The sequence below is a fragment of the Chelmon rostratus genome, chromosome 4 (genome assembly GCF_017976325.1).
Source record: "Chelmon rostratus isolate fCheRos1 chromosome 4, fCheRos1.pri, whole genome shotgun sequence".
Classification (NCBI taxonomy): domain Eukaryota; kingdom Metazoa; phylum Chordata; class Actinopteri; order Chaetodontiformes; family Chaetodontidae; genus Chelmon; species Chelmon rostratus.
This window is the reverse complement of record NC_055661.1, coordinates 26735317-26960316: the sequence shown is the minus strand read 5'-3', so window position 1 is coordinate 26960316 and position 225000 is coordinate 26735317. Positions and strand designations below refer to the sequence as shown.

The following is a 225000-nucleotide window of genomic DNA, read 5'->3' as shown; positions in this document are numbered from 1 at the left end:
TTTGGTCGTATGTTAAACTAGTCTACACTCGGATTTAAGCCTTTTTCACTTGTGGAAGTCACTGTATCCTCATGGGTCAGTCTGATCCTTCTCTGTTGTCACAGATCATACAGGTATGGACAGTTTCAGCTGTTTTACTCAGCGTGAGCTCATTCATTCCTCTTCATTATCTGCTGTTTACAACATAATTGCCTTAAAGCACAACGCCTTGGCAGTACTTTACCTGTGACAGGAAGAGCAAGTTACTGCCATTAGGTAATCCTTTTTTTCCCTTTTTATTGTGATTTCTGACACCAAAGAATAGTGTTTTTTGTCTGGTGTTGATCGTTATTCAATAATTTGAAGAAGAAAACTGGAAAAGATTTCCTTGTCTCTAATTTTTCAACTATTTCAGGTAGGAAGGACTAGAAAATGAAGTTTACTCAAGATTTTTTTCATAATTTTGTTTGCCATCTATTAAAGGGATGCAATATTTCTGTGTTTATCTAGTTTCCAGTAGATCTCAGTAGTCCTGTAGCCATGTCTCGACGTGTCAACTGCTGTGAAGTCAAGCATGGATTTTCAGTTGGCAAACTTCAGTTAATTTAAAGGGAAGGAACATGTAACATCATCACACTTTTCAATTGATCCATATTTAATTGAGGAAAACCAACAGCATACGTTTAACAGCAAATCACAAATGGCTGCTCTCTGATGACGTTAAGTGTATGCCTCAAGTCTGGTGGTTAGTGACACAGGGTGGCTCTACCTTTGCAGGAGCAAAGTCAAAGGGCCATAAAGGGGGAGGGAAAACTCCCTTCTTCCTGCTTCAGAAACATTGACGAAAAGTTCCCACCGCAGCAGCAGGAGCTTCCACCAAAGAAACAAGTTTTTCTCAGGTAAGACTGGACACCATCCACACACACGACAGTGCCTCCAAATCTGTGATCACACTCAATCTCTTATTGACTAATTTGTGTGTTTTTTCAGTAGGACTTTTCCATTGTGGCCTCATAATGAGATTCCATATGAAATCATGAATAGAAGTGTCTTATTGATGTCATGCTAAGATTAAGAAAAAACAAGTGTGCTTAAAGCACTCAGCCAAAATGAAAAATCATCAACATTCACGTAACAAAAGCTGCCTTCTAATTCTGTTCATTTAAACTGCCTCACAAGCTTGTGTCCATCATGAGACTGCATGAAGGGCTTTTGTTACATTATATATTCTCCTATTAAGATGGCTTTTTACCTTTTCTGCACTACAGTATGTTACTAGAACTGTTAAGTTGGGGCATAGTCCACACTGTTATTGTGTATTGAATAGACCTAACTCACAGTAACAATGGTTTGGCAGCAGATATTTAAGATAAGATAAAAACTTTAATTAATCCGCAGAAATTTGGGTGTTACAAGCAGCAGGCAATAGCAAAAATAGCAACCGAACAGAGAAATACAAAAGCACAAAATAAAAACATACTATATATATGTACATTTTACATTTTATACAAAGGATAAATATATGTTTGTGTGTGTGTGTGTATTGCCACAAAGAACTATAAGAAATATTGCCATAAAAATATACTGCCACAAATTCTATAGAATTCACAGTTTTTGCACAAATTGCACATGTTGGGTACAGATAAAGTCAGTACAGCGTTTACACTATTGCACAGTAGTAAATATATATGTGTCACAGTAGAATACCAGTATGTATGCATAGGTTGGGTACTTAGTAAAAGTGGGGAAAAAGTAGTATTGCACAAGGTAATTCGTGATAAATCACACATCAGTGCTAAAACAGTCTGAATATGGACCCAGTGCTACATCAAGCAGTGCCAGAGTTGAACACTCTGACAGCTGTACGAATGAAGGACCTGTGGTAGTACTCCTTCTTGTAGAGTGGATGCAGCAGTCTGTTGCTGAAGGAGCTGCTGAGGGCCCCCACTGTGTCATTCAAGGGATGGGAGGGGTTGTCCATGATTGATGTCAGCTTGGCTAACATCCTCGTCTCACCTACATCCTCAGTGGTGTCCAGAGGGCAGTCCAGGACAGAACCAGCCCTCCTGATAAGTTTGTTTAGTCTCTTTCTGTCCCTCTCAGAGCTTCCACAGCCCCAGCAGACCACTGCGTAAAAGACTGCAGATGCAACCACAGAGTCATAAAAAGTTCTCAGTAATGTCCTACATCCGCCAATAGATCTTAGTCTTCTCAGCTAACGGAGATGACTTTGGCCCTTCCTGTACAGGGCATCAGTGACCGTGGACCAGTCCAGTTAATTTGTACTCCTCCACGATCTCAATGTCAAATCCCTGGATGCTCATCGGTGTTGTCTGTGGTGCTTTCCTGCAGAAGTCTGTCACCATCTCCTTAGTCTTACTGGCGTTGATGTGCAGGTGGTTTAGTCCACACCAGTCGACAAAGTCAGCGATGACTTCCCTGTATTCCAAATCGTTCCCCTGTGATACACATCCAACGATGGCTGTATCATTGGAGAACTTCTGGAGGTGGCAGCTGGTTGAGTTGTGTCTGAAGTCCGATGTGTAGAGGGCGATGAGGAAAGGAGAGAGCACAGAACCCTGCGGAGTCCCAGTGCTGCAAACCACCACACCCAACACACAGTCGCGAAGCCTCACATACTGCGGTCTGTTGGTGAGGTAGTTGGTGGTCCATGCAGCCAGGTGGCAGTCTACTCCGGCTCCTTCCAGCTTCCCCCTCAGCAGTTTGTTAGTGAGAATTACTGTAACTTAGCTGAATCTGATTTTTTTTTTCCATTTTCTCTACAGACTCAATCCATGTTGCTGCTATGCTGCATTTGAGTAAGGTAAGAACGAGTATCTGTAATACATACACACAGTTCTAAAATTCACGATGTTCAGATAGTCATCTCAAGAACTGTTTGGCTTTTTTGGCATTACATGTTGCCAAATAACAACTTTGGGCTTCCCTGCAAATTAGGGGGATTTTGTGTGGCTGGAGTCCAGTGGAGGAGTGCCGATCGGGGCAGAGGTCAAGGTGACTAGCTCCGGGCAGCTTCAGCTCATCGACGATGAAGGAAAGGTACAAACCTCCACAAGAGTTTGCTTCTAACAGATTGAGGAAAATGAGTGTAAGCCTTCTGTATAATGTTGACCCTTTCATGACGTACATAACAGGAGCACAAGATCAAAAAGAAGATGCAGGCCACCATCCGGCCCATGCACCCCACCTCTGTGAAGGGTGTGGATGACATGATAAGACTGGGAGATCTCAGTGAGGAGGGGCTCCTCAGGAACCTCCTGGTGCGACACAGGGAAGGCATCATCTATGTAGGTTTCTAATCACCGGATTCAATCTGAACCATGACGTTTTATGAGGTTGATAACTTGCTGGTCTGTGTCTTCCCTCTCTGAACAGCTTTCTATCTTAGACTTTGCCCTCTAGTTTATCACAGTGTTGTTTGTCAAATGAGCCTCTGTTGAAAGAGAACATCTCAGTGTTTCTATGTCACTGCATCAAAGCTCAGCAGTGTTTGTTCAATTATGAATCAGGCCATTTTGCTGTATATAAATACCACTGCTAAATGCTGGGAGCAAAATATCCCCTGATCTTTGACATGCTATTAATATTAGAAATCACAGCACTGAACACGGCTTTTCATGATTCCAGTATGAATGTCCCATGAAATTTTTAACAGCAGCGAATCATATTTGGAACACATCTCTCACACATTGCAGCCGTGACTAAAAATGGGGTCATTGGGGTCACTGGCTTGACAATGTGACAATGTACTGACACCATAATAACTTGTTTATGCTTATGTACACACACACACACACACCACACACACACATTCGTCAACGGTGCTACTGTGTGATGGTTATCATCTGTCTCTATCTCCAGACGTACACAGGCTCCATTCTGGTTGCAGTCAACCCTTACCAGCTGCTGCCCCTCTACACCACTGAGCACGTGCAAAAGTACACAGATCGACGACTGGGTGAACTGCCGCCGCACGTCTTTGCCATCGCTGACAACTGCTTCTTCAATATGCGCCGCCACCGAAAGAAGCAATGCTGTGTCATCAGGTCTGCTTTTGTGTCATTAGAGGACCCTCAGGTTGATTGCAGATTGTGATGTAGACTGTCAAATACTTGACTGATTGCTCAGAACCTTTATTTATACAGAGGAAACTCCCTGAGTGTGCTGTGTACAGTAATATACAAGCAGATACTGTGACAAGAAAAAAAAACATAATTATGAAACAATCAGTCAATTGAAGGAAAATGAATCTACTAGAATAACTACAGCTATATTGATACTCATTAATTTGCATGAGTAACTTTTTAAAAGTAAAAATAACACAAATTCTCCGTTTACAGTTTCTCAAATATGTACATGCTGGTTTTAGGATAGGAAACTGAAGTTTTTGAGGACTCTTTGTAAAGACTCAAAACAGTGCTATAGTGTTAATTACATGCTCAATTCTGTCTTGCATATAAAACAGTGTCATCAACAATCAACAATTATTAATGTACAGGCCAATGTTGTTATTATAGACTGTGAAAAGAACAGGACCTAAAATCGATCCTTGTGGAACCCCTTTGTTAATTGTTAATGTTGAGAAGTTAGGTTGCAGGTTGCAGCTACACTGAGATCTCTTATCTATGTAATTTCTGAACTGGCCATGGGTCGTGTTATCAAAACCTGTCAGGCCCTTTGAAAACATATTTTGATCTGACATACCAAAGCCCTAAGACAGATCAATAAAGAATGTCATTCACAGCCAAAAAGACGGCAGAGATGGTATTATGCCCAGGACTGAAACCAGTGTACTAGTGGCTTTGAACCTTTCCAGCACAGGAGCAAATTTAAACTATACAGGAAAATGTATTATTTTATGGCACTGAAAGACATTATTAAATGCGGTTACTCGATACATGCTTATTTCTTTGTTTTCCCCCATCAGTGGAGAGTCAGGAGCAGGGAAGACTGAAAGCACCAAGCTCATGCTGCAGTTCCTGGCTGCAGTGAGCGGCCAGCACTCCTGGATCGAGCAGCAGATTCTTGAAGCGAATCCCATCTTGGAGGGTATGAGCAAATCCTAAAGTTATGAGAATCCACTGAATCCCCCTTTTCACTTGCTGTATTTTAAGAAAATATACCTCTTCTTCTCAGCCTTTGGTAATGCCAAAACAATTCGAAATGATAACTCCAGTCGTTTTGGGAAGTACATTGAAATCAGCTTCACCAAAGGTGGAGCCATTGAATCGGCCCGCATTGAGCAATACCTGCTGGAGAAGTCCCGAGTTTGTCGTCAGGTGGGTGGTTCGCTGAATATTTGTAGTAACATGGTACAAGTCAAATGTTCTTGTGGTGAAGAACATGTGCTTTCATGTGCAGGCGCCTGAGGAAAGGAACTACCACATCTTTTACTACATGCTGATGGGCATGACAGCTGAGCAGAAGAAGATTCTTTCGCTTGGGAACGCCGCTGAGTACCACTATCTGAACATGGTGCTGAAATAATTTGACAAACTATGAAAGTTGAATAACATATTGTCTTTATTGATGGATTCTTAAGATAAATGCTTGGTGTCTGGATTACAGATAACCAGATACAAGTTTGCATTTAGTTTTTACCCATGTGATCATATCACCAGGGTGCAAACAACAAATGTGAAGGACGTGATGATGTTAAGGAATACGCCCACTTCCGTTCAGCTCTGAAGATCCTCATGTTCACAGAGAATGACTCCTGGGAGATCTCCAAACTGCTGGCTGCCATCCTTCACCTGGGCAATGTGAAGTTTGAGAGTAAGATGCATGTACTGTAGATTCTATTCTCAAATGCACAAAATAATTTGCATCATTTGAGCCATTCAACATATTTTTCTTCATAATTTCAGGCACCATAGTAAATAACCTCGAGGCCTGTGACATCATCACATCGTCCCATTTCGACATGGCCAGCCAACTTTTGGATGTATGTGTAGTTTTTGTTTTTTTTTACATATGAAAGGAGCTCAGATGATCTTGTTTGACTGTGTCTGTTGCATCACCTCAGGTGGCTCCCAAAGAGCTGGAGAGGAGTCTGACTCAGCACTGCTTCATGGCTTCCAGAGAGAGCGTGACCAAAGCTCTGACCTCTGCTCAGGCTGTGGACAGCAGGGACGCCTTTGTCAAGGTAGCATCACTCACACTCCATCTGATTCTGCTGACGCGAATGCAGCTCATTTAAGCGAGCCCTGTGAGGATGTAATGCTCAAACGCACAAGAAAACAAAACTGGTGGATGGATTATAATTAGATTATTGTTTGAGGACTTCTCAGACTGAGCTTGTCATCTGATCTACACAAAATATTCATTTATCCTCTTTAAAATTCTTTCAGATAGGAAATACATTTATTTGGTGGAGCTGCTCACATCTCATGTCAACACAAAGGCACCATCAGAGACACTGATTTGTTGTAAGTGGTCATTAAGTAGACCACTAACCGTTCCTTGTCAGACAAATGAAAAGACTGACCTGCTGTTGGCACTAGATCGCTTTAAGATTTACCCTCTGGGCACTATTTTTATATACCCTTTGTTTACCTCAAGGTTGGAAGGGAGACTTGGCTGAGTATGAAATTGCTGATAAAACTGGATAATCAAATCATTACTAAACAGATGGCAAGAATAAAATAAGACTGGAAATATGCCGAGACGGTTAACAATGGAGTCATCATAACTCGGTAGAAATACCTTTAGTGTCTGTGTCTAAAGTTATGACATTTGGATCTTTTATGTTGTTTCGTTCTACTGTGTGTAATTAATGAGCTATTCTCTGTATCATCTCCAGGCCATTTATGGACGGCTCTTCCTTTGGGTTGTGGACAAAATCAACGCTGCCATTTACAAGCAGCCTGAGGATTCTGAGGAGGTCAAACAGTCCATCGGCTTGCTTGACATCTTTGGCTTTGAGAACTTCACCAATAACAGGTTGGGGTTCAGCTCTTGTGACATAAGAGGTTTATTGCTGCTGTTTTTTGACAAAGACCACATTGTTGAGTTGACTGAAATCCATCTTGTCTTTCCTCGTGTGCCGCTGGATTTCGAAACTGTTGCAGCTTTGAGCAGCTGTGCATCAACTTTGCCAATGAACAGTTGCAGCAGTTCTTTGTCAAGCATGTTTTCAAGCTGGAGCAGGAGGAATATGCCCGTGAAAACATTGTTTGGAAGCATGTTGACTACCAAGATAACCAACGCACCCTGGACGTATTGGCCAACAAATCTCTGAACATCCTGTCGCTCATTGATGAGGAGAGCAACTTCCCCAAGGTCTGTGTCCTCCCTGTATCTCATAAAATTCAGTTTTCTCAAAGCAAACTGGGTTTTAACTCTCTTCTTTTGTTCATACTCAGGGCACAGATGGCACCATGCTCCAAAAAATCAATCAGGTCCATGGGAAAAGTGGCATCTACATCCCCCCCAAGAACGACCATGACACACAGTTTGGAATCCAACATTTTGCTGGAGTGGTCCACTATGATTCAAAAGGTACTCAAGCTCTTAAAAGCAACAAACCCAACCCAAACCCAAGTCCTCTGTGATGTTCTTACTGTGTCTGTCTTGTTTTGAGGTTTCCTCGAGAAAAACCGTGACACCCTCAGCTCAGATCTGATTCTGCTGGTGGAGACCTCCACCAATAAACTCCTCAAACAGGCGTTTCAAAAGGAGCTGTCCACCAGTACAGTCAAGAGCGGCACCAACAAAAGGGTGGCCATCACCTCGGCCTCCAACAGCCTCCGGGTCAGCGCAGGCTTTAGCTTCAACATTTGATAGAGCTGAAATCATTTTGATAATAAAAATAGCATTATTCTACATATGTAACTACTCACACTGTGTGACTTTTGATTGTGTCTCACAGCAAATATCTGATGGCAAGAAGCGTGTTCCAACTCTGACCGGCCAGTTCCGTCAGTCTCTGGATTCCCTGATGAAGACACTGACTGTGTGTCAGCCCTATTTCATACGCTGCATTAAACCCAACGACTTCAAGAAGCCCATGGTGAGGGAAGAGGCGGCATTCACTCAACCAAAATGAAACTGTACCGCAAATGAATGAAACAGTGTGGTGTAAGTAAATCTGATTGCATCCCTCTGTGTCTCAGCTGTTTGACAGAGAGCTGTGCATACGTCAGCTCCGTTACTCCGGTATGATGGAGACCATCAGGATCCGGAAAGCTGGATATCCTGTACGCTACACATTCGACGAGTTTCTCGGTCGCTACCGCGTCCTTCTGAAAACTTGCCTCTGTGACCCCAAAAAAGTAAGTTGGAGGTTTCGACATGATCATTCTGATTATGATGTCCTCACACCTTTTCTCATCTTCTCTTGCTGTGTTTGAATGATGGTTCTTTTCTCTAACAGGAAAGTAACGTGAAATGCTGTGAAAGCATCTGTCAAGCTGTGCTCGCTGGAGAGGGAGACTGGAAGATTGGCAAGACAAAGATATTCCTCAAGGTACTGCCTTTCATTTTAATGTACAGTCTGATGTACATCTTAGTGATGGAGCTGTGTGGAAGCGTTAACAATAATAATTAATATAATAATTAACAATAATATAAACAATAATAATTTGTATCTTATGTGCAACTGAATACCAAATGAAATGAAATAATTTATTTTGAAAATCATCGAAATTTGTGTGGTTTCAATTTCAAGGAATCAAATTAAGTCAGAAGATAATTTTTAGGGTTCACAAATTTAAATATCCACTTATACTGTATTCAAGTTGTGTAAATTCACTTAGATTGTGAAAATTCAAGTCAAATTTAACTGAAATTATAGCTTTGCAACATCTCTTCGTTTGGTTAATTGGTCAATTTTCCCAATAAGGTATTTGGTTGTTTATAATATAATTGGATGTGACTATTTCTAAAAAAAAAAAAAAAAAAAAAAAAACCTAAGAAAAAAAACACAACAAAACAAATCTTTTTACTGTTTTCTCTCAGGACTACCATGACACCATGCTTGAGGTAGACCGCATGAAAGAACTAAATGTGAAAGCACTTATAATCCAGAAAGTCCTGAGATGCTACAAGTACAGGTATGGGACAAAAAGCTGTTATTATTATTATTGTAATTATTGTCATTATCATCTTGCGCATGTGACTTCATGTCTGTATGATTCATGTCCTCCAAAGAAAACAGTTCCTGAAGAAAAAGGCAGGCGCTCTTGTTATTCAGAAATACTGGAGAGGACACAAAGGCAGACAGCTGTACAAAGTGGTGAGTCATGGTGTTCATTATTCACGAAAGTGAAAATACAAGCCTCACTTGCAATAAACCCCTTCAATTATGCTGCAATTCTAGGTGCAGCATGGCTTTGCAAGGCTACAGGCCCAGGTTCGTTCTCGCCAACTCCACTTCCAGTACAAGAAGAAACGAGCGGCAGCCATCGTGCTGCAGACCCAAGCCAGAGGATACCTGGCCAGGAAGGAATGGAAGCGCAAGAGGAACGCTGTGATCCTCCTGCAGGCACAGACCAGAGGTTTGCTGGCAAGAGCTGCTCTCAAAAGGAAGAAAAGACATGTAAGTTCAACCTAAATAACTATGAAGAACCCTTTCTGGGTGATGATTGTGAAAGAAGTTTAGATTGCCCGTTGGGTTTATCTGGTACAGCAATGGTTGCCAAGCATTTATTGTCTAACTATCCCCACATCCCCATCAGATGAACTCCAGTAGTAACCCTTACCTGCCTTACCTAGCTAGATAGCTAGCTAGCAACAGCGTACAGGTGACGGTCGGTGTCCTCCAGAGATGGCAAATTTTCTGTTGACGACTTTCACATTCCTTATTACTTTTAGCTAACTATTTAAGCTGGTTATCCGTTCATTTCAAATTATTATTTCAACAGTTTATCTATTAGCTATGCTTAGCAAACTAGTTCACTTGTTTATCTATTCATTTCAACTTATTATGTCAACAGTTTATCTATTAGCTACCTTTAGCTAAGTACTTCACTGTTTTTTCATTAATTTTAGCGTATTATTTCAACTGTTTAACTTTTACTTTTAGCTAAGTATTTCAACCATTTATCAGTTACTCTTAGCTAATTAAATAACCTCTTCACCAATTACTTTTAGTTAACTATTTGAAACATCTGTCATCTTTTAGCTCACTATTTAAACCATTTATACTTTACTTTTAGCGTTTTACTTTAAGCTAACTTTTTTGACACCTCTGCTAGCTTGTTGTCACTGGTGCCTTGCTGGTTATTGTGACACTAAATGTACTAAATTTTAGTTTCACACCAATTTAGAATCATATTTTGATGGTTATTTTCCTCCTAAAGACAAATATGTGTGTACACCGTATCTTCTATTTCACATTATTTGAGCTCCTCAGCAATCTTTCCATGTATCCCCACGGTTAGGAGTCAAATCACTGTGGTCCCCTTCTTTAGTAACGACTGCCAAGATATTTATGAGCAAGGCACTGAATCCCAAACTGCTTTAATGCTAATTGAAATTCATAATTCTGCTGTTTAAGTGTGATTATTTATTTAATCCTTGTTCTCCCAAAGCCACTGCTGTATCATGACAAATTTATACAGTACTAATTTCTTATTTGTGTTGCATACTTCATTAGGTAGTAGAAGATATTTGGTTTAGCTGTGGTTCAGGGTGATAGGGTTTTTTTTCTGATCTTATTTTATGTTGTGTTCTTTCAGATGTACCTTTCAGCTAAAAATAGAGAAGAAGAACGGCTGGCCATTTTGGAAAAACAAAGACTCTTGGATGAAGCGCTGAAGAAAGACACGGACGATTTCATCACAGACCAGGAGATGGTGGACAGGATCTTTGGCTTCCTCCCCATTGCTGTTGCAGGCCAGGAGGTTCGGCAACCAAAAGTTTTGCACATTTTATAATCCTCCTCTCAGAGCCAGCCGCCACATGTCTGTATCTGTTTTCAGAGCTTTGAGGGGAGAAGGATGGCTTTCGAGGAAATAGACATTGATGACCTGCCCATGGAGGAAGATTTTCCCAAAGAAGACTACGATGACCTGGATGAGTACTCCTTCTCCAAATTTGCCTCCATGTACTTCCAGGGGGCAGCCACCCCCACCCACATCCGCCAGAGGCTTCGGCAGCCCCTGCTTTACCATGAAGATGGAGGAGATGTCCTGGTGATTCTCTCAGCCTGCTTTAATTCATCATATCAGTTGTTCCTATATGAGGAATATCTTGGTTTATTTCAGTAATCTACCATTGTTTCTGTCATGTCATCACCAGGCCTCGCTGACAGTGTGGTGGATCATCCTAAGGTTCATGGGAGACCTACCTGAGCCAAAGAAGCAGGTCCAGGTCAGGGGAAACTACATGCAAGGACCCCCTCTGCCACAGGGCCGGGTCTCCAGAGGGTATCAGGTAAATATCCTCACAAAGAAAGGAGTTACTGAATTTTGAAATTTTATATATATATATAAGTAGAATTTCTGTATTAGAGGGTGCAAAGTCATAAAAATGAAAGAAAGCCTTCCACAGCACACGAGGAGCCCACATAAAATAGAAAGAGCTCCATGTTCTGACAAGAAACAAGAAGGCTTTTGCTATTCAGCGGCTCAAAACCTGAAGGTATACACTGCGCCACAAGGGAGGGAATCCACATTTGCCGAACCACTGTCCAGGAACAGAAAAGCATCCGCTGAAAGAAAGTTCTCTCTCATTTTTAAACATTTTTTTTCACCCACCCGGCAGACTATAAATGAGGACAGTGATGGAGAAGGAGCCACCTTGGACCGACCGCTGACGTCTCTCGAAAAACTCCACATCATTGTGGGATATGCCATCGTCAGACCTGATCTCAGGTAACAGATGATTTAAACATCACACACATCTAATTATCTTTTTTTTCTAATCTCTGCTAATCCAATGTTTGACTGTTATCTGTCCAGGGATGAAATTTACTGTCAGATCTGCAAGCAGCTTCAGGAAAACACCAACCGCAACAGCTACTTCCGTGGCTGGATCCTGTTGTCCCTCTGTCTGGGCATTTTTTCTCCGAGTGACATCTTTTTAAAGGTAACTACAACAGGCGTATTGGCTGCTTCCGTCTTATAAACAGTGTGCCGCCTGCTGTGACATTTATTCTCATCTCTTGTCTTGGCAGTACCTGCAGAGTTTCATCCGTTTCGCTCCAGGTGGCTACCCTTACTACTGTGCTGAAAGGCTGCGGCGCACACGAATGAACGGAGTGCGAGGGGAGCCTCCGGCCTGGCTGGAGCTGCAGGTACTGAGACTGACACCAGGTGCCCCTCCAAATATTTGAACTGATAACTGGCTGATTCACGTGCTTTGTCCCTGTGGAAATAAACAGATAATAAAAAAGACTTCACAGTATCTAGTGGTGTCTTTCCACAGTAACAGATAGTTTTGGTTTTGTTTGTCCAGGTTTTAGGATGTCAGTCTCTCAGATTTCAGACAGCAGAGACATCTCTTTCAAATGTCCTTCTCATATCATAATATTTATTTCAGTGAAAGTGGTTCCATTGAAATCTGTTGATGGTGAAATTTTCAGTACAGAGTACACCTGTATGGCTCAGTCTTTTTGTAATTTGAGTGAACACTCGAACACATGAACTCACATGCACAGCAGGTCTCATTACTATTTAATCAACATGGCCTTTTTTTCTGTACTGTAACAGGCAACCAAGACAAAGAAGCCCATAATTGTGTCTGTGACGCTGATGGATGAACGCTCCGTTAACCTGCCTGTTGACTCAGCATCTACCGCCAAAGAGATCTGCCAGCTCCTGTCTAACAAAGTCAAACTCGAAGACACCTTTGGCTTTTCTGTCTACGTCGCCTTGTATGAAAAGGTACGGTACCCCACAAGTGAACATTCTACATGCTGTGAAAATCTATTTTCACATTTTCAAAAGTCTTGAAATGAGGATGTCTTTGATCTCAGATACAACTTTGCAGAATGTTCCCACTCTGCACCTGCAAAGCTCAGAACAGAGCCAAAAAATAAATAATACAAATTTAAAAACTGCATTGCAGAGGTATGTGCTGATTTCTGAGTATATTATTATGTACCACATGACCTCGTCTGTGAGCATTTCTGTCTAAAACACTTTTGATAGATTTTCATTGGCAATGCCGGTTAACAATGAAGACAACAACTCCCATGATCCCATGCGACTTCACAATGTCTTCAGCTACGTCTTTTGTTTTCATTGTTGTGGTTGAGAGACCCCTAGTGGCGGATTTTACACTGTCTTTAAATATACTGATTCTATTTATATTTAGAGTTTGCACAATTTTGTGAGGGCAAAATGTACATTATATAGGCTGTCCATGGTCAGTTGCATTTCTTATGTTGGAAAAACTTCATCACATTACGACTTGCAAATAAGCTTTACAACACAGACTTATAGAAAATAAATTTAGTGCGTAAGTTAAAATGTTGACCTGTCCTGTAGGTGTGGGCTCTGGGCAGCAGCCGGGAGCATGTGATGGATGCCATCTCCCAGTGTGAGCAGGAGGTGAAGAGGAGAGGAGGGCAGGAACAGCACGCTCCATGGCGTCTTTTCTTCCGTAAGGAGATCTTCACCCCCTGGCATGACTGCAAAGAGGACAAGATCAGCACAGACCTCATCTACAAACAGATCATCCACGGCCTGAAGTTTGGAGAGTTCCAGAGTAGAAAGGTGGGCTTATATTCGGATGATTGTCTTAAAGATGCTGCCGTACTCTCATATATATATATATATATATATATATATATATATATATATATATATATATATATTACATCTTTTTTTCCACATTTCACTTTCACAGGAGGATGATATTGTTCAGCTTGCTGCAAAACATTTATACATTCAGCACGGCTCAGACAGCAGCCGTGAACACGTGAAGGACGCTGTTCAGGACTGCATCAGCAGCTCCTTGCTGGAGGCCAAGTCAGAGGCCAAATGGGTGCAAATGGTCAGCACTGCTCACGCTCAGGTCAGTCACAACACACACAAACAGGAGGTGCAGCATGAAGAGAACAGGGCAGAATAAAAGTTCTACAGTGGCCTTGAGTAGATCTAATGTTTCTGTCTATTTTCCTTAAACCACGCCAGGGTCCATACTTGAGTTCAAGGCAAAATGCAGATTCAGTGAAGGCGGAGATAGTCGACTACGCCCGAGAGAAGTGGCCCATGTTCTTCTCCAGGTTCTTTGAAGTTGTCAAGGTGTCAGGTAGGCAAAGAATGTTTCCAGTCTCTCTGTTTTGATGTCTTTAAACCAGTTTAACAAATCATGATAAGTGCATGGATTAAAATACATTCAGCAGCTTTAATTGCATTCTGGAAAAGACCAGAATTAGAAATCTTTTAAGCAAATAACTTGAAAAGATATAATGATTGAAGGCATTATGCACTCCATTATAAATAAACCAGAAGTTTCTTGGTCTAACAGGACTGTTGGACAAACTAAGCATTTGTGCCTCTACAGGAATCGATTCCTTCAGATTGGAAGTGTCTTGCTGAATGAGTTTTGTATATCTTAATTATAAATTCACTCATACATTGTATCTGTAAAAACATACATGCAGTATTAAGAGCTACCAGAAGTACTGTTAAATACTTACACCCAAATCTAGCAATTGTAGTAATTTCTCTTACTCAACTTTTGATTATCAAAGTTTGTAGAAACAGCACAGAATTGTTTCTATTGGTTGAGAAAATGATAAAAACCAATTTAGGATCAGTTAGAAGAAATTCCACATTTTTATTCATTTGTATTTCTGTCTTTTTTTTATTACAGCAGAATATAAAACATGCATAACCCAAAGATTTCTACACTTTCCTCTGAAATATACAGACAAACACTTCTAATGATCAGCAGTGAAACTGTTTTTTAACCAGTCGCCTTTGAGCTATTAGCCGTTGCTGCTTTTTGTATCTATGTCAGACTGAAATATACAAGGCTATTTATAGATATACGACACCACTGGGGTAAAGACAAGGCAGTTGATTAGGAGTGAATAAGTGGGCCAAGAACAACATTATGCAGTAAGGATGAGCTGTGACACAGCAGGTAGTTTCATAAACAGCTCAAATGTGCAGTCAGATTTCTTTAGTTTTTGTGTGGAAATGTATAATCGACAACATGCTGGTAAAAGAAAAGTATTGTTATTTTTGCCTCCCTAGTAATCGTACTGTGGAGGCTTAATAAAACACATCTCATGGAGTTTCCCAGTGGACAGTTTATTGTTCTTTATGCTTCATTTCAATGAAAACAGACAGTATGTCATTATCCCTCGGGTCATGACCGTCACCCTTTGTTTTATATATATAAAAAAAAAAGTCAAACCATCATCCTGTCCAGCTACACCAATGTGAGGATTTTCTACTTTTTGTGTTTGGTATCTTTGCAAGTTGATTAACTGATTGATCTTTGGATCCTTGGTTGGACGAAAGAAGATATTTGAAGACGTCACTTTGGTGAACAAGCTGAATTAAAACAAGCTGAATTAAAGACAGACATTGTCCAGCAAAGGGCTTCACAACACATCAGCATTAATCAAGAATTAAGCACAATGCAAGTGCACACACCTCATATCATCAGCCTTTGCTTAACAGAGCTCTACTAGCGGGTATGAAGGATCTCTGGGTACAGGAAGTCTTCAAAGGCAGCTCCCTGTACCGCCATCCTGATGGTAAAAACCTGAATTCACCATCATCAGGGTCTGATACATCACTGAGGCCCTTTCACCGGCACTCAGGACTCACAAAGTGGCATCATGCTGTGTTGTTGTTGCAATCTTGCCGTATATATTAACAGTCCTACAGAATTTGTTCATCCTTTGGTGGATGAAATGATTCACATGCAAAGTGCAAACAACACCCACCTGCTGGACAGTAATATATCTCATGATTCCCACCTTATCTCCCATTGGGCTTGTTCTTTCCATGTTTTTATTAGGTCCTCCCCTGCCAAAGAGCAAGTTCATTGTGGCCGTAAACTGGACTGGTATCACCTTCCTGGATGAGAGAGAGAAGAGACTGCTGGAGCTCTCCTTCCCTGAGGTCACCGGAGTCAACACCGTCAGGTAGAGACAGAGTCAGAGGAGGAGGAAGGAGGGTAGTGTGCCAGTTTGCAATGAGGAAGAGTCAGCTTTGCTAAGATAACGTGGTGTTGTGTTGTGATTCCCCTTTGATGCACATCCAGGCAGGGTAAAGCGTCTGGCCATGCGGTGACCCTGCTGACACTGAAAGGAGACTTCACTCTGAGTGGGGGCACAGCTGAGGACATGGCAGAGCTGGTTACAATGTTCCTCAGTGGACTCACAGAGAGATCTCAGTATGCTGTGACGCTGAAGGAAGCCGACAGACGAGGTCAGAGGACCAAGTTTTCTTTCTTACATCGTCACAGCTGAACGATCTCGTCGACTCATTTCTGCTAATTGCTAAGTCTCTCGATTGTCTCTCGTTCTCTACAGACGACCCCACATTCCTGAGCTTCAAGAAAGGAGAGCTCATTATCATAATCAACGATGATGAGTTTTCTAAGCAGCGTGGCTGGATAAAGGGCGAAAATGACCGCACAAAACAAACGGGAGCCGTCCCCACCGATGCCATCTTTATCCTGCCAACGCTCAGCAAGCCCACCAGTGAGGTCATGGTACGCAGATGTTAGGGACACATCCTTCTGAGACCAGTTATCATGGCCAGAATGTGTGGAGTATTAAATGTAGTGCATGCTTTCTTCATTTCAGAACCTCCTCAACTTGTCTCCTAACCAAAGGAAGAACTTCATACAGGCAAACGACACAGGAACAATGGAGAGATCAGCTCCTGCCACTCTGAAGGAATTCTCCCTCGAGTACTTCAGGTATTCGGAAACGTCCTTTATCTGATTACATTAGTAGGAAAATGCTCACTGGAGCACTACTAACAATAACTGTTCCTACAGGCAGCCCACTAAAGATGTGAACCGTCAGGTGATTTCCAGGAACGCTGCACCTGAGAGGCTGTGGGCCAACTCCAGAGAACCAATCAGACAGCCCCTCCTCAAGAAACTGGGCAACTCTGATGTCAGCCACAAAGCCTGTTTGGCCTTCACTGATATCCTCCACACACCAGAGTTTTATCAGGAAAGGAGCATTTCTTCATATGTTTTTCACCAGTGTACCTTTTGATACAGGACTTAAACCCATGAATTCACTAGTTATCAATTTCAGTTCAGTTTTGAACTGGCTTTTTTTAACTGTCAATATTCGCTGCAGTGGGAATTGCTGTTGCGTCATGAATCTACTCACGCGTAACACCAGTCTCTGAGCCCGACCTAACATACCTTAGTCCTTGCATCCTATGATGCTGGGTGTAAAGTGTCAGAGAACAGGCATATCTGCAGGGTTGACTGCGTGTTCCAGCGTCCCAGAACAGCCTCCCTCTTTGCCTGACACTCTTAAATTCAACACAGTCCCCCGAAGCAAGCTAGCACTGTTCGGCTAACATCAGTCTTTGAGACACTGTGCTAGCAAAAGGCCTGTCCATAGCCAATATAGCTAACATAAGCAAGCATGTTAGTTAACACATGGCCATGAACATGTCTAAGACATAGCTTTGGCCAAATAAACCAATTAATATAGCCAAGATAACTAGCCTAGCTAAGCTAACTAACATGTTAAGCTAACACATGTGCTAGCATCAGTGGCTCCTCAGCTACATAACCCCAACAAGCAACAGATGAAACAATCCTATCTGTATTATGACCGGCTAACAACATCACTCCAAGGTGTTTTTTCAAAGTTTCTGACACCACAATGGTTATTTCTCCTTGACTGTTGTGTACCCATCCTAAAATATATGGGAGATTACCCCGCCAAGCAGGTACAGAGTCCTCTGGAGCTCACCGACCAGATCTTCGGCCCCGCCACCGAGAATGAGGCTCTCAGGGACGAGATCTATTGCCAAATCATGAAGCAGATGACCAACAATAACAACCGGTACGGAAAGGTTTAGAATGTGTATGATATATGATAGGTGCACATAAAGTTTTCTTTAAATGGGAAACCCAAAAAATCAGTTGGATAGAGCAAGGAGTGTTTGCCAATCATTACTCATGATATAAGTAAGTACAGCTTTTCTCCTATGCTTTGTAATATTTACATTCATAATCTGTTGCTCAATAGACCAATTCTGTTACTGTAGTGACGCGTTGTTTTGTTATCGTAATAATAAAACGCTGCAACAAGAAGTTGATTTACAGAAAGCAATTCTGATCATCAGTTATTGGCATTTTATCTTTAAAAAAAGAGAATTCTTCAGTTCCAGCTTCGCCAAGAAGAAGATTTTCTGCCTTTCTCTTTAAATCATTATAAACTGAATATCTCTTGCTTTTGGACTGTTTGGACTGGGAAACTAGGATTGTTTGTTTGTACTTTATCATATTTTATAGTCAAATGGTTAATTGGTTAAAAGAAAATATCTGATAAATAAATCGATGAGAAAAATAATTCTTAGTTGCAACCTCAGCTAAATCGAAGCCTAACTAACGAATTGAAGTAGCTAGAACTGTAACCCTAACCCTCCGTGTTGCAGTGGACAACAATGGATGTGAATACAAACCAGGACTGCGTTGCATCATATGCTTCCTGGTGTGTTTGTGTGTCGCCCTGTCACCCAGGTTCAGCATGGAGCAGGGCTGGCAGCTGCTGTGGCTCTGCTGTGGCCTGTTTCCTCCCAGCCAGCCTCTTCTGAGACACACTCAGCGATTCCTGGACTCGCGCCGCAGAGAGCCGCTCGCCACCGACTGCCTGCACCGGCTGCAGAGCTCGCTGAGGTTAGCCCAACGTGCTGCTTAACACGTCACTAGCGCACAGCATCGTGTTTCCCCCAGTTTCACAGAAGGGTCTATGAGATGAAGACTGTTTGATGGCAGCTCCTGCTCCTCCCTGATTTCATGATAGCAATTAGAGACAGTGTGCAAACAGTGACATTGATCATTTATAGTGCAGCTGATACGTAAATAAATATAGGCAGCTGAAACACTCCACCTCTGCTTAGCAGCCACAGCGACACAGCAAACTGTGCTGTTTCAGGCAGAACTCGCTTGCAGAAATGCTCACATTGAACCGTGTGTGTTGCATCACTTTCACACTGGCTTGACCGCAGTCTGCATTTGCATGACCTCCTCTATAAATATACCTGATTTCCATTCAGTATAATTAAAACAACGACAACAGGCTCTAAGAGACACAATTTTGATCAGCACGGTTGTTGCATGGTGTTGCATGTTTACCGTTTTAGTGACAGAGTGTCTGCTGTTTTCTTTATCTGCACTGAATCTGCAGCTAAGTGTCAACCCGATAAAGTGTGACTAATGTGACTAAGCCTTTGCGGTCCTTGTGTAGGATGGAGCCCAGGAAGCTTCCACCACACCAGGTTGAGTTAGACGCCATCCAGCTGAACAGCACCCAGATTTTCCACAAAATCTGCTTCCCCAACGACACAGAGGAGGTACGCACACAGACCTCTCGTTTGAAGTGACAGAACAAAGGCAGGTCAAGTGTTCCTACAGTAACACAAGTGATTCCTCTCATCCCTCTTCAGATATTTGAGGTCAAGACAAGCACCAAGATCAGGGATCTCATCCAGAACATTGCCAACAAGCTCCGTCTGGGTTCAGCAGACGGCTTCAGCATTTTTGTCAAAACACATGACAAGGTTTATTTGATGTTTCTCACGCTTGAACATTGTTTTCATCTAGAATTTTACAACGTGTTTTCTTTAATAGATTCTCAACCTTCTTTCATGAACTTAAGCTCCACATGTTATGAAAGAAAGTCTGATTCTTTCAGGTTCTCAGTTTGGATGACACAGACTACTTCTTTGATCATCTGAGACAAATCACTGACTGGTCCAAGAGAGCCAAGAGAATCAAAGAAGGTAAATAACATTTTCTGATTAAAGTGCCAATCAGACTTCTCATGGTTCTTGTATTTATCTATAAAAACCTCTTTGTGTGTGTGTGTGTGTGTGTGTGTGTGTGTGTGTGTGTGTGTGTGTGTGTGTGTTCTGCAGCTGGACCAGTCAACGTACCCTACCTTGTGTTCTTCATGAGGAAGTTGTGGTTCAACGTGATCCCTGGCAGAAACACAGAGGCCGATCTAATCTTCCATTTCCCTCAGGTACATTTGAATGATGCAGCTCAGCCACCATCATATTTTCCAGGCTGATTAGTTTTGCCACATGATATGAAAGCCAAATATTTCCCTTAAATATCCCACCTGACCTAAAGGTGACACAGTGTCTCTCGTTCCAAACTGCTCCCTCTGGTTTCATTATGACCAGAAGGAGAGTTACAGATTAAAACATTGTCTCCTAATCATCAATGTACACGACAGCAACTTGGTTTAAAGGTCAAACTTGAGCCCAAATCTGGTGGGAATTTATTTTCCCACAATAGCAGACTTTATGAAATATTTTTCTATCTTCCAGGAGCTACCAAAGTACCTGAGAGGCTATCATGTTTGCACCAAAGAAGAAATGGTCAGCATGGCGGCTCTGCTCTTCAGGATAAAGGTCAGCAAGGACGTGAGCCAGTTTGTCATGATTCCCAAGATGCTGAAGGAGCTGGTTCCTGCAGACCAGCTGAGGGCCATGTCTGAAAATGACTGGAAGAAGGTATGAGAGGCTTTCTCTTCACTGACTTACACTTTATTCTTGTCAACACATCTCAGAAAAAGACCAAAACCAACAATACTAAATACTTTTCGACTTCCTCATCCTGCCTGTGACACTCGACTCTAACCCCATTCGTTCCTCTAACAGGACTCGAGCGAGGCGAGGCTGTACTTCAGTAGTACATAGTTTAAGTGAAATGCTAACATCAGCATGCTTACGCAATGATGATGTGCACAAGCTGATGTTTCACTGTTAAGTCACCATCTTAGTTTAGCATTTTAGCATGCTAGCATTTGCTAATTAGCACTACAAACTACAAAACACAAAGTACAGCTGAGGCTGATGGGAACATCATTGGTTTCCGTGGTATATAAACCAAAGTACAGGACAAAGTGAAATTTTGATTTAAAGATGGCACTAGTTTAAAAGTCCGGGGTTCACCAAAGTTGTTTTTTTTTTTCCTCTGAACCAGACCGACTGACACACGCAGCTGGCACGGCTGAAAACACCTCTCGAATATATAGTTTAACATTTAGATGAAGTTATGTCATCTCCTTTAACAGCTGGGTACTGTAGTTTTCAGCAAACATAACTGAAACTAGAGCAAAGTGCATTTGTTGGGGACTATATTTAGGTGTGGATTGATACACACTTATTAGCATGTATTTACTGCACCAGGATGGTGTATGTGAGATTGCCTCTACACAAACTACAGGGCACATGCTCATTAAAAGGAAGATTTGTAACTCAGTGCGACAGTGTGACTCATCGGTGTGTGTGAATAGTTTCTGGACAACATCAGAGCTCTTTGGCATAGACGTATAAAATATACACATACATGCACATGTTAGTTGTACCAGTTTATTGTTTCATTTGAGCTTTTCATTGGATTTTTCACATGAAGAAAAACATAGAATAGATCCATCTTTATCCTTTAAATTGCCCATATGAACAATTCCACTATTATGCCATTCTTGTGAGGCTCATCTCAGCTATCTGAATGTTGCCTGAGGGCTGTGGAGCTGCTGGAAAATCATTAACCTCATTAAAAGCAGTGCAGATACTTCTACAAAACAAGAGTGTCGTAACATACTGTGGTATCCATCTTCTTTCAGAGTATTGTGGCCTCTTATAACAAACAAGCTGGCATGAGTGTTGAAGAAGCTAAGGTGACCTTTCTGAAGGTGGCTTACCGCTGGCCGACGTTCGGCTGTGCCTTCTTTGAAGTGAAGGTAAACGCTGCAGTGAATGCAGCACAAATGCTGCTTTATCTTCCTATCTATAGTCCATTTGGTTGAGTGGGTGGCTTGTTTATCTGATGCTCTCGCTCTCTGTCTCAGTCCCTCACCTCCACCATGTTACAATTGCCTTTTTTGCTTTTCAGCAAACGTCAGAACAAAGTTTCCCAGATATTGTACGAATAGCCATCAGCAAGCAAGGCCTCACCATCATCCACCCGAAAACCAAGGTGAAGTAAACAAAAAGTGGCATTAACAGCGCTTCCTTTAACATCCTGCTCCTGTTTTTTTTTACCATCAACAATTCTTTTCTCTTGTAAAGGACGTTTTGGCAAATCACCCCTTCAACCACATCGCCAACTGGTGCAGTGGCAGCACCTTTTTTCACATGACTGTTGGCAACTTAGTGAAGGGGAACAAATTCCTGTGTGAAACTTCCCTGGTAAGATCCACACGTGAGCTTTAAGTGATGAGCTGTTTGTCCTTTTCATTTGCTTTCTTCACCTCCGTGTCTTCTTTTCAAAAGGGGTACAAGATGGACGATCTCATAACGTCCTACGTCAACATGTACCTCAGAGAGAGGAGGGCACAGCGCACCAGGAACCAGCACTTCAACAGCTGAGCCTCCGTAGCACGACTGTGTTGCAACCGTGCCTGTTGCTGCAGATTTAAACCGACACACTCGACATGTAGTTCACACACACACACACAAGATGCAGAGGAGGAACTTTTGTCTGTTTTTGAACGTTTAATCAACTTTATTTGTGCTCTGTGAGAAAATAGTAGATTTCTCACTTTTTATTTAAAGCTGGTGTTTCTTTGACCTGTACACGAGTAACATAATCCTCTGTGAACAACTTGTGTTCTAGATAATACTAGAACTGTACACATGAGCCCTTCATTTATCGAGTGAAAATAGTCTTTTACGTGGTTCAAGATCCACAAATGAAAAAAAAAAAGGAATGTATATGACAATTTGTGAATAAATTATGGCTTCCTTAAATGCTTGTTCCTATCCTTAAATAAAAAAGACATATACACAGGAAGCATAATTGTATTTACTCAAGTTTGGCAGTATTTGTCTGTGTATAGAAAAATGTAGTTGCAAAGACCAAAACTTATTCACAAATCGTCAAACACATTTGTATGGCTTAAAGTTAAAAATCATCCATGTTTGCTAATTCCTAGGCTTTGTTAGCTAAATTTCTGTGCTCATTATTGCTACCAGCTGTTGATGACTGGATTAGCGTGAAGCCAGATGTGAACTGCATCACCAAAATGACAGCGCACGTACAGATGCGTTCTTGTGCCAAAGCTTGATACAAACAAAACAGGGGTCCACTTGTCAAAACTCCTCAGGGTACCTTTAAATAAACCCATCCTCAGCGAATATTTTAAGTGCTCAAAATGATTAAAAACATTAATTGTTGAGAAATATTTTTTGTTCTAAAACTGTCAAATAAACAAATTTCCCAGCAGAAGCCTGTTGGTGGGTGTAACTGTTCAAAATGTTGAGAGAATCCTTCTTTCCATCAAAACCCCTCTGCAGCCGTGAGCTGCTCCTTCACAGCGGTCACGAGAATGATATATTTATGATGGCGAGCACTTACACGAGGCAATGTTTCTGCTTCGGGGTTACGAGACGCACAACAAACAGAGCTGAGAAGCCCAACAAAAGCGGGTCCGTCCCAATTAGCCGTTGGCAGTAGATTAACAGGATAGTGATGAAGCTTCTCTACAGTCCCGCACAGATAGTGGTTTCATTCAAGTCTACAGAATAGCATTTGCATATCGATGAAACAGAGAAGAGAAAGAGGCGAAGTGTGTGACACACAGCTGTGATCTCCTCGTATGAAAGAAATATTATCCCCCTGCAGCCAGTGGGACCTCTCTCCACATCTGTCCGATGGCTATGTGACTGATTATTTTGGGCATTCCAATTCAGGATGCCCCCAGGAGGCGAGACACCAACAAGGGCCTCTGTTTCCTTCAAGCACACCCCCACCCCTCCCTGCCCTTGTTTTTCCACTTGCTCTCCTATAGGGAATGGGGCCCTCTGTAGATCTTAACAGACCATTTACAAAAGATCATCTCACAGACTTAAGTCATAAACTTCTCAATTAACAACACAGTCCATCTTCTATCTATCAGTGGGGGGGTGGGAGTTCATAGCAGAGGCGCTCGGCACACCACTAGGCCCGGTTTCCATGGAGTCATACCCAACGACTCGTTGGGACTGAGGCACGCCATTCTTCTCCCCGCTGCTAAAATGTGCCGCTTATTGTGACTCAGGCTATTGTGGAGCGCACAAGTGGCTCTCTGAGGAGAAGGGGATGGAGAAAGAAAGGGTGGGGTCAAGGTTCAAACGAAAGGCTCCCATTGGGACTCCCTTTCTGTTATCAAATTTGTTGAGACACAAAAAGAGCAACAGTCTCATTCCCAAGGACATCTTGAGGGAGAGAAAGGGGGTTATAGGACAGCATTCTTTGTGTCAGGGCTGCAGTTCTTCCACAGCTCAGCCGCCGAACTCTTCACTCTGCCTGCACTGATTGGACTCTGCTCTGTCAGAGCTGAATTGTTCCTTAAGCAGCTTTTTCTTCAAGACGTGCACTCTCTGAAAGGCTCTAAAGCTCTGGTAAGTCTCTTTATTTTATCTCGATTTTGAGGGAGCAATAGAGACGTATTCAACTGCTGTTAGAAGTTTATTAAAAGTCCACAAGAGGGATTCCTTCTGTTGTTTCCATTGTATTTAAGTGGCATACATAGTTTCAGTAAAGTTCACTGTACACTAGCAGTAAGTATTTATTCTGTAAATATGTCGCTTTTGTCATGCAAATCCTAAAACAGCTCAGCATGATGACAGTCTGTCATCTGCTTTTTAACATTGTCTCTAAATGCACTCGCATTTAATCCAATAACCAAATCTCACACTCACTTTATCCCACGTGGGTTTTACTGTGACGAGTTGTGACAATGGGCGATTGTACATGTTGCAGCTGTCGCAGCTTTGTCACAACAAATTGTCACTGACTAATCTCTGAAGAGGAGCGATGCCAGCGTGGTCCGTCTCCTCTCCGCCAGCACTCGTCACATGTGAACGCCTGCACAGATCTGCTCACCCAGATCATTGTGATGAAGGCATATTTCAGGATTGCCTCTCTTTAGGATTATCCCTCTGGGATCCGTATTTATGGAAGCTTTTCCATTGAGCTTTGCTGCACCCGGTTTGTTATCCCTGCTGGGGCTTCAACCCTTTTCTTTGGGGGACTTGTGCTCCTGAATGCACTGAGTCTGAGCCTTGGCTGAGAAATGCCCTTCGTTGTGGGTCTCACAGCTCCAGTCAGCGCAGGAGCATGACACACAGTGAAAAGAGCCACACTGCTACACCTGGCTGGTTCCTAATGGGCCAAAGGTCTGGACAGAGAGCTGGTGAAACCGAGATTTAGAGACAATCCCGTTCCCCATTTGTTAAGCAGCCCTGCAGCAGTATCTAATCACATTTCACTGTTCCGTGAGCTGTTTACACTGTGTGTTTGGGAACCTGTCTTCAGCTCTGGAAACATCTGTAGGATGACAAGTTCATCCCTGCTACACATGTTATGATGTTGTTCTTGGATGCTCCTAAAATTTCAAAGTGAACGCTGAAGAGGAGCCTTTTCTGGGATTAATTATCGCCGTTCACGCCCGAGTGATGTTTGCGTACATGTTGGGCTGAAGCAGAAAAGGAGGAGATAGACAAACAAAATAGAAGGAGTGGACGGTTGGAGCTTGCCAAAGAGCCGGGAGGGATGGAGGAGTGGGTGGTCATATTGAGGTGTGTCTGAATAGTTCTCTAAAATTGGAAAAAAAACAAATCCTGTGAGGAATGTTGGACATTATGTTGTTCCAGTTAATTCTCATCATTTAAAGTCTAAACTCATTGAGGAGATGAGACTCAAATATACAGCGAGTGGTCTTTTCACACAGGTTTTATGTCTTGAACATGTTGCTGTAATAACATCTTAAATGGTTTGACATTTTGGGAAATACAAAATAATAAACAGGACTCCTGTGTCTGTTCAATATGAAGCTGAAGCCAGCAGCTGCTTAGCTTAGCTTAGCATAAAGACTGGAAACAGGGGGAAACAGCTAGCCTTGCTCCGGCCAAAGGTGATCAAACCCAGCTTCTGGCACATAAAACCACAAATGTTTATTTCTATACTGCAGTTTTTGTAAAGATTGTGTGTTAATTATTAAAATTAGAAATTACACTAAATTGATATTTAGCATGCAAACACGAGAGTAAATCTCATCTAACTGTCTATGTGACATGTATAGCAGCTGACAAATATTCACCTGGCAGCATTATCTTGTCCAGAGATTCCCATGTTTACTTTGGATAGCTGAAGTTTTCTTTCTCTGAGAGTTTGCCATTCAGCCTACATGAAAGAGTTCTCGCTGACCAATCAGACGTCGAGGCCAGAGACACTGTAGACGGAAGAAGTGTAGACTTCCTGAGTGTGTGGAGGAAGTCTCACACTCGTCGTGGTCAGAAGTAATTATCCGCTCTGAGGGCATGTGCACATTAGCCAGGACACTGACGTCTATTGTTACCTTGTGAGACTGGCACTGTGACAAACACTCCCCCTGCCTCTTGTCTCGGTGTGTGTGTGTGTGTGTGTGTGTGTGTGTGTGTGTGGTGTGGCCAGGGGTTGGGCTGGTGTGGTTTCCTGTCACTGGGGTAGTTTGCTGTCTGAATATCAACAATTAATTAATCTAGAAATCAAAAACACTCAGGACTCTGAGATGAGACGAGATGACCTATAACCTACAAACATATGTCATTTTATTAAGACAAAAATTCACAGAAAGAGAAGAAATGTTGCCAAATTATTCCAAAAAATTGCTCTTAGAATAAATGTGTGACAATTTCTTTGTCTTCTTAGCCACCAAAATGGAGTCTGTAACAATGGAGCTGCCCTCGCTGCTATCCAATCATACATCAGAGAGCTGTGCAGCAGTGGACTCGACAGCTGAGAACACGCTGTTCGGATGCTTCTACATCCTGGTTTTCTTTCTCGCGCTGAACGGTAACGGCCTGGCGCTCTGGATCTTCTCTCACCAGCGAGGCTCTTCCTCTCCAGCTAACATCTTCTTGATTCACCTGGCTGTGGCAGACTTATCGTACGTGATCATCCTCCCGCTGAGGGCCACCTACCACCTCACTGGAGGCCACTGGCCTTTTGGCGAGGTGCCCTGCAGAGTGGCGGGCTTTTTGTTTTATGTTAACATGTACGCCAGCCTGTACTTCCTGGCCTGTGTGGCGGGGGATCGCTACCTGGCAGTGGTTCACGCTGTGAGGTCACTGAAGGTCCGTCGTGCTCGCTACGCTCACATCATCAGCTTCTGTCTGTGGGCCCTGGTTACCGTCTCCATGGCGCCACTGCTCGTCACCCACCAGACTGCAGAGGTGGATGGCGTGACAGTGTGCTTGCAGCTGTACAGAGAGAAGGCCTCACGCAAGGCATTGATCTCACTGGCTGTGGCGTTCACCCCACCTTTCCTCGCCACGCTGTCGTGTTACCTGCTCATCATCCACAGCCTGCACCGGGGCTCCAGGTTGGAGCCGGCCCTCAAGCTGAAGGCCCTGCGCACCATCGGCCTGGTCATGCTCATCTATGTAGTCTGTTTCCTGCCGTATCATGTGAGCAGAGCCACCTTCATCCTGAGCTACAGCCATCCTGACGTCTCCTGCCAGACCCGCAGAGGACTCAGCTTGGCAAACCGCCTCACCTCCTCCCTCACCTGCCTGAACGGTGCTTTGGACCCGCTGATCTACCTGTTTGGGGCGGAGAAGTTCCGCGGCACTCTGATGCGATTGTTTTGCAAAGACCAGGCCGGGGTGTCAGGAGCCACCAGCGGAGAGTTGAAGGGGACCCACGAGAGCTCTGTGAGTGCCAAGTCTGAGTTCTGAGGAAGAGAAGTTTGAGCCAGATCTGGACCCATTTCACAACACACACAAAAAAATGGATCTGCCTACCAGTTGACTGCTGCCTTTACCCGACTGAAGAACTGGGCTCATTCTGCAGTGTGGTTCCTGTGCCCCCTTATCCTGAATTTAAGACCCAGTTTCAGAGTCCACCCTCGGCCCCTCTTCACCGAACCCTCACCGACTTTAACTGACCACCTGTGTGAGTCGGGCTAAGGACTCCAAACACCATGTGGGGACTGGGACGTCCCCTCGTTACCTGGTCGGCGGCGTTCTGTGTCCAGAAAAGTGCACGACTCATGATCCAAATGTAATGTAATGAATTGGAACAAATATTGTGCTTTGTTCCCTGTTTGAAAGCAAAACGGTGCTTTTTGATCACGATCACACATCATAAGACAAAGAAGTCGTACCTGGTCGGACTGGGTTTATACTAAAGTTCCTCCCTTCCATGTTTTACTCATGTTTCCTTTTTTATGCTTCCAAAATTGCATTGATTTTGTTTGAATTGTGGGTCACTCCCATGAGCAAAATCTGAGGAGTTGGCAAATTATAGAAAGTTTACATTAAGAACTAAAACGGCTTTGAGTCGTAATGCCATTGGAAATTGGCCTAAATATTTTTTCTACTGCTTCTACTACTGCCATCAACAGCCTTCATCTGAAATGTCCCAGACATGAGGCAGAAAACTGGACAAAGTATGAAATGAATATTATATGTGAGCTGTATTAGCAGCATGTTCCTCCCATCCAGTGCATCATGGGAGCAGCTCCAGCCACCTGACGCCTCGACTCGACTCGAATTAAAGCTGTTGTTTTCACAAGCTTCCTGCTGACGTAGGAAAATGATTTGCGTGTCAAACACCAAATAATCAAATATGTACTGTACATAGTCAGCTTTTTATGTATATTTAGTGTTACTGCTTTGTATTCTATGCCAAATTTGATAAATACTCATGTAAGCTTTTAATGTTTTTTTTTAATCCAAGGTGTTTTCAGCTATGCTAGCAGTGTACGTTGCTCTGAGGATGGCAGTGCTGATCCACCGGTCCACCACTCTGTCCATGAGCTGTTATAACGTTGGTGATCCCAGAGTTTATCTGTAGTGAGTCAGAAAAAGACCACAATTTGTCAAATAGTTTATGACCAAATCCAAAACTTGTGTCTGGTGCTAAATACAAAATGTTTGCATGCTAATGCACTAAAATAAGATGATAGATAAGTGCAGCTGGCTCAGAGGTGTCAACCTATTCTATGACTGCAATGCTACATTATCTTTAGCTACATTAGCAGCAAAGCTCTAAGGATGGTGGTGCTACCGTCTGTCATCGGTCCACCACTTTGGGCTGAAATATCTCCTGGTACCTACATGTCGTTCCCCTCAGAAACCTGCAGAACGAACGACATTCCCATCAGCCTTGGCTGCGCTTTGTTTTTGTGCTAGTTACCTAATATTACCATGCAAACACACCAAGCTAAGATGGTGAACGTGGTAAACTTGCCAGTTAAACATCAGTATGTTAGCATTTTTGTTGCAAGCATGTTAGCATGCTGATGTTAGCATTTAGCTCAAAGCACCATTGTGCCTAAGCACAGCCTCACAGAGCTGCTAGCATGGCTGTACACTCTTGACTTGTTTTTAATGTAGGGTGTAATTTAAAATGCATTTAAAATGTATTTTTCATGACTTTTTTAAATTGCTGGAAGACACCAGCACCGTGTTTACTTTGCTTGTGCTAGACAAATCTTCATTGTGCATATATTCAGCATTATCCAGCCCCATAGCCCCCCTCTGCTATGCATTTATTGTTTTTTATTTCTAGTCCACATTTCTATAATATCGCACTATTGCATGACAAACTATGAATCCTTTTTTACTGCTGGTCTAAACGTCATCTGCAAAAGAAGTGATGTTTGAGACAGAAAGACATGATTCACACAGATTAGTAAGATGCGAGTTATAATGTTCTTTTGAGACTTCAAGTTGTACATAATAAACTTGTAATTGTACAAAGTCAACAGAGGAAATGTTAAGCTTGAAAGAAAATCTGTGTCTGTCTCCAGCAGCTTACTCATATGTTAACAGCTGACTCACATTTCATTCTTCATTTCTTTTTGTGTCAATAACACCTGCTTTTGAAATGCTGTTTACATAAAAAAATGTGTGTCAACTCAACACTTCAACTGTTGTCACTTGAAAGCAAAAGCACAATTTCATGAGCTGATGTGTCTGCACACTGACACTGCATGTCTGAGGCTTTGACATGCTCTCTGTGAAAGTGGGAAACCTATTTCAAGTGCAGGACAGAAACCTCCGAGGCGGCAGTCACTTGTCACTGCGTAGTTCTCTTTTTGCATCATGTGACCCATGTTGTGGTTTGTGAGCAGCTTATTTTCCTCCTCTTATTTCTGCAAGACTTCCTGTCCATCACATGAACATGGCAAGCCATTCTAAACTTGCATTTCCTGAATGTATATATATGTTGCAGAACACCTAGCTCTTCTGATTCGTATTAGACGATTAAACAGTTAGCAGTCAGACTCAAGCGAGGGCTCCTGGCTGAATGTGAGTGCTGGTTTTATTCTAGATCAAAGAACAGACATTATTAAAGCTTTAAAATAAGCATCTGGGAACCAAATTAGGCTTCTCATACTTATTTATCAGTTAATTATTTGACTGTGACAAGTAAAAATCTTCATATTTGCTTTTTTTTTGTTACTTCCCCTTTTCACTTCTTCGGGTTTTTACAAATGGCTTCACTATTTTCCGGTCAATTCCCCCAAAAAGCAGGCGTACAGAATCTTAAGAGGGAATGCCGGTTAATCATTAAAGGAATGTGATAAAGATTTCGACTCAGCAAGTGAAAGTCTGTATTTCCATTTACAGCTCTGGATCTGTCATGTAACAGGCAGAGCGGAGGCAGCAGGGCCCTCCTCTCTTAACTTTTCAAATGAGGAAGTTCAGAGTCGAGGTAGTAGCAGCTTCCTTTTACAGCTTTCGCAGGCAGGGGATGAACAAGTGAAAGAAAGGACCTAAAAGTACGCACCATGAAAAGGTGAAAATAGCCAGAAAGAGAAACTAGTTCGGTCTAGTTTGGTTTGCTGGAATATATTTTGAGAGCAGATGCAAAACTCTTGAGCTCAGACTCTTGGGTGAGAGACAGGATGCCAAGTTATCAACCTTGGTGCCATGGCAATATAACTCGATCCAAAGCTGAGGATCTACTTTCCAAAGCAGCCAGAGATGGAAGCTTCCTTATCCGGGACAGTGAGTCCATACAGGGAGCGTATGCCCTCTGTGTTTTGTAAGTAGACATTACTTGTTTCAAACTATTGCACTGACAGTTTTTTTAGGCACTTTCATTTACTGTACAATGATTCGTGTTCCTTGTTCAAACAACCCTAATAACATGTAATATGAGCTGAGGATATTAGGATGTGCCATGTTTTGGCACTGAGTTTCACCATTTGGGCATATTTGATTTAGCAATTACAAGTTAAAATTTCCCCTGCTGTGTTACAATACATCATATCACATTTTTTGCACATAAGCATTGCAGCGCAAGACTAGTTCCCCTTTATTTGCATACTCTGATGCCACAAAGCAACACTCTTTGCCCTCTGCAACCAATGTCACTTTTCATAGGGGAACCTGCTCTTAAAATGCTGCACAACCTGTTCTGATTGCATGCTCAACACACTGAATCCACCGGCCAGAATGTGTCTTTACCCTCCTTACATGTCATATTCCATTGACATACATTTGCATTTTTTTTTTTATTTTAACCACAGATACCAGAACTGTGTGTACACATACAGAATCCTGCCAAATGAGGATAAGAAGCTGTCTGTCCAGGTGGGTTGACAGTTTGACACAAGCCACCATTATTCTAGTCCAAAGGCAGATGAATTATTATGGTTGTAGAATTGTTAGTGTTAAGTAAATGCATATTTGAAGGTAATATCAAAACATTTACATAAATCCCCAGAATCTCACTGACTGAACTTATGGTTTTTCCATCATTTTCTGCTGTATTTTGTGTTTAGTGCTAATTAGCAAATGTTAGCATGCTGACACTCTAAATTAAAATGGGGAACATTATACCACTGGACCATCAGTATGTTAACATTGTTGCTCTGAGGATGTTAGCCTGCTGACATTAGCGTTTACCTCAAAGCACACACTGTCAGTAGTCCAACCTAACAGAGCCATTAGCACGGCTTTAGCCTCTTAGTGTTGTTCTCGAATCAATCACATCTTCATCAAAACAGAGCTGAGACAAGTGTTAAAACAAATTTTGCATTGAACTCTTGTGTTTGGTCTATTATCTCATTATATGGATGACTACTGAGAAAATGACTGACAAAGCTACTACTGACAGAGGTGCATTTGTAAAACTACCCGCAGTGACTTTATGAGGGTGCAAAAACAATTCTGTCATGCACACATTCAAATGTCACAAATGCCATGAAGTACTGATTCTGTGTGTGTAGGTATAGAGGCCTAACAGATAAACGTTTACTCATGTTTTGCATTCAGTCTAGACAGATGGGCCAGCGAAGCTCTGGCAAAGCGCCATTGTAGCCATGCTTTAAAAGTGATAAGGACATGCTCAATATGTTGTTACCTTATATATAGCTAAGTTGAAAGATAAAGAAAAATAATTACATTCACCTAGAGGAAGTGAAAGTATCTTGCACTTTTATTATAGTTATTGTATGCATAACTCATCAGCATAGAATTAAAGGTTGAGAAGGCGTCATGTGGGAACATATGCATTTTCCACATATAAGGGCCTGTGTTCTTCATGACCACAATTCTGTTAAATGATTTCTGTATTGCAATGTGGAAAAGCATTAAAACATTTTCTATGCAACAACTGCACAAACATGTGGACTACAGTAGCAAATGTCCTTGTGCCTGTGTTTGAAATGAGCTATTAGTCCCTGGTATGGATGACCAGTATGTTAGATGTCTGTCCAACTAGAGTCATAATAAATCACTTTCACTTTCTGACGAATGTAAGTTTTCATGGTGGACTTACTGTAAGTGTCAGGGTAAAACAGGGCTGTTTCCTGCTCAAACAAGCTGCAAGTGTACAGCTGTGTAAGGTGCAGCTGAGTCAGGTGCTGCTGTGTCAGTAGGTACAGCTGTGTTAGGTACAGCTGTGTCAGAAGGTGGAGCTGTGTCAGGTGCAGCTGTGGATATGTGGTCTAGTTTTGTGAGAAAGCTGCAGGCAAAAACAAGGCAAACTAATGTTTTGAAAGCAGATAAAGCAGTGATCACTAAGTTAACAAGAACAAACAAAATAAAGGGACTGCAATGTCAAAAACCACTTAACTCTTTTGTGTAAACACTGTCGACGGAACAAGAGACCGGCAGGTGCACCTGGTGAATTTTCTGGACTGGTATGTAGTGAGATGAGTGGTTTTAAGTTCTCAGGTTTCCTTAAATGTAACCACAAGGAGTCTGAGCAATACTGAGAGCGTTGTCAATGAAAATTCAGGGTAATTTGTGGGGAATAATATATTCTTTTGAATGAAATGCACAAAAGAAACTCTAGTATACTGTATCATCTGCCTAAGGAGCTTAACTGCTGACATTAATGCATCTCTTCTCTGCTGGGAGAAGCCACATATCTGATATTATATGGGAAGTTAAACTTAAAGATTGTGTCACCTGATTTAGTAACAGAAGAAAATCAGAAGTCTTTCAGCACAGTGGCACCACATGACATCTGAGTTCAGCTGAGATCTGAGGAGAATTTCTGGATGTATCTGCTGTGATCTGCTCTTCAGGCGTCAGAGGGAGTTCCCATCCGGTTCTTCTCTATGCTGCCTGAGCTGGTGGAGGCATATTACAGTCCCAACATGGGTCTGGTCACACATCTGCAGTACCCTGTCCAAAGAGAGGAGGAGGTAGACGAGGAGCCAGGTCAAACATCTTCACCTCATCTGAATAATGGCTGTTACGTCAAATGCCTGTCAAAGATTTAAAAGTTCCTAAAAATCCTTCTTTGTCCTGCAGAATCCAATAATCCTCCACCGCAGCTTCCACCCAGGAATTTTGCAGCCAACGATGTGAAAGACAGTGAACCCAAGTCTTTTGAACAGGCCTGCAATTCCTTATCAGACACCTACCTGATGAGGCTGCAGCCTATGGACTTGTCTACGTATGAACACATTTGCAGAATTTGATTTGATGCAGCACAGCGAGTTATAACTAAAAGTCAATGGCGTCAAGAAAGATAAGACATAAAAGAAGATAAAATAATTCAAATAGTTACAATAACATCGTATCAGTTAAGAAAGAAATATAAGATAAAGGTTAAGCCCTATTCACACAGGACCAGTGTCGCCCAGGGACCTCTGTTCTGTTGTAATCTGCTATGTGTGTTCTTGGTAAAGTAAGAATTCCAACACAAATTACCGTCCATCAAATTAGTCCAGCTATACCATACTAGTCCAACAGCATCTTTTTTTTAAAACACCTGTGAGTACGGCCTTCATTTAAAACCAGTGATGGCAGAGAAGGTTATGAGCAGCAAAAGGGTCTCATGTTCAAGCTTCAAGCTTCAGAGCTGCAAATGTGCAAAGTGTATTTATGCTTGTAACACATGTAGGAAGTGGGCACCACTCAACAGCTTGTTATAGTCTGTGATGATGCTTATGCTGAAAACAGACACTCTGCTACTGAAATTATGCTACGCAGAGTCTTGACATTATATCTTTTAATATATATAAATACAGAATTGGAGAGATCCCCTGGTAATCGTCCTGTGCAGATAAGGCTTTAGGAAAACATTTAAAGGACACTGAGGATACCTGTCTTAGTTCCGCAGGTGGCCGGACAAAAGCCCAGTTGAGAATTTTAAACCATCAGCGGTGACCTGATGGAGGGTCTCAAGCAGCGATCAGGCTCAGAGGGAGGCAGCAGATCACAGATGTAGGCAGGCCTCAAAGGGACATACAGTTTGTCCGAGTAGCAATGAAATTAATGATCAATATTGTGTCTCCACATGATCTGGCCACATCATTATGAGCCGTGATTTGACACATTGAGGTACTTGGCTGTAGCTAACTGATGTGTGGACAATGACATGATGAGATGCGATGTTTAAAGTGTTTCAACTGCCCCTATGTTGCATATTTCCAGAATTCCTGAAGAGCATCAAATGGCTATTCAAGAATACTTCAGGACCTCAATCTGCCTGGATGCTGAACAAGTACAGAATGGTTCTCGCACCCTCCCCGGGCTAAAGAAGCTAACAACGGCAATCTGCAAAAATCTTAACAAGTACAGTTACCAGACAACATTATGTGATATATATATATATATATATATACTGCAAAAGAAAGGGCTAATTTAACCATGCCCTGACCTTTATGTTGACACAGTGAAATTTCCCGCATCCTGCCAGCTCTGGAGGTCCTTCACAGAGTGCTGGACCAACAGCTCTCCCCAGGGACCGGACAGTTTCCAAAACCAGTGGGTGACACTCTTGATCCTTTGCAACATTAGTAACTCACGAAATGCAGGTCCTCATCATCATGCATCATCGCCTTCATTTTCAGATGTCTGCCGATTCAGGTCAATCTGTATCCTTTAGGCTGGAGCAGCTGACAAAACTGCTCTACTCAATAGAAGATAAGGTAAAGTACCGGCGCTCATTATACCGACTGACCCTTAATGAGCTTGGTTATTGATGTAGTTACAGATGTTGAGGCACCGCTCTGTTTCTCTCTGCAGGCTAAAAGTTGTATGTTTGAGTGTTCCGGGTATGAAGGCGGCCACAGGGACTCTCTCATACCGCTTGTTACATTTGAGGTATAACAATGCAGGCAAATGAAATGAGATGTAAAACGTCTGGAGGTTTCTGGTTTTTCTGACCAGTTTCCTCTTTCACTCACAGGTCAAGCAAGAATCTCTGGGTATTTCCACCAAGACATTCCTGAAAGTGGATGTCGAAAGTGGGAAGCTCTACTTCAAGAAGTCGAAAGATGGGCCTGAAGACAAATACTTTGTACACAACAAAAGTAAGGCCCCACGTTGCTCTGTACCCTCATTCCTTTGTGTTTTTAGCCAAGCTAGCAATGTGGGTCTTGCCATGGTCAGCCTGTCAGTTGGTCAGACCACCACGATCGAAATATCTCAACAGCTATTGGATGGATTGCCATGAAATTTGATTCATGGTTATCTGTGATCTCAAGAGGATAAGGCACACTGAATTAGTGATCCCCTGACTTTTCCTTGAGCGCACCATGCGGTTGACATTTTTGGGTTTTAATGGAATGTTTTGAGAGCTCTTGGAGGGATTGACATAGAATTTGGCACAGACCTTCATGTCTCCCTCGGGATGAGTTGCAATTACTTTGGTGATGAACTTACTGTGTTTAGTGCTAATCAGCAAAGGCTAGCCTGCTAAACATCTGCATGTTCATTGTCACTGTGCGCATGTTAGCATACTGACGTTAGCATGTAGTTCAAATTACCCCTATGCCTAAGAACACCTTCACAGAGCTGCTAACACACCTGTTGACTCTCTTTAACAAACTGCTGTTTAACGAGGACACTGTGCTTGTTTTCCAGTCCTGCAGTTGGTGAAATCGCAGAAAATGCACGTCAAACTTGTCATCGTGGTGGAGACAGAGAAAGAGAAGATTTTGCGTAAAGAGTTTGTGTTTGATAACACAAAGGTAACAAACATCTGACAACTAGCTTGCTCCTGATTTATCTTAAGAACCCCTGAAAAGTCTGTTACATGAAATATTAATTGATCAGATTTGCAAACTACATGAATAAGTTGAGTCAAACAAACTTTATTTATACAGCCCTACATCACAAATCACAATTTGCCTGAAGGAGCTTTACGATCTGTACAGCAGACCTTCTGTTCTTAGACTCCCCCGAAAAATCCTTGTACCCTTTAAAACAATCATCATAGGTTTCATTAGAATCAAATCCGCACCTGTTGGCACATTTTGATTAAAATGTAATTAATGAGGTACAATGTTTGAATGCATTTGTAATCAGAAGTGTGTTGTCTTATCAGAAAAGGGAGGGGTTTTGCCAACTACTTCAACAGATGAAGAACAAGCACTCTGAAAAGCCTGAGCCGGACATGATCACAGTGTTTCTTGGCACCTGGAACATGGGTAACAATGCTCACATCGTACACGTTTGAATTATTTGAAGTCATGATTGATCATGTGTCATCACTGTAAAATACTTCTCCGCAAACCCACAGGAAACGCCAGTCCTCCCAACAACATGAACTCCTGGTTTCAGTGTAAGGGCCAAGGGAAGACTCGAGACGACACGGCGGATCACATCCCGCATGATTTTTATGTGATCGGGACTCAGGAGGATCCTTTGGGAGAGAGGGAATGGGCAGACACAGTGAAGGAACACCTGAGGAACATCACAAACATCAGCTTCAAACAAGTGAGTGACCGCGACAGAGTGACGAGGTTACAGCTGAATCCAGATGCAGAGCAGAAATGCATCTTTTCATCTTCCAGGTGGCGATCCACACTTTGTGGAACATTCGGATTGTGGTCCTGGTCAAGCCTGAGCACGAAAACAGGATCTCCCACGTTTTTTCAGACAGCGTGAAGACAGGAATCGCCAACACTTTGGGTAAGTGGTTCCGCTTATCCACAAGCCATTTAATGACCTGCCATAAACGCTCCTTCAACAAGTACCTGTCAGCACTCACTAGGTTTGTTTTCGTAGGAAACAAGGGAGCAGTGGGAGTGTCCTTCATGTTCAACGGTACGTCTTTTTGCTTCGTCAACAGTCACCTGACTTCTGGAAGTGAGAAGAGGCTCAGGTGAGCAACGTATTGCACTTTCAGAAAAGCCAAGCCAGGTGCAGTTTTGACTGGTGATTAACTTCTCAATGTCCCGTTTTTTCGTCCCGTCACTTTTACAGTTTCAGTTTGATTTACTGTTTAATTTAATGTTTCTTGTCCCTGATGAAGATGAGAAGACACATAAAGATGAAGAACTTCCAACTAGCGTAAACTAGCTGACTTTGTTAGCATTAGCTGACTTTGTTAGCATTCGCTTGCTGGTTTTAGCTACTGTCACAAGAGTTTATACTATCATGCTACAGCAGTATGCAGTGCAGCATATGAATGACTAACTTACCAGGCGCTGACTGTAGTTTTATGACAAAAGTTAGCATCAGCTAGGTAGCTAGCTGAAAAGTCTGGTGCTCAGAGTGTTTTTTTACGTAAGCCAGCTAGCAGTTAGCTCCAGAGATCTTTAGGACTTTTGCTTCAATTGAAGGTTTGATTGGAGGTTGGTTAGAGGAAAAGTATGAAGCTTTATATTGTTGTTTATTTCTACGCAATAATTTAATTATTTAAGCTACAACATCATTTATTGATGTATTTAGTTACGCTTTTGACTTTTAGTAGAAATGTGAGTTTTAGGCCACCTCCTCTGCATGTTTTGTAGGGAATCGTTTGATCTATATTTCAATTTACAGTTAATCTTCTAAAAAAAGATAAAAATCAGTCAAAGATAACGCAGGATGAGCTCTATATCGTATGCAGTGAAACTAAATGGGATACTGTAAGTGGCGCTAGTCCAGTCATATAATCTACATAGAATTTCATGTTTTTGTTCAACTACTATTGAAGAAAGTGCATCCAGTTTAATCATTATGCATTATTTGCTAGTCTGATATAATGAAGAACCTCTGACTTCATTCACCTCGGTGCTGAGATATAACATATGAGCACTGTAAGTCCTCATATGTTATATGTGTCACAAAACAAGACTAAAAATAATACACAAAAATATGCTACCAAATCCCGAAATCATGTTTTTGGTGCAATAATTTTCCTGTATTTGCAGGCGCAATCAAAACTACACCAACATCCTGCGATTTCTGAACCTCGGAGATAAGAAGCTCAATCCGTTTGACATCACACATCAGTTCACTCACCTCTTCTGGCTCGGTGATTTGAACTACCGGGTTGAATTCCCATCGACAGTAAGTTGTAAAGAACGGAGCTTGCTGCATGGAAATCACACAAAAACAAATATATGATCTCTTTATATACATTTATCTTGTCAGTGCTGCATGCATTGACTGGTGCATGAAAGAGCATGCTGGTTGTCAGGTGTCTGAGCTCTTTGAGGCAGGAAAAGTCACTACTTTGCACTGTTTCCCTTCACAGGAAGCTGAGTACATCGTGACAAAGATCAAACAGCAGCAGTACCAGGAACTCCTCAGTAAAGACCAGCTCAACATGGAGAGGAATGATGGAAAGGTCTTCTTGCATTTCGGTGAGCGATGCGGGATGTAGATCGCTGCAGACACACAGCGGAGTGTGTACCTGAGTGTAGCTTAGCTTCTGCTGTTCTGTTCGTCGTCTGACGCGTTCATTTGTTGTCAGCGATCATCAAAAATGTAAAACGTCTTCTTAATTTTATTTTGATTGTAGATGAGGAGGAAATCACGTTTGCACCCACATATCGGTTTGAAAGAGACACTCGAGAGAAGTATGCCTACACGAAGGCTAAAGCCACTGGGGTAAGCTTACGTTTAGCCACATGTCTTTTCCCTGTTTGGCTCCTGTCAGTCATAAGAATGCAGAAAGCCTTAAAAGCAGCTACAGCATTGGACACAAATCTGAAGTGACACAGAACATGTTTTTTGCTTTAAGGCGTCTAGGTCAAAAAGTCCATGTGTCCATTTGATCGTGCTTCTCCCAGAAATGACGTGACCTCTGATGCACGCTAACCTCACGGCTGCTTTTTAATGCACAAACTGCTGGAAAGCCCTGCCTGTGAAAACTCTTACATTCACTATTCATATACATATGTTGAATTTAACTCTACAGACAAAATATAATTTGCCGTCATGGTGTGATCGTGTCCTGCGGAAGTCATACCCTCTGGTTCATGTTGCCTGCCAAGCATATGGTGAGTAATTCCCCTTGAACATGAAGGGTTCTGATGGAGGGTTCCAGAGAGAACCATGTAATTTGACATGAAGGAAACCTGCTGAACATGCAAAAATAAGAGATAGACTCATTAATCAGCCAGGCCGATATACTAGAAGATGTTAGCTTATTGCAGGTATATTGTGCTTGCAGGTGGTTGTATTTTTCACTGTGCCCAACTCAGTACAGATCTTGGTCCACCATTGGTCAGGCTATCTCAAAAGTGTGAAGAAGGCAAAATACAGTTCTACAAATATGGAAAGTAGATTTTCCAATAATACATTAGTATGAATAGAGCTTTTCTTTCAAGGAAATTCGCATTTTCTCCACAATTTGTCCCAACTACTTTACATATCTTTTTCCAGGAATTAGTAATTCTTGAAAAACATGGACCACATTTATTATGTTTTTAAAGGGGCACACAACTTAACCTGGGAGAACATTTGTATAATGTTCTCTGTTCTAAAGAGAGCTTTCTAAAGCAGAGAGAAAAATAACCCTGAAGATGTCAGTAGGTTATCTGGTTGGACTGGAAACTTTTTGAGTTTGAACGGGCTGAGACTTTACCACAAAAACCAACGTAATGATGTTATGAGACACTCATTGAGCTAAACTTTCCGCCTTGCAGGGTGTACTAATGACATCATGACCAGCGACCACTCACCAGTGTTCGCCTCATTTGAAGTTGGAGTAGCCTCGCAGTTTGTCTCCAAGCAAGGTACGACCACCATCTACGCCTCAGTGCGGGCGCCTTTACGTTATCCTACATTGTCGTCTGACGTGGTGTTTCTTTTCTCAGATCCAAACAGTGCACCTCAAGGCGGGATACAGATCATGAACTGTGTGGCCAACTTGCAGACAAAATCAAAGACCAAGTTCTTCATCGAATACCATTCCAGCTGCTTGGAGAGTATGTTTCTATGTCACATATTGTTCTATTGGAATCAGCTTGAAAACGGGTTGAGTGGTCAAAACAAGTATTTCTCTAAATGTCTGCAGAAACAGTCAAGACTTCAGAGGGTGACAACATGGAGCACTCCGTTGGGTCAATAAAAGTTTGGTTTGGCAACCAAGTTGAGGTAAGTTGAGGACGGAGCTTTCAGTTTGGAAGATGACTTTTGGAAAGCGATCCTCATTTGTGTTCTTTTCTGTCTCTTCCAGCTCACCCCGATCATCTCCGACCCAGAGTACCTCCTGGACCAGCACATCCTCATCTGTGTGAAGTCGACAGACAGCGACGAGTCGTACGGTAACGAGCCCACATGCAGTTTGTCGTGCAGATGCGTTGACCTGAGCGGAACTCACTCAGTTTTCGGGTGTCTTATTCCCACAGGAGAGGGTTGTATTGCGCTGCGAGCCGCCCAGTTCTGCTACACAGAGTTTCAGATCACACTGACTCACCATGGAGAGAAGACGGGCACGCTGACCGGCGGCATCCAGCTACACACCTCTGAGGGCAAACCCACTGAGAAGTTATACGGTGAGTCTGCAAAGCACCTCAGGACCTCCTTACTAAACGCTTCCTGCTCCAGTTCTTGTAGCATCAACTCCTGTTTTAATCCGCTTTCAGATTTCATCAAGGTTGAAAAGGATGACACCGTCACCTCAAAAGGGAAAGGCAGTGATCAAAACAAGTACGATATCTTCTCACCTGTGGGCTCTTCAAAACATCTCAAACGTGGCCTCTGGGTGTGATATTTTCTGTCTTCTGGTTGACAGGTCTTCCGTCTCCCAAACACATGATATTTCTAACCCCAGTTACATGGGAGTGTCCTTCCAAAGGGGCAACGTGATCGATAAAGGTTGGAGCTACAGCATGCCAAAGAAAAACCCTCCAACTGCCGGCCAGGGGGGCAAAGAATCCAAGAAGTGTCCTTATGATGTGGGCACACGCAGTCCCACAGGAAAATCTTTAAATCCTGCGTGAGTGCCTGTTTCCAGTGCAGCATGTTTACCTGACAGTGTTCAATCTCAGAATAAAAACCTCTAAAATAACAGAGCATCAATGATTCAGGAGAAAGCGAAGCAGACACTTTACTGACTGATCTCTTGTTTCCTAGGGGTGAGGGTGAAAAGGTGTCAGAGATGTTTGACAATCCGTTATACGGTTCAATGGGAAAATCACATGGTTGGGCCAAAGACCAAGACCATCAGCAGTGGGAGCACCTCACACCTCCAGATCCCACCTTCACAGCCTCCAAAGCAGCAGACGGAGACCCTGATCGCCCCCCAGTGCCAACCCCACGCAACCGCTCCTTCACCTGCTCCGAGACTAAACCTCAGCCTCCAGCGCCCGTCATCTCGCACGCCTCAATGCTCAAGAAACCAGTGGTGCCCTCGCGCTCCGAAGGCGGGGTGGCGTACAACCGGCCCCCTTTACCTTCCAAGTCCCGGCCGTGCATACCTGAGCCCCAGACCTCAAAACCCAGAGACAACTCCGAACTCCCCATCAAACACAGACTGCCAGCAAGACCTGGTCAGCCACAGCTTCCCAAAGACAGTAAGGACGACCCTCTTTCTCTTATCAGGAGTCATTAGAATGAAATGATGATTAAATATGATGATGCAAACTCTTTGTCTTTCTTTAGTGCATCCTGAAGTTCCCAAGATGGGCCGTTCGGTGAAGTGAGACTAGGCTGGTCAGCCCTGACTGTACAGCTTTCTGCAGCTCTGCATTTTGGAAACATGTAATAGACAGAGAAAAGACTTCAGCCCGTCGCTGCTCGCCACATCTATCACATAAGAGTGACTATTCATTTGTAATGAAGGAATAGTTCTGCATTTTGGGGAATGTGTCTATTCACTTATTTGCTCAGAGTTAGATGAGAAGACCTATAGCACCCTCATGTCTGTCCGCTAAATATGACGCTACAACCAGTTACATTAGCTTAGCATAAAGACTGGAAACAGAGGAAACAGCTCGCCTGGCTCTGTCCAAAGGAAGCAAAAATCCAGCAACCAGCACCTGTAAAGCTCATGACTTATCATATTGAACACCTTTGGACTGAGCCTGGCTAGCTGTTTCTGTTTCCAGTCTTAATGCTAAGCTAAGCTAACTGTTTCTTTGCTGTAGCATTATATTTCATCTAGTTCTCAGCAAGAAAGCAAACAAAAGCATATTTTCCTAAAAAGCCAAAGGTTTCCATTAAAGTGATATAAACAGTAAAGACACATCTTCAGACTTAATTTCCGCTAAGCTCGCATTAAAACGTAGGTTTGGAATTAAACTTTGCTTATCAATAAATCTGTTACATTTCACGTAGAGTTTTACACTATACAGTAGCAAAAAATGTTTACCACACAGTGTTATCTTGCACAGACATTGATGTGTTTGCCTTGAAGATGTACAATAAATGCTCAAATAAATTCAAACTTCAGCTTGATTTGACTTTGTCATTTTAGATTTTACCTCATGTTACAATCATTGCCCGTGAAACTGTAAAAAAAATAAACCTTTAAGTCTGCAGTAGAGACCGAGCTGTTCCTGCAGCACCATTCATCACCATTGATTCATCATTCAACATTTAATCATTTGCTGCCATCTGCTGCTACCTAAAAGAACTGCATGCAGAGTGAGAATCATGTTATTTAAGTCATAGAGGACGCTGGAAAAATACCAACTTCTACATTTTATTTTGTTGGATCAGATGTGGGAAAACCTGAGCGACACTTTACTTTCACAGATTACATCATGGTCACTCATGTGCATCAAGAAGAGCTCTAAAAAAGAAACTTCTTCATAACATTTCTTGAATTTATACATTTTTTCATTTAGATTGAAATTCTTATTATTATTATTATTTAGTCTTCTTCCCCTTATCGTTGGTAGTCCAGTCAGTACAAAGGACAATCCAAGGGACTGGGGAGGTTATGCTTTGTGCATGTTATGCAGTTCTCCTTCCAGAGAGATGTCGTCTACACAGGGTCCCAACATGTGGGTCAAGACGCTGCAAGAGGTCATGAGACGAAACGAGACATTTGCATTTGCTACACAAAATTTTTTACACTTTTTTCAGATGCCCCTCCAAACTCTTAAGGCCAATGAAAATGGCTCAGTTACTTTTTGGTTTGGCATGGTCCTAAACATAAGCATTGAGGATGGGTTGCAAACAAACATTCCCTCATTTTAAGGGGTCAAGACGAAAAGATTGGGAAGCACAATCAGGATCAGGATCAGAATAAATATGTGTGCACGTACAAGGAATTTGACTCTGGTTCAAACATTTCACTCAATGTGCTGTACAAAAAGACACAAAAGACTGAGCAATATGTTAAATGGTTAAAAATATATGAAAATATAATGAAATTGTACATGTTAAAAACTGCATTAATGGAAAATAAATGGCCAGTCAGTGGATGTTTTGGTGTCAGGGTTAGTGACACTGTTAACTGTTCAACCGGGTGACGGCCGGTCACGAGTCTAGTAAATCCTAAAGGGTGCAAAGGACTTTAGTGCCGCTGCAGTTTTTGATCCTGTGCCTTTGGACTGTGCGTTTTTTCAATATTCCAGTCTGCCAATCAAGAAACTTGTTGACCGGTCCAGCAGGTCTGAGACCCCTTTAGAAAAAGGAATTACACAGAACCAACAGATGAACAGCCAGAAAGTCATTCCACAGATTCTATGAGACATTATCACACGTTTTGTCTCACAGTGATGGTATCATGCTTTATGGTCACGCATTTCATTTAACGAGCAATAACAAACCTCTCAGGTCCCGCAGTTCAACGTGTTGTGACGCTCAAAGCACTGAGCGCACATCTGGCTCTCCCATGTGGAACTTTTCTGTAACTACACCCTGGTCCGTCGCAGCAATATCACGCGACTTTTACGTCATCAACACGAGGCGCACTACCACAAGGAAGCGACAGCAATAATGGTAAGAAATCAGTTCGAATGTCTGAATTTATTTCCCAGTTTACATCAAATGTCTCATCTGAAAGCGTTGAAGCACCTCCAGCTCACTGTATCACTTCATCTGGTTTACATTGCAAGCAATCTGCAGCCCGTATCGTGCTCGATATTTAGCATGCTGCTAACGTTAGCATCATGTCGCTCTGTTTTTCAGCTTTTCTACTCGTTTTTCAAGTCGCTGGTGGGGAAGGATGTTGTGGTGGAGCTCAAAAACGACTTGTGGTTAGTTTATTTTCTGACTAAGATTGGTAAATTTCTAATACTGTTCGGTTTAGCTTCCGTTATTTAGTTATGCTAACTATAGAGTTACATGCTGTAATATGAATGATAGAGTAATGATGCACATTATAAGCCTCATTTACGGTAGTGCTGGCGGTGGATTGTAATATAGAGTAAAGTATTCTTGTTGTTTTGTCCACCACCTGTATGTAAGGACCAGTGGTTCAATCACCTCCACTTTGGTCTTATATGTTTTTGGTTTAAGGATTTGTCCACAAATGCCTTTCACAATTTTTCTCCCATCTTTCTTTGCAGCATCTGTGGAACACTTCATTCTGTTGACCAGGTTGGAAATGATTCATTTACCTTATTTTGGAATAAATTGATTCAGCTTTTACATTTTTCTCTCCGACTGCCCAGTTGTGACGTCACATTTCTCTGCTTGTGTGTTTCAGTACCTGAACATTAAGCTCACAGACATCAGCGTCACGGATCCAGAGAAGTATCCACACATGGTAGGTTTAACTGTCCGGCACGTTCTCTTTCAGTTTCAGCATGTGTGACTTGTCTATCTTAACCCTAATGTTCTGCTTGAGACTCCTGGATATCCTGGTCACTCTTTAAAAGCTCACAAAACACCTTGATATCACCTTGATACTTCATGATGTATCCAAGTTTTAGGAAAGGCTTAGAAATGTAGTTTTGAAGTGACAACATTTTCTTAATCTGCTTCAGATTACTTCTGTTTGGGGTCTCAGAGACCCCATCTGTGAAACTCGGTTAAACACAATGGATTTTCTCAAATCCCAAATAAGTCTGTACACACACACATGCACACATATGCATGTGTTGCAAGTTCCCACAGACATGGACGTGAGGATCCATGTGAAATTTACAGTCTCAGATGCCTCCATCCTTTATGTATGGCATATATAATCCATACAAAAGGAATTTTTTACAGTATACAAAGAGGATACATTATGCAAAGCTAATAGGGGAACATACAAAACATTAAATATGATCTTATTTGGTGTTGCCCAAATGCTCTATGGTCATTTCCATATCTTACACCTTCATCAACTGGTCATGCTGAGTTTGTGGCAAAGGAAAGAGTTACGGCTTCAGTACTTTTTATACCTTCTGAGTTTTCATGGGATCAGAAGGTTAAAAAAATATTTATATCATCACACCCCAATCAATGGGAAAGTAAAGCCAATGTCAGCAAAACGCCCATGATTCTTGTATTCACTAATAATTTCAGTTCCACGAAACTGGACACTTTCACAAAAACACCAGTTCGTTTATGAGCTATCTGATGGTGAAGTATTATCGGACTGATTCTGCATCGCTTAAGGCTGATTTACAGCACCCCCAACAATTTAAATGATGATTATCTTCAAACCCCACAATGTCTTGTTTTAATTTGCTCCAGCTGTCTGTGAAAAACTGTTTCATCCGTGGATCTGTGGTCCGGTATGTTCAGCTACCCGCAGATGAAGTGGACACTCAGCTCCTGCAAGACGCTGCACGAAAAGAAGCAATGCAGCAGAAGCAGTGATTGACCTGCAGGATGGGGTTTAGTCTGGGGGGGGGGGGGGGGGGGGGGGGGGGTTTGTGACGGTGAATAGTGAGTTTGAGTTAAGTACATTTAAAGATGATACAGTTTGTGCAGCTCTTGTAATTAAGCAGTGTTTCCTGTACTATCACAGAGAATTTAATTGCATTCCTCACACTGGTGATCAATAATTTGCAAAGCAGTAATTATTGGAAATGGTTTTCACCTCTCAGGCCGTGTAGGAGGCTTCATTTGATACGATCATTTGTTTTGTTTGAAAGTAATAGAACCAAATCCAGTTTTGACCCGGTCGAGGTAAAGACCTCTTGCAGTCTTTCTGTTGTTCATCTTTAAAAATTATGACTTTTGGATTTTTTTTAATGCCACTTCAAAATAAAAAAGGTATTTTGTTTATATTCTGATCATGTTATTGTCATTTATAGGGATCTTTCTGTAGTTTTTCTGTCAAGTGTTGCACCTGTTAAAGATTTTAGTTTTGGCCTTTAAAATTATCGGAAAAACTGAATAAGCTTTGTTGCCTTGAGCTGTGGTCGCGGGAGGAAGATATTTTGTAAATGACTGCATTTATGGGAAATAAAAATGAGAATCCCATGGCCTCATTGTGCTAGTCGTCCAAATCAGAATACTGAGATAACTTGAAATACTGAAGTAATAGTAAAAACACATGAGCGTGCATCGTAAAAACGTGCTGTACACTGTCCTCTGGATGCTCTGTAGGAGTGTGATACATGTGACCAGTAGAACCACTGGTTTATCAATTCAGTCAGTCCAGCATAAACATACTTTTCATACGTTTAATGTCATAATCTGAAACGTTGTGCTTAATCTCAGTTTTCTGCTCTAGCTGCCGTTAACCATTAGCCTTTAATTGCTCCCACCTGAGCCGCGTCCCCAGAGCACTGGCTTTGCTCCTGCCTGCAGCTGCAGGGACGAATAAAGCATTTTGAATTGTCACTCGCTGCCGCAGTGGCTGTAATTCAGACAGAGTTGCAAAGACTTGCGTTAATGCTGATCGTCTGAAGGTGTGGATGGTTTGTTAGCGGGCACTGCAGGAACTTTTTAAAGGCGTTTCGTGGGTTGTTAGTGGAGTTCAACAGAAACTATAAAAAGCCAGATTTTCCCACAGTGTGAACAGACACTGGATAGTTTTTCCTCCTGCTGAAGCATCCACAGCAGAGAGCAAAGAGAGGTGACTGATCGGACTGATCAGTTTTAGTCTCAGCGTCAAGGGAAATCAAGCTATATGTGATTTATTTTACAAAACATCAGCTACTTACAAGCAAAGTACAGTCATCTTTATTTTCTGGATACTTTTAGGTAATTTAAAGGTAAATATTATCCTCCAATCAGTAAAGGCTGAAAATTTCTGATTGTTGTTTCAGTTTAAACACAGTTAATCTGTTGTGCTATATTTGATCCACATGCTACATCGTCTAGTTTTATTGTAGCCATCTCTTTTAACAGTATTTCTGGAAAAATGGTCAAACTGTGTCCGTACATGAGACGTCATTCCTCACTTTAATATGACAAAGTCAATCTGGTGTTAAGACATAGAAATCCAATACGTTTATTTTACATTCATACATCTAAACATTGTACAATAATTTTAATGCAGTTAAAAAAGTCCAATCCAAAACAAGTCCTGAAGATTTACAATGATGAATTTGCATGTTTTAGGGTTGATGACAAGCATTTAAAAATATGTACACACACACACACACACACACACAGGGATCTAGGACAAGTGGCGTCCTTGAGTTGTACCTTAATACAGCCGGGCTGAACGGAGAAGAATTCAGTCACCATAGAGAAAGGCACATCGAATACACAGTGTATGTACAAACAAAAACCTCGACACTTACACAACTTTACTGTAGGATCTAGAACAATGACCGAAACTGTAAACCTTCACTTATGGAAAACAAATTAACAGAAACAAAAAATTCACATCTATACAAATACATTTGAAGCAAAATATTTTCTTGGTCAAAACAAAGCAGTACCTTGAAATGCATTTCAACACTTAGATTGGCTCTGCCCGCAGAGAGCAATCCCACAGATATAATTACACAATATGTCACAATATTTATGCAGTTGCCCACTTCATGTGCGCTGACAACTGGCAACGGTAAGAGTACCTCATGCATATCCTCATCAGACAGCAGCAGTCATCTGATATGTTTTAGACTAAAACCAATTACAATGTCATTTTTTCCCCCCCCTCGTCACATGAATATGGCAACTTGACATGGTGCAACATGTACGTACATCTACATAAAAATGTATAGACAACTCTATACAGCCGCAAATCTCGTTATCTTAAAATATATGTACCACCCGTCAATCAAAATTTTTAATACTTTCAGAAAAGTAAGTTCTCTGATATAAAATACTGTATTTTCAAAAAACAGATTGTTTACATTCCATCCTTCTCAACAAAATAAAGCTTTATATACGTACCTTCAAAGCTTAGAAACACTTCCAACATACATATGTATATATATATATTTATATCTATATAGAAACAATAAAGTGACTAAGATGCCATATGTGGCTCTACGTTCACATGTAGTGGAAACCCGTTTACAATGGCATACACAGCCAATTTATTTGTCTAATGAACACAGTGTGGCACTACAATTTTGGATGATTGTACAAGTTGGGGTCTTTAAATGCCAAGGTCAAGATTGCCTCCTTTAAAACTGTTCCCTTCTTCCGGTTCAGCATGCCTTCGTCAAGTCAGTTGGCATGTCTGCCGTCGACATGCGGTACTGGATCTTCGTGTTAGTGATGGCGCCGTGCTTCTGTCGAAGATGCAACCGTAGCTGACTCTTGTGGCGGAAGTGCAAGTTGCATTTCTCACACTGAAAAGGAAAGCAGCGCGGCGTTATTTTAAAGCACGCTCACCGTCTTCTAATGGCTTTAATTTGCCGAAGGTCGTGTTATTATGTTACGGCGTGTCTACGTACATGGTAGGGCTTTTCTCCCGTGTGGATGCGCAGGTGGCTCTTCAGCGTCTGCAGGTGACGGAAGCGTGTTCCACAGATCTCGCATGGATATGGCTTCTCGCCCGTGTGGATCAACACATGGGCACGGAGATGAGCAACCTGAAGCGTGATCAGAAAGCATCATCAGCTTGAATCAAACCATCTGACTGATTAAAATTGCATTCGAACCAATTGAAACTTATCTGGGAATGCGTTAGCAAGCTTTGTAAAGTCTGTGTAAAAGCAAAACACCCTTAAAGATTTTCTTCACATTAATTAAGAGCACTTCTGTAAAGCTGATAATAAGGAGACCCGCCCATAGTTAGAGTTGAGTGATCGCACACAGCAGAGAAGGAAAAGGTTGGAGATTTTCTTACCTGTACAAAACGAGCTCCACACGTCTCACATTTGTATGGCTTCTCTCCTGAGTGGATGCGAGTGTGAGTCTTGAGGTTAGCTGGTCTGTTGAACTGAGCACCACAGATATTACAGCGATACGGCTTCTCTCCTGAAAACAGGAAATCGGAGACAAAAAAAACGTTAGAATCGAGCGGCGACAGCGCGCAGACGCGGCGGGCGATGAATTAACAGATGTACCTGTGTGGACAGTCTTGTGGCTGGCAAGGTTGCCCTTGTAGCGGAAAGCAGCCTGGCAGCGGTCACACTTGTATGGCTTGTCGCTGTGTACTTGAAGCATGTGTTGTTTCAGCGCTTCGTCTTCAGCAAACTTGGAGTCGCATTCATTACAGAAGAACGTTCCGTTTTCTGTTCAGGAGACATCAGAGGAAAAGTTAACCTCTCGTCCGAAATATGCACAAGAACGTTTCATTTGACGCTGACATTTAATATCCGGGATAAACTCACCACAGCTGGAGTCTGAGTATTCTGAGTGCAGCTCTGCCATGTCTTCCGCGAGACGGGACCTGGAGGTGTTGGGACAGACTTCTGAGTGCTGCGGGGACGGCGTGCCGCAGGACGAGCAGTTCAGGCGGCTCAAGTAGTGTGGAGGGTGGCTGTCGCCGTTCCTCAGCGAGCCCTCGAGGGCACTAAAGACGAGAAACAAATACCTCAAGTCAGAGCTAAAAATATACTTATATCAGATGCGAACAAGTCCTTTAAAATTTAAGTTGCTAAAATTAGGTGGATGTCCAAAATCCACAACATGAACTGGATTATAGGCAAATAAACAAATTGGCCATAAACTCCTCATATATCTTCGTTACCCCCAAATCCTCCCAGCACATCACACAAACCGATCCAGAAGAGAACTGAACATTTTCTCGTCGTTCTGGAGCAGAAACTCTGCAGCTCTGTGTTGGAACAAACCTCACCTGTTAATGATGTTGTTGAGACGGCTGGCCTGGGGCACAGGTAGGTCCTCGCTGTGATCGTTGCTCTTGCTCGTGGTTTGCGGGTCGAGGTTCTCCGAGTCGCTGGGGTGGAGGTAGGGTTGCAGGCCGAGGCGGGGAGGCGAACGAATCCCGGGATCCCGCAGCCCCACCTCTTCTTCCTTGGCGCTCTGATTCAATACGATGAACTTGTACTTCTTCCAGTTGCGAGCTTTGGGGTCCTGCGTGCCCTGCGGGGCTTGCACTCCGGTAGCTTGCGAGAGGCCGGCGTTCTTGCTACTGCTGGACTCTGTTGGGGAGTTGGGCTGGCAGTCTGACTTGAGGGGGCTCTGTGGGCTGCTCATGAGGCTCTTGCGTCCAGCGGAGGAGATTCCAGGGAGGTAGTGCTGATGGATCAGGTCTTCCTCTGCCTGAGGAGCGTGATCTTTGCCAGAGTCCTTCTGGTGCTCGAGGGTCAACACAGGGAACGCACGCTTCCTCGTGCCGAGAGCGATAGACTGACTGACCCCCTCGTGGCTTTCCTTCCTCATCTCGTCGTCTCTCCCTACCTCCCTGGAAGCGTAGGTGGTGGAGTGAATAATGCTGGAGGAGCTTGTGCCCACTGCCCTGGTGTATTCTGGCCTGATGATGTTGGCGCTGTCGTGCGGTGAACAATGCTTGTGGTGGATGCCGCTCTTCGAGAGGTCAGCAAAAGCGTTTTTGGCATCAGTCAGCTTGCAGAGAGGGAAAGGGAATCCTGGCATGGGAAACTGCCCGTAGAGATGGTAGTTGCTGGGGGTGCTGACCCCATTGAACATGTTTGAGCCGTAGGGCCTCCCATCCCTGAATGGAGCTACGCGGCTGTGCAAACTGTCAACAACATCATGGGGCCGGTAGGCGTGGACGTCCTGAGGTAAAACCAGGGGACTGACCAAAAACTCATCTCTGGGCAGCTTGGCAGTTGGATCACTGTGGAAACAAAGAGGAGGTGAAAAACATGACAGATGCTAACAATAAGTCTGAGTGATTTATAATGGAACCCGGTTCTACCAACCTGGATTTGATGAATCTGTGGCAGGTGTCCACAACATGGTCCATCTGCAGGTAGATGGCTGTGTTCATGATCGCCATAATCAGGCTCTCCTTTAGTGTGAGACGGGAAGTGTACATAAACTCAAGCAGGATGGCAAAGCCCTCTGGGTCCACCTTTGGGTCCAGGCTGATAGCATTAAGGTTGCACTTGTGGGAGTCAGTAAAGATGGTGTAAAACAGCCCACTGCAGCCACGTGAAAAGAAAAGGAAACACAGACAGAGCGTACGGACATCAGCCACTTCATCTTCAAACTGCAGCAGAAAAATTGTCTCATATACCGGAACTAACCTGCAAGCCATGAGAACGGTCTTGTGTGCACGAAACTGCTGCCTGTTGACCAAGATAGTGACATCTGTGAGAATATCTCTGCTACGCAGCCGATTCAGGTTGAGCAGGACATCACTTGCATGGCGTGTGAACTGTATGCAGCTGTCTGCTGCGCAAGCCATTTTGTCAAGTTCTGCAAACAGAAAAAAGCAAAGATTATTTCACAAAAATAGCGTCATGGTGAGTTTGTTTTACTGCAGCGCCACAACTCACCCCCGCGCTTCAAGGCTGAGGTACAGGTAATCTATAAATTAATTAATTGGGCTGAAATTATTTATGATCCTCACTGCTCTTTGTCAGTGTGGCAGAGTGAGAAACAGATGCGGCCGTTCCTCCAGAAGGCGGCGCCATTTATTAAACAAACACTGTCTAGACGTTCAAATTTCTACCTTTAGAATCGATTCTCCCTCCTCACTTTCTCTCTAAACCGGCGGTTGACAAGTTAATACAACAAATTAAGACGAGGGAAGGTCTGAAGCACATTCTGACTGACTGGGGCAGACCAAAGTGTCACAATATAATTCTGTAATAACGGTATTATTATTAGATTTTTTTTTCCTCAACAAAAATAATGGCACTGACTGATAAATAAAACAGCTCATGTTTAAGTAATAACCACCATCGATGTCCTGCGTGTTATTTTAAAATCTCTGGCAGTTTAATGCTCTCTCGTTCACAGTGAGGGAGGAAAGTTGCGCCTGTGTCCGCCTGCAGCAGCGCGCTGTCGGCTTCACTGCGAACAAGCTGCTGAAATAAAGAAGCGGCTCACTCACAACTGCAAACTTTTCTCTTTTTTCCCTCCCCTTTCTCCTCCACACAAATAAACATCCGAACAATGAATTTTAATTTCAACCGCAAGATGTCCTCGCCTTATTGAATCTTCAAAACAACAGCTGGCAAGGTTACACAAGTAACAGTTCTCCTCGTTTGCAGGAATAAAACCTGTGACAGCGTGTTGTTGTGAAGCTGCAGCGCTTTGACAGCGTGCCACAGTGCGGCTCCACGTCTCTTACTTTAAACTAATATTTAATCAAATCAAAGCAGAACTGGCTCAACAAACCCTCAAACCCAGATTTATGACAGAATCTTAAACTCAATGTCAAGACTGAAGTCTGTAACTGGACACGTCCGAAAATAGAAGCAGGACAGAGTGCAGCCTAAATAGACGGATGTCCTCTGATGAGAAGGTGGTGAATTATGACCTCCAGTCGGGGACAAACAGCCGCTACTGTAAACACAATTAGGCTAACTACATTTTCAGAAAACGTATTTAAGAGCTGCAGAACTGTGTGACTTCCGCCGGTCTACTTTATTCCAGCGCGTTCAGTGAAATGACAGCTCTCAGATTTCAAGCCTCCTGTTCTCAACATATCTGATTTTATTTCATGCGCCTGGTCTGACTGTGACCGCTCCTGAGCTTTAAATGCAGTCTGATCGAAACTGTCAGCCCGATGCAGAAACAACACTTTGCAGGGAAGCTGAAGCCAAGTCTGCGCGCATCTCAGCAAAACCTTCCAACTTGGCGTCGCTCGGAAGGCGACAATGGAAACATGACAACTTGGTGCGACGACGCATCTCGCAGCTTCTACCGTGGAAAAAACACACACACACACACGCTCACACCCGATCGACGCTGATGTTTCCGCCGCGGTGTTACGCTGACAGACGGGCTCGCTCGGCGCAGCCTTTTGCGCTCCATTAGAGCAAATTACCGTCTGCGCGAGCGCGGAGTGAAAGCACCCTGAACCCGAGGCTGCCATGCTGCCAGCAAAGTTCGTCTGACAGCGCGCGCGAGCCGCCGCCACACAGTCTGTTGACACTTTGACGTACAAAGTGGCATTAAATCCGCGCGCGCCGCCTCTGTCAACACAGCCCGCCGCGACCACCCGAGGACCACGCACCACAGCCCGGGCTCCGGCCAGCCTCTGCGCCGCTCAGAGCCCTCATTCTCCTCGCTGTGGCCGGCTGACCCGCGCCTTCCTACAGCTCTACAACACGACTGTCAGAGCGGCGGCAGGCTGCCGGTTCAGGGCGACCCGCTACAACCGAGGCGGATCTGTCACCGAGGGCGGCGCGCTGCCTGTCACTGCGGGAGCCGCTTCAGAGTTTCGACCGTGCACCGTTCAAACTGCCAGCAGACACCACACAGCCCCGGCCCCGCAAACACTTAAAACAGCACAAACGGACAAACAGCTATGTCTTAAAACATCGGCAACACACAGTACATAAGAACTTCGCGCCAAATTAGAGGAAAAAAGGAATTTAAAAAATCACCTGGTAGCGCTTTCCTAGAAACTTCTTGCATCACCACTTCTAAGAACCCCAGTTCTAAGAATCAGACGAGCTCAATTCTCGGAATTTGAGCCCGAGACCGTACCACTTCGCCTGGGCAGGGGAGAGTCGTTTTTTTCCCTCGTGCTGAACACAACTTGTTTCCAGATCGATTATTCTAGCCCGTGTCACCCACTGCGGGTTTTGCAGCAAGCACGGCGTGATATCAATGTTTAAATTAGTGCAAAAAGAAATATTATTTCGTAAAATAATGCGGGAAATTGTTTGGTAGTGGTCTGCCCCCCCTCTGTTTTTGGTTGAATCCACAGTCACAGGACGTCGAGCCGGCGACGTCACCAGTTCCTTAAACCCAACCCCCGAAATTCTCAGAACTAATTTATATTCTGTGATTTAAGCGATGTATCGTTTCGCTGCCTTTCGTCGCATTTAACACACACACCCAACATGTTCAGCACACAGACCGACATCTTAATTAGGCCCACGCGGACAGGTCGATGTGACAGCCTCGCCTTTCTTCTTCTTATCCACAATTCATTTTTGTAGCCAGATTTCCTGCAGGTATGCCGACTTCATAGACGGGGAATGCTGCGAATCACCATCGCGGGGTTTGTTGAAAAAGGAAAGCTTTAATAGATTTATTATTCACGAGTCTGCAGGCAGTCAGTTGAGCATGTGTCATGTGGTTTGGTTTTGCATGGTCGAACTGGCTTTGTTGGGTCGAGTTTTATGTTGTCATCAGCGCGTATAACGGTTTCATACGTTAGCTCTTGTTCAAGCGCCTGTTTTGCCAGATCGAGCGAAGATTTAGGCTGATTGTAAATGCGATCTACCGTGAATTAACTTCATGATTGCAGAGTGAACTTGTTGCACGAGAGCGAGCGGGTCACCAATCAGAGCAGAGAAGTTATGTTAATGCAATCAACGCTTGGTTTTTAATTCCAGATCACTCAGCTGGGTTTGATGATTTCTGTGTTAATGCTTAAAATGCCATCAGACCTATTGTTCACACTGTGAAATGTAACGTCAGGGTCAGCTCTTGGTGGTTTTTTGTTTTTTGTTTTTTTTTTGTGCTGCTATATCGTCTTAGTCAGTTTAAGACAGACTCCTGTTATGTGACCAGCTGTTTTTTCCTGAGAAAATGTTTCCTCCTGGCTGAGAGAAATATCTTTGTGAACTGATAACTTATTGGAAGGAGAGGCTCTCTGTGCAGGTGATCTGCACACTCAAACTAAAACATTGCTCATTGAAATGCAAAGTGAGAGATTCCTGGAAAATTAATTGAATGCATTGCTGTGATTTTTTCCCCCCTGCCGTTTCATTTAAGGCATGTGTACTCCCTGTTGCATCATTTCTCAGAGTTGGGCAAGAATAAACGCAGTCTTTTTACTTTTCAGCTTACTGGTCCTGTGTTTTACTTCATGCTCTGTGAGTCTGAAACATGTCACCAGCCAGACTCTTGTTTGAACTGTGTAGAACTGGTGTGAATCTCTCACCAGTTAAAAGCTGGTTTAAGATGCCCGGTTAGAGGATGTGCATGACAACATCTGAACAGTTGTATTAATTTCATGAGTTGTGGGCAAGCATTTACTGTCAGTGACTCACCGTGGAAACTTTGTTTGTGGTGATTCCAAACCACGGATTCCCCGTCTTTTCTCATCCCGTTCACTCCTTGGCACAGAAGGAGCATTTGCTGAACTGATAATACACAACAAAGACAAGTTTGTACAATTAATTACAAGATATATCAGTTTGTATTACGAGAGTGAAAGTGTCGACTCACTTAGTGACTCTCCTTTCATAGTATATCATTTATCTTCAGTGGTTTTAATATTACTGAATAACACAGAAGCCCTCGTTAGATTTAAATGCTCCGGTGGCACAATGTCAATTAAATATCTGATTAATCTGATATTTGTGTCATTGTAAAGATCAGTGGGCAAATAAAGACTGAAGCATGAGCTCCTTCCCAGTCAGTGTTATTAATGTTAATAATCAGTAAACAGCACATCCCATGCTGGATGATAGAGGCCTGCTGGATTTGTATTTTATTTTGATAAATGTTCACGTTGAGACTTTCAAAACCTTCTTTCTTCTCTACACCTGCTGATCATGAAATATTTCAGAACATCTTTAAGGAAGATCTTGTACATTTCTTTAGTTTTCATGATGAAGATGAGCAGAGTAGTGAAAAAATACATTTCAAGATTATCTTCATTTTTGTGCAATTTTTGTATGTCTTTATTGTCCAATTTTCCACATTTTTGAGAGAGATTTAAAAAAAAATATGCTTTGACACTTTGACATTTGAGCAGCCGGTTACCTTTGTGATTCAGTGTACAACCCTCTGTGTTATACACATCCAAAGGAATCAGATGCAGCGCCTTTTTTTTCTCCTTTTTTGTTTAACCCTTTATGCGACGACACACTCCACTGTAACGTAACCGACATTTCCCTGCGGATTGCCCGCGCATCCGCCCATCTGGATCCGGCATCCCTCTAAAAACACTCCAGGTGTTCACAAGCCATTGGGGAGAAAAAAGTCTCCAAAATAATTAAGACGCATGCTTTTACAGCAATCTCCAATTCAGCACTGCCAAATAAAGACTATCTTGAGCTCCAAACAAAGAGCAGCGTCAACTTTATTTCAATCCACTTGGGGGATGTTTAAGGCGCTCCAGCACAGTTATGCATAATGCACGGCCATAAACCATCTAGGAGTTGGGAGGGAGATGTGTAATTTACCAAGGCCCCATGCTGTGCCCAGCTATAGAAAGATGAGATAATTACTGCAAATCCTTGGCAAACTTTTACTCAACCGATTCCTAGCAAAAATAAATGACCCACTTACACAGGACAGAGAAAGCTGATCAATACCCCCCCGTCTACACTGATAGGATTGCCACTCAGGGCTCGTTGTCACATTACAAACAGTGAATCGGTTAATCCCGGTTCTCCATTCAGGCTGTATAATTAAACAACGGGTCACGACGTAAGGGTCTCGGTCTCTTTGTCTAGGCGGCACGCTGTTCAGAAACAATCACAGCTAGAGCAGGTTGTGACAGTGATTCAAGTCTGCCCGGGCCAGTAACAGCTGCACATTAAAAAAAAAATCTTGTACACTTCTGACACAGTGTGAAGCATCTCGAAGCCGTTTCATTGCCTACACTTGGTGCATGATAGGTCATTGAATAGAAATGCCCACTGACAAAAGCCTGAGGCCCGGAGGTTGCCTCACTTTTTTTTTTCATAAACTGCACACTTTTGTCTCGTTTCACAGCAAATTTCTGCCAACTTCAGTGTTCATTGTCAGCAAAGATGTGAGTGTGGAGTTTTGTTCTGAGAGGCATGATGCAACCAAGCTGTAACACCAAACAGATAATGCTGTTAGCTACAGAGGTCTTTTTAGTTCCTTTCTTTAAAAGAATTTCTTTTTATATTGTTAAGTTTCACTTTTTTAACTCCATGCATCCCAGAAGCATTTTTCCTTCTTTTGTCCACAACAAAGTCGCCCTTGTCAAACACCAAATCCGACTGCAGGTCTGAATTGTGACACGGCTGCAGCGTGTCTATAAAAAAAAGATTTGCTCCTCTCGTCTTATTGTGTATATTTATGCGTTTTCCTTCCTTCATCGTCTGTTTGAGCAGATCACTGCAAACATGTGACATGCATAATTTATAGCGTCGGTTAAATAACACAACATGTAATAAATAGATGCAGTGAAAAATTCCCTGACACCACTTCAAAAGATTCTGTGTGCAGGTAGTGATGAGCACACTTTACTTGGAATCTTGCCTCCTGCTTTTTTAATTAACAGACAAACAGGCAAGTCATATTCTGACATGAAATCGTGTCAACAATGCAACAATGCCGCTGCGCGTGTCTCTGCACTCACACACTCCAGGTTCAAAGTTGGGTTTCATCCCATTTGACAAGGTTAAACACACTGGGAGATTATCAGCAGATAGAGATAAGGGGTTCACTCTGGTTCACAGTTATCTAAAAGGGATGCATTGATTGTATGTGCTGCTGTTAATATAAACGTGAGAATTAACATTTTGGTAATGCACCCTGGTGTTTCCCCTTATCGTTAGTGCTTTTATGGTGCAGTCTAAAGTTATGCATGTACTGTAAAGCAGCAACAGCAGAACACGTGGTCAGTACGGAGGCTCATGTCAAATCTTTGTTTTATTCTGCTTTACCCGTTTCTTTTTTTTTAAAAAAAAAAGAAAACACACCAAAAAAAAAACTTTGGAGTAAGTTTCTGCACTGTGCCTGTGTGGATAACCTTGAGTTCACCAGCTTGCCTGTGCAAGCTACATGCTAAGGTTATAGTCAGAGCAGAGGCGTGTTAGTGGGCTAGAATTCCAATTTAGTCAAATCAAAGCATGTAGATTCAGGACTTTCTCAAGGCCAGCTGAGAGGAGCCAGGAATGCAGCCTGCAGAGTCGAACTTGATGGAATTTTCCACGCATACCAGAAACAGTCCCTTGCCAGTGTGCCATCTGCTGGATGATGGGTCAGTAGCTTCCACAACACATGAGGACATATAGTACCAGTAATAGCTACCATCCTTAAAAATCTTCCCAGTGTTTGAGTGTTTGCTCTGTCTTCCTCGTCTCTCTCACACGCCCAGGGCTGCGAAAGGCAGGAGTTCCAAGAGCACATGAGGAGGGGTTGTTAAATTTGGGACAACTTCTGCACAGATTAGTTTCAAAGCCTTGTTTTGCGTCTCTACATGGATTCATCTTGGTATTTTAACGGGGGGTGTCCGCTCTCAGTGATAGGGAGCTCTAGTGCAGAGATTCAAATGGTAAACAAGTGGGTCTTATTTCTTTGCACCACCCTCAGTAATGATCCAATAAGAATCATCTGTCTGAATCAACCCCCTTTCCTGCACTGCTGTCACAATACCTATTAGTTAGTATCAAACTGTGGATCTCGATCGGTTCGGTGTGTGTGTTGGGAACGTTCTGAGCCTCCTTCCTCACACCCACCTTTTGCAGTGTTACTTTAAATCCACATCCACTCGAAAGCAACTGAAATTAAAAATAAGGGTGGTGTTGATGAAGGCGTATTTAAAGTTCATCTGCCAGTATAAGGTTTATAAGGTAAAATGCCTGCTTACATGCTCACAGGGTGTTTCAGCACTTTTCACACTGTGGTTGAACATAATTGGGTCATGGTCCAGCACTTTGGTGACAAATCAAGAAAACATAAATAGACTTTTTGTGAAAAAGGCATCCAGGGATTTTAAGATCAGAAGTGATACGCTGCAGAAGTAACAAATATAAACAGAACAACGTGCAAAACAACAGAGCATGTGAAGATTTCATTTCAACTTTTCCATTTGCACTGTTTAGACAATAGCGGTAACATTTCTGCTGTATTTCCACTGTACTGCTGGAACCTTCCATCGTCAACAAGGCCCCAAGTTGCTGAACCAGTTTGAATTCTTTGCCGTGTTTTGCATTCTGCATCGATTGTTCACATCCGACGTGCATTGAATGTGAGTTTTTGTCACAGAAATGTAAAGAAAAAGCAGAGCAATGCTCAGCAGCAGACGTTTTCACATTATCAGGGTTTGCCGGAATTCACTCCACATGAGTCACGGGCTGGGCTTTGTTATAGGGGACTTTTTTTTTTCATGTCATTCCTTCACCGATGCAGCTCTCCCCTTTACCCTGATCGCTGTCATGCTGTTGCCCAATTTTGCTGTCAACTACATCAAATTTTACTATGTTACATTGCACCCACTGGCAGGTCAACGTAGCTGCCGGCCTCTAATGCCAATAGCTGATACTGGTCTAAAGGGCTGGTTAAACAGGAAGTACACACACCTAGCTGCAGGCCACGGTTCAACAAGATCCACGCACGAAATAGCAGCAGTGCTCTTAGCACATCCACCACCTCAGCTCTCTGCCTCTGTTCGAAAAATCCTAAAATGTATAATCCTGCATGGAGCATTGTTGCATTCCTTATCAAACATGTATATTCTCTTAATTTCCTCTCATTGTAAAACAAAAATGCTCCAGATGAGCTTTCGTGATTTCATTTCATGTGAAATCTGGCATTAGCCCCCCCATCTGCATCAAACGTTCACAGCCTCCATTAGTATATAGGTGTATTTTCATGTCAGCTTTTTTGGTTTCCTCCAGCCAAAGCAGTAAATGGATTTAAATCCAACATGGAAACATGGGATTGGCGAGGATGAAAGCAATCCCACCAAGCCCCAGAAGTCAACTGCTTTACCAAAAAAAAAAAAAAAAAAAAAAAAAAACCCTCAAAATCTGGGCACTGATGTGGACTCAAGAAGAGATAATTCCAGCATTTTAATGAAATATCAAGGAAAGTATATACCCAACACATTAAATGCACTTGTATATTTAAATTGTTAATTTGCACAGAAAACTTAGAAAGAAATAGCGTGTCTTTTCATTTTTCTTCCCTTTTTTAATCAAATTTCTGACTAATCTGTGTTAGTTTTGCTTAAAATATATCATGTTTGACTGAACTCTCTTATGAAACTGACTTTGTCTTGTCAGCGCCTACACCCTGTTTTCAGTTAATGCATGAAGCCAGGCACTGCTCTCTCCTTCTAAATTCTGGAAAACCTCCCACTCTTTATGTTTGCTAGAAACAAATCAACTCATATAACCATCAGGCCTCTTTAATATGCATTTATGCACATTTGAAATGAAGAAATGAACATATTTTGATGAAAATTTATTCTTACTAATGTATCATAGTTAACAGCCACTGTATCCCTCACTGCTTTCATTAGGAGCATCTCTGATGCAGGAAATGCCAGGTGGAAGTGCTGATGCAAGAAAGCAGAGTGACACCTCCTGAGCTTAACACATTCGCATAATTGTTATCTGTTCTACAACACACAGGCAGACGCTCTTGATATCTGCTGCAATTTGAAATATTTTCTCCTTGCATGCGCAGGACTGCAGGCATTTCCTGATACTTTCGCATGTGAGTTTAACAGAAAATTCACATTTCACCAAACGGCATCGATTGCAGTGTGCATTAGTGATCGCTGCTGCTGCTGACTTTTGATGGTAGTCTTTTTTTTCACAGAGGTGGACCTAAACTACCAGCCTTTGTTGTCAGTGTCTTTTGTGCAGATGTGTAACGATTCTCAGAGAGAACTACTTACATGAAAATCAGAAGTGAATCAAAAAGGTCTCTCAAATCACACAGATCTTATCTTGAAGTTAAATGTCTATTTTACATGTTTTACATACTGTAGATAAACCTGCGAGAACATTATTTATTGCTTTCGGTACTCCTTATTTGCTTATCAGATGTCAGTTTGTTTTATCATGACCCGTGTCTGCCGTATGTCCTTTAATGTTACTTTGCATGCTAGCTTTTGTTATGTGACTGAGCAAATGTTTCAGCAGTGTACTGATCTGATCTCTGCTCACCATCGTGAAAGCAGTTCGGATAGTATAGCACTGTATAGTATATGAGGTGGAGGCGTGTTGCACTGATGTTTCTGCAGTGTTTGATTGTAATAAAAGTCAAAAGTTGAATTTTTGTCTTGTTTCAGAAGTGAAATTACATAGATGCACATCTCTACATGCAGTTTGTCCATGTAAGACGAGAGAATTAGAATAATTTCATGCCCAATCCCACTGATACAAACAAAATATAATGCAGTGCTGGATACATCACTAAATCATATATTTCTAAGTTGGTATTTGTGCACAGTTTTTAAAATAACTGATGCATTTTATTACCTAGACAAAGCATTGTGTCCTTATGACAACATATGACAAGTTGTAATATATGCAGCAATGCAGAATCACATGCGGAGCCAAGTGTGTCAAGTTTCAGAAATGTTTATATTAATGTAAACTTTTTGTTTTTTTAATTCAAGGAAGGTTTGCTAAGGGTTCAGTCTCCTTTGCAGCAATGCTCCACGTTCATTTATCTTGCCGGCATTGAAATATCGTCATTTTAACAGCGGCGCAGGTGTTGAGAAACAGAAGAAAGAAGTCTCACCTTTTTTCTGCTGGAAGGAGTGAGGCATGATGGGATCTGTAGTGGGAATCAGGAGGCAGTGCTGAGCCTTGAGTTCAAAGCTGTGAGCCCAGTTCAGGAAGCGAAGGGGCCTCTTGTGCAGCTCCAAAAGTCTTTTCAGCGGTGCCAGTCACTGAGATCAGTCAACTTTTCTACCTGACTATGGTAAGATCCAGAGCACAGCAAAGCACAGCCCGCCTTACTGTTCTCACCAGAGTTTTATTTTTCTGGCAAGCAGCGAGATGATCCAGGATGCAGAGTCTGACTGGTGCCCGAGCCTCCCTCTGAGTGGCAGCTAAAGCTGGAGGGATGAAGCTGTCTTCAGTGCAAAAGGGCACAGAATCTGTGTCTCGCGGTGGCAGAGCAGCTCTGGTGAAGCCTCGTGTCTGTCATTGTTCTGCAGGATGGGAATGCTTCTGGAAAGGCGGGCACGGCAGCGGGGCTGAAGTGAGTCAAGTCGACTGAGCACGCTTCATGTTAGTGAAACGGTCCACAGGGCATCTCTGGCTCTCTGAGCTGATAGGCCGCCTGCACTCTAGCGTTCATTGATTGTAGCACTCGGTCGCTCCACTTTTCCACGAATGCTAAAACTGTGGGGCAGGCTCAGTTTTGGCAAAAAAAAACAAAAAAGAAAGAAGAGATTAAACAGCCTGTAAAATAATCCCAGTTTTTCTATATATAATTCATTTGAATGAAGAGTCTAAAATCCCATTAAGCCTCAGGAGCACAAACCATAGACTAGCAGTGCCTTTAACATGGAAGAACTCTTGGAGCTCAGGCCATCTGCCAGATCAGAGTTTTTCATATACGGCAATGACACATTGTTTTATAAACAGTGCTTTTATACAACAAACATTTCAGTGTCCTAGAGCATTAATCTACCTAAGCTTATCTCAATCCATGGAACTAGATATTGCTCTTTATAACTTGTCTAGTGGAGGGGGTGTTATTACATCACACCAGCTGTCACTTCAACCTGGCACAGCCAATAGGAAGGTCAGTAACGTGGACAGTAAAGCAAAATTCAGGAAAAACACTCATATCAGTTCAGCGTTTGTTTTTTTAATCACTTGTGACAATAGTAAAAAAAAAAAAATTAGAGTGGAGCTGCATGCAATCAAAATGCATTTTAGTTGCAAAAGCAAAAGGCTTGACCAGGGATAAAGCAATGTTCTGCACGTGCATCCATCGCCCTAATGCAGGAATATCAGTGAGCATGAGTATCAGGGTGTAATCGTTCTTGACACCTGATGTTGAACTCAGATTAAATGAATACACATGCTGTCTGTGCAGATAAGCTCACCTCAGCGGGTAAGAACTCCCAAAGCTCTTGCTATTAACAGCGTAACATGGTGCACAGCTTTACTGTGTCAGCATCCGGCACTCTGTTGCTCATGACTGTCATCATTACAGAAAAATAAGAGACGAACGCATAAGAATGTGCACTTATACAAACACTGGAGGAAAAAAAGAGACGTATATGTGGGTTTTTGACATATCTGGACTGTATGTTCATTGCAGCCACGGGATAATCCATTGGATGAGTGGACTAATATTCAGCCAATCCTGCTAAAGCCAAATTAGTCCAACACATTTCCATCATATTTCAGAATAAAGCAGCCCCAACAATCTGAGCTCTTGGAATAGTGATGGCAAATGACCGGTGAGCCCTCAGATCCCCGTGATCCAGGGATAAACTTCTCATGAAGAAGCTTAAACCTCTGAACTGACACACAAATGAAAGCCAACAACAGGTCACACCGCCTCAGAGGAAAACTTTGATTACTGTATTGTCCTCTTACTGTCACCGGCAGCCACGGCGAGGCAGACAGAACCTGGGCAGCGCTGAAGACAAATGACAATAAAGACATCAAGGCTGACTGGAGTCCAATTCATCGACCCCCCTTTTCCACTCCGTGGGGCTTATAGGAGGACGGCTTCTGCAGAGCAGCGTATGAGTGACCTTAATCATCAGAGGGATATTTGGGTTTTATTCGGCAGCGATGCATGCGGTCATCGCTGGGTTTGACTGGCAGGCATAAAAAATGAGAGGGAGGCAAGGTCGGTTTGCAAAGTGTAATCCATATCATCCCGTTACAGAGGCTGCGCTGCCGTCGGCCCCGGGCCAAACATTTTGATGTTGATAATGATGTCGGATTATGCTGTCATCTGATGTAATTTCGGCCTGCATCAAATTAACAAAAGAGGGATCAACTGAATTCTTTAAAAGGGACAATTTCTCGTTGCAACCTTCTAGATGCAAACTTGATTTGATTCCATGGAGTGTTTATTTTTGTTTTTGTTTTTTTTGAAAATCCAGACTTGGTGTTTCTGGCTCGGCCTTTCCCACAGAAATATGAGATCAACGATTCCCAGCATGCTCGCTCTCTACAGCATGCCTCGCTGTAACTCATATGAGCAGCGTCTGAAGAAAAATGTGTCTGGAAGCTGAAAACTGTGACCCTGCACCGTCTGCACATGACTGCAGAGAAAACGCTCAATTAAAATGTAGCCCTGAGGGAACGTGTGACGTGAATTTGTTAATTATTAATCAATCAATCAATTTATCAAGTGTGTCAGCGTCACTTGAATTGTTTTTTCAACGCTTATGGATGTTAAATCACAGACCTCCCGTGGACATCCTGCAATACTGATGCCATTTCCTGGAGCTTGTCCTGCTGGTCTGTGTGCATGATAACCTTTCTCAGGCGGCAGACTGCAGGTAATTATCACATCAGTAAAGCATAATGCTTGCTTGTCATTTTCACTTACCTGCCATCACATACTGTAGATCTGTAATCTAGCTCCACTCCTTGCCTTTGTTGTGCCAACGTGGAGCTCACCGGTATCCGTGGCGGCTCTTATCAGCTCTAATAAAGGTCACAAGTGCCTAATCTTGTGCTTTGCATTAGCTGGCATTTATAGAGTGAGGAGAGTATATATGTATTTGTGAGAGAGACACGGGCTACATAGAACAGATGATTCAAAGTGACAGCTCTGTCAAAGACAGTCTGGGACTGTCTCTCTTCAGCAAACACGCTATGAAATCTGAGTATACAGAAGGTGTGATTTCGTTCAGGAATAAAACGTGTTCAGGTGTGATCTTTCTTTGTGTCAGTGATCTATTGAAAGTTGAATCTATGAAAACAGAAAAAAAAAACTCAAAGAAAGGTAAGATTCAGTGTTCATGTTTCAAAACGGCTTGTTTTTATCTGTGTATTTTATTAATTTATCCAGAAAATAAGCAATATTCATGATCACGGCTGCATGAGGAAGATAGGATAGTAAATTTTGGCCAATCTGAACAATTTAGTCGTTATTGGATGAATAGAATGCTGCATGAGACAGAAATTAGAGGAAATTAAAGGAACTCCACTTTTGTTAGTGCATGTTGTTAAAAACATCCTTTTTCTCCTCAAAACTAGTTTTTATCTCCTTGGAGTTGAAATGTCGGTTTACCTGAATTCTGCAGATGCTCCTCACGATAGCTAGAAAATGTTGTTAATGTCACCCGCTGTTACTAAAATATTTCTGATAATGACGGGATTTGAAAATGACCATAACTAACTCACTGCCTACGCTGAGGAGAGTCAAGCTAACTGTAGCTTTGTATGACATCTCCTGTCCTTTCTTGGACCGATATGGACTCAGCAGCCACAGGGTCAACTGTCAGCCTCTGGTCCAGGAGGTCAGGACCCAGCCGGAGGTTCAAACAGGGAATGTGCTGGACCTCCATGATCTTTTGGCTCGTTTTGGATCGTCGGGGTTGGAAGTGTGTTCATTTCATATGATCCCTCAGTGGTGAAAGTGCGCTGTGAGTTGTTGCTACCCATCATCTACTGTGCCTAAAAGTGGTTAATGCATCAATCCGTCTCTGTCTGTCTGTCTGAGTACCTGTCCAGACCTCCTCGCTACCACATATTACGCTACCAAACTAAGCTTTGCATTATATGTTGTTATTATATGTTGTTTAGATCCTTTAAATGTGGACAAACACTCTACAAGCTGCTTTATCTGTCTTTTTAACTGATAATGTCTTTCTTAGCATGTAAAGCTAATTAAGCATCACACCAGCTGATCCCAGATAGCGCTGGGTGAGAGGCGGGCCACATCCTGCATGGGTCGCGTGTCAATCACGCCTGCGAGAGCGGCCACGCAACACTCGAACGTGCTCAGAGACTCCTCACAGAGGGGGTCCAAGCGGTCGGCAGGTTTGAACCCAGGACCTCCTCGTTTGAGGGAACAGCGCTAACCGCTGCGCCGCCGTGGCACCAGTTCAAAAATCATTTCCACTCAAAAGCTCTGCTTTTGAGTTAGCGCTGTCTCGACCTTATCAATTATTTGCAAATGACTTGATTTTGTATTTGCGTTGCCATTCTTTTACTGTAGACAAACAGCGTATGAATAATTAATGATGTTTGCTGCTGGTAGGACTTAGCAGACTTTCTAACCAAACAGGAGAAACAAATGGTGGCTTCTTGTTAGAATTCTCAGGTAAATTAATTTCTGTTGGTCCTTTTAAGGTAAGTGATGATCTTTTAGTGAGACCGAGCTTCCTCTTTATTTTTTATTCATCGTTAAGCGCTGTAGCGCCAGAATTCATCTTGTCTGTCTTTGCAGGTCCAGCGCAGCCTTACAGGAGCGTCTGTGTATATGTTTTTAGTTTCACAGCACAGGAGTGTCAGCACGGTTAAAGGCCCAAAGACGCCGGTCCACTCGTTGCCTTTACCTCATACGCGGGAACAGAAAAGAAAACAGTTAGGATCCCTGCACCCGAGCAGAAAAACAAACTTTCAGGAACTGAGACGCTGAATTCAAAGCCTTGGTTTGGGATAGAGAAGATGAATCTGTTGGGGGTTGTTGCTTTGATGAACATGTTGTTTGACTTGTCCAGGCTGTGCAGCTCTGTTCTTCTATATCTGACAAAGAGCCAGTTGGGGGCTCAAAAACGTACCTTTTCCAATAAGATAAAACAGGTATTTTAGGCAGTGTTGTGAGTCCTTGAGAGGCAGATATCACAAAGTTTTTTGGACAAGAAGAGATGTTGAGGAAAAAGAGAGTTATTGATCGAGTGACTGAACGATAATTATGAATTTGTCACATAGAAGAGAAAAAAAAGCTCAGTAATTCGTAGTATGTTCTTGTCTGATCGCTGTGAGGTGAAATGTATGTGGGCAGCCTTGAGATGATGTAACTTTTGAAACGAGTAATAACACACATGAAAGGTTGGATTGATGAGCAGTAAAAGACTTCGCTGTTCAGTTTAATAGGCTGAGCGGTTTTACTGCAGCCGAGCACTTACGCTAGCTGACGTTAGCCACCTTCAGGTAGATGTCACTCTGTGATCATCCTGAGCTTCGCTTGTAGCAGCCACAGTCAGTCCAGCAGAACCGTGTTCAGCTGAAGTTACAGCAGGAGGCTAGCTTTAAATCTCCAAATGCTCTCACACTACATAGCTAAAACAGAGTAAAGTCCACTGCCATGGTAATTGATTTTTATTTCGAGAAACACTCCTGACCTCCCCTGCATCCAACACTTAGAATTATCGTGCCTGTTCAGCCTGCAGGCCTCTGCTTCCTACAACAAATACTTCTTTTCTGTGGTTTTGGTTCAGAAAAGATCAACTATTTAGTGATTTATTTTTAGATTTGTTTTATGTTGTTGCTGAAACCACGCCGGCCTGACGGCCGCACGTCTTATCCAGGTTTTTAGTCGATAATATCAACCAGACAAAGCGCTTAACCACTCCGTTGTTGCTGAGGAACAGAGCCAGCTGAATCCATTTTCCTCAGAGGTAAGAAAGTTGATAATGTTCATTGAAAAAAAAAAAAAAATGCCATGTTAAATGGCAACCCCACCCCCCCCTTAAAAAAAAAACTGATTTCAGGATACAGCAACAAAACCCTGCTGCTTTAAAAACGCTTCAAAGGTGCAGCATGAAGCTCACGAGTACGCATCATTTATGCTTAAACCTTGGCTGTAGGCAGGGATTGTCTCCGTCTACCACTTTAATACATATTTACATGCTAAAACATAAGAATTAGAATTCATTAGTGTAATCTGAGGTCTAGATCTAGATTGGGAGTTGTTTGATTAGTAGCTTTGGGACATTGTTTTTGTAGTGAGTCTGCCTGTCTCCTACTTTTGTTTTTCCTTATTTGGCATGACTCTCTGTAATATGGTTGTGCTTGAAGACTAATCTCTGCTATCTCAGCTCTAATTAACAGAGCATACACAGTTCCCAGACACATTTGTTGTTTTTTGTTGTTTTTTTTCGGCAAAGATCTCTGTGTTGTTTTTGTGCAGAGCACCTGGACTTGCCTGCCTACTGACAATCATCACAGTGACACACCGAATGACATTAACTACAAATTAAGAAAAAAGTCCTTCCACTCGTCTTGGTTTCACATGGCATGATGTCAGCATCGTCAGCCGTCTATTCCTGAAAACTGGGCCTTTTTGAAACTAAGAGAGCTGCATTTAGAAGACGATTGGTTTCTCTTATTCAGCATGTAGGTGCAAAACACATGCTTTCACTCACACGTTTATGAGGAAGTACACATCAACTGTGCAGCTGCTGTGTTTAGTGTTTGAGGTTTACCTACTTCAGAGGAAGTGGTGTGGGGGAGAAGACAGTGTTACAACCAGCAAATAAAACAGGATATCCGATGCTGGAACAATTGAAACACTAAAATATGACAAACGGGGCAGTTTTCTCTGACTATTCTTTCTGTGTTTTAATGACCGTCTGTAGTTAAAATGAGTGAAGTTAAACACGACAAAGTTCCATCAAACATATCTCCAGTGTGAATCCTCTATTGTGGTGGACCCTGCGAGCGCATCTCTTTTCATATGTTTTGGTACAGTGAGGATAAAACTGAAACCCTTCATATCAATGACATGCGTAGCTACACTCCCTGACTGCCGAACATCAAAGCGCCCTTGATTTCCTCTAACCGAGCATGTTAATTGGTGCTTGATTGATAACTTGAGTTCACAGGCGATGGCATGTGTCGTCTAAACTGTTCCAGGGTGTCTTTTTGAAATCAGTGGAAGAAGAATCACTGGCGGGCCCATTAAAAAATTGCCAGTGTACACACTCGCAAATAAGCTGTCACACATTACAAATGAGATTACCTTTTTCAGTGTGCCCTGGAACTTGGAGGCGAGGGGATGCAGGGGTAAGACACTAAAATAGCTCAAATCGTTTGGTTTTTATCAGCGTGCTCAATCTGCAAGTGCTGTTTATGCTTCCTTCATGCACGGTGAAAAAAGAAAAAAGTATATTCACAGCTTGGAGCACAATGTAATCAGTCTCAGCGAAGTAAGAATTATCGGTTGAAAGATAGAGCTCAGAGTGAATGACTCTTTTTCACATTTGGCTTCTAAAAATAATGACAGAGCTTTAATTTTCTTGTAAATATTTTCATTAAAGTAGCTCACAGAAACTAATCAGTAATTATATCATTCATTCATAAGAGATAAAAACGGTGTCTGAACACGGTGGCATGCGCAAACACACGAGACACACAATGTCAGCGTTGTGAATGGCAACACTGTGATACAGCCATGAGAACAGAATCAGGGGCGAAAGAGCAGTTATCGTATTTGCATTCAATCGCGAGCACGCAAACTAATTGTCTAGTTTGCATAGCAAAGATCACTGAGGTCAGGTGAAGCCCACATGAGGCAAGAGCTTTGTTGGACATCTGATAGTGGCTTGCATGTGTCAAACATCAGAGGTGTTTGGAGCTTTGACAAAGGAGAAGCGGCAGAACAACTCCAAATTCAAGCGGAGGCGAGGATAATGAGTGAAACGCAGCGGCTCAGTCATTATAAACTAGAATATGTTCAGGTGCTGATCAGGAGAACATTTCACCAAAAATATGAAATGACTTTAGTCACAGAATACTGATTAAAGGTGCTTAAGATAGCTGTCACTACTTTATATAACAGAAATCAGACATGTCATAGCAGGAGAGACACAGGTGTCATGAATAACATTAATTACATTATAACTTAGTTTACTGGCTTGGCTAACATGGAAGACAAGTTACACCTGAGTCCTAATTCCATATTACTGAACATGTTCATTAATTATTTAATGAAAAAAACAATACACAGACCACAAAATATTAGATTTTTTTTTAGTTTGCTGTTGATGTAAGGTCCAAAAGGCAATGTAACGGCAATGCAATGCTAACAGAGTACTAAAGCGTCACTAATCACTCTCTGTGGTATGAAAGGGGTCACTTTTAATGACGGTTTTATGGCTCGAAACTCTACTGTTGTGGTTCGGTCTCAGTGCTCTCTTCAATGTCGAAGCTGCCCACCCACTGCATGCTAGCAATTCAGCACCAGGCGAAGTTAGCAGCTAGCTGGTGGAGCATTTAGCCGCAAAAGAGCTGGCTGTTTCCCTCAGGCGTTAGCGGAGACCAAAACAAAGCTAAAAGCAGAGCGAATGCTGGTCTTTTGTTTGTTGGTTGGCCTGAAACACGACTCCAAATCAATGATAATGTTGCTCCGTGTTTAGCTAACTGTTAGCTAACACGTTCACCATATCAACTTTGTTAGGAGATGAGAGGTCATTGTTGTGTTTATAGCTTGGCCCAAAATGCCCCCCCAAATAAAAATCTATTAATGCTGCTTTTGCTTTCTCTTCTCTGAGTTTTACTGACAGTCACATCTTTTAGTTCCAGTTTGATTGACGACTGGTTTCACACATATCGTATCACTTCCTGTCAGTGCAAAATGAATTCCTGTACACTAACTGACAAAAACAAAACAAAACAGGATGCGATGCTGTCACGGCAGGAAAAGCACAGGTGTAAATAATAAAACTAACAGTGTCTGAATTCCATTTAGCTCACTGCACCTGCATTAAAAAAGCCTGTTAGTAATTAGTGTACACTGAACAGAGTTAGTATGAATTAAGACACTCTGGTGTTTGAGTTACTGTGAATGTATTTCAACTCTTAAAGAATTCTAAGATGTGATTATTTATGTTAACATGCTGTTTCTATGATATAATGGTGGCAGACTGGTGTGACTATAAATACTTAGCCTACAGCTGGTAGTTTGTAGGTGACTGTGATGTGTTCAATGACTACAGCTGTTGATTCAGTAATTAAAGCAACCCTTCGGCTGTTCAGCCCTTTGACTCTCTCTTTTTCCAATACTCAAGGCAGTGAGTAAAGACTCTGAAGTGTTACTGTCCAAACGGTCCTTTAAGCTAATATTATTCACACTCACAGAAATACATTATGCTTCCCTCGGCACAGAAACCTTGAGGTATGGAAAGCCTTATATAAATTGTTGACTATGTGACAATCACAGCACAAGCAGCAAGGCTTTGTTCACATTTGCTGTGCATGCATGCAATGTTTGCCAATCATACTGCAAATAGAGGAAAAAACTCATCATAAAATACAAAAAGTATAGTAGGAATGTGTTGTACACACTACGCAGCCTATGTGTAATGTATGTGTCCTTGTTTCTTGTTTGATTTTACCGTTTAAGACAGAATTACCGTCACTACCGAATGTTATTAAAGCCAATACTTGAATATATGGGTGCAAAATTCAAATATTCAGTATAAACAAAGCTGGCTAGTAAATTTAGATTGTAGTGAACACTTTCTCATGGTTCCAGGCGATAGACCGTGCATGACAGCGCACGGCAGCACGCAGAATGAAGTGTGAATTTGAATCTCTTCAAATGACAGCATGTGGAAATTCACAGTTGACTGGCTGCGTGCTGTATGTTAGTACTGAAACACTCGCTGAGCTGCTTCTTTTTTAACCAGCACCTTGAAATTTCAGAGCCCTTTGTTTAATTATTACGGGTCTTCAGCAGGACACCTTGAAAAAACATCACCCAGTATTAAAGTTTGTAACACAAGGCAAATAAATACAACAAAAAACACTATGAAAGTCACCTGTTTTCTTTAGGGGTAGTCTTTTGTAGGACTGGTACATAGAGTCCAGACACATGTAAAATATACAGTATATTGCAGAGCCATATGTGACGGGACTAACTGCGGTGTTCAATCACTGATATGATCAAAGAAGCTTAAATTAGGTTCTGTTGTAAAGTGTGAGTCCATAGTTTGAGGTGAACTTATAATGGATATTTCCTATTTTATTTGTTCAAGTTTTCTATTTTTTGGACAATATTTTACTTATCAGGTAGACAAGGTTATTCACTGCATGGCCATTTAAGTGCATTTCGCAAGTGTGGATTTTGTACATACAGGAAATATAATTCTTGATATGGTGCAGTCAATGAGACAGTTACTTATCCATCTCACAATGGCTTTTTAGGGCAGTTTTCTGGTTTAAGCATTGGAAGTACAGGGCTTACTGCATTCCACCATATTTATATATCCAGTTTGTTGTGCATTTCGGGCGCGCAGGTAGCTGCCGGGGCTGTCAGGGTCCTCCGGGCCGTGCTGCTGGGGCTCGCTCACACCGCTGGCCTGCTGCCTTACATGGGCAAACTTCTGAACTGACTGAGGCGGCTGGAATTTCACAGCGTGACGTCACTGCCTACAACTCTCCCAGAATTTGGATCAAGAAGTTTCACTTTTTTTGGTGGGATTTCAACCTCTGTTTTATTTCCTAGAAAGCGAGGTAAGCGAAACTATCGAGCGCTTTTCTTACGCCTTAAGCATATCCGTGATGATCGGCTGTGTTAAAACTGGTGTGATTTAAGGTATGAGTGATAACTAACTGTCGGAGGAGCTCGTCTTCAATTTGTTCGGCCTTGTTGGGATATAATATGAATTTTACTGTAGCTCGGACGGAGTTCACACCGAGGGCGTGGACTCAAACGATAGCTTCGGCCGGTACTAGCTAGCGTTACATGAGGATACTAACAAAGCTAACTTGTCGCTGGCTAGTTTTGAGCCAGGCGCAGTCATGCGTTGAGAATATAAGACATTGTGAACCGTCAGGTTTTTGCCAAGCGGCACTCTGGGCGTCTCTGGCGTGTCTGTTTTTAGCCAAGTGGTCCGCTGCTGAGCAATGCGGAAGACAGACTGTCACCAGAGAAAGATGAGAGCCCTTAACTGTAAGGGAATATGTCGCTGAATTTCACTTTAACACCCTCATAAGCGCCCATTTAGCGGAGTGTCCCGTTACAGAAACAACTGCTAGCTAAGTAACCGCTAAGTGTTTGCTAGTTTTAGCGTAGTCGTTAAGGAAAATGACGTTACTCTGTTAATGTATGAACGGACGCGATTGTTTACGACAGCGTCGATTCGCCACGTTGTTTAAGTGTTTTTTTAATGACGGTTTTTGTCATGAACTCAGGGAAAACTGTGGTTCCTGCTCAGTTGTTATGGCTTCTGTGTCTATTTAGCTTTAGAAATGACAATAACAGTCATAGGACGTACGTATATACGCTTGTTGAGAGAGAACTAACCCATAGTGTTGTAACGTAAGGCCCATACAGGAGTGGACTAACATCACAGTACAGGCCTGCAGTATAGGCTACTTTTAGCCCTGGTTTGGGTGAAAAAAACAAGGCAGGAAACATCACTGCTTTGATTTGTGACAGAGAAACGCACAAACAGCTCCACCCAAAGTCTGAGCTGAAAGCACCTATAGGTGACTTCACAAATCTAGCTAACATGTACATAAAAGTGGTTAGTAACTTAAGCCCAAGCACTGTCAAGACATTGCTGTCCATTTTGGTTTAAGTGCATGTCAGACACATGACAACAAGAAGTTATCGAACAGTTAATGAAGTGACCTTCCTCCTCCTCCTCCAGATCAGAAGTTTATTGTTATCCACTGCCATCCTCTGTGTTCATAACCATAAGCCTTTCTTAAACCTCTTTAAGAAAGCATTGAGACCAATTAAACCAGGCAAATCCCATCCATTTCTAGGTATGACGGTGTGTTCGAGGCTTGTTTATTAGTGTTGAATGTCACTGCGTGCGTCACGTAATGTATTGAAAACGTTTGTGCACATGTACGTCCCTCGAGATTTCCTCTACATGATTCATACTCACACTGATGACTGACCACCTGCTTGATGTAAACAGCTTTAACTTCATCAGTCGTCTTCATCGTTTTTCAGTGAAAGAAGAACCTTGGTCCAGACTATAGACATTGTTCTGCCATAAAACGTGAAAAATAAGCCTCACTATCCTCTTTAAAAGACTGAATTCAAACTTTGGCTTAGATGTTGGATTTTAAATCAATAACACCAAGGTCCCCCGAGAATGCTGTCATCAAACTGAATACATCTGCGTCGCTCAGACACATTTTTGACTCAGGCAACATTAAACGCAACTGTCTTTAAAATCTCTGGTTAAAAAGAACTCATTTGACAGCGTTGATGATGTTAAAGTTAAAAGATGATCAGCTGCCTTTGAGCCTGGGCCCCCCGGTAGGTTTAGTCAAGTTATTCTACTGTTTGTGTTTCTTGGCATTTTTTAATGAGGATGTCCTTTTCTGGAAGGAACAGCAGCAGTTTCCCAGACTCAGAATGCACAGTTTCAGAGCAGAGCTTCATGTCAAGACAGTGGGCTTTCAGTGTGAGTGTTAGCACAACCAGAAGCCGGCGTGCATCTCTATGATATGTGCTAAGTGTGATCTAGATACCTTTCATGTATTTCTATTACATTTGATCATCCAATTTTCCAAAAACGAAATACCTGGCAGTCTTTGCCAGAGGGTCATTTAACATCACATAATGCTGAAGGTATTTCCAGAATCCTCAAAGACTCTTCTAACCATCTGGATGAAAAAATATTCCATCTGCTCCACCAATAAAAAGATTTTTATCCTGTTTCATAAATTAAACCTCTTTTTCTTAATGTAAACAAAGATGGTTGAAGAAAGGACATATCTCCTTTGCACAACCAAAAAAAAAAGAAATCTTACCACATATGCTCGTACATACAGATTTTGCTTGTGATTTACGAAACGAACAAGGGACATATGTCATTTCTATCTACCTGGATTAAGAGATGCTGTCGCAGTTTGAGAAATGGGTTATAGATCAGTTTTATCCTTCAACAGAGCAATATTTTTTAATCCAGATGGTTAAAAGACTCAGAGGAATCTGGATGTTGTTAAACGGCCTTCAGGGTTTTGAAATATTGCGAGGTATTTATTTTCTGAACAATTGGATGCTTATCTTGTGATTTGAATGTAATGCAATACACTAGAGGCACAGACTGGGGCTAGCAACCACCAAAGCCTCATGGTGTGCTATAGAAGCTGAGAGCACTTGTACAATACCTGTGTGTTTCTTAGACAGTCATACTGTTGCCTTATGCCTCCATTGGTAGTGCAGCAGCCTTTGATGTAAGTGTGGGAGGTCAAAATCTGAGAGTTAGTGACTGATTCAAGACTCTTGAACACATCCAACCAATGTTTTATGGTGTTAAAGAAATAATGCATGGACCACAGAGGCAGATTACGCAGTCATGTCAGACGACAACAAAAAGTGTAGATTCTAACACATAATGACAGTCAAGCATGACCAGACCTATGAGATAACATACAAGGCATAGCAAGGACATGTCAGTGCCCGCTCAACATTTCTGCTGCGCTCTCAGGTAGGGGTGTGACATGGTTTGCACAACAATGCTGCTGTCTCTTTTTTACTCACATCCACGTGGATTACAAAAACATCCGGCAGGACAATTCATTTTATTGGACAATACCTGCATAACTTGTAAAGGACTCCTTCACAGCTGAAACATACTCGCCAGGGACTATTTCTAAGTGTCTGATGAATGAAATTTCTTAGGAGATGTACCTTGTAGCTGGTTCTCAAAATACTGAAGGGTCTTGACATCCACTGGCTTAACGTGAGTTTGCCTCTGCTCAGACTCCATTGTCTAATTTCATACTAGCTGTGTTACTTGCTCTATCTAAAATGCATGCAGCTTGTCTCCTTCCACTAGCCTGCCCTGTTAGCTCTCAGTTGTGCAGTTAAAAGTAACGTGACAATAAAAAGTAGTTTAGTCTTATGCAATTTATTTGCGGGTTTATTGCACTGAATAGAAGCAGACAGCCTCTCAAATATTAGGATTTACTTCGTCATTATGACAAAAGAAACAGTGAAGACATCATGTCGGGGTCTCGGAACTTGTGACAGACATTATTTTACACGTTATAGCAAGTATGATTAATTAAAAGAATCAAAAGATGAAGAAGTTCTCAAAACATTGCTGTTTAAAGCCGTACATGGTACAGAGCAGCCTTGTGCACTCAATACTGAGAGAGCAAGAAATGCAAATAATTCATGTTTTTCCCCATGAATAAAGACTATCACCAGTGTTATGTGATCACCATAGCACCTAAATGATGTAAAAAATAAATGTCTGTATAAAGTGATTAGTATTTTGTACTATGATATTGTTAATAATTCTCATACTGGTATTATGCTAACGTGCATAAGCCTGGATCATTGGATCATCATTGCTATGATAAACATTGACCAGTTTAACCTTCTCCTGAGTTAGAAACCCTCATGTTAGATTTCAGTTTCGTTTTAGTTCTCCTCACTAAATAATTGTTACACTGTGGTGAAATATTTTCTGTAGTGTCACTCGTCAGCATTGTTTTCCCTGTACTTTGTCTTTGCAGTGAAATATTACTCCAACAGGCTGTCAGGTGCCTGGTGAGAAATGACAGACTTAAATTTAAATGGACAGCATACATTCAGGTTCATACAGGATTTACGGGAGCCTGCCCATAGTTCATTCTTTCACTGATGGACGACACAATCGTGGAAAAAAAAATGTCTGAGTTGACAGGGCCAGCTTACCTCGTTGTTGTGGTCCTGCTCAGCACAATTATAGTTATGTAATCCATTTAAGTAATACAGACTGAGTTGTCTCTATTTCTCAATCTCAACAGATTTCCTCACAGAGTAAAGGGCATCGCTTCAACAGCCTTCCAGAAATCCTGCACGCCCTGAGAGGAGCAAAGGTAAGACAGCCTTTACTGCGCTTTGTGTTGTTTTTTTTATACACTGTGTGTTTTGTCCTGTGTTTGTCCTGCTGTAGTGCTTTCATGTTGGGGGCCAGTTGAACTTATGTTTGGTAGGTTGCGTGTTCTGAACTTCCAGTACAAAAATATGGACATAAATTCGCAACTTAAGGCCAAGTCACCCTCACAAACCATCACAAATGTATCACAAATTGTGCCAAAGTGTTTAGTGCTTGTTAGTAAATCACTATATCGCATGGTGAATCTTACTGTGAGGATTCCTATTAACTTCCTACTGCTGTAATATCTCGGTGAGCTTTTGCACAGCAGGTGTGATGTCACCTTTGTGTTTGGCCATGTTTGAGCTGCAGGCGTGCAGGGGGAGTACGGTGCTGCATGTAATAGTTGTTGTATGAACCCTTTAGTGGCTCCAGAGGGAGCTTCAGGACATCTGATAAGTTACCTCAAGTGATGTCACTTGAGTCAGCGTCGGTCGGGTCTGAAGACTAGAAGTGTGAAAATGGAAACATCAGAATGTGTGGAGTTAGAAAGAAGTGATTTTACCAGACCTCTGTTGGCCGCTCCTCTCATTTCTGCTTGGTATTAGAGGCTTGAGGCTGCAATAGCTGCTACTAGCATACCACACCTGAAACTCAAGTTGCATTGTGGGTAATGCAGGCACCAGGTTTTGACAAGAAAGAAGAATGCGTGGAATAAAAAAGACAATATCTCTGATTTGCTGCGTCAGTTTTACATCCACGCGGCGTCATCATGTAGCTCAGCTGGCCCTGACATTATTGCAGACAGTCTGGTTTAGCTCACATATTATCCAGCCATGGCCAACTCTTTTATGTACGCTGTTAGATCTGTTATGTTATTTTTAAGGCTCCTATCTCTTCATCTGCATTGCAGCCGCTTTCTCATGTTCAGCAGTCTCTTCTAATTTTTCTCATCTTTTCTTAAGTGCCAGACAAATCTTGCATTAGAGTCATGTAAGCGTAAAATTAATTCTTACGACTGTTTCAACTGTTTGGAAATTGGAAAGTATTTAAACAAATATGTTAGAACTTCAGTGCTCTGAATACGGTCTGTTCTTCGGGGATTTGGAGGAAGCTGGTTGCGCTGTCTGAGCAAAACGATCGCTCTCAAGCCAAATTGCTTTTCGAAACAATTCCAATCCAGGCAGGACAGTGTCATGTTCTCTCGTAGCGGCTCATATTATTACCGTGATCTCTGCTGACCAACACCACTCACGGGGAGCAATCAGACTTTAATTATACGTTCTTAATCACTTGAAGACAATCTGTGTGACAAGGCAGCTTCTCACAGTAAATGTGTTCTCTACCTGCTAATCTGTCACTCGTCACCTAATGAACAAAAATAATAACTTACGTCTATATTTAGCTGCATTTTTGCATTTCATTCAGTTCCCCATTTGAAGTTTAGAGCTCGCTCCTCTTCTGTTCTCTATATTTTAACTATCCACCCATAAAAATGGAGCCTGCAGGGCAGGCTCAAAGTGTTACCCATCTTAGGTCAGACTGAACCCGAACCGATTGTGAAAAGTTCTCCACAATCATCATTATTATTCCTAGTGAAAGGTATGCACCACAGAACTGGCTCTGCCGAGTGACTCTGGCTCACAGAGTATGGCATTCCAAGTTAAAAGCAAACCAAACTGATATTGCCCTCAATACTGTCTTCATATTTTCTCCATATTTGGAAATGTTTACCTCCTCATGATGGTTGACAGAGGTTGGAAGAGGGGATGTGAGTCATTTCGGCTGCATAAGGCTTTCTAGGGGTGAGAGGAGCCTTCCAAGTGACTGCCATTTAGTGAAGCTGGGAGTTTTCTGTGCTTCCATGATCTAAAGAGAAACTGTGAGTATCGTTCTATGCTCAATTTTTATTTTAATCTTTTAGTTTTGTGGTAGCAATTTGTTGTTGTCACAATAGCCATGCACATTCAGATAATCCAGTTTAAAGTAGCTCAAATTATTGATTTTGTCTTTTTTTGCATTGTCCAAACCGTGTATGTGTATTGCCTGCTTGTGGGGACGTTGTGTCACTATTTGTCACAGCTTGATTGAAAGTTCGAGAGGTGTAAAGGAGATGCCATTGCTGTTTCCTTGCATCAGGCACAGTCCCCACACACAATGTTCCTGTGCAAGTATGGAAGAGACAGGGAATTGATACCGACGGCTCACCAGCTCGCCAGATATTTCGGGAAAGTTTTTGAAAAGTTTGGACTACCTCAGCGCTGCGGTGGGAAATTCTTTGACCACGAGACTGACCTTGTATACAACTGTCTGTCAGTAACATGAGGAGGTTAGAGATGAAGGTGAAAAGTGCAACAGCCTGTTGCGTCCGGCCAAATTGAACAGATGTTGTAGGATAGAAGCTGTTAAATAGCAAAGCGTGTTTTCCCGGAGATGACATGTGGTTGTGTGTGAGCTGGGGGCAGCTCGGGTCATTGAATAATTCTGGTTTTGCAAACATTCACTCAAACTGATATCTACAATTTAACAGTTCTGACCTTCCTCCTGGCTCTTACTTTCACACTTCAAACGTATAGTGGCAGGTGCCTGGCAGTGGTAGTAAGGGACGAGGTAAATGATTTTACTTAGCTGTAAGGGCTGGTGCTGCCGACTGCTGTGGCGTGATTATCTATTTATTTTTATCTTTAAATTATGCTGGGGCTGTATCGGCAGTCAGCCGCAGAGCTAGTTAGCCTGCTTGGATGCCAACTGGTGTCAATTGTTTTTTTTTCATATGCTGGTATTGGATATTTGATTCTGTATACTCATACATTAATGAATGAATATAAGCTGCTATACGCCATTGATCTGTGTATGAAATGATACATAAAGCATATTTTGAGCCATTCTTCAAAAACTAAGCCTAAACCCAGACATTATCTGCTGCTTTGATATTGTGCTATATACTTTATGTGTTTATAGTTTATGTGCTGCTTTTCTGGGAACACAGCTCTCCAGTACAGGCCACCAAATCCAGTAAGCACCTCAAACATGCATCCATAGCTGTCTTTTTAATATGTTTATGTTCACTCTGCAATGATAAACACGTTAAAATCTAGCTTTTTTTTGATGAGCAAATTATTTTTGACTGCTGTACGCTGTAGACAGGCAGCCGTTTGTGGTTTTGAGTGAAATGTCTGGACTTCTATTGGATGGATTGCCATGAATTTTTTTCCCCCTGAATTGTAAAATTTGTTGAACACATTTTGTTCCATTCTTCCACCACCATCAGGTCAACATTTCACTTTGTCCAATACTTTTGTTTTTGACCAAATATCTGCAAAACTAATGTCAAGCCTATCAACCCCAGTGATTGTTTTAATGCGTGGTGCTAATTAGAAGATGCCAGCATGCTAGTATGATAAATGAAGATGATGAGCATAGCAAACATTATGCCTGCTAAACATAAAATAATCCAAATTATATAATCCTTTATTGATCCCCCAGTGGGTAATTTTCAGTATAAACATCAGCGTATTACTTATTGCATACATTAATATTGTCATTGCATGTGGACGTTAGCACTTAGCTTGAAACACTGTCGTGCTAGCATACCTATAGACTCTCAGCCCCTTCGTGCTTTTGGGGTAAAATGTTGGCATCCACTGGACGTGGACTGAAACTGTAACGCTTAGAGGTTGAAATAAAACATTTTTCCTCTTAAAATTGTCTCACATGGTGTGGTATAACAGTTAGCTGATTGTTCAGTTTGATTGATGGTCTGATTACTTTTGAAAAGCCGTTAAAGCTAATCACGCTGTAGCTGATTTTCACACATTCTGTTTGAGACTTTATTGGATTTACAATTATTTAACATATATATTGAACTATTACCACTACACCTTGTTCAAAATGTTGTAGTTCACCACCAGTTTTCTTTACAACCTCAGTATCGAGACGGCTGCACTGAGCAGAGTGGTTTGACAAACCTCAGTGGCTCTGCTAGTTTAATAAGCACTGACAGACACCGATCATTGGTTACATCAGTCTCTGGCGACATTTCCAACACTCTTAAAATGACTTAATCTGGTCTCATTCTACTTTGCCGTGCTTAATTTCAAGACGTTGGCATCCCCAGATTGGGAGAGATTGTATGTTTTCAAGACAAGTCTTCCAAATGAATCTCGTCAACAAATTAAGGCATGATTAACAAGAGCAATTACACCGAGGATCCGACTGAGCTGAGGAGAACCGAGCTAAAGCGGAGGAGATTATCTTTCTTATTAAGGAGAATCACTTTAAGGGTTTGATTACTTTCTGTTTTTGTGTTTAACTCTTGATTACTCTATAACTAAAGATGCCTTGTAAACAGCTATTTTTATCTATACTGCTGAGGGTTTCGAGTGCACGCTGAACAGTGTATGTAAACGAGCGGTGGAGCTTCTCTTTGCTCTCAGCAAAAAATGCTACGGTGGCACCAACAATGATAGAACTGACATATCTAAGAATGATTAGAGTTCAGGGTTTTTGCTGGTTGACTGGAAAAGAAATGCAGCATAGTACTCCAAATATATTTCACCATAAGCGAATACTGTCTGGTAGGATATTTGCCAACAATGACGGCTTTAAGTAATATTTCGTATGTCAGTATCTGCTTGACACTTGTCTCCCAATCGAAGCTGTTTTCCTCTTTCCCAGTCAAACTGAACAATGATCTCAGAGGCATTGCTTTTAACAGATTTCAAGGCTTTGGCTGGGTCCCCTCATTTAAATGTTGATTTGGCTGCATGTTTGGTGACCAGTGTTGTGTGCGAACATAAATCATCGCTTCAGTTTAAGGTCTCTGGAGGAAGTTCACCTCAAGACTTTGCCTGCTTTTATTGTTTCCTTTCCCGATACAAAAAGATGACCCACACCCACTGCATGTTTGATGTGTGACGAGTCGTCCACGGCGTCCACCAGACGCTTTGTCGTGCCTGAAGAATTCTGTTTTTATGTCGTAAGAAGAAAATATCTTTTGCTTAACACACCCTATTACTTCAGTTGCATTTTTTTTTCCAGTGCAGATTTCACTCTGGAGCCCAGATTTCCTCCAGAAAAGGCTGCCAGTGAATTGTTGCTCATCACTTAGCCTGATCTCTAATTAACTACAATTCTCAATTAGCCCCTAATTTAAATTTAGGACTTTTAGAGTTTTCAGTGCACATGAGTACATTCCAAGGATTTTTACAATCTGTGCATTTAGGTGCACAGAATAAAAAATTCATGTCTCTCAAATATAGCTGAATATGGACTTACTGACTCTAAACATTTCAGCTTTTGTTCATTCATCAGTTTGAAAACCCCATAAAAACAACAACAGTTAATTTAAGCTGAAGTTACTTCCTTGCTATTAAAATTCAATCAACATCGCTGGGTTTTTTCCACTGGGACATTGTGAGCCATATTGCATGTTTAACTTGTGCGCATGGCTTCATTGCTGATTACTAATTAGTAAAATCCAAGTCAACAATGGCTATTTTCAACATAACTGATAAAGTCAGGAAGCTGCTGAACATCAACAGCAGCTGTGGAGACTTGGCAGCCTGGAAGGGAAACGGTCTGCCTCCGAAGTACAGATGATATTTTGAAACTTCTGGGGTATTTTTATGGGCATTTTTTCTGCTTTAGCTGCATTAAATCAATTAGCAAAAGATTTCTCAGTTTTGTCTCTCTTGCACTTTCTTTCCTGTCTGTCTCTCTCACAAGTCCCATCTCTAGTCCTAATATTGATCTTAGTAATAGTTCATACATTTTCTAGAACATCAGAAAGTAGTATCTCAGCAGCAGGGACTTTTTCAGAGTCAGAAACCGCAGCCAAGAAACCAAACCTAGAACTTTTTAGTTTTCTGTTAAAACAAATAAAGTTCCTGGGTGCCTGATACAACACTGGGAGCCAAGAAAAGTTTCTGTTGTCGACAAATTTTACTTTGTGTTGAACCCTATTTTGCCTTTTGGTGTTCATAGCATTCTCCTTTTTCACAGCCTGGTCGGTGGATTTTTATTTGCTGTTCATCAACACTTTCGTGACCAGTAAACAACAGTAATCTTGAACATTGTCGTGATGACAGTGGAGTGATTGTGTGCCAGAAGTGACATTTTCTCTGTGTCCCTATCATTTAGGATCAGATGCCACTAACTGATTAATCTCAGATTAGGCAGAGGCTCGAGGCTAATGGGACACTTTACACAATGTGACTGATACACTTGCTTGGCATGCAGTGACAGATGCCAGCCTCTAAAGACAGTCAAATTACTGAAGCATGTTGTTGGCAAAACACAGAGCCATTAATGATGTGCCAAAACATATAAACTGCAAACCACATAAATCAGATTAGAATAACGAAAGGATGAAGGATGTCAGCAGACAAAGTGAGACTATGATGAGATACCAGCTTCCATACCAGTGAAGTGTTACGGGTTAAAAGGAGTGGAAATGGCCCTTTAAAGCTGGTGCTATTTGCCTTCTGGAGACATTCTACACCCATTTTGAATTGAACTTTGAACCTGGCAGGGGTTTCTCTTGATCCTGATGAAGAGAAGAGAAGGAGAGGTAGACTTGGGATGCTCCTGACAGATAAAAACGGTTAAAGTGGTTGGTGAACAGGGTGTCAGTTTTGGAGAAGCTGGTAATGTAGGATTTTCGAGCTTTGCTCATCTGTTTGAGACGTTAAGGTGATGCTTAATTGAGTAGGAAGATTTCTGATTTTGTGCTACATCAGGCACAGCACTTTTTGTTCTGCCACACTCTCATTGTGTCATTGCAGCCGTGAGTCGCTGGTGTCAGCAGCAGGAATTTTCACCCTATCACTCTTTGAAAGAGCTATGTATGTGAACAGAGCTGCATTTATCAGTCTACTGGCACACTGTATGTAGGCATATTTCATGTGGCTCATTGGCAGGATTAATTGCCAACAAGTCCCCTGTGGGCCAGGAATGCAATTACCTACTGACCCAAAATCATTCTCCTGGCTGGAAGTCACCGTCTCTGTTCTGGCAGAGTTACACCTGGGACTGAGTCTTCACATAACCTCACACTCACCCATCCTTACTTCAAGGCAGTCTGTGATTTTTATCTTTGTGTGATGTAGTGGTGTGTTTGAGGCCATTTTGTATTATGTGTGTGTGTAATGTTCAGGAATTGAACAAAGGCATCCAGTGAGGTTCTGATTTTACCTCCTGATTTTAGTGTGGTAAGGATGTATTTGAATTCACCAATATCTGCGAGAAATGAAGTTTATCTTACTTTAAAGTGAGGAAAACGCTATGAGTGAAGTAGTGCACGTAAACAATTTAAGTCTTTTGCTTTGATAGTGAAAGTCTGATAGACGTTTGAGGCTCTGAGGAATCAGTACTTGTTCAAAGCTTGTAACGTGTGGACTTCCACAAATGAAAGATAATACAGCGGTGCAAACCCACGTAATAGAATTCTGTTGTTGTTCTCAACACGTCATTCAGAGCTGAAACTATTTATCAGTTAATTTCACTGCAACAATTTTGCTGTTTGATGAATCATTTGAATATTTTTTTGAGCAAAAATGCCAAAAGCTCTTTGGCTCCAGCCTTTTTCACTGTGAGGATTTACATGTTTTCTTAGTCTTAAATGTCTTTGTGTTTTTAACTGTTGGTCAGACAAAACGGGCAATTTGAAAACGTCATGTTTGAAATAAACGTTTGCGTTTTTATTGACCGTAACCACAATCTTTCCCTAACCTTAAGAGAACGCCACCGATGTAGCATTACAGATATATACGGTTGCCAGTCTTGGGATGGACAGTTGCAAAAAGTTGGAAAATCGATGCAGCAGAAACAGAGAGATCAACTTTTATTCCCCCACAAACTATTCTTGTGCCTACATTACCCAGAATGCAACTCAACCGCTGACAGTTCAGTCAGAGATTTTGGTGTGTTATGCTAGTAGTGGCTCATGTAGCCACAAGCTGCCAGTCTCAAACAGAGATGAGGAGTGGGCTGCAGAGGTCTCACTCCTGTCTCACTGGACCCTCCCAGATTGTTTTCATTTTCAAACTAGTTGTAAACTTGTCTTGTAGACCCAGACGATGCTGACTCAAGTGACATCACTCGAGGACATGTATCAGGCTTCATGCAGCTCCCTCTGCAGACACAAAAAGGCTTTATACAACTTTTATTCAACAATCGACACCTGTAAACAGACTTTTAATGGGTTAACTCTCCCTTTAGCCAAATGTTTACGTACTCTGAACCTACCTACACCTTAAATGTAGTTTATTTGCCATAACCACAACCTTTCCCAGACCTCAACCATACTGTAGCAGCCATGCACAGGTTTTGTAGAAAGAGCAAATTTGAAAACCTTGACGCTGGATGTAAAAATCATCGAATGTGTTCTGAGGTTTGCAGAATAGGGTTGCATTTTGTTGTACTAACGGGTACACAAGATATTCACTGAGTGTCCACAGGTGATGTTTGTCGTGGAACAACCACCTCAACATGAATTCTTCCTCTTGCATGTTATTTTCTGTGACGTCAGTCGGTTTGCTCGTACTGATTACTAAATTGGATTCAAAGAAATATGTAGAAACAAAGATAAAAGCCAAGGCTTAACTAAATGGAATCCATTTTTTTCATGGCGCTGTTAAGAGCACTAATGCAGTAAGATTTAGACTTTAAATCATTGCCAATGCTGTCACAAGTATATACGTAGAAGGAGGTGGAGGGGACGTCTACACACGGTTTGTCACAGCATGAAGAGAAAAGCTTCTTTGTGTCTCCTCTACACATTTGCATTTACTTTCACTGTTCTCATGTCATATAGGAGGTTAAACATTATGGTCTGGGTCTTAGTGAGCTGCCCCAGAATCTGCTTCATTAATGGATTATCCAATTGTATCCGATGTAGCGTGCATTGTGGATCAAGTACTGTAGTGCAGCCACACTAAGCACTGACACACAACCTATGCATGGCTAGCTTGTTATTTGAGCTCCCTGCTTGCTGTTTTAGGTCTCGGGCTGCGGAGTTTAAGCTGAGGTTGAGAGGGACCTTACGTGTCAGGTTTGAGGTCACTTGTGTTAATATCAGACAGATCCAGTACATTAGATGCATTCTCTAATCCCTTAAATCCTTCCACTTGCCCAACTTTCATTTGTTGTAGCGTCAAATTAAGAAGAACCACATAAAGCCCTGCATTTGTTTTGCCACCTTTCAGGGATTGATTTATTTTTGTAGTCTTTTGTTTTTTTTGTTTTGTTTTGTAAATGATAAATGCATTGAGAAGCAAACCTCAGACATTTTCCTCCCAAATTTAGGGGTGGGATTATAACTCTTAAATAAGGGGGGGCGTTTGTTTTCTCCCATGTGCTCTTGTGGTACGTTGCACTGGTGAGTTTGTTTTGCTGCACGGTGGAGAGATGTTTTGAATAAATCTGTTTCAAGTTTCATTATATGCTGAGATAATTTTGGTGAAGTTAATCACTCAGCTTTGTTACCAATATGCCCCAGTGGGCATTCGCAATATTACAGTACGAGCAATTTTTCCTGCAGACCGCCATTATGGAAGGAATGTCTTTAAAACATTTGACAGGACACCTGCAACTACCAAAAGTTAAATTATTGCTGTTTATACCATGGTCTGGGTGAATACTTGATTCTGATTGGCTGCAGGGTGTCTGTTAAAAAGTGTTATAGGTCACCTATAAAAGAAGTTCCGGTCAAATAGCCTGATTGTTCTAAATTATTGCGCTGGCTCAAACGCTAGTTGGTAACCGTGGCAACAGAAACTCAGAACATACGTTAACATTCGTTATTTCACAGTTTATTTATCACAACGGCAAGACAGTAGACAAAACATGAGTGATTTTATAGTTTGATTTAACCTATTTGGTAAAAACGATTTAGGAAACTATCTGTGGACTTTGATTCTTTGAAACAAATTTCGCATCATCCTCTGGACAAACACAAGCGGAAAGAGGTGCACTCTGAAATGATACTTTGTAACGTAACATAACGTTAAGCAATCATCTCACTTCCCTCCACTGATTAGGCCTAATATAAGAGCTGCGGCCGACTGAGCTGCAGGTTCTGTGGCCAGAGCTGGTTACCTTGGCAACGCGTCACAACGAGAAATATTAAATAGTCCGCTCAGCCGCTTCTTGTGAAAAACTTTTTAACGGGAAAAAACAACATTAAGGTATTCATAATTGATTTAATATGTCTTTTTTTTCGTAAGTGACCATGGTATAAGTGGGATAATGCCCTTCGAGGTGTCCATTATCAGAAATGAATGCATTCATTTCTGATAATGGACACCTCGTCGGGCATTATCCCTTACTTGTACTATGAATTTTTAATCCATTAAATTTATGTATTCGTCATCCCCATGTAAAGTCTACATCACCCTGGGCCAGGGGGGCAGGCAGGTTTGCTTATGTCCTCAGCAAGCAGTTTTCATTCAAGTACCATTTTGGAGTCAGGCAGTAAGTTGTTAATAATGCATCCGTGCTTCAACACAATCTGTGGAAATGTAAACAAAGTTTTTACCTGCTGGAATCCAAACACATGCTCGCCAATATATTACTCTGCCAGCTACTACGAGCAATGTGCCCAAACCACCCAACACAAAGTCAATGAATGTTTTCTGTAACTGTGCAGCACTTCTGGTGTTCATGGTGAGATCTGTTCCTCTGTACAGCCTTTTATGGTAAGTGCAGTTGAAGCAGGGTGATTATAAGGCTCACAAAGTCTCCTGTTTGTGATGCTGTTGTCGATGGCAGCTGAAACATCATAGTAACCATTAACCAATCGTAATCTCTGAATTGACTGCAACACAAGTGGAAGCCTCTGCCGATTCTAATGGTTTTGACAGGAGCACAGAGCCCAGCGCAGACCATCTGTGGTATGGATACTGGTCTCTCGGCATGTGCTCTCTGTAACACGGATGCTGCACATGCAGACAAAATCAGGAATTTGACAGTGTTGAGATAAAACTCAATGATGCATTTAAGTTCCAATAGGACCAGTAGAAATGTTCACTCTCAGGACTGAACTCACAGACTTTGATATTATGAGTGCAAATGCTCCAAACACTGTAGAATTAGCTGGACGACACTTTCTATGACCATTATCTCCACATGTGAAGCACAGACTAACAGAAAGTGTGCATATTGCCTCCAAAAGCCTGAAAGAGCGCCCTACAAACACTTGACATGTTCACCACAGGACAGACCGAGCTCTCACAGACTTATCAGACATGAATATCAAAGTCTTGGAGTCTCTGACGGTGGACTTTGATATTTGATATTCCGTGTCATGGGGCAACGGAAGGAGGGCTCAAGACAGAGAACATGTCATGTACGGTCGTAGTGGTCGATGTTCAGGCTTACAGCCTGTAGCAGGCACACAGATGTAACTGGGCGAACAAACTGGGAAATCAGCAGGCTAACGACACACGCGAAATCACGACAGCAGCAATCAGTCCAGGCCTGACGGGCAGGTGACTGGATCAGCTGAGACTCAGTGGAGGCGGCCTGTGGGCAGGTGAGGAATGGCATCCTGTGGAAACTTCGAGAAAACAGCGTGAGACTCAGGAGGGACGCCCTCGATGTTGTGTCTGTCTGATGTGTCCAAAGCTTAAGAGGGAGCTGGGAGGTAATGTAGGCTACAAGGCTCGTGTTCCTCAACAAAGAAACACATAATTTTTTATTTTTATCTTGTTGAAAATATTTCCATTCCATGTTCCCTTAATGTACTGATACAAGGACTCCAAAAGAGGTGTATTATTAGTTTACAAAGGATCTGTATTTTGAATTTTAGTGGTGGGAAATGAAAATTACCTGATGATTCTTCAGAGAAATGAAAATGTGTGTTTACATCTACAAGAGATATAATCAGAAATGCAAGCCTCCTCACCTCCAAGCGAGAGCTGGTTGTGTTCCCGGTCCAGGTGAAGCTCTCATGAATGGTTTGCAGGTCAGGTATAAATCAAATGAGCCACTTGTTTCCTGTCAAGGGTATTTCCTGCACTCCAGTCTGCCCTCAGGCACATTCCTGTAAGCCCAGTTGTGCTGTACTGTACCTGTTTCAGAAAAGGTAACGTGCTCTAATTTAATTTGAACATGCCTTTCACTTTGCTGCGGTGCTGTATAGAAGTGGTTATAAATACACCATCTAGCCTAGGGAAGAGGCCAAGGTGTTCTCAGAGATATGTATTTTTCATTGGTTTGGACTCCCTTTTCAGGCTGTAAACATTAAGGCCCAATCAAACAGTCCATTGTAGGAGCACTTAGAAAGCATGTGTCCACAGAGGAAATGGACCCAGCGCTCCTCGGCTTTGGTGCGTCTGTATGAGAATAATGTTTGGGTCAGCTGTCGGAATGAAACGGCAACATGAGTATTCAAACACATCGTATATAACCTATGAAAATATCAGAATGGTCCCGAGTGCAGCTTGAAGACGATGAGACTAAGAAGACTGTCGTGCATGTACACTTGTTTTTAGTCTCTTTCAGGCCTGTCCATCATAACCTGATAAATAAAGACCTTTTCAGGGCCTAAATTACATTTCTTTGACAGATTGCGAGTCTTTAGAAATGTGTTAATGGTCTAATGTACTTGGATGATCACTTGTGTTTGATAGCAAATTACTCTATCTGAATGTTTAATGGCTTTGATAATTTGAGTTTTTAACTCATTGTGTTTTTTTCCTTGGTCGACAAGGCTGAAAATTGTTTAACCTACGTAAGTTATCATAATGGATTTGGCATTGGATGAAATTGGCTCATTTCATTTGACTGTCAAAAAAATATGCCTGAAGATTTCTGAGGGTCTGAGGTGTGATGGAAAATCTTTATGAATAACCTATTTAACTCGATTTAATCTAATGTAAATACATGCCCTGACTGCAGGAAGTGCGTGGTTAATTAGCTGCAGTTGTGTGAGGTCTTATCCAACAATAGAAAAGCAGTGCAGGTTTGATTGCGGTACTCAGTGATAGGCACAGTGTTTCCAGAATGGGCACATGGAAGTGGCTTTCGCACAGCTGAATTCATGCCGTTTTATTTATGGATTCTGGCGATGGCTTCAGGCTCAGAGTATTGGTATCTCTTTAATTTATTAGTGTGGTCACATCACGGCTTTACAAACTTGGCTTTGACTTAGTGTCCTCTCATGCTTGATTTGTGTAAGCCAGAGGTTTTCAAACTGTGAGGCGCCTCCCCAGAGGGAGCTGGAGAGTTGAAGGGGGAGGGGGGTTTGTGTGGAGGGAGAGACATGAGACAATAATCCTGCAGGAGGGACAGGTGCATGCCAGTGTTCTGAAAACAACAGGAAATTAGTTATTGTAGTTTGACCCGATTCAACAGTGTCAGAAGTTGGAGCCGCGGCAGCATCTGTGACACATCTGTGGCCCTTCAAACTGGAGCGCCTGATTGCTGTCGTTTGTACCAAAAATTTGTCTTCTTCGAGTCATAGCTCAGTCAAATCTGCACACCCAGACACGATACACATATTTTTAGATTCAGTGCGACTTACACTTTCAAGGGATAGGATTGTTAGTGAATGCATGTTAATAAATCTGCCTAGAAATCATAGAAAAAACTGCTCCTCATAACTGCAGAACTTGCCAGAGAATCATAATTTTGCTCAGTATGAAATGAATCCAGGGCGGCCATGGGTACACTGCAAGAAGGAACTGCTAATAACTAATTCTGCACATTTGTAATGATGCCTATTTGCAAAAATGTAAACGAATACAGACTCAAAAATAATGGGGCCCATGGCGACATGATTATTCCCGAGCACTATGGGAGCTGTAGTTCTAAAATGTTTTTAAAGGTTTTTCAGTTCACTTTGTTTTTTTTTTTTTTATTTAAAAACCTTTTATTTATTGAAACAATATCTGTCTGAGTCATGAGTAGATGCAACTTTGTGTGCATTCTTTGAGCTTGTAGCCTCTGGTATCAAACAGTATGAATATTACTTTTTTTGTATGTTATTTATTTTTATTAGACATATGCTGGGCAAATTCAAGAGAACTGAGAACATTTTTGTTTTGCAGTCCACTGCCAGGCACTTAGGGAAATTGCAACGCTCCCATTAAAACAGCAGTTGCAGTTTGAATGATTTGGCCTTTTTTGGTCTTGATTTTACTGGAGAACACACTTGAAGACTGCAAGAAAAGTAACATTCTGGGAAGTTTCCCCTCACAGCACAGATCAGCAATTAGTTTTCAGCCATGTGCCAGTTTTTTCAGCGTCTTCTGCAGGCGGCTGCGGGAGAAGTGCATACTTAGCCTCTATGATTTTATGATGTTTTGTTGATTTCTTGAAGTCATTTAAGAATGAAACTGATTCATCATCTGTGGCCAGATGTTTGTTGTTTTTTTTTACAGCAGCTACGGCAGCTTCTGTTAACACTCACTCTGCAAAAAATTTACCCATATATGCGAGACTACAGATGTATAGATAGGTTAGTCATATGATAAACGTTGGCTTGCTTCAAGTGTAACTGAATGAAAGTGCTGTTGTTGTTGTTGTTGCCTTAGAAAAAAATTCATTTCCTGATCTTTATTTGTGAGATGCAGATCTGTGATGATTAAATAGGTTGATGGCATTGAATTAAAACTGAGTTTAAACAAGAGGTACTTTCATTTAAATGAAGTAAATTTTATACAAATATATAGTTAGTGGGTTTATTTCATTTTATTTCAGCACCAGGTGGAAGTGCATAATTACTGGATGATTGGATTGGATTTAAATGAGTCTTGCATTTACAGGTACTGTGCTTGTATCAGCATGAGCAGCATTACAGTTCTGCTTTAAACATATTGATTTGGCTACACTTGGCAACTAAGAGACAAACATAAACTCTTGAGCCCATCTGACCTGTGCTTTCCAATATCTCTTGTCTTCATTTTCTTGTATTGGCACAAAACATGCTGAAACTCTTTTGTTTTTGTTGGGTTTTGTCGCTCAGAGACGGTAAAGATCAGTCAGATTTAGTCAAGTCCCCCACGTCTCTGGGAAAAATCAAAGCAATTGGTCAGATATTGATGCTACTGCATATCAGCATTTTTTTGTTTTTGCTCATTGGTAACACATTTCAGTCAGATTTCTCAGCTGGAGGAGAAATCACTGTGAGTACTGGTTTTAATACATGGATTTCTATGATTATGGCATTTTGGCAGCTGCAGAAACTCTGCCCGTGGTGGTACAAGACTATTGTTTGCATTAGGAAGATTCCAGGAGCGAGTCTGTCTAACTGCATGTGCGAGGGACGGAGTTGCTGAAAAAGTAAATTCACCCTTGGTAAATAAAGGTATAAATAAAATATCCAAACCAGATAGCAATGGTGCACAATTTATGTTGATTGCCAGACGAGCAAACAGGAAGTGAGGCATATTTTCTTAACGCTTAATAAGGTCCCCAGTTAGCTGTTACTTTCACAGTCAACTTCATGGGGGTAGATGGCAGAATAGTCCTGGTACAAGCAAACAGCACATGTTTGGCCTTGATTGAGATACTTGGGAGGGAAACGCTAATGGTTTCTTTATAGGAGAGGAGACAGTTTTCACTGTACCTTTGGTCAAAATGAGTCGCAGCAAATGGTGCTGACAGTAAGCTCTGTGAAGTATTCTGAAGAAATGGGAAATTGTTTCTGAAAGGCAGGCTATTGGAGAGTTTTCTACTCACTTTTCAGTGCTTTGTGAACAACAGATTAAATTCCATTTGCTTGTTTATTTTGTGGCAGAGGTATAATTGGCAGTTTTCTCCAAACTGCAAGGCTAGTTATCACTCAGGAAAATATGAGAAAATATGCTCTCCAGGGCTGCAGATAACAATTACCTTTACTTATTATTATATCTATGTTAATCTGATGATTTTTGTTTTTTAACCTCATTTAGTTGATTAATCGTTCAGGCTAAATAGTGGAAAAAAAAAGTGAAATGTCTTGTTTCATCTGACCGAACATATTCAACTCACAATGAGAAGACAGAAAAGCAGGAAATCCTCACGTATGAGTCAGAAACAAAAAATACTTGGTGTTTTTGCTTGATAATTTGCTTAAATTATTAATTGATTATCAAAATTCTGAAGATTAGTTTTCTATTAATGAAACAATGAACATTTCTGTTCTAATACACATAATAGTACACATACTATTGTTTACATCGTTGCACTAAAAGTTGCCTGAAGAAAATATTTACACAATTTTTTTTGTCTTCTAAAGGTTGAACAATCATCAGCTACAAACACATTAAGGGCACATATTTCCACATTTAACTGATAGTAATAAAGAGAAGCGGTAGCTTAAAGTAGACGCCACTCTTCGGTACTCAACACTTAATTAAAAGTGGAAAGTAAAACAGTTTTTGAGGTAAACACATTCAAATTAGTCAGTAATTGAGGCTGCGTTTTTAAGAGAATCAGAGTGTCAGACTGCATGAAAAGACACCAAAATAGAGTTTGTTCATCAGCATCATTTCCCTGGAGGAACGTGTCCCCAGCACCTCGGCTGCTGGGCTCTTTTCCTCTGCGCCCGGCGACTCGCTGTGCTTGTGGAAAACAGCGCCTCTGAAAATAGGGAGCATATGCTAGAACAAGGAACGCCACTTCAAGCATTACTCGTTCCTTAACATTAGCACAGCGTAAAGAAGCTGAAGTGAAGTTGAGAAAAGACTTAGTTGTCAGTTGCATGTTCTCAAAACATTGTATTATACTTGCAAAAACAAAAAAAAAAAAAGTGAGAAGGAGGCATGGATAACAAACACGAACTGGCGCCCACCAGTAATTATGATGTGGGTACAAAGAGATTTTTGCCATTCTAAAGGGAGAAGGGGAGTGTAGGTGTATTAATTCCTATTCCTTCCTGCTTCCTCGACTTGGAAGTTCAGATTTAGAAAAATAGACCCCCCTCCCTCAAAAGAAAAGAAAAAACAAGAACTGTCACATTGACTGACGCCAATCGTATGTAGCATCTGTGTTCCCACTACTGCTCCCTATAGTATATGCCACACTGTGGCAATGTGGGAAACTGACAATGTCAATTTATCAGAACAAAAGAATTCCTCAGCAAGAGGAATACACATCTTTGGGCCCTGGAGACAAAAATCATTCCACCCCCACCCTTACCTGTATCTAAACAGAATGTAGGACATTCACAGCACCAGAAATAGAAATTTCAGTCACAATTATCATTTTTGAATGTATCCCCTGCAGTCAAAAGTTAGTATTTCACTTCAGGAGTTAGAGCTGCACTTTAATGCTAACTTTCTTAAAGTAAACAATCGAATGAAAGGTGCTGAGATAAATTAAACACCCAAACCGCTGCTGCCATCCAGTATCGGACAGTTTAAATGAACCGATCCGGCTCCATTCCGCCTTAAATGACTGTCTCCTTGTGAAGCTTTTAAATATTACGTTTCTGCTGCTTTAATTTGGGAGCTGCATAATTATGCTGTGTTTCTTTTCAGGTGTCTGATCCTGACGTCCCCGCCACCACGTAGTGTTAAAATTCAGGTAAGTGCTCGACCTAATTTTTCCCTCCTTTCCACAACAGTTCAGTACTGTTTCTACACAGACCAGAGCGGCCTCCTCTGCCTGTTTGTCTTTTTAATTTCATTTTATTTGCCTTGCCATGTTTCCCTCAAGACAGTGTTAATGTATATTTTGCCTGTTGTAGTTGTAGTGGTGGAGAGAATAAAGAAATGGCTTTTTATGTGTAGTCATATACATCTTTAATTTCATTTTTTTTCAAACCATCTCATGCAGCTTCCAGATTTGATGAAATCTTAATAACAATGCTTTTTATCACATCAAATGTTCACCATCCTCCTCACCCACACTTCATTTTTCTCCAGTTTTTCCAAGCAAACGAAACTGTACAAATATTGTAGTTAATGTTTTCAATATTGCAAATTAATGTTTTAACATTTTTACATTTCAACATTGTTTTTCTCAAGTTTGAGCACACAACATAAAATTGTGTGCTTATGCAATTATGGTAAATCAAAAAATCTTATTCACGTCTTCATTGATTTTCAGGCAGGAAGGGAAAAAAATGTATTTTTATTTCATTTTGAATGATGAAACGCATGGCAAATTAATAACCGAATGATTGTGTCCATATTTATATGAGACGACTGTGGCATCATGTTTTTGCCCAGTCGATGCATATGTGTGTTGGCTAGAGGAGGAGGTCGTCCCAGTGACGTTCAGTAAGAGTTCCCATGATACTTTCTTAATTTATGCAATTAGCCTTGGTTATGAGAAAAACAAGTCATGTGTTTTAGATAGAAGCTGTGGAAAAAAACAGTTTTCTCCCTGTTCAAATAAATCATTGTACAGTTTGCTCCTTCCTGCTCAAACAGACATGTAGACCGGGTTTCTGCAGCGCATTCAAGTGTCACAGTCCCGCTGAAGTCCCCTCCAGCAAAGGAATTGATATATTATGCATTGTTTTAACTCATGTTTGTCATAATGCCACTGCAAGACTGGATGGGCCCTTTGTGGTGACTTGGGCCAATAATACAGGTCATGAGAGGCGTTGTGGTGCACAAAGACTTAATCCCATACACAGCAAAAGAAACAGCTGGTAAACTATTAGAAAAAAGCTTCATACATTCAGAAATAATGACAATAAAAACATGTGGAAACCTGACAAAGTATAAAGCTTTCATGTAAAAAAAAAAAACCTGATTTAGTGCTGAAAGGTTATGAACTTTTTTAAATTTATATTAGATTTATTGTAAAATAGCAATAAAAGCTAGTGACCTGACGAGCACGACAACAGTGAAGCATCATCTGTTCGGCTGGGTTGTTGTTGGGTTGCCTGTATTGTCAGCAGCAGCTTAAATATGGGTGACACTGCTCAAACGTGTAGGTTTGAATATAAAGAATTTATCAAAATAAATGAAGTCATGCTTGTAGACCGTGTTGCTGCACTTGGTGCATTAGTTAAGCCTACAGTGATTCTTTGTCTTTATCTCCTGATTAGCTGACTCTTTGTTGGCATTATTTCTGATAAGCTGCTGAGAACTCCCTTAACAGCCACATCAAAATTATGTTTGCATGTCCTGATAACACTAATGGTCCTTGCAATAATTGATTTAGGATGCAGTTTCATCAGTGTTGCAGCCATGCTTGTGTGTTTTTAATTCTAAAGGAGAAGTCTTGATTTGACTTTTGTGTCTCAGTCCTGTCATGTAAACATATTCCACTCAGCTGTTGGTCTGCATCTCTACTTTGAAGCAGTTTGGTTGTATTAAAATGAGAAAATGCAGCAGACAGTATACACTGATGCATTGAGTTTAACAAGCTCGGAGGTGTTCAGCAAAGCTGGCACCGCATTCATTATCAAGTCATTGTATCCATATTTCTATTAGGAGATTGTGCCATCGCTGTTTAACATCCATGTAAGTTGATTACAGTTTCCATTCCTCTGTGCAGTCAATGCATTTGTGTCATAGAAAGTTGGCTAAAGGAGAGAAGATTGTTCTAATGACGCACAGTGTTCCCGTGATACATTCTTAATTTATTCAATTAGCCTTGGTTATGAGAAAAACATGTCATGTGTTTTAGATGTTGAAGAAACAGTTCCCCCTCTATTCAAATCAAGCTTTGTCCAGTTTGTATGTCCAGTATTTAGTCCTCAGATAGACGTGTCGCCTCCAGAGAGGGAACTTTATTTTTACCGCCGCCAAGGAGGTAGTGTTTTTGATTCGGTTTGTCTCTTTGTCAGCAGGATTATATAAAAAAAAAAATACTAGCCTGGTTTTTATGAAACTTGGTGGAAGGATGTACATCAGAGTGATTCAGATGTGGATCTGAATCGCTGGGTCGATACACAAATAATTTTTCACTTTCGTTAACATTGCGAGATCAGACCCTTGGTCCTGGTTGAGTAAATGTCATACATCTTAAAATTAGGTAAATTGGAGTGAAATTCAGTGATGACATAAATAGCCAACTGTAGAAATACAATGACTCTACATCACGATCCATATTCATGGTCCCAGTATTAAAGTAAAAACGTCACACAGAAACAGTCATCATGGAGCTCTCTGTGGTTTCAAAGGGAAATCTGGTGCAATAACATCGTCACAACTCTTTTTTTCTCGAACTCAGATGTGGCTATGGAAACATAAATTCTGGTTTTCACAGTGTACGTGAAAAAGTTCCAATTTAGAAGTACATAATAAATGCAGAGCTGAGATCACGAGGCCATAAAGGCGCAACCATGTTTTGTTAGTTCTGAAATGTTTCCAGACACATATAGTGGTTCTGCTCGCAGATTTGCTCATCATAGAAGAGTGGATGTCGGCCTTGGCGGAGATCTGCGCTCTCCGAGTGCCCTTCGACTTTAGTGAAGGTTTGAACTCATGATTGTCATGACAGCACTGCAGGACTAGATGGGCCCTTTGTGGTGATCTCGGTGCAGTGCCCAATGTCAAAAATACAGGTCAGAAGACGTGCTGAGGCCCACAGAGAAACAGCTGTAAAACAACGACGAAGCTTCCTACACTCAGAAATAATGACTTCTCGAAAATGTGGAAACCTGAAGAAATTTTAATCATCAGCTCTGATGTAAAAACATGACTTTGTGTTGAAAGGGTATGAACATCTCAGCAAGCTCCGAGGTGTCTGTTTAGCAGAGAATGCACAGTGGTTGAATACCAAAACTCGATGTATTTTTGAAACAGATGGCAAGGTGCTCATATGGGAACCTGAGCTCTTCTTCACTGAATATGAAAATGTTGAACAGGTGGTCCAGGAAGCTTCCCTCCCTGCTATGGCTTTCATTAACACTCTTTTATTCTCCCAGTCCTAATAAGCTAACTTGAGCCCTCTGAGATACAGGGCAGACAAAAAAGCTTCTTCTTTTTTATTGGCAGAAACTGCCAAAACTGTGCTGTTGTTATGTATTATTAGACGCAGCCCTCGCCGACAACATCACCAAAAAAAACATAAAAGACGCACACACTCACACGGTGTGAGCGTGCTTTCTGATGTGTGATCTGACAGGTGTCCAAAATCCTGTGTTTATTAGAGCATGGGGTGTTTTTTGTGATCCTTTTCTGTGGCTGTGTGAAATTACCTTGCAGTCATATGTATGTCAGGAAGTAGTCTGTATCGCTATCGAATCATTATCACAACAATAAACTTAGCTTAGCTACTGTTACAGGGTTTGAGCCGTTGTGTCCCACTGTGACAATGACCCTCCTTAGATTCTCATTTTTAGATCGAATTATCTTAACTACAAATTAAAACTGTTGGCTGTTATGTAGTAAACATGTGAGCTGGTATCTGTACACTCAGCTAAAGATGCATTGTCACGTAAAGAAATGAAGCCTGTACTGTTGAAGACAACAACAAAGCAGGGAGTCTGGTCATAAACAGCAGCATTAGCTTCCTGCGCTGTAATTCACAGTCAAACACTGACCAATGCTAATCAATCAATCATATCTAATCAAATCAGTATTTTTATTGACGTCACTGAATCAGTATCTTTGCAGCGTTTGGAGCAGGTTGTGAAAGTTTAGCGTTAGCTAGCGTAACGTTAGCTCAGTAGCTACTAGCGTGGAAGCAGGATCATTTTACATGATATCTGATACCTTTAGTGTTAATTGCTACTATTACCCAGACCTATCAGTAAATATAAAGTCGCTTTACACTGAAATTGGGATAACGAAATGCTAATACTCAATATCTCAGTCAGGTATCTATTAAATGTGACCTGCAGGAAGTCGGTTTGGTTTTCTAGTTACAGCTGATTGTTGAGTGACAGTTAAACACTGACGAATAGTGTGCACCTTCTCCATCACTGTGTTTTTCATGTATACAATTTTCAATTTTCCTAAAAATAAAAGAATTAATACATTAATTAATAAATTATTATTATTATTATTATTTCTTTAGTGTACTTTAAAACAATGATCATTAGTAAGCGTTTAATGTAATATGTCCAGTCAAAATTCTTGTATCATATTAATACTGTATAAATTGATAGCACTGACTGGGTGACTTTAAACCACAGTGACTTTAAAGGTTGCTGTGTAGTTCATATGATATTAAGATTAATCCTTTTATTATTACTTTCATTTTGGTTAGAAGCTATCGTTGTTCATGGCAGCGTTTTATTTTTTCCCTACTGAATTGTAGAAAGTGGAAACTGTTGGGTTTGAGATATGTCAGCATCATCAGGCTATGGTAAATAAAATGTACACAAAGAGCTGAATGAGCTCGTTTGCTTATTCTACATTTGTGGTACAGTCATATGTTTATGCCAGCGTGTCGGGGAAAACCGTGACAGGAGGCGTTATGTTTTCGGGTTGTCCGTCTCAGGAACGCCTCGAGGGAATTTCCTCACAAAGTTGAGCTGATTCTATTCTGGTGGCCAAAGGTCAAAGGTCACTGTGACCACATTTTTGACCATAATTTAAGAATTTAAATGCTAATTATGACAACATTTTACAAAAATGCTTAATAGGAATGCACAACCATCATTCAACACCGTAACTCAGGAACAGAAGGAAGCAAACACCTGCAAGGCGGCAATTCTGCTTTGAGATTGGTCAGGAGCAGAAGAATGAGTCTACCCGGTGTAGATTTATTAAAATGTAATGCTAACATCTCAATCTGCAGTCAGAGGCTCAGATTTATTCTCACAACAGAGCAGAGTAGTTGTTATCAAGACAGTAAGCTGAGTCCTGTCACAGAAGCAACAATATTTGTGTTGATTGTCTTCCCTTTGAAAACCAAATGATCAGCGACATCACAAGTGCTGGACCTTCGTTTGTCACTTACTCCAGAAGCAGGAAGACCAGCTGAGCGTAACATAAGCAAAGAGGAATGTGAGCAGTTATGTAGTGAAGGCTCAACCCAACTAAATGTAGTTCTACCCACAAACCTCGCTGACCTACTCCACAGCTTTGTGCGTACGTATACAGTAACTCATACGGTGCACAACACATGCACACAGACACATTTTCAGCCATAGAAGAGCCTGGTAGTTTTCCAGCTTTAAGTTGTGATTCAGACGCGGTATATTACATCCAGTAATGACACAGTGAATGACCATAACACCCCACACACAGAAGTTTGGTTTCGTTTCTCAGTTGCAGCATCACGGCAGCTCAGAAGTGGACTGATGGAGACCGCCTTACATACTTGGGCCACAGCGATGGTACAAACTTAACTTGCCAAGGATGGTTCTTGGTTTCTCAGACTGTTTGTTTGGATTCCTGGCTCGCAGTTTGTCTGTTTGGGCCAGGTTCTTGAAGCACACATCAAATCGACGGATGATTAGCGAGGCCGGCTGCCAGCTGAATTTCAAGAACAGTTTAGCTTCACTGTAGAATTTAAAATGCTTAACTCTTTGTTGGGCTCGACTCGAGCTGCAGCCAAACCGTTTTCCTTGACTCATTTCAGAATATAAGGGCTTTATGTAAATGTGTTTGCTGGACTCTCAGGGAAATTATGTTATAGCTGCTTTTTTTTTAGGAAATTGTGTCATCTTCTCTCTCTCATTCAATAGCCATGCACTTCATTCCAGTTCATACCAGCCTAGTGTATTTAAGGTAAACATCTTTTAGATAGATGTAAGTCCTTACTCTGATTCATAGTGTTTTTCACATTTCCTTCAGAGCTTTTTCCAGCCTGATAATCTCAACACTATTTATGCATTTGGTGTTAAAAACTGCTTTCAGGACGGAACGAAAAATCCATGTAGCATCTTATCCAAATCTCTCTTTGATTGGTTTTTGCTTACATTGCAAAAATGCCATCTGAAATAGTCTCTTTTTTGCTCATATAAAGTCAATAAACTATAATAAATTATTATAGGTGCTCTTCAGCGTTGAGATCGTCTTGTTCGGTGTCTCAGTTTCATATTAAAATTTACAGATGCTCCTCTTTGTCGGAACTTTTTTATGGCTGTTTAAATGCTTTACCTTAACCAGGTAAGATAACCAGCGTCGTCTTCCAGGAGCCCTGCTCTGTGCCATTTCTTTGAAACCGAAGTGTGTTGGCTGAAGTTCTTAAATAGAAAATATATATTTTATGCAGTGTAGAACAATGTGCAGGCAGGCTACCAATGACTGAAGCGCCATATGGCCGGTTCTACCTAATTGTGCTTTAAGAGCTGGACTGTTTCCATCATATTTGATGCTTTGGATGTGGATGTGGCAGAAATACAAAGGCTTGTGTTTTGGTTATATTGGTGATTTTAAATGGGGCTTTAAATCAGGCCCTAGATTCATCCCGTAGTTTATCAGTGCCCTGAAACACTAGAACATACAGATAAATGGCATTGCTCTTTGCCTTCTAGACTTTATAAAGTTTGTTTGCCTCAACCAGTAGATGGAAACCCACCTAATTCAGTTTCTGTTTGTTGCAACATCCCTAACTGCATTTCCATCCACATGTAGTGTAAATTTTTAACCAAATTTACAAAAAATCGGCAGGAAAAATGCAAAGTAACGTGCATTTCCATCCACCGCCATCATGTAACCAGGTCATTATGTAATAATTATGATAGGTGTAATGATTTCTAGCAGCACAACTATATAAAATATTCGACGTACTTTTCAACAGAATATAGGTGGAAATGGAAAAACAAAAAAACAGTGAGAAGCTTTGTCTTATACATGTCAGCATGAGACTGTCTGTTTCTGTTTTAATGCTTTATATTTCAGTCAAATGCGGCTGTTTTTCTGTAAATCCTTGTCAAATTGAATATTCACAGCGGCTGACAGCTGTAATTCTTTCGAGGCGTCTGCACATTTAAACATGACATGATGCAATCACAGCGCGTCCTGATTGGATGGTCCAGAACAAATGACAAACAGAACAATAATAATGATGCTAATGAATGTCGTGCTGTTTGCTTACATGGTTTTAAACATTCATAAGCGCAGGCTAGCAGAGACTCAGGTTAGCTCTGTTGTGGCACCTTTAATCACAGGATTGTGCAACTAATTAACATCAAATTTGGCGGATCTGGATGGATGAGTCTGGCTGTAAAGTTATGCAACAGGAGTCATTTTTCTTTTTTCTATTCTGCCTGCTTGACTTTCTTCCTTTCTTTCTCCATGAAAATACACATTGCTATAGAGTTTCTGCTCAGTCTGACTGCAGGAGATAAGAATCTGCGCGTTATGACGACTGAAGTGGACATGGCCAAATGGTCGGAGCTAGGTTACGTAACATTTGAAATAAATCATGTGCTTGTGATGTCAATCCTAAAGATGCTACCACAAGCAGGGAGGTACTCTGTCACACACTGTGGTGGTTCACGCCATCAAAAAGGTGAATTTCTGTATGTGCCAGACTCACTTGAAAAAGACTTTCTTAAAGTTACACTCCATCTAAAAGTAGGCGTTTAATATTAAATACTCTTTCTCTGTAGGCCTGAAGTTTGACTGTTAAAGAGTCAGTTGTAAAATCGTGACTACGCCTCTGGGCTCTGTTATTGTAGGACATTATTGCGTTGGATTTTCACCAAAACACGCAAAATATGGCTAAACATGCTGTTTCTACTGGTTGCTTGCATTTGCTTCTCTTTTGAACAAGTATTTTGCTGCGTCATATTTTCAAATTAATATCTAACTGTCATGTTAATTAAAAAAACGCTTAATTTCATTACTTTGGTTTAGAGATTTTTTAGCTTTTCTAGGAATTCTCCGCCTGACTTTAACTCCGTGCAGTCTTGGAAAAGATGAAAAATAACTGAAACCAATGCAGTTTAATTCTTATGGCTTGTTACAGATTGATTAAACTGGCTTTCACATGATAGTTTTGCAGTCTTGATTTCTAACACTCAGTGAATGGATGTTCATTTTCAACACAAGTAAATCATTTGGTTAACTTTATGTGTGGCACAGGGACACGCTTGCAAGCAGAGTGCACATTTCGAATGCAAACACAGTGAGCAGGAATCTATTTCATTGAATCAATGCTGCTCTCTTGCCTGGGAGGGCCCACACGCCTTAACAATGCAATGGAAAATAATGGTGTATTGAACTGACATATGATAGAGCAATCGTACCCTTTGTTCTCAGCTCTGCAGATATGTTTGACGCTTTCAAGCCGCATGTTTACGCACTGAGGATGCAGCACTATTCTTAAACAATTACTGTAGCCTTCCATGAGAAACTGGAACACAAGATGATTTTCAGTTGAGCTGCGATCACTTTCTACAAGGAAAGTGAGGAGCAGAAAACAAGTAAATAAGGCGTGCTTAAGATGGGCAGATTAAGACGACCCCAGAGTGATTAAGAGGGCTGACATAGATACCCTGGTTGGATTTTTAGATGGACCAGTGAGCGGTTTGGATTTGGTTTTAAGCAGCAGGAATAGATAAACAGCAGCAGCCATCAGTCAATTAAGGATAAAGCCCTCCAAAAACAACTAGTTTAACTTTGCTTTTCAATTAATCTTCTTTGGGTGTCACCAAGGGTCAGAGCGCTGCGGAGTGAGCAGTGGAGAAGTGAAAGATTAAATAAGAGTCCAAACAACTGGGCACGAAGACTGAGGCCCAGAGCATTTAACCCAGCCCCGCTGATGCTGCACAGATGCTTTTGGCCGGGCAGGATTTTCAGCACTTTGTTTTTCTTCAGGAGCCAGACAAGCATCTGATTTATTTTAAGAAGTGATCCATGGATGAATCATGGAAATCCAAATGTGTCCAATTTTTAGATTTACACAATGGCCTAAATGTTTCTGTTCTATCAAAGCCTTTCAAGAATGTTTAAACATCGCAAAAACACATCTGCGCTGTAATATGTTTGTCAAGGCGATCTGTGAGAAATCCCTCAGCTATAGTCCTCATCTGCTGCGGAGGAAAATCTCTTTGTGATGTTCTCTGGTGTGGATCGAAATAATCAAATCACACTGTCGGCTGTACACAGTGAAACAAATCTCGTTGATCTCAGGAGTTTCCACGACGAGGAAGTGCTCGGGCTCAGTTCATTTGTCTTTTAACTTCCGGCAGTGGGAATGTGTTACATTGTGATGTGACAATATACAGTAGTTGCACACACCCAAATACTGTAAAAGGCAGATTCTCATTTAATTAATTATTGTACTTAATTAATTTGTTGGATGTGCCATTAACTTTCACTTAATGGTGCTACTGTGTGCATATTGTTTTTCTCTCATGTTTGCATTGTGTAGGTGTGCATCTGCTGCTTGTGATCACCTTGCACTGCATTTAGGGATGCACCGATACCGATACCAGTATCGGACATCCGTCTGATACTGTAAAACTGCACCGCACCTGATACCACTTTTCAACGGTAGCAGAGCAGGTAGGAGGAGGAGGAGCAATGTCAGCAGTTTGGAGATATTTTAGATAAGATATGATGACAGAAGTAGAGCAGACTGCAAACTGTGCTCTGCTAAATCGTTAAGAGGAGGCGCACACAGAGTTCAAGGACTCTGCTAATGCTAGCAGCAGGAAACAGCACCAACCAACTTAGCAGCAAACGCTGGAGAAGCGAGAGAAAATGTGTGCAGCGAAAGGCTGTTCAGCTCAGTGTCACATATTGTAGATAAAAACAGGCTCACGTTAAAAAAGAACCAAACAGACTGCGCAAACAGATGATAGCAGATCATTTCAGGAGTTCTGCTGCAGTTGTTTGTTGTGTGGTGCTGAAATCCATCGAACGTGTTACAGGTTACAATTAAATGAAATGTGTGGCGGTGCCATGTTTGTTCAAACACGAAGCTGAGTGTTAATATGGCAGCTGCTGCATCATGTTGTGTATGTATTGTGTTGCAGTCAGAAAGGGAGTCATTGTTAGAACTGTAATTGTATATTATTAAGTTCTCATATCAGTACTCAGTATCAGGAAGTACCAAAATATAAGCACTTGCACTTGGTCTGTATTATCGGTGCATCTCTAACTGAATAACAACAAATATCTGACAGTTTCACACTCTGATGTACAGTGTTAAGAAGTGATGAGACTTTCCACTACAGCCAAACACTGGATCAGCTGATCATATCACTGTTATGATATACATGATGACTGGTCAGACTGTGCTGGTATTTGTCTGATCGTGCCCCTGCTCGCATGATCCAAAACACAGCGAACAGGAGAGTCTTGTTTCGTTAGTAGCACTATTACGCTGCACGGTCCAGTTTTTATTATTGTGTAACATCCCATTGGTACTGCATAAAGTTAACTCGGTATTGCATTGGTGCTGTGTTGCACAAACCTGATCAGTTTTTAATCCCATGATATTTAGTGTGTTTAGCAACTGGAGTAAAGAGAGAAAACAGGAAATGGAACAAACTAAAAATCAGAGGGGCTGCAGGGTGAATATGGTGACATAGGCCTTCATTAGAGAATTGTTTATTGCTTCATGTAGCCCTCAAATGTAGATTATCGACTTGTAGTCAATCTCAAGCTCTTTGTCGCTGATTGTAGGTTTTGTAAAATTGTCTTCCACAGTGGCTGAGAACCCTATAGTGAGCTGAGCCGGTGGTATTGTGTGTGTTCAGGAGAGTATGAGGAAACCCTGGCTCAGTGTGACATGATGAAGCTATGGACCTAAAGCTCCTCATTGTTATGTATCTGTTGTCCTGCAGTCCAGCCCTGCAGAATATAGAAAGGGCGTAGGAAACGGCGCCGTGGCTGCCAACCCACTGGGTCTTTTTTCTGCTCCTAAGAAAAGAGCGCACAATCGAAGCGATACCTGTAAGTCAAGACAAAGGGGTAAAGCACCCTGGCTTTTTGTCAGCCTCGTTCGTCGGGCCAAGCCCAGATGATTTGGACACAATTGCAAAGCGAAATCTCTGTCTGCTGCAATTGCCTAAATGGTAGCTCAAGTGTTTAAAAAAGCTCAGATGAAATTATCCCGAGCTTACACTCATTCATGTCTTTATATCCTGTGCTCTGCTGTGGGGATTCTTGAGCAAAGTCATCTGTATTCAGTAAACAAAGTGTTATTGATGAGTTTATTCTATGTGGCTTTGCCAGTGAGCGAGCCGGGGAAGGGATTACGTCCCCAAGCCAAAACCCAATAGAAGTTTGAATAAGGGGATAGATGTGCAGTGCTTATTGTAGCAGTGGAGGATAAGCTGTGTTCAACATTAAAATAACAGCTCAATACCTGCGATATGAAAAGATTTGGAAATCTCAGACTCGCCTAAGTGGGAAATATCACCGTTTACTGTCACGGAATGATAAATCAACAGAGGTTTTTTCTTGAGAGAGTGCTGAAGGAAGCAGAGTTTCTCTTGATGTTTGTGTTGATAACAGCTTGCCAGGGGTCCGTAACTGAAGGAGCTGTTTTCAAGACCTTCGCTGAGGTTTAATTTGAAGAAGAATTTAAGCATCTCCACTGAGTGACACTGGAAAGGTGTAGCTACAGCAGCATATGGCAGTGACTGTGAAAAATCCAGAAATCCGCTAATCCGCCATTCTTACAGTGTAGGGATTATACCGTCAGTGACTTTTTTCTGTTTGTACGTCTTGCTTTCCATTCGTCTGTGCACAGTTCAGTTTCAGTCGCTGTTGTTTTTCGGCTTTGCGGGATGTTACTTTGCGCTTAATGTTGCATCTGGTCAGCAGGTGTTTTGCAGAAGATCTTGTTTACAACCACTGTAGGATGTTCTTTTCACCACTTAGCTTTATGATGTTTTGCAGCAAATAAGCACTGAAGCTCTCCTCAGATACCCTGCGTGGAGTGTAGATGACTGTAACATTTTTCTGTCTGTGCTCAGCTCTTATATGACTGCTTGGAATAACCGCTAACAAATGTGCAGTCGTTTTAACATGCCTTAAAGCTCTAAAACACTGAATATTCATCAACAATCAAGTTAAAGTTGGGAGAAAACATTGCTAGCGATTATTTATTAAGAGTTTAACAGTCAGAGGTGGATGTGGCTGGATCAGATTTGATTGACAGTGCTGGCATCATCAGATTATGCTTGATTGATTATTGCTAAATCCTGATTGGTGTGCAGAAATGTGTCGCATCACCTTTTACCCAACGACGCCTCAAAAGTGGGCAGGCTTAGATTGGATCACTTTTCTCAAAGCATTTTGTGGTGAACATCTATCTCCTTATCATGGCATGTTCAGGATTCAGTCATGCTTCGTTTGTTGTGAAATGCATAGCGGTGTCGCTCTGAATTTAGAAACATAAATGGGAGCTCACACATCTCTGTCACCTCTTAGAAATAGAACAAAGGCAGAACTGGCGAAGAAGAAGAATCAAACTCGTATTGGAGGCTACACTCACTGTCAATTCATTGAGAAGATTTCTCTCACAACTTCATCGGGGTCTCACACACATTTGGCCTGGGAGGTTTGTGTTAATTCAGTCTGACTTCTGAAGATCTCACAGTGTTTGGATTATACGTTGACATCAAAGCTGAGACTTCAGAGTTGTGTTGTGTTACAGTGATGGGGTTTCTGTACATGTTGCTAAACCAATAAAACAGCAGAGGAGAATCAGGCGAGCCAGATCAGCCTGATTTCTGTTTAGATCTGGATAAACTACGTCAGTAACATCACAGTAACTGGTACTCGCTCACACTGTAGTGCGGTTCATCGGGTCAACGTCAAAGGAGAAAAGTCGGGCTGTCACGATAACCGCAATAATGAAATACGGCGCTATTGGCAAGCCAACCGCAGGGGATGGCAAGATACCGCCACAGCCGGACGTGACATCACACACGTCATGTTCAGTTCACGGCAGCTGCTCTGCTCACAAAACCGAACTCAACATCGGCAACATTTCAAGCACAATATTGTCCCACGATCCCACGTCTTTTAGCTCTGGTCTGCTCCACACAGACTCATACAACCGAGCCAAAAGGTATAAACATGAATGTATACTGACAGTTTGCACTGGACAGTTTCCTCCATCATCATGTCACACGTTAACAGCCGAGACCTCCCGTATCATAAATAGGACCAAAAATTGTAATATTAAGCCGGGATAGTGAGTGAGAGGTCACAGAGTTTCACAGTTTCTGTTTAATGAGGAACTGGGAAAATACAGAGAGAAATAACAGACCTCTGATTTAACTCTTTCCACTGTCGGACTGATCAGGGAAAATCCCTGCATTCAAGTGTTAATGCGCATATGTGTCACCACTGCTAGCAAATACTCCTATAAATACACTCCGTGGCCACTTTATTAGGTACACCTGAGCAATCTGTTGCAATGAAAAACAGCTGTTCTGCCATAAAGTCGACTTTTATGACGCCTGGAATGTTTTTGATGACACCGTTGGAATTGTGTAAATTCAATTAGATGTTTCTTACTGAGGTCATGGCTAAACGTGGTGTTCTACTGAATTACATTATATTGAGAGGTGTTTCTCCGTATTTGCACGCATGAGGGGGGCAGAATATTAGACATACCTCTCAGTGTAAAGTGACGCAGTACAACACCAACACTAACTTAGACCTCAGTGTCAAAACTAGTAGAGTAGAGTCAGCCGAGTGCAGATGTCTGTCAGGCTTAGAGTAAAGATGGCAATTTGTTCCTAACTTTAGTGGATCAGAATATGTCAGCTATGGGATTAATCTGCAGGTGCTCCTGATCAAGATGACACCAAACTTTTCTATGGATGTTTTTGAGCCATGACGAAGGCTAAAATGTGGCCTGAAACAGATTGGACCAGATTCAACCTTGTTTAAGCTGATTGCTGGAAATGCCTTCTGCTGTGTTGTTCGAGGGGAATCGAGATTCCAAACTGAAGCAGGTGTCGATCACTTCCGCACGACCACACGCATCATGAAAACCAAAACCCTGAACATTAAAGCCGTCGTGAAAGTCGACTTTTATTTTTTTATTGCACAACAGTTGTGTTTGATTACATTAGGTAACTTATTACTAGTTCACTATCAGCAGATAGATTTAACCTTATTTTGGCTTTTTAATTAACGTTTAGATCATATATTCATGTTTCCAAAAAAATAAAAAAAATCACACACAAGGAACCCAAATCTTTCAGGGGGTCTTGGTCTGGTCCACACCAGGGTTCGATGGCAGCTGTCACATTAGACTTAACAAAGCAAACCAGATGGGCAGACACACAGAGTTTGTTTGAAGTGAAATGTGGATATAATATAAGAGTTCTCCTAATTGCCATCTTTTGCATGAAATAGTAATGATACCAGAAGAAGTTATTGATGAAAGCTGAAAATACTGATGGTATTTATATTTTCTTCTTTACTTTCAGGAGGAACAGATAGCTCTACAGTACATGGCCATCATATCATAGTGGTGTTATATAGATTATATGAGATGCATTTTAAACCTGATTAAGGATGCAGTGAGATGACCGTATCCATCCCAATCGACACTGGTTTTAAATAAACATGTACTCAAAACTGATTTACAACCCCTGCACCACACACATACCATTATAAAGATACACACAGCTGACAGTTTGATCCCCCAAATTACACGGCTTGCCTCTCTGTTATCGTATTTCATCACTTCAGTCTCCAGCAGCACCAGCAGTTCCAGTCACTTGACTTGTTTGTGAGTTCAGGATCATAATTAGCCCCGTCCAACGGTAAAGTGCGTCCTCTCCGAGTTCATACTTTTCTCGTGAGATGAGGATTCCAGTCTGTCCATGTCTTCATAAATTACATTTCAGAAAGTTTTTAGAGAGCCTTTGTGGGTTTTTTTTTTTTTCACAGAGAAACCCCAGTCAACTTAATTATCACCTAGACTTACATGGTAGACTGTCCTTGAAACGCCCAGCTGTATTGTATGTTTGCTGCAATTCAAGCCTTCTCACTTTTCACCGTTTCGCTTCATTCATCTGTAGAACGACTGCTTCCACCACGCTGAACAAATATTTAAAATAGAGGGGGCAGCTCCTCCAGTATCAGACTTACCAGCAGACCCCGCTGAGAGTCACTCTTAACTTCAAGTGCTCATTCCCGAAGTGAAAGGCAGCAATTAAAACATCAAGGTTGAAGATGGTACCATGCTTGTCTCCCCCCCCCCCCCCCCCCCACCTGCCCTTTCAGTCCATGCAGGTAGCTACAGCAAAAAAAAGACTTCCTGCTGCATTATAAGTATTTCCTCTGCTGCGATAAGAGGCCTTAGGTTAATGCCTGTCAGATGAGGCCAATTAATGATGGCTCGATGTGATGTTTTATCTGTTTTAAGGCGAGTCTGCAGCTCCTCTCACTCACTGCGTTTCCCTCCCAGATAAGCTTTACTTTGTTGACTTTGCCCCAATCCAATCCAAAGCCAGAGGCACTTACTGTATTAGCTACCTATCCGAGAGTGACATGTGTAGCTATAGGCCAGCGTTGAATAATGGTCCTTCATTGTCACCTCTGTAGTTTCTGGATTAACAGTTTAATTTAATTTTGAGCCGTCAGAGGCACAACACAGCTGTTTGACATTTTTGGAGGCAAGGACCAATGTTCTCCCTGAAGCTGCTTAGCAAGGCAGTTTGGATGTTGGATCACTCATCACACACATTATTTATTTTGCATCACACAGAACTTCAGTATGCTAGAACAGGAAGTATGAAATGCTAATTAGAGGGTTAGCCAAACAAAAAAATAAATAAATAAATAAACATGATGTTTGCCAATCTACTACGTAGTCTGCCAAGATTTAGGAGATTTTCAGTGCTTCCTGTTTTTTTCTTTACAGCCAAATTCAGACTGGATTGTCTAGACTGAAAGAATTAGAGGCTGCTTTTAATTTCTTTCATTAAAACCCCTGCAAACTTTGTTTCATAGCTAAATATTTTAATATATTTGTAAAGTAAGCAACTATTAAAGGTAGATTTCAGATAAAACACCCCGAGTTATTATTTATTGATGGTTAAACAATTAAAAGCTAATCTGCTTTGTCAAACCAACATTTTTTTTTATCCTCATCACTCATAGTAAGCTGTTTGAGGAAACTTATTAAACAAACATTCAGATAAGGATTCATCAGATTTGCTTATTTAAGAATTGTTACCCAGATTCATACTGACTGGGAAGCTTTACAGTTAAAATATTGCTCTATGCTCTTGGGTAAAAAACAATGCGAGTCTGTCTCCAAGTCATGCACCTGTACTGCAATTTCTTGTTCTTTTATTGAGAAAAATGTACATGACAATCTACAGTAAGTTATACTTGGCTGATATATCCATCCTGGTGGTTTATTGGGCTGTAGGATTGTCTTGCTTCAGTCGCTACAGCCACAGAAGTTGGTGTCAATCACGTTGCACAAATTAGAAATATATGGTTCAAACACTAATTATAGCTGAATAGTTTTTAGTCATGCTAGCAGCATGGCTCTGAGGATGGTAATTGGTCCCCTACTTTAGTCCAAACTAAAATATCCCCACAACTATCAGATAAATTGCTTCTAATCATTCATGGTCCCCAGAGGATGAATCCTGCAGCCTTCAGGGGTCTCCTGATGTTTCCTCTGGCGCTGCCAAAAGGTTGAACTTTTAGTTCTTTATTGGAATATCTCAAGATCTGTTTGGATGGATAACTGTGAAATTTAGTTCTGACATTCATTGTCTCCAGAAGATGAATGGTAGTAACTTTGATGTTCCCATTACTTTCGATTGAGCACCATCATCTGGTCAAAATGTCATTTTGATAAATACCTTAGTTAAGATTGAATACCTGCAAAACTAAAGCATTCTGTATTTTGTCTATACTGCTAATTAGCAAATATTTGCGTGTTAGCATGCAAAACCATCACGTTGAACATAGCAGTGATTATGACATCAACATGCTAGCATTGTCATTGCAGCCATGTTAGCTTAGTGAGCCTCACAGAGATTCTTGTTTGCTGCACTGCGATACTGCATGACTGCTTTTCCTGTCAAACTGACGAACTTCATTATCGTAGCTCTTTTATCTCTACAAGTAAACTTTTGCTCAGTTCTATTGTTATTCTTTGCAGTATCATTGCATCAACCGCTTTTGAGAGATTTGGGCTAAAAACAGGTTGATATGAGTCTGTAGTATTTGTTTGTTTTTGTACAAGCTACTGCAAGATCCTTCAGTTGCATCTTACAAATTAGATAGAGTGTGTTTCACTAAAATACGAAAATCTTAATTTGAAATGTAAATACCGTAGTTTAAGTAAAACATGTGTCTCTAGTATTCCTCTCTATTGAATACAGGATTAACCTCCTTGCTGCCTGACAGAATGAGACTGTTTTTCCTGAGCATTGTTAATGAGTTGAGCACCTTACCTCAGATCTATTCTTCATGATAACATTTTATTTGAATAATGTGGCCGCATCATTGTGAAATTGCATTAGTTTTGTTGAATTCTCGTCTAGACGTGCGACATTCTCGCCATGCGTCTCTGCTTCTGGAGCAGAACATGACCCTTTATAATCAAGTGAAGGTAGATCCTCATCTGTCATTTGCTATTGATTTGCTGAAAATGTGAAATATACAGATCCTTTCTTTGTTTGTTGATGCAAATATATTTTTTCAAGTCTGCTATCTACCACAGAGGTATGCAGGAGATGGTTATGGTTGTGTTGTGATATATTTACAGCTGTCAGTCAGTAACCTCCTGAGACTCAGATAAGATAAACTCCAGAGACGTCGCATCTTACCACTTGCAGTATCAAGGAGCACATACTCCAGTCATGCAAGCCATCCAATTCTATTTGATATATCCCAAGCCAATACAAGCTGTCAGTCAGCATTAAAGTCAGATTCACATATTTACAGAAAAGTTGTGCTGCTGTCATTAGGGAGCAAAGGCCAACAACTCAAGTAAACTACTCAACAGCTGTTCAGAAAAGTCATGCAAATCGTGTTAGGAAGTTTTGAGGTGTTATTTTAACAAACATGGCTATTATCTAGTGGGATAAGTGGTATTTTTATGCCCAGGTGACGCGGAATATAGTTCTAGCTTTTGCTGTAATTCTGAGAGTGTATTCAAACAGTAGTTTTTCTCTGCAAGTATTTTGACCCTTCAAACTTTCTGTGTCTCTTTTTGTGTGTGAATGTTACAACTTGTTCGGTTTATTAGCACAGATGAAAACTCCAAAGACGCAATGACGGCCAAAAAAGAGGTGAAACAGAGATTGAAAAAAGGTTTAGTGAGAGTGCTCTTTCCATAGAGAGAATCACTATTCAAAATTATTGTAGAAAAATACCAAAATTGAGCACAATTACTTGAAAGAGAGACAAACTCATATGGGGAGGCCGGGACTCTTGAGCAGATAAAAGAGCTGAAATGATGTGCAGGGTTATATGATACCAAGAGGTCAAAAATATAACAAGAGCTAAAAGTCCTGTTTCCACTTTCTTCACCAACAATCAAATCAAGACAAAAAATACCAGTTTGATATCTGTGAACCCAGTTCCAAGCTGTAATTGTTATTTGATAGTATAAATGTTTTTCATAGGCTAGGGCTGTGCAAATAGGGCAAAAATAAAAACTTCTTTTTCAAGCTTGAGGCCGATTCACAATTTCATGATGAACCGTTTCTTCTTTTTCCTGCAAAATGTAACAAGACTAAACATGAGTGAAATATCAGGTTTCTTCGGGCTTCATGTGCAAGATATTTGAGCATTTATAACAAAAAACCCTGCACCACCTGCAAGGCTGCCTTTGTTGCGCACATTGAAACAACAGAGGTTGTCACACACAGCTATGAACTGTCAATACCTGATGCTAGAGAGCAGACATCCACTTTAATCATCAGTTTCTGCAGAGATACAACAGAAATGTCTGCACACTAATTCATCCGCTGCTGTTTGTGTTTCCTGACAAGACCCCACTCTGATATCTGCACACAGCTGCTGGCTAGCGTTAGCTCTCCAGCAGGTAGGGACAGACTGGACAGAGTAGAATCTGCACACTGTTCACCTCTGCTAGCCAGATCACGCTTCGTCAGCAGACACAAGATCAGATCACAGATCAGTGCGTGGAGTCTGTATTCAGTCTGCTTCTGTCATATGTGACTGTTTAATTCACTACAAGATATCCAGAGTCAGCCAGCCCGTAAACTGCAGCAAGTGTGCGTAGAGTTTAACCAATCACAACCCGGAATCACTGTACTTTTAGACTGAAATCAACTTTTTCTGCAGAGATTTTCATGTTGTACATAAAAATTTGAATTAAGCAGCCCTAACGTAGGCTCTTATCGTATCTACTCCTGCAGTGATGATGCTGTACCACATGATCAGAGCTGATTCTGCTCTCGGATCCATAAACCAAAATCCTAAAAAAACACGCATGTATACACAACAATGTGTAGCAGACAGGCATGCATACACACAGATGCCTGCAGTCAAACTGTTTCAGTCCCACATACACACACATGGATGATATATGAAATAATGGGCCCCTGGGCACAGACAGTAAAAGGCCCCCCACCCCCACACACAGCGGCAATAAAACCAAGACTCAAAGAGACACAAAGCAACTACTGAGCTGCGTTTTGTCTAATAATTTTGCATCTATGTGGTTGTTTGGCATCACTTTTGTCATTTTGTAGTTATTTGGTGTCTCTCTGTGGTCATTTTGCATCTCTGTTGTTGTTTTGTGTGTAGTTGCAGTCTTTCTTTGTGTCTCCTTGTGGTCATTTGGCATCACTTTTCTTGTTCTGTGGTTGTCGTTTTGTGTCTTTTAGTGGGCATTTGTGTTTTTTTAGGTACCCTGGTGCCTCTCGTGCCAATAATCCAGTAATCCATCCATGCATACACCCATGGATACACATATATATATATATATATATATATGGCTGGTTTGTGTTCAGTGGCCAGTGCAGGTGCATACATAAACATACATGCATGCATACATACATGCAAAGGCATGCTACCCAAGAATAAACAGGTGAAAGACTGACACACTGAATCAAATTAGAGACTGAAACCTCTCTGATGGTCTCAAATCGTATCTTAAGCAATGAGAAACCTGAAAATGCCACACTGAGCTCCTCCAGTTTTAACAGCGGTGTAATGGGGCCTCTGTAATGAATCTAAGTAGGCTCAGATGTACAGTAGCAGAGCTTTTTCATGCCTTCAAGCCATTTTCAACTTGAGAATACATTTCACATGACGTCTAAACAGTTAAATGAAAGCAGTGCAGCTACCTTTTCATTTCTCACCCATTATTCTGTTTTTTTTTTTCTTCTGCTTTGCTCAGGGAGGGGGTGCGGGTGAGGCTGGGGGTGGGGGTGTGGTTCTTACTCTTTGTAGTAGTCACAGCTCCAAATCTCATTTGTAATGGTTATCAACTGGTTGGGGTCTTCACAATAGCTAATGGGGAAAACAAATCGGTATTTGCTGTGTTTATCATCTGATTAACCTTCATATTATCCCTCTGTGTAATTAGCCTAATTATGAGGGGCTTTGCACTGGCTGTCTGATAGCTCTTTGTACAACGGTCTGAAATTTTCTGGCCTTTAAAAAATGGAGTGCTCCTTGTTTAAAAACTGACTCTGAGCCAGGTGGACCGTAGCTGTAAAACATGTTCTGATATTGTTCCCGTCGGCGATCAAAGTGTGATTTGCAATTTAAAACTTCCACCCAGTGACAGTTTGAAGCGCTGCCTCCTGTCAGAAGCAATTGAAGCACGTGATGCTGTATGAATCAGATTGATCATGTGGAGCTCATGTCGGTAGATATGAAACAAAGAGCACTCTGTTGCATCGCTGATGTAGAAGTAGACAAGTAACCGTTGAGGTCTGTTGCTGCAACCCGCCCAACAAGTTTGTTGTGTCAGGGAAACACTTGTTGCCCGTCAGCTTCTGTCAAACTGCGACCGGCCCCCTCACGTCGGGTCACTGTCGGAGTGCGGACGCGATCGGTTGTGATCGAGACCCTGTTCTTCACCGAGCTCTGAGCACACTCGCTTTGACACAACAAAAAGGTGATTTTGCCTGCTAGCTTTCTCACTCCTGGTTGTCATGGCTGGTTTGTGTTCAGTGGCCAGTGCAGGTGCAAGGACCTGCTCACAACAGGTGAGTTTCAGACAGGAGTGTTGAAACTGGGCCGATGTTTGTTGGCATTAGAGGTGATGTCGCTTCGCTGTAGTGTATCAAGACCCCCAAAGACCTTTTCTTCACACAGTTAAGTCAGACCGTTGTAACGTCACTGCTTTAACTTCTTTGTCACAGCTCCTGTTCTTTCTTTGATGAAATTTTGGAAATGAAGGACTGTGGGCCAAAATAATATGACTACTGTACATTAAAACCATTAAAGGGGTTTTCAGAAATCTACTTGAGCTGTAACAGATATAATAAAATGCTCATAGAAATCTCAGTGATCTCAGAATCAACACCCTAATGATGACAGTAACAAACCAAGTCTGGAAAATGTACCATTAAAATACACCAAACTAGAGCTGACAAAACACTGTGTCTGTTATCTGATTACTCAGTTAAATAATCAAAGGCAACTATTTAACAGATTAATTTGATAATTAATCACTCACATTATTCACCTCAGACCTTTTTTTTCCAGTTTAAAGTCATGTTGCATTCACTGTTCCTCGAGAAAGTGTGTTGTGTGCTTCCTTGTGGTCTGACAAACGCACTGAATTCATTTGCAAATCCAATTTTTACAAATGCTTTAACCCAGGTGTTGTTTGTATCCGTGCTTGCTCACTTGCTTCTTTGTGCATAACTGAGAACTGTGGCTCAGTGGAACAGCGTGAAAGCAGCAGCATCTTCGTGCACATGCATGAACCTGTAAAAATATTGACCATGGCGACTGAAAATAACCATTTACAAAGAAGAGACAGCAGCCTCTTAACATCTTTTTGCACAGTTTTGACAGACATGGCGTGTTTTATTGAGAGGTGCTGGCTTTGACTGCAGCCTTGCTTAATGCGAGGCATAATTAATTAATAAAAGACATAATATCTAATACGTAGCAGGGGGTGCACATGTGCTAAACTCTTGTTTGGATTTATACAAGTAACGTCCTCCTACTTTTATCCGTCTGGGGGCTTACCAGGACCTCTCACTGTGTTGGGACTTAACAGTGATGTTTTACTTTACTTAATCCATAGCCTACATGTTTTATAGAGATAAGTAAAATAAAAAAAAGACTGTCTCACACTTAAGCAAAGGGAATCCCTGTCTTAACGGGATGAATAAGTACTTTCTCATATTTACATACACTGAAATTCTTAATATGTCAAGTGGATTATTTCTAGGTCATTGTGTGTAATAAAGAACTGCTGACAATGAACAGTTGTTAATATAAAACTGAGGGTGTAACAGCACCTGTGTGACATATTTCATCATTCTGAACTACAATAACCATTAGTTTTCATTAATTGTTTTTTTTAATGAATGATAATCAATGATCATAGTTTTGAATTTGGGCTAAAATACATGAAATACCTCTGAAATCAAATGTCAATGCCTCTAAATTAGCAGCGTCAGTGGTAAAACCTCATTCTTTGCTCCTCAGCTGGTGTTGGGATGATCTTCTCATGTAGCTGTGCTGTTTGCAGTGGCTATGTTTCAGAACATGATGTTTGACTTGCCCAGTCCTCTGATGCCCTGACACTGGTATTGCGCTCCCAGCATTAAATTTTTAACACTTGAAAGAGGTCCAAACAGCTTTTTGCTTTTATTAATATGTCAACACACAGCATGGTGTCAGACTTCCGGCACTTTCAGATATTTACCCATCTGCGCAAAACATTTCCAGATCCATAATGACCACTTGAACCCTTTGCTCTTCCCTGTTTCCAAACAGCAGAACGTGGGGAACGAGCTCTTGTTTGTGTAATGTCGCATTAACCTGTTCAGCCATTCAACCAGCCCTCTGAAGCAGAGCAGCTCCAAAGCCGGGAAGACTCGGCAGCAGCCTCTTGCAGATGGGAACCTTTAATTTTTAAAGCGTTTTCTTCCGCGTGGCTGATCCTCCGCACGTTGCGTCACGAACCGTGAGTGCTAATCCCAGTTGCCTACCACCCCTCTATTTGTAATGAAAAATCTGCCAGCCAAAGTGTATCTCCATCTTCATCTTTGCAGTGTCTTTTTGAAGTGATGTTTTGATCGGTGCCTAGTGAACCAGGGGCTGTGTAGTTAACTGAACTCCACTCATGGGACGAAGCACAAGGTGGGAGAAAAGCAGCATAATTGCCCTTTAAGTCTTAGTTCCCTTTTTCTCACAAGCCTTCAAGCCATAGAGGAACACGCAGTGTCATAGACAGCACTCGACACTCATTAATGTGTAGTATACAGGATGGGTTGGACAATGTTTTGGAGGACATTTGCTCAGTTTTATTTGTGGTCTCTACTGTAAAGCAGCAGACTGCTGTCAATCTTGGACTTAATGTCTCAAAATGTAAAATGCAAAGCAAACGGCAGCAGTGGACACAGATGTTCTTGGCTATGATTTTTTTAAACCATTTATTTATTCAGGGAAATTTCACTAAGAGCCAGATTCTGTCTTTGCAGGAACGCCCCGATCACACACACACAGTTACACACATTCACACCTGGAAGCTGCCCAGTACGACCAGTCCGAGCCGCTGGGAGATTCAGGGTTTTTGTCAGGGGCACCTCAGTGGAGGTAAAGAGGGAAGTCAAGGGCTTCTCTTTTACTTTCTCACCTAGACTCATCCTGCTAGTCCAGGTATTGAAATGCTTCTCTAATCTTTAGCTGCCCTGGTTTATGATATTTACCAGTACTTCAAAATAATATGACATCAGATAGTAGCATAGCAGCATATTGGCTCATTATTAGCTGTTAAAAAACTCTTGCTTTGTTATGGTGACGGGGTTAAGGGTTTTTAAAGGTTAGAGTTATCTTATTGTCCTAATTCATGTCCAGCAATTTCCTCTCTATCAGTAAGGAGTAATTTACGAGGTTATTATGGGAAATTCTTGACCTAGTAGGCATTAATAAGTGCTTTATAATGACTAATGAAGTGCCAGTGTGCATGCTAATGAGCACCGAGTTAACAGTGAGCATGTATACCTTAATATACAGTGTTACTGAAGTTAATGTTATATTTATGTCAAATTTAAAAAAAATCAGACAATATTAAAAATGTCAGTCAAAATAAACATTATGGATCGTCAGTGTCATTTTAAAAATGGTGGTTGCTACCGTAACCAACAATCCCTTAACTTTAATCTAGATGTGATGCAGGATGCAAAAGTTGGTTAAGAGACAGAATATCGTACTTCCATTGACAGAGACATGACTCCAGATGTTGCTCTGTATCTGCTGGCAGACTGGTGCGATTAGGGAACTTAAAACGTGATAATGTGTCAGCGTTAAGCATTAAGAGTAGTTTACTTCAAAGGAACATATTAATGTCACAGAAAAATGTGAACATTCCCCTCCCGCTACCACGCTTTGTTAGCCTGGCATGGGTACGTTGATATTTGGTTCGTGTCATGCCTGCATATAAACAGTACGAGCTTCCCTTTACAGGCTGTGAAAATCGTGCATTTAGCGATGCACGAGCTCGTTTCGGATTCTTAGCTTGTTCATCTGAAATCGAGACATTGCTCAGATACTGGTCATGTGATCCACGGGTGGGTTTTTGTTTAAACCTCTTTTCAACTTCATTCTCGTGACTGTTGTCTTAAAATTTGGTGATATTCTTTATTTTTCTATTTGGCAACAAATCCCACAAAATAATCAAAACTAACAATGCATTGATCCTTCAAAGTGTTGTCTCTAGCCAAGTCATGATATATCTTCCTCCTTTGTGCCATAGAGCTCCGTTATTGTCCAAAAAACTATTAAAAAATACATGAATGAGCCCATGACTGACAACTTCCTCTAGTGTGATGACACTAATTTGTTTTCAGTCAGCTGCACCATCCTGTTGCTAATAATCACCTGAGCGACTTCGTGTATCCGTCTATGTAAAGGAAGGCAAAAGAAAGACGCTACTGAAGCTAAAGCGGCATTTTAAAAGCAGAAGATCACGAATGCTGCCAGATCAAGATCTGCACTTTGTGTATGTTTTCAACATGCGAAGATTTGCTAGAAAGCATGCGATCCTTTTCCAAAAAAACAACAAAAAAAATCTCTGAACCCTGCCATTTTATGTTAGAATTCTGTAGTCTCTGTGGTCCTCTTTGGATGGTTTTGTTTGATAGTTTCCTTGGTGGGTATGAAAGATTAATGCAGCAGAAACACCTGCAGCAGTTCCTCAATGACAGCTGTAAAAGTGCAGCGGAACAGCTGTGAGAAGACAGCCAGACTGCCGTGCCCCCATAAAGCAAACTGTTAAACTCGGTGTCACAGCTTTGTGAGTCATCTTGTAACTGCCCCGGCAATCAGAATTGACTTTCCTTTCATGAGGCTTCAATACGAATGCAGCCTTTTTTTTTTTGTGATTGCGTGTGTACTTTCGACCTGTGCCATATGCCTCACTTGTAGGAATGTATTGTGTGCAAGTGGGTGTGCATTTGTACATGTCTTCTTGCGGTGCGCTCGCTCATTTTTGTGTGTGTGTGTGTCTGTGTGTATAGGATAGAGACTTTTGCTTTTGATCACAGAGCACATCATAGCTGATACTGATGAGCTGTAAATGCTTAGTTTAGCTTATTAAGCAGCACAGAGCACTAAGTCATGCTCACTTCATCACATCATCAGACTATTCCGGCAGCAAAGTTCATGTACTTACGGTGTGTGTTGCGTATGTTGTTTATGTGTGGGTTTCCTCTGGGTGCTCCGGTTTCCTCCCACAGTCCTGAGACTCGCAGGGTGAAATGGAAACTGTGAATGTGTTTATCTGCCTGTGATAGACTGTTGACCTGTACGAGGTGTACCCTGTCGCTGCTTCATGCTAGGAAGGAATCGGAAAACACATGCACCGAAGACAAATAATAAAAATATTTACTTTGCTTCCCTCGGTTATCGTTAGATCTGTGAAAGCAGCTGAGAAACTGAAAAGCAGCGATTCCTTCAGCTGGAGTTGGACCTTACAAAAGAACATGCAGTTATGAGTTATTTGGCAGGAATGAAAGAGATCAGATAAAGCATTGAGATACTCCAAACCTGCGTTGTAGGCCAAAATCTTGAGCTCATTGTATCTTCTCATCTGTCTTTCAGTGGATTTCTTGTTTAGAAAGATGCTGCATAAATGCAAACACCATACTGGACAATCCTGAGTGCTCAATCTGGATTTATTGCCCAGATTTCATCTTTTATTTATTTTTTAAATCTGGCTGTTATGATCACGCTGAACTGACCCACCTGCAGAAAACAACAGTAACATATGATAACGAGGACGAGAAGCAAGCAGGAGTTTTTAAATCTGGTGATGGGTGTTACTTCTGTACGGAGGTGTGTGTGTGGATGCAGAGCCAGCAGAGACCTGAATGGCTTCACACAAGCTGATTCCGTCCAAAATTTCAGTGCGTCAGGAGCCACTTTTAACCACGTCTGTCAGCGCCGCTCCACACTGCGAGACGCTCGGCTCAGTTCAGGCGAGTCAGTGATGTAAAAGTTGCATGAATTCTGATGTGACTGTTCAGACTGAGGTTGCGTCGCAAAGAAATCAGACCTGAGTCTGATTCAGAGCCACATGGTGACAAAACTGAGGCAACAACAGTGCTGAGTCGCTTCTGGTGAGCCGCTGAACCGTTTTGATCAGAGTCAATTAAAATGTTGAAAAAAGAGTAACACATGTTTGGGAGGTCTGTTCCTTGTGTCCCTCTGTGGATGCTGAACATCAGACTCATCATTGATCGGGAAGTGGATGATCTTCTGTGTGGTCCCTGAAAATCGGACGACAGGAAGCTCTTTGTTATTTTATTTGTTTTGTTTCGTGATGCTAAAAGGTGATCTGTGGATGCTGAGTTAATGTGCTGTTGCTCTGGGTGACACGTTCCTTCAAGATGATGAATCCCATCTATGGCGTTCTGCTGCACTACAGAACGAAATGTGTGTTCATCCGCCATTGTAAATAGTCCTCATCAAATGCATAATTTTCTCCCGTTTGAGTAACGTTTGTCCGGCTGTTTTATTGAGCTTTAATGCGATTCGGTGACAATAAGAAAAATATCCTTTAACATATTAAAAGTCTTATCAGAATAATAAAAAAAAAAACCTGATAATAAGATGTGAGGTTAAGATACAGCTGAGATTTCTGCCTCCACCTAAACACAATAGAAGTGATTGTGTTGCTTAAAAACATTTATTTTTAGAAATCATGTCCTTTGTAAACCACAGAACACGCCGTTGACCGTTGTTGACAGGGGCCAGTTCCCCTTAAGATCTCAGAGGTGAGTCTTTATTCACACCCGTGTGAATCACCAGAGTGATTTTGTGTCAGCGGTGCACTGCGTTCAGGTTTATGTTCCCAAAATGGCACATAAATCACTTTTTATGAGGAAAGTTTATTTTAAATAACAGGCAAACTAATGTAAGTGGGTTTAATGTACCCCTCAGTACGCGGCACACATGAAGTGAAATCCCGCTGTGAATTATTTGCCACCATCAAAGAATGTAACCACATACCGAAACAGACATTTTCCATTCAGCATGTCGCGTATTGAGTCTTACTCACACATGCTAAGATCATTTCTTCTTTTTTCCCTCCTTTTAATTCATCTTTTATTTCGCTAGCCATTTGAGCGTCGAGAAATGAAAGCATTTGCATTGAAAGGACAGGTGGGTGTGAGACACCAGCGCGCGTCTGAATCGTAGCATTAAGAGCAGGGAAAAATATCAAAAGTGAGAACCATTCAGACGGCAGGAGGAGCGGGGATTTGAGCAGATATTAAAAGATGATTGTGCGTGGGCTTCTCTACTGTGCTCCGGAGAAAGAATGTAAACCCTGTATCAGTCAGACTGAGCATAATAAACAGCAAAAACATCAGAACGCAGCACAACAAACACAAACAAAAAGATGGATGGGAAAAAGCGCCGCATATAAATAGTTCAAATATTTCAAGCGATTTCAGAATGCGATGGTGAAATACGGGATGTTTGTGTCCTCAGCCGCAGCGAGTGCTTTCACTCTGTTGTAGTGTTCTCCACACTGTAACTGTATTAAGGTCATAAAAGTCCACAAATACACAAAGTCATTATATTGATTTGCTGTCAATATTAGCTGCGTCTTGTTTGACAGTAGTGTATAGTGTTCAGTGTAAGTGGAGCTCATCTGGGAATTTATGTGATTAGAAAACGATCCGCCGTGCAGATCAGTGTCCTGTTACCGTTCAGCACTCATCTGATCTCCTTTCTGACAGCTGCATCAACACTGAAAATCATTGATCGTCTCTTCTGTTATTAAATCTTTTTGTTTTTAAAAAGACTTTGTTGTCCTCGCCGCTCTTTGTTTCACACATCACTGTTCTGATTTGTTGTTCTCGTGTAGGCATCGCAGCACAGGATGTGAGGTTCAGAGTTCAAAGCGATTTCCTCTCCACTTTGATACTGTGTTACTTTATTAAATTGGACACACGAATGCATGACAGAGCTGTGTGTTTTACCTCCTTTCTTGCTTTCCAAAATAATATCGCCGTCTGCTTTAATGGTCTGACTCAATAGTTGGAATAGAAAAAGTCGGCTTCAATCTCACACCCGTATTATAAGAGCGACTCGTGCTGCATGTGGAGGCAGAGGACAGCCACCTGCAACATGTGACAATGCTCTTACTGAGCCAGTTCACGACAAAAAAAAGAGCTCAATTATAACAATATGAGCAGGATGACAACGTGATTTACTGATGGTTCAAATAAGGATGTGCAGCTGCTGCTGGCTTTGCCACTGAGCTGCATTCATTTTTAGCCATGCTAGCGGTGTGGTCCTGAAGCTGGCAGTCGCTCGGTCGATCTGTCCACCGTTTGAGATATAAATATTTCAAGAACCGTAAATGGATGATGGATTACAGTGAATCCTAATGACTGTGGTGATCCCCTGGCTTTTCCTTTAGTGCCATCAGTGGGTCAAAACTGTCATTTATGACCATATATCTCTAAAGTTTTCCATCAGCTTCTGCTGTACTTTTTGCTAATTAGTAAAGGTTATCATTCTTAGACGCTAAACTCAGATGTGGCACATGGTAAAAACTGCTAAACATTAGCATCTTTTTGTTGTTGATATGAGCATGTTAACATGCTCACATTAACATTTAGCTCAAAGCACTGCTGTCCCTAAGTTTAGCCTCACAGAGCTGCTAGCATGGCTGTAGATTGTTTCTCGATTCTCTATAAGGCCTTAAAGGATAACTTTCGTTTTTTACAACCTGGACCTTATTTGTAGCATTAAATACGACCATTTACTCACCGAGACAACTTTGGTGGCATTTGGAGTCGTTTTGAAGAAATTAGCCCCAGAGGAGCGGCGCGTATATCTGTATAATGCGAGTACTCGGGGCATCCATGCGCAGCCTCTATATAACACATAATCTGTGGCGAAACTCGTTCATATTCCAATATTTTGTTATGATATGCTGGTGCTATTCCCCAAAACAACTCCAGATGCCACCAAAGTTGTCTGGGTGAGTAAATGGTCGTATTTAATGCTACAAATAAGGTCCAGGTTGTAAAAAACGAAAGTTATCCTTTAAGGCCTCAGTATGCTTCAAACAGCTGAAACCCAGATTACAAGAAAGTTTGGATTCTGTGTAAAATGTAAATAAAGTCAGAATCAATCATTTACATATTAACTGTTTGTTGTCTTCCTGAGTCCATGTATTTATCTCCTTTTTACAATCATGTGTTCACAAAGTGTTGAACCTCGCTCCATCCTCGCTGTGAACCACTGAGCCTATCCAGGATGCTCCTTTCATACCCACTCATGACACTATCACCTGTTATCAATCAACCTATTTACCTGTGGAACGTTCCAAACAGGTGTTTTTGGAGCGTTCCACATCTTTCCCAGTCTTAAGTTGCTCCTGTCCCAACTTGTTTGAAACGTGTTGCTGCATCAAATTCAGAATGAGCAGATATTTACAAAAATCAGTGAAGCTGATGAGGTCAAACATTAAATATATTGTCTTTCTGCTGTTTTCAATTGAGCACTTTTGTCTTTCTTCATCAGAACCATGTGGAACCCAGCGAACAGTAACGACCAGACGGGACAAGTGGCTGCCAGGATGGAGACCACTCCGTCTTTGGGTAGTGCAAGCATCTCCATATCCCAGCAGCAGGCGCCCAAGAAATTTGCCCCGATGGTTGCACCCAAGCCCAAGTTCAACCCTTACAAACAGATGGGAGATCCCACCCACAGCGACACTGCAGGTAACAACACAGGAGAATCCACTAAATCTCAACACGTTAGTGCATGTAAATGCTTCGTGATCATAATATGATCGGATCTGTCTGTCCACATCTGGAGGTAGTCTAGCACAAATTGTGTTCGGATCTTAGCCAGGTGTAAACGTAATCCATATGATCCGAACATACAGTATTTGTTAAAAAAGAGGTTGTTAGAATTCAGAGAGCGAGCAAGCGAGAAGGCTGAAAGAGACTCTCTAGTCACTGATTGTACGTCTGTTCTTTGCCATGAAAATGCCAAAAGATGTGTTAAAAATTAAAGCAGCATCGGTGGGAAGTGATTGATAGACAGTAAGAAATTAGTGTGTGCTCCTGATCAGGCACACACCGGGTTTACGAATTTACAAGAGGGGACAAGTAACTAAGAATTTGTCGTAAACAGCATTTCATAAAGTCGATAAAGTTTCCTTGGACTCAAAAACTCAAAAAATTCACTTTTTTTTAAGGGAGTCTGGGGCTGATTTACAGCCACCTTAAATTGCTCAGGCGCAGATTTTGCTCTGGAGGACAGAGATCGGATCTCAATGAGGACAACGTTAAAAAGACCAGGCGTGAACAGAAAAGCAGTATCAGATGGCTGATTATTCAGATAACGTATGTGGGTGCAGACCCCGTTTTAATACCAGGTGTTAATGGGATTTAAGCTGAAACCTGTGCACCATCTCTTTAGACACTGAAAATTGGATTTGACTGGCCTCCTCTTGCCCAGCAGTTGAATGTAATATTAGTTCATTAGTTGGAGTTTATCCTTGGCATGTGATTTGTTTCTCTCTTAGTATCGGCCTGTATTCATGTTCCACTCCGGCTTAAATTATTTCTTTTTCTCAACAATGAACTCTGCAGCTTTCCCTCAGGAACAAGTGAACTTGAGTAGCAATGTCATTGTATTGATTGTGAGTAGTCCTTCAGTGTACAGCAGACTGATTTTAAATCAGCACACAACCCCAACTTTAAATGTCTTACTCTGTTTCACTTTAAAACAGCCACTGAACCAAATTCCACACAGTTATTAAAAAACTATGAAGGAACACACAACCTAATCTACCTGTTATTTCCCAGATAGGTCGCAGAGCATTTTAATAAGCTTTCCGTGTTCATCGTTGAATGTATTTTTACAGTCCGAACAAGCTCATTGATAAAAGATGTGACTCTGGCCTGCAGGATTCTGTATGCGGACCTTGAACAGACCTCACCAAAGCTTCCACAATCACCTGCAAAACAGAGAGGAACAGTAAATAATGCCGCCAAAGAGCTGAAACACAACATTTACATTTAAGTGTAGTTCTAGTTTACAGCAACATGGATCTTATTTCTGTGCTTTTAGACATTACGCCATCAGTTACGAGAACACTGGTTTGCTAAATTGCGTTCTGACAAAGCAAAGCAAATTTTCCTCTTGTTGTTAAACTGTGGCGAGCAGAGCACGTACCGACGGGCCGTGTGCGGCTGTGGTTATTTATGTGGCAGCTCACACTCTGACTGATATCACAACCCACCAGGAACTGCAGCACTTTGTTATTGGCCTGTGATCTCCCCCCTTTTTTTCCCGCTCTGCGCATTTATCAGGTGGAGCCGTGCAGCCGTGCAACAATCGCACGTTTCTTTAATGAAGATTTGCTCCATGCATACACTCTCATCTTTGCACTGACTTTCTGTTCAGTCATGCAACCTCTAAAATTCGAAGTCAGAACACACTTCTAGAAAGCTTTACACAAGCAATCGCTCTCGGTGATCTGACAGCATATTTCTGGAAGGTTTGCAGAGTGTAGCACCTTCTCATATTAGGGCAATGATTTACAGATATGATTCAAAATTAAGATTTAATAAGACAACACATGGTGCATTTAAGAGATACTGAACATGTCGCGTCTCTGGAAGCCTCGCTAGTTTAAGTGAATACAATTTCCAGATGTTAACAGTGACAGAGGCCCTGCTGTAAGCCTAATTTCTAATAAACATACAGTGCTGTGCGGTGTGGTTTGCAGTCGTGAGCGAGTTCAGGAAGCCCTGTGCTGTCTGCTCTGTCTGGCCCGCTGGGAGCTGATGGCTTCTCCGGATGAAAAAAAAGTTCTCATGCTGCAAGTTAATCTGCAGTAAACAAATTCACTAATAGAGTTATAGGACTATCGTGTTCATGTGTAGCTTATTTAATTAGTGTTTGTTCCATTGTACTATTGTTTCAGTCTGGTGTTGTGAAGGTTTATATTTCAGGCATCGATGATTCAAATAAAATAATGTAGAACTGAGTCGAGCAAACGCCGCGGCTGCGCTCCACAGAGCATAACTGAGTCTGTTTTACATGAGACAGATATGACTCCACAGAGCGGCGGCTGCCTTCATTATCACCTCTGATGAGTAATATCTGTAGAGAGAGAGGCTCAGATTATCAGACGAAATATTTATTTGCCTTTTAAAAAGACTTTCTAAATGAAGGTAACTCCTGGTGTTTGGACAAGTAAGCAAAGAAGTAAAACGTGTGTTTCGCTCTTTAGATGGTTATAGTTTAGTGTTCGAAAACATGCACGAGCCTTTCTGACGATAATCGGATGATTTATGCAAACGAGGAGAAGCCGCTCTCTTTTTGCTCTGAAGAGTAATATGAGAATAATGTCATTTAAAATCTCTCGGGGTCGTTGATTAGAAATAAAAGTGAAAACACCTACTCTGTGGTGCCAGTATAAGCACTGATGGCTTTGCATATGCTCGAAGTGACTGTAGTAATTCATAGGAAAGCAATACACAACTTCATGTAAAGAATGGGATGCAAATATCCTGAATCTGAATTATTATTCAGCCATTACTGATGAGCGCTCCGTTCATCTGGCTGAAGTCTTCAGTGAGTGAAGCCGTTCTGCAGCGAAGGCAGAACGTGAACATAGAACGTACCACCCGTCCATGTAGCCCCCCCTACACACACACACGTGCCGTATGTGCTGTAATGTGAACATTATCTAAACTTCTACCCTCAAACCCCCTGAGAGCCCTAGAATTCCAAAACAGGGGAAACGGTTATGAAATTGAGCGAGCAGCGAGCGCGCTGTCAGGTTGAAAACACTGGCGTCTGTGGGGGTTTGTGGTTTGAGTCGTGGACCTGTCTGCTGCTCCAGATGTTAGTTTAGTAAAAGTTGTTCTTAGACGGCTCTCGTTTGAGCCACCGCTGAGAAGAAAAAAAAGAGACTATCACCAGCGACTGCTTTACATGCACATTCATTTTCCACTATTGTTGAGAATATGACAGTTTGAGTTGTTTTTAAGTTTTCTAGTGACGATGAGTTTTGGTGTCAGTAGAAGAAAATATTTATCTGGAGCCCTGGTGAATAAATGATTGTGACGGACAGAACTCATTTTTCATTAGCAGCTTTTAATTAAACAGTATTTGAGTCGCACCTAGAGGGAACTCCGGATCTCTTAGCATTGATATTTACCTCTGGACATGCTCACAGATTTTTAGCAAATAGATTTTATTCCCGGTCGAAGCTTAAAGCCTTGTAATTCCAAAATGTCATTTTAATACAAAACATTTAATCTCGACCCGTTGCCACTGTCTCATTTTCCACAATTAATCATTGTCTGGGTATTAAGAGGATTAATGAAACAATATAAAGAGGGTGGGGATACGTTTGCAGATTTAAGTGTTGTAATGTTGTACTTTGTCATGTAAATGATGAACTTTTCTGAATTCGGCCGTCCCACAGTTACAGTGTTAAAATCTCATGACCTCAGTGAAATGAGAAAAAAAGGTTAATCCCACTTGTTCTGTTCTGTCTCTTTCACTGTTCACACTGACTGTGACAGTAATTACATAAACTGGGTAATGCCTCGAATTTTTTCTCCAGTATAAATATTCAGTTGAGGTCAGCGATACTGATTGAAATGGGAAATATGGAGGAAACAGTAATTAATAACTGTTCAGAGTCCCTGCAGCTGTTATCAGGCTTGAATTGATCTTTCTTACAGGTTGCAGCATCTTGTGGTGAGAAATCAAGTGTTAAAACCTGATGACCTCTGGGCTGCCGCTACAACATCATTTGTCATTAAAACATTAATTTTAATAAAGACGCAGATGATTGGTTGTTGTCAGCATGCAAATGTGTAAAGCCATCAGCAGACATCTCCACTTGTCAAAGGATAAGACGTCTTTATGAACAGATTATCTGGGTCTCTCTGTATTTATTTATTTAATATCTTTTATATCAAATGTGGGGACTGTCTGATGTAAAATTGAGGATTAGCATAAAAATTAGGGACGAGTCAATTTGGCACAGCGCCTCGGTGTCCCTTTGTCTAGCAGAGGCCAGTATGAGGGCTGGAATGAGCAGTCTGAGGCCATGTTTGCCGCGGGGACAAAGAAGCCGGTGCAGACGGGGCGATGCACAGTTAGCGAGCTCTGCCCTCACGGCCGTTTTTTAAGGGAGAGCTTGATTAAAGCCCCAGCAGGAGCAAGTGAAAGACATACCGGTCTCAGACAGTGAGCCTTCACTCAAAATTCCTTACAACAGATCAGACTTTAGGGTTTAAGTTGATCTCATGTGTACATGCACGGTAGGGACGGGCTGCCGTGATTGCTCTGTGAAGATGCTTCTTTTATTCTTTCCTGCATCATCTGAACATAAAGATTTGTTTCTGTGTTATATGGGATTTTAAATGTGCGCTGATATAAGCGTAACGGATGTGTGATTAGATCAAGAGCTGCAACACACTGTGGGAGAGATGGACAAAATACCGTGAATACACGGTAATGCAATCCAGTGCAACAGCCCTGCAATAAAAACGTACCTTTCTGAAGCGTATTAGGCTCAGTGTTATTAAAACAGTGTTGACAACAGTGTGTCATTTACTGTACGCTCTCAAGCTGAAAAACAGGGAAAAAGCCTCTGTATTGTTATCAGACGGAGGACGTAACAGCTGCGACGCATTGTGCTGTGAACTGGCCTTCCTTGACCCCTCGTGTATGAAAGAGACCTCTCATCCCTGTGTTATGCTAATAGCTTACCTTCTACCTTGACATCCTTTTTGATTCCATTTAAACCCATTAAAATGATATCCTTGATGAGATGTTTTGCACTCATTATTGGATTTCTGTTTCTGCTTGGACTGATGACTAGTTGGCGTCTAGCTCGCTGCTCGCCGCGGCGTCTCTGTTTCGGTGTAAACTGCGCATGAGAGCAGAGTGTTGGACTTGATGTCGAGGACAAAGGTCGTATTCCCCAAACAGACCGGAGATTCACTTTCTGTTGAGTCTGTTGGTGGTTCCTCTGATTCCACGCCACCTTTTATTCACGTTCTAATCGATACTTTGAGACGTCTCTTACGCTCCCGCCTTGCTTTCGTTATTGTTAATGTACTGCTTTTGTCTTTGCTGTACAGTATTTCGAACAGTTTCGTCAAGTGTCTCTTCTAAATGGGGATTTTTTTTTCTGTATTAAGCGCATGTAAATATTCAGATGGTGTGACCAAAGAGTGTCTGCCACAAAAGAAAATGATTCACGCTGAAATGAGTCATCATTATCAGCTTCATTCAGAACTATAGAATATTAAGAGATAAAAATCTATAACTTAATAAATTGCCAGTTTCTTTCAAACACCTCCAAACCACATGAACTAATGCTGAAGCCATTTTTATGATGCGAACTCGCTGTTTTGTCTCGTAATGCCTGGGCTGCTCATTATGAAGGTTAAAAAGTCTTTGTAGGGAGATAATCATAGTGAAAGTTCCGAACATCCGAGAAGCGCTGTTTTTCATCAAACTTTTCTCACTAAGTTACCAGAAACGCGCTAATTGTTTGCTCAGAGCAGTTCAAAAGTGTCGAACATGTGCATAAGCTGTTTTTATTCCTCCCTGCTTGACTGGCCAGAGGCAAACTGACTACCGGTTGTTATGTCAGAGTCCCTCATGGGTGTCACCAGGAGAATTTACAGGAAATCCACCATTGAGTGTGTCAGTGTCCCCATAGAAACCACAGGCTCATGCTCTGAGCGTACACAAAAGACACTTTTATCTAAGTAGAACACGTACAGTAGCTCAGCTACGCATCTGCAGCGCGTGAGCGTTTATATCCTCATCTGCTTCTTTTCAGCTTCGCTTTTAAGTTCTTCTGTTGTTTTCTTTGTTCTCGTGATCTCATCAAGTTTTTGTCTTCGTTGTATAACATTTCATCTGTTCTCATGCAGCCAGAACGAGACATTTCACTTCTCTAAATCGTGCGTACTTATTGTAGCGCTGAGAGGAAAAAAAAATTATCTCCATATCCTGTTTGTTTTTTCAGAGGAGATTTGACTGCTGAGTAAGATTTCAAGAGTGAATTTGTTTATTTGAAAAAGTGGTCTTCAACCAGATCAACACATCGTCATGCTGATTGTGTGATGAGATGTTGATATCTGGGGGTTTCTTGTAGGAATATGATGACTGATCCACATGCACAGGCACCAGTCATCCTCTGGGTATCTGACACTGTTAACTGCTCTGAGCAGCCGACAATCGCTGATTGCCGATATGTTCGTGCAGGTGTGTGTGAGTTTCAGGTGAGAGACGTGTGCAGGCGGTGGGTTTGATATGTTTATTTATTAGTCTAATAAACAAATAAGTAATCTCACAAAATGACAAGAAAGGAAATATTCTTCTAGCTATTATAGTTATTGTAATATAAGCTGTTGCCCTTCTAGTTTTATTCATGAACTTATGATAAACACAGATGTCAGACAAATGGCAGACAGCTAATGATTGCTGAGCAGGTGTTGATATAACTGAAAACTGCTCTCTAACTGGAATTGTGCTAACTTTAGCTTCCACTTTCTGAGTGGGAGTCAGTTAGCCTAGCTAGCTTCTGCTTTACGAGCAGAATGCAGACTTCACAGCACAACAGGTCCCTCCAAATGTCAAAGGTTGCAAAGGACGAACAGCTTACAGAGCGGTTTCAGCACGCGGAGGACAGACTCGACTGCGACGTGATCCAGCTCACCACAGAAACACCCAGAGGTTTGAGGCTTCCACAAATACGTCCCAAAACAAATATTCTCCTGAAAAATGTGCACGATAGCTTCACCGTCATCATCACGTATATTCCCGTCACAAAAAGCAAGCACAGCTCAAAATTCATTTCTTTTTTTTGTCAGTGTCAGCGCTCCCTGGTGGACAAACTGTGAAATGCTGCTACATATTCAGACGTTTCTTTCTACCAATTACTACTACTAATAACGAGCTGCTGCATCTGAGCTAATACGCTAATGTGAGCCGTTACATCAACCTAGCTGGTGATCAGTCCGCCTCTAACATGCTGTACTGAATCACATTATGCCATTTACAAAGCTCATATCTGATCTTTTAAGCTATTTGATAACATCTCAGTTGCTACAGTTCAGTATTCTCCATCAAACAAATTAAGATGCCTAATAAATTACATTAAGTATCCATTAACTGATAATGAAATTCAAATGTCACCGTTTACACTGTGGAACTGTACATGTTAGCACAGGAATGCCCTCACAAGTCTGTCATTTTAAAGGGTCATAAAGCCGTGTGATCTGAGTGGATAAGTTCACAGTTGATGCACGGGCTGCTGAATACCTGCTTTAGGTTTACAGTCGACCCTGAGCGCGGCAGAGGCTGCGTGGAAGGGTTTCATGTTGTGAAACTGGCTGAGTTTACACAGCGGTGACTGTCTGCCGTGACATTTGACTGGCTTCATTTACTCTCTCTCCCGTTTGTTTAGGAGAAATGACAGCACCGCTCCCTCTCTGCCTTTGATGAATCACACTTTCGCTCATCAGCAAACCTTACTGACGTCGCATTTTGAGGCGCTAATTGTTGAGCCCATTTGATGTTTCAGCTTCTGAGATAAAGAGGCATTCACCTTTTCACAGCGTTTGTTTCTTTGCTTTCATACAAAAAACCTAATCTGTCTGAGTTCCTGATCTGAATTTCTGCTCCCATGGGGATTCTCTTCAGAGTAGCGCGAGCCAGTTTTGGTCCGCTCCTTTACACTTAAAACAAGTGGATCTCCAAAGACCTCAAATCCTCCCTTGCATCTCTAAACCAAATGAAGTCATAAATCACTCTTCTATACATATCATGCTAATTAAGCGCAGGGCTCAGCTGCTCTTCTCCAACAGAAGATGGAATAAAATGGGTCCATAATTATGTCAAAACAATGTGCTCTCAACCACTGCCACAGCACATTTGGAACGGGTATGTGGAGATAAAGCATGTGGACTGACACCAGGACTTAAAACACTTTGTCCGTTTTGCCTGGAAGGGATTATGGATTTTGCTACTGAATAAAGTAAAGCCACTTTGCTGATTTTCTCTTCTTGTTCTTTTTAATACAGATTACTTCAGATTTTAGGGGTCAGGTGCTGCAGAAGTTTTTTTTAACTCCGCAGTCCCACACTTGGATGCGAGCGGAGCCATCACGTGACACATGTGGGCCCACGCTGTCTCGCTCCCCTGCCCTTATTTTGGCTCATCGTAGCATGCGCGAATGCTAACAGACACCAGAAACTCCCGCTTTCGGCGATAACTCAAGTTCAGACCGTGGGAGATAATTTATGTCCTGCGCGCCCAAACACACAAGCAAACACGGCGTGTTTTTTTATAGTGATTGGACTGAACTCCTCCTGTGTTTGAGGTTTCGCAGTTCATCTCTTCTGCTCTTTCTTTTGGAAACACTTTCCCTCACTGAAGCGTTGGATGCATCGTAGGAAAGGCATTTGCGGCGGGCTTTGTCCTCAGTCTTTAAAGAGCAGATGGCCGACGCTAACATACGTGTAACTCTGATGATATTGTACATACGTAAATCTGTAAACATATGCTCAACCTTCAGCCCCCACAGAGTGCACTAATCCGAATCACAGAGCAGAACGACTTAAAAAAGACTCATCTGCAACCTGCAAAAGAACGATCCTCTGATGGTGTTTCTCTTTATTGCAACATTTTCCAACAAAATACTCAAGTATTGGCCCATCATGGCTGCCAGTCATTAGTCATATACAGTACTTGAGGTGTTTATAAATGTAAGTTTAATATTAGTCCCAGTGTCACAGCTGGATCCTTCCCCACCCTTTTATCTTCCCCTTAACAATACTCCTGTTCCCGATAACCAATTATACCTCTTATGGCCTCTCAAATAACTTTAATCACTGATTAGGATTCCTTGTTCACAAAGAAGCTACTTAAAAGTAATTGCTCAATAAAGAGAGGGGAAGTTGTCGTATTAAGTAGGTCTTCCTGCTGCTTCTCTCATTAGTGCTCACTCGGAGCTTTCAACTCCCTATTGTCACAAATGGAGCCGGCTTCATTCACGGCACAGAAGTCGTTCTCACTCTGCCTCGTTCACGCCGCTTCAGAGCCTGACAGCGTCAGCGCGGCGCAAAGCGGCAGGACAGACAGTGAGGTTAGATTTATTAGAAATAGCAGAAGTATTGGTGACGCAGGTGGGGTAAAGTTTCCGTGAGCAGCAGAGGGATCCGGGGTTCGATGTCCGGAGGAGGCGCCTCTGGCTCGGTCGTATTTTTCAGTAAACGCTCGTGTTTAACGGCGGTTTGATGAGGACAGTTTTCTTCTGGTAAAAGAAAGAGATGTGGGAAAAATGGGGAGAAAACACAGAAAGAGAGAGCGTTTGCAGGTTTTTTTTAGTAGTAGATTTTTCTTCTGATTTTTCATCTATTTCATAATATTTCAAACAACCGCCGTATTTTGGAAAGTTCTTGTTTTTTCTTCAATAGGGAACCATATTTAAAAATCAGGAAAAAGTTGAGTTTCTGTAAACTGACATACAGTAAGTGTCACTCACTGAATAGTTCCTGCCGTCATGCAGCGCTGCATGACACCAAGCCGGCAGCCGGGTGTTTTGGTTAGTTTAGTTAGTTTTAATGAAGTCAGAGTCATTTGTTTCACATTTAGTGAATGTTTTGCTGCTCGTGTGTCAAAGCGAACTCTTCTGGATGTGCGTTTCAACATGTTGAAGGCGATTACTCGTCCGATATATTTTAAACACGGTGGAAGACCAGCAGACAAACAAGGAAGTGTGTGAAAGGTGGCAAAAGCACCAAACTGACAATTAAAGGAACCTCTTGGAGCGTTTGCAGCACTCGCTTTGCTTGTTTCATGCATGCGGGTGCACATGTACACGTATGAGCACACGGCCGCTGAACGTTCCCGCTGCTGGTTTCACGCTGTTTCATCGATCAGCAGTCGGTGGTGGTTTTGGGCAAAGACGTGCAGCGATGAACCTAGAAAGGCAGTGAAGAAGAAGAGTGCAAGCTAGCCAACATGACAGTAAACAAAGACAGAAAATCTTCTTTGCAAATATTTTATGAGGAAATACTGTGTTGAAAGGTGTGTTTTAACTACGTTTGAGTTCCTACAGCTCTGAAGAGGCAGATTCCACTTTTTAGCGTCTTGATACGTGAAGCCAATAAATTCCTGATTTATTTGAACGTACCCTGTATTTAAACAGCGGAGCTAAAGATCTTCTGGTCACCAGTGGTGTATTTTCACATTCCTTTTACTGAAGGATGTTAATTATGGAAATATGTTATAATATCATACGCCACTTAATTGAAAAGGCTTCTATTAAACCACTGTTTCTTTGCTGACCCTGAATCAGCCACAGACCACTTCAAGGTTGCGTGCAGGCTTTTATGAGAGAAAATGGATTTGCTTGGAAGGATTTCAGGGACCACAAGCACTGCTGGTGATGGTGTCTTAGATTAGCACTTTAACACATTTCAGTCTGAAATGACAGATAGTAGAAAAACAGCACGGAGGGGAAAATAAGCAGAAAGATCCTTTCAGCGGAGATGCTTCCTGACCCCTGTTCCAGCTCCAGGTCCTGCTTTCCACTGTTCCACATACAGAACTCTAAGACCTTTTCAATAAAACATGCATCTCTGAAACATTTACAACTCCTGTGTTTCCTGAAATGATAAATCCAAAACATCTTTGATGTTCGAGAGAAATGTACATGAAACTTAATGTTTTAATTCTCTGTAAGCCACAAGTTACAAGTGACTTATATTCAGGCAAAAAGGATGTGTGCCGAGCGCGAGGGGAGGGGGGCAGAGCCTTGTTGTCGAGCAGCATATTTTATTTTTTCTCCCAGAGGTTTAGAGGAGCTGTTACACTCTGGAGTTTTAGCGGAGGTCACAAGGTTATTATATAAACAATTCACATTGAGGCCCTCGAACACCCAGAGGGAATGTTTAATGCAATACTCACAATTTCTGAAATGTTGTAATGCTCGAGACTCAGACATGTGTCCAATTTTAACCGTGCTGCATTATCTCCGTCTTTCTTTTTTTTTTTTCTTCTTCTTCTTCTTTCGGCTGTTTTGTCGAGGCGGCTGAGAACCACGCTTAATTAATTTGGTCAGCTGCCTTGGATAAACTACATTGATGACATCAATTAGATTCTAATGAAAACAGATAAAAGCCATGGAAAGCAAATGGAATTTCTGAACAGGACTCATCAAAGTCTTAGCATTGGAACAAATTCCCATTACGTCTCCTAAAAGCCTTTAATTTGCAAAGCTCATGTCTGGTTTGGTACTTAGAAGTACATGGTCAAATGATTCAGTCTTAAGTCCTGTGCCAAGAGAAGCCAAATCAGAATTTAATTTGGCACGTAACTCCTTATCCTGTCTGAAACATGTGGTTGGATGCAATCCTTGGATTAGCGTGGACTTTAGAACTACAAATTTGGCTTGTTTCTCCTCCTCTGGCAGAACAAACACCGAGTCTAACCCATTTGTAACACAACATTTACATTTCCAATCTCAGGGAAAAAAAAGCACACGCTTACTCCAGATTAGTACTTCTTAGTTAACCAAATTGCTGCAATTATGTGTGTCAATCCATTGACGTGGGATGACAAGGCTCCGTTTTCTTGCCTCTTTAACTCTCTTTTGTAATAGCTGTAGAAACTCTTTCGAATGTCTTATTTGATTTTACAGTTCAAGACGAATTCTGATGAATAATCCTGACCTCTCAGCATTTTGTACAGATGGGGGTTTTTAGGTTCACTTCAGATAAATATTCAATATTCTGGTCTTCCTTTGTCACATTATGTCTTTCCAGCAGTATAATGAGAAATGTGGATATCTTGATTTAATGCCTTTTAAATATTGTCCGGTGCCATTCTGATCAATTATGATCTGATGAGGGTTTGCATATATTTCAAACAGAGGTTAAAATGACTCAGGATCAAACTTGTACACGTACAGTGTTATTATAAAGTTGTTAAATTCGAGCCTTTGTGGCAATGGTAGCTAGCATCATACCTACACCTGTAAAGAACACTTAAACTGCTCAGTATGTTGCACACGTCTGCACAGACATTTTTAAGTTTCATGTGCATGTTTATTTTTTACATTCTCCTAATCAGCAGGAGCCCATTTATATATTTCTATGCAGTAACCTGAGGAACATTACTGTGTAATCTACAGTACTTTGTACTGCTGTGCAGATGATAGATAGATAGAAAGATAGATACTTCATTCATCTCCAAAGAGAAATTTGCAAAAGAGAAATTTGCAATTGTGTGTTCTCTTGTGTCCGTTCACTGTTCTCTTTACTGGAGTCACTATATGCATAGATTTGTGTCCTTTTACAACTGTTTTTTGTTCTTTATTGTTTTGGAAATTTTTAAAATCTAATTTCTTTTCTGCAACCATCGCACTCGTTTCTGAAAATGTTATATTCATTAAATGTTTTGTGATAACTCAGTGGTCTAGTGACAGTTTGAATGTAGGAAAAAAGAGGAAGTATTTTATAAGCCGTTTTTGTTTCTCATGCGTGTGTGTGTTTGTGTGTGTTTGTGTGCACGTGTGTGTGTGCGTGCAGACTACCCTCCCCCTCCACCACCTGCGGAAGATTCAACCGGTTTCCCACCGTCCTCTGGCTCCTTCCCTCCTCCACCGATGAACTCGTACGATTACCAGGTGAGAGAAAGTGTTGTTACAGTAGATTTTCTCGGCTGTCAGTAACTCTCTGAAAGTCAGCGCGGGAAGCAACGGCAGCCCCAAGCTCTGCACTGAGTTCATGTACCAGGTCCAGCAAAACTGTCTGTCCATTTGAGTTGCAGCCAACTGCAGAGACATCCATCTCCAGATGCTGCCTGGAGCCAGCCACCCCAACCCAAGGACCCACACATAAGCAGACTTTCTTCACTTCTGAGAGCTCTAACGCAGGCAGGATAGAAGGCTGACACCTATTGGTGGAGCGCGGTCACTTTTCTTTGCTTCGCTGCTCATAATACCCACAGGCATTCGTCCCTCCCGGGATATCTGGCCTCTGCGCTCTTACTGACACTCTCAGCACTTGACCTCTGCTGCGAAATCCTCCAAGTGCTTCACATTCCTTTGTTCAGTGCAAGCAGGGAAAAGAAATCCTCCTCGAGCCCCTCATTTGATCCGACCAGTTTTCTATCCTAAATGAATGCTTCCTTTGTACATTCGGAGACAGAATGTTACATAATTTAAATAAGTTATGCAATGAGTGTAAATTCTGCGCTCTTCCCACACAAACTGTGCACATAGACTGGACGAGACCGCATCCTGGGGATCAGCAGCATGTGTGCGTTCATGTGGTGTTATGACCTTAAACTGCGGGCCCTCTCGTTGTTATGCATTGTTTTAAAAGGTGCAGTGCAACGACAGTTACACTTCTCGATTTCATGGTTTTGTTTAACCAAGGGGGGGCGTCAGGCTGAGCCAGCGGACGAGCCACACGGGACGCACGAGCATTCAGAAATTAAATAAGCCGTCAACAAATGTGCTTCTCCTGTCAGGAATCTGTGGAAAACTCAATATGAGTTTTTATTTTAATTCAAATTACAGCGGCCATGTTTTTACTGGGACTCACCAGTCCTGCTTTTAAAATACCGGATCCATTACCTGACTCATTATGGGATACTGATCTGATATTCGTGCTGTGTCACATGGGTTTGAAATATGTGTATGCGTGATGTAAAGTAGCATGAAGCTATAACCACACATCTTTACTGATGTAATCGGACACATGCACACATCTGACCTGTGATCAGCTGAAACTATGGATGTTTCATATTTAACGGAAAGTTTTCAGATATTCATTAAATTAAAACAAATGGGACCTTTTCACACGGTTTAATGCACTGAGTAAAAACAGCTTTTAAATTCCTGTCTGCTCTTACGTGGAAGTAATCGTTGTCTTAAAAGAGTTGTTTGAGTGACAGGTGAACAACGCAGGTAAAAGATCACCTGAGTGATCTTTTAATGTGAAAGGCAGCTGCAGTGCTCCCATGCAGAGACCATTGCTGGACATAATTTGATATTTTTTTGTACAAGCTAACAACTAGTTTTCCCCTTTCATAACGTGTTGCATCAGTTTTTACCGAGTATATCGTCACTGTACCGTGAAAACCACGTATCTCCAGATTTGCTGATTTTCCACCAAACAAAGGCATTAAGTGTTTTTTTTTATGTATTAAGAAAAAGTTAAAATAAATCTAATATATAATGTTTGATTGTCTAACTCAGACGTCTGTGTACGTATGTGCCTTAATATGAACATATCCTCCACTAGACTGTGAAAATGAGGCTGTTTCTGTCTTTCTGGAGATGCATGGTTTTCATAGGACGGCTACGATATTTATTAAACAGACACAATAAAGGAGATAATCAGGCCATCACTACAGTTAGTGTCTTTCCCTGTTTACCGCTGCCATCTCTGTCATCAGTGCTCTTCTTCTTCAGTGTCCACAGTCCAACTAGAAGCAATGAAGCGCTTAATTAGTTGTAAAAGTGCTTCACTGTTTTCATCTCTAACTTTTCTTCTCCCATCATACTGGCTGTAGACTCACTCTGGCCATGCAACTTAATTCCTTAATACACCGCTGGTATCTTAATTATGTGTCGTGTAGCCAGAGCAGAACTCTTTAATTGTAGGCGGCGTTCAGAAAAAGGAGCAGATATCAATCAAAACGTCTTTAAGTCATGTTCTGTGCGCCTCAGTAGAGAAAATCCAACATGCTGAAGGAATAAATCAGTGATGAAGTGGTGTTTCCTCAGATGAAGGCAGAAACACTCTCTCGTCTTCATCACCCTCACTGAGAGAGACGTCTGGATTATGACACGTTAATGCCGAAACCTTTAGCAGGAGAGGGGAAGAAAAAAGCAGCTCGTTCTCATCATGGCTGTTGTCCGCATCACGAAGCCCTACGCGGCGAATTCCAGCCCATCACAAAGGCTGCGATGTTCCCTTTCATCCTCCTCGTTATCACCGTTAAACAAGTTTGCCTGTTTGTTTTTTTTTTTGTTGATTTGAGACAAGCCATTAGTGTTTTGCTTTGTTTACCCCCGCTCGTGATTGCCTTAGATGTTTTTAAGCAGCAGCTCTGCTCCAAATGGAGGCAAACCCTGCCTGTAATAGATTGTGACAGGTAATCCAAACACATAACATTAGAATAAGAAGCAGTCACTGATCCAGCCAACTCAAAAAGCCCCCGCAGGCAATTGCAAGAAGTCTTCTTGCAGTTGCAGCATAGTTCAAAAGACTAAAAATATATGTGTCATTCCATGGAGAAATTCCCGGGAATTTTGCAGAAAACTGAGTGTCACTAATGGTCAAATCATTTTAACTACTTTCCAGATTTTTGTGCAACAGTTTTGTTTTTCTTTTCCAAGATATTCTGTGACTTTTTTTTTTGTGTGTGCTGAAGTTGTATTTTGTCTGAGGTGAGATGCAGATGAATAAATCAGCGAGGTCTCAGTCTGCTGGAGTGATCCTGCCATCAAGCTCCCTCTGATTATAAACTAGTTAAATAGAAATCACAGCAATTCTTGTCATCTTTTATAGACTGCATGTTTAAAATATGGAATAAAAAAACATCTGACTTTTGATTTTAAAAAATTGAACCTTTTTGTTTGAAATGCGGCTGAATGAGATTGTGATGAATAATGCATGAAGAATGAGATACTGTAAATCCGAGCGTGCTGAAAAGCAGGAGGTGAATAGTGCACTGCCTTATGAAAGTCGTCTGTCAGACAATACATTGCTTCTTATTTCTCACAGCATTTCTCTCAGAGAGTCTCTACCATTGATGTGTGGCTTTCAAAAGGATTGTCTGAGGTCAAGGTGAAACCTGAACTCAGAAACTGTAATCCAAAGCGTAAGAAATGTGAAAAAAGCAGCAGAGAATGTATCCGAGCAGCTCCGAGTCAGAATTACTCGTCATTGACGATCATCTGGCCTTAGCTCTCGTCGCTCAACCAGACGAAGCAACTTAACTGTCATTGTTCGTGCTCGTTGTGTGCCGTTTGCCCTCAGGCGAAAGGACCAGAGAAGACCCTGGAGGAGAGGCGCTCCAGTCTGGATGCTGAGATCGACTCCCTCACCAGCATCCTGGCAGACCTGGAGAGCAGCTCGCCCTACAAGCCGCGGAGCACACAGGTATGACCCCAGCACACCTGTGTACAAATATACACTGACAGCCAGTGGGGCAGTAACGAAGCACTTTTACTCAAGTGCTGTGTTTGAGTAGAATTTGAGGCGCTTGTACTTGAGAATTATAGTTTTCAGAGGGAGATAGTGTAGTTTTTACTGCAGGTTTCAGGTTACTTTTGAGGTTAAAGGTCATCTACACCAGTTTTGCCGTTAAGTTCAGCGTGCTGTAGCTTTCCTGAAGAGCGCCTTGTTCTCTGAACTCTGTTAAATAGGGTCTCAAAGGGGTAACATTATTTAATGTGTCACATAAAGCATAGATCAGGTATAAATTTGTCCAGTGAAACTTCTTTTTGCAATCCTTTTACGACCCTTATGTCCTGCTGGGGCAGTGCCGCTGCCACGGGGCGGTCTGCAACTATGTTTAGGTGGGTGCTGTGTGACAAAGTGACATCCACATGAATGCAGGGCCCAAGGTTTCCCAGCAGAACATGATCAGCGTTGTTCACTCCACCTGTCAGTGGTGTTAATGTTGTGGCTGGCCGATGGTTTCTGCAGGACGCAGACTCGTCTGTCGCATCTTTTAGAAATGTTTTGCAGCAACGACAAAGTGAGTCTTGACCTATATCATTAGTTGATATTAAACGATATTAACAGCAACTTCAAAAAGTCAAAGCCTTGGGCAGTTCACTAAATTGTTTGACACACAATAAATGTAGGACAGGCTGATAAAAAAACCTAACCAATTGTGTTTGGAGTAGGAAGGCTCAGAGGGGCGTTTAACACCATGCAGATCATATCTCTAGTGAGATATTCGAGCAATAATGTAATACCTGAAAGTTTGTTCTCTGCGACGGCTCCTAATGTGGCCACGCTGGCATCACCAGTGCACAAATTTTTTTAAAAAAAGGAAAAGTTTTTATCCTGCGGGTTATTTACTGTGTAGTTACCATGTCTACAAGTTTAATTTATTCATTAAGGATGCATATGTAATACAGAAAGCAGGTTTAAGACGATAAATTATTGACAGAGCGATTCATTTAGCTGCACATGAGGGTCTGTGCCCTCATCAAGACGTACCTATTTACATCCACCGACACATCATGTCAGCACATGTCACGTGGAGGGAAAAAAGAAAAGAAGTCTTCAAACTCAAACGCACTTTTATTGCACATCTGTGAATATACCCTCTTCTCAGACTAGTTGAATGCTCCTGAAATGCTATGTTTGTGGAAAATGTGGCGTTTTGGGGGAAGTGTGCAGAAGACAGGAGACTGTTGGTTGCTACTACTTACGTCCTTTGGTTTGGTGAGTCCTGGCTCTGTGGCTGGAGGGACTGAAATGGGTGTACTACACCCAAAGTGAAAATTATTGCACCGCACAGGGGAAACATAGCGGATACGGAGTGAACCATGTGGTTCTGAAATGATACACATTAAAGGCAAGTAAGTAAAATATGGCTTGATGATTTCTAGCATGCTTATTGTTGTGGTACGTCTGCGTGTTCATGGGTGTTGATGTCAAATGTGATGCTGTGATAACATAAAATTACGCACTCATGAAATATGGGGAACTGCCTTTTTGACCAGTCAAATGGACATGTGACAGTTTGTAGTACAATAAAGACCTTTTGTTGGCGGGTTGAGCCACAGTCTGCACAGACCCGAGCCCACAGGCGTCCATGCAGGTTTCCCGTTGATGGATAAACTGGATAAACTCGTTGCTCTGACCCTCCAAAGGTCACACAACATTCAGTGTTTTTGTTTCTGCTGCTCTGTTTCCACTCCCAGTTCAGTGCTCTCACTGGTTCACCATTCCCACAACGCTTCCCCGTCTACTGTCGGATTGAGAAGAATTTAAATTTTGCAGACTTAAAAAGGAGTAGTTCAACACAGTAACTCCTGAGACTTAGATCGATACCACTGTCACATCTTTATGGTAACTATATAGCTGGAGCCACCAGCTTGTTAGCTTAGCTTAGCATTAAGACTGGAAACAGGGGAATATACCTAGCCCGGCTCTGTCCAAAGGTAACAAAATCCACCAACCGGCACCTCTGAAGCTCACCAATTAACACGTAAATGTAAATGTTAGCGGAATACTAGTTTTCAGTCGCCATGCAAACAGCATAGTTGGGACTTTGTCTTTTTAGAAAACTGGAATATTTTGTGCATAGAACTGTAAAATGCACCCACATGTACACATTGGATAGGAGGACAGACATTTTTAGGATTGTGGAGCTACCAGCTGCTGAAGCACACTGCATTTCCTCCGTCTGCACACCTTTGTTGGGATAAAAACGGTAATAGCGGTATATACCGACTGAAAGCTTTTGTCAACACGACTTGAAAAATTGATGTGCACCTGTATAGCGCTGAGAGTCCAGCTGGCGAATGAGCGGGTGAGCAGTCATACTAACTAATGTATGGCTGTCGTGGTGCTTTTACCTGTCAGGGTCAAAGCCGCTGCATGTTTATTTTTATCACAACCTGCTGCAAGCTTTTGAAGTTATGGGTGAGAAGACACACCACCTGCGTCTCAGCAGAGTACACATACATGTTATGACATGTATTAATCATGAAATGTTATGTATCAGACATTTTGTTGACTTAACCCTGGTTTTGCAGTCTAAGACAGCTTCTCTGTGCGATCATGATGCCTTTTTACTGTGGCTTTGTCGTCTCTCTGAGAGCTTTTTGCACGTGGAAGAGATTTGCTTTCCATTTAATTGTTTATTTTTCAGCATTACAAGCATACACACACACACACACACACACACACACACACACACAGAAATACTCTCCTCAGCTGATGCTGATTCTAGCTGATTAACTCAGGTTGACCTTTTCCCCTACCCAGCTGCTCCTGTCAGTCCGCGCCCGGCCTCCTTCAATGCATTATTCTACAACATAACACTGGTGTGTGTCGTGAGCCAGGTTTCAAACTCAGCACTGGCACAACTGCTGCACAGTAATCTCCTGCTTGTACAAGCAAAGAGTAACCAACGGTTTTGATTTACAGCTTTCTGCGCGCAAGCAATTACAGAGCCAGCTCTCCAAAATCAATAGGCCACCCCGCGCTCTCCCTTTCAAGAGAGAGGATTCCTCCTCCCTGTATTAAATTTGGAATCAGCGAAGGGACCTTATGTGTGCTTGCCTCCCAGATGAAATTGAAATGGACGTTGCCGCTCATTCATAAAAATCTAAGTAGCATTCCTGCAAACATTCAGCCGGCACTGATGCTTCACAGACATCAAAACAATTTTGTTTGCTTTAGTTGGTATTCTCTGTGGCATAACAGTGGGTAATGAAATGTGATCATTATATAATTCACATTTGTTCTCTCTGCACTTCCATCTTAGATGCCATTTGTTATTTGACACAGTTAACCAAGTTTGCGTTGCAGTTCGTTCGCTTTATCCCGCGACAGCAAAAATTAAGGCAGACCTGATGATGCTGTTCTGCTCTTTATTCTGTTAGAGGTTCCTGTTATTTCTCATCATGCCGGCTTTGAACCAGAAATGTTGTTGCAGAAAATCACGACTGTTAGTTGACGTTATCCAAGTTTACAGTTCTTATCGTTTGTATCACACAGGTTCTCTAAGGCATTGATCCCCAGACATTAAACTGGGCCATGGTACAGAAAAGGTTGGGGACCACTGCTCTAAGGGCTGTTTGAGGGTTAAGACTGCGTCTAGACCGACTTTATTCGTCTGGCTGTAAAACACTCAACTTGGCTCAACTTTTGCTGCAACCCAGCGTGCTGGCGAGGCACAGCGTTGGCGAATCACATGCATGCCAGCTCACATTCCTTGAATGGAACAGAGCGTATTTTTCTATTTGTACTGTTTACCTCACGATCGTCCTGTAGAAAGATATAATGATTGCTTCCAGAGTTCTACCATCCTGCCTCAGAGTCTAACCGTATGAAACAGTGTGCAGTGTTTTGGCATCTGATATTCCCTCAGATCTCGTGGATCTACTACTCCAAGGTAACTTTCTGGAGCGTATTTGCTGTTTCACCGGTCCCTGAAGAGACTTCCTTTGTTGTAACACAGTGCTGTTTTTGGTCTGAATGCCCGCTGAGGCTGAGCCTTGGTTGATTTACACACCTGATCACCACCATAAAGGAAAACCCATCCATCCTTCCTCAACCCCTTTAAAAGAGATAATTAAAATGTAAAACTGATGACCACACCTTTCTATCAGTCACCTGATCAGCTGTCTGCTTGATGTAGATCCCTGCCTATATTTGGCCCTACATCACAAATTGTTTCAGATCGTCTTCTAAGATTTCGCTTCGTTTTTCTCCAATTCTAAGTCCAGCGTGGTGATTGGAGGAAACGCAGGAGAGCCTGTTCATGCTAAATCCTTCAAGTGTGCCGCACTGCAATCCGAGCCCAACCAGCCCCACTAATATGCAGCGTAGGCCTGTCTAAGCACATCAGATCTGTTGTGGGGGAGTTAACAAGGAGGCCCAGATGAGTGTCAAAATAGCGCGCTCATCAAGCGCCAGAGCAGCAGTGCTGCTTTGTTGGAGTCTGTAGACTCTGCTGCGACCTCCGATTCACACTGACCTCTGGTGCATTTCTAGTAATCAAAGACATCACCTGCTGATTCTGGAACACCCAGAAAAACTGAATTAAAGAAATCATTTTCACACATTTAATATGTGCCTTTAGGTCGTTATGAACAACATGAAAACTAAATAAGGCCACCAGAATTTAAGCCTATCACTGGATGATAACAGAGAAAATATAATTAGACCCCGACATACGAATGTGTCACAATATTTGAAGCCCCACAAGCTCTTTCACATCTGATTTGTTTATTGTATTTTCCTGTTTTGGCCAGTATCAGTTTGTATTCACCTCCTTCATAGGCAGATCCTGATACATTTGGCCAAATGCTAGCTGCAGGCGGCTGAAAAGTAGCATCATATTCTGCTAATATGCACATGAAGAGCAGAAGAGTAAACAGTGTCAGCTTTTCCAGACACACTCAGTTATTGTCTTCCCCTTTCACAACCGGTTCATCATAGAGCACCTGATTCAGACAGAACAGAGGGAGTAATGTCCCACACACAGCAGTCAAAAACAAGTTGTTTGGTTTAATCTTTGTTAATTTTATCATGATGGTCAGTGAAACTGTCAAATCGTTATCACACAGTAAATTTGTTGAGAACTGTGTACACACTGCTGATGCACTTAACTAGTTATCCAGTGTATAACCAATTAAGTAAGCAGGTTAGAGTTTTTTTTTTCACATTAAGCAGTGACATTTTTGTCCCAATTAAACTGTAATGCGCTGCTTCCATTAAAGCCGCACCTCATTCTGATCTGATTCAATCCGGTGTGATAAGATCCGAGCTGAAGTTAAAAAGCTCTTCCTGTCTGATCCATCCACACGCTGCGAAACGATAATGTGCAGCATTATGAATAAAATATTGAAAGCCTCAGCTCCCTATTCGACATACACTTACCACCATGATAAACTTCCCCAGTTTTACTGCGCTGCATTAAGAGGTGTGTGTGTGTGTGTGTGTGTGTGTGTGTTCTGCCAGAACTTCTGGGATCAAAGATGTGTGACTCACTTACAGTCATGGTTCCACCTCAATTAACAGTCAGTCTGTGAAGTGCACTGAAGCGCTCTCTTTGTTTGCGTCCATGTTGGAAACTCAACTGCGCTTCTGTTAATGCTGTCTAGAAAAATCACATGAACGCCGCTGTCTCGCTGTTTGGCGCCTCTGAGGAAAGAGGCTTCGTGACCCTGTGACATGGACGTTAGAGTTCTTGTGCACATTATTAACATCTGTTTGTGTTTTTGGGCCGCGATGCAACATTAACAGAGGAGCAGTAGAGGTCTTCACTTGGTTTCAAGTATTTGAGACCTGACCTGGGACCTGATTTGGGTTGATGGGTCAGGGTTGAGGTTAGGGTTAGTCTAATCCTACTGGTTTGTGGCAAAGCTTGTGACTGTGTGTCAGTTTGCCCTTTTTGACCAAATAGTTCTAGAAATGATGGAGCCAAAGTATGAAGAAAGACTGGATTGTTTTGTTTTGGCACAAAAAGGATTCAAGTCAACCAAAATGCATCATTAAAAGCCATCTGAGAACATTCACTCATTGGTCAGATGTGTCTGAGGTGGGAGCAGGAAAGTAAACCCAGGAAGAAGGTCCTGAAGAAGCTCGTTTCTACACAAATATCAAGAAGACAGCGTTCTTTGTTGCTAGTCCAGCTCAGACTTTGGTTCATCCCCTGACTGTCTGCTAGCAGCTGTTTATTTCCCTCATCTGCGTCTCGGTATCCAAAGCACACCTGGTTACAGGAGCTGCTCAGTTCAGACTTCCAGAGTGCGTCTTGTAGTTGTTTAAGCTCAAGCTCAGATTCCCACCACAAAGTAGCATCGTACGAATTCACCTGGGACCGGACAGAGACCACTTCCTCTGAAGGGTTTTGGTGCGGTTGTTTTGGTATGATTGCTGTGATCAGACTGGCCCAAACAATCGTACCAAAAGGGAAAATGAACCAGATTCAACCTGATTGAACAATGTCCTTTTGAAAACTCCCTTTTGTGCATTCCTGTTTGCATTTCCACCTCATCTGAAGAACCATGTAGATTAGGAAAATTACACCGATGACAGTTTAAAAAGTGACGCTAGTGGGCCGGCTGTCCAGTTCCAGGGTCAGTTTCGGACTGGGGCCATAATTTTGGACCTGTGAAGACTTAAATGATACTCACACAGCTTCGGCTCTACTATCCGTATGCTAACAGCTATGTCACATACACTGAATATTTTCCATCTGTTTTTGGTGAAGTGCTGAAGGACGCTGCAGAGATGTGGGCAGTTGTATTGACTCCTGAAATACCTTTAATGAAAAGTCAATCCGCTTGTTTTCTTTGAGAGTCCCAACACAGCATGTGTATTTAAATGAGTAACAGGTACAGTTGGGCCGTGCCTGATTCACACTGTATGAAATAGCAAAGAGAACGGCATCGCGTTACTGTCACTTCACGACTACGTCAGCAGACGAGCTGCAGCCCTGCACACATGGGTCTGTTTGTATTTTTACTCGGTGTCAAATAGCTTGATGTCTGTGTAATAAGTTGTCATGTCCATACAAAACAGATGGGCATTATTGAAGTCTGCTGACAGTTTGGCTGAAGCCAAGTGCTTGAAATGCTGCTGAGATGGATCCTTCCACATGAGTGCCCTAAGGAGGCCTCACTTCACACTGTGCCAGTCAAGCCATGCCGTGACACTCCCATCTCTCAACAGGCAGAGCATTGCGGATGGCACTCGCTGTCACAACATGGCAGAATGATAGGCCCTCGCTGCTCGCTCCCAAGCCTCCCACTGATCGTGGCGTCTGCTGAACGATCTCAGAGAGCGCAGACTCTAGACCGCCCGGCCGGCGCCTCAGCTCCCTGAGAGCATGATAGGGTTGGTGACCTTTCTCCTGTTCGCCTTATGAGGCTCAAACTCTGGAGGCACCTCAAGGGACGGCCTCACCATTTCAGTTCTTCATCCCTTCAGGAGCACTCGTCATCCCTTCCACCTCAGCTGTGTGTCTGCGTATGATGGGTGCAGAAGTGAATTCATACATATAGCCATGCTCTGGTTTCAGGTATAATCATGTGCCAAGGTACATAAAGTACACGGATACATGCCACACAGGTACAAATAGCCGGAATACCAAATAGAAGTGATAAAGTTATTGACCATGAATCATCTTAAAGTCACTGAGACTTGGAAGTTAAAGCTGTTGAGAACTGCTAGCCTCCACCTACACCTCCTTCACCTGTGTTAGATCAGGAGGTGGAGAGTGAGGGAGAAATGAATAAATCAGACCACATTACCTGGAAATGTAAACAAAGAAGACGTCCAAACACCCCTTCTCTTTTTTTTTTTTTTTTTTCATATATTCAACATATAACAAGAAATATATGAAGAGTTAAGACAGTGATGGAGGATTGGACTCAGTATCCAGCAGTAACAACCGCTGCCTCCCAGCACCTCTAAAGCTCATTAGTTAACATGTTACCTATTTTTTGTTGTATGGATCAGATTTATTTTAATGCACCGTCCTTCTCCTGAATTATGGAATGAATGCTGAGCAAGGTGATGCTCAAAGGCTGGACATTTGTGTTGTCAGTGTGGCTTTGAATGGTGTCTTCTTTCTTGTGCTCTCATTTTCATTTTCTCAATATGCACCTGATCTGAAGATTTGTTGAGTCATGAAACCAGTCCTAAAACCTTTAAATGGTGTGACAGAGTGTGATGGTTTTTCCTGTGTTGCTGTATGTTCAACATCTCAGGAGTCAAAACATACCAGAGGTGTATCTTATTGTACTTTGTCTACGATGTTTCCAAATCAGGAAGTGACTCATTAATGTAGAAAGTGACTCACTCAGATATTCCTTCGCCGCTTCACTCACTCGTCCCTTTGTTGACGGCCAGTTGGAGGCTTTGCAGTGTGACCACTATGACTTGTGCGCCCTTGTTCTCAGTCAATCTGCTTTTACTGTTCCCATGTGTGCTTAAGTTGCCGTCCTATGACAGGAATGCCCTTCACGTATTTCGGCTGTCACAACACTGAGACACTTTGATTCAAGCTTCTCTTAAGGCGGAATAAATTTGCATCAGTCAGGAACACGTGTAATGAGGTACATGTAATGACACATTACAGTTTATTTATCAGTGCTGGTTCGTCATGTGGTTTCCAGCGAACACAGAGGTCAGTCGTACGGAAGGTGAACGGTCAGCCTCTGCTATGTTGTGAAGGACACATTTAAACAAACGTGCCCATTTAAAATCCAGATCGTGAGATAAAATGTCATGTTTTCTCTTTGACGGTGACAGTTAGCTGAGGAATGTTGGCTTCAATTGTTTCCAGCTTCTGCTGCTGTCACGGGCATGACACTGGTATGCTAGTCAACCTCTTTTATTCCTCATAAAAGGTCAAAGCCGGAGGCAGTTATTTTTTGCAATGGATATTTTGCTCTTCAGGGCTCTGACGCCACAAGTGTGCGATTGTGTTTTTCTTATCTCTGAGAGCTGCCAGAACTGCATCAAGATGACACTCCAGCTCTGTAATTATAGGGCTTGGCGGTGTTTAACTTCTCCCTCTCTGTTTGTTTTATATGCTGCTATTCTCTTTGATTGCTTTGTTGCTGCATGGAGCAGAGATGTTGCCACAGCGCCGGTGGCTGCCATTGACCTTAAGGTCAATCTGGCAGCAGGTTCTGAGTTTTGACAGGGGCAGCCAACTGTGGAGAGAGGAGCATGCCTTCGGGCGCTCAATGTGTTCCGTCAATGTTTGTTAGTCAAATAAACTGCATAGTATCACCCCTTTGTCTTTTATTAACAGGGTGAACCAATGACAAATTTAGTTTGAGCCAAGAAGCTGTGACAGTCGATGTATCCTGCCTCTTTACATCACGAAGTCCTAGCAACAATGCTAAAAGGCTTACCGTCAACTGCTGTCATTGCACATTATCCCTCGTCCCGATAACATGTGCAAGCGTACAGTGCACACGCACAAACACACACATCTTCTGAGGGAACGGCTACAGTTCCCCGTCTCTGGGATTGATGACATCGACATACTGTAAGCGATGGACGTTTTCAACAGTGCAGTATTTCACCTCCCGGAGCAGGAGGGGTCACAAGTGCATGAAAACCTCATTACAGGGATGAGTCAGGGACGTGTGTGGTGAGAGACTGGCCCGTAGTACTGCAGGAGGTGAATGAAACAATTAGTTTCTGCTGTGTGAGAGCTGCAAAACACACATTTCCCTCTTTTGTCAAGATAGCCTGCAGAAGTGCCACGATCGCTGACTCTCGGGGACTTTTCTTTCTTCACACAGTAGCCCTGAAAATGATTTTTTAGTTGCATCAGTGAGTAATACGCCCTACTTTATATGATGTTGTTACATCATGCTAGAAATATAACATTTTTTTTTTCTGAAACCCAGTTTTTTTTTAGGTTATTACATAAGAGAATTTTTAAACATGGACTTAATGTTCATCCACATTGTCTTCGGGTTGTCGTGGCGGTAAAACCAAAGAGTGCGCATGTCGTGTACTGTATGTGACTACTACCTGACTCACTCTGTGTGTTCACATCTCTCTCTGCACTCTGAGTGTCTCTGCAGTTTCAGAAACTGGTTAAGTGCTGCGAGGAGACTAAATGGACAAAGATCTACACTCTTTTTAGGCAAATAGCAAATAAAAGCATGGCTGGTAATATTTTATTTTTATGAAAGCTGTCACATGTTTGTTGCAAAGCGAGTTTGTTTCAGCAGCGTTTGACCTTTCGATGCTCCAAATGACACAGCAGGACTGATGATTACAACTTCTTTACTGATGATATTCACCGTTTTAGTTTTGACCGATGAATCGGCCCGTTGTAGCTCATCGCGTCGCTGAGTCTGTTGGTAATTAGCATGAAACTGCAGAGAAATGCCAAACTGAATGAGCCTATAATGAGATAATTTGGAAACAGTCTCACTGTTAGTTTGTCCACTAGAGTCAACTGACAAATTGATTTCTACATTGTACATTGTGCCGTTTAGTGTGATCCTGATCATAATTATTCTTTTTTTAGTTTAGATATAAGGGATCCCTGTTGAGATCGTTTATGTTAGAAATGTTGTTTTCATTGTTGTGTATCACTGTGCCCTTTTCAGTCTGTTAATGTAATAATTATAAACTGTTCAAACAATAGAAGCCACAGAACAAATATCATAGCTGTGATATTATCAAGAGAAGCTACTTGGAGACTTGATCAGTGATTTTGTAGAAATGTTGACTTTTTATTTCAGCTTCCGCAGCCTCATGAGTTTTCTTCCACAGCAGTGCCAGTAATCCTGAATCTAAACTGTTCCCGCGTCCTCAGACGATGTTAGTCTGTTTGATTTTCCATTCTTCTGCAGTCTGACTCTCATGTGTGAAGTTTAGGATGCACTTTGTGAATATTTTCATGTTTACAGATTTAAATAATAAAAAAAAACAAAACAGGCAGGTCACGTTCAGGTTAGCTCAGATCTGCACGGCTACACAGAAAAATAGACATGCCAACACAAGTGAGGTTTCCATCTAAAGGGAGCGTAAAGTTTGACCGAATTTTCAGAAAATCTGCAAATGAAAGTGCAAATGAAAGCACGTTTCCAAAATAGTAGGTGGTGCTAATTCTCCTTTCAGGTGCTAATAGCCGTTGCAGAAGAAGAGGGGGCAGCTGCAGTCAAAGCTCAGACAATGAAAAATAATGTAGAACATGATGGAAATATGTTGGTTTCATTTAATAATTGGAGGAAGGTCAGAGTCTCCTTGTCGCTCCACGCGGAGATGATGGTCATCTGTCGAGCGAAAGCTTGAGCGAAGTTTAAATCACATGCTTCGTGTACATCATGATTTATTTGGCACTTTTCCACCTCATCCAAGCATGAAAGCTTTTCATGATATTTAGACTTTTTTTTTCTTTTTCTTCTTAAATTTCCAGAATTCACGCTCAATTTTTGATGCGAAAATGGAAAAATAAAAAGCACGTTAAGATAGCAGCGTCTGCGAGAGCTGTTCCTGTAAATGAACCTGGCCAATGGACCATAAGGAATAAATTGGGACACAAGAATGTGTATGAATTAAATAAAAGACAGAAAGCAAATGCAGTTCCATGTAATACCATGATACAATCAGTAGTGAGGATACCAGTCACAGTGGTAGTATTTTGGGACAAATGTGATAGGGGGCAGCCATTAAACATTTAATGTAATTTATATGGCGTGGGTGAAAACAGTGTTGAAATATTCACTTGTTAAGCGAGGGTTGTCATGCAACTGTCACTTGAAGGAGCAAGAAAAGAATCAGACATGCAGACAAAAGATACGCAGAGCGAAAAGTTCCCAATATGTGTATAACACACTTTATCTGGAAACTGGAAAGATAGTTCAAAACAGCTAGAGGTCTCGCCACGTTCCGCAGAGACACTGTTTAATCATATTTAATGTGCCTTATCTTGAACTATTTTAGGAAGAGAATTGATAACCCCTGTTGCATGACTGTGTGGAGGCTGGCGGATTGTGAAATGTGACTATTGTGCCTGATTGTGCAGAGACAAGAAGAATAAAAGAGGGGGGGGGATTAGTGAATACGAAAGTGTTGACTGGGAATTCTTCCATGGTCACAGTGGAAGTGCTGAAACAGGCAGATGCAGATGGACCGTGGAGCCAGCGGTCGAGAGCGTCGGCTTTGTATGAATAAGGAGCAGGAAAAAGTTAAGCGAAAAATATCCAAGGTCTTAGACGAGTCTGAAAAGATGCAGAACTTCTCCCTCTTTAGGGGTTTTCCCCAAGCTTGCTTAAAAAAAAATCCCCCCACCCTCGTGGTTTGAAATGCAAAGTTAACAGTTTTACTCAGCCCCCCCAAGGCTTGTATAGTCTCTCCTAATCTTTTTTAATGTGTCAAAAGGCTTTCTTGAGAGTCTCTGTGAAATTTCACACTTAAGTTGTTTGCAAAGTCAGTCTGAATTACAGTGTAGAGTGAGGGTTAACTTTTCTGAAGGCGTCAGGGAAAACTTTTTAAAAAACTGTGGGTTATGTTTGCGTGTGTGTGTGTGTGTGTGTTTGTGTGGGGAGGGGGCAATAGAGACAACAGCAGTGTTTGTATTCAGACTGAGACTGCAATTTCAAAGAAAGAATGAGAGACTGAATCATTATGTGATGTAGTTGTAGGTGCATGTAAACGAGCCTCGTCATCATTAAATAAGATAAAACAACACGTGAACGCGCTTTAAATCAGCAGTAATAATTCAATATTATCTTTTCATCAACGTTCAATGGAATTTTATTGTGATGATATGTAAACCCAACAAAATGAGCTCTGAACCTATTTTTAATATTTGTCTACAAAATAAACCAGTTTTTGCTCTGAACTTCAATTTGATGATTTTATATTGAATTTTTCATACTGTGTGTTTTCCATGCTGTGATTATATATCATGGAGCAACGTATGAAGAACATACCAAGTTATTGGTTACAATCCTGATTCCAAAACAGTGGACAACATCAATAAAACAGGATGTGATAATCTGCTGATCCTTTCTGACATCTTCTCATCAGCTTCACTGATTTCGGTAAATATCTGCTTATTTTGAATCTGATGCAGCAACATGTTTCAAACACGTTGGGACAGGAGCGACTAAAGACTGGGAAAGATGTGGACTGCTCCAAAAACACCTGTTTGGAACGTTCCACAGGTGAACAGGTTGATTGGTAACAGGTGATAGTAACAGCGAGGATGGAGCGAGGTTCAACACTTCGTGTTTGAAAATGGAAATGATTGATTCTGTTTTTATTTAAATTTTTCAATATTTTTCTTGTTTTAACCAAATACATTGACGGCTTTTTGATATAACAAGATTAGATGTTTTTAAAACAAGAGAAGTTTCTTTTAAACATGTCATAATTTGATATGTAGTGATAACAACAAAATGTGTAAAAAGAACGTTAAAGCGGGAACATTTTCTCCTAATAACGAGAAACTGAGCAAATACTTTTTTTGTCATGGTGTCAGCAATAATACGCTGATATTGGAAACACTAATAATGATGTCCACCATATCGCTCTGCATCGCGTTAAAATATTACCACACAGCACAGACTAATACATTAATAATACTTTAAACTAAGATATGTACATCTGACTTGTATTAAACTATAAGAGAAGAGTGTCTCATCTGTGCTAACAGTAAATTTACCCAATTTTCTAAAAATAAATGTTGTTGTTGACTGTGGCCGCCGGTGGAAGACACACAGTGTCGGCACAGGAAGCAGCGACTTAGTAGCCAAATTACCAGACAGTGACGTTATCATTAGCTGTTGTCGCCCAGCTATCAGTGTCTTAGTGGTCGTGATATTATCTCAGGCCACACTCATTAACATCGACAGGTCAAAGTGATCCAGCAACTGAAACAGCAGCTAGGTTAATATGAAAACCATCTCGGCTACAGACGCTCTGTTCAGATTGTACGCATTCGATTAGTTTCATCACCCTCAGAAAGGGCTGAATCCATTCTCTTAATGTAATTTCTGGAAAATGTACCATGACAGTGTAATTATTTTGAGGGGGCCAATTTGCATTTCCACTGCTCTGCTAACTAAATGCTACTGTAGGTTCTAAGGCCTTAAAGATAAATTAATAATCTGGAGCATTTAAAACCCATGAAACATTTAAATTAAGTAATTTCACTTCCTACAGGGCATGTTGGAGATTTTTCCATACATATGCAGACAGACACACTTTTTAAATAAACATCAGCACTAATCACTGAGACAGAAATCAGAGTGAGAGCAGAAAATATTTTCTGGAGCTTTTAATGGTTCCTTAGGGGCTCCCCTCTGACTTAGATTAGATGGGATTTAGACAAAGTTGATGCATGCACCTCTTTTTTTCCCCCAAAAACTTGAATTTCCGCACTTTATTATCTGGATCACAGACTAAATTTTGCTGTATACATTTTCACTGATAGAATTACAACACTTTTTCGATGCACAGAATCACAAAGGAGTGCAGCAGTGCAGCAAAACAGCTATGAGGGGCATTGCTGCGCACCAGGCTTTGATCAACTTTTAAGGGAAATCGATTAGAATTGATGCTCTGCCCCAATTTAGAAGACATCTCATCAAACTGAGTTGCAAAGGGTCTAAAGACTACAAGTGTTCATTTTTGTTCCCCTAGTGCTGCAAATTTAGTAATTGACTCTGATTTTTGGCTTCAGGCAATAACCTAATAAGGCCATCCAAGGTTAATGATAGACCCTTTTTAGACTGGCTGAACGTCTGACACCGATATGTAGTGGTAGTGAAAAACAATTATTACTTACATGAGAGACACTCAGGGCAGAAGTCTCTGACATCTGACTGAAACGTTGTTATTCTGTGTCTTATTCACTGCTACAGGTATATTTTGTTATAGCCAGTGCATTGAGTGCTACCGTTGTTCAGACGGTGAGACTCCCAGCAGTGGTTTTGTTGCTTTGCAGCCGTCTCTTCCCAGGAACACCAGCACCACAAATCTCAGTGATTTAACATCTTTCACATCCAAACAGCTGGAGTCAGCACAAGCGTCATGTGCCATTGCCAATCTGCTGTCATGGCGTCCTCTGCCAAACAATTTATCGCTTCCCTTCCTGCTTTATTAGCCATAGATTATGGGTGGTCGCGGACAGCGTAGAGCCTCTGCTGTCGAGGTAGCCTTGTAATTGACTCTGGGGAGGCAGAGTGGATAATCATTTGAGCGTAAAACACAGTATCAGTAAGTAGCTGCTTTAATACAACTCCTGTATGTCCACCATTCAACAGGATTTCTATTATTTTAGTTTTCAGTTACTGTTACTGTTACTTGCTAGTTACAGTTTTTCCCAGACTAGCAGCATGTCTGTCAGTCAGTCCAGGCTGAAATATCTCAACAACTATTGAATGGATTTCTGTGACATTTTTATACACATTCGTGGTCCCCAGAGGATTTTGGTGACCCTGACTTTTCTTGGCGCACCACCAGCAGGTCAAAGGTTTCACTCATCCTGTGAAATAACTCAACATCCACTGTACACCTACGGGATGGATTGGAACAAAATGTGGTCCAGACAGTCGTGGTTCCCAGATGATGATTCCTAATCACTTTGGTGTTCCCCTTACTTTTCAGCCAGCACCATCATCAGGTCAAAATTTCAAGCTGTCCGGTTCTAGCATGCTAACATGCCGAACTAAGATAACTAAAATCACAACCTGCTGAACTTCAGCATGTTAGGACTGTCGTCATGTGCCTGTTGACGTTAGCGTTTTAAATTGATTACAACCCAGATTCCAAAAAAGTTGGGAATCTGTGAAAAACATAAATAAAAACAGAATCACTTGCAAACAAACTGTGTTTACTGACAACAGTTTGCTAAAGTGTTCCTGAGCCCATTTATTAATCTCCTTTATCCAATCATGTGTTCATAAAGTGTTCGCTCCATCCTCGCTGTGAACCACTGAGTCTTTCCAGGATGCTCCTTTCATACCCGATCATGATGCTATCACCTGTTACCAATTAACCTGTTTACCTGTGGAATGTTCCAAACAGGTGCTTTTGGAGCGTTCCACATCTTTCCCAGTCTTTTGTTGCTCCTGTCCCAACGTGTTTGAAACATGTTGCTGCATAAAATTCAGAATGAGCAGATATTTACAAAAAACAATGAAGCCGATGAGGTCAAACATTAAATCTATTGACTTTGTGCTGTTTTCAGTTGAGTTTATGTCACAAAGGATAAGCAGGTGATCACATCCTGTTTTTATGTATCCATGCATTACACAGCGCTCTAGCTATTTTGGAATAATTTGTTTTTTGATTATTTGTCTCATGTGTAAAATTAATAGCTTTGTTGTTAGAAGTCCATTTCAGTGCATGCAACGACCTCAACGTGTCTTTCATTGAGCAGTTGTGCGATTTCTAGCCGTTAACTGGTTGTTTAACTGAAGCCAAACTTTTCCGCTGTTTTTCAGAACTCTGGATCCTCGGCGGCCTCCACCCCCAACGCTCCAGTGACTGGCTACAAGCGTATGGTCATTCCAACCCAGCCACCTCTGACTGCTACCAAGAAGTCTACGCCCAAACCTCAGGCTCCTGGGGGAACTTTGTCTATGCCCCCTTCCTCTGTCAGCCCTGTGACCAAGCCTCAAAGCCACACAGCTCCTCAGCCTGTCCCAGCTTCCTACGCCACAGCCTCGACCCCAAGTCAGCCCACCTTCAATGTCCAGGTGAGGTCAGCCCAGCCTGGCCCCCAGCATCAAGCCCCAGGTGGGCCCCATTTCGGCCAGCAGCCCATTCGCAGCCCTGCACAAGTGCAGTACATGCCTGCCCAACCCAAAGGTCCCGACTTCGCCTATGGACCACCACAGCCTGGCTTCTCCCCAATGTCTCAGGGTGCTTATCAAGAACAGCACCATCCAGGAGTACCCCAAGGTGGTTTAAGCTCCAGGAGACCTGAGTTGGCCCCCACCCAAGCATACCAACCTCCAGGCCCCAAGAAGACCTACATCACAGATGTACCACCAAGCTTGGCTTCCTACGCCTCTGGACCAGCTGTTCCACCAAAGGTAAGAATGTTTTTCATCGTATTGACAACATGCTCAATCAGGTGCGTCTACAGTTCGTCCATCCATTTATCCATCTATCCATTCTTCTACCCATTTACCCCTGTCAAAATTTTGTGTCACTTTTCATACTCTGGATTGGTGGCATTGAGCTAAGCAGACTGGCCCAGACATCCATTTCCCCAGCCACAACTCCCAGCTCCCTCTGGAGAATCCCCTGGCTTTCCCAGGCCAGATGGGATATTTAATCCCTCCAGCGGGTTGTAGGTCTGCCCCGGGCCTTCTTCCCAGCTAGATATCCCTGGAATACGTCCACAGGGAGGGAGGCGTCCTGATTGGATGCTTGAACCACCTCGACTTGCTCTTGTCAAAACGAGCAGTCCGTCTTCAAACCTCTATGGGATATTTGAGTCCCTCTATCCCGAAGTCTGAGCCCAGACACCATGGGAACAAGACTCATTTTGGCCCCTTGTATCCAAAATTCTGTCCTTTTCATCGCAACTCTAATTCTAGGCTTGGAAGGTTTGAATGAGAAGATCAATAAAAAGCTTTGGTTTACTCCAGTGCAACATCTGAATGACTGAAATCACCTCATTAATCCATCTGTTGAAGTCATCCTCCATTTTATTGTCATGAGCACGATCCAGAGCTTTTTAAACTCCTTCAGTTGTGTCAGCAGCTTGCTTTGCTTTGCTTTGCTTTGCTTTGCTTTGCTTTGCTTTGCTTTGTGTGTGTGTGTGTGTGTGTGTGTGTGTGTGTGTGTGTGTGTGTGTGTGTGTGTGTGTGTGTGTACACAGTACGTATACAATTGTGCAGCATCAGATGGCAGTGCAATGGGGAGCTGCTTGCCATCTTTCATTGAAATGCTCAGAATAAACATTTGTTTTAACCTTTATGAATTTTTGAAAGATTTTCTCTGTTGGGGCTTTACACCATCTGATTTCATTTGTCTCATAAAAGGCAACTCATATTCATGTGTACATATCTACCCACTGTGCATTGTGAACTTAAGCTTATAGCCTTATGGTGATATTTATTTTCCATTTAATTGTGTAAAGATGGAATATATCCAAAGTTAAACATCTAAAGGTAAAAACACGATTCTTCGTGTTTTTAGCTGAATGTGTGCCCGGCTGTAGTTTGTTAAGATTGTACGATTTAAAAGTTGAAATAATTGACCATTTGTTAAACCCGGCCCTCAGACAGTGATTGTCCAATCACGGTTTAGCAACCGTAGCTATGCAGGCAAGTTTGGATTTCTCCAGATGTCGAATCAAAAACACAAGAGCAAAAGTATGAGGATTTTATCTGTTTAAATGGAAGAAGTGATCGTGAGCTCGTCTGGCTGACGACCTACAGCAGTCACCGAGTCTTACTTCTAAATCCAACGAGCACATCGTCAGTTTCATACATATGTTTGTGGGTTTACGAGTAACGTTAAAAAAACTTTGTTCTGACTTGTACATCCACCGTGTAGTATGTCTCTGTCATGCTTTTTCATTATAAAAAAGCAATTTCAGCCGGCATTACCCGAGATAACATTAAGTTGCCAAACTCTTGCTCATGGAGCTAGCGTTAGCTTCGTAAGAAAGCTAGCTCCATCTGATGAAATGTGCTTGTGACACAAAGTCGGTGGCGTCTGTCTCCTTCTGTCCTGAAGCAAACTCACATTGTTTCAGAAAACTCAAAGAATCTGAAGTGGAAATAAATCTTTCACAGTTATCCTGTTGACTGTATTGAGGAAATAAAGTTTGAAAGGCGTAACAACAAATGATTATCGTTTAACATTTTTGAACAATTTTTAGATTTAATAGTGAGTTCTTAAACAGTGTTGTAGGTGTACCATATCATTCATACAAAGGGATGAAATACTAACACAAAAACAGATTTATAATAAGGTTAGAAAGCATCACATTTAATCTTGGCAAGACTGGTATGAGACTGTCATAGGCCTGGCTTCAAGCCTTCAAAAGCATGGCAAGCCGTTGGACCTTTTTATAGAACTGTACATGACTGAGAAGAATTGCAAAAGACTATCGTTCTTTAGAACGGAGTAGTCAATGCCACAGAGACTGCTATTCTAATCTCAATATATCCAGCCGTCGACAATCTCTGGAAAGTGAAAGGCCCTTGAGTTTTGTTTAATTCAAGGATTTTATGCTGGTTCAAAATACAAACTGGGCCTCCCAGCCTCTGGGAGTAGCTCATCAAGGACTGTGTTTTACTAAATACAAATTAGCTTCAAGATTGCAGAGAGTATCTTAAAAATAAGTCTAATTATATTTGTTCAGAACAAAAGTCTACATTTTCCTTGAAAAGCTCGCTTTGGTCCCAGAATGATACATTATTAAAAAACAAAAGGTGGCGTTTAATAGATTTGTGAGCTTCTCTTTGATTTCAGATAAAAGCAAATCACTAATTTTACAGATATAGCGTACGCTATATATATTTGTCTCTCTTTCCCAAGGATGTACCGTAGCAGGAGAACGTGCTCGCTGCCTCCCTCCCCCCCTGCTTTATTTGAATGCTTTGAAACATATCGGGAAACTTCATGCTCCACATGCACACATACAGCCAGATGATGAGCTGTAAAAGACTCTGGTGGTGTCACATCATGTTTGACCTGACCCCCCCCTTCCCCGAAACGTTTGTATCCAAACCTTAGCTCTAATCAGATTTTTTGTTTATGTGTGTCCACTATGGCGGATCCTTAACGCCAAAATAAACCAGAGACACTATGAAAGCAAGATTAGACTGAAAGCAGAATCTGTCAACGTCGCCTTTATGAACATCACTCTGCTTGACCCAATGTCATGACATGTTCATAACATTTTACCAATGGTGTTAAATCCACTTAAAAGAAGAGGGTTGTGCCTCTTCTAATCTGTTGTGTAAATAAACCAAAACATAGTCAATTAAAGGAACCATTCACACATTTGTGATAATTATCAGAAATTATCTCCAGTCACGAGTTAATGGTGACTTTATGTAATACCCGAGACTTTCTCAGCAGGGGGTCTGTGACTTTGATTGAGGACTTTATTCAAGAGATCATTTCACATAATTGAGGGTATTCATAGAAGGTCAGTGTCATTAGAAGTCCAAGATGAACTCCTTGGATGAAATTCTATGATCTAGACTTGTTCTGATTAGCTTGGCTGCTCTGCCCCCCGCCTCACCCCCTGCCACCCGGCAGCCAATCCCCCGACGTGTCCTTACTCACACGTAAAGTGAAGGTGTAAAAACAGCTTCTCACATCAACAGGCTCCAAGGACGCTTAATTACCCAAATCCACCAGTCTTTGATCTCCATTGTAGTCCAAAAAATTAACAGATTTCATGGCTGCCGGTTAACGTACCAGTTTCCACGAGTCTCTCCGTCTTTCCCGAAATTGGAGGAAAGCTAAGCTGGATGATGACTTGTGTTATTGCTGAGCTTGAGTGACGTTTGACAGGGGAGGATTATTTTGAATTGCTCAATCCCTGCAGCCAGTTAAAGCCCCCTCGAAGGTCAATGATGGTTTCAACTGTCAAATATGTTTAAATATCTGACATCTCTCTGCCTTCTGGGCCTGGCCACTTTGCCTTTTGACCTGCACGAGAACATTTGCATATGCTGCCATCAGGATGTGTCCAAAAGACCATCTTCGTTTATGTGTGACGTGGCACCAACCCTTAGTAATCTCCCCCCAAAAAATAATGCAGCCAGCAACACCTGTGAAAATCCATCAAAATGAGCAATTCACAGTCCATGTAAACATTACTTGAGAAAATATGTTTCAATGCATTAACATGCTTCTATGCTTGATTTTTACAAACACAAGCAGCTGGAATGCATCATAAACACTAGTTCAGTCTTTCCAAGGCTAATTTAAGGTATCATGGTAGAAACTGTAACATGCTTTGGACCAGGCTCAGACCAATTTATTATATAGCACTTTTCAAAAGCAAAACTACTTTGGTGCTGCAGTAAACCAAGGACAAAAGCTGTTAGTAAAATCAAGAATATATAAATATAAAATTACATAAAATGATAAAATGACAGTTTTGATTAAGTCAGAAAACAAAAAAAAAAATCTCCAATTAAAGGATTACTACTGCTAGATTGCAGGCTTTTAGTTCGACATTATGAAATAAGGCACCCAGACTACATGAGAGACTGTTAATAATGCAAGTACTGGGACCAGGAGGGGTAATTAAAAGGATCAGTACAGCAAATTTCTAGACATGCAGTTCTTAATATCACCAAGGCAAGATATAATACAGGGCTTTTGTAACACCAGGCTGTATTGGTGCATACAGTTGTGTGTCATTCACTTATCAGAGTGAGTCAGTATTACTGTATGTCAGTGGAAAATATGCCCCAGGGGATGCATGTAAATAGGCAACGAGAGGGGACCTGGGATAGACCCAGAGGGGACTCCACAAAAACAAAAGATTTGACATTGACTGTGGCTCATGGTTTTGTTTTTACACACTGTGGAAACTCAACCACTCATCATAGTCTCTGAAAATCATCGCTCTGCAGAACATGTCAGTAAAATAAGCTGTTCATTAATGTGCACGAGAAGTACTAACATTCATGTCTGGAAAGGCGATGAGGTTGAACACTTGCTTTGTTTACATCATACGTGATGCCGTCACCTCGTGTGATTGACCCCAGCTGCCCTACCCTCAAGAACTATGAGCAGCTCTTAAAAAAGCAAGCTGACGGAGTGCAGGGTTACCGGCTCTGCTGTAGATTACCAGAGAGGATTCTTTGCTTGGTGCAGGGTTACCATGTGTAACTACAAAGTGAGCGCCCAGGGCTTCGACAAGATGAAGACATGTTATCTGCAGCCCTGTGATCCGATCTCTGTGTAGATGCACCTATGAATTTGTGAAACAAATTGCAGTTTGTTCGACACCAAACAAACAAAATAGTCCCATATTTTTATCCTATTGTGTGATTGATATAAAACACAGTCACTTTCTTTTTCTGACCACTGATGCATTTTCATTTCTGTCACAGCTTTATCGAACCATTACATTGAAAGCTCATCCACATTTTTTTGTGTATTTTTCTCGCGTCTGATCCAGAATTTCCCTCCGGCTACTCAAAAAAGAAATAAATACTTCCTTAGAATCCGAAGGAATTCTATTTTTACTGAACCATAAAGTGTTAACACAACATCAGAAAAAGCAGCTTTGAATTCTCACTGTTTACCTCAACACATTTGTTTATGTGCTATTCAAACGCCACCGTGTTTAAAGGACAAAATCATCATTTCTATTCCTGTGCAGCAATTTCTGCCAAATTAATGTACAGTGGAGCTTTCAGAGAAATGACACCACTAAAATAAGCTTCCGCATGTGTGTGTGTGTGTGCGTGCGTGTGTGTGTGTGCGCGCGATGTATGCATGCATGCAAGTTGGGTGAAAGGTAATTAATGAACCTGAAAATATAATTAGAACATATTCTGAGCAGTGTCTCAGACACTGATGTTGTTTTTACAGCACAATTAAAACAAACTGAATCATGATTTTAAAATAGCACACCCACTCATATCCGAAGTTTCTTTTCATGCTGTTGAAGAAATCTAAGATCATACAAAGAATCACAAAAAACACATTCATTCTCTCACACGGTAATTGCTCACCCAAAGTGAACAGCTTGAGTAAAGCAAATATCTCTGCATTAATATTACACATGAGTATTGTGTAGTAGCAGCCCAGCATGTCCACGTTTGTGGTGTTTACTGTGAAGGTGTTACACAAACAGAACATAGAACTTCCGCTGCCTCCAAACTGAACCGGTGAGGTCGTATTTCTGACCTGGGAGGTGGAATGCATGTTGTGCTTTGAGTTGAAGTGATTTAAAGATGAAAACAAAGTTTCTGATTACATTCAGTGTTACTCACTTATACGTCCTTGAGGTCTGATTAATGATCAATTCTATTTCTGTCCTTATAAAAACCGATTATTTTGAAATCTGCAGTGATGCTTTCACGTTTACTGGCTAGCAGTCTTCTTCTTCCCTGCCTTTGCTGGTGAGCAGCCTGTAGACCAGAGTATAGCATGCATGTGCTCATGCATATGCATCCCTGTGTGCGTACAAGAACAAAGAAAATAGGGACACATCCATAGTACTACTAGTGGTAAAAAAAACTCCGCTGGGTACCTTTATGTTGTGAGAACACTGCTGCTGGGGGGCAGACATCATTTCATTTTCAAAAATGGTTATAAGTGGTGTGATTTCTGCATTCCAGTGTTATGAAAGCAACAGAAGTCCTTTATTAAAAAAAAAAAAATGGAAAGGTTACCTTCATTGGCTCCAACATTTTTAAAAACACCAGCATATGTCATGAGTTGTGATCTCCTTTAAAAAATATCCCCTCTTCCATGTGGTGAATACCACATCAGTGGGCCATTCAAGTCGGCTCCTCTGGTAAACACAGAAAATATGACCCCTCTTCAAGGCATCATTTGTGATACACATAAACATCATAGATATGTTTTTTCTGTCAGAGCTGCAGCAGGCAGGGGAGGGATGTGCGTGACAATTTGTTGTTGAGGGTTTTAAATTAGGCCGTGGTCTTTGTGAAGTTTAAAAATATAAATGGGGGTTTGGGGCAGAATCTTTAAGGTACGGGGCTTTAGAGATCCTAAAAGGCTGTTTGCAACTTAATGCATACACAGTGTCATTATACATTCACAAAGCAGATACACTAATAGTATAACACTTCATTCTAATGACTAAAATTAGAAATAAAAAAGACGGCGTGTGCAGTGTGTAAAAATAATAAGCTCATAGTCATTTGAATTGGAGTCCATGCAGAAGTCCTGTCACATACTCGAGCAGGTTAAATCCTCTCATCCTCTCTGCTCATCTCACTTTTGAATATGAAATCTATTGACACATATCAGTTGACTGACTTATACCTTGTAACCATGCAGCACACATTCTTCTCAGACGTCGTTGGACCTCTAATGCAGGTCAGACTGTGTGACAGGGATCAGTTAGATTCCTCCAGCATTGCATATGTACAAGCTACTGTATATAATTAGTGCTGTGCCTTCAGTCATGTTGTCGGATGGCATGGTGCTTGGTGGAGGTTCGTACAGGCTCTGGTTACTGAATGCTTCATAGACCAAAGGTCAGTCCACCAGACCTGAGGTCAGCGATGGAAAGTGGATCTCCTTATGTTTCATTTTATCATGCTAACAGATCAAAAGCTTCCTCCCAGCGGCTGCTTCCAGGCTTAAAAAAGGGCTGGAACAAATCTCTAATGCAAATTTAGCCACAAGCGACAACAAAAACGAATTAGACCCATTAAGGGTAACGGGGGCATTTGCAGTATTGATAAATACGGGGGAGCATTATGTTCAAGTGATTAACTGTCAAAGCTATGAACTTTTTGTGACAGGCCTTGTGGAAATATGGAAATAATTACTTAAAAGTTATATTAGTTATTTTTCTGAGTAATGTTTTGTCACTGTGTGTATGGTCAGATACAGTGTGTGTTGGTCACCAGGGTTTCACCAGGTAATGGGCTTTATGGCTGTATTGAATGGGATTGATAGAAAGGTTTTCATTTTGAGAACTGCTAAATTATTCAAATGATTACTAATTAATTAACATTTTTAATTATTCACCAGCATTAATGACAAACTCATAGAGTGGATTACAGAATTTACCACATCGGGTGTTAGAGATATGAAACCAGCAGCTGCAACATTAAAGGGCCAGTGTGGAGCTTTTGACCACTAGTAGTGCTGTGGAGCAGTGTTTTGAGGCGCGGGTCCCTGTTCTGTTTTTGTCTCCCAGCACACGTTGCTGCCGGTGGTTTCAGGCTGTTTTACTGACGGTTGTTGGCAGTAACGTACCAAAAAGCATAGTAGTAACGAGTTTATGAGAGAAATAAAGACTGTAAACATAAATGTGCTTGTTTAGAAGAAAACTCTGCTGTCTACCTTTAAATATCACGTGATGTGATGCACAAGCCACTTCTGCTTGCTTAAATTTCATATTTTTAGTAAATGAGAGTAGTACAGGGAGAGGAACTGTTTGCCTTTCTCACCTTTGTATTGTGTATGCCGGCATACTGGCACAGCTATGTGGAAGTGAGCCACCTAATGTTATTGGTGACACCCGTGTTTCTCCTGCTGTCAGAGTGTCTGCGGTGGAAAAGGCCTGTTAACTGACACAGTTTATATGCTCTGTGATGCCTTTATTGATGGAAATTTATTGCAAAATCCATTTCTTTTGTTGTTTTTGTGTATTTTAAAAAATGTTTTGACGGGTATGACTATAAGCCATATCCAGTCTCAAACAGTCTCATGTAGCTGGTGTTTATTAGAATATAAGGTTTCCTAAAATCTTTTGCTGGAATTTTTTTGTTGAAAATTAATCAGGAAATTATAATTATTCTCATTTTATATTGTTATTCTTTCATATTCATTGATTTATGTGGTTGTAAACAACACCTCCTCTTAAAAGTACATTATCTTTGCTGCCTGTGTGGAACTGGAAGTGTTGGCTCAGCGTACACATGCAAAAAAACCCAAAAATCTCAAAAGCTTCTCAGAAGTGTTTTTCCCAGACAAAAATCTTTTGTGAGAATTCCTGGGAATTACTTGGATCTTGATTCCCTGCATTGAGCCTTAGTGACCTGTTACATAGACAGTCATGATTACACCATTTTCCATCTAACATGAAGCTGAGCACATAAAACATACTGCAACTAGGGTTTCAATGTGTAGCGCTAAACCCTTAATGATCCACAAAGCCTTCAAAGTGAATTGTTTTGAGATTAAATGAAGACGAGGTCAGCTCTTTGATTAAACAAAGCTCAGTTTTGGCCATTAACTTGCTGCTTTCACTCACAAATTAAAGGCCCCATTGTCTTTCATGTTGGGTTATTTATTTGTTTGTTAGTTTGTTGATTGGCCGGTTCATTCGGTCAGCGGTAGCCCTCAGTAGATCACAAGTCACATAACCGTTCATAAATAATAGGCCCGCCACCCTCTCCTCCTCTGGCCCCCTGCGAGACGAACAGCCTGGCTGGTAAATAACCGGCCGGATCGATACCTGTCATTGCAGTTCAGTGAGCCTCGGCAGTCTAAAATGTCTGAGCAGTTTGTTTATTTTCTTGTTGTCGAACTCTCCTTGCTGGCCTGTGGTGAAGAGATGCAGATGTATCCTGCAGCACTGAGATCCCTCCGCAGCTTTAAATGTGGTTGGTTCATGACACTGTGGCACGCTGGGTGACAGCTGCTCATATGACAGTAAATTGTCGTAGCTGTGTTTTTATAGTGCTGCTGACATTTAAATTGTTGGATTTTAAAGAATTTGAACCTCTTTTTGTGATAATGTGAAAGATATAAGAGTTTAGTGAAGAATTAATTAGTTTACTGCTAAATTAAAAAGCGCAGTTCATCTGAGAGACTCGGTTTGACTGTGATCCAAGTCTTTTGCCCTCTAAGTGCAATCTGCATGAAGGTATGAAGCTGTCTTGGTTCAGACACCAGGCAGCCAAAACCACCTGCATAAACAGTGGCCCCTGCTGGCTCCTGGAGGACATGGTCTCCTGTCAGTCCCAATGTCTCTCTGCACATAAACAAGTTTTCTTTGTTTTTTGACTGCTGCTGAATCGAGACTCCTCTCTGCCCTCTTAACATCCTCCTCTGTCCACAAAAGGACTCTCATCCGCCTCTGGCTCCGAATCCATGAAACGTGTGCACTTTCTAAACATTTTTTCTCATCACGGAAGCATCCCTCAGCGGATCGGGCTTTGTGCATTGTTGGCTCCAGCGTTCTAGCGGTAGTGTTTGGTCAACAGATATCCTTCAGGGTGTCATTCGGTTAAACCATGTAGCTGTTTAGGTGGACAGGAGAAGGATATATCATGGTTTGCTCAGGAGGCAAAATTACACAGGAGGTCGACAACACTGTGTATTACAAAAGGAAGTGCAGGTCGCCAAGACATCGATTTGAAGACATAACCTGTATGAATCTTCATTATATCCACCACACGTGTTTAAATATAGGTCTGAGCTACCACATGAGGAAACAGCAGGGAAATGCTTGGAGCTCTCACCCAAACCAGGGAAACCTGCATCCTCTGTAATATGGTGTTTGCTGCATTCACAGGATTGTAATGGTGTACAAAGAGACGCCAAATAAGTTTTATCTCCGTCCCGACAATTTGTGCAGTCATTTGTTGTTGTTTTTTTTTTCAGATCGCTCGTGGCTCCCCTCTCTACACTCTCAGATTTTCAAATATCTGTTTGCAGGGGGATGTGTCAGTTCCGAACAGATGACCTAGTTTTTACACACGCACAATCTTACCAACATTGAAAGGCCCCTCCACATACATTACATGTCTGCGAACACTCCGAAATTCATCCCTTTATACGAATTCAGTTTACAGCAAAGATTTGAGTGGCTGCGGAAAATGTCAATTATGGAATTGGTTAATTTTTAATTATCGTTGGCTGCTCTGTACACAGCTGCTCTACAGTTGGCTGTTATTTTTTCCCAGCATTTAATTGGAGCTGAAACAGCATGACCTATTTTGTTTGGAGAGAATGTATACTTTATCTGTGCCTCCTCAGAAGGTGGCCTTGAGCTTAATATGCAGCGCTGCGATGGTTCTCCTCAAAGTGTAATGCATTACAGATTACTCATAACCTGTTTAACATCGCAGGCAGCAAATTCATCAACTGGATTACATAAAGCCACGAACATGTGATTTCACAGAGTTAACAAATTCCTCAATTAAACATGCAGCTGCCTTAGAAATGACAAAGCAACTTTCCCACAAATGTTATTTTAGTCCAGACAGACCGCTGTTATTTGAAGTGGGATACCTGCTGCGTCCTTATGCTGCTGAGAGTGGCATCTTGACATTACCCGTGTGATCAAAACAGAGCTTTCCTTTGTATTATCATCAATATGACTCTGTCTGGTCAGTCTTACGAATGAATCGCAGTAATGAGGTACTCTCCAAGGTTTCTATTGAAGTGTGCCGCCGTGTCACACTGACACAAACAATCTGGCTTTCAAAGGCAGTTGAGAAGATGGGTCTCTGCAGCGTGGAATCAAAATAAGCCATCCATTAGAAACTGATGGCTCTTTAATACACACATTTAAAAAAAAAAAAAGCATCTTTAAGTGTTTAACCCATATGTTTGATTGTAGACACACGACATGCAGTAGCCCCCCCCCTCTCTCACACACACACACACACACACACCAACTCGCTGAAAGGCTAGTGTGACTGATCCAGCAATCCTTTCATTGTTTTGGTAAAACAGAGTCGCCTAAGCTGCTTTAATCACTCGTTTAGTGTTGCGGCAAAAAAAATGCTTTTTTTAGATATTCCAATCCAATAAAAAAAAATTCAATCCCTCATGAACCCTAACTAATGCAATGGTCCATTTGCTGTTGTTGTGTTTAATATTACTATTATTTTAATAAGCCATTTCTCTTTCAAAGGCTCTGTGTCCATTTCAGATAATGCCATTGTGATTTAAGGGGACAAAAGCCAGGATGTCAGATTGAGAGCTGACTAAAGCTTCTCCTTTAAAAGCCTGAGTTAAAGCTGCAGCTCCATCGACACCAAAGAGCATTTTGTATTGTAAAGTCCATCATTTTAATCTGTGGATAAATATGTCTGTGAGTGATTATGTCTTTGTTTAGTTTGTGCTGATCGTGCAGGAAATGTTAAGCTGTTGTAAAAGGTAAGACAATTGGTTTTGGTTTAAGGTGCGATGTTGCGTTCACAGGAAGTAAAACAGAAGCACCACGCAGCTGATAGATGACTGCAGGTTTAGAGACACAGATTAGTGCTGCTTACCAGTTGTCTTGTGTTGGGTTCTCTCTACAGCGTCTGTGCTTCTTCCCTTCTGGTTATCACTTTCAGCTCAGTGCTTTCTGCTGTTTGTGGAGTGGCTCTCAGTCTCATTGTCTTTGCCTTGGAACTGGCCTGAATATGAGGATACAGCTCGTGATTCCTCAAAAGTTGAACTGAAATTCTCCCCAAATATAAGCTATTATGATGCTTGTGCATAATTATCAAAGAGAATAAAATCATTGTTGGACATATTTGTGGACATTGTGACCCCTCAGGTGATCTGTTCCCAAGATCAAAACCAAGCAAGGTGCAGCAGCTTTTAGTTCCTGTGTTCATCTCCAGTGGATGGAGCTCCCTGAACACCTGAAGTCTGCTAAAACTGTCCGCTCATGTGAATCAGGCCTTCAAACAGTGCTGTTCACTGCCACAAACAAACCTGCTGCCCATTTTCAGCATGGCCACGTATCATTATGTAGCTCAATGATTTACCATTTCTCATTTCTCACCACTTGCAGGACCCATCATGCTGTGAAGTTTGTATTACATCTGGAATTTGGGTGCTAGCAAACTAGGCTAACTAGCTTGTTAGCGGAAGCTAGTTTGCCTACTTTGCTAACGTTAGCAGTGATTTCCTCCAGATGTTACTTTTGTTCATGTTATTTTTTTTAAATGCTTTATTTATAGTTTTTCATTTATAAACAAACATGCCCCCCCCCCCCCCCCCCCCCCCCACCCCCAACAGTCAAGACAGAAAAAAAAATGTTCATGGCATTTCTGCCTTATTGGACAGTTTGACAGCTAAGAGACAGGCAGGAAACAGACGGGCTCGTAACATGCAACACCGTGGCAGCGGCTAGCATTTGGCTAACAGGTATTTTAGCATTATAGAAAATAGGGGCTTAAGGTAGCATGAGCTCTGTGTTTCCCATGACTCCATTTGAGGTTATAGCAAATGATCAGACTGTCAGAGGGTGTAGTCCTGTAACCTGAATGTAGAGAGCGCTAAAATCACAGGTGTGGCTAAGCAACGACGAACAACGTTAATTGCCTGCGTGGTTATTAGAGTTGTATAAAGTGAAGTAAAAGTGATATATCGAACAATTTTTAGTCTAGTCCGTCCTGCTCACGGCCATATTGCACCAATTAAACATTTGCACCCCCTGGAATGTAGGGGGCGCCCTCACATCAAGTATATCAAATTCAAGTATGCAGTTTTTGGGAATAACAGTTTTAACTAAGCAGGTAGCCAAACAGCAGGTATAAACAGTGTATACTTACTTCTTAGAAAAATTTAATTTCAGTTTGAATAGATTTTATGCCTGTCAGCCGTCTGTGCGCCTGAATCCAGACAGCAGGAGGATCAGATCAGTAAACTGTCTGCGTCCGTCTCACATTAATGTATAACTTGAGTAATGTTGCATCATTATTGTGACACAGTACAGTCGACCTGTGGGTTGCACTGCCATGATTTATCTCACAGATCTGTGAGTTCCTCTTGTTCTGTACCGTAGCAGGTGACGATATGTAAATGGTTGCTGCTATCTGTTCACTTGGACTCTTTGTTCCACCTCCACTAACAAAGGTTCAGATGTGAGGTGTCTCTCCTGTTCACGCTCTATCACTGCGGTGGAAGCAGGAAAGACAGAGCCTGAGGTTTGGTTCTTAGCGGGACACGATGCTGTCAGGGCATCAGGTGAGAGCACGTACCGAGCTCCCCCCAACACACACACACACACACACACACACACTCTTCTCACTTAATCAGTTCTGACACAATGCCAATTCCACAGTGGGTGGTGCTCACAGCTTTATTCATAGATGTGGCAGTCGAGCAGTGATCAGCTCCCAGACTCTGCTTTGTCTGCTCACCTTTCCCCGTCATGCTGTATCAGGTAGCACGCCACAGTGCTCATTTACAGATGTTATTGTTGTTTTTGATTCTAAGTGGTCTGGCATTTAGCAACTCTCTGAAAATCGTTTGTCAAGTGGATGGCATTTGATGGTCCATCAGCATGTCTTTCAGGGGTATTACAACTGATAGGATTTCTGCCATTAAAAGGCAGATGGCAGATGACCTGAACCTATAAGCCTCGACATACTGGGGAAACAGTGGAAAATAGGTGCAGCTGTTAACCCGGTCACCGCTGAATTTAAGCACTAACTTCAATGAAACTGCGTCTGAGTGTCCTGAGGCCACAGGCAAACAATTTACTGAATTGAGCCAGACATAACTGAAAAACCATGTCTCCAGCACGTATAGCTGCTGTATGGTTTCTATTGTTGCCTCTGAAAGGCTGAACAGGAACTGCGAAGCAATCATAAAGCATGCAGGGAAGCAATTTCTTTCTCTTATTCAAGTGAAAAATTATTCCGTGCTGTCACAAAAGACTCCCTAACAAGGTGCTTTAAACTCTCTGGCAGTGCATTGCTGCAGGGTGTCAAAGAGTGGATAAGGTATAAATGAAGCTTAAACTCAAAAGTCTGTTTCTGGTAATAGCAGCATTTCGTTCCCTCTCCAATGTGCTTTTGATGTGGAGCTAAGATTAACAGTGTTAAATCGTCCTCTTCACTGTCTCAAACTAACAACACGGGCATAATGAGCCGAATTTTGACAACAAGAGCACTTCTTTGAGGTGTACGAATATCGTACAGACTTATTATCTACTCTTTTATGCCGGTGGTTGTAATGGAATTCAACTCCTTCCACGTATACCTCCACTAAACGTTGTGCGTTATTAAAAAAAAAAAAAGATTTGTGTAATTTGAGTCGACAATAGAGGAATATCCGACCACTGAGGAATGTTCCTTTCATCTCCTCCTAATCCTCCATGATGTGATCCCGGCTGTTTATGGTTGAGTGGCCGAGGAGGCGCGAGGTGCCAAGAATTCCAAGAGCTCCGGCCCAGCTGCTCTCTGGAGAGCGCTCCGGCATGGCAGACAGATTTGCACATCGAACGTGTCGATCCCTCACGGTTAATGAGACCTACTGTTTGGGCTTCCATTATCGGCCCGGTGCGCCGCGAGCTGGGCCGAGCGAAAGCCGTGCATCATAAAGTTGTGTTTGATACACTGTGCACAGTGATCAGAGCTCAGCATTTCTTACCGTCCCTGGAGATGAACTCAGGAGACCGCTTCATGTTCTCGCACCAAATGCACTGCATATTTGCATTACCACCTTCAATGTACTGTTAAAACTACACCTACTCTGCAGATATACTCTTGAAACCTTGACTGACACCCGCAGGGAGTCACATTTAAAAAGTTTACTTGCATACAAATTTAGTCATCAATAACACCAGAAGAGTTGTTTGACACGATCTGTAATTACTCTTTCATTCTGAATACAAAAACATTTTTCACTCAATCTCCTATTGACAGATCTGATTCCTTTATGTGACACGGGGAACCGCAGGTAAATTCGTACAAAACCAGACCGGTCGCCAACATTCGCCCAACTCCCTGATGTCACAATTAGGAACACCTCAAAGGTCAGCTCAGATCACGGCCCGTGTTGCAATATTGAAAATCAAATCTACTGTAAAGATCCGGCTGGCGCCAGATCTAGGGAAGGTCACGCGAGTGTCGGTGATTTCTGGAAAAAGCTCAGCCACGCGGTAAGAAAAGAGGAGTCGAGTTCAGGCCTCCAGGGTGTCTGCAAAGGACACACACACCTGTGACGGGATTGGGCCGTGAGCCGGGGATGGGGGGGGATGGGGGAGCCGCGGATGATTGGCAGAAAATGTCAGGCACGACACGTCAGCCCCATACAGACACACAGCAGGCAGATGTCAGAGACTGCGTGATAAGAGGGCGGGCAGGCTCACAAGGAAAGGAGGGAAGTGGCATCTTCAGAGCGTTATGTCATCCTTCTAACATCTCTTACAGATTAGGCCTCAACACAGCTCACACCTCAAGTCTTTTGTGCTCTGACTAAGACTAAATAACTATCTCCTGACCTATCGCCCAAGTGTGCAAGGCTCAAAAAGTGGCTTTCTTCTAATGTTTGCCTCCTCTTTTCCTTCTGTTATCATTATTTTTCAAAATACAAGGATTAGTCAGGGTCACAGTTCTTTTTCCACATGCTTCTATTGCACTGAAGGATATGCACAACCTTCTGGGCTGCACCACCACTGGGGCCCGAGCCAGGGTCAGATATCTCAGAGGGGAAAGGCAGACTCAAGACCGTCCACTGCATGTTGATTACAGCCAATGTGTTTTGTTTGACCTTGCGAGCTTCATCCTGATTTATTGAAGTCAGGCTTTTTGTGAATCCTTAAGCCGAACCTGGACGTATTTCATTAAGCAGTACATTCTTTTTCTTTGCATTTTAAGCAGCGCTTGTATCACAGGTGATATCCATCAGCGAGGTGGGAATAAATGCAAGAACCCGCTGAAATGTTCTTCATTACCTCGGTCGGCTTTGTGAATCTCAACTACGTTCCTTTTCTGGTTGTCAGGGCAGCGCTCCCGTCGCCCACCCTGAAGACGAGCTGGAGCGCCTGACCAAGAAGATGCTGTTTGACATGGACAACCCGCCGTCTGAGGAATACTTCGGTAAGAAAGATCCTCTCTCTCTCTCTCACACACACACACGGTTAGCAGAAGCTTTTGAGGTTTTTTTGTCAACCACATGATGTCTCATGGCAGGTTAAACCCTAATCCTGGTTTTTACTGTTTTAAGCTTATTGTTTTAAGACTTATGTTGGGAGGTAATGAGGCAGGACAGCTAGTTTTACACATCTGGTGTATTAGCCTTTGCTAGCGTTATCATGCTAGCCAGGCATGCACGGATTGTATTTGATGCTAGCTACGAGGGGCTTTGTGTTTCAGGGCTAGAAACATGGGCAGTATCGAATTCCTTTATTGCTTATCTTTGGCTGACTACGTTCTTCTTGCAGCTAAGAAACATTTTTAGCTAGTAAGACAAATCTTAGCATCAAAACGTCAAGAGACTCAAACTGGTCACCCAACACGTACATCCGCTCTGAGCTGCAGCAGTTAGGCAGCGATGAAAACGCCTTTTCATAGCAGATGACCAAATGATTAGAAACAGCATTCTCGTTTTCATCCTGGCAGAGCGTACAGTGTTGTCTAAATATTCATTTTTATTTGTATTGTTCGATTGAACAGTTATTTAACCAGAAAGTCTCTTGAGATACTTTATTTACAACAGAGGTTTGTCCAAAAAGCATGTGGAAACACACACACACACACACACACACACACACACACACACACACACACACACACATAATATTAGTATCTACTCTTCCTGGTTTGGTCTGAGAAAAAACTGCTGTCGTCTTTTATTACCACAGTGTAACAGGATCTGTTTTCTTGTGCATTTATGTATCACCAAACAAAAGAATATAGTCATTTCTACTGTAAGTGTCACTGTGTCACATACAGCAACAGTCACTTCACAATGTAGCAGTCATAGGTGAGCGAAGCAAAGTGGCTAAAATTAGCCCATGAATCACTGTTTGATTCACATGTAACACTAATACTGGAGAAAGCTTTACACACACACACACACACACACACACACACACACACACACACACACACACACACAGTGATCTGATTAGCAGCACTCAATCTGTCATTTTTTACGATGATGATAAATAAAATAAATAAATAAACAAGCAGGCTCCTCTATTAGTGTGAATACATGCCAGATCCAGTCCACATGTATGGTCTACATAGAACAATGTGGGACAGTGGGTTAATAGAATAAAACTGGCATAGCGGTTCCTTGATTAGCCCAAAGATAGTTTTGTATCAGAAGAACAATGTTTATGGAAAATGTCTGGAGGCTGTCGAGTACAGTGCAGATGGGATACAGACAAGGTTAACCCATTATTCTTCTCGATTCTTCCTGTCCGTTGATTTCCGAGTGTAGACGTGGCAGCATACAGTATCTACCAGTCTGGGAAGCAGTCCTCAAGGTACAGTCCCAAAACTGTATCAGTGATCAAAGGATACGGCTCAACTCTGGCCCGGGGTCTGATGACAATCAGAGATAAAGGCTGTGGACAGATGAAACATCCTGGTTTGATTTGATTTGAGCAGCATGTTTTACAGTATTTCTCTCACAATCTCTCCACTGAAGCACTTGATATTTAATTTTGTTCTCATTTGAAAAACCTAAAAAAATATATATACAACTGCCAGGATTAAACAAAATACCAATTTTTAATACTATTTTGCAAAATAGGATTCAAAAGACAAGGATTCTGTGCATTTATATTTCATTTCTATTTTTCCGCCCTCTGTACCCTCTGCTGCCAGCGAGTGCCATCCCTCTGCTGCTCGCTCCTCTCTAGCCTTTAATCCCCTTTGCCCTGGAATTAGTTCCCATGCCCATTAGATACCTCACTCAATACATTCAATGGGACTCTGGAGCAGGCTTTATATCAGCACATAATCACACAGCACACCATGATAGCATGTGTAGGTGTATTATAGCTACAGGGACATGTATTTAACTGGTATTAAGGGATATTCGGCTCCACGTTGGTGCGCGCTGATGTAAAAACCTTAATTGGTTCACATTAGACATAGGTCAAATGGATCTGCTGGCTTAAGCAAAGTGTAGTCATTTTACAGAGGAATGGCCCTCAAAGCCTTGTTGGCCTAATTTTTGCATGAATGTGTGTGCGAAGCAGACCTGGCATGAACTCTGTGCGGTGCTATACCATGCATGCACTTGCCACTGTTTGCCAACTATAAGGCTGACTGGCTGAAGGCTGGTAAAACAAGGACATAGGAGAAATGGGTCATATGTGAGCTGAGGTAGCCAGAGCGAGTTAGGGATAGAGTGCGCGTCCCCGGCTGACAGCGGCTGGCTGTTACTGGAGTAGAGGGTGGGGTGGGGGGTGGGCGGCGAGCGGGGGTGGGGGGGGTGGGGGGGGTCATCTTGTGGTTAAACAAGGCGACAGCTGAATTAACTGGGGGAAAGAAAGAGGATGAGGGCAGGAGCGTTCGACTGAGGTGACTGCAGGGACTCATTAGGAGAGAGTTCAAGCGCAGGCACATGCTGCTTTGCGAATCCGCAGAGCCCCCATCCTCCCCCGCTGAATAATGTACATATAGCCACCACGCTAATGTTAAAACTGACTTTAGTCCGGCATGTTCCTGACTGTATATCCAGGGCTGTGGCAGAATCAGTCCCAAGGCATGAGACTTTTGTAATTACAAAGAATCTGACGGCACACGAGCCCCTTCTTTTTTTGGTGGGGTTCAGGGGGAAGAGGGCTAGCAGTTGCTGGAACCCTAAGGCTAGTAATTAACAAGATTAATCAAAGTGGGGCTGCGATCTCTAACGCGCTACTGGACTGGATCATTGTCTTCCTATAGCAAAGTTTTATTGGTGTCACTAATGTCTTTGATGAGCTTCTTATCTGAAACCGCTATAGTGAGTTTTCATTGGTCCAGAGGGGTTTAATTGAATTGAATTAACGTTACTCTCTGCCTCTGTGATGTCACAAAGAAACTTTTGGTTAGACTCAGTGGAGCTCCATCTGTATCTTACGAGTTGCACAACATTATTATGCCGCGGCCCAGCAATTACACCGGTCACGTCTTTGAAGACTTTTCTGCGGCGGAACAGGCACATAAGAAGCAGCCGTTCTCAAATGCAAGCGCCTCTCAAACTGTAAAAAACCTGAAAATGATGCACTATAAAAGAACGGCTTTACTTGCGAGAAACCCAGTTTGCAAGCCAGAAATTCCTCCTATGATTGAAGCTTCTTTGAAAAGCAACTGATTAGTCCTGATTTAGAGTTCCAGATTAGATTTGAGTAATCTGAAAGAGCCTTTTCTCCAAATGTCATCATCCGTCATATTTAATCCACTTAGGTTGTGCGTAGGTGTACTGTGTTTGTGGAAATCTAATAAGACACAGCTACTCAGCTTGCAGTACAGATGCCTTGGCATTTGTGCATCAGAGGAACTTACAATATTTTGTCATCACTACATTTCTGTCAACCAAAACCAGGACATAAAGCTGAATAATTGAAAGGATGAGATGCTCTGCATTATTTACAATTAGTGATGATGATACTTATGCAGTGTAGTTCATTCTGCCGCAGAGAATCTGTTTTTATTCCTCCTTTAATACCAAAATGACAAGTTGAGAATTCCTTCATGCGGTTCCAGACTTTCAGTATTCCACTGTATAGAATTAAGAAAGATGTGAAATTTTAATATCCAATCAATATTTATACAGAGTGATTTTCCAGAGGGATTTTTGAGCAGTGGCATAAATGTTTTTGTAATGTTATTATCAGATGGTGGAGAGATAGTCATTGGAAATAAGCAGAGAGATTCATCTGGGCATACTGTACACCACTCAGGACTCGGAGCTGTCGGAAAAGCCTCTCCTCCTGGTTTGAGCTAGCCTTTGTTTTATGATAAGAGCCGGAGAAGAAAAGGCAGCCTTTGCCATTTTTCCTCATAATGTCAGCTGGAGGAGCCCTCATAATTTATAAGACACCTCACATGAAATGTTCATGAGGAATCTTGGAAGAGATACAAATGGCAGTGTAGCTCCAGTAACAGTACAGGCCAGAGGAGTCAGAACAGATCAGCTAAGGTAATTGGGTCAGAAAAAGTTTAGGTTCACACAGTGCGCTCTTGTGGAGCTGCCTCGACTTCTTCACAACACAACGGAGCATCATAACTTAATGTATTAATAGGCTTCCAGTTTAGACAGCTTTGTGCATTGTCTAAGATGCTCCGGTGGAAGTCATTTGCATATTACTGAGGTCGCCCTCAGCAACCTCTTAGGAGTTTGCTTTTAGATGTGTCTCTACATGTCATAACAAGTGGGATGTGTGTCAGAGTAAAACCTTTCTGCTGGCTTAAAAAGACGCCCCCCCCTCCACCCCCAGCCTCACTTCCCCATCACGCTCCACCTCCACAGTCTCCAAATGCCTTTGGCCAACCGTCGCCCCCAAAACAGATAACTGTTCCTGTTGAGTTGTATGAAGGTATACCTTTAAAGTCGAGTTAAATGTTCGTTTGGCTTGTATACGCAGAAAAAACAAAAGCTCTGGTGAACATGTGATGATGCAGTGAAATGTATTTTCAGATATAAAATGCAGCTGAATGTGCTTCACATAACATTAAAGCTAAAATATTTATTGAGGATTTCTACACTAATAGTCACTACATCCTTTAACCACCTCTCTGTATAGTAGTTTTCATTGTTGGTGGCGGAGTCCGCCATCCTGAAACACACTGCCAGCCTTTGCACAAGAGACTCAAAGGAAATGATGCATGGATGTAACCCGGCCTTACTGCCTTCACTCTCCTACAGCTACTGCTAATGCTAACCCGACGTTAACTACTACTGCTGCTGCTTCACATTAAGAGCTTTCAACTGGCCAAAACAGGGTGGCTTTTATTGTGAAGCGGTCAGCGGCGTTCGTGCCGACAACACAAACATCGCGTGTACACCAGCTGCTCTTCTGTTGTATTTCTAAGTAGCTGCTCAAGGAGCATTTCCTCTAGCATTAAATTGTGCTAAATCGTGTTAAATCGTAACCACCAAATCAACCAGGACTAACATCTTAAGGATTATAACTTTAAAATCAATTAAAATTGTTTAAAAAGTGCCAAACACTGAATTACATGTAATTGAATAATTAAATAAAAATGACACAATTAAAATACTGCAATACAATAAATTACATTACTCCACTTTTGAAATATTAAAAAGCAACAGAATGGTGGGATGCACTTCCTCACCTCTGATACGACCACAGCTCATTTCAGCTTGAACCTGCCTCCACCTTTTTTTCCCACAGTTATCTCCTCATAGGTCCTTAAGCGTGAAGAGCCTATTTCCTCTTCGGCTGTCAGAGGATTTCCTCCAATCACAGTGGCTAAGTGTTGCCTCTTTGTTGTGCTGCACTGTACTCCGTGTGTTTATGTGTATGTTGCAACAATCTGTATGAGACAGAAGAGCATAATGCTGCTGTAAGGAGGTCAGCGACCACCCAGGGGCAGGGGGGGGGGGGCATCATATGAGGCAGTCTGGTGACATGGCAACTAGTCTAAAGCCCATGCAGCACTATACCACCTACAGTGGATTATAATGTATGACTGCAAAAGACTAGATTAAACAACACAATAGCCACGGATGATCCATCATAGCTGCCTTTTAGAAGGAAAATGCAGTATGTATGTCAGTGTGAGGCTGCGGATTTGACTTCCAAGACCCTTTTTCTTATGCAAATAACGTTAACCGCCTTGAATCTACAAATTTTTCTGATTGAAGAAATTCGACAAAATCCTTCATCTTTTCGTCTGTAATTCTGTTCTTTTATGAATGAGATCAGGTTTTTTTTTCTGCAATGTCATCACCTTGCTTGTAATCGGTTGCTGTTTTCAATGCTCAATTATATTTGCGACTGTTTGGAGCAGTTCATAAGGCGCGAAGCAGTGTTTTCAGCGTAGTTTATGGGTCCTCTTTGCCACTTTTTTTCTCTCATTATCTTGCTCCAGCACTGCCGCTGACCTCGCAATGCTGCTTTCTAGTTTCTCAGCTGATGCAGTGTGCCAGCATGGGGCTTCTCTTCCCGGCGACAGAAGCCTGCTTTTTGGCAGCGGTTCACGTGAGGTGACCAACCCCCCCTCCCTCGTCCTCCCCCTCCCCTTCCTCCCCCGCCAGGCTCGGCGCTTGCTATCCTGCCTCGTTGAGACAGCTCCACTGAGGCTTGCAAGATCAGCTGCCGTGCGAGCCCAGCTGAGGCTTCCGGGCACTCACGTTGCTAGATTTCATTTGTGAGTGAGCGTTTGACCTCAGGAATGAGTAGACATCCGCATGCTCATGCACGCAAACGCATACATAGTTACAAGCACACGGGTGCACACGGATGCACAGCATATAAACATACAGACGTCTCTGAACGCACAGCTTGCCCACATATTCTGCGGCACACACGCTCACCTGTTCCCCCGCCTTTCCTCCCTTTCCTTCACCCCATTCGCCAGCCCCGCTCGCTCCCTGGCACCCCTCCACGTCGCTCCTGCCAACCTGCTTCTAAAACATGTAACCTACACTCAGTCCTCCTCGCTCTGCCGCCACGGGCCCTGACAGGCCGAGCGGTAATGCTTAGTGGCACGGGCTCGCCTATCCTCCATCCTCCACCATCGCCGCAGCAGCTCTGCAGATTGCTATTTGCTGACATTGGGAATGAGATTAAAGGCAGGGGTTAGGAATGAGGCATTCAGAGATTGAAATGCAGCGATGACAGCTATTTCCCTCGTCATCCTAAGGCAACTGAAGGCCACAGCATTGTCAGGCTGCACGGAGGGCAATCTGAAGCAACAAAGTAGATTAACCTAGAGGGGGAAGAGATGAAACAGCGCACAAATTGTGGCCTCTGGCGGTTCAGTAGCTGGCAGTTACACTCCTAATGTGTTCGACAGACTTATTTTCTGCTGTTAACCACTCGCTGACCTATTGTTTATGCCTTTAATTAAGTGTGAAGAAGTTATCACAACTTTGTACCTTTATTTGGCCCACCTTTTTAAGGGTGTCACAATAAATTAACGCTGTTTTACACGGTGGAAACACTTACTCAAAAATTAAGCCCAGTGAAAATGTGAAGTAGAGCAAGATAATTAGCTGTAGCCACATTCCTGTTGGTCGTGTTTTAATTCACTCCTTTTAGCGTTGTTGTGCTGTTAACACTCAAACACAACATATGCAGCAGCTGAGTGTGTTTTGTGTTTTTACCACCATATCTATCAGATATTTCAATCCAAGCACAAAACTTTAGTTGAAGTCCCGAAATGGATTTTGTGGTTCTTTTATTAGTTTTGGATACGAGCTACAGTTACTGGCTTTGCCTTTGGGGTTTGCAAGGGTTGCACCAGCAGAATTGTATTCTTTAGTAACATAGTGTGAAAAGTTTGGTCTCCCACAAAAAAGTTCAGTGCGATCCTTCTTTACATGCACGATCTTTGATTTCTGACGATGTAAGATCAAATTGAGCTGCAAGTGTGCTCCCTCTCTGCCTTTCATGCTGCTTCAATATCACGGCGTGAAAAAACAAAGAAGGCAAAGACTGAGGGAAATCTGAAGCGTTCTGCCACTCAACATCCCCCATTCCCAAACAACAGCGTCTCACTGCCACTACAAATACATTAGAAATCAATTATTTATGGAACAGAGTCAGGGCCTCTTTAATCTTTTCCTTTTATCCAATTAAATTGTCTAACCATTCTAAGCCTCTATAGCTCACAGGGAATGTGCTTCTTTAAAAAAAGAAAAGAAGAAAAGATTTTCTCTTCAGTCCTTCTTTTGACTTTCGATGTAACACAGAAGAGACACTTCTGAGGGTTGAAGAATGAAAGGAAAGAAAGTGAGTAAAGTGTAAATGAACTCCCCCTCCCGCCCCGTCACCATTGCATTGGTTCTACAGGAACTATTTGAAGTTTGGATATTAAGACTCTGGTTCCATTCCCCGTGCAAAGGGACGCTGGGGAGCGGCGAGGCCTTTCATGATTCCTTTATGCCCAGCTGAAATAGTTCGAAAGTATTTGCGATCATCTCCACAGGGGTAAATACGATGTTGCTTCAATTGCTGTCCTGTATTATTCAAGAAGTCAATTGAAGTAGTGTCTGGAAATTGAAAATGCTTACTTCCGACGCAGACGTGTGAAATTATTGATGTGAAGCATTGTAAAGCACTCCGCACTTCTCTCTATTATCATACAGTAAGACTGTTAGAGAAGAAAAGTTACAGACTCGCTCAAAAGCATCACATTTTTACACTTTGTGGAATCATTTTCTCTCCCTGCAATGAAAGACAGCGTAGTACAAGTCTGCTTTGGAGATAAATGTGTTGTGGTATATTTAATGAAACACAAGACTCCAAGAGCATGTTTAACTCCACCAGTTCAAGTGGGGTAGCTTTAGTCTAAAAATGTGAAAAAGTTTATTAAAAAAGTGACTTAATTGACAACTAAATGAATAGTTTGGACAATCAATTGATCATTTAAGTCATTCATGAAGCAAACAGTCAGCATCTTCTCACAGTCAGTGTTAATTGAACTGGTCTTTGTCTGGCGGAAATGCAAATTGTAACAGGCATTCACAACTTTTTGACACTTTTGTCAACAATTGTCAATTAATTAGTCATTAATTAGTCATGCCGATGAATTAGTCATCAGTCAATTGACAGAAAATGAATCTCTGATAATCAATGAAGGACAAATGCTGAAGCTTCTCTGGTTTCAGATTCTCAAATGTGAATATTTGCCGTGTTTCTTTGTGTCTTTTGATGGTCAACTGAACGTCCTGAGTTCTCGACACTCAGACAAAACAAGCAGCGTCTTAAACTCTGGGACATCAGAATGCTTTTTTTAGATTCATCTGTTAATCAAGAAAAAAGTGATCAATTAATCACTAATAAAAACATAATTATTAGATGCAGCCCTAGTTTGTATTATTTAGAATCCGTCACATTTTAAATCATTAATCCTAAAACATTCAGTTACAGAAACAATGAGTGAAATTTACTTTATATCTGCTGTAACAGATGGCATGATGGGAGACTGGGATGAAACAAAGTTATTCAGTACCTGTCAAACAATAAAGATAAGAGCTGCATGACTCGTCAATTATCCAATTAGCTGATTGACAGAAAATTAATCCGCTGCTCTGTTAGTGAGCACATCATTGTGAGATTCAGTCATTTTTAAAGCAAAAAGGCCAAAAATTCCCTGGTTGAGAATTTTTGCTGATTCTAGATCAGTAAGAAGTCGCTGTCTGAACGTGTCATCGACGGCTTTAGAAGATTAGAATGGACATTCTCTGACATTTTCCAGTCCCAATCAATTAACTGATAATGAAAGTAATCATTAGTTGTATCCCTACTAGAGATCACATATAATGATGGGCTGTTCGTGTTGTAGTCTCAGTGCTTTATTAATTAGTCCTTTACATGGAGGGTAATATTTATATTGATAATGGTAATAAGAGTGAAGCAGGGGGTTTCAGGCTGCAGGCAGGCTCACATCTCGTGCTCTTTGTTACATGATCCCGTAGGTTCATGTGTGGGCTGCTGATGTGTGTGCACAGCACGTCACGACATGTCTGTGGGTATGCATACAGTACATGATACATGTGTCTGTGTTTGTGTATGTACTCGTCTACATGTGTGGCATGTCTGGTGCAAAGAGATTTTTTTTTTCATTGTGTGCATGTGTGTGTGTGTGTGTGTGCGTGTGTGTGTACACTGTATGCACAGTCGCGCACAAATAGCTCCTGAGGGCCCTCGCGATCACAGACTGCCAAAAGGAAAAGGATTTCCGAGAGGTTTCCTTCTCGCTATTTAAAGTGGGAGCCCTGTGGGACATGTTTGGCATTCTCATCCACTCACTGAAGATGGCCTGTGATCTGAAGCCACTAACAGGCTCAGCATTCTCCGTCTCTGTCTCTCGCTCGCTCTCTCTCCCTTTCTCTTTCCCTCTGGCTCTCTGAAGTGATTACCCTGCTTGTGATTCCACTGACACCCACATGTCCCCCCGAGACGTGCCTTCACTAGTTTGTTTAATCTGCCTCCCTGTACAGTAGGTAACGCAGCCATAATTGAGGTGTGGATAGAGCTGCGGGAACAGATGAAACCGATAGCAGGTTGCATGAAAACTTGCCGCCGCTATAAGTCGTCGCGGATGACTGCCGCCGCCAGATTAACGTACAAAATGCTGCTGCGTTAACATCTAATAGTCTTCAACAGCAATTTGTCAGTCCCTTGTTTCTTAATGTGTCCCCAGGCGCTAAACAACGAATCCCGCCATGATGAGTGTTCCGCTAAGGATTTGGAAATGTTGCTGGAAAAGTTGTGGATCCAGTCATTTGTTAAGCAACTTTTCTCACTTTCCACTGAGGCTCACAATAAGATAATGAGTTATCTGAGATTAGAGGACCATTAGCGGGCCTCGCAGTCAAGCAGATATTTGATCTCAACAACACATGACTTCCGAAAGTTGTGCTGATACCTGAGACAGATTCGGCTTTACACTCTGTTTGAATTTTTGATATGAAAACAGAAAGTGGAACTGTGAAAATGCAAGCATCAGATACTCTATCTCCCCCGGTTAGAGCCTCGCCTCTGTCTGTAACACGCTTGAACTGCTCTGTTCAGAACATACGGTGTCAATCATCGCCCAAATCAGCCTTTAGACGGAGCAAAAAATGAAAAGGAACAAAAATGATCTATACAACTGAACTTGAATTAATTAAATATACTGTATCATGCTTCCTCTGAGAGATTGCATCTGTCCTCAGATGTGTAAAAAATAAAACATTCTCAGATATCTTTTTAAACCCTATTATTGTAAGATACCAGTAATTAAATTGACAGTGTTATTAATTGGGTTGAAGATAACTTGCATTGAGTCGAGGACATCTTAAACTCAATTAAAGATATCTCCAACTCAATTAAAGATATCCGAATGCCACGTCCCGCAATATGCAATCAGGCTCGTTGTGGCGCAATAATATCAGTTCACTTGTGCCCCTTTACAAAGACTTGGTTGTACTTCTAAAGTTTTCTTTTTATCATTTAAAGCCTGATTTTTTTTTTTTTTTTTTTTTTAAATAGATGTCTTCCATGTCACACTTTGGTGCTGTGTATGGTTTCTTTAATGTCGCATAATTATAGTGTTTAATCCTTCCTTATCCGGTGTTTGAAATAGAAATGAAGATTAGGCACTTCTGACATCAGGAAGTGAAGCATTTAAAGGGACAGCGTAACATTTTTGGAATGAGGTAATATGAGTTGATGCCCCGGCGGCAGCTCGGCCTGTGGATGCTGTGGTCGAACCCAGCGAGGCGGCTGCCTGTCAACAGAAATGAGCAGAAATAGATGGAGACAGGTAGCAAAAACATCTTGGACCTCAAAAATAGAATGTCACCATCCACAACAGGAAATAAGCTCTTTACTGTGTGATTTCTGATGCTTGATTATGGTGCTAAAACAACCAAGCTGGAAGTTTTTCAAGCCAAAAGTTTGAACATCTCTTACTGTAAAGACTTCCTGATCAGACTAAAAAAGTTATTTGAAGACGTCTCTTCAGGCTTCCGAACTTGCAATCTTCAATCTTTTCTAAAATACAAGACCTGGAACAGACTTGCAAACATGTGAATAATTCAAACACCCTGCAGGTTTTATGATTCAAGATTCAAGATTTCTTTATTGTCATTGAGCATGGACATGTCAACGAAATTTGCATTGCAACCCCCGTGTTCGAAACAAGATAATAAGAAAGGTAATAAAATAAAGATAATAGAATAAAATAAACTAACATGCAGTAAAAATATGTGTAAATGCAATAAAAATATACCAGAAATAAAAATATACTAAGACAATAAAAATATACTAAAACATAAAATATACCAACAACAGCTGAAACATACTAAAACGAATATGCTGAATGTGTTTACATGATGAACTCCAGTTGTAATTATTTCAGCTTTCTTTCTTTTTGACATGGCAGATAAAATACCCATGAGTGCGTTGCTTTGGAGATTCAGAGCTGCAGCAAAATTCAAAACGTTTAGTTGTTGCGGTCTCGGTCAGGGCTGCAATTAACGATTATATCCGTTATCAATTAGTCTGCAGATTTGGTCTATAAAATATCAAAAAGAGCCCAAAGTGACGTCTTCAAATTACCCAGAACCCGAAGACTCTTCATTTATTATCATAAGTGACAAAGAAAAGCAGCAAATCTTGACATTTAAGAAGCTGGAACCAGCTAATATTTGACATTTATGCTTGAAAAATTAAAGTTAGAAGTTGATTTTCTTTTGATCAACCTATCAATTAGTCGACTAATCGCTGCCCCTTAAGATATGGACAAAACAGTTAACAGTTAATCCAAACTCACGATTCAGTTTCTCTATTTAGCTCCTGCCATCCCTTAGCGCCAACGAGTGGAAGTTAAATACACCTTAAGAGTGACAGTTAGCGTCTCTCCTTATGGTTGTGTGTACACAGGCTTGTATCTTTTCATCACAGAAGCAGATATTGTGAACCCAGCTGATCTTTTGCACTGATTATTCAAACAGGAGAGTTTTATGTCCATCTGAGCTGCAGTGCTTCAACTCTGAGTCACCTAACATTGTCTATGGAGAAAGGAATGGGGCTTTAACTTCCAGAACCAGAGGCTCATAAAATAGCTCCTTTCACTATGCAGCTCCAAAACTGATCATCAAAATAATCATTACTTGCAGCCCCAGTTGATTCTCCTCTCAGATTTCTTTTTTTCTCGAAGCTATTCAAAAAAAACAAAATAGTTTCAGGGTAATAGATATCTGATCTTTGGCCTGGAAATAAGTGTTTTCACATAGTTTTAAGAAATCTGTTCTTCTCTTCTATTTCTTTGGACCTGGCTGGGTTTTGAGATGTTGTATCGCTGTCCTAAAAGTGCTGTGAGAGGTTCGCTGCCCGCTGTAAATGACCTCCCATCAGGCCAAGCTGTTCAGTGCTCGGAAACAGAGTCACACTTCACAGCTCTCCTGCACAACAGCACACGTGACCGGATCATTAGTTTTGGTCTTTACAGTGTTTTCAGGGAGCGGAGCGTGACTGTTGATGACTGTTATCCGACCTTACATATCTGTGGATTTTATGATGAATCTGCTCTCAGCCTCCCCTCCTCTTCCTCTCCCCAGGGCGCTGTGCCAGCTGTGGAGAGAACGTAGTGGGTGAAGGCACCGGCTGCACTGCCATGGACCAGGTCTTCCATGTCGACTGCTTCGTCTGCATGACCTGCAGCACCAAGCTGCGTGGCAAGCCTTTCTTCGCCGTGGAGAAGAAGGCGTACTGTGAGCCTTGCTATATTGTAAGTAACTTTTTTTTCCCCTCCACCTGCCTCACTGCCTGGGTTTGGCTCACTCGGGTTATTTATGTCCACATTTCAAAAGCGCACATTTTGATATCAGGTGTGGGCTCGTTGGCAGCCATGTGCCTGGAATGTTTATATGTTTTCCCCTCAGACAGCCACATTTCATTTCTTCAAAGTCCGGCGAGCTGCCGTCTCTCTCCACACGCTTCTTCATTTCCTCTTTTTCTTTGGCTTTGTTTTGTTTTTGGTCACTCAATGAAACTGTCGTTTGAGATTTCTTCATCTGAAAGTGATTCCTTGCAGTTACGCAGCTTTCAATGACAGAAATACAAAGACGTGAGAAGATGCTGGAAACAATGTAAATGACAAGCTTAGTCTGGCTACGTGTTCAGGGTCTTGTGTATTTGGTATTTGGCATATGAAGGTGCACATATTAACCATTAACTAGTTGCTTATTAGCATCCATATTAGCAGGATATTGGCTCTTTATAAAGCCCATAATAATAATGTCCACATTCTACAACTACTAGGCCATTAACTAAGAGTTTTCCCTCATAATTACTGCTTATTGATAATAAGGAAAGAAGTTGTTGTTAATTAATTACAATCTTAAAAACCCTAAACTTTAATAACTCCCAGAATAAGGCATAAATATGTATTTTGTAATAATATGCTGCTAATATACATTGAGCTCTTCGAGCGTGTTAGTAGACTGCTAGTTACTATTAACTCAGTAGCGGCAGATGCTAGCTAGCTAGCTAACAGTGTGCTAATGTTAAAGCTGCACTAATTGATATGTTTATATTGACAATTGATTGATCTGACTGATAAGCAGTCAGATGTGGTTTAAATGCACTTAGTTATTAAAAGAGTGTCCAAATCATATTAGAATGTAACATGGTGGTAATTCTCTTTGTGGATTTGATATGACAGCAGCTTCTGTCTCGTCTGGTTTCTCGTCTAATTTTGACTTTTCTAAATCGCTCTTCCGATCAGAAGTTGACCAGACTGAGGAAATAACTGACAGTGAGATATCCCAGAAGGCACCTAAATTATTTTGAATTTTTTGTGTTTTTATTCCTTCTTACAAAACAGTGACCCCTTTTCCTGTCGCCGTGTTGCACAACACACATAAAAGTATTTCCTTGCACAATATTGTCAGGAAAGACACATCATCTCGCAAGACCACAAGGAAATCATTTTGCAGAAGTGTTTCCCTCATTCAGTTTCATTAGAATATGGTTCAGTTTTGTCATCAGTCCAGGCGCTGGATATGACAGCATCCAAGTTTCTTCTTGTCAGCAATATCTCGGGTAAGTCTGTGGGTGATTCCTGGAAGCTGAGACGGGAAGTAGCTGTACAATGCAACGAGCCATTACACTGGAAATTTCGGATAATAGCTTTAAACTTTCATTTTTGTTGTATTTCGAAATAAGGCATTTAGATTATTGGATTCAGTTTGTTTTTAAACCTTGTACGAGGTCCAAATGAAGCCAGTAAACAAAGGGGAACTCCAAAGATTTTACTCATCAACATCTGTTTACAGGTCTTGAGGAGGGCTTCTACATTATGAGAAAAAAACTTGCATAAAGCCTTTTCAGCTGCTGAGGGGGCTACGCAAAATCCAATAAATGTCCTTAATTGATGTCAGTCGAGTCAGCGTCAGTTTAGTCGAAGACATCAAGTTTGAAAATGATAAAAATCTGACAGTGGGGAGTTAGAAGGAAGAGCTCACCAGACCTCTGCACCCCCCTGCCTTCAGCTAGCTGCACAAAGCTACATTAGCCACTAAACACACCAAAATCTCTGACTGGACTGTGGCGGTCGAGTTGCATTGTGGGTAATGCAGGTACCAGGTTTAATCAAGGGAAATAATTTGTGGAGGAAAAAAGACAATATCTCTGGTTCCATTTGATTGTTTTTTTCAGTTATTGCGCTCCTATAACAATGTTTTACGCTAAATCAGTGCAACACAAATGTCCTGCAGCTTGTGTTGGTAAACCCCCCTGAGGCAATGTGGAGCCACGTTAAAACAAATGTTGTCAGGTACTTATTTGCCCACGAAACACAAACATTCCACTTTCACTTTGCATCTTTTCATTTTCCTACACATCACTTGCAGGAAATGGCTTGATATGCACTTTACCAGTAAAGTCCTGAAGTTAAGCTACATGACGTTTAAACCAGTGGCAGGCCATCTCCTAAATCATCTCTTTTCAGAGGCACTCACTGTGATTGTAGTTGTCTTGTCTGGAAGTTCTCCAACTCTGATACATGCGCTAAAGAGGAACGGGATAATTTAAGAACTTTATTTATGCATTTCATCAGCATAAATGTTCTTCTGGCACAAGATCAAAAGGATGGAGGAAATCTGAATTTCTTAATGAAAGTAATTTCTTCTTCTTTTATTCCCATCCTCAGGGTCATACGCCTCTGTACGATTAGAGAATGAACGTGAGAGTTGAGTCTCTGAAGAGAAATGTCACGTCCCAGAGTGAAAGTGGGAAACTTCAAGTTAGCCTCCAATCAGTCAGTCTAGGAATCTCTAAGAGCCAACGAACATTAATGATACACTGCATTTGTTTTTAGACGGTAGATTCCTGCACTGTTCTCCCTGCCATGTTATATTAGCAGCATATTAAACCCTAATTAACCCCCTGTTTCCCATCTTGAAGAGGCACTCCAGCAATTTAGTATCACACTCACATAATGCTGAGGATCCTTTTTAATTTAATTTATGAGTGTACTTAGTGTTATATTATGATACGTCTTAAATGGTGACTTTTCCTGTACTTACAGGAAACTATAGCATTTGCTTTCTTGCCCAGAGTTAGATAAGGAAATTGCTCCCACTCTCATGTCTGAGCCTACAGCCTGCAGGTGGTTAGCTTAGCTTTGCATAAAGACTGGAAGCAAGGGGAAACAGCTAGCCTGCCCCCGTCCAAAGTCTGGAAAAACAAACAAAAGAAGCAAATGCATGGCTCCCTGCCAGGTAAATGTCCCTGTCTTTCAAACTGGAACATGTCGTCCCCAAGCCTAAGCCCAAATAACCCTGATGACATCACCGTGACATCATCAGGGTGTTTTTTTTAAGACTTTAAAAAGCCTGCAGTGTGAGAAAACGTGGCAAACTTGATTCTTGAGCAATTTAAGAAAAAGGAATAGCTTGAACCTGTTAACGGCAGATTTAAGACTCATGATTGCTTCATCTTCAGTACAGCTGTTTTCACAGAGTGAATAGTGCTCTAGCATGTATTAAATAAAAAAGAAAAGAAATGTGTGTAAAGAAAAGAAAAAAAGAAAACAATTGCTGATACAGAACAAGTAAAAACTACATTTGATTAATTCAACTTCACCATTATGCATGTTAGTTGTAATATTAATTTAAGTAGTAGTAGTAGCAGTATTAACTCGGTGGAAGCTCATTTCGTATTTTATATACATTTTTATCTGCCATATGTTGCGTACTGTAAGTGTGAAATAGATTACAACACCTCTGGCAGTGGGTTGCTTTTGGCGTGGAGTAGCTAACAGGTATAACAGGTGCCTTAGGAAACTTACTGTGTGTAGAATCTGTATAATATTATGCAAAAATCTATTAATCTCTTTGCTAGGAATTGCATGAATACATTTTGCACGCCACGCTGATTGCCATCTAATAAAGTTTTCTGCCATGTATCAAAGTAGGCGATCAGCAGCCCCCTTATCTGGGCTGAGACTTTACATATTCTGTGGAACAATGCTGGCATTTGTATTGGCAAGATCCATCTCTTCCGCTGGGTGATTTGCCTCATTCAAACTGTTTGTCTAGATATCATTAATTCCTTTTAGTAATGTGCAGGAGCTCACCCACATCTGTTATCATCACCTGTCTACTTCCTGATTTTACAGCCTGCTATCTCTCTGTCTAACCAACCTCAGTCACACCACTGGCCCACAAATTGCAGCGCAGCAGTCAGCCTTTGTCCGCGGCACTTCCCCGGCTTGCCTCCACAGAGGACTAATCGCTGCCTATTTGAATGCACAATGATGTTGATAAACTCCACAGACGTTCCATTAATGTCTCGTTTTGCATGGAGTGCTTCGTAATCGCGTTCATGCGACAACACTGAGCCGCCATTGTGTTTTTTTTGTCTCGGCCTGAGGTGTCCCACAGCTTTCCCCGTCCCATGTTTGCACACATGATAAGGCTCCACGTATGAGCGTGTGTGCAAACACCACCCAGGCTGCCGTCCATCATTGTTACTGAGAGACAGCAGTTTGGAGTTTTAGTGCCACTAAGTGTTTTCCAAGACGAGTCTCATGTGAAACATTTTCCAGCGAATTAAAAGTGCTGCTGACTGTATGTTTCCTGCGAACTGGAACGAATGAATCACAGAGCATCTGAAAATTTACAAATAGGAGAGAAATCCAGTGGGGCTGTACGATATTACACCAGTATTCTCCCTGAAAGCCACTGGATCTCCACTAACTGGAGATCCAATTACGCAACCAGATCTTTGATCACATTTATAGTGTGTTTTCACGTGTTGACCCAAAACCCCAGGACCTCGGTTTGTTGGTTTAGAGTAAACCTTTATAGATTGCCTCAGATTTCTATGGTAGTATTTACCTTGTTAATTGAGTCAGTCGTCTTGCAGTTAGATGCACATTAAGGTACAGAAACTTGAAGGTTTTACATTCTTGAAGGATGCAGCTGCAGACAAAGCTGGCTGAGAGCAGGGATATGAGGTGTAATGCATTTAAGAGAAGTGCTCCACTTTAGAGGAAAATGCTGTGATTTAAAGGACCAGGAGTACAGTCAGCGTGTCAGCTACAGACAGAGTCAGGTGATTAAATCCAGGTACGTAGTGTTATAGGCTTATGTTTGTATTACTGTATATGTATAACTGGTTTACTTGGACCAGTTTCTGTAGTTGTGGTGACAGAAATAGTTAAAATCTTTAAGATTTTCATGAAATCAAACCCTGAAGAGCTGCACACCTGCAACATCTGAGCACCTTTCCTGAGACCTGCTGTTTTGTGGAAGACTGCTCAACTCAACCAGGACTGAAATCTTACAAGTTAAACACGTCGACTCACGAATGCCCATTCACTTGTTATTATACTTACTGTATTCACTAAAGTAAAAGTTCCCATGACAGCATTTAGAGACTCTGATTTAGAAATATAAATTTGAGACTCAGCAGCTTCACATCACAAACCAGTGTAGCAAATGAAGTCGCCATGCTCGAGCAGTCATTATTACCTTCGAGAGAGTTCCAGCCTAAATGCTCTCAGTCAGTGGGATTATAGAAGTCACCACATCTATTTGAAATTGTACTCTTAGATATGAATAGTAATTTTCCGTCTCCTTTCACTTTAGGAAGTCTGCCTCTAACCACGAGTGCATATTAGTTAACAGAGCTGAGAGCAACAAGGACTCTTCCTCTATCTGATAGCTCAGCTGGTCTTTGAAGAAGTCCAGCTGAGGGATTCAGTGTCACGGAGGTTAATTGCTTACACAGATCACCATGCCCACTGTTCTTAAATCCATTCTATGCCATCCATAGCGTCTGGCTTGTTAGGCGTTCTTGCACATTTCTGCAGCATTCCCACCAGCAGGTTATTGCCCAGGTAATTTGCTTTAAAGTGGCTGCTTAACTGCCCTTTGCTTCAGGTTCTATGCTGGTAAACAGATCCATTCAATCTGCACAACTGACACCAACGAACGGTAAAAGGGTTGCAGACAATGCTCAGTTCCCTGTTTGAGGCAGAATCACATCCCCACTTTCCTGTTTATGCTACCACTTCCCATGAATATAGATCATCCAGAGTGCAGCCGGTTTAAGTGTACTGTAATGAGAGTGATGTAAGTAACACAAGGTCACACCAGGAGCAGAGCTTCATATTGAAAGAGCAGTAATAAAGAGATAGGGATTTGCCCACACAAAAACCTTAATCTATTTCTGCCTCTTTTGACAGAGTTTCAGAGACCACCAAGGTCACGGACGCCAAGTTGCTTGAATGTAATTACGTTCATTATCTGGTGTTGTACTACGGCTCTGTTATTTAAAATAAATGGGCTTTGGTCTCATTGGCTACGCTCTCCGAAAGATTTCCATTCTGCTATTGTAAAGGAAGAGCTGCGCGCAGCAGCCCTGACCTGCCAGTCACCAGGAAACGTTCATGATTGACTGATGAGCTTTTACCCTCCGTGTCTGTTTGTCTGTCTTGGAAAGTGGTGATGTCAGCCTCGCCGGTCACCCATTCACGTCGCCGCCTTTATGGCTGCGGATTCATTTTTGTGTAATTCATTTTATCAGACCCACTTTTTCAGCAAAAACTCTCGAAAATAACTTTTGAAAACAAAAGCCACCTTTTCTGTGGGACTCGATTCGCCGATGGAGATGTAGAATTAAATAAATTAATGAGCAAACGCTGTTTTTTCTAAATCAGTGTTTGTGTGAAAAACACACTTAAGAATTGTTTCTTTGGTCAGATTTTATATTTAGGTGCACATATTCACCATTTAACCAGGTGCTTATTGTTAGCGTGCATAGTAGTAGCATATTAACTCGTTATTAGTCGTTATAAAGCACTTATGAAGAGTTATCAAGGGTTAGATTATTAAAGATCATAATTCATGTACAACAATTTCCTTCATATTAGTAATCAGTAATTAGGAGATTATTGATGGAAAAGCCGAGTAGTTGCAGAATATGGTCATGCATTAATATCTGCTTTAAAATGGCTAATAAGAGCTGATTTGCTACTAATACGCATGCTAATTAGCCCCTAATTAATGATGAATATGTGTACCTTAACATAACGTGTCACTGCTTCTTTTTAATGATTCTTCTTATGTTAAATGTGTGGACTTTTATTTTGGGAGTGTCCGACGTTTGATTCATTTTTGGGCCTGTTTTCCAGTGTCTGTATAAAAGAACCAAACTTCCCCACAGAGACTTGGCACTTCCTGCTCATACACAATCAGCTTTGATGATGGAAACACTTCTAGCCAAAAAACTGATTCTCAAAGAATAGAAAACAACTTTTCCACCTTGTTTGCAAAGGTTGTTATAAGAATTTATTTCTGTCATGCATTTGGGTAAACTTGAACTGTCAATCTCTGCAGGAGAAATCCAGGGCACCTCTTCTCCAGCAGGAGACATCAACATATTTACCACTATGAAGACACTGTGCTTTAGAAATGTCAAATTTACTTCATGCAAACAGTTGTCTAAATTTACAATAGCTGCAGCCAACGTTTATTTTCATCTATGTTTATTCTGAATCTTTCCACTTTTTCCAGGTTAAAAAATGTGATTTCCAGATAACAGGAACGCTGCTTCCAGTCAGCATTGAGGAAGTGAAGGTCGTTGTGATGTAGCTTTCGTTTGTGAGAGTCGGTGGTCAGAGCTGGCGTCTCTGCACTGACAGAGTGTTTTTCAGTGTGTTTAACCACATAAGCTCTCGATGACATAACGTACTCGTGCTCGAGATACTGAACTAGCTCTCTGAATCCCTCTACCACTCTGATTGGCAGCATATGGGTCTCAATCATACAGCACGGCAACTGGGTGGTGGTCTGGGAGCGGAGTGCTTCATGCTTTTGTGTGTGTGTATATACAAATTAACCTATAGACTGCCATGTGTAAGCAGTCAAATAGTCTTGTGACAATATCTGCTTTTTGTAGTGATACTGCTTTAATCAGCTGAATTGGACACATTTACTACATTATGGGTGGTGCTGATGAAGGAGTACTTGAGTTCATCTGAGAGCGATGTGGAGGTACATCAGGTTGGGAGCCGCCACTGTAGTTGTGTTCACTGCACTGTAAAGTGTGTACAAACGCACCATACTCATACAATCTAGATAGCAAAGGGAAGTTTCCGAGTGTGGTGCAGAACCCAGAGGCGACAGGCATGGTGCCAGCTGTATCGGGGCTCCTGGTGATGGATGTCCTCCACAGCGCATCATACCAGACTACTCTCCCACCTAACAGTGGGATATCCCCAAGAACTCCCCTAAAGCCCCTGCTGTCATTGAGAGAGGGGATATACGATACGATACATCCAATCACAGTCTGATCTCTCCCCTCGCATCCAGTCACAGTGATGTGAACAGAACAACACAGAGGAAGAAAGTTTGTGCTGTTGCTTCCCTGACAGTAATATGGCCCTAATTAGAAATGACTGCATACCACCCACACACCTGTCACTCCTCTGTGATGGATATCCAGGTAGTCAGATCCAGAGGCTTGCAGCCAGCGTGGCGAGTTCAGGGCCCCAATATGCACGGCGCTGCGGCGCTGCAGCTCGCCGCCGGCATGTCTGCACGTCTGCAGTGCAGCCGCCCGCACCGGGAGAGCTGCCACGCACACGCCGAGCGGCGTCGGCAGGTATGCACACTCCCCGGTTTCACTTGTCGTCTGAGGCGCGCTCACAAACGCGGAGCAGCTCTGCTTTCTGCTGACTTCGTCATCAAATATTCATGGCTGTCTGCATTAGCTTGCAGAGTTCTAATTGAGTTCTGTATATTCAGACGTGATTAACTCGGTCTAATTCCTCAAAGGAGTGAGCCAATTAGATAGCACTTGCATGAATAGGATTTCACATCTTAGTACGTCTCCAGACTTGCCAAGACAATTATGTGTGTGTATAATTGCGCTGTACAGTGGGTGTGAGCCCACTAAACTCAAGCAGGTCATTATTTCTTATTACTGATCTGCACTACAGGAAATGCAGCTGTCCTATCCATTTCAAGCAAGTAAATGAAAAGCATGAGTGTTGTTATTAGAATACACTGTTTGGACAAGAGAGGAGAGAGTGATTCCAAACACCGGGCCCTCTAAACCTTCCTCATGCTTTTTGTCGAAGCACATTTCCCCCCCCCCCGGGAGTGAGCAGGAGAAAAATATCCGTGACCCAATGCTGACCCACCACAATGTCACTCTAACTCATGGCATGAGAGAACTACTGCCGGGGTCTTTGTCAGTTTCTCTCTGTAACCAGAGCAGGAGACATTGCCCAAAGTCCAGAGGGGTCACATTCTGCTGCGGAGCTGAATTTAAGGCAGAGAGGCAGACAGGCAGGCCGGCCACTTTGCCTGAGCCTGAGAGAGAGATCAGGGCCCCCACTGCCACCTTTTATTCTTTAAAGAAAGGCCCGAGCGAGGCATGATCTGTGTGTCGGCCCTGTCCCTTCATGTTGGCCGCAGCCTGATATCATCACTTGGCTAAAACAAGAAATGCGCGTGAACAAATAAAGCCGCTCGGCTGAGTGTAATAGAACGCATGAATATTCAGATCTCATTTGACACTTGCAGTTTTTGTTGCTTTGTCGAAACTCGCGTTCGCAATTGAAAGAAGTGAAACCTGCACAGGCGCTGCAGCTGCTGGTGAAAAGGATCACAGGGCCGGGGCTGCTCGTAAAGCGTCCAGGCAGCAACTAAATGTACAAAACAAATGAGGATAGGAGGCTCTGGCAGGACGCCACCCCATTCCTGCACGCGCTGGTCATCCATAACCCGGTGTGAATTTATTACACAGACAGCCTGAGCTGAGCTGGGTAGACCGACGCTCAGAGGAAGCAGGGCCATTCCAGGTCAGAGAGGCACCGAAACCTGGGCGCACTCGTCCTGACGGAGTGGCGTGCGCACAGATGACTGTCACAAACGCTGTGAATTATACAGCTGATAGTTTCAAGGTCACTGATCCTCAGAGTTACCAAACCATTAGGAGAATCACTTTCCACTGCGTGACATGCTCGCTCACACCCACACGTAAACAAGACACACACACACACACACCTCAGTCATCTGCATCCAGGCAGCAGAACCGATACGAGTGGGTGATTTACATAACGCGCTCAGAAATGACAGGAATTTGTAAAGGAGTCGAGTCAAGTTAACATATCTTCGTATGCTCGCTCTGTGGGCCTGATGCTTAGAAACTGCACAGACAGATGGACAGAGTCAGGATGCCAGGGAGCGCCGGTCACTGGAAAGCAATCACTGATATGTAAAATTGAATTTAAGCTGGATATCAAGGGCTGGGGATGGGATCGTGTCGGGGGTCTCGGGTGAGTTGGACCTCGGGGAGGGGAAATGGCAGGGGGTGGTTCACTTGTTAACCTTCACAGGAGGAGGTTGGAAAGATGATCGTGATCGCTGAACCCGACCAGCTGAAAGGAAACTCAGTTCTCCTCACGCACACACACAGCGACACACAAACCTCTCCACCTCCGTGGCCTGAGCAGACCACAGATCAGGGGAGGGTGGTGCTCCCGCAATCCCATCGCAAATGTGTGGAGATTTAAATGAGCTCCCATCCTCCCTCAACCAAAGCAGATTTCTGGCATTTTCCGCAGGCCGAGACCTCCATGATTTGGCTTAAGAATGTGGAAAACAAGTTTATTTCCCTTTAACCCCGACCACAATAATCCTATCTATCACGTTGTCAGGGGGGTTTTTCAACTGACTCAAGGTGGCTCCCAAAACCTCTTAATTATTGTACATTTAATCCATTTGCCGCCTCATTCTTTGACTTCAGCAAATATCACTGAAGCTGCTGCGCGAATCCACAATCAGGATTCACAGAGCAGCATCGGTTTCTGTAAACACTGTCATGGGGACAGTTTTGCCAAATCTGCTTCTTAAGTATGCACGAAGAGAAGCTGGTGCCAAGTCAGCTGTGAGCGAGGTAACTTTGCCTCTTCCTCGCAGAAGTACTTCAAATAATAGAAAACACAAATATACTTTTAGCCACGACCTTTGCATTCATAGCCTGGTGTGGGATAATTCAACCTCAGGACGTGGAGGTGTGAGGCGGTGGTAGATTAGGCAGGATTTTGTCAATAAATAGATGGACTTTGGAAAATCGTAAAACAACAACAAAAATAGTGAAACATCTCTGGTGTATTTCGGGCATCTTAATGGAGGTTAAGTGGGGCTTAACAGATCTTAAATTGTCTTCTTGGTGGTCAGCGAGCAGCAGGTGTCCCACTTTAAAAGATAGAAAGTGTGGTATTTTTAGAGAGGCAAAATAACAGAAACGCCTTAGAATAAAATGCAGCCCGATAAAATAACACCAAAGTGAAAAGTACCTGTGTGAAGTTCATGTTTAAGGGAATATTTTGACATTTTGGGAAATTTGCTGACATTTGGATGAGAAGACTGACACCACTTTCATATCTGTCTCACACATTCACAGCCAGTTAGCTTAGCTTAGCATAAAGACTGGATACGGAGGGAAACGGCTAGCCAGGCAACCAGTGGAGAGTACAGGAAGTGAATTTATGAATCCTGCCATGGTGATGGGATGACCCGCCCTACTCTGCCTCTGATTGGCTTACCCTGATATTCTCACCTAAACCCTAACCAATCATCACTCATCATCCCTAAACTTTAATCCAACCATCGTGGGCAACAAATACTACCCAATTACAGGTAGAGTAGGGTGGGTCATCCCTTCACCATTGTAGGATTCATAATTCGGCATCCAGGAAGTCATTGCATCGGCTGAGGCTAGCTCTGTGTCGGTGTAGCGTACAGACCACAGGAACAGTGCTGTGCTGTGCGGCTGCGAAACGCTGAATTTTTCTGAGTGTCCTTGTTTTCAATTCCCTCAAGCTGTAGTTTGTGGTGTTGGATTATTTTTGTTGTAGTTAGTCTTTCTCATGTTCTCTAAATTATCACCTCACTGTGAGTCATACTTCCTTCATCTCTGTTATTCCACACTTCTTCTTCTTCTCTTGTTTTAAAGCACTTCCTGTTTAAAAAGTAAGTTGCTTGAGTGCATAATTCTATTTTTGTTGGCCAAATCATTTGTCTTTGTCCTGCTTGATTGACCCATATTAAGCAATAAAAGGGAGAGGGGCTGCTTGTTAAGGTTCATTAAGTCAGCAGGCACCTTCCCTCGGGAAGCTGGAGGGTCAGGGATTTGACTCATAGTTCACGATCAAGTCAGTCTCTCTGATTCGCTGCAGAGGAAACCAAAAACAGCGGCGGCGCTCAGACCTTTCTTTCGAACCGGCTCCTCCCTGAGCTACCTTCAGGAGGGTGTAGTTAATTCACGCGGCATGGCCTGGCACCGGCCAGCACATTCTGTGAAGGTCTGGACTCACACACTGAATCAGATCAACTGTAAATTTGGCCCAGTCTGAGTTCAGCGTGCCAGGTCATAAATCGCGTGCAGTCTCGCTGAACTCCTGTCAGGCCGACTCGGCCATGTGAAATAAAGAACGGATAGGTGTAAAACGTGTGTTGATACGGAGGGATGGGTAACAGCTTAAAGTTAGCAGTGTGCCACAGCAGATTTCCAACTGTTTACTGTTTCATCTGCAAACATGGAAAAACACGTCCACGTTCCAGCATCGTTTCAGCCGTAGCTGTGTTTTGAATGGAAAAGTACAAACCACAGACTGAATTAATTGTAATATTTTAATCAGACACCCAAACCCCCTGATTGTGTGAAGCGGCCATGTGAGTGTTTTATTATGTAGTTACAAATATGTTATGTTGATTATTGATTAATCGTCCTTTTATGAGCAAAAATGCCAAAACTTTTGATGGTTCCAGCTTCTCAAATGTGAGGATGTCTTACAGAACAATATGGTCCAAAAAGAAAATGACTCGATCGAATCATGTAGTCTGCCGTTTAGTTGTACTTTACCTGTTTGAGTGTGAAGGCAGTGACACTGTGACGCTGATTTACTTTAGAAATGAGTAAACGATGAGTAAAGTTGTGCAACACCATCAACATTTCTTCGATGAAATGCGACTGGGTGATGATTTTTGCGTGTGTGGTTTGACTCGCTGTGTGTCTGTCAGGCCTGTTTCTCATGTTCAGAGCGGAGCACATGGGACCTCTTAACTCCCTGTTACATGCTTTGTTTGCCATCACACTCTTCATTCCAACAGACAGCTGTGTCAAACGTTGTTTGGGAGCCCGTTGCGAAACGGTGGGAAGCTGCGCCGGACTGTGTGGGCATCAGTGTGTTTGGTGTGAGGCCGTGATAGCACTTTGTAGCAAAAGGAAACGGCTTACAATGAGGAAAAGGGGCCACAATTGACTTTAACGCACTCCACTCACCCCTCAGTTCAGCAAGAGGCTGTCTGACCTAAATTCACTTTACCTCATCTGCCTAGACATTTGTTTAGCCTTCTGGGCAAACACTTAGAGAAATGTATGAGGGAGAGGGGAAAAAAAAGAATACATATGCTTGAATACATCACATTTAGTCAGGGGAAAAGCAAAACCCGGACATCTGCAGACATATACAGCCCTCTAGTGGCAAACTGCAAAGGACCTGGATGTCTGACACAGAGGGCATGGAGTGATTTATGCAGAATTTTGTTAAACCATCTGTAGAGGTTGTACCCAAACACATCCTTTGCACATCCTCTGTTTTGACATCCGAGCCACATTTGTGTAACAGGCCTAATAAATGTTACCTAATACCAAATAAAAGGAGTCACGAGTGAATAAAAAACAACAGGCGCTGAGCAGAATGAATGAATTGAGGTCATAGAATCCTACCATCAGAGAGAAAGAGAGAAAATTTTGTCTTTTGAGTACTGTACTCATTACAATGGCCCGGAGGAACTGTGTGCTGTGAAATCATATGCTCTAGTTAAGCTAAACAAGGGCAAGGTATTCCCACATGAAGGGCAGATGAGAATAAGTAAGTGGAAATGCAGACAGATGAGTAAGAGTTGAAGACAGTTTAGTGCTGTTTGGCCCTGGTATCTTACTCAGATTCTCAGGTTGCAAATATATTCTCCCTCTCTCTCCCTCTCTACCTCTACCTCTCTCTGCCTCTGTGTGCGTGTGTGAGGCAAACCTCAAGGGCTCAGTGCAGCGAGCTCATTAAAGGCTTCATTCCACTTCCAGGATCGAGCAGGATTGCAATATGGACATTGTTTATACACAAATGTTGCCCTGGGAATAATGTTTATTTCTATTACCGTCTTGGAGAGGGGGAAAAAAGACAAATAAGAATGCAGGGCTTGTCTGCACACATTGCTTTTCATGAAATAATGCCTCTCCAGGAGTGCTTTGAAGAAACGGCCATTTTTCAAACCACCTCTTCGCAGCCTCAGGTCATACATCAGCTGCTCTCATCTCTTGCCCTCTTACCCTCCAGTGACACATGATCGTGTTGCGAGCAGATCTGAGAAGCAAAAAAGTCAGGCACCTCACGGAATCAGGTCGGGAACATCTTAACGTTGTAGTTTCAGTGAACCTCGTCCCGTGAAGCTGCTTTGCTCATTAGCATATGGACTATAAAAGCCGCCGCACGTGCTCCGCAGCCGGACAGGGCATGGCGGGGGGTTCACCTCGGCCGAGCGGTCACAGAAGTGTCATTTTAAACGGCGGGGCCCGGCGGTGTGTCTGGGAGGCAGCCGATGACGCAGCGCAGTGTTGCTACACACCCCGAGCTGTGTTTGGAAACACTGAGGCAGCTTGCTACTACAGCGGGAGCCAATGGGAACAGCTGAACCGTGCAACTCTTTAGCCCAGCCAAGCGCAGCGAAAGGGAGAGAACAGAGAGACACAGAGATCCAGGAAATGCCAGAGCGAGGAGCAGCGACAGCGGGGCCCGTGAGCTCGCGCACAGCCACATCAGGCCGCACATTGATCACCCTCGCATGATATATCCACCCCCCCGTAATTGCATTGCTGTTTAGAGAGGCAGTCGTTATTTATGAAATATTGAAATAACAAATGGTGTCTCCCGGCAGGTATTAAGAAGAGAGATGCCACAGATAAGTCAGAGGCAGGCGGCTGCCACGTCCCCCCGCGGGCCGCTTGCCCAGTCGCCTGGCTGCAGAAAACCTGCAGTCATCACAAAGTGGAAATATTTACTGCTCACACTCTTGCATATGGGAGGATGAAGTGTGGGTGAGGGCAGCTGAAAAATGACTGTGTTTGTGTTTCGAGAGGAGTGCTAATCAGATTCCTTCGGCTTCAGAGGCATTTGAGGACAGCCGAGCGAAAGGTCCCGAGTGTGGATTTATTCGTTGCACGGGCACGAATGGGAGCGCAGCCCCCTGAACAGGCAACAGGAAGTAAAAAAATCACCAACTCAAAACCGCGGGAAATGCAGAAAAACTCGTCTAAATATGTCACGTTGGTTAACATTTGTTTGCGGACAAGCGCTAATTGTAAACAGTCGCTCAAAGGGCCTTTGGAGATGAATCATTAGAATCACTACATTCATCATCAGGTTGGTTGTGTAATCATGTGGGTGTTTGTGGGTTTGTGTGTTTGTGTCTACAGAACACCCTTGAGACCTGCACCATCTGCAGTAAGCCCATCATGGAGCGCATCCTGCGGGCCACGGGGAAAGCCTACCACCCTCACTGCTTCACCTGCGTGGTGTGCCACCGCAGCCTGGACGGCATCCCTTTCACCGTGGACGCCTCCAACCACATCCACTGCATCGAGGACTTCCACAAGTACGAAGGACAGCTTCTCATCAGATCTGAGACGAATGCTTTAAAGACGAGATTAGCATCTCGGTAGTGAACATAGTGGAGCATTTAACAGCTAATGAACCAGATATCCCTCCCAGGAGTTGGTGGAGACCAACACAGAGCTAAAAGGAAAATTAAAATTTGGATAGAAATCTGTCAGGAGTAACATGCACTATTTCCAATTTCCTTTTCCAATTTCAAAGCCTTAAAATAGCTCCAAATTTATCTCATTTGCTATATACATGGTAACTTGTTAGCTAGCTAGCTACTCATTGTTTTATCCTGTCCAAGAAGTGCCTGGTTTTGCTTTTTCACTTGCGACATTATGCAAATTCTACAACTCCACAGTGAGCAAAGGACATCTGTGATCCTGCATACAGTCACTATGTGCAACTATAGAAAATAGCTGCAATGTGTAAGCTAGTGGTCCTACAACCACAGAGTCATATGATGCTAGAGGCCTGATTCTAGCATTTTCTCCCATATAAGCAAAACAAATCATCTAAATACCAGTAGGACAGGAAACTAGAATATGTACTCTTTTAAAGTTGCACAAAATATAGTAGCTCACAGGGAATTATCACATTTTAGCATTTTTCACCTCATTGTTTTGGTTGTATGGTCCACAGCGTTTTCCAGCAGACAGCAGTTTTCAGCAAAAAGCTCCAATTAAAACACTCTAAACTTCCTGTGCAGCGCGAAAATGGCTGACAAACAGTGGTAGCAACTAGCTAGCGAAGCAAGTAGAACATCTAGCATGGACGTACCAGGGCTAAAGAAGAGTGAATGTTTGACCTGTATTTGGCAGGAGGATAGACGCTCGACTTTAAATGAAATGTTCTTCATGTCTGCTAAGTGTTTGCTGACGCTTCAGGTATAGCATCGTCAGTGTTGTGTTTACAGCTTGTTCCACTGCCCCCAAGTGGCTAAAATCAATTAATGCTGCTTTAAAATCCTTCGCCGACCTCACAAATTCAGCCACATTTAAGAATAATCAATATGGGTTCTTAGTGCTTCCTTTTCGGGAAGTACTGCAAGCAGTGTCACAAGCCCAGGGACCTCATGAGATGAAGCTGTAGACATGAATTTAATAGTAAATTCCTGTCATTGTGTCACAATCCAACGATTGCATAACCGCCACCTTCCCAGAAATGTTCCTTTGCTCACTGACCAGAAGGGAAACAGAAGTAAACAGCTGGCTCTTGGTGTTAGCGCACAGCTTTCGCTTTGTGGAGTAGCTTCACTGGGCCGTTGTTTAATTCCACATGACAAGTGTGACCTCAACAGCGCAGCCCTTTGTGTCGAGGAATAGTCACGCCGGGGCCCAAGCTTTTTCTCTGGCTAATACCGAATGGCCGTGGTTCCCCAAAGCCACACGCCCCCTCCACTTCCTGATTCTCAGGCACTCTGTTAGCGTGTGAAATAGAAGTGTCCACCCGGCTTTCAGTCACCAGACAGGACCTGAAATCTCACGGTGCTTTTCATATCCTCAAAGATCCTATTGTTAGACAGACCTCTTCCTGCTGAAGGCACTTCCAGAGTTACTGATCTGAAGGCTTGAAAATGTCACTGTGAGAGTCGGTTGTGATATTTGCAAAAGCCCGACTATCTTTAGCTTTTCCTCAAATATTCTGTTCATATGAACTATTTCAGAGAAGGGCAGATTTAGCGTTTCCTCGGTGGTTGAGTGAATGAATAATTAAATGTAGGAAACAAATGCACAAGCTGTGCCAGACTTGGGGTTGGGACCCCTACAAGGGGTCGCAAGACAACTAGGAGGGGTCATGAGGTGATTAAAGAAAAGCGGGAAAAAAATATGAATTACTGAATACTTTTACCCTTTTAGACCTCAAAAAATTCTTCAAATAAACAAGCGAAAAATAATAATTGAAACTGGTCAAAGCCGGTAGACATACACACTGTAATTATGAGGGATCACAAGCAGACTTTTAGGAAATGTTGCTTTAGTCAATTAATAAAAATAACAATAAACTTTATTTGTAGAGCACCGTGCATGCAGGGACTGCAGCTCAAAGTGACAGAATATTATTTAGAAAAAAAAATGGTAATTGATTTATTATTTAGGTCATTTTGTTTTATTCTTGTTAATTAATTTTCTTTGGACTTTGCACTGTTGACCAGACAAGTCAAGCAGTTTGAACACGCCACCTCTTTCAAAACCCAAGGATTAATTAATCAATCATGGAAATCATCATTAGCCGCAGCCCTGCTTATGTGTACCGGTCTCAGAAAGCGATGAGGGTAGACCAGACTCCAGTGTTCCCTGTAGTTGTGAGCTAATGTCTGTTATTCTCGGTCCTCTCTCGCAGGAAGTTCGCTCCACGCTGTTGTGTGTGCTCTGAGCCGATAATGCCAGCACCGGGCCAGGAGGAGACCGTCCGTATTGTGGCCCTGGACCGCGACTTCCACGTGCAGTGTTACCGCTGTGAGGTATGTGAGGTAACTCTTCTGGTATGTCGGCTCCCTGTAATTAGCAGCGCTGGTTACGTACCATCTGCCACAGCTCTAGGTGACAGTCATTACTGCGTGAAGGTGTAAGGCACGACATGCATGCCCGTCCCCCGAGTCACCTTTTCAGCCATACGACTGAATCATCCCTCTCTTACCTGCCTCGAAATAGCTTTCCATCTCTCCTCTGCAAAGTTCACGGGCTTGCATAGTAACCAATCTGTCAGCCGCCGCTCGCCGGTTGATAAGCGGCGCTGAGACATTACGTGCCCGGCTAAAAGAGACGTAACGTGTCACACAGCCGTGCCAGTGTGAGTACACAGAGCGTTTGGCAGACATAAAGGTCAAAGGAAAGCAAAGCAGATTAGTTCAGCTGAAGGGGCTCAACAAGAGAAGAATTTCATCACCAGGGAAACATGAGTCGACGGAGTTCAGTGTGTGTGTGTGTGAGATGTTGAGAGTGTAACCCAGCGTCGCAGACAAAGAGAAAATAATGCCAAAGCAATGTGTGTATCTGTGTTTGTGTGTGTGAAGTTGTCCTCATGGGTTCTGTGGTTATTACTCTGTAAAGAGTGTAGAGCGCTGCTTTACAGGTGCTGCAACAAAAACAAACTGAAGGCTGGAGCCAGACAAGAGATGCTTTCAGTTCAAGACATCTTCTTCTTCAGGTGTCGCCACGCCGTCACCGCAGAGCAGTGTTTATACAGTGTTTACTGTATATGTATGTCACAGAAAGGAAGTAATTATGGTCGACACCACTACATGGAAAGAATAAGGGGAGTCCACAGCTCTGTACCAGTGGCTCTGTGAGGCAGTGCTTTGTGCTAAATGCTACAATCAGCATGCTAACATGCTAACATGCTGATGTTTAGCAGTTATAATGTTAACATATTCTAAGGATGTACCTGATGCTGCAATATAACCAATACATTCAAATACACCTGGATCGGCCCAGATTCAGTTTAGACTTTCACTTTAGCTCGTTAGCATGCTAACATTTGCCAACTAGCTATTAACACAAAGCACAGCAATGATTGATGGAATTGTCAGCAACCAAAATGGACAAAATGATTAAACTCGTGAGATGAAAATGTAACTGCATTTCATAACAATCCATCCTGTCGATAAAACCACGAATGTGAACCTGCTGATGGTGCTTAATGAAGGTCAGACGATCACCAAAGTCATTAGTATTCAACCTCTGGGGACCATGAATTTCTGTAAAAGTTCATGGCAGCTCATCCAGCAGGAGTCTTTCAGTCTGGACCACAGTGTTGGACCGACCGACAGATAGACCTACAAGAAAGATTTAAGTGGCAAACACAGCTGCTTATTAGCAATGAGCCAAACTTTGTTTTAATACCTGTGACAGGGAAAAGACCAAAAACAACAGAAAGACAAAGATGCATCAATATACCTGCTCCGGGAGAGACAAGACGAATTGTGTTCATCTTAAATTCTGTAATCACACGTAAAATGATTGTTATGTAAAATATAAAATAGCCCCAAAAAGAAAGTTGATGAAGTTTAAACTGTGAGGTGATAGAGGTTGAAGACAAAGGGATCTTTTGTCAGAACCAGTTGCTGCACCTCCACACTCACCAGCTGGTGGAAAACCAGAACGCTGACAGGCTTTTCTGCACCGAGGCTCCTGTAGCTCGACTCTGGCTCAGTTTTTAAACAGCGGTAAATGTCTCATTTAGGGTGTGAGCGCAGAGAGCGAATGAGTGTGCCTGATCGGTGAGCGTGGCTAATGGCTCTGTTTGTGTTTGGGGACTAACGGAGTATCTGTGTCCTGCAGGACTGTGGCTCTCTGCTCTCAGAGGGGGATAACCAGGGCTGCTACCCTCTGGACGGACATGTCCTCTGCAAAAACTGTAACACCAGCCGCATCCAGGCCCTCACCGCCAAGGCCACCACTGACCTCTGAGCAGCCCGCCGCCCGGTCACCTCCACTGTGATAACCCATCGCTCGCTCTTTCCCTCGCAAACATACCGATCCACACAAGCTTGCATTCCTCAGCATATACAGAACATATATATCCCTCTCTATATATATTCACTCTCAGTAACAAGAATCACGTGTTCACCTGCAAACATGACTCGGTACAATCACAGCAGAGGAGGCTGTGTTCTGTTCAGCAGTTCAACATTTTGGGGAATATGCTGATGCACTTTCTTCCTGAGAGTAAGATGAGAAGATCGATGCCTTTTTTTTACATTTGGATGCTGAATATGAAGTTGCAATCTGCAGGTGAATAGCGTAGCTTAATAATACCTGGAAACAGATGCTCAAAAAACACTGAACTGTAGTTCATTCATCACCAGGATGTAGCCGCCGCGTAGCCCGCCATGAAGCCGCGACTGTTTCTGTTCGAATTAAAAAGACAAGATATAACATCTAGCTTAGTGAGCCTTAGCTGCTAGCTGTTTCCCTCTGTTTGCAGTCTTTATGCTAAGCTAAGCTTAAGATGTAGCCTTCTATTGACCGTACAGATGTTAAAGTGGCATCAATCTTCTTGTCTGACTCTTGACAAGAAAGTGAATAAGCACCTTTACCAAAATGTCAAACTATTGCTTAAAATCACCTCGAAATCCACCAGTTATCAGTTATACATCAACACTCAGTGTTATTATCCCGTATTATAATCATGCTAAAGCGGCGAGTTCTAGCCAGGGTGCACGTGCATGCACGTACGCATGCAAGCCCAAATATTTCTCGCTGACAGGTTCTTGAGATCTAAGATGGAGTCTGACTCCAGCAAAACGTGCAAAGTGTTTGACACATCTGCCCTGCAGGTGAAGACATCATGGATGGATGTGTGTGCGCCTGTAGCTTTAGCAGTATTTAGAAAAACCACGAGCGTACAGTGCGCTGGTTAGAACATCTTCTTATTCTTACTGTTTATTGCAGTGCAAATCCACAGACGGTACACAAATAGGGATACAATTACACACTCGAGCTCATTATTGCAAAACAGTTCTGCATAACTGAACACCAAAGAATTGAATTTAAACTGCCACAGTTACTGTGTGCTTATTTTGTATGCAGCTATATTAAACATGACATTATATTGATTGGGACCACAGGAATCACAAAGAGTCATTCTCAGTGACAAAGACAAAATCCTCAATAGGCAGCTGTGGAATTTCCTTTTGAACATAACATTTTCTTTGTATCTTCCAATCGAGTTCGCTTTTATCTGTGCAGCAGCTCATTTTCTGTTGGCCTGAACAGTACAATCATGGCATTCCACTCATATACATGCGGCCTTATATAGGGATTTAATTGTGTAGTTTTTGAGCAGATAAATATGTAACTTTTTCTCTCATTTAATTTACTTAGATTAGATTAGTGATCGTAGTTTAGGCAGTCTGGTAGAGATTTGAGATGGCTATGCAATTTTTAATGTTAATTGCATCGACACTTTATAAGAAATTTTTATGAATAAGGAAATATTTTACCTGTACAGATTCAAGCGTAAGTGTCCTTATAGTAAGCCTTTAATCAAACGATGCTGTTGGTACTGTGTGACTCTGTGTGTCACTGTGCTGTTTGTCAGTATTGACTGTACCATTGACACTTGTCTTTTATATTTAGTGTTTGTTTAAAGTTGATGGGCTAAGAAGGGACCAGGAGAGTTTCCCCAGAGTGACTGATGTTATTATTTCTTCCATCCAGGAGTCACTGAGCAGCGCTTTGACTGTTTGATTTGAAAGTTACTTCAGTCTTATCACTAGAGCAACATGAGTCAAACTTAACTGATGGTGGTGAGTTCAAGGTACCCTGTGGAGTTTTGACCACCAGGCGCTCTGTGGAGCAGCGGCTTTATACTGTTTTGTTTTGTTGAATCTTGAATGCACACATGGACCCATATGCAGAGACGGGGCCAAAGTTAGTTAAAACATCTACAAATATCTACAAAGACTGCTCTTTGAAAACACTCATGTGTGTCTTTCATTCTGGGGGTCTTGCTCCAGTGTAGGAGTGGTGGGGGGCTTTTATATGTCTGTCCAAGGACGCTGTTGGCGTCACCCAGCAGGTGGGTGTTTTCACGCTGCTCCGCTGTTCGACAGCTGGTGGCAGTAATGTGCAAAGAAGTGTAACAATGTGCCTGCAAAAGCATTGAAGAAGAAGAGCACACGCTCGCAAATGTGGGTGGAAACATGCAGGATTTTAAATATACAAACCATCAGCTTTGCTTACGAGAAGGGAAACGAATCGGAAAACATGAGTTTGATTTGTTTACAAGAAAACTCCACAGGGTCCCTTTAAAGTAAAGTACTGGTTCACCTGTTTGTTAGCTGGATCGGTTTACAGTCATCCACACAATGTGAGACAGACTTTTTCCCAAAAATGGAGATGGCTATATTATAAACAATCAGTTTGGATATCAGTGATCATACAAATGAAACCTGTGTGTGTACTGTATGAGCTGTGATCAGGAAGTCTGGTTGACGATGGCAGTGCTTCGACCAGGCTGACACGCCGTAAACAACTGGGCTAATAAGCCCACTAATAAAAAGCAGTGAGTGGTAATACGTAGGAAAAGTAAAAAGTAGAGCAAACAGTTTGTATTCCCTCAAAACTCATTGAAAGCTCCATTTTAAGACGTTAAACAGTCTGTCACAAAACTTAATTACCAGTAATCTCGAGCATCTTTTACTCTGTTACCTGTTATCCAAAACAGCTGCAGGAGAAAAAAAACTGATCCGATACAGCGAACTACACATTAACCTTCACATACGTTGTTGAGTCATGTGATCAGCGCTGGTTGTTAGGCAACAGAAGACAAGAAATACACGCTCCGTTTATCATTATGTCTCCTGTTGCTAGGTCTCAGCTCCCAGACTTGTTCCTGGTGATCCGGTTTGCACCTCGTGTTGACCCGCCACAATCTCACATCTGGTGACGAAAACGCAAACGAGGGTTTCAAAGCGGCGAACCAGGCAGTGAAAAGCAGCGGCTGATCAATTTAAAAGCGGGATCGGAACAAAAGTAGTACGGCGACGCTCATTTAAAATTCGTATTCAGGTACTTTTCAGAAGCAGTTGTGTCTAAGAACAATACCTGCTCAGAAGTTAGTGGGTGGACCTTCGTGCTCCGGCTTTCTTCAGTAAAAATCCAACATGGTTTCCTCTGGTTCGAACATCTCGTTGCAATACTGCAGCAATCTGCAGGAGGAACATTTGCTGTGCTTTCAGGCATTACCACTGCACAGCTGAGTCATTCTGGTGCTGCGTTCAACTTAATTAGCGACAGTGTGAGGAAGCATACAGTAATTACGAGCTATAAACATCAGCGTCTGTGTGAAAACGCAGTCCACAAGATTGCAGAAAGCGCTTCTCACCGCTGACCGCCGTCAAATCAGAAACTCCGCATGGCGTTAAGTGAATGTACCAGTTAAACAATCAAACATGAGTTCCTTTCATGTAACCTGCAACACAGCCATCAATTGCTGCTGAAAGCACATGTTCACAGCTCGGCCTGCTGATAAAGAGGAGCAGATAATGTTAATGCTAATGTTCTATTTACCAACACACAGGATGTGATGTAGTTTACAGCTGCACAAATCAACAGGGTTCACTGATGGTGAGGAACCCGCAGGGGCTGATCACATGACTCCACAGAGCACTTTAGCGTCCTTCAGCTTTCTGTTTTGGTTTTTTGCCGCCCGCAGCTTTTCTGTTTCGGCTCGTCGGCCTTGTTTCTCGTCATAACAAGCAGCTGTTTCCAGTGAGAAAGTTCTGGTAAACATCGTGTTCGCTTCCTGCTCAGCAGCTCACACGGACACACTCAGCTGGCGACTCGCTGGTGAACACAGAGCAGCGTTTAGTGCAGTTCTCTCAGGAACCAAACCAACACAGCTAAAAGCAGAGTGAGTTTAACTCAGTGATCTTCCAAGTTTAAATAAAGGTTTGAGTTTTGAATAGTGGACTAATGATCGCTTTGTCCGCAAGATGTGCAGAGAAGCAAATGTTTGCTCACACACAGCAGCTTAATAAGGTGATCATGTGCTTTGTTGCACTGCCCCTAAATAACTAAAAGAATTCAGTAATGCAGTTTTAAAGCAGATTTCTTTATGCAGAGGATAAACGTCATTTTAAATTTTAGGCCGCAAACTGCTCGATAAATGTAAAACCTTCTACTTTAATACTGATTCAAGTCTTTTTCTGATTCTACAAATATTTTATTATTGTTTAATTAGCACGTTTCCTGCACAGCGTAGCCCGGGCTGGTCTGTGAGCGCAGAGTTAAACCTCTGCTGTAGGTCGTCCATGTGCCATTAAAGCTGTATTAAACCCTCCCGTTGATGATATTTGTGCGGCGGTCCGTGGACACATCGCACATCCCTGCGGGAACCTGTCTGACGTGAATCTTCTCAAACAGATTGATGCTACCAGTATAAAGAATCTCTGTTCGTTCAGCGTATCTGTGTTGTCTTCTGTCTTTGTTCTGTTTGTAAAAGTGCCTTCGACTGAGCAGTATTGACCCAAGATACTGTTGCTGTGTGTTTCATAGTGCACCGTGCCTCTAAAGATTTAGCCATGTTTACTTCCCTTCACCAAAGTAAATAAAGACCTCTGCTTGGCCCTCTGTTGGTAAAGTACAGCACCTGATCTGCTCTGGATCTTTGGAAGGGGCATGTAGTCAACTGTTGTTTTCCTCTTCAATAAAAGCTTTGCAGTAGCATCTCGCCTCTGTGTCTTTGTTTGAACCTCTCTCTCTGACGCAGGCCCGTCCGGCCCTGCCCGCCGCTGGTTAACGCTCCCCCGTTGGCCTCTGGGATCGCCCAGATAATGAGCTCCTTCTCTCTGTCTTCTCCTCATCCTCCCCTGAAACCTCTTGGTGACCTCCGGTGTAACCTGCAGCTACCTCGCTCTCTTCAAGAGTCGTTTAAAAGCCCTTCAGCGGCAGCAGACGCCCCCTGCTTACACAGCTCCGATTCATTTCCTCCCATCTCATGCAGCGGGTCCCCGACCGCTCTTTAGACCAATCGGAATCACCTGCTTAATAGAAATCCTGCACTTGCGATAGTCTTTTGAGTGTACATCTGGGACAGCGGTTTAATTACACAGAGATACAGCGTGCAGTCTCCTTTTTTTTTCCTTGTGGCCACGATCAGCAAATGCACTCAGCTATGAAGTATGCTTACTGCTGGGATCAGCTTGATGGAGTTGTTAGAATAATTTAAAGACCTCCTGAAAGTTTTTTTTTTTTACTGTCGCCTTCCCAAGACCCGCTTGATTTAATCCTTTCCATTTGTCATCTTTACTCGTGTGCTGCGTATCAGCCGTAAGTCACTGAGCATTTCATTTACTTCCTGCAGATTGCTAAATTGAAACGGCGATCAGGGCGGGCCGGGAGATCTCTCCGGACCGGACCGGGAAACCAGCGTCATTCGAAATGTCAGGAAACAAAACAGCAGCGGTGACAGGAGGCGTTTCTTCTGGTCACTGAGAAGTGATGCACATTAGGGTTTGAAATCAAACAGAAATATTTATCCACAGCCGACCTGATGCTTACAGTAAATACGGCGGTTATATCATCAGCTCATCGCTCTGCAGCCGCTGACGTGAACTGTGCACGTACTCACCCCCTTATTCCTCTGCCAGTAAACTGAGAAGATCTCAGAATGGCGGCATCATGGAGATTTCCTAGTAATTTTTTCCTAAATATGCTGGAGGCGATACTGAGTGTGTGTGCGTGCGTGTGTGTGTGTGTGTGTGTGTGTGAGAGAGAGAGACAGAGAGAGAGAGAAAAGCCCTGCAGCAGTTTAGACGAGGACTTGCTTTACTGCACATAAATCTGGTGTTTACAAACAAATTGATGAGTGATGGGCCCCCCAGCCAACATGATGTACCCTCCAATTTCTTCCTCTGCATAAAATTCCAGCGCGGAGTCTCCGGGGGCCTGCTTCGGCATTTTTGAATGTCTTCTTCTAATACGCAGAATTATGGCCTGAATTATTTACCGGGAAGCAGAGATGAGCACGAGGGAGCAAAATGGGCCACTATCATGCATAATCTTGCGCACTCGGATTTAAATGAAGCTGTCATATGGTCAGATTTACATAACATTACAATGTGGGCCCACATCGCAGTGCTCTGAGCTTAATGTTATTAGCTTTAAAGTGAATTCCCACTGTGCATTTACATCAAGAGCATTGATTTTGGGCGTCCTTGAGTTGGCTAAAGGCAGTGATGTAATCACTGAGTCAGTGTTGCTCTTAGTAGAACTCGGATCACTGTGAGACACAAATCCGAGCCATTCGCGTGTGCACGTTGTATGAAACCATTATTAGCCCCTTCCCTTGTTCTGCAGCTGGCTGTGAGCATCCAAGGACTGGCCAAGGTGCCCACAGTGTTCAGGAGTAGCAGCCATCTTTATGACTTATTGTTAGGTTATTTCCATCAAAACATTTTAGAGGGCGAGAACATTTCTGATTCACTTCTGTCTAAAAAGGAATAATGGCACATAGATGTAAAGCTTTCACAGGCTCGATCAGCGCCGCAGACTTTGCGAACGGTTGCTCAGAAACTAAACTTTTTCCTCTCCGTGCTTCCATTACTGACTGATGCAAAGGAGTGAATGTTGCATGACTCATTCACAAATGAACACTAAACATTTGAAGTGCTGTTATCCGAGCAGCCGAGGCTCTGAAGCTGCTGCACTCATGTAAAATGAAATTTTCACCTCTGGCGGTCACTCTGCTGAACAAGCGTCACTCCGGCTGCTTTATGACGACGTGTTTGGTTGTTCTGATATTCTGTGACTGCTGCACTCCAGATTGTTGTTCCTTTTGTCAAACCATTAACAATTAATTATGTAATTTTAAGCATTAAAATGTTCGGTAAACTACTTTTAGCAGCTAAAAAACAGTGATAAAAATGTGCTGCAATCTCATGTTGCTATTCAAACTGTATTTTACTCATCCGAATTCATCTTTTACATATTTTTTACCTCTGCGTGATAAAGTCGCAACAGCCAGGAACAAATATGCTTCAATAATTGGCAAAAACATAAATTTCTAATTATATAATATACATTATTCTTATTGTTATTGAAATTATTCAATCATTTTTGAACCATGCTAGCAGACTGGCTCTGCATATACCAATCTAGTAGTTGTCTTTTTGTACAAATTAGCAAATGCTAACGCACTAAGATGAGATGAGATAAAATGTTATTGAAGCCATGCAGAGGAAATGAAGTTACAGACAAGCAAAGACAGTCAAAAAGGTTTGAAAATAAAATCATCGCGTACCTCAAAGCAGTGCAGCAAAAGAATCATCTTTATTTGTGCTCATGTTCATTTTTACTGGAATAAAGAATAAACTCAGGATCTGCCGCGTGTCTCTTAAAGGGTCAGTGGTGACACCCATGTGACCCAGAGACAGGAAGTGACTCCTCAATCCGCCTTGCGTTTCTTTTCTGAGCCGTCTGGTAACTACTGAAAAAAATCTGTGTGCATTTTTCCCTCCTACCACCAGGGGGCCTCAGTAAGAGCACACCGGCTTTCTTAGCTGTACCTTTAGCTCCTGTTGAACTGAACTTCCAGAAACGTCTCTGCTACAGTACATCTGTGGAAAATGTCCTGTCCAGCAAAAACATGTTCTTCCCGTCGACATTTGTTTTCGATGTGCTGACTGTACGTTACAGACGCAAAAAATTGCAAGATGGGATAAAAAATTTTGACAGATTTCCAGGATTTGTCTGTGGAACAAGAAACGTGGAAGCTTCCTGGATCTAGGACTTGGACATGAAAACATGATTTTATTCAGAATTAATGCAGAGGAAACTTCTTTTCAGCTGAAGAACGTGATTCGCGCTGAGAAACTGTCGCTGAACCTGGAGATAACTAGTCAGTGCAGCGACAAACAACAATCTGTCAGCGACACAGATTGAGCCTGTAAAGGTGTTTTTCAGGTAAGATTTTGAAACGAAGGTGCAGCACGTGGACCGCAGACGGTGCTGCCGGGGTGATGCATGAAGCAGCTGCTCGTTATTAGCCTGAACACACTTCCTTTATGTTCTGTAACCGGAGTGTCGTTCATCAAAGACAAAGCTTCTGTCCAGCGTGTATCGGCGGTGAGTAGCTGCCGACACACGCCACAGGTTAGCTCGCACACCTGATTTACATAAGAACCAGCTGCAGCCACATCGGACGGTGACACACTGTGCGTTATCATAGGAGGACTCGGAGCAGACTGCACTGTCTGCAGTCTGGCAGAGATTAATAAATGAATGGTAATTGATTTGATGCGGGGTGTGTGAGCTGTGGTGTGAACACAGTTAAAACTGCCAGTGATAGCAGAGGCTTCGGTTCAGCCAGACGCAGCCGGCGCAAACTATCGATACCAAAAAAATAAGAGCAAATCAGCTCTCCTCATTGGACGCCGATAACATTTCTTTGAATTGCTGCGCTGTCAGAGTTCATCCTTTCGTGACTGAGACTCATTAGAGTCGCTTCGCTATCAGCGACTTGGTCGGTTATTCAGCGCTCGCAGAGAAATCTGCCATCAGATTGTGATTTCATTCACGCCCACACACACGGGAAGAGACAATGGCCAGAGTCCAGCACCAATAACACTGATTCATTTTCCTCTTTCTCATTACAGTCGGTTTGTTAATGTCGGGTGCTTCCCACAGTCAGACGCTGTTTGGATCTCCTGTTCTCATCCAGGCTTTCAGCCCCACTGACTGAGCAGAGGGTCCAGGGAGGCCACGTGTCGACAGGGAATCAAAAGGACTTATTAAATACAGATCGGCTGCTCGCATGCAAGAATACAGATACCTTAGCTATGAGTCACAGATGAATAAACATGGTATAAACCTACATTCTCATGTATTTCCATATTAACCAGAGGGAGCATCTTTTTTATTCCTCTGCCTTGTTAAAACCTGGCACCTACATTACCCACAATGCAACTGACATTTCAGTCAGAGGTCTGGGTATGTTATGCTAGTAGCGGCTAACGTAGCCTCGAGCTGCTAGCCTCAAGCAGAGATGAGCAGCAGCTGCAGAGGTTTGATAAGCTCCCTTAATAACTCACCCCCAGTTTTTACTTATTTATTTATATTTTTTATTCATTTTCTTCAGACCCCACCGACGCTGACTCAGGTGGCATCACTGGAGGACACTCAGACAGCGCCATTGGTAAACATTATCTCTATCAGTCATCAGTACGCTAGCATCTCCATTATCGGGATGCTAGCACGCTGACGTTAGCATTTAGTGCCAACCTCCTAGCCACGGCGCTAGCAGGGCTGTCGACCGAGTTTCCTGTACGAGACACCGTGTTACGACAGCACCCAGATTTTCTACCTCTGATAGCAAAATGAACAGATTGCAGAAGCACAGACGTCATCTCATTTCATTCAAATGTGCATTAAAGCGTCTGGATTGCATTAGTTACGTAACATATAGTCCATATAAGATGCATTGTTCCAGTTGTGGCTTCCTTGTCTTCATTAAGTTGAGTGTTACTTCATCCCAGTTGCTGTTGGAGCTCATGAGACTCGACATCAACAGCTCTCTTTACATTCGTTCGACTTTGATACGGAAACCCGGCTAATGTGCATGTTTTACTCTGTAAAGGGGTGATAATGCAGTGCTGCTTGTTGCCCTTTACCTCGCTCCACATCCCGGCCGTCACTCAGCATCACCCCTCCTGCCACAGCCTGACAGTCAGGCTCGCTCTGCACCCGCCGAGTCCGACCAATGATGGCTGATTTATATGCAGCACGGGGGAAGGATTCAGATCCGCATAAATCCACAGACTTTACTGACTTAGTGTAGGTGCGTCTCTGCGGCTCCACTGAAAGGTAAAGCAGTTCTCATGATTTAAGGCGCTCTTTGAGCTGTCACCTCTTGACCTGAGGGTAAGAGGCGGAGAGGCGTCCGTGGATTTAATGCAAAACCTTGTGTTTCGGTGTGAACTTTCATTCTCACACTAAAGCGGGCCGACTGATTAAGCCAGCCGAGGATATCTGAATGCTGGAACAGTGGGCGCAAAACGAACGCCACTTTCTTGTTTCCTTGACAGTTGGTGGGATTGTTGAGCGCTACCAATTATTCCCGAACCTCCACTGAGGAGATCTGAACAGATACAGAGCTCAGTGTTTCCATGTGAACCAGGCGCCTTTTCGTGCTTACAAACAGGAATGTGTTCAATCATCGTGCAAACAAGAGATGTTTTATGTGGGGAGGAGATTCTGTGACGTACCGTACCCCCACACCGCGACCACAGGGGCTCAGATGCCCCTTCATCGCCGCCGCCCGTCATCGCCACCACCGCTCATTTTCCATTTTCAGCTGATTTTAAAGTGAACGTAACACCAGAGGAAGTGGATTTAGGCTTGTGTTCAGGTCGGCTTGGTCAAGTTTGCATTCCGAGTTGGGCTGTCAGACTCTGGACCGAATTTAAACCGAGTTTAAACCTTTAAAACTGTGTAGCAGTTGCTAGCAAGCTAACCCCTGTTCATGCACTCTCTTATTAGCTGGTAGTGTACAGACTAGTTTTAATAGATTTGCTAAAAGCTCAGCGTAACACCAGTGTGGATGGTTGTTTTGTTCCTAAACAGACCGTTTGTGCATGTTTCAGATCAAATTTTCAAATGGGCTGATTGTTCCCACACCCCCATGACGCCCCCTCTGGGACTCTCTGGTTCAGGTGTTATATTGACACCTGAACTGATGCTTCAGATTTGTTCTTTAACCCTCACATTCATTCACCAGTTTTGAAAAGAGCCGTTTGCATGTCGGTGGCTACGGAGCAGCGTGTTAAGGACTCATGTTTATTGATGTGAGATGTTGCTTCGCAGTGATGTCAAAGCTCAAGACAGCTCTGGAAATAAGGCAATTTTGATCAAGTGTTTTCATTTCCTCTTTCTTTTTTTCTTCAGAGGAGGGCGTATAATTGAAATTTTGCCTGAGGGAAAAAGCCAGAGAAGTTACCCTTTCGCCGAGGCCTGCGTACATCCATCGAACAATCTTTCTCTCAGCTCATGAGCCTTTAATGAAGTGCGTTTGAGGTGCCCGGATCCTCTCAGAAGCGCAGAATTCAAATAGTGTTGGAAACTCCAGACATCACAGAGTTCAACTGTTAACCCCACATGATGAAATGAGACTCTTGATCACTTCAGCTTCATTTTTTTATTTGAATTTCTCTCTTAACATATCACCCTTGTGATAATTACACTTAAACAAGATAGCATCGCTTTCCCAAATTATCTCAAATGCCAGCTCCCGAGCTGGAGCCTTTTTTCTTTCAGCCGCAGCCTGCCGCATCTTTGTAGTGTAAACTTCTGCAGCCACTGTCATTGTTGCATTTAAAAGGGCTTTAAAGTATAATATATACAAAGACAGTGCGTGAAGATTGCATGAGGGTGGATTAGCATATCTTGCTTGGACGCACTCTTTCCACCACTCAGCATTCAACAAAGGAGTCTTGCAAGGCAGATTAAGAATTAACAAGTGCAACTTACTGTCTTACTGGATCCATCTGTTGTTTCCAGTTGGGCTCAATAATGTGAACTTTTACCAAAGTAAATGTTTAAATCAATGAATGATTGAACAGGTTTGATGAGTGCGCAGCCGCTGGAACACCAGAGACACGTGTGTGTTTTGCAGTATGAAACTCGGAGGGTGAAGGGTAGAGAGAAGTGGGCTATACCCATGTGGCCTCAATTACTTACAGTGCTGGGAAAAAAAAGGAGCAAAGAATACTTATTTTTTTAATCCCAGGACTGAGAATTATTTGATCACACATAATAAGTCCAGCCACAAACGCTATTAAAACTTAAAACCCGAATCCGTTGGACCTAGAACAAAGGCAGCGGAAACATCAGTGATAAATTATTCACATCAAACTTGTCGCCCCTCCCTCCTCCATCACTGTTTTGCACAGACACTCCAAACTAATCCAGCTCCGCCTGTTTGGCTTGAGTAGCTGGAGAGGAGGCTTCAGATGCCTGAACTTGTGCACCTCTGCTCTGAGCTGGAGTTCACATGCTGTTCTCTGTGCCTGCTCTGCCTGCTTCCCTTAAACGGATGTTAACAGCCTTATGCAATGTGTTGCACAGTCTGGTAACAGGCTCTGTGTATTATTTTGCATTTTTGCTCGGCTGGATGCACAATTTAAACAAACAAGTTTCCCGTCTGCCTCGGCTCTGCAGTTTTGGGTCATGCTACGAGCTGCAGACGTGCACGTGCTGAGCGGCCGGGACTCACAGTTTAGCATTTCATTGGCTCCCTCGCTCACCGTTCACTGCGATCATCTGCTGCCGGGTCATTCCAGCAGCGGCCGAGAGAACCGTGGCTGCAGCGTTTGTCAGTTAGCGACGACCGAAAGATAAACTACCTTGAATACTTTTAAAAGAAGGACAAAAACGTGCATGTTTAATTCAGGCATTAAGTAGCAGTGACTTCCTGATACAAACCTGATACTTGTGCGTTTCTACGCTGCTGCAAGTCTTTTAAATTGCTGTATTTTATGCATTCTGTGGCCTCTGTCTGTCTTATTACTGTTATTCAGAGCCTTGTTTTTCCGTCTTATCTTATGCAAACTTTTTATTGTGTTTTTATTCTTACTTTTATCTTGTTTTTAGTAGGTTTTGCTCTCCATCTTCACCCCTCAGACACTCTGAGTCTCGAGTTTCTGCTTAAAACTTTTGGAAATGTTTGATTTATGCTGCTTTTTATTCCTGTTTATTTGATCATTTCACTTTTATTCCTTTTATTATTTCTGTGTTCATGACCTTTTTATCTGTTTTTTTTTTTTTGTATTTTATGTAACATTGTTAAGAACTTCATAACTAAAGTTTTCTATTGTTGTTATTATTGTAATTATCTTGTTTTTACATTGATTGTTCGTCAGTTTTGAAGCACTTGGTGAAAAGCAAAGAAAATTATGAACTGGGCTGTTTTTAATTGTTGATTTAACTTTTATTTATTTTAATTTTACATGTCACTCAGCAGCTTTTCATCATGGGGCCGTGAGTTTTTCCAGTTTGGAAAACTGCTCGTGTTTTCACCCAGATGGGGGTCGTGGTCGCTGTGATGGCCGGACGTTAGCATTTAGCATTTACACCAGCTCTCGTTTACAAAGTCTCACAGAGCTGCAGTTAAAGGCGGCGGTAGTTCGTTTAATGGGAACATGTTTTTACTCGAAGGCCACCATAGACAAAGTGGTACAGCTACACCACAATGTGATACTGCAGCTACTGTATCCACACCAGGATGTGGTGTTACAGTACGCTGACCATGGTTGATGATGACAGTGTTCAGCCGGTCCATTAACCTGCTCCGTCCGCCTTCCTGCGTCCTCTCAGTTTATCAAACGCCCCTGAGTCGGAGGTTCAGGCAGTATTTCGGTCAACCAGCTGTGATTAAGGGGATTTGGGGGGATTTTGTGGATTACCAGTCCAACATTTGTGTACAAACAGCTGAATGTCGCAGGTTGTGTGTGTTATCGAGGCCGAGTCCATTCACTTCACAGAGTGGATTAAGTGAAAAGGCTCCATCACAGAAAACAGCTCGTCTCAAATTCAGATTTCACACTTCTGCTTCTTGCTGAGAGGATTCTTTTGCTCGAGAGTCCAATAAATTAGCAGTAACAACCAAATCTTAGACTCAATCAATCGCATTTACAACGTGGCTGTTCTGACAGCGTTTGCAACACAGTGTAAATATCTAATATTTTTGTCTTTTCAAGCAAACAAAAGTCGAGCAAAGAAGCTTCTTTGATATCAATAATGTCTTTGTTTCTTTGAGTTTTTTACGACGTCAGACTGTTTTTCTTTCTCGCCCCGTTCCTCTGTGTTTTATGGTGTAATCAGCTTTATTGATTACGTCTCCAGGGCCGTGTGTCGTCGCTGTGCTGTGAATGCACCGCAATTCAGTGGTGCGTTCGTGGTCTTTGGTCTTTTGGTGAATTCATTGTTCTCTTAGAAAGTGAAGCTCTCATGTCGTGGTCGCTCTAACCAAGCGACAGAGACAGCTGTGACGTGTTTGCTAACATCTGAAAAAACTTTTGCAGCCCATGAATTGTTTATTATGAACATGTATGCAGTCCATATTTAATAAGTGCATGACTATGACTGGATTAATACGTATGAATTCATGAATGACACATTATAAACTCATGACTCTGAGGTATTAAGTTGAAAATTAAATAAAACCTAAATTATTGATAATTAAGATTGTCATTTGCAAATAATTATTTTATAGTAAATAGTTGTAATTATGACTTAATCGTGAGTTCACTTGTGATAACTGTTGACTCACAGTTACAATCTGTCTTTCCGTCATGCTGCAACTGTTTGTGTTGTTTTTTGGCCACTCAACACTTCGATCATTTGAGCACATAATTAATGTGTTTCTTGCATGTTGCTGCTCATTTCAGATTGTGCTTCTCTGTAAGTTCTGACAAATCCTTGAACATGCAGATGCAGAAGAACCGTTGTGCAGCATTTTAGAACTATTGTTCCTCATTTTCTCAGCACAGGCGACGTTTCAGAGATCAGTTTTGGCCTGAAAACAAAACTGAATTTTGGGTGTTAAGTGTTCAGCAGCTACTCACCATCATGGATTTTCAGACCGTTGGACTGTTTAAACCTGTAGCTGATTCGTCCCTGAATGATGACGAAGCCCATCTGATGCCATAGCAACCTGCCTGGAGGTGGTTGACCCGACTCCGGAGGTGATCTCGGGCGCAATTCACAAGCTCGGCGAGTTCAAACTGGTAATGGAAATGCAAATCAACGCGTCGCGGTTTGACTCGGAGCAGCCAAAAAGCACCAATGGGACCGCCCTACAAGAAGCTCCTGCACCTGGCCAGAAGAGTTCCAGCATGAAGTCAAATGTCAAACCACAACCTGTTTTTACTTCCCAGTTTGGAACGACCTTCGCCCTCCACACTGCACTCCTTCTTATCGCTCCTGTCGGCCTGCAGAAAGCGTTAACAGCCGTGTGACTTCTGGTCATGGACTTCCTCTTACCTGCGAGGAGACTCTCTGGGTTGGAGGTTGGCGGCCATACATCACTTGCTACATACTTACAGATGTTGCTTCTGCTTGTCGTATTTGATGAGAAGGCGATTTCGTGCAGTGTCGTGGTTTCTGTGTGCACTCGCAGCCGAGGGGCTGTTACCAATGTGGGTGAAGTATTCGAATAATGTCGGATGTCTCCGGATACAAACAGATTCCTGGAAGTGGTGGAACGCTGTGATATGGAACATTTGGAATGAATGGGACTAATGCTCCCGAAGTGGCTGTAAATGTCAAACATCAATTGCCTGAATGTAGGCCACGTGAAATATTTAAACCGCTTGTCAGCAAAGAAGCAAAGTGACACCCTCGCAGCTGCAACGCCGCTGTCTTAAAAACTAAACCCTGCTCTCGTCCCGCTCTTCATCGCCATCCGCGAATCCATCTGAGAGTGCGAAGCAAAGTTTACTCCCTTCTTCTCGCATGAACACGGCGGCTCCACCAGGCAGCCCCGCGGCGCTCGCTCTCACAGAAGCTACGTCGCTACATGTCACCGTGACGGATACACGACCTGATTTAAACGCACTCTTCATGCGCCGTATGACCAGACTTTCACACCGTGGGTCGCGAGTGATTCAGCCATGCAGCTCAGCTGAAGGGCCCGCACACAAGACTGCTGATGGAAACTCTCCTGCTATTTCAAATATGGTGCTGATCCTGTGGTCTGCAGCAGCGGTCAGCGTGTCTGGCGTGCGTTTTAAAGCTCAGACCGGAATTTAGGGAACTTTAATCAAGCTTTCAGCCTCAGTGACTGAGAGACAATGCGCTAGTGTCAACACTTGTATGTTAGAAACACAGTGTGAAGTGTTGTTTATCCCATGAGTCATGGAAACAGTGATTCAAGCATCTGGTGTTACTAGCAAAGACTAAGTTCCCGTGTTGACTTTGTTTTAAAGCCCTTGTGAGTCTGCTTCATGGATTCTCCTCATCTGTGAGTGTGTTTTGTTAGTGAAATGGTAAATGATGGATTTCTGTGTTGTTTAAGTCTCTGATGCATGCCATAAAACAATGTGCTACATCATTTTCATTTCCTTGCCTTGTCCTCTGCTATAGGTCAGCA

At 42.1% G+C, this 225000-nt stretch overlaps 6 protein-coding genes across 9 annotated transcripts; 5 read left to right on the top strand and 1 right to left on the bottom strand.

Annotated features, from left to right (window-relative positions):
- The first annotated feature begins 2785 nt into the window (after window positions 1-2785).
- Window positions 2786-22493, top strand: LOC121606023 (unconventional myosin-VIIb). The gene is given in 47 exon segments (XM_041936183.1): window positions 2786-2803; window positions 2938-3039; window positions 3135-3287; window positions 3862-4046; window positions 4928-5049; window positions 5137-5279; window positions 5362-5475; window positions 5622-5775; window positions 5868-5944; window positions 6026-6145; window positions 6803-6942; window positions 7071-7281; window positions 7365-7500; window positions 7583-7752; window positions 7871-8011; window positions 8115-8273; window positions 8375-8467; window positions 8959-9053; window positions 9151-9235; window positions 9320-9538; window positions 10680-10844; window positions 10890-11135; window positions 11242-11376; window positions 11454-11533; window positions 11535-11816; window positions 11904-12030; window positions 12119-12238; window positions 12654-12827; window positions 13434-13661; window positions 13795-13962; window positions 14082-14199; window positions 15928-16054; window positions 16174-16340; window positions 16445-16626; window positions 16721-16836; window positions 16918-17069; window positions 17800-17953; window positions 18634-18789; window positions 19361-19466; window positions 19560-19673; window positions 19808-19895; window positions 20031-20137; window positions 20448-20633; window positions 21749-21865; window positions 22018-22101; window positions 22194-22313; window positions 22398-22493. Coding segments are annotated over 47 exon segments (6552 nt in total).
- A 1915-nt stretch (window positions 22494-24408) lies between these two features.
- On the top strand, window positions 24409-27824 carry gpr17 (G protein-coupled receptor 17). Its single transcript, XM_041936134.1, has 2 exons — window positions 24409-24506; window positions 26797-27824. The coding sequence occupies exon 2, from the start codon at window positions 26805-26807 to the stop codon at window positions 27822-27824; it is 1020 nt and encodes a 339-aa protein (XP_041792068.1). The 5' UTR covers window positions 24409-24506; window positions 26797-26804.
- A 2853-nt stretch (window positions 27825-30677) lies between these two features.
- On the top strand, window positions 30678-43175 carry inpp5d (inositol polyphosphate-5-phosphatase D). The gene is made up of 27 exons (XM_041934974.1): window positions 30678-31143; window positions 31631-31694; window positions 33638-33773; window positions 33867-34011; window positions 34995-35135; window positions 35237-35327; window positions 35414-35491; window positions 35589-35666; window positions 35752-35875; window positions 36429-36535; window positions 36892-36994; window positions 37087-37283; window positions 37361-37478; window positions 37575-37671; window positions 38705-38843; window positions 39031-39139; window positions 39298-39386; window positions 39697-39778; window positions 40427-40516; window positions 40598-40708; window positions 40798-40877; window positions 40960-41047; window positions 41132-41278; window positions 41369-41432; window positions 41518-41721; window positions 41859-42298; window positions 42387-43175. Exons 1-27 carry the CDS (start codon window positions 31004-31006, stop codon window positions 42425-42427), a joined length of 3303 nt encoding a protein of 1100 aa, XP_041790908.1. The 5' UTR covers window positions 30678-31003; the 3' UTR covers window positions 42428-43175.
- A 1436-nt stretch (window positions 43176-44611) lies between these two features.
- Window positions 44612-46511, top strand: smx5. The gene is made up of 5 exons (XM_041935809.1): window positions 44612-44675; window positions 44865-44932; window positions 45245-45275; window positions 45385-45444; window positions 46362-46511. The coding sequence occupies exons 1-5, from the start codon at window positions 44673-44675 to the stop codon at window positions 46485-46487; spliced, it is 288 nt and encodes a 95-aa protein (XP_041791743.1). The 5' UTR covers window positions 44612-44672; the 3' UTR covers window positions 46488-46511.
- Window positions 46512-48056: 1545 nt separating this feature from the next.
- On the bottom strand, window positions 48057-54563 carry bcl6aa (BCL6A transcription repressor a). 3 transcript variants are annotated; one of them, XM_041935238.1, is made up of 9 exons: window positions 54515-54563; window positions 52202-52373; window positions 51875-52096; window positions 50824-51789; window positions 50357-50538; window positions 50090-50257; window positions 49870-50000; window positions 49475-49612; window positions 48057-49369 (listed from the first exon to the last, which is right to left on the bottom strand). In XM_041935238.1, the coding sequence occupies exons 1-9, from the start codon at window positions 54543-54545 to the stop codon at window positions 49226-49228; spliced, it is 2154 nt and encodes a 717-aa protein (XP_041791172.1). In that variant the 5' UTR covers window positions 54546-54563; the 3' UTR covers window positions 48057-49225. The 3 variants fall into 3 exon arrangements, with proteins under 3 accessions (XP_041791172.1, XP_041791173.1, XP_041791170.1); XM_041935239.1 differs by lacking the exon at window positions 54515-54563 and adding an exon at window positions 52454-54411; XM_041935236.1 differs by lacking the exon at window positions 54515-54563 and adding an exon at window positions 54142-54411.
- Window positions 54564-72993: 18430 nt separating this feature from the next.
- LOC121605350 (LIM domain containing preferred translocation partner in lipoma) lies at window positions 72994-213581 on the top strand. Of its 2 annotated transcripts, XM_041935227.1 has the most exons (12): window positions 72994-73195; window positions 77447-77518; window positions 94983-95028; window positions 125469-125668; window positions 138542-138639; window positions 142007-142129; window positions 158662-159255; window positions 175545-175641; window positions 188783-188952; window positions 204222-204400; window positions 206749-206869; window positions 208689-213581. In XM_041935227.1, the coding sequence occupies exons 4-12, from the start codon at window positions 125473-125475 to the stop codon at window positions 208815-208817; spliced, it is 1707 nt and encodes a 568-aa protein (XP_041791161.1). In that variant the 5' UTR covers window positions 72994-73195; window positions 77447-77518; window positions 94983-95028; window positions 125469-125472; the 3' UTR covers window positions 208818-213581. The 2 variants fall into 2 exon arrangements, with proteins under 2 accessions (XP_041791161.1, XP_041791162.1); XM_041935228.1 differs by lacking the exons at window positions 72994-73195; window positions 77447-77518 and adding an exon at window positions 79312-79399.
- Window positions 213582-225000: the final 11419 nt, after the last annotated feature.

Bases quoted from the DNA above. Each gene is read 5' to 3' on its own strand.
- inpp5d (XM_041934974.1), top strand. From the start codon at position 31,004: ATGCCAAGTTATCAACCTTGGTGCCATGGCAATATAACTCGATCCAAA. The intron at 34,012-34,994 runs GTATGAACACAT...GCATATTTCCAG, and splicing joins CAGCCTATGGACTTGTCTAC to AATTCCTGAAGAGCATCAAA. The intron at 35,136-35,236 runs GTACAGTTACCA...ATGTTGACACAG, and splicing joins ATCTGCAAAAATCTTAACAA to TGAAATTTCCCGCATCCTGC.
- smx5 (XM_041935809.1), top strand. The intron at 44,933-45,244 runs GTTAGTTTATTT...CTTTCTTTGCAG, and splicing joins GAGCTCAAAAACGACTTGTG to CATCTGTGGAACACTTCATT. The intron at 45,445-46,361 runs GTAGGTTTAACT...AATTTGCTCCAG, and splicing joins CAGAGAAGTATCCACACATG to CTGTCTGTGAAAAACTGTTT.
- gpr17 (XM_041936134.1), top strand. From the start codon at position 26,805: ATGGAGTCTGTAACAATGGAGCTGCCCTCGCTGCTATCCAATCATACA.
- bcl6aa (XM_041935236.1), bottom strand. From the start codon at position 54,187: ATGAGGGCTCTGAGCGGCGCAGAGGCTGGCCGGAGCCCGGGCTGTG. The intron at 51,790-51,874 runs GTTGGTAGAACC...TTGTTTCCACAG, and splicing joins CACAGATTCATCAAATCCAG to TGATCCAACTGCCAAGCTGC. The intron at 50,001-50,089 runs GTACATCTGTTA...TCCTGTTTTCAG, and splicing joins CCACAAGACTGTCCACACAG to GAGAGAAGCCGTATCGCTGT.
- LOC121605350 (XM_041935227.1), top strand. From the start codon at position 125,473: ATGTGGAACCCAGCGAACAGTAACGACCAGACGGGACAAGTGGCTGCC. The intron at 159,256-175,544 runs GTAAGAATGTTT...TCTGGTTGTCAG, and splicing joins GACCAGCTGTTCCACCAAAG to GGCAGCGCTCCCGTCGCCCA. The intron at 175,642-188,782 runs GTAAGAAAGATC...TCCTCTCCCCAG, and splicing joins GCCGTCTGAGGAATACTTCG to GGCGCTGTGCCAGCTGTGGA.